Below are 268,528 nucleotides of genomic sequence, written 5' to 3' on the forward strand. Positions count from 1 at the left end.
CTCCGGGAACCGTGGATTCTTTAATGCGGCAAGTTTCCTTTGAAAGTCTGCTCTTTCGAAGATAACGAGCTACGTATTAAAGTTCCTGTTCAAAGCACCAAATTTTCGTCCGCTTCACAGTCCCGCCTCATAAACATTTTATAAGGGCTGATCAGAAACTAAGGTTCCCTCGGTAATAGTCCCTCGTATGTTAATTTAGCTTTCTTGTCCGTAGAAATTATTTGTGTCTCAAAGCGTTTAACGAGTACAACTCGAATCGTCGATTATTTATTTCGAGTATTTTCTAACGACGACGTAGCTTCAGACACGATCCCGTATATAGGTTCTTAAAAAACGGTTGAATATCTTTGATCGAATGAAAAGAAATACGTAGTTTCTTCGGACAGGAAATTCTTTCGAAATAAGAGACAGTGCGCTCTAATTAAGGAAAGCAAAATTAGTTTTCACTGGTTACACGCTATACGTCGTACTATTTTTCGAAAGATATAAATTCAGATATAGTAGTTGTACTCGTGTTTCGATCGACGCTACAATAAATTTTATACCAGTGCACCGAGAATAAATTCTACTTGTAGGTATCAACGTTATAAACGTTTGTTTAACCCGATACAAAAGTAAAGTTGAAGTCCGATGGTACGTGACCCGCGCAGAGTCAACTCACGAATCCCATCGAACCAAAGGGAGAGAGGAAAAAAGTGTCGGTCCCTCGCAGAGAGGTCGGTGATTGGCTGCCAAACACCCTCTTCGTGATTCCTGTCGATCGATTGGCCCCACTGCATCGGCTTCAATCACGGTTTTCATTAAGCCTCGCCGGACAACGGCGGCTAAAAGAGAAAGAGAGAAACCGAGATCGAATGCCCGGCGTTCCGTGCGTCAACCGGAGGAAGCTGCTTTCGTGGCGTTTCCACTTTCGACATCGATCACGGGAAAGACTTCGACCGATTAAAGATCAACCATTCTGCGATCGATCTTCTCCTATCTAGTATTCGTCCTATCACCTGTACAATTTCCTCGTTCAAAGACAAGTACTTTTAAAATACTGAAATGGCCAGGAGGGGAGGGGGAATAGCACTCAATTAACTTCCGCATATCGAGTCGAACGATAAGTTCATTCGTTTTTCATTAACGTATACATTTCGGAGAATGTTGTAAAAATTCTCGAAGAAAGGCGAAGATACGTGTACGCGATCTTTTTCCGAGTTAATTCTCCAGTTAATTTCCGCGTGTAATAAAGAAAATTTTCGAGGAACGAGAGGAAAATTTTTACCGATTGTTGCTGCAGGATTTTAAAACGGAATATCGTTGGGAAATTGATTAGGCGTGGGATATCGGTCTGGCCGTAAAACCGCGATTAATTTCCGGCTAAAACGTATCCCGACGACAGCTTAACGAGGCAATTTAACATCGAGTCGAACGATTACGCTACACACGAGCATCGGAACGCATTTCGGAGGGTATCTCGCGTATAATGAGCGATCGATACTCGGGGAATATAATAAGGACGCAGAAGTTGAGAATCCTGCAAGAACCGGGAGTTCCTCTTTGTCAAAGAATTCTTGCCAACCGGTAATCTTCCCCTCGGAATGCTAATTTGGCTGGCGTGGTTGGATCGTCGAGGCTCTCGCCCTCGCGACTTTCGAATTTAATTCGCAGGAAATTCCTGCCTTCGAACGGATTTCGTAGTGTACACGCACGTGGCCGTTTCGTGTATTTCGCATCCGCTTAGAACGCGATCGTTAACGGTGGTTGCTCGTTAACGTGACAAATCGCTTGTCAAGACGACGTGTCGCGCCTCCCTGCCTCCTATGCTTTGGATTAACCTTTGTCCTCGTCTCCGTGATTCTATTGATCGACATTCGACGATCGAGTTTTAGATACATACATTTTACTACACCCAAGTGAAATCACAATTTGATATGTTGACACGTATGGATGAGTTTAATAAATAGAAGATCAGCCTCTAAAAGATTACGGGATACGTCGCCCTCCTTGGCGAACATGCCCTATCTATCGTTCCGAAAAGTACTATTTCTCTTATAATGTAAGTTTACTCGAAAGATAGGAAACACGTGGAACCTTCAACGTATTTGAAGATATCTCAACGTATGTTAGAAAGTGAGGATAAACCATATCGCGTCTTAACGTTTCTCGCGCCTAACGCTTCATGAAAATTAAAGAAAGATTTCATCTTTCTAAACTACTGTAGTGATGTGCCTCTGAATAAATTAAAAGTAAAATACATTAAGGGACTTCTCAGCGACTATAATTTATGTGGAAAGTACATTTTAAACGCAGGAGTCATAGGCTTAAATAGCGGAAAATGTAGATCGTAATAAAACCATCTTGCTGTGGCACAGGAATCCTAATTTACCATATTTAGAGCGCAACGACGCTGCTTACGTATGTACCCCAGCAGCCTGTCTAAGAAGGGTAATTCTAGCCACGGGTGAAATCATTAAAAATGAGCAGTTAGGAAGAGTTAACGACGCCTTTAGCCATCGTAAAAGCCGAGCTACGTTCATTTTTCATCGAGGACGTCACTATGGGCTCGCGACTCGTTTCTTCAGTCAGGTTAATCATTTTTAAAGAGCCGACCGCAGGTGTCCCTTCTCGTGATCTTATATTAAACAAAGAGAGGGACGGCGAAAAGGAAAGAAAGGAACGACGAAGGGTTCGAATTTCGTAGGCATACGAGCGAGGTGGTTTCCGGCTGAGAATTAAATTTTTCGCAAGAGAGGGAAATCCCCTGCGTAGAGACACGCAGCAGCGAAATAATGAAACGAACGGGCTGGCACAACTTGCTTTGCATACGAGTGACATTTTTCACGTCTGTCAAGAATCTGACGCGACCCGGTGCTCCCCTATCCGAAATTAGAGAACCGTCTCTCGCGATCCATGCCACCGATTACCGCCCTCCAAACCTGCTTCCACTGTGAAAAACGCGAACAGCGCGCACTCCTGCATTTTTTCCTTTACTTCATTCAAGGGAGGAAGACATCGGGGGTTAGGGTCCACTTGACAAATCAACGAAATCTTCCCGGTGTCGTGGTTACGCTTCACGAGGTTCAGAAAGTTCGACACTTACGCGCAAGTGCAAATCGCGATTATACGTAAATCGTGAGACCAATAACTCGGTTCCTTTCGTTAAAAATCTCTCTTACCTTTTCCTTCCACGTGAAAAACATAAAAGTACGATAGGTCTCTTGACTCGACTTCGATGCACTACGATCCATCGTACGTTCGATAAACATTTCGCTCTATACGTTGAAACGCAACAGCAATGTCTCGCTAAAGCGCCAATGAAATTTCAAAATTTTTTATACAACGCATACAACGTGGACAGTTCTACGCTAAGCGTCCAAATACTTTCGTGAAATTACGTAGATTAACGTTGCAAATTAAAATATGTAAAAAGATACCAGTACGTATCTAGCCTCGTTATTACATAGACGACGATCGTTAATTCTCTTTATATGCGTTACATTCTGCCTGATGTCTAAACACCGGTGGATACCTGAAGAATAATAGTCAGGTATCCAGGCATGTCCGCCATAACTCTTGCACTTACTCCCGTGAATTTCCTCGCTAATGTTGTGCCAACAACGAGCATTTTTTTCCTCTCTCTCTCTCGTCGCGAGCACCCGCCACCGATAAATTCGTCGCCCTTCGTCACCGCCTATCCTACGTTTTCGAGCGCCACCCTCTCCGGTGGCGCATATTAATCGTCGCGGATGCAACGGTTCCACGCGATAGCTTTTTGTCTCGAATTTGCCGCATTGCAGGCCGCGATTCACCGCACGAGCCATTTCCTTTCCGATTCTCCATGGGAATCGAGTTACAAGAGGGAGAAAAATTGAAAAAGATAGGGGGAGAATCTTTGCAATTAAGCGTAACTTATTTATAGACCAAGCTGTCGAGGTCCGCTTTGCGAAATCAAAGGTGCAAAACCTTCGCAGACGAAGCGGAATCGGAGGAAAATTAATGAAACACCGAGGAAAGGGTCGCGCGCGCGCGACAGAGAGAGAGAGAGAGAATAAAAGGGATGGGGTAAAGGTGGTTCGTTCTGGGAGTCTCTGGCTAACTAGAGAGGCCTTTGAGCGTCTGAGTTCGGCTCAGCAGATCTGTAAACCAATCAGTGACGCCTCGTCGATACGTAAGGCTAAGTCGGCGTAACCGGATCGCTCGACTAAACTGCTTACTTGATTATGGCGTTAGTTAGCGCCCCGTAGCCGCTCGTCTGTGTCAAGGTGGTACCAACCCCTACATTCCGATCACGTAGATCGGTCCATTGACGATGGATTCAGCGCTGACATTTAGGACACGTTTCTTCGACATTGATTTTTCTCGTTCCAACCTCCCCTAAACGTCGTCCTTTATTTACTTTCCTGTTCAGGAGAATTTTTTTACCACTCTGACTGCTTAAATTTCCATTTTTTAAGAAAAACAACGTACGTAATATAATCACCGTAGCAGTCGTTCGCTCTAGGTTAGAAATAAAGCGCGTACACGTGGATCGGTGTGGCCCTCGGGAGATTGGAAGGGGAACACGGTGAAGACAGTATACGTAAGAACGGCCATTAAATTTTTTCTACGTAAATCCACACGCGCTGTTCTCTTCCACCACGGAAATACTCTCGGGATGGAGTTCGAGTTATTCGATAGATTCGAGCATGACCAAACATCTTCGATTCTACGTTTTCCCTGTTCTCTCTATGTCAGAGGTTTGCAGGATTTCCAAGACCTATCTATTGTCGCAATTAGATGGTTCGTTGCGATTATCGACACGACGTCGTCCGATCTGTCGCGGCCAGGTCGCGTTATCGTTCGAATTGCCATCGAAATACTATCCGTTTCCAACCAACCGTAACGACAAGGAAAACGATGCTTTGACCACGCGTAATTATTTCTTATTTTGTCGGAAGAATTTTGTGAAACTGAGAAATTGCGTTGGTGAGACAAATCGTACGAATAAAAAGATATAATTTATAAATATTTAAAAATTCGTCTGCTGCTTTCCTCGAGTCTATTCTAGCGGTCAATGTAACTTCGCTAAAAGTTTGTCTACTTTTTGAGTACTCTACGTGGAACTTTCCTATAATCCAATACTTCTGCGATAATAATAATTCAACAGAAGATTTAATGTCAGCGTCTCCTTGGGAATTATTTACACTGAAACCTAAGTCAAACATCGTAAAACAAGATGACGATTTTCCTTGAAAAACAACGTACTGTTTGATCGTAAAATTCGCTGATTTCGGAGTGGCTTGGAAATAGCCGGTGACGCAACTTTCGCCAGGCAAATCGTTCGCTAATGTGCTATATACCTCTGTCTCTTTCTCTCTTATCGTCGCTGGAGGAAAAAGACAAAGGCTAGTTCCTCGAGGATCGTTCACGGAGAAGCTGGGAATACCGGCGTAAACGCGAGTTCTTGCTCAGCTGAGTCTAACGTACGAAGGAAAAATATCGTTGGCTAATATTTACCCACCGACAGCACTACGATTGCGAAGGAGCATTCTTACCGCGAATCGTTTATCGTTAATGCGATTAAGCAGACACGTGATTCACTTCAAAGTAGACGTTAATAACGTTGACAATAATATTGACGAACGTGAGCCGAGAATTATCGAATTTTCGAAATACACAGGCAAATCGTTTGTCTTCTTTACCCTCTGTTCTTGATCTTGAGATAACTCGGGAATTATCGGTTTTTAAATATTTGCACGAATAATATTCCACCGAACGGAAATGTAATAAAGATACTCGCGCGTTAATTTTTATTCTTCGACGCTGCTTTTATTTTATTTAACGCTATTGCTGTAAATAGCGGAAATAATTTTTTGGGATTCCTAGCAGCGTCGAAAGTGTTTGTCGCTCCTTGACTTTTTGACAACAGCAAGAACGTACATTTCCCCTACCTGCCGATATTAAAATTCATGTAGCATATTATACATGTGTGAAACAACATAAAATGTCTTTGGTACGAGTCGCCGATAGTTCGTACAAGTATACAGCAATGTTTTTACGATAAATATACCATACTATGGTCTATGTATGGAAATGAAGAGCGTAGCGATAGTCGATCATGAATATACCTGTGCACGCGACGCGACCCGAAATTCGTCGATTTATAGCCAGTGTTTAATACCAAACGGGAGGTTGGAGGACTGTAAATTCCATGGATGGAGCGGCGAAAAGCGGTGGCAACCCTTCGGCAGGCCATTCTCTCTGTTTCAGGACGTTATCGCGTCTCCCGCAGGGAACGCGACCGGCCTCCGGAGATTATCCGTATTGGGGAGCGAAGCACGCGGTGTCGAGACAATGCCGGGATTTTCGGCCCGCTCGATGCGCCTCTGTTCCTCTCGATCCCGACTCCCTTCGTAGTTAGCGGCATGCGTGACTCCGCGAATGGATCTCGCGGGGATTTTGAGCGTGCACGAACGAACAATCCTCTATGGAGGACGGGCAAAGGTCCAAGGCCGATCGATTCTACGGATTTTCCTGAAATTGATGGATAAGGAAGAGCCAACAGGATCTCGACGCTTGAACATAGGATACGTCGCTCGAGACTCGATACATCGACGATGTTAATGAGAAACAGATCTACCTCGTAACTGATAAAGTATAGAGACAATGGAAACCCAGAAATTATCATTTACGGTCAAGTATTTCGATTTTGTTATTTGTACGATTGATATTTACATTTCTAACGATCGGCCAGATAAAGATAAAAAATACACTGAAGTCGTTGTTAAATCGTTGAAAGTTCGATATCGAGTAAAAGTTCGAATGCTATAGGGGAATCGGCGATTCGAAACGGCAGACTCATCGATTCTAGGATTACGATTTACCAAGCTGCGTTATATCGGAAAAACAAACAGAAAGGAAGATTGCGTAAAAAGCGAAGCGGGAAAATCGAACGATAATAAGTTACGTACACGCGCGGTAATAATTTACGCAAGTGCGGCCATTAAACAAAGCGCAAACAGTGGCGATAAATCGCGGAAAGTACCTGTCGTAAAATATCGCGGCGTATTTTTTTCACGGCAAATATCCATGAGAAACACGAAGTTATTTCACGCGCTTCCTTTTCGTTCGAATTTGTTAGCATCCGTGATATATATCCACTCACTCTTTCGGGCTCTTTCGGTGCTAGCGCTGTTTCCGGAATTCTTCAGCGTTGAATCTCGATGGCGAAAGGGGCCGTGAGCCCGTTAAATCTCCGCCAGCGGAGATGGTTTCTTTGACCGACACGGCGAATGTCATTTTTCTCACGGGTTAGTCGATGCCCCGAGCTATCGATATCATTCGCAGACTTCCGCTATACCAGCGCAAACAAACGCCCGCGTCAGCCGATCCTCGCGGACGAGGTCCACTTTACAGAGGGTGAATTCTCTTAACGTTCTCTCCTTCCATCCCCTTTGAATCCTCTTAGCGCTTCGGGGTCGAGCAAAAGTACCTTCCAGTCGATCGATTTCCATCGAAACGGAATCCGTTTCTTCTCGCTCACGTCCAAGGAATCGTTCTTCTTAACCGAGTTCTCTTTGACGGCTTTCGATTCAGGTTAGAAGAGGATTTAGGTCAAGTGTAACCTTCGATCGACATCGTTGGGTTAAGAAATTTAATTTTAAGATATCTAATCTTACTTTTTATTCTTTGTACGTATATGAAGTTTATTTGCGATCGATGCCACAGTTACAAAAGATTACGAACAAACGCGGTGTTGGTAATTTAATTTTATGAGATAGAAATTATCGATAATAATTTTTGCCGTGCAGCGTATAAAAGATTAAATAAAACCATATACATACGTGTTCTAAAGTTAACCCTTCGAACGATCGCTAAAGTTATCAAACTTGCTGGATAGAAGCGTTCATCCTTTTTACGGCTAAAATTTGCATACGTGTGAATCCATGGAACAAACTTACTTTTGACTCTATTCCTAGAATTTCCAGAGTGCCCTTAGAATTCGAGAGACGGTGGAGAACACGAGGAAATATCGTTCGTCGAGTTCCTCGAGATGGGACAGAAATTTTCATTGAGCCCACAAGTGGCTCGTTACTCGGGCCTTCTTTTTTCCTCCCCTTTTTTCCTCCGAACGAACCCCCATCGACTATTTCCCGAAATGGGCGTTCGTTCGTACGAATGATCGGGAAATCGATTGGAAAAATGATTGGGTGGCATGTCGGACAGAATCGTCGGATCCGTCGAGCGGGACGAACGAAATAACGGCCGTGAGCAAGATAAATACGTTCCTCGGCAGAGGGGGAATGATAAAGAAACGACAGAGATTTCTATTAGCCTCGACAAGGATCTCTATGCTCGACAAACTTCTCGGTTTTCATTCTTCGATCAGCGTAACGAGCCAGCCAAGAAATCGATTCCGCTGGTACTTTCGCGCGTTCGCCACGATCGAGTCACGAACGATAATGGACATCCAGCGGAATATATCCTCGCTAGTCCTGTATTGATTACCTATAAACGCAGCCACTGCTGATCCTTCCGCGTGAATAATCGTGTCATTGCATCTACTGTAGCATGCAGAGCGAGTAAAAAGTCTCGTAATGGACACACGTGTTGGAAAAATCTACACTTGGAGATATACGGGAATTTTTAATATATTTTTATTTTTATATATATTTTAAGATATTTCTTAAAAATACGTGCTACACACATGAAACATACTCGTTAACGCGTTTTTGCGAATATGAAATGTATTCATTAACACGTGTGTACTGAAAGTTACACGAATCGGAATACAAATATATTTAACGCGCCATGTAAACATAAATTTACCTTTTTAGAGGTTCTATAATTACATTTTTATACAATTTAACACGGTCGGTTAACGCGAATAAACAGGCATACTCGTTTCACTCGCATCGAATATTCGTACAAAGTCCGCTGTTTGAAAAGTGTTTTTTTTTTCGGGATTATCGTTTCGGTGGATTTTCCTAAAACACGCGTGTCATTCCGAATTCCATCACGAAATTCTAGCTTAGGTTATTCGAGGAAATTCGTAAATATTACCCCGTGCGAACACGCGAAAGTAGGATCGAAAGGAGAGGAAGAGTCTTGGTTTTCACGGGTCAAAATGGTATTGGATCGAATGGTCTCGCGAGAGTTTGCTTGCCTCTGTTTACCCGGCTTTTTTCCCATCTACCCTCCTTTTCATTAATTAGCCCAGGATAAATACGAGCCGATTGAACAGCCTGCTTCTCTCTACACGCGCTAGCCCCTTCTCGTTCAGCCAAGAAGCCACGGCAAAGCCCTTCAGGCAGTATTTCCTAATCCACCGGAACCACCGTCAAGCATTTGCCTAGAAAGTATCCTCGTACGCTTCATAATACCCCTAACATTAGGGGTGAAGCTTTTTTAGCCCGACTCTACTATATTCCAACTACATCCCCTCGTGTTCCGTGTTAAGCACGTAAAACACACGCTTCGGATTTCTTTACAGTTCGATAAAAAATCGTGTTCTAATTGAAGGGCTCGCGATAAAAACGGCCCTTGTCTATGTTTGCCTTCTCCCGGCAAAGAATATTTTAACTAACGTCTTTAATTTCCGCATTTCCATCTCTGCGACAAAATATTCATCGTATCGTATTACGTGATCAAAGTCCACCGGTAAAAATACCAACGTTTTCTAAAAAAAAAAAAAAAAAAGACAGGCGAGTACAACTTTCAGCGGATGAATCGAATTAGATTACATTTCTTTACTCGTGCTTATAAAACTATGAATTTGATCGAATGTCCGCGGTCCAGCTGCAAGTTCCCCCGTTACCTGCTGTCTGTTATTTGAACCGTCAATCTACGCGTAACGAAATAGTAGCCTCGAAAGAAAAGTCCGTGTTTCAAATCATAGGTTCGTAATTGTACGTATGTCGCACTCAAAAACCGTATATACTTTACAATAGAAGGAACAAAGAGACAGTTCCCCTTGTAGATCTGGTAGGAAATCCCGCAAAGACCGAATTATAGGTGGTGGAATTTCATAGCGGAATGTCGCTTTGATCCAGTGTTCGTTCGAGCAAATGGAGCGTTGGCCAAGAGGCAGGAATAAGCCCGCGATAATAATATACGCAGTGCGTAAAACGCGACCGGAATATGACTCTGTATCTCGTCCTCTTTCAGTTTCGTCTGCCTAACAAAGATACGAGAAACTTGGCACGGCGTAGTTGATCCGGCCGCGGCCATGTTGCTCGCTGCGGAAATTTCGCAGTCACCCCCTTGTCGGTCCTCTCCCGATAACAGCTTGCACGACAAGTGAACTAACAAAGGGGAGTAATCTGCGTCCTGGAAATTCGCCTGCGGAATTTCTGCCCACGGTCTTTCGGGAATCTACGTAAGCTCTCTGTTGAAACTTTTTTGCAGCTTTGTGGGACAAGAGCGGTGCTAAACCGCTATACTGTTCTTTCGCCGAAGAACTGACAGATCTTCGTAAAAACATGAAATCATACAAATTCTCGCAGCGTGATCGTTAGCGAAATTTTATTCTTGCATCTTTTGTACTTTTGCATCTCCAAATTTCCTTAATAATTATTAATAATTTCTCCAGAAAATATCTACGCACGATGCATCAAATTTGTAAAATCGCAAAAGTGCCCCCCTTCGTTTACCAAGCCTCGTAGATCGCATCAATCTTACGCAAACACGTACGTAATCAACGGAATGCGGTGCAACGCGTCGTCGTTGGGTATGCAACGAGGGAATCAAGGTCACAGGGCGAAAAACGGAGCGCACGTGGCACGCGACGCATTTTCACAACGATGTGATCGTACAGATGGGGCGGTCGAACGCAGGGGTGAGCTCCAGCGGCCATGTCGGTTCCCAATTAAACAAATGCCCGCTGGAAACTCGAGCAACCCCTCGAGCTTGCTTCGTCTCTCTCTCTCTCTCTCTCGCAGACGGTCTGTCGTTCTTCGTTCAACCGCAGAAGGGGAATCGGCGGAGCGCACGTGTCGAGCAGCATGCGAAATTCGAATCGAGGCTGGTTGCTCGCCAGTGTATGCGTTTACATAGGCTCTACCTTTCATCTCTCGAGTGCGTTACACGCGCGCGAATCGCTGCCGGTCCCTCGCGAGTGTTACCACACGCGTGCAATCGTCTGCACGTGCATGGAATTTCTAATTAGCCATCGTTTACAGACTGCCATCTTATTGGAAAGAAGCTTACTATTGATACGATATCGTTTCGTTTATCGATGTTTTATAATTGCTTGAATACAGCTACGGCAAATGCAGTTTTCGAATATTTCGAAAGAATCGAATGCAGCAAGTAGAACTTGGTTTATTATCAGAACAGAACGAGGGTCAAATTAGTTCCGATAGCCAAGCAGTTCCGATAACAGAAGCTTGGTAGGAGGTATACCCCCTAGCTTTTTTTGATACATGCTTCGTATAAGAAAATGTGAAGCTGTGAACTCAATATCGATAACGACACTAACGTTACGAGATGGTCGAACATTTTAAAAAATATGTCTTTGTGTAAAACGTATGATTCGATGCATACATCGCAATGTATTTCATCTATCTCATCGTGTGTAAGTCGCGTGATACTTGCTGATAGAACAAAGATGGTTAATCGACCTGGCAGACGCTCCTAAATGAAGATTTCTCCGCAAACAAAACACCACGGCGGTATAGTAAATAGATCTCTCGTCGAGTCCGAGAAAGCGAAACGCAAACAGCGGTCTCTGACGCAGATAACCCTTCTACTTGTGACGAGAAGCATTCGAAGACGACAGAGACTTAAACACTAGGATGCGATAAACTTTTATTTCAATTGACATTATCGCTGGACCTTTCTTAGTTTATCGCGATCTCGTGACTCGTTTCATTGGACACGAAACAAGGAAAAGGAAGGAAAGAGGGGGAGGCAGCGGAGGGAAATGTTGCGAGGCCCGAGCGTTTTCGACTTGTGCGTAAATTACATTACGCGTCCAAATATTGGAGCGCCTCTTCTCTCCTCGAGACGGGTCAATCTGTTTGACTTTGTAACTTGTTCTTGCGCACGGAACTCGCTTTCGTACCGCAACGTCTGGCTCGTCAGCAGTCGGACAATGGCTGCTCCCGCTAATCCCGAAAACGGCTCAAAGCAAATGTTTTTGTTAGGTTCCGGACGATGGAACGAGTTGCGACGTTTTATAATTTTTAGAAGAAGTTGAGAGTGCCACGCCATGCAATAATGCACGATAATTTGTATGGTTTTCGCAGTCGGTGCCTACGCTTCCGATCAGAGTTTCTGCGACGCAACATTGTTTTCACAAAAGCTGAATCGTTTGAAATGAAACTTCTAGCGTTTGATTTTTTAATCCATTTTTTATTTTAATACAAATAAAATAAAAATAATTCGAATATCCGTTAATTGGAAGATAGAACTATTAAAATAATATATGTAAGCAAGAAATTAAGAATTTTTCGTGACGAAAAGAGTTTCGCGGAAGGGGGCAACATTTGTACTCTTATTCAATACTTTACGTCTTGACGTAACGATGACGCTTTCTTATTTTTATAATAAATCGAACTTCACACTCGAGGAACAAGAAAATATGTAGAGGAAAGTTCAGCACCGTGTTATCTACATTTTTACTAGATAGAAGATCAACGATGATGGTTCCTGTATGTGTTCCTGTAAGTGCCACTATCAAAAGCCAGAAGTTTTAGAGAGTTGTTTCGATCTGATGAAAATCTGAGCGATCGTCGAACGTTTGTTATCACACTGGCTTATGGGAACACACATGCCAGTATCACCGCCATATCTGGCGTATCCTTCTATGCAATAACAGGCATCGTTACATCTCTAGAAACATAACATCAATGACGTCCATATTCCTAAACTCATTGAACGAAACTGATTTCTCGATTAATTTCAACTCACGATATTCACAATGGGACAACGTTGACCTAAAGTAGCGCAAGTTGTTTGACAGGCCGATCCACAACGATATTCCTCGTTTGGCCTGTTACAGGCTAGTTTTCTAGCAGATGTAGCTAAAAAAATTAATTTATTAATTATTAAATTAATTGTCGTTATTAAATATCAACTATCTAACGATCTAATATTATTGGAATAATTCTTAAAATTTTCAAGTGATAGATTCGTTTAATTATTTTTTATTGCAAGCACTGTGGATTGAAAATCTAAAATACTAAACACAGCTACACCTGCGCAAATAGATAGACATCGCAAGACTTACCAGTACAGAGCACCGTTAAAGCGATGAACAATACACAAACGAATCGAAACATGTTAGCGAAATATGTACCGTTAGTTTGTTAGTGACCTTATTTAACTCAGAACTGGCGAATACAGGCGACAATAGCAGCTTATATACGTAATATAATACACGTTACGTATATATGTTTTTCCCCACATACTGCATTCAATTTAAATAAACACAAAGTAATTACGGCAATATAGTATAACTTCACGTTTTTGTGTGCGTGATTTCCCTCTTTCCTTCTATTAAATACAGTCGCAATAGTTTATGCACGTACATAGATAAGTAGACGATTATCAATACGAATTAATCATCGAACTGACTGCGTGAATAAATTTCCCTTAAATCCCCTGAATATATTACGAAACCTCGCGTTCTTTTTTATTGTTGAGATTCCTTTCCTGTTATCATCTCGTCGCTTCTATCTTTCTACTATCGCAACTGTTTCCTTTTTTGGTATTTTAAAGTGGTATTTTACGTTGCTGGTCACTTTCATAATCATTTCTTGCATAGTATTTACAAATATGAATTTGCATAAACACTCGCACTCTATTCGTACTCCGTCGTGTAAAAATTAAAAGTGACTCATTTTCTGTTCCAAATTAACGAGATAACACGTCCAAAGTGGTCATGAAAATGACATTACCTTCCACTGTGCGAAGACGCAACGATGTAAAAATACCACGGAGTTTTGTTTACCGTTTTCACGAACATTTTTCCGCTTAACTCAATGTCGGGTATTCCTACGTTCGTGCATGCACGCGAATTATTCTTTATCTAAAAAATTCCCTGTCATATTTATCGTGCATGACCATTTAGGGAGACTCGCTTTTTCGTGGCTTGAATCGCGATGTCCTCTATTATACGGCTTTCTGTAGATGTAAACGCGTTAAAGTTGATGATTTATATTTTTAAAGAATCGCTAATGTTACGACATAATAATACCACTACCAGAACAATCTCTATTTTACGTATAAATATCTATTATATTATATATAAATTATCAAGTTTTACGCGTCATATCATGGAGGACATCGCGGCTTAATGACACAGTTCAAGCCGTAAAAAATGGGAATTCCGTTAAATGATTATGAGTAATCACGGTAGATACAACATGCAAGTTTGCAAATAAACAGCAATTCGCACGCACCTATGAGCGTACCAATTATCTTTTGATATTTACTTTGAAATTTGTTATTATCATATTTACAAAATGACTAATCGGTAAATTATCGTGCGAAGGAACCAAGAACAATGAAACGGAGAATTTAATAAAAAAAAAAGCCGGGATGACGTAGAAAATTCATATATTGTGCGTATAAATTCAATCTGAGCGAGTCATTAAAATTTGTCTAACGTTATCGCACTAAGTTCACAGATCATCTCTGCCAAGACTATTTTCTCAGTGAAAATCGTGTATATGTATATGTTACAGATGTTGATCTATCCAGTGGGAATGGAAACGCCTCGCGTATGAAGTTGTTTAGAAAAACTTGTTTGAATGAATAGAAAACGTTTAGTATTGTTGGGAGCAGAGAGACGCTGATTGGACGCGTTAATACCAGGTCAGTGTGTCAGAGCGGGCGTTTCATGGGGGGCAAAATGGTGGCCCATGGTTCGGTACAAAGGAACCATGCCTGCCTCCTGTGACGTGACATTACAGAGGGGTGCGAAGTGGAGTAAAGAACGAAGGGAGGTCGGCGTGCAAGGAAGAGGGGAAACACTAGCCGAGGAGGGTAAGTCGAGCAATTTCAATCAAGTTTTCCGCTGTCAGTGACTACTGGTCCTTGCTGACGAGAAACCAGGTTCCCTTTCAGCTTGACAGCGTCAAATGAAAACGCTAAGTACATGGAACGGATCGATATCGAAAAATGGCAGGGTTTATCGATGGTTCTCTTCGAGCGATTAAAGTTAAACGTTGCAAGGAACTGCGATTAATACGTACATTTGGTGTACCATCGCTTTCGTGCTGAAATACGAAAAAAAAGGAGGGAATTATCGATAAGAAATAGAAAGGAACGAGGTAATAAATTTCATAAAAGGGCGTTCGATTCTAGAGAAACGAATTATTGGATAGGAGGGGTGAGCGTAGAAAGGAAGCGAAATGGAGAAAGTCGGTGCTGAGTGCTCAATAATAAATAGCATTTTGACTGTCGGATATTCGATTGTAAGCGCTGAGTTTCGCTGAATAAAACGCGGGAAAAGAGGAACTCGACCCTCGAGCGCGACAGAGAGGAAACTTCGAATTCCTGGCTCGTTGTCTCGGCCGACAACGTAATGGCATTTAAGGTAAAAGCAAACGTCGATAGGAGAAGCTCGGCTGGATTGATCGCTGCGCTTGACAAAGTGAACTCGCGACTCTAAAATTTGCCAGTCGAATCGAACGAAGCTCAACCCTTTTCACCCGTTCGAATCGTCGCTAATTGCAGAGTCCTCGCAATACCTCGCGATTGTCGGATCGATACGGCAAGAATCGTCGAGTCGACGCAGCGATTCCCATCGAGATCGAGATTAGGCGAAAAAAACGTTTGTCCTGGTAGCTTTTCCGATAGCTCCTCTTTTGTGCGTATTTATTTAACTTTCCAATTTTATATGGCAAATAATTTACAGCCATAAAGTTAAAGTAAATTCATTATAATTGGCAGTTATAATTTGAAATAAATACAGGAGAATTAACAAAAATGTTTTCCCATGTATTGAACCGTAGTATATAGATGTCAGAAAGTAAAAAACTTTTGGCCTAAAACAAACTGTCAGCTTTTTACACAAGTATGACCATCCGTATGCAATGAATTAGACCGTAGAATCACTATAAAACAACAGTAAACACTAAAGGAGACTGATAGAACAAAAATAATCTTTAACCGTAAACTACGTAGTAAACGGCTTAGAACACGTTGTTGAATAAAAACAACTCCTGACAAAGTCAAAGTCTATGCTAGTGTCCGAATATTCTCGTGGCCAACTGCAAATATAAAGATACGAATTTGCATGAACATTCAGAAACGAGCGATTAGTGCAGTTTACGGTTATCGTATTTCGCGAAACTTGGTATTTTGCGCAGCGGGATTGGAGATTTTCCATACGTATACTTCGTCTTAGAGATATTTTTCTCGTTCTAATGCATACTTGGTAATTGGATCCGGTTAATATTACGATGGTAATTATTCTTATAGTTGCGTAACTAGTTAAGAGCTTAATATCTGACCCGTCGCGACAGTCCTCGTTTTAATGTAATTTTTACGTAACATTGGGTCGCGGATAATAAAATAAATAAATAAATAAATAAATAATTATCAGGTTAAATCGAATCGAGATACTGTTAAATAGTTCGCAGAGAGACGACGCCTCTACATCTATGGGTCATCTACGAACGTCGTCGAGCAAATGAACGGACGAAGAATTTTTGCTGGTGTATTAGCTGGTGAAGAAAAGGAAAATGACGTAAAGAGAAACCGAGATGCGAGAGGATGAACAAAGATCATCGACATGATCAGATGAAAGAAACGAGAAGCCGTATCTAGGTTTCGTAACAGTAGTATATAGTATATAAAGCCAAGTATTTCGATAAGTTTGTCAGTAGTGTCAGTCGTAAGCTGTCTCGTAAAGGAATCGATAATGTCTCGCATCCTCTTTGTCTTCCTCGCCGTTATGGCTATCTTCTCCAGTAAGTATTTATTTATTTATTATTATTTAGTCCGTGCCTTTTGGCTTTGGACGAACTTTTGGCTTTACATCTCTTACACTTATTTCGCTTCTTATATATCTACCTCCCCTGTTATCTACTCTATTGTATTTATTTTATTTATCTTTCTGTTATCTACTTTATTGTATGTATATTGCACTTCCTTAAATTTTCTCCAGTAAGTAACTTCTGTTAAAGATTAACGCGATATTTCATATAATTTTACGTCATTAAAAACAAAACATAGAATCTATTCAAAAAGTAGAGAACAACTCTCTTTATTTTGTCTTCCAACGGATACAGTCACATATCTCTGTATTTTTAATTCTCAAAACGTATGAATAGCTCATTCACACTACGAATCCGTTCACTTTTTGACTCAATTGTTTATTTCTGTAATAGAATATTTGCTTACGTTTTCAAGCCTTGTATACGTTGAAATATCCGACTCGGTCGCTTCCGACATTCGGTTTCGTCAATGGTACGAACTGATATGAACTGATTCAGCACCAGACGCTGAATTATTGACAGGCGTCCGCTTAGATTTTACTCTTTTAATTGTTTTCATAAAAATACAAATTTATATAAAAATCTAATCGTTAGCGGATCGATTGGAGATACGGCGAAAAATAATACAATGATATCGTATTGCTACAGCTTCGTTTGGTCAGCAATGTGGACTGAATGAAGAGTTTAAATCCTGTGGATCATGCGAGCCCACTTGTGCCAAGCCACGTGTCACCATTTGTACCATGGTTAGTATTAACATTTGAAAAACATGTCAGAAGGACACGATGAATCGATTTTTCTTAATTCGTTAGATTTACAAATGCAAGTTCCTTAAAAGCAAGCAATAAATCTATGGAATTTTGTAAACAATTGAGTAGAGAATAATTCTCGGAATATTCAATAGGATTACGAAAATACGTACTTAATAAATTCCAAAGCCAATAAAGTTTCTGTAAGGTAGAATTGATCGTTGAATTTTAAAAGTAGTTACCATGTGTCTTGCTTGTGGTTTTCATTTGTATTTATATAAATTTAATTAACGACAACGTTACATTTATTTGCTTTCATTTTTATGGTTTTCTCTGTTCGACGTGTATACTAATTTTTGTTCTTTCATTTTTTTTAGGAATGTAAGATCGGTTGTCAATGTAAGGACGGATATTTGAGAAATGGCGAAGGAACTTGCGTTCTTCCAGAAAAGTGTTAACTTCTTCGTTTAACTTATTTGAAATCTCTCACTCTTCACTTTCACGCTGGTGTTTGCAATCTCTTCGTTGCTACTTTTTTCTTTTCTTTTTTTTACTTTACTAGTTTTTAATGAACATTCAAAATGGAAATGTATTACACTATCTGTTCATGGATTAGTATTAGTCACAAGCTTACCTAAATAAAGACTATAACAATACTAGTAAACTGGTGTCTTAAATACCTACTTAAAGTGCATCGACCGTTCTCAGTAAGCAAATTCAATGTTTAGAGAAAAGAAATTAAGATTTCAGTGTCGTTTCCAACGTCGTGTTAGGTGTAAGTAAGTACTCTTGGCGCAAGATTAAAATTATAAACACAGGTTAATATATTTTAGAAATAAGCACATACATAGAGTTACACAACGAATTACTTGAAATTTGCATAGATTTTCATTGTTCATAGTTTTGTTTCCAGTAATAATTTCAAATTAAATTAAGTGCAATTTTTAGTAAAAGGTTCGGTTTTCTATCTATGCGCTCGTCGTTATAATTCTCCGTATTAAAGACAGCAAAACCCTAGAAAAAGTAAACGTACTTACCATGAAGATAAGCAACGACAACGAAGAGAAAAATAACAGCGGTACGAGACATGTTGGAACGAAACGTTCGATCACAGTTTGACTGCAATTATAATTGTAATAGTCTACTTTTAAGCTCGATAATTCGTCCTTCTTAAAAACGCTATCTTTGCTTATTATGTATTTATCGGTCTAATCTTTCACCTATTTAAATTTAATACACCTATTTAAAATTATCATCAGCCTACGAGTTTGTAAACTGTTCAAACTCATGGTCGAATCGATTACAAAAAAAAGGTAATTAATTATTCATAAAAGCACGCGATTATTAGATACTGAAAAGAGCGGAAATACAGTGAAAAACACGGCGATGAATTTGTGTCGTTAAAACTTCCTTCGGTCAACAATGTGAATTTGTCCTATGCTTAGTATTATTATATTGATACTATTAATACTAATATCAGTATAGTCTCATAACGAGTCATTTCGCTAGGTTTCCATTGAGATTCGTTATTTACTTTCGAACAGTCGTTTTAATACCACGAATCACACATAATATCACGAGATATAATAATTATGTAAGAAGAAATGAATAAAGAAGGATACATGCATACATCTGTGATACTTTATTATTTCATTTAAAAACTACCATTTCTTAAGAATAGCCTACCCATTGAACTAATCCAATCAATGTCTTTTACATTGGCTAACTGGGACACAGTGTTTAGCTGCGTTTCTCACATGTCCTTTAACACAGTGGCAGCCACGAACGCATTCCTGATGGGAGTAAACGAGTAACGCGTTACAATTAAACTGAGAGTAAGGAAGACAAGATAATTCTCATGACCAAGAGATGTGTATATATATATACGATACTGACCTCAGGACAATCTACGTAAGGCTTAGCACACGTAGGTTCGCAAGAAGGAGGAGGTCCACACACTTTGAATTCTTCGTTCGGACCACAGGCAGAGCTGACACTACTTACTATATGCACATAGAATAATATATCTTGAAATAAAACAGCGATCGAATAATGAGCAATCAACGATACGTGTAATGGCGACGATATAAATAGGAAATGCTTACTCAACTATGTAATCGTATTACTTCTACAAATTTCATTTCTAAATTTTACAAAGTTTTGTTTCTATTTTCAAATCTATTTCAATTTTAAAACTATTTAAAAACGATGAATTTTGGTTTTCTACTGTTCTTCGATTCGTTTATTCAAATTTTTATTTTCGAGTAATTATTCCAAATCAAGCGCAGGTTCAGTTTGGTATAAAATGTAATTTTCTGTTTATACACGCGTCGTTATAGTTGTACATATTAAAGACAGTGATATTATACAGACAATGAACATAATTGTACTTACTACAAATATAAGCAACGACAAAGAGGAGAAAAATAACAGCGGCACGAGACATGTTGGAACGAAACCTTCGATCACAGTTTGATTACAATCGTAAAAATTTTCGTGCGCTTCTGATTAAAATTCGTAACAGCAGTCTGTTTTTATACTCGATAATTCGTCCTTCTAAAAATCGCTATCTTCATCTGTTATACGTTTGTCAGTGTATTCGCCGTACGCTTATTCGATCGTGTCACTAATTGTAAGTTACGAAGAAATTTACACGTTATGAATATTTTATGAATTATTCGAAACTCGTATAATTTGTCTTACGTGTCATATCATTAATAACTATACCAAAAGTCACTATATTACGTTATTTCGTTATTATAAATATCAAATATTCATCAAATATAATTCAAATATAATGCATTATAATTTAAAGTCGTTGAAACCTACTTAAGATACAAATATATATTTGAAGAATAAACTTACAGATAAGCACAAACTCGCTTAAACAACGATTATAAACGTCGGGGATGAATTACGCTCTCTTTGAATAAGCCAAGGTGTTGATATATAAAAGGAGTGAGAGACGATCGCTGCACAGTGCACATGTACAATGTTTTATTCTACTTAATCTACGTTTCTAGAAATTTAATCGACAAAATGGACCTAATAACAACAACTTTTGCCACGTTGACTCTTTATCTCATACGTAAGTACATCTGCTTTATAAAATTGAGCAGCTTTCCGAAAAAAGTGCCCATAAGATAAAATGGTGATTGAAGTGAATTAAGTTTTGGTTTTAGGTATTTAGTATCAGCTACGTTTCACCTGATAATTATAATGGCTCTTAAGAAACATTATCTTTTTCATACTTACAAATTAAATAAAAAATATTTCACCTATTTGACTGGAAAATTCATCGAGCATCTACATATCTACAAATTTGCTCTTTCTCAGAAAAATCCCCAACAAGTCGCAATTTCCAGTTCTTTCGTCGTGAAATTTCGTTCCAAACCTTCGTTCTAAATCTCTATTCGTTTATCTTTCCTGTCAAATGATAAACCATAATTTATTCTCTTTGACTTCCGCGCGCTATCACTCTCTCATTACCATAAAAGGATGATTAAAATATTAGTATGGAAAGATGATTAACTATTCGACGTGAAACACTGGTATTTTCAAAAATTGCAACGAAACCGGAATTAGAGTTATTACTCTTTCAGTCGCCTCCAACAGAATTTTCACTGCTGCTGACGAAACCACCGAGTCTGGTAAATGTGTTAAATAATTATTAAACCTTCGTATATATCTTTTGCTTCTCGATTTACAATGTTAACGTTAGTTTCTGTTTAGAAGAACCGACGAAATGTGGCAAAAATGAAGAGTACACGACGTGCAATCTTTGTCTAAAAAATTGCGAAAATCCCTTTCAAGAAATTTGCTCGCCCGGGGTAAGCAAGAAGAATAAAATATGGCAGGATCTTGATTATTAGAATACGGATTAGAGGAAAAAGACAAAGTTATTGGAAAATTAACGTTTTATTATGCAAGAATTAATTAAAATGAAGATTTGTTGTCTTTGTTTCAGCCTTGCATAAAGGCTTGTAAATGTAAATCGGGATATTACAAGGGCAGTGAGGGCGTGTGCGTGTCTATCATAGGTTGCATTGTCGATAATATCAGAAATCGAAGTGAGTAATCATCGATATACGTAGAATATACAGAAATGTGTCAAATGCTCAAGATACGATTCTCGTTATATTTGGTAAATGAAAAGCAAGATTCCACTTTTGTGTTCCTACTTATAAAAATATGGAAAAATATGGATAAAGACAAGGATCCACAGTTTACTAAGAATATCTCTAATCGTTAGAAAAACAAGAAATGAGAAATCTTCTGAAATAATCATTCTTTTCGTAGTTCCACAGGTAACAGAGCGAAGCGATTCTTCTTCGATAAATACGTCATAGCCAAGGTGCTAAAATTGAACAGGTGTTTATCCATATTTGGAAGGAAGAAGTTTAAAGAGTACAAGTAGAACGGGAATTACGCGTATTGTGTACGATATTTGGGAAGAAAAATAAATATTTATCTGCTGTTACTTATTCGAATTTAATAACGTCTGTCGCAGTATATTTCTTGATATTTATATAAATGTTTCCCATGTTTACATACTTCAAGCGAAGTGCGGTCAGTCGTATGAATTTCTGCAGATCTTGACCGATGTCAAAGACCACGACCTCTCCAGATTATAATTTTGTTAATTGCTCGTCTTGAACGATACCGATATTATCTCACGATACTTATTTTTTCAAAACGCATGTTACGTTGAAGAATAATTCCAGGAAAATATTTACTATGGAATCGTTGTACTTAAATTTATCGAGGAAATTGCCAAAACAAGGTGCATCTGCCACCGATTAAAGATTATTGTACAATTATCTAATCATGTGACAATTTTTCTAACCAACAATGTATTTACTTTGAATGGTACTCCAGGTCAACTATTGTCGATTTATCAATCAACATCTTCGCTTCTAGAAGCATCCTCCGACCGGTTGGAGCTGTTTCAAAGACAGATGTTTTTCTTTCCTACATTTCTGTCGTTAGGATATTTCTTAAATTCGAGGAGAATTTTAAAAAATCGTGAATTAGAAATGATGAGACAAAACCTTTTTTTAAACATTAAATATTATTTTTCTGCGGCACAGCTAAGTCTTGACCAAACTGCTGCGACTTCTCTAAATATTCCAGAAGCTTGAAAAGTTCAAATGGCTTAGAGAAAACAGCCATCTTTCTCGAATATACTCTGTTCGTTTCTAAGAAGATCTCGGCAAAGATCAAATAGCGCAAAGTCAACCAACTACGGGCTACGGATACGAGGACATTTGCCGAAGATAAGCACTCCCACTGCTATCAAAGGTGCGATCTGCCTCTCTCGATACTATCTCGATCGTTCGAGGACCTAATAACCTACTAAATTCACAGCTTTTTGCCCTGATGTATAAAGATGCATGAAGATGCACACAAATGGTCAAATTAGCGACCACGATAAGTATTTGTACGCCACTTTCGTATGGCTACAAAAATTTAATGCTGCGGAAATGAAATTAGGAGTTTGACAAAGAAACGTTGCATAGAAAATAAAGATATGTAGCCACGGTGAATGGTGATATTTGTGCCATGAAATGAGCTACGACGATCGTGAAACGTCCCTTGCCTGCTTTACCAAAAGGAATTCTATTAAAAGAGGAGAGAAAAAAAACTAGAAAGAATACTAACACCGACACTCGACTAAATATTGCCTGCTAAATTTCGGTGCGCGCGATTGCCAATCGCTTTTGTTACGCTTAGGCGAAGCAAATTCGCGACGAAACTTGCGAAACGACGGGAACCGTGAAAAGACACGACAGCCACAGGCGACTTCTTGGAAGAAACGAGATTGTACGGTAAACACGAGTCGAAGTAGCCAGAATTGGATGGCAAAGGTCGTTATCCGTAACCTCGTTTTACAGATTTCGGATATGTATTTGGTTTTCCCAATGGTTTCGTTCACCGAAACGACGCCAACTTTCCTTCGAGATCATAACGGAGACGATATGGTGAAAGAGAGGCGTGTTCGTATCAATGAGCAACGACTAATGGTACAGGCAGAGATTAGAAACGAGCAGATACTCGACTCTTCGATAAATAAACGATAACATTACGTAGGAAACGACATCGGTTATTTCCTTAAAGTATTGAAATTTTTCCTGGACCTCGCTCAGGCGATCTAATGAAACGTGAAATAACGTGCTAATAAGATACACGAGAACGATAGGTACACTAACGGGCAAAAGAATCTGAATAGTTGCAGCGGATCACGAAAGAATATCACACTTGTGGAAATTGGCAAAGTGTGGACAGTCAATTATTCGTTATATTAATAAACTGGAATAATTAATAAGACCATCTTTAGCGCTAATTATATTTCTCGGCTCACTACCGTATACTAATCTTTTACCAATTATATGTTTGCAATAAGTTTCTTATGACTTCTATATACATTTTCGAATTGGTTTCAAATTTTAAAGAATAAAAAAAGCTCGTTGCATGGAACAATAATTTAGTTACGAAAGGATTTGATCTTCTTGTCAAACAGATGATTACACAGATTCCAATTGTATGGATTCAGTAATTAAGCGCAAAAAATATCACTGTGAGATTTGCATCACCTCGTTTGTTGTTTGCTACGTGTATATTCCATCGATAGACGAGATATTGGCACTGATAATCAACAAAAAGATTGCCACGAGCTATCGCTAATCTGGACATGACGAAGTAGTTAAACGATGAATCGAGTAGCATGAGTCGGTTACGACAAAAATTTTTGGAAGCACGGTAAGCGAAAAGGGGGAGTGGAGTGTGAAAGTCATGCGTCGGATTGTATAAAAGCGCGAGCGGCAGAACATGCAACTCAATCGTAACAGACGCAACATAGGTTGACCGTAGTTCCTCAAATCTCAACGTTATTTCGACGACTTTAATCACCATGACTCGTGTAGCAGTTCTTCTCTTACTCGTCGTAGCTATCGTGTACAGCAGTAAGTAAACAGAAATTATGTTATGTTTTCATTGAACGCGAGATCTTATTACCTTTCCTTTTACGTTTGTCTCTTGATTTTTTTATTAAAAATAACATTATATTTTACTTGAATATTATGAATAAAGTAGTGCCATTAATTTAATGTAATAATATAATTAATATAAAATGTAGAGAATAGAAATTGAAAAATAAAGTATCTCAAATATATAAAAAAAGTATAAAAAGAATTTTCTTTAGTTTTTAATTTTTATTTCGCTTTACGATTACAATCGAATAACGAATCTATCCATTCAACGATTAATTACAGGCGCATATCCTCAGGCGTCAGAGGTTAATCAAGAATGTGGTCCAAACGAGGAATTCAATTCTTGTGGATCCGCGTGTGTGGACACCTGTGAGAAACCAGCATCACCTATCTGCACTATGGTTAGTGTCCCGTGATATATAAATTTGAATAAAATTTCAATTCTTCGATTTATATCATCGATTGCTGCAAAAAGCGATCAACGTCTTGACGATTCCACAAATTTTCTGTTACAGAAGTGTGTAATCGGTTGCCAGTGTAAACAAGGTTTCGTAAGGAACAAGGAGAACAAGTGTGTGCTCACTCGCAATTGTTAAATTTTAACGAAATGCAATCGCCAATCGATTTTTCTGGTTGAAAGATCAACGTAACGCTCGCAATAATTATGCACGGTAGAATGCTTCCTGCGTAATTTGTTGTATCATTACTTATTGTTAGTGGTAGCCACTGAACAACTGCAATTATTGTACTGCTTACTTTTGTTAAGCTTTGTTACATTTCCAGCAAAATACATATAAAGATATTTACTTCTTCTTCCCCTTCTTTATTAATCCCGTATTTTTCTTTTTAACACGAATAGAGTCCCAACGATAAATTTTTATACTCGGAAATATAAGTCAACTAAACAATGCAAACGATTGATGAAAAGAATTTTCAAGAAGGAATATTGTGTTTATTATATTAGGTAAAATCGTAACTACAAACATTTAAGTTATATTTAGCTTGAAACAAGCAAATTCATTAATAAGTATTTAATTAATTAAAATTTCAGCCCAAACTTTTCATATTACTGACGACAGTTAACACACCATAAACAAATATATTTTTTTATATTACGTAGATTAACTGAATTGTTCATGTACGAACCTAATTCTTTGACTATTCTACGCCTCTTAAAAAAATCTGGAATATTTCTGAGATGCTTATCAATGTTGTTATTAATGCTTTCTTATGTCCCCTCTACGCGTTATACGGAGAACTCATTGAGAATATGTTGAACAAAAGTCTAATTATTGACTGATTCATGGTCGATCAATGTTTAGCCCTCAAACCTTGGTTAACGTTACTATAAGCTATACAGGGTTAAAAATAGCGAAAAATCACATAACTTTCGGCCTAAAAACAACATCTCTTACCTAGTCAACGAAATCTATCGTCTGTTTTCGCATCAACTTTATGATACATATGTTCACGATGTATTGTTTAAATTTTCTTTGCAAGCCCAAATAAAAATCGAAAAGTGCCACCTTTGCTTCTTTCTTCGCGGTTCCAAATACAATTTTTCTTTTTAATTTTTTCATGAATCATCTAGTAAACTAATGCTCTTGACTTCTCAAAAAGAAAAAAAACCCAAGCCATTTGGTCCAATTTTAAAAAAGTTAATCAATTTCAAAGGGTGTTGCAACAGCGTTGGAAGTCGCTGTACTGCAAGTAGCGCATCTCCTTTAATTTTTTCCAAAAAGCCGTATTTGTAGCACGTAATCGAAGTCAGAGTCAAAACAATACCTACAATCTTATAATTAGCGCCGATCGGAACATTGCGCTCATAATCACAGTAAACACTCATAATCACAGACTACAGTCAACGTTAGGAACGAAAGGGTCAAAAATAAAGATTGACTGACGCAATTCAGTGTCAACAGAAGCATCGAGATGTTAACTGAGAACAAAAACCGCTATATACAAATGTTTGATTACACACCTATACATATATCGGATATCAGTCTTATCGTCAATTAATTTCTTCAACGTTCGTAGATAGAGATTTCCACCTATTATTTTATTTCTCTGGATAAAAGTCTTTTACGAAAGGTATCTTTACCAATGCTTTGTACAATAACGCGATATCTAAAAAGCAACCGTATCGTATCGATCATTCATAATCACAGACGTTACTGCAACCAAACAGAAAAATGTTTCGCAATTACAAAATTAAAGAATTAAACGTTAATCTTTGAATCGATTGATCAATGCCAAGCGATGTTTTATATTTTCTACCTTTTCATACTTTCGATATATTTCCACTCTAGAATTAAAGATACAAGGTTGAATCATCGCGATTGAGTCTATACGTCTAATTTGCTTTTAGTCTCTGATACGTACCGAATGACTCATCGATAATGTAGGTTCATTGATAACGCGTCACACACCTTGCGGTTAATCGAGCAAATGTTAGTTCATTCTCAAACAAAGCAGCCGCGAGGTTAGTCGATTTTAGCGGAATGGGTGAGTAAAGTCAAACAGTAGGTTATCGAGAAAGGCGATCGTTTATTTTCTCTCGTGGAAAGTTACACAACTTCTTTTTCGCTGGCCGGCAATAATTTAATAAATCAATAAATTATACGACGCGTAAATCTCAACATTCGTCCGGCAAGACGCATTCGTTCAGCGAATTCTTTAAGTATCCGTCTATGCATTGACAATCCGTCACGCATTTCTAAAAGAAACAAACGAATTTTAATTCACAGTGGAATTATATACAAAATTTCTTTATAAGGAAATTTCTTTGAAGACACTAACGCTGATACAGTTTGGTTGTTGGGGTATTCCACATCGAGGCTCGCACGCGGTACCACAAATTTTGAACACTTGGTTAGGTGGACAGATTATGCCAGCGTTGATCGCTAAGCGATTATAATATGAAATTAAGAAATTTCTTTGTAAGGGATCTACTGCTAGAACTAAAAAGAATCGGGAAGAAATCTATTTGATTGTCAAATACTTACAGCTGACATAAACAACGACAATGAATAAGAGAAGAACAATAACACGAGACATGTTTTATGCCTTTCCTCGACGGTAGTTCCAAATGTAAGGTAATCTTTCAAAGAAGCTTATTTATAGCAACACCTTCATCCTTCAAAACTGATAAAACTGCTTATTATTCCCTTATCGCTTTTACTTTCGATTCGCCTCCCATAAATAATCACTTAAGATTATACGTATACTCATCCAGAAAAATAATCTTAATCTGACGTAAAATAATTTCAAAAATATTTGTCAAGGTCGTAAAACGAGCTTGATAATTTGACGTATCAATCATTCGCACGATAACGTAGTAAAAATTCAAAAGGATCATGTAAAAAGATGTATAGACGCAAACAACGAGAATGAGATAAAAGGCAACACGTTAAAAAGTTCCCCAATTATTCGCATCTCCATTTGCTAATCTCTTATCCACCATCTCCATCTTGAAGCATATTAAATCGTCGATCTTACACCTTCTATCGGACAACCCATATTCAAAAGCAATTTATCACATTAATGGACCAAAGGGTAGTCAGAAGATGTTGAGAACCATTTGATCGTCCATGAACCATTCGAGCAAATCGAAAGAACATTAAGTTATCGACAATAAGTCGACTGCGTGAGAGATCGAACGGTTAATTGACTGTTAATATATCGTCTGGAACGGGAAACTACGGGAACGACTGTATAACAAGCAAATTCATTCTGATGCAGTCGCGTTTATCAAGGGGGCCGGATGGTAAATTATCGGGGTACAGGGGCGGGCTAATGTTGCGTACAGTGGTCAGTGGTTGTGCAGCAGGCAGCTTGTCTATTCGCCGTGTACACGGGCAAACAGGCCGCGTTTAATCGCAATCGCATTGAATTCCCGCAAACGTGACTTTTCTCGCGTAACTAACACCTTCGGCAAATAAGCTCTCGAATCGCCTCGATTACCGATTCCCCAGGTATAACCGGCCGCCCGTGAAAACATGCCGGTCCAATTAAAACTTGCTTACCCTTTGGAACAATCGAAAAGTCTTGCTTCGTTCAGCTCGTTACAACTTTTTAACAACTCAGCCGCTCCCTTGGCGTAAAATCGCAATCTCGCGATAAATGACTTTGATTAGTGATTAAGGAAAATCGAATATCTTGAATATTTTCAAAGCGCGAGACATTGGTTTTAATGGATGAACAATTTCCATCAACGAGGAAACACTGTTGAATCGCTAGATCCGCGTACACCGATCAGTAAACTCAGGATGTTGATTCAAATTTATATTTTTACGAATACGACTAACAAATAGAACGCACGCAAAGGCTTGTTTCCTAAATATTGTAAAAATAGTTATACTCCAGATATTTCATGCATTTCTGCTTGTTATATACGTTCTGTGCATTCTTTCATCTTTCAGCGTATCTTGCGTATCTTTCAAATTCTCTTAGATGGTATTTTCTTCGGACTGGCTTCAGGGCAGACTGAACGTTCTTTCAGAAACGAACCGGGTTTACGAAACGTCGGAACAAAGTGCAACTACTGATAAAACGCGATTGAAATCCGAAGAAGCACGAACACGTCACATGCATGATATAGTTTTAAGCAGTATACTTGGATTTTACGTTTTGCATCTGGATCGAAACAGTTTCATCAGCACGAATTTCTCGAAACGTGTTTCGAGGACCCTCGGGACGAAGCGAAATCGTCGGACGAAGCAGCAGGAGAAGCGGTCGAGGGTGAATCGAAGGCAACCGAAATTCCTGCCATATTTCGCTGAAACCGAGTTTCCTTCCGGCTGGTTGATTCAATATGTTCCATCCGGGTAAAACGGAACTCCAGCCAGGCTATGGACAATACACTTTTCCGAATGAATCCCGTGGTTCCATGAACGCGAATGGAATATCTCGATCGACGATCCCGCGGAATGGAGCGGCCAAGATATAGCCAAATTCTGTTCCTTGTTCAATGAACGAGATTTCGAGATTAAGAAGATAAAGAAAGATCATCGTGTATTTTCTATTTCTTCGTGTGTTCATGCTGAAGATGTTAAAACGTATTGAAAACGAGGGATATGATCATTTCTATTGGGAAGAATATTAGCGATTTTTCCTAGTATCATCGATCGTTTGAACCTACAAATTCTACTTACCAAACTTCTAGTCTTTTATTTATATTACAAATCATTTTCTTAAAACTGGAATTTTACCGACTGTAACTCAAGTTAGCAGCGATGCACGACTGTTCTCTATTTAAGCATCTTTGCATGCTCAATTATTAATGCTATTGAGCATGTTTATAGGGAAATCGTTAATACTACTAAGCACGTTGGATCAGCGATCGATTAGCTAATGATAAATAAAGGAGAAGAGATTAAGATTAGGAGAAAAAGGATATGTCATTGAAAATTTGAAAAATATTCATAGCGCTCCTTCTATTGCGAGATTTAGTCTCGCGATATAAAGGATCCTTGTCTCAAACGGTCCATTTACGGTCGAAAATTTAGTGCACAGGCAGCACATAAAATCTCAACGAACGAGGCTCTGGCGCGATGAGATTTATGAAAATTGAAGATCTCTATAGCAGTTGTTACAAATCTTTCACTGGATCATCGTCTATTTCGCGTCCAGACATCTTCCTCGCCAAAAGTGTAACGTTTCTTAAGCACTGAATGGCAAATATCGAATTTCGTTTTATTTCGTTTTACGCGTGAATTTCATCCATAACGTTAATTAACGAATAAACCATTGACGAATATTATAGTTAATAAATAATCGGTGGAAATTTATGCAAAGAACAAATACAGGTGCTCGAGCACAAACAATATAACGAATTGAAAAATAAGCGATTAGGTAGGAGAGCATTTTTTGATTATCAGAAAATGTTGTTTAATTGTCCTATGTAGCGTTTAACTACCACTGTCGGTGAAAGGTACACGCCTTATCGAATACGATTTGGTGTACGACTGTGTTAGGCTGGTTGCCAGTCGCCAGGAACTTTCCCGACGCTTTATTTCTTGTTTAACTTTTACGAGTACCATACATCTCGAAGTAATTTTTAGGAAAATATTTGGATTGTTGTAATTTTTTAGTATATAACAAACTGTACTATTATATCGTTGCATTCGTCGTTAAAATAGATTTTAAAAGCGAAAGGAACTTTAAGAGGAATCATTTGAAAGAATGTTTTAGAATACCCAATATTAGCAAAAGGGAAAGATGTACAAATACGTGACACCCAACTCGTTATCTACCGAAATAATCGATACGAGCAAATAACACCTAAATGTAAACATCGTGGTCCAGATTACATGACTTGTGTCACGAAGCAATAAATTTTTTAATAGACTTGAATAAACGATAAGATAACCTCGCGTATTAACAGTATTAATACATAAATCTGTGCAATATCGATAAGTTAATTCCGTGCAAGAAGCAAAAGCCGATGAAGGAAAATAGAAAGAAGCTTAAGGAAAAATTTATACCAATAAAATTTTTAACAATCATTGATTACCACCTATGACTAATTAGCCATTCTTGAGACTAGACGGATCAAAGGAGAATTAAACGTAAAATTTAGCGGAGAAAGAGGCGGAGGTCGTTAGGTAGATGGCTACCATTAAATTTCGTAATAAAACTGGACCGTGGTTCGGGTCGCAGAACCGGCGATTTATATCTCAATTAAAACGCGGCTGTAAAATCGCGTTGTCTTTGGATCATCCATCGAACCTCCTAGCTTTCTCGAACTTTCGCCTCGAACACTGTGAAACGTATCCCAGTTCGCAAATGTCTATTCGCGTTAACGCTCTAATAGGACTATCGTGAACTCTGTGAATCGACCTAGCTGTTAGGAGTCCGCTTTATCGTTTGGTCGGTGCGCTTTGATTACTTGCCAGTGTTCTTCGAGCAAACGCGACGATTATCGTCGATGAGACACCAGACTAATTGTACAAGAAAATGGCCAGGATCGGCTTGTACTTTGTAGTTCTATCTGTTTCTAATCCGATTCAGAAATCTCCATGGACGTATTACTTCTCAAGAGAATTACTTCGAAAGAGATCGTTCCATCGACGTTTATAAACATGGTCTTCTTACTAGTCCGCGAATGCTTATGCATTTACAGAAAATTAAAATCTCTAAAGACACACACGCAATATGTAAAAATACGCAAAGTATTGAAAATAAAGTATACTTGTCACGACGCTTAGAGAATGAAACAAATATCTGTTACTCGTATTCGTAAAATATAAATTTGCATAAACAGCTACGGTTTACTCGTTGCTCTTGTATCGCACGGTACGTAGAGAAGAAATTCTCGAACTACATTTAGTTGAACGTCAAAAAAACAACCCTCTAGCCAATACTCTAAATGGCCACTTTCCATGACTTTTCGTTCACTCTGCTCTGATCGTCGTTTAATCGTCCCCTATCCGTGATCGATCCCCAATCCCCATTCCGGAGAAGAAGACGGTGTCCATGGCGTCGCGGGACAGATTCCTTTCCATTACGAAGATTGCGCTTGTTCTGCGCGAAAGTAACATAGCAAATGTAGTAAAACCTCGACGAGCACGGTCGATCAAGAAGATTACGTTCCCGACGATACGGAGTATCCGTAAAAGCTTTCGCGTGGAGAATACGACCGGCTACATTGCAAATTAATCCGAATCGACGCGACCGTGAAAAATGAGAGACGCGGTGGTTGTATTTCGCGTACGCGAAAGGGTTGACTCACCTGGCCACCGTATCCGTTAGAATATCACGCACGCCTGTTTACGGTTGCCAGGGAAACACCGGTGCACGCGCCCGCATCGACAAGGGGATTCTCTCGCGTGTCCATCCGTGACGCGCTTTCAACCGAGCCTTGGACGCGGCGGCTTCGCGTATGCTGGCCGATGCGTTGCCTTTGAACGAATTAAAGCATTTGGCAAATTGGATTCCTCGCTGGGGCGGCGCGGGAATGCAGGGTGTAGATTTGCCGATTGCCTTTCTCGTCTCTCTGCTTTCAGCGAATGTCCTTTCGACGCTTCCCACGATGGACTGCGAAGGGGATGCTTTCAACCGTACGGAAAAGCTTTGTAGTTTCTTTCGCAGAGATCCTAGGAAGATCACGAGCAGGCTCTCTTTCTCTGTGCGAAGAGCGAAAAGAACCAAGCTGTGACAAAAACCCGCGAAATCGCGAACTTTACCATTAGCCTACGATTACAGTGAATTACATAGAACTATCGTTGTAAGCAATTAGATATCCAGACTTTCTTGCGCTGTAATTTATCGAGCAATAGCGTTAATAAACTGGTTACACGGGTAGTAAACAACAGACTTCTTTCTTAGTCACATAGAACAATTAGATAACTTGCACGATTTATTTGCAGTGAAAGAAACGATGATAAAATGTGTCAACGATTTTTCTGCTACGCAATTATTGTTTTCATCTGAACAAAAATGTGATCTCAGCGGGGCCGAACAAACAACAGTCTACCGCGTTTGATTGTTCCGTCGTATTCATCGGAACGACGGTTCGTCAGAACACGCATCCGCTGTTACACTCGTTGCTGGTTCAGAATAAACGCTCCACCTGCGACGATGCTGGGCCAAATTTCAAGGCACCTATTTATGGTTGCCAAGGAAACATGTGCACGATTTTACGAGGGGAACGTGAAAACCCCTTTCGCGAGTCCGGCAACCACGATAACTGTCGTCGTATTTTCCTGACGGCACACGAGTCGAGGGACGAGAGAATCGTTGTTGGTAATACGCGTGTACCGAAATTCACGACGCGGACTGAGATCGATTCGGCGAATGTTCATTGAAATCTTTTCCGGTGTATGAGCATTCTAAAAGAGGAAAAAGATTATTATACAATTAAGATTAATCTCGTTAAAGATAAGTAACTGTCCTTTGCTTATCTTGCTGGATACTTTGAAGGTACACGGAGGAAAACTGCAGACATTCGCCAAGTGCGAAAATTACTGGCTCGGAAGTCCGATCGTTCTTTCCGCTTGGAGGCAGTCGACGTATATTTTCAACGTCGCTTCGCACCGTTAGATCCGGCTAATAACACAAAACAGTTACGCTTTTAACGCGTGCAGTTTCTCCTTCGTTAATTCTGAACGCGTTTCCAGACATTTGTAAAATGTTGCACGCGCCATTCTCCGACTCGCGACACGCGATTCTACCTGTGCACGGCCGATGGAAGACGAAGAAGGGAGAGGGACTATTCGCGTACCTCGTGGAACGTTAATTATTCGCTAACAACTGTTCAACTTAACCACTTCTATATTTAAGTTCTACGGGATGAAGCCCCGAGGCGTGACTTTTGCTAAAATTAAAATTGAGACCACCCATCTCGTTTGCTTTATTATTGCCAATCTCCTCGTTCAATGAGAGATCATAAGCTTGACGAATTCGCCTCGGGTAACAGGTTCAACTCGTCAAGATACGTATTATATCTGCTCGAACGGTTTCTAGCCAATTTGTTTCTGTAAACAGTTATGTGATTTATGGAAGCAGAGGTCGATTTCTAGACTAGGAGATAATCACCGATAAAAGTGTCTTCCGCGAAGCAAATAACCTATTTAGATCTATAAAGCAAAATCGAAATGTACCTAATTCGCTATCCGAAACAAACGTAAGCACAAAATATCCGGTACAACGATTTCGTTATATTATCTGGATTTAACTTAGAAAATACGAGTTCGTCCTTTTATACAATTAACATACAGCTTATTGGAATAAATCAACGCTACAAAGTCGCATTCAGAAAAACGTGGCTTGGTCTGCGTTTGCTCTTAATGTCTGATTTATAAAAAAGAGAAGAACACGGATTGGCGGAAAAACTCGCAATTCATTTACACTTCCTCGCGATACGTTGGCCTTTCTCTCTCAGGAGTCGGTCGGTTCGGTTTCCCTTGGACGATACACCCAGTTACGAACGTACGTTCGCGTGCGAATTCGCCAGGCGAACCGTCCCACTTGGCATAAAGTATCGGAATAGAAGCGTTCACCGTCGTTTGCACTGGCGCGGCTCGTTCCTCTCGCGATGCAATCGCGCGAGCGCGTACCAGCACGTATTTCCAGGCGACGAGAACCACGTGCATCCTTGAGCCGCTTCGAGGTTCGTGAACCTGCCTCTCGCGAGCCGATGGACACGCGGATCGACGTCAGATCAGTCGCGAGCCTTTTATGCATCGAAGGAAAATACGGTGTAATACAGTCGACGAATTAAAGGCTGTTCAGAACCTTCGATACGCTTCGAAATGTTCAGGAGAATGATCAAGGTATATGAAAATACGTACTTATCTAATCGGAAATATAAAATCGTTTAATCCGCGTAGGGAATTTTAAAATTGTGGCTCCGCCCCCCAAAGAATCCGAAAAATCTGACTCGTCGTGTCTTTTTTCTGCAGTCTTCGTATCGTAATTAGGAAACTGAAACTGATGTCGTGCTAATTCGATGACCGGCAACGATATATACTTATATTGGAAGAAGCTAGAGAATATTTGTTTTCGAATGGAAAAAAATGAGGAAAGATAAGGCAATCGCGAGAAGATAGATACAACGTCGTATAAATAATTTACGTACGTAGGTCGACGAAAAAAATATGTTGACAATTGCAGATTTAGTTTCTCAGCGAAAAATCAGATCTCTGTTTCTATATTCGCTTATCGGTGTTCCGTGTTTGTAACAAGGCTAATGATAAATACGATACGGATCTTTAGCACGATACCTACACGCGTGTCAAATGCCCGCGTAATCGTTTGATCGATATCTAGTAAACGCGAGGCTTTAAACTGCTTCGAGGATTTATTAAATTCTTCTTACTACATTGTAATATCGTGTACTGTTACTCGCATTAATATTCTGACGCAGCATTATCTCCGTTCGTTCGTTGCTTTGGGTACTTTTGTATCATGTTTACTACGAACCTACTCTGACCGTGGTCTAAGAATCACGCGATACTTAAAAATACGATTTCTATGACCTTCTAAGCAAATTGCGAAAAATATTTACACTTAGCGCGTAATATTTCGTGAAATACCGAAGACTAAAGGCGATATATACGGCACGTTACAGGTAAAAGCACCGAATACGCTAAGACAATTGGGACGCGAGATGCGCCAAAGAGGATTGGATCAAAGTTACACGAACAACGATCGATTTATCTCTAAACAAGGAAGTCGGCCGTCGATCGTGTCCGCCGACTCGCGATCTGACATTTTCGCAGCCTTTCACCGGGTCGCTGTAGTAGCCAGTAACAGCAGTAGCTACCGTCCAAGGAGCGCAAACATTTCTATCCAGAATGGAGTCCAAGGACCGCTCGGTTCGTTGTATTTCGTAATAGTGCGCGTGTCTAGCGTCGTATTACCGTACCGGTCAATAATCCATTGCCTCTTCTCCAAGTCGGCGAAGGAGCGAGCGCGAAGAGAAGAGAAGAGGCTCGTGAAAGGAGAACGATCCTTTGAATCGCTTTTTTTTTCGAGGGAACAAGCCACGGGAACACGTTCGAATACCCACGGACGCTGATGTATCCTTGTTTGTAGCTGGCAGACGGACAGATCACAAGGATGCAAAACGCGATTCAAGAACGAATTTTACAGAATCACGATCGTGAAAGTGCGAAGAAGTGGCGAGGCCAATGGATTCTCTATAACTTATAACAAGACTCTACGAGTAGTGAAATATATCTATGAATTAACCAGTCTATGAATAAACTGTGAATAAAAATCTATGAATAAACCAACGGCTAAAAGCAATATTCATGAGCTTTTTGTAGAATCAGCGGCTAATAAATTTTAATTACTCGTATAAACATTGACCAGCTGTATATTAAAATTCATTACGCATTTCCTTCGATCGATAACCTACTGGTTCGAAATATCTTGCTGGAATAGCTGCTCGAATGAATCACGGTAACATGTTAATAAATTTAGAGGAACGTTTCTTATTCGATCTGTGTCTTCGAGAACTATGCAGACGATATGGAGATAAGCAGGTTTTCCAAACTGTCCACGATAGTAACGAATATTTGGAACGCGAATATATCAAAGATGCGCTGTGGGAGTGTTTCAAGGAAGTATAGCGTAGGAAAGAAAAGAAGAACGTAATTTTAGCAACGATTCGGCCAACTGGCAATCGGGCCCGGAAACCGCAGCAGCTGCGGCGATCCGGTACGCAATATGCGTCCACGAATCCTTCGATCTGGTGGCGACAGCTCGCAGACTCTTGCGAAACAATGGACACGGACGGAATTAGAGAACGAGCACGGCGTGTCGGATTAAAGGTTCCTGGATGAACGATGCGTCACGCGTCTCCCAGGCGCCGCTTTAATGCCGCCTTCGGAGAAAATTAATCGAAGGACAAACTCCAACACAACCGCGGTTTTCTTTGTTCTGCAATTTCTATCTGGAAGCAGAAAAAGTAGGTCGCTTGCCAAATAATCGTCTTTCATATTGTTTATTCGGTCATAACGCGTCTCGCTGACCTAATTTCCCGCTTTCTTTGTTACTCTCCGTTTGGTTATTTACATTGCCCATCTGTACACTTGCATTTTCCGATACGTTTGTTTACACTTTCGATTTGTTTACTTTCAAACATGTTGAATCGACGAGCGACCGTAGACCACTCGCATTACGCGGAAGTATATAAAAACGTAAAAAGCGATCTACTTATTAGCACGATAATAAGCGAAAATCACCGCGGTTCGACACTGCGTAATTAAGTGTTGCTCGATGCTTCAAAATTCCTGCTCGACGGCCGAAAATCGGCGATACAGGCGCAAAATACAGAGAAACGCGAGAAACTGGAAAACGACGACCATGCTCGTAAATCCAACGATTTAACTTCGGCCGACGCTCGTTCCCTGGAGAACTCCTTCCTGCCCCTTGTCACCCTTACTCTTTTACTCTTTATCCCTCAACTCGTTCGTTCTCTGTCCGATTGTCCCGATGAACCAGTGAATCCGCCAAGAAGAGAGGGAGAATCATCCCCCGTTAATGCCGAAGTAATGACTAGGGTGGCAACGTTGAAGAACCCTCGACGAGTCGCCATTGCCACCGTTGCTAGCACACCCCTTCTCCGCTACTCGCCACCCCAATAGAGCTCTACGTGGGGCTGGACGACACACGCGTGTACCAGGAGGCCCGTGTCAATCATGGTCAGAGGACAGGGGAACGGCATTGGCTTTCGAGAAATAAAATCACCGCCTCGAAACTCGGCACCATTTGCATGGAAATTTCCAAGAGACGCTCCGCTTCGGCCTGCGCGAGCTGGATGCACAGTTTTGCATTGGTTTTTCTCTCTGTCGACTCTTCGATGATCGTCTCGATTGAAAGTTGAAAATTTATATTTCCGAATCTAGCAAGTTGCTGGACATCGGTAAATTAGCGAAAAGGCGCTTGTCGCGGTTCTTCTCGCGAGCTCTTTGATTTGTTTCCAACCGGATGCTGACTTTTGCTCGAAAGACTTTCTCGTCAGATCGACGAAAGAGCCTGAAACATGCCGATGTAAAAAAAATTTACCGTTGCAACGAACAGCCTGTACAGAATGTCTTTTAATTTTAATGGCACGCTTTGTTCGACGCCGTAATTTGCTACGCCGATACGTTTCAGTATTTTTCTTCGTTTGGAATAAAAGGCGAATAAAGCGGAGAGAAATTAATGGAAGAAAATTGGAGGGGAATCCTTTTCAGGGAAAATTGCCTGAAAGGCTGATATGGAAACAAAAATGGAGGGGTGACGGGCCGCCATTTTCACGTGTCGCCTCCTCTATTAGACTCGTAAATCGTTGGAACGCAATCGGTTGGAGCTATCGCGGTTTCGTCCTAACGGCGTATAATAACCGGTCGAATCGACGATAACGAAATCCATAAAACGGGTTACGCGGCTATTCTAGATTCCAGGAAGCGTTCCACCTGTCTGCCTGCCTCCCCAGTGTCAAGTTAGGGCCCCTGGATCCTATCTGTCTCGACTAGCAGTTACGATCCTAATCGTAAACAACGGTATGGCCGATCGGTCGCCATTAAGTCGGCGCCCGAAGGGAGCGAAAGGGCCGGCCTCTGCCTCGTTTCGCCTCTCCATTTCCTGTTGCTGGAAAGTTTCGCCCTTGGGCGACCACGTGATCACCCGAAAAGAGGAACCGTTTACGCAGGTGCCGATTCGAGCGTGCATGTGGAAACGAAGGGAAGAATCCAAAGAAATTACAACCACCATCCGCTATTTCGATTCCTGTCCAGTAATTCTCCTAATCGAAATCGCGATGCTATGTTTTCCCGTACGCATCTACGTACCGGAGAAGATTGCCCGTTGACTCTTTCGCTCGCGCTATATGCTTTTTACAGCGTAAATTGTCAAAAGAGAGTAACACGTGTTTTCCATAACGAAAGATAGAAAAACAAAGTAAAATGTGTTAGAATTTTCTAATAAAATATAGATATAAAAAGTAAATGTCCCGGTAGCAGTGGTCAAGAATATATATCGCAAACAGCAACGCTGTGCATTTAAGGGTAAAAAGCGATACTTAACGCCGATAGCAAAGTTAACATGCAGGGTGAACACGCGGTAAAGAATGCAGAGCCGTTCTTCACGGCGATGAACTGTGGCGGTTAAACGAGGTCGCTGGAGGAATAGATTGGCCTAAACAACAGGGGTAGATGGACAGGATAGCAAACGACTTGGCAGCTTCGCGAAACGTACGGCATTAAGTCACGAAAATTCACGGACGATCGTTCCACGAGTGAACGCCATTGCCAATATAAATAAAGTCGTGCCACGTGGAGATCCATACGCGATCTAATAAAAATTTGTCGGCACGCCAAAGCCCTGTAATTACGAGGACCGGCTTCTCGATAATAACGCCCGCGTTCACCGATCGCTATGTAATACAGAAATTAATGGCGCGCTTCCTTGGAAAACGGCCCGCCTAAGAAACCGGGGAAAAGAACAATGAGTCACCGCTGGAATCGGGTAGTAGTAAACCATCTGTCCCGGAAATCGATTTCATTCGTACATATATAGGTACACCCACTTTCGTAAGAACGTATATATAAATAATACAAATATTCGCAGAACCAAACAACGATAAATAAAACGGTACTCTTCGAAACGATTATCGAGAGACTAGATTCGAATAAAACGGAGATTTCATTCCTTTACGCTTTAAACTCTCGAACCAGCGTAGTAACGTTGATGAAAGATGGTAGATAACTTTTACAACTTTCGTAAATATCCTAATACTTGCGAACTCGTGAGTACCTTTTCCCTTTCTTCCTATAACTCGCGCGGAAGCGATTTTCGATAACCCGTATACCATCCTCGGCGTCTAACGTGCCATACGCAACGCTCGATCGAAGCTAATGGCGAAATGAATTTAATGGAGGCAACTGCGACGTGTAACCCTCCATTACCGGGCACCATTGTAATTTGTGGTTGTCTTTCTTCCGGCTGCCGTGCCAGCAGCACTTTATGGAATTGCCCGCCGGAGATAAATCGAGACTCGACGATTCAGAGGATCGTAACGATTTGTCTGCATCATGGTCTAACCGTTGACTAGCTTCGCGCCGATCGAATAGCTCATCCGGTCTTATTCGCTAGTTTCGTTCTTTAGTTTGTTTAAATTTCCTATTCTTCGCTCGAGATCCCTATGGTCGCGCGATTCCCTTGATCTTCCCTCGGATTCAAAGCCCGGGGCATCAATCTCGCCAGACGTTGACGGCTTCTCTCCTGTCTCTTTGACGAGCGACGACACAGATGACTCCATCTTGAATCTCTTTGCAAGGGGGGAACCACGTTTATGACGCGTTCCATCCAGTAACACGCGCGCTGCGCATCCCTTTTCCTTCTTCTTGTTATATGTAACATTCGGATAACGCGTGAAAATATTCCGATCGCAGTAATGTGACACGAGGATCGCGAAAGTTTCAGCGGCGTTCTCGTTAGAGCAACTTTTAGCTGCCTGTTGTTGCTGCATATTGGAAGCAGCGCAAAGTGTAGCTATTTAAGTCACGTGTTTCTTATTTATTTTTGATCTCTGTAACGCCCCAAGCGAAAGCGCCCAAAAGGCAACAAATTTCGTTGCTATCTTCGATCGATGTGCCGCGAAACGCGCAATGCTGCTAAAACATGCAATACCCAAATACGTTTAGTTACGTATACTTTAGTCGCGTATAGCTATCCAGCGTGAACGCCCTGTCCTTGGTGATTGTTGTTTTAGTAGCTAATTTACGTGTGTCGTGAGACGAGAAAAAGTCAGTAAGTAGCAACCTTTTCAAGAAACACGAGACATCGATAAGAAGTTCCTTATTGTTGCTTCGACGAGGATGCAGCTTTCGGCTCGCGTGAACTTGGAGTATTTCTCTTCGGAAGAAGTGAATATATCAAAGCTGGTCCCGTAAGCGAGGTCGTTTTTTACCACGCGCCAAATGAACCCGGATACCTTGGCATTCTTCGGTTCAAATCGACCGTTCGAAAAAGTGAAATATGGAGAACCGTAAAGCGACGTCATAACCCGAAACGACGTGCTGCGATCGCGATTCGAACGCGTTGGGAAACAAATTCCCTTTGAATTTTCGCATCAGTCACTCGCCTCTCTCCTTTCCTTCTAACGCCGCTGCGAAATCATTAGAGCGGACACGATTTTCAACGAGATGTACTTACACCGAATACTCGAGCAGCGTACGCTTTCAATTTCTAAGATTGATATCGCAACAGAGGCGTACCGAAGTACCAGCAGCTGGCGTACTCGCAAATGAGATCACGAAATTACGAGTCAAGCCAACTTGATAAGATCTAATCGTGTCTGACGATTGAACTTCGTTCTAGCACCATAGACTTTTTTGTCAATCGCTATGCTGCCGATTATACGGTAGAACTGCGTTTCCTTGAATTTGTCGTGGACAAACAGCTTACACAATCCAAGTTCGTACAATAGGAGCTTACCGAAGGAGCTCTGAAACAAAGTTTAGCCGCGTTGATCTTCAAAGTACTTCGAGACGACAGATGTTTGTCGATCTTCCATCGATTCGTTGGTTTTCGCGATGGGAAAGGAGACGAAGGAGCGCTCTCGAATTTCCTGCGGGCTCTTTCTTCACGAGCAGAATCGCGTGCTCGATCATCAAATCGGCAGAGGGTGTACAATGATCGAAAAAGGGATCGCTGGGAGTGGCATCGTGATTGGGGGTGACGTACGTTTTTCTAGGTAGCACGGAACGTCACGCCAAACGTATAATTTTCGGCAATAATTCCTGGACACGGACGATTTGAGGAGAATCGACGCGTGCTTCCGCAACGTGGAATCCCTCAACCAGAAACAGGAACCGTCTTCTATAACATCGAGCATGTGGAGTAAATCATTGGCGAAATAAGGGATGTTGCAATACTTGCGCCGAAACTAGGTCACCCCGAGAGAATTCACAATTTTAAAACGTTTATTTCGAAGACACGTACACGACTATTTTACAATTGAACATCCTATACTAAAATATAAAATATAAAATCTTCGATACGTACGATATTACAGGAGTGCTACTGTTCCTAGCTTTAAACTTAAAGTCCGTTTGAACGACGAAAATCAGCTAATTGTTACTTTAAACGAAACAAGTACAAATATATCTAACCATATTTGTACAGTACTTGAAACAGTATTAAAGTCAAGTGAAAACGGAAAACCGTAGAAATTTCCAAACTGGCGTGATATTACTCGTACGAAGAAACGATCTCCATTTCGACAATAAACTTTCTTCCTCTGCCAATAGTTGGTACATGCTATTCTACAGTGAGTCCAGACATAGAAAACGAGTTTCAAAGGGGAAGTGGACGATGACGGGCAGTGGTAGGATAGAAAGAGGTTCCGTTTTGTGTTCCCAGACGACGGAATGGCTTTTCAATCTCGTCGGACTGATTTTTTTTTGTGCTCGGGAATGCCGATGAAAAATCACGGGCGCAACGATGATCGATGCGTTCGCCGATACAGGACCGAGGAGAGAACAGAGAAAAGGGACCCGTATATTCTCGATGCGTTATCGGCTTCGAAACGCAGCGACGGATCTACATCAAGGTAATCACGACGATACGTCATATGGAAAAAGCTTATACACACGTGTGCACGTACACGGATGGAACGAGGGGATTTGGATATACAGATTCATCGGCGAGCCTCTCTATATTCCGCCATCGTTCTCCACGGGACTCGCTTTCTCGTAGGGTGCGAGCAAAAATCACGACTGGTAAATTAGGCATCTGCCCGCGTTATGCGGATCCCGACATTTATCAAGTAGAGCAACCGATCCGGGATTTCTGGCTCGTGAATTTATCAAGAGCGTATCAGGGAGCCGAGGAATACGCGGCGGAAAATGACAGAAATTTTGGAAGCCTATGAAAGTCTACGAAGGAATAATTCATTTCATTTTGGTGTTCGTCGATCGAATAGCATCACGGACGAGAAATTTTGTAAAGTTACAAGAGTCTTCGATCAGGCGGCTTGTTTCTCGGACGTTGATATTCGTAAATCGATTATCGCGTCGAACGAAGAATCTTAAAGAAGAAAAAGGAGGAAATTTTGGAAATAACGAACGTTTTCAAACGGAGAGTTTACTTTTTGGATCTTGGTATTCGTAAATGAAATATCGCGATGAATAATCGTGCGGATGTTTGCGGATTCGTGGGTCATTTAAATGCGCAAAGATACTTAGAACGGCTCGTATACGACCACTACGTAACAAGATCCATGTTAAATAATAATTCCTGGAACTGGAAGATAATAAGCGAAGAAAGCCTCGTGTCAAGGAAATCGTAAATAGGCATCTGTTTCGAAGAACGTGTTCCGCTTTGGGACCGAGAGTAAAATATTTCAGCGAAATCGTCGCGTGGTTCCCAGCTCTTTTACGATCTTCGTGGACTAAAAAGAGAGAGATCAAACACGTGGTGAAATTCAGCAGAGCGGCGCCTGTTGTCTCTGTTCGGTTCCACCTCTCTTCCACCACCTCTCTTTGGTGGAACCAAAAACGAGAAACGACCAAGGACGCTGGAGAAAGAGAAGGAGGAAGAGAACGAGGATAGCGAAAAAACGAGAAGAACGACCTGTTCTACGCCTTCGATTCCGGCTGCCCAAGAGCAGACTAGTTTCCGCCGCGCGGTTTGACCCACATACGCGCACGTGTGCGAATCCGCGCGGGAAGGTCGAGGCGGAACGCGCGTCTTCCCTTTTTATCCAAGCAGGCACGAATGTAAATTGTTGGTGCAAGCGCGTGTAAGTGTGCGTGTGAGAGAGACTCGATACGTAATAGGGGCCCTTAGCGAGCGAGGGAGACCTTGGGCCCCGCATAACCAACCTAACTGGCTCTGCCTTCCAGCTGCCGTTCGCGCATAACACGCACCGCAACTCTGCCTCTCCCTTGCAAATTATCGCGACCTTGGATCCTCCACGGCCGACCAGGAACTGCACGTGCGGTCTTTTCTGTATGCCAGAACGTGTTCCAACTGCGTGGAATTTTAAATCCCCGCTTTCAGGGTTTAATCCGAAGATCGACTGCGAGTAAAAGCTTGTAAACGTGTTGGACATTAGCTGGATGAACTTTGTAGCTTATTTAACACGCACACTGTCACGCGAATTTTATATATTTTCCCCTGATAGCCGCGATAGATTCAAATATATTACGCCATAACGTTTCGTTCCCGCAAATTTTTATTTACGCCGTAACGTTTCGTTTCTCCGCTATATCGTCGTTCGCTGCTAACAAGGCGCGACCTCTCGGAAACAGCAAATAAAAGCGTAGAATCTGAAACGGCAAAGGATAAAAAAAGAATCGCGTGGCTTTTTTTGTCGATGGACATGCTCGATAGCCACGGCGCTTCTACGCACCACGGTTCTTTTGCAACGTGATTCAGATCTCTTCTGAATAAGAAATCGTTTAAAGGCGACAAAAGAAATATCTGAAAGGATCGCTTTAATTTTTGCGAGAGCACGCTTACCTCGTGCTACTAGGGAATTAATTAAAAGGAAAGTACGAAGGGTTGGCGACGTTCCCGCTTGGCAAAGTGTTTTCGATGCGTCTTAGAGGCCCCTCGGGCTAGGCGATGGACGAAGATAGTCCGAGAGATCGAGGGTATACGGGAATTATGGGACGACGAACGGTCCTCGAAAGGACCCCGGGGGCGTTGGATCATTATTTTCACGGGAGGCGGTTGCTCAATGGGCCGCAATCCCTCATGCGGCGATCGACGATATTACGAATCTGCCCTTAATCGGGACAGCTCTTCGGGATACAACGGTTCGCTCGACAAATCGCTGGACACCGGGAAAAAAAGCATGAGTAAGCGAGAACCGCGGCTAGCTCGTAAACCCCCTGCGAGCTTCAAATATATGACAGAGTCAAAACCACGATGGCGACCGATCAAATATCGCGGATAACCAGGAACGAGCACGTGCGTATGTCGCACGCATCGATGCTGTTGGCAGTTGTATGGTTCGTTCGATAGTAGACGTTCGAACGAGATACCTGCCGGGAAAATGTAAGATATCGTGATTCTGTTCGATCCGAGAGATATATAACAATTACGTTTGTGTTGGCATAATATCGGTTAACGAAGATTTTGTCGCGATGAATATTCGTACCGAACATTGTTTTTCCATGTTGAATTCTAATTTTACACGTGAACGTTTTGTTGGAAAAGGTAATTGTATAGGACGAACACGGTGAGCGATTTCATCGGAATATTTCGAGCATGAAATAGCAACACAAGGACGAGTGGTATGCTAATGTGCTGGTTTCGTACTGTTAGACCCTTAAACAGGATGTTAGCCAAGCCAAACATTTCAGAAAATTATCAATTATCTCTTCTTATACCAGATAACGTTTCACAATTTGCAGTTATGTGCGATTATACGCGCTAAATGTTAAACAGCGTATCGCTAAAGAATCTTGTAAGGTAGAAAGGAACTCGTTACGTACTCGTATTCGGCATAAAGAGCGCATTCAAAATCACGCGTTATATCTCGTACAACAAGAAACAGCGCATTTAAACGAAATTCCAGACAAGTTGGTACCTTTCCTGTAAACACCACGTAAAAAAGAAGAACTATGCTTCAGCTCCCTTTACTATATACCCACTTTTTCCCTTGATGATTCCGTAAAGCCGCCTACACGTTCTCCCCTTCAGAAGATCCCAACATCTAAGATCATCAGCCGCAAGATGAACCTAAAAATCCTGGAGGATCGGGTGGAAAAAGGTAAAGAAGGAGGGCGTCAAAAGGAGATCTGGCAAGAAAGATGTTTCCCCGTGGAAATTGCCCGATTCCAGGCTTACAGGGGAGGTCGGGATAAATGGAGGTTCGGCAGGGGTAAATTCTTCCGCGAACTAATTCGCGAGCGTCTCGTGCAGTCTGTCGCGGGTCATCCAGAGGATGAGGTCTCTGCATAGACGGCGTAAGGTCGTAGACGCCATATTTGAAATTCAGATGCTCGGATTGTTTCGCTAAATCAAGAGAAATGTGGCCCGGGTGAGTTCCAACGGCGAAATATCGCGCGCAACCCCCGAGAAGCGCGACGTGTCGTGTAACTCAAACCCCTCCTCGCCCCTGCAGCCACCCCTAGCTCCGAGTGTCACGTATGTTTATGGCTAAATCACTTTCGTTCTCGTCGGATGTCGTTCTTTCTGACTTTCCAGGCACCTTTCATATTTTCGCTCTTCCGTCTCCACCGTGTATTCTCCAATACCGGCGCTTCGGATGGCAGACGAAGGAAATTTCCGGCACGAGTGGAACGTTCCTGATCAGTTTGCCGATATTCGTTTTAGCTACAATGGCTCGTCAAAATGTTCCAACACTTACCATCGAAAACTCTTACGTACTCATCATTGCTTCATATATAAAACAATTTGAAATTTCATTGTTATCGTAACGAGGCACGACTAACGTCGCTAAAATGCACATAGCAGTTGCTTAATGCGTTTACACGTTAATTACGTACGTAATTGCGTGTAACGGTTCATCAAAGTATTCGAATACTTGAAACAAATATGTTGTTATGGTAAAGCATTTCTATATACGATATTACATCTTTATCAAATTTTATCGATACAATTATCATAGCCGTGTCTCGCGATAAAGCTAATGATATCTCAGAATGTTTTGTATAAGATACGCAATATATACATAAAAAAGTATTCGAATAACGTCGCGAGCAAGTGTACGCGTGTGCGCGCTATCGTCGTCTCGCTCTGCTAAGGGTCCTGTCTTTCACGACCGATATACTCGCGGAGAAAGTTTTTCTATTACGATAACAATACTCGACTCGCGTAGATCCGCGCGGGAGATAGCATCCGCGGAACAGAAACGAGACTCGAAGGGACCCGGAGTGAAGAATCACCGATTTTAATGGCCCTTTATTACACCCGGCTGGCTCGTGCCAGAGAAAGGAAAATCAATACCCGGCTACGAGAGACGTGCCGTTTAATCCGCCATTTGGTTTATCTACGGGCATTTTATTCTCTACGCGTCTGCTACAGATTCCGAAGCTCCCACTCGAAAATCCGGAAGCTTCCTTTGCGAACAGCGAATCGCCCCGAGAAGAAATTCGGCAACAACTTCCACTACCACGCGTTTTATTTTTAATCTCCTTCTACGCGATTTCGTTTAATCGTGTGATGGATCAGACAGAAGTTTCCGGAAGAAGATGACCGAAAGACGAGCGTTCTCACAATCGGTTGAAAAGTGGCCGCGTTTCGCTGGAGCAATATTTCAGGGCCCGTTTTAAAAGCGATCGGGGATGATTTAACGCGCATTGTGCCACTGTTCGCACGTTGGATTTATGACGATTGCGTTCCGCTCCGCAACCGGAACACCGGTAGCGGTCCCTGCCAAGCCAAGCTACTGCGCCATTATGCCATAACAATTTTTACGGACGCATCTTTTTACAACTGTCGCGCGGAAGAAAGAAAGAGACGTTTCTAGAAACGGAGGGAGACAACGGCATAGGGATAAGATTCGGGCTACCTGCGCCCCATTGTGCAGAAGTGGAGCAGTTCTCGAGTTCCTCCACTTTATTTCTTCCTCGTTCAATGGAGTACCGCAAAGGTCGTTCTATAACGTTTTGTATGGCCCTCCGATCCCGCTGTCTATTGAGAAATACGCAGTTAAAAATAGCGATAGTGGCGCGGAATTATATCGTAGAACCCTGCCTCTCCGTCATCTCCTTTCTCGTCCTTATTTCCACTCTGGATGGAAATTCGATCGCAAAATTCATCACAGAATTCACGGTGGAGTTCGTGCATGGAAAAGTTTCTCAAAGGACGGAGGGACGTGTCTCTTTCCGGTGCGAAGAGAAACGCGATTCGTCTCGTGTTGGCAAATTTTTCGGGCTCGTAAAAACGAGGGACAGGTGAGTGTCGTAAAATCGTGCCAATTCTCGGCCAGAAATCCACCGGCTCTATAGCGTTCCTTGGGTTCGCCTTTCGGTGACCAGTGGCCAATTGTGCGGACGATAGAACGGACGTTTATCGTATACTTTTTCATGGCACTTCTCGTGCCCCATTTGCGGTTGTCGGGGCTCCAACTCTCCCTGTTCGTCGCTATAAGCGTGTACCATGCTTTTCGACCATAAATATGCTACGCGCACTGCAAGGAGTGGGAGTCTGTTCTTTGTTTGCTCCCGCTGGCAAAGTTCGCGGCCAGAAAAGGGAACACGAAAAGAGGAAACGAGCGGCGAAAATGGAGGACGACACCGGAGATGGAAAAAAAGGACGGTCGGATGAAAGTGGGTCGTGACGTCGTGACAGTGAGGGCGAAGAGCGAGGGTGAAGAGCGAGGGCGAAGAGAACGCAGAGAGAGGCAGAAGGGCGAGCGACTCTGAACGCAGTCGAAGATTCTTTTTCTAGCGTAACTGCCGGCCAAAATAGGCGGTCCTTGGAATCTAATTATTAGTACGTTCGCTGGAAACTCCGGATTATTTATGTCCGTTCTTTGTTCGGGCGCGGCGCGTTTCTCTTGGCTCGCGTACCTTCCAGCAACTCTGGAAAGAAGGGAATTTCGAGTGAGGGAAGAAAAAAGGAGAAGAGGAAGGCGCCGACGTCGAAACGATGGCGCGCGATCGTAAGTAACGACGGATGAAATTCCCGATCGACGGGACTATAAGTAAGAAGGCTGGCCTCTTGGGACGGCTTTTTTCGGCGCATTCCATCGCGAAGGAGTTTCTTCTCTCCCTTGCTGCCCCGCTTTCTCAAGCTCTTCGACCGACGACGCTTCTGATTCGTTTTGTTATTCTATTAAAGTCGAAATTATGAGCGTCAACGTATTTACTGGAGCGTAACGTTTCGTGAATCGCGAAGAAAACGCCAACGTAACAGGCTGTTCGAATAATTTAACAAAGTGGAGGCTTTTAAAATTTAAATTAGACGAAACGAGCTTGGAATAGGGGGGACACGCATCTGCCGATAGGATGTGGGTCAGCTTGTACTCGTTGATTTCTCAATCGTGCGGCTTGCGCGTCCACTGTGTTTTCGTACGATCGACGTTTTACGGATTAATAGAATTCCGTTAAAGAATATTCCACTTCTGGAGTTAATTTTGTGGTGGATATTAAACGATTGCTCCAAATGGTGAAACGAGTTAATACTTGATATAGTCAGAAATCGTTCTGAGTACAAAATACAGAGTTAGTACAGTACGTCGTATTCGTCGCTTGCTCAATGCTACTCGATATAAGGATACTAGACAATGATTACTGAATGCTGATTACCGATTACTGAATACTGAATTCCTAGAGAGCATGTCCGTTTATTTATACTGGTCGTGGTACCGGGAAGTTTGAATTCGACTCCGGTTGATGATTGCACATAGCGGCGATATTGTTTTGTCCGAAGTTTGTTTACTTTTAAATTTCGTACATCGCAAAGGTGTTAATAGGGTGCCCCGAGGCGGAACAACAACAGAGTCACTCTCGATTCGAATCGTCCTACGACTCATGTGCCGCTATAATTTCTTCAAATATTTGGATATTTTCTATAGTGAAAAATTTACCTGTACTGTGCCCAAAAAGGGTTAAATAGCTTGAAATAAGATGATATCAGACATTTCCCCGTTTCTTACCCATAATATCGTGCATCACCTACTCGGCTGTAGATCTCTACATTCCACCCTTATCGATCGGATGAAAGGAACCTGAGTACACGAAGCTAAGGGTACACAGTTGTAGAGACAAGTATTACCCTCTGTAATCTATAGGACGAGTAGTCGGGGCCACAGATGTACCATCGACCTTGTTGGCCTAAATTTCGTCCCTGAGCTTTGCGAAATCGCGTCGCCCCTTTATAGCTCGAGCCCGAGAAATAAAGATAGAACCGGTGCATCTCCTTCCGCTGAAAGGAGCTTAACCATTCATGGCTATAAAATATAGGTAGTAACTCTGTGCCACATGCTGCACCGGCGCCCAGCCATAACTTTGCCAGGTTCGTGTGCGTATTAATGCGTATGGTGCACGCAGATGCCATTCCCCGGTCGTATCAACTTCGATCGTTTCCATCCGTGCAAGATCTTTTTACGACATCGTTTCTTTCCTGTGGATTATCGGTCGAAGGTAATACCACTCGACAGCGCTATAACAAAGATATCTCGCGGATTTTTTAATTCAAAATTTACCGTATATTCGGTTCTGTTCATAAACATTCGGACGCCTGGCAAATTTCAGCGTCGACCCGACGAAAAGTTTGAATTTGGCTAGTGGAACAGTTTATAAAGTACATGGAACGGAGAAACTAACAAATACAATGAACAAAATTTAATTACGTTATTCGTGTCTTTAAATTCTTAATAAATTCCTAATAATATTCTCGATTTGTTTGAGTTTCCTAATACCGGAGAACGCTGCTGTACATCGCGAAGTATTTTCCTTTTCCTTATAAACTTGTCAAAACGTCAGAAACTTTCTAGACATCGAGCCGACTAGTCCAGAACCTAATCTACCGCATCTCGAAGGCAAATTCATCTTAGAATAATTCCATCTAAAAACATTTCAACCCCGTTAGCAAGAAGTGACGGAATTCCACCTGGAGGCACGCGAAACTTTAAATCAAACGATCCAAAGAGGCATCCTGGGAATGGGTTCCTGTTCGTATTCACAGTGCTTGTTCCGGTGCAGCCGGGGGCTGCACTTCGACCTGTCCACATGCTTGCACCGATGCACACGCGTGTATATCTACCTCGTACCGGGTTGCGTACCGGTTTCCCCTGGTTGGACTATGTTACGGTGATGCGCAATGGACCCCGATAGTCCCACGAAAGGGCCGCGTGGTACGAGGAACCGGTAGCAGGCAACCAGCTAGTCCACGAACTCGACCAGTGGCGTGCAACGCATAAAGGCCCGCTGAATTTCAATGGGTCTTGCGCGATGCCTTTATACTTGGCCTATTCTTTTCTGGCCATAAAAAGCGCACATTCCGCTCTCCCGTATGCAACCAGCTTAAAACACACGCGTCCCATCGTAAATCACCTCCCTTGCACGCAGTACTCGCCTCTCTATATCGGGCTCGTAGCCTGTCAGTTTCATTAGGAGCAACGTTGGTGTAACGCGTCCCTCCGCTATCTTTCTCCCTTCATGTATTTTGCTCCGTGTGCACGAATGCACGCGTATATATCGGGTCCGGTTGAAACACGTAGGTAAGCCAAGCGCGTGGATCTCGAAAAATAATAGCGAGGACGAGAATAGTTGGAGAAACCAGCCTCGCGCGACGTTTGCGATTTTTCAACCGGTTAAACGCAGAGAATGCTATTGGCAGTATTCGACAGCTAGAAAGTTAGTCAGGATGCGACGTTAAAACTGTTTCGCGCGATTCGGAACGTGGCAAGTTAACGATCGTCGCAGCAGAAAGCTAAGAAGACAGTGAATCTCTGTTATTTTTTTCTTTTTTCCCTGTTAGCTAGCACATCGATCAAACAGAAAAATACGGTCAGACGTATCTGAAGCTTCGCGCCGTAAACGCGTATTCCGGCTAATTCCTAACGGTGTTTGATTAGCTCTAACATGGAAATTTTAGAGTACATTAGAGGAACTTATTCACGAGTCGTGAACCGTGTGGGAATCACGGGCGTGCAGTTAATGGGGAAACGGTTTTCGAGGGACGTCGATCGGGACGCTGTTTGAGTTACCGTGGGAGGAACCGGGCAAGTCCCAAGTGGCTGACTAGGGAACGTATAAATAACGATGGCGGAAAGGTCGTGCGCTTGAAATATCGTTGACGGTATAATTTCCCTCAGGGAAGCGACTTAAATCACAATGAGCGGCCCGATGATCTACATTTTATTAAAACGAGCTGACTCGACCCCTGGAAAAGGTTCGATCAAAGGTAGCGTGAAATCGAGCTGACTGCTAGAACGCGATTTCTGTTTTGTGCTGATCGCGAAACGGCTTCGAACTACTACCACAGGATCGTGATGGATTCCTGTTCGGTGGCGCCTCCGTACGATGCTTTGTCGAACCTCCGTCGTTGCTCTTATCACGGCGCGCGCGCATTATCAGAACTCAAATACTCGCTTCCGCGCCAGCTGCACGTACCGTAGTTGCGCAGTTACGTCCTTATTGCTATATATGTATGTGCACTAGGACGATCCCGAGCTATAGAGGCAAACACGTTTTATCACCGCTTTTTTGCCCTAACTACTAAATTACCAAACAATTAAAATTAAATAATCGTACGAAGGAAACTCTTTGCGAAAACCATTTGCGTGAGTTTTGAAAGTTTTGAAATTTTAGAGATTGCGGCAAAAAGTATTGAAAATCAGGAAATTAAAACCAGCTATCGTATCGCATACTGTTTTATACTCTGTACACGCACAAGCGCCAGAAAAATTCGCAGCGTTTCTGGCAATCAATATATTTTCCATTATACTTGGTAAAATTGAACCTTACAACGTCCTCCTGTCGGCGATGAATTAAAAACACAAGCATCCTGGCTTCGGAATCGCCATAAATGCGACGGAAGATTGAGAAATCGTAACACGACGGCGCAGATAACGTAATTCAAATGAAATAAAATCGATCGGCGAAAACATTGATTCAAAAGAGTGCGTTTTTCCAGCGAAAGGAACGAAGAGGAAGAATAGAGAGGGGCGCGGATCCGAATAGAGCCGAGCAGACTCGAGCAACGAGCTCGAGAGGCGAGAGGGATTGAGGGTGGAGGTGGTAGCACTGCAGAAGGGGTAGCCTCTGCAGTGACGGAGGGTCGAGGGTGGGCAATGACGTCACGCAAGATGCAGCAGGGTGCAGCAATGCAAGGGGATGAAGCGAACTGGGCGGAACTGGGCCAGTGGGTCTCCGGCAGCCATCTGCGATTCGCTCAGCTACCTCGGTATCCGCGGCGCCTTGCAATTTTCTGCATTCTCGCGAAAATCGTGTTTCACGCAGTAACCTGTGAAACGAGCCGTTGTGAACAGAATCCATCGCGTTTATCGGAGATTTCGCGATAATCGGCTATCGTCGGTTTGGCTGAAGAGAAAAAATACGGTGCTGCAATAAAAAGAGAAAAATACACGGGTGTCCAGTTGGTACAACTATTGACGCGACGCCGTTACCAATACCCACACGTTCGGGATAAAAACTCAGTTGGAAAAAATAGATATGATTAATGTTTGTTATGTAAACTGTGATTTCAACTTCTGTCAGCAACATCAAACAACTGCGCATTAACCTCTCCCTTATTGAACGTTTCTACAGCTTCGTCGTCATACTTTTACGTTTTTCCTAAATCCTTTCCAACCATCGCTTCACCATGCACGCCCAATTTCTGTCCTTCCTTTAACGCATTGCTAAGAGATTCCCGTTTATACCCGAACTTTGATAAAGTTGTCCCATTTCCTCTTAATTTTGCAGCTATGTATACATCCCACCTTTACTTTCGTGATATATTTTTTGTCGCCTGTTAAGCTACCCAATCGCAATTCTTTTTTCCATTCTTTAGGTAAAATCTTTTTTATTTGCTTCGTAGCAGTAATCTACCAATTACGTCGCGATATCTGCGAGATCTAGCGATTTGCGACTAATGGAACGATCAAAGTGAGTAAGTTCCATGGAACCAGTGATCCTTGGATTATCGGAATTATGGAGCTCATCGTGGAGAAACGAGACATCCGTTCTCAACGTGGCGCAAGATAAGTTTCACGAAGCTCCGAGAATCATCATTCCCCAACCATTTTTCTCTCCGATCGCATCATCGTATCACTGCACCGTGCTAATCTAACATCGATAAACCATCAGAGTTCGTTCGTTCGTTGTTTCGGCGTTTCCCGAACGATCGGACCGTGAAATCCTGATATGTTCCGCCGGATCTTGCAAACATCGATGCACTTTTAACCTCTTCGTTTCCAATCGAAAGCGAATCCCCCGAATTTGCATGTTTCGCGTTTGCCGATCACGCGAGCTGACGTTCTCTGTGCTCTGTTCGATTAAACGAAGGGAGAAAAGCGGAAAGAACGGACAGGGGCACGTCTGTCGGCCATTGTAACGGCAGTTAATTTACACAAGCCGATGTATACTCTCTGAAACACGCTCGGCTGCACGCGGCTCTGCACTTTTCGGCGGTAGCCGCTAAAATCGGATATAACGTATAACCAAGATAATTAACACGGCCATGCTACCGAGTGAATGTTAATCAGAGAGACCGGATCCTGGAGCCTCTCCTCCTTTTGTTTCCCGTGCATGACGTCGAATCGGGACCCTTTTCCTATCTTTCTGAAGAAGGAAACCCAGTCGGCGCGATATCTATTATCTGAGAACGAAAATTTGATTGGTAGATGGTCGTTAATTTTATTTACGCCGCTCTAAACGACTTCCCGCCCGCCATGCTTTATGTGATTACTTGTGTAACTAAAATTTGACCACCTGTGCGGTGATATTTTCCGATCGACATAGAACGATAGAAAAATAATATACTCGAAAGTTTGACAACAAAATTTCACGCAAACGACAATGTCGATATTTTTGATCAGTTAATCCAGGCACGTCTGAATTTTCTCTTTGTTTCTGGATTGCACCGCTTTTCATTCGCATTATAAGTATACCACTTCTAGCCTACAATTACAGTTACAATTAGTTACAACTTAACAGCAAGTTACCGTTCACGTTGCTCACGCGTCGAGCAACTTTTCCGCTCGCGATTCGCCGTTAGTTTCACGCGACGTGTAAATCATCCCGTCTATTTCTATGATCGCTGACTCGATTGACCTTTGTTCCCTCGACATCGGTTATTAATGACGTGGTCGTGGAACGCGTAACGCGCCATGTTCCAGTCTGGAATTTCTTCGATTCCGCGTAAGCGGTTGCTTACGTACATTTCGAAAGGGGAACACACGGAGGGATACCACACGCGTTACGCGAATTCGTTCTTCTGCGCCACTTTTAGTCAGCTCGTGAATCACGATCACACAGTGGCTCACAAAAGTATTTAAACTCATCCGTAAGAACTTAAAAATATAAATAAATACGTTGCACGTGTGCTGGTTTGAGATTTCTTCGATATAATCGTGTCGCTCGTTCCGATTATAATTTCAATGAAATTTTGGAATATTTTAAGTATCCAAATATATACGTATTTTCACGAGTCAGTGTACTCTCTGGGGAGAAAAAAGGAACGGCAGGCTTAACTATCTCTCTTTCGTTGCTGTTTCACACAGACACACCCATTCCGTATTTAGAGTCATTTTAGTCATTCAGTATGCGAGAGTGATTCACAGACGCCAGTTTCTTTTCTTTTCTTGAATTCGTTTTCCGAGTATCGTTGCAACATTTGTCGCGTTGTTTCGCGTGTCTACGCGATGTTACATAGCTGTATGTAAATGTAGGTTTCAATTTGAGAATCTTACACGATAGTTACCGTGGAGAATATTCTCGAATTGTATATTTATTTGACAGCAGCTTCGAGAATTTTTTACTTACGAATATAATATTCGTAACCGTATAATTATTCTGTCTCGTTATTCTTCCTAATGGCTTACCAAAGGATACTAAGATTCGAGTCATAGTAATAAATATAAATACGATATATTTATATATAAGGAAATTTATTATCGTTTCACGAAAGGAAAATAGCAAATACGACACGTCGTTGTTAGTACTATGCGAAACAATCGACGATCCTCGTAATCGGCAAGCACTAATCTAATTGCTCCTTGTATTGCCTACTCGAGTTTATCGTCGATACGTCGAATATTTAAAGCATTTATAAACGAGTACACGAAAAAAATGTACATGAATACGTTGATATCGGCGCAAAGAAAACAAACGTTGTCACTCCTTGGACGATCACCGATCAAAATGACGAATGTTCCAGAAGCTCGTTTATTTTCTTCGCCGCGGCGCCTTCCACTCGTCGTTTTATCAGAACGAATTTGTTTTCTACGCGAAGATAAGCAAATTAGTGACTGGAGGACTTTCTATTTATACGCGAAAAGAATGTTGCTAGAGAACCCGTATGACACGTTAGCGACGTAAGAAGTGTAAAAAAAAAAATTGAAAATTGAGAAATTACGCAAGAGACGAAAAGATCGTGCGGTTAAGAGTCAAGATCGAAACTACCGGAAAATAATCGAAGAAATTAATCGGACAACGTAGGAATTAAAACGTTGAAGCTGAAAACGATGTAAAACACAGACACGGACATCAACGATGGTCGAACGATTTAATTAAATGCACGAGCCACGGTGGTAAAAAGGCTGCTGTGTTTGGTACACCAGGAATTATAGGCTCTCGTAACCATCTTTCAATCGAAGTCCGCATATTAAGGCTGCCTGGTCAAAGCCATTACTCTCCACGGAACGAGTTTGCTCTAGACGCCATTAACGTTGCATACCTCCTCGGAGCGACCTTGAGCAATGCTTCGAGTCACATTTAACTGCACTCACGCGGACGACGTTCGTAGCTTCGAGTGCACGATAGATTCAAAGCTTCCCTCTTGACGAGCGTTCTTCGCGATTGAGTCGCCCTTTCAACCAAACGTCACGCTGCACGATCGAATTGAATTTCTTCGAATTACATTCCGTTTCTGACACGTTCGTCGAGGGAACGGTGACGATGATAATCGACGATCGAACGAAGCTCAGATCCGACGTTGTTAGCGCTTTCGAACGCGAGACACTGATTCTCGAAGCGAGATAACGCGACATCAAAGAAATATTGCGACCTGATCGACATATTCACCCTCGTTAGCGCATGCGATGCACCGATGCAATTATTTAATCCGATCGCAGTTGTCGAATTTCATGTCCCAACCTTTTCAATGGACCAAGACTCTTTTACTAAGAAACTTTTAATGGGCGTTAGAGGCCTGCTACGTTGGTAAAAATTACTCCGTCTTTTCTTCGACCCGAAGTCGGTTAATAATAGAGAAACGTATTCTAGCGAGAAAGACTAAAAGAAAGAAATGCTTTGGAGTTGGCGGAGCAATTCTCATTTGGGAACCTGAGTGTTAAAGGGTTTTTGAATCGAATCGACGCAGTTTCGACGTATCGAGAGCAGCGTGGAACGAAGGGCGTCGTGTATCGAGTATCGAGCGGCCTTTATAATCGGCCTTCTACTGTGTGGGTGCGGTCACGGCAGGGAGGACAAAGCGAAGGTCAAACTCGTATATACTGCGTCTCTGGATGATGCAGTCCGCTGCAGTGCAAGCCAGAGGTATGTATATACCAAAAGGGAGAAAAGAGGAGCGAAGCATGGTAGGACGAAAAAAGAAAAGGTACGGAGGAAAGAAGGAAAGAGAATGACGTGGAGAGAGGCTGGCATAGTCGAAACAAGCTACAGCGCACAATGGAAGGGGACAGGCTGTGCTAGCACGTGGAAGGGATTCAAATAAAAGAGGTGGAGGATGTAAAAAAGAGCATGCGTTCAAGCGAGTTGCGCCCCAGTGGCGTAACTTCCAAGCCAGCTCGTGCCCCTCCGGAAATGAAAATGGCTGTCCTTCTTGGAGCTCAACGATCGAGTCTATATACGAGGACTACAAGAGAAGAACACGATAGGTCACATTTCCTATGACCTGAAATAGCGATAGTCCGATGGTGCTGAACGTTAGAAAGCGCCAGAAGAAGCTTTAAGTATACTGCGTTTACTCTTGTTATAAATCCATAACATTTATATAATTTAAATTACTTTAAATTCACTGAAACTCGTAGTACGAATTCCTAACGCATTTGACCAAAAACAGACTTTTTCGCGTTCCACGTCCAATTATTGAAATTACACCGATTTTGAAGCTTATACGAGGGACAAGTGTTTTACAAACGCAGAAAGTCTTTCTAATAAAATGATTTTATCGTGAACTGTAACGTACGAGCCATTTGAAATTGTTTTTCTTACTACGATGGAAAGCCAACGTTACTTCCCCACCACTCCAATAAAAGGTTACGAGATGTCGGGGTTTCGATGGAACGGGATCTCGAACGTCGTCGACGAAGGTCGATAGCTTCAACAAGGGCTTCCTAATCGTGACTGACAGAATGTTCAAGTCGGTATGACGTCACGTCCGGCATCGCGCGACACCGTGCTACGATAAGAACGTGCTCGGAAGAAATTACAGTGTTTGCCGTGCGTATCGGGGAAAACGTATACGTATACGTATACGCATGTATTTTGTTGGGGAAAAAGGAAAATCGTCCCGGGACCGTGGTAGATCATAGCTGGCGATTGTGTCCTCTTTCTGCGCGATCGATAACGCGAGTGCTGCGGGAGGAACACAGAGAAACGTGGTTTATCGCGACTTTGGATTACGCTTCGACGAACAATCGCCGCGGCAAAGAAAATATTTTATATCGGTTCCGCCCCGAACCGCCCTTCGCAACGTAACGCTCTCGAGATAATCGAGGGGAACGTCTATACAGGCACGCGAAAATGCTCCAACGCTTGTAGACATCTTTTACGAATATACATACCATGCGTACTATGAGAAACATTTTAAAATTTCATTAACACCGTTACGAGTAAATCGCGGATTTTAACGCAGATTCGTATCTTCGAGGATATACTTGGGAAAATGGAACCGGGCCGAAAAATTACTTTATCCGCCGAGTATAATATCATTGAAAGCACCATAGCTTGGATATTTATATATTTTTTCATATTACGCGCACTCGAAGATGGTATCCCGCTGGGGGTAGCCATCCACGTGTTATTTAGCAATTAAGCTAGAAAAATTTACCGAATCTTGCACTTTCAAACTTCCTATATACGTTTTCGGGTTAATTTCAAATGTTACGAACACGAACGTCATTACATTTCATTATAATACGAACGCAGTTATTTCTAATGTTTTATATAATTTTTATGCGATGTCGGAGTACTTTCGCGAGCCAGTGTAGGTGGGTAATCGTATATCTTGTTTAACATAACCGACTGAATTAGATATTTAAAAATCCGCTTTCTCGTCGAGGCTGGCGCTATAAATAACTCGCGCATACAGTACCTCCTTTGTATTTTTGCATCGGGTCGAAAAGCTCGTTCGCGATAATAATCGTAAATCGTAATACCGACTACCATCGGACGTAATAAATGATGCGAAAGCATATAATACGTTGCTCGTTTCTCGTGGCAGGCGAAATGAAAATCATCGTTTCGTGTTGGGTCGTTAATCATTATGTAATTAAGATAATATCGCGGGATTCCAGTAATAACGCATCTGTTTAATGTCTCTTAATTCGCCATAACGATCGTACAGCGTCTAGTGGGATTCAATGAAAATGATTTCGACGGACGAACGCGGACCTGTGCATGTCAGGCTGGAATTCGTTTCGTTACAGCATGTGGCGCGAAGATACTCTTCTCACGAAAGCGGATCGCTTTTTTCGAGTATCGCCTGTGCGACGGCCAGGCGCGGCGCTTTTCTTACAGTTGCGACGAGCTTCGTCGCATGTGGCTGATGAAATTCTTAGCGACGGGAAACGATGCCGCTTCTTTTACCTTTTTTATATTTGTATTGTAATTTCCTAGTTTCCTATACCGTAAAATTCTACGTACAAAATTCAGATTCGAGTATATAGCCTTGTTTATCGACTATACGTATTTGATGCGAATTATTACGACGTTTCCTTCCCATGATCTTTTTTAATTAATTGTTACTTCATAACGCCCACTCCAATTGCTGTCATATACATTGTACATCTATGTATTCCTACGTAAAAGATAGACAAGAAGTACATACACGCGATATTAACAAAACAAAGGTATTTGAACAACGAAGTCTATGGAAATTTAATTTTGCCTCAGAATACGGAGCAGAGTATCGGTGGACGCTTTCGAAATTCGATTTACGAGCAGCTTCGAAGCGATTCATTTCCTACGTCCGTGCACGAAACGATCCGAAATCCATGTACCTGGTGCTACGGTAATGGCCCCGCCGTTTTATTCCACCGGCGAACTGCCAGAGCGGAGACCATAAAAGAGAGGAGAGAAAAAAAATGCGCGATCGTTCGATATACTCGAAACGGCGTTTTCGTGATCCCCTTCGCTCCCTCTCTGTCTCTTCAGCGACACGTTCGTCGATCCACGTTCGCGCAACACACGATCCCGCTTTCGTTACGTTACGCAATCTTCCGTTCCGTACAAGGAAATGCCGAGATGCGATCGCACAGCCAAGATTCACCGAATTTGGGATGTATGAATGGGTCGTGTCCTTTCTTACGCGCAACTGCTCTATTCGATGACCCACTCTTCGCGTGGATCGTTAGTCACGTCGACATTTCGACCGACCAGCCTTCTTTTCACCCGCTTTCTCCCACGTCCAGTCGCTCTCGATTAAGCCGTCTTTGTTCCCCTCATCGATTTACTCAATAATCTATGTACCTCTCGAAAGGAAACGCTGGATCATCGTTTCATTAATTTGAAGACAGAGGAAAAGTAGAATAAGGGGATTAACCTGTATCGAGATTAACCATTGGACGACAGAAGGTTCCATATAAAATATTCTCACAAACAAAACCGATCAACTCCACTTTACGTTGATCTCTCAGTTTCATTACATAAGTATATTCGCTTTACATAAAAGTACATTCTATTAGCTACGTTACGAGATTCGATTAACGATATAATGAACAACATAATAATCGAGTCACATAACTAATGAAATTTCAAAATGGTTTCAAATGTGTAACGCACATAATATCTAATATCGAATATAAAAAAGATAAAATAAAATAAAAACTGTTTACGAGTGTTCGAACACCTTCGCGAGTCGCTGTAACGAAAATCGAAAAGAACAATTTCGACACGCACGCGTTAGATCGATTGTCAGACCCGGAGATACGACGCGGAGAGTTCTCATCTACATCGAGATACGAAAAAGGCGATGGAAGGAGTGGTTATTCATTAGGATGCAGGTAAGGAAGGTCTGAAAACAGGAGTCAGGCTCGTTTTGGTCGCAAACTGGAGAACTGAACATTGCCTAACGGTAGAGGCGACTCTAACGTTCCGGATTTCTTTTTTCGTTTGGTTGCACCAGAGTAAAACGCGTCGGAGGAACGCATCTGCTGGGATCGAGTTTGAGCGATGAGACTAGATCTTGGCTTCCATTCAACGTCAATGACTGGTTTTCATGGTGCTTGAACTGGATTCTGCGCCCGGCTGGAGCCCGTCTGCGATTAAAACGGCACTCGATCGCGATCTCCGAAACCGGTAGCTCTCGTATACCAACGAGAATAATCCTACCGATCGATTAAAACCGACTCGTTGTTAATTACCGCACCGCTGAAATTTTTCTTTCCTATGATTCATTGATGCCGACGACTACCAGTTTCTTTTCGACCGTACGAGTTCTCGATTAATTAGTACCCTTAATTCGAGTTAATTGGTCCGCCAGGATGGTTCTTAACTCTTCGAGACTTACTAATCAGACCCTTAAAATTTCGATCGTAAAAACCGCAGCTTGACGGCGCTAGTTACGACAGAAATAACGAATGAGCTACAACATTCCACTTACTTGAAACATTCGAGACTTGTGTATTTCGAAATTCGGAAGATTTTCTTAACGGCCGAGTGCTTTGTACGGTCGTAATTCGTATTTTAATAAATGGGCCTCCTGCACGATTCCGGTGATATCATTGACAAAATCCTAGAAGTGAATGAAACCGCAACTTATCGATTATATCAACACCTTTGTATAATAGTAACAAGTTTCGCGATAAAGTAAATGAAGTTTCACGAGTACACTGCAAGTAATTCCTCTCTGCGCGGATCAACCACAGGATTTTTGTTCGCTGAAACGATGTATCCAGTGAGTCAACGTCTGAGTCACTGGTCTCGCATGGGTTAAAAATGACGGTTTTCACCGGCTATCCCTCCAAAACAACAAGGACCAAAATAAAAAGCAAGCTAAAGAGAGAATCTTCAGGAACTTGGCTGGTGGACAAAGGCAGTACGCTCGAGGATATCGAACAATGTCTGGAAGAAAAAGCACGTGGTCGAAGAGGACGCGGATGGGACCAGCGTGCGTTTGTCGCGCGCAGTCGCATCTGTCGCACCCTTTGCCACATTAAAACACAAGAGACGTCGAGAGGGCCTGGTAGGTGGGCCGACCGTTATTTACATTCCACGTACGATGACGTCAATACTGAAAAAAGGGACCACGAAGAAGGGCCTGCACGAAAGAAGGCGCGCCAACCGCCAAAGTCCCACTAAGCGTTTCACGTTTGTCTCCGCAACTCGAGGAGACGGCGAGTCTTTTCTCTGGAGCACCCTCCAGAACGTTTTTCAAGGCCGAAGACGACGCTGCATACACCGTAGTCGCTAATGCGATTAGCGTGCTTTTACCGTCCCGTCTGAGAGTACACGCGAGCTTGAAACGTTGTCCAGTGGTGTAAAAAGGTACACTCGTCTTCAGGGGACAAAGAAAATACGTGTGGACAAAATCTACGACAGCTAGAATAGCCAACTGTTGGGAGGTTTCTGATTTTATGCTTCGAAACTGTCGATCAAAAGTCTGCAACGTTTGCAGGAATAGTTTACACAAAGAGAATGTATTTGCCGAAGTCGTAGTGCCGATAGAATCTTTAATATATAGGATGATTCTGAATTATTTAACGTTTCAGCCTGAACGTGATAAGGATTCTATCTTTCAATGTTCGCCAGAGGAAGCTTCGAAGTATGTTTACGTTACTCGGTTGCGTCGCACTTTGATCGTGCCTTGTCTATCAGCATGCTGTCTATACGATCAGATGTTTACAAAGATATATAAAATCAAACAGTTTGATAAGAGTTCGAAATAATATCAGTGAATCGAAGGAGATATATTTTGGTCACCCATCACGCGCCTTCTTCGTTAACAATTTTTCCCTCTTGTACCGAACACTGTCGTTCAAGTCGGCAGATGTTTCCATATAAAACGATTCGAGACCATGAAACGAGAGTCGTTAGCAGCTTGTCGTGATCGTAAAGTTTCTCAGAAAACGGTCCCAACAGCCGGACGCACTCGTTGGTTGGAGGAGCTAGCTCGATAAAAGAGGCGAACGACAGTGATAGCGAAGTTTCGGTCGACGTAAACAAATATTTCTAGGAACAACTTCCGTGCTGGTATTATTACGGACAAAATTGGACCGTTTACGACCGGATGGAAAATACCGACGCGACACGACGATTCGAAAATCGGATTATAAGTACAGGAATCAGGTTATAGGGTAAACGGTACTTTCTTTCTAAGAGCTGTGTTCGCATCGTGAGAACGCGACGTACCTGACGCGACGTCAGGCGATAATTGATCGGGGCCACTGCGATAATTGTTGCCTATTCTGTGTAATTTATGACAGCACGGTGTACCGTGCATGATCGTCCAAATAGATTTTGTGTATCGATATTTCCTATCCTATTTTATATTTTACCTGCCTACAGGTAATATAAATAATATTCCAATTCAAAACAAAGATTCAGTCAGATATCTGGGCAGATTCTGGACAGAAGAATGACATGGAAACGACACATCGTTGATAAATGCAAACAATTTAAATCAACATTAAAAAAATTCTATTGGCTCATTGGCAGACATTCCAACTTAAACGTGCAGAGTAAAATAATGCTATATATGGCCACATTAAAACCTGTTTGGACCTATGGGATCCAACTATGGGGAACAACAAGTAATTCCAACATGGAAATTCTTCAACGATTCCAATCGAAAACTCTAAGATCCTTAATAGATGCACCTTGGTATGTTACCAACGAAACAATACATCGCGACCTTAAGATACCCACAGTTAAAGAAGAAATATCAAAATTCAGTAATAGATATGACATAAGAGTTAACAACCACCAAAACCCACTAGTTACTCAATTACTTGACACGACGGATCAGATCCGCAGGCTAAAAAAACATTACTCTCTAGATTTAAACATTAGATTGAACTAGAATCAGACATACGATAAACACTTATTATCCAAGTTACAGTACCACGCTAGAATAATTTACTTATAATTCTCAATGAGAATTGATTGTAAAATTCTCCCAAATAAATAAAAACAATTTTATATTTTTACCACATAACGACATAATTATTCTTGATCAACCGTTTCGAGCTTCGAATTCATTCAAACGTCGTCAAGGGGAGAAATTAATAAGGAACATCGATAATTTGTGGTTGCAGATCTTAACCATTTCACTGTTTATTAAGACGACGATGTACTGTAACAACTACGCAGCAAAATTGAATATTTATGCTTTGTTACAACGAAAACTAATAAAACGTTACGAGATTCAACGCTTTATGCTTTTTGGCACGACCGTATCGTTTATTCGATACTTTAATTCGCATTTACAAAGTGAAAACAGCCCTCGAACGAAAAGCTTCATTTCAGTAGGGGATGAAAGATTTATTTCACCAAATATTAAACAAGCAAGACCAAGAGCAAAACCTCCGAGGAGATTTCTAACTGCTTACTCGCGTTAAACGTAGTTTTTTCTTTATTTTTACGACACGTTCGCGAGAAACGAACGCATTCTATTTCGCAAGCTGGTTCTGTGATAAGTTGGGTTCTGCGTAATCAAACGAAAGTTGAATGGAGACTTCTGTGTACGTCTTCACGGCACGCTGTTTATAAATGTCAGCCTTAAGCGATGTATGTCAATGCGTGTCACGCGTGGTGGTAAATCAGCCTATAGCTGCGATAGCACAGGCCTGATCGCCCCACATCGGGGGGCCCCATAGTCGCCTTTTGTTGGAACAACAAAAACGCAAGACCAGCACCCTCGAATCGGCCAAAATTGTTTCGTTAAATCGGCGACACGCGTTCCGATTCATCGATCGAACCTTTTTGAAACTACATTTCCAACGATATTTAACAATACGGTCCAATGAATGTCGGGTAATTTACATAATCAGACTACCTCCGGCTCTAGTTCTCTTCTCCTACAAACAATGAAATCCTATTACCATTCATAAATAAATTCTACGCCGATTTCTGAATCACTGTTTACATTTAACAGTCGAATCTTTGTTGAAAGTGTAGTCTATCGATAAACTCTCCCGAGTATAAATATTGATCCATCTGGCATTATAATAGCGTTTAGCCCATTCCGTTGTAATCGTATGATTCGGATTATATCATTCGAGATTTTCTTTACGATCTACAACTGATAATCCTATAGTTTTCGATGGTATTGACGTTTCGACGATTATAGAACAAACGGAGACTCGAACATCGCGAGAGTTCGAACGATCGCGAAAAACAGCCAGACCGTTCGAGTATATCCTGTCAATTTCGATGATCGTTACTTAACCTGGAATAGCATCTGCTTTCTTACAAGTGCACCTGATAATTATTCAAACGTTTTTATACTTAACTTTATTGCCAGTACGAAATCGAAATGAGAGATCCTTGCTATTATCGATATGTACGATTATTCGTTGCAACAACGTTAACGCAAACAGGTGTAATAGATAAATCACAGCAACGAAATCAATCAAATGCGAGATTGCGCGTAGACACGTTAGCCAGTATTGGTGCACAAATTGATGCCATTGGTAGAGCTATAGATGCTGTGTGGCATAACTAATCGACGCTGTAGTAGGTAGCATGTGTTCGCGGTAAGCTAACCTAAGAAAAGAAATAGAGGGGCCGAGGAAAAGAAGGGGACGAAGGCAGAAAGGATTTGTCGGAGGGCGACGACCCATCGGCCTAGTTTTAAAATCCAAAACAAACCTGGTGGCCGGCGTCAATGGTCTAGTGAGCTCGGTTTCCGTGCGAACCATAGTGCGCGTGCGCACGGACGAGTAAACGACAAAGTTCCTCAACGAGGGAACCCTACCGCGAGTTCTGTCTTTCTCTCTTTCTCCTTCTCTACATTGGCAATACGAAACGCGCGCGCTTTTTACGAGCTCGTAAATGTTGGCGTTTTCTTTATCTACGCGGCACCGAGAAGTCGTTCGAACGATACGCGTGCGATTGAAAAATCGCCGCGCGATTTAACGAGCGTAGCTGGAACAGCACACGTTGCGCCGATGATCTTTGTTCTCCTTATTTTTTTTCTCGCCTTCCTCTTCCTTTTCATGGAAACGAGAAGAAACACGGTTACGTCGTCTGTCGCTGCCTTCTGTTTCAGAAAATTTATAACGGGCCTTTACGGCGCGCGTAAAAATACACGAGTAACCGTAACGTATTCCTGTAATTTTTGGCAAGAATTTCGAAGGAAGTCGCGTGTGCACGCGTCATTCGACGATCCGCCGTTCACGTCACGATCGTTCGCTTCAGCTCCGCACTCCTCGAATTTTCGTGTCTCAATCTCGCTCTTGTTTAAACGAACACAAACGCTTCTAACTCTTGAATAATATTTACGATTTAATTAAACACAATTCTCCTATGACGTAATGAGAGACAGCAATTGTGTATACGGTATAAATAAATGTTATGTTAAAATAATTGAAACATACTGAGCAGAGATAGAAGACACTCGACTGTTCCTTCATTTTATTGGAAAAAAAAGAAGAAGAAAAAGCAAACATAGATTACCGTCTAAACTAACCTTTTTATTACGTCTTAACTAATTATTACGTCTGACAGATCGGAAATTCGAACGAAAATATTACGTGATTTGTCTTTTCCATTTAACAAGTTACAAAGTCTGGTTAAACGCGGCAGAGTTATCTATAATTCTTCCTTTCTTTTCAATTCCGGGCGTGATTCCCGGGTAGCCGTAATAACTTGGATATCGTCGAAGCAGCCGGTAGCCATAAACCGAAAATAGCGCTATAACTTCGCAAGTTATGACGTCACTGTTTTCATCCGACTCGTAAAGAACGAGCACGTATCCATTCGCGCAACGCGGATTCTTAACGTTGATCACCACTGTGGTCAGTGGTAAGCCGCGTTACTAAATATTTTTAGCGTGATTGGAATAAGACGAATTTCACAGAAGAAATACGATAGAATATCTCACAAAAATTAAACGTTGCCGTGTACCAAGCGTATTTCGATAAAATTATATATACATATATAATATATGAAATTCGCATGGTAGTCAACGCGTTAAGAAAATTGTAAGAGAATCGGGTCGCGAAGCTTGGAGAACGATAACCCCAAAGAATCATGTACGATACTTGTTTCCAAAAATTACTGGTTCGGTTGAAATCATACTGGCGGTTCCCACGTAACGACGGGACGTATTCACGTTCTTGGAATAGCAGCACGAAACCATCGGCCAACCTGGAATCGTCTCTGTCTCCGAAGAGTTTCCTTTTCACTAATTCATAGAAGGAAGAAAGCCATAGCGTGACGGCGGCGTGTACAACGTTCACAAGCCACTCGAATTTCACCGGCGCAGCGCCCAAATATAAGGTTTCCATCAATCGATGTCGAAACGAAATTATACTTTCTTATACACCTGCACCCTTTTACGCTAATAATTTATCAATAATATTAGCGAAATGACAACTTACAAGTTACAGATTGTTCTAACTTCTTTTATATAATAAGGACACTCGATAAGGATATAGGATATTCCTTTTTTCTACTATACGTACGATGTAGGTATCGATTCGAACGCTGGTGAACGATGCCAGAACGACGGTTGGTTAAGTGTGTCGAGTGAGAAATTGGTCGGAAGGGTTAGAGGCGCATCAATTTTTCTACGAGGGTTCATATCCCCGCGAATGGCGGGGGAAAAAAGAATCGATTCACCGGGCAGCAACATTGATTAGCTTCGGGACGACCCGGGCCTCTCGTTTGCTAACGTAGCACTCATTATTGGCCGAAAGCACGGTTACGTACTTTGCTGCGGCTGGTCATTAACGTAACGACTGTTACGTACGCGTTCTGCCGACACACCGTGTGTACCTGTCTGCTTCGCCTTTCAATCCGTTCCCTGTGAAGCCTGATCGATACCGAATACCGTCTGTTCCGTACACAAACCAGCCTCTTTCTATAGACCGTCGAGCTTCGTTTACGAGCGGAATTTCTTTACCATATCGAAACCAACGTCTCTAGCATGCGTCGATATCGGGAAAGTATCCCGTAGAAATTTCAATAGACCGACGCGTACAGCTTGCTACGAATCGACCCTAATCGAGAAGCTTAAATGGTAAACGACTTTGGCGAAAAGTAAATTCTACGCTGAATACAGCGTTAAGTGCTGTAAAGGGGTAGAAGAGTATTTCATTTTAGCTTCCAGGGCAGTCTCCGTGAAATTGAAATTACCGCTGGACGAGCAACACTCGTTACTCTCGTTAATACGCGTACGAAGAAAATAAACGAAGAAATAAAAAAAAGGTTTAAACCAATATATCTTGTTTGCAAGGAAAATATATAACTTACCGTGGCAAGTATACAAGTGAATTTTACTTAATAAGTCAATTGCGAAATAGCCGATTATCCCGTTCCACCACTCCCGTTCTACCACTTTTCATAGATTTTTTAACATTTCCATTCGCGTAATTAAACGATTACTATGTCAGTTACAAGTTAATAGTAGTTCACGTAATAAAGAAAAGCAAACAGTTGCAAAGAACAAGAGTACCGCGAAGGAGACGAGAAAAAATGGAAAATGTAACTAGTATTAAAGTCATGATTGTAAATTTCACGTTCGCAGCCACGTAGCAGACAGGTATACGTCCGTAATTGCTGTTTGTGCAGCGTGGAAATTATGCTTGGTGCGGGGTAGACCGAACTTGGTATCGATTCTCTGAACGAGAATTCGCGAACGTTCTCTCGCGGGCGACGCAACGTGCCGGTGGTAACGGCCGACGGTCGGTCATTGTTCCGCAATTATTGCCCCTATCTAATCGGTGTTAGTAGCTAGAAATGGTCGTCGGCCGATTCCCGATATCTAATCGCGAAAGCTCGCGGCTCGATACGTGGGAGAGAAAGCGATTGCAGCGATTCCTCGTCGCAGCTCGAACGCCGCGGTTTCTGTTCGCAGAAACTCTCCGCCATCCTGTCTGACGCGTTAATTAGGGCTTAATGGTACCTTCTCGTTCGTTGTGCGGACGATTATCGCGAACGAGGTCTATCAGTCGCGGCGAACACGTGACTTACGTAAGTCTGGAAACCACTCGAGAAAAGTAATGCCGGTTCGCTGTAAGGAATGTTCCTAGAACATCGACCTGGTCGAATCGCCGAGACAACAAGCTCCGTGAAACGTATGATACTCTCTTTTATCCAGAATTCCGTTAGAAGACCAGATATAGACGAGCGATTCTCTGTTTCGCGTGCTATCGCACTGTTAGAAAGCAGCGAGTAATACATGTACGTAACAACGAAATAACGCTCATTGTCAGATGTGTGAGAATCCTATAAGTGCAGATAAATGTATATAGTGGCTCGTAAAAGTCTTTGTACACCCCATAAAAGAGCGTATTATTCGGAATGTGCTCGTCTACATCGAATCTAATAGAGGAAACTCGAAATTTCAAACTTCTATGGGACTTTTTACGCGACGACACGTTCGCGTCACACGATACAAAGGACGAGATAACTAACAATAACACCTCGCGAGAAGATCGCAAACTTCGTACCGAGGGTCGAATAGCTCTATCAATAATAAGCGTCGTAAATCGTCGCTGGCCCCACTTCTGACCCCACGGAGAGATCTTAGAAAGCAGTTTGATGGCCGATGTTATCGGTGATCGGCCGACACTTGGCTCTCTCTTTCTCTCTGTCTGTCTGTCTGTCTGTCTGTCTCTCGTAGCACGAAGAACACGGTGTTCGGACTATCCAGTTATCGGTCGAATTGTGTATACGAGCGTATCGTAAATCATCGGTGCCGCTAGATAAGATGGAAGATCACGTTTTCGAATTTAGCGGAGATCGAGTCAAGGCTTTGGCTTGCGAGTCGAATCGAGTCGATTGCTTCGAGCTACGCTATATCGTACGGTAATTGCAACCCTTTGACGAAGTTTTATCGAGATCACGTACACTATCCAGTGTCGTAAATTGACACTAAACTTATGTGTTTCACGCTGAAATTAACGTGCGCAGATTGATCCTAGAGATCGATAAGATACGTATTCCTCGGGCAAAGTAGGCCTAGCAAATTCTAGAAGATTTTTCTTCCTGTTAGAGAAAAATCTGCCGTGATTATTTGAAATCTAGAATATCGAAACATCGGAGAAAATTAAAAAATTTTTATCAAAGATAAAAAATATGTCAGAGAGAATATTTTAACCGAGAAAGGCTGAAACAGAGAAGATTTGAACTTTTCTCTAACCGCGTAAGAGGTTCGTTACCAAAGAAGCGACCGCGCGTTACGACCGAATATTTTAATTACACTCGCTCACGGTGTCTGGATATGAACGTAATTAAATTTACCCGGCGAGGCAAGGTGCACGGACGTTAGCATAAATCCGTTCGCTTAGCAATTAAGGCGACCGTTTTCTTCGGACTGGCGAAACAAATGTGTGCCGTGAATCACCGTTGCGCAATTAGCGTGTACACACCGCGGTTATAGCTGCCGGCGCGTACGTGCACGCGAATCTATTCGACAGACAGCTAAAGGATGCGATTTCGTTCAAGAGCCGTGCAGAGAAGCACGCGATTCCTTACATTTGATCGCGAGTAAGATACGGAGCTGTCTGAATTACCAGACTGCGAATGTTTATGCAAATTTATGTTACGAATATGTCCGAGCAAATGGAATTTAGGTAGGAATTTATATCTCACCTTCTAAATGTCGTAACGAGTACGTACTTTCTTTCGCATACTTGTTCGCTTATTTGTTTCATACATTTGCGCGTTTGTATATTATCTTAGAATAAGATATACGCTGACTTTGAGTAAAACAGAGATCAGGGAGGAAAAAATTTCAGTGGAAAATTTTTAACGAAGGCACGTGTCTCTTCGAACAGTGCGAAACTCAAAAACACACACACACACACCCATAGAAACGTGTCCGCGAACTAGTCAGAGTGAGTCGTCTCGTTTGAATCGGATTTTATCCGAGGAGATCCCTGAAAGAAGGTTCGCGGTCAGAGATATCCCGGTTCAGCTGACTGAATAGCGGCAGCGCGTGAGCCTGCAGATGCTCACAAAAGGATCCAGATTGGACACGTATCTTTTCGTGCGACCAGTTTTCAAATAAAACGCGTGCACACGTACGGAAGATGCAACAGCAGCATCGACAGAAGCGGGTTGACCGTGGCTTTGTCGCGTGATCGTCGCAGGGATTTTTGTCCGCTTATTTCGAAGCCGGGAGCGCATCGCACGTAACCCAGTTTCGATCTTGGCGAGCGTACCGAAGCCATCGAACCGTCGTTGGCTTTGTTGGAAACTTTGCTCGACGCCTGACAGTTTCTACCATTCGCTGCAGGCAAACTTTACAATCCGACTGAACGTTCTGTAATCCTACGACGCGCTGTCAGATGCCAGAATACGAGAATCGCGATCATCAAGAGATACGTTACACACGATATGACCAAGTTAATAAGAATTTTTTTTTAATTTAACGCTGTTAGCGTCTGTAACAGAATTTCCTTCGTAGAATTGTCGAAGTAGACGAACGTCGAAACGATATACCTATAAATCCTAATAGAAATCATCAACTTTATACATTTATAAATATCTCTCCCTGGAGATTACAGAAGACGAATCCCCATAATGAAACATCATCTACGTTTAACGGTGACTATTCGACATAAAAGTTATATCTTTCTGATATATCATAATCGACAAATACGTCCAAATTATCTGACAGTCTTATTCTTATCGCATGACCCACATCGAGACTTTAATCCAAGTGTACACGCCCGCCTCAGAATTTTTTATTCGTTATAGACTTACTGTACCTATTCGTTTATCGAAGACAATCCCATATTACTGCAAGCATCGATATCCTTCCTAGGTCATTTACTCGTACCGTTCTCACGTACACGCAGAAACGTACCAGGTTTCCGATGGAAGAACGTGCGAGTCTCTCTCCTCGTCGCGGTCGTTCGGTAACGGCATACGAATGGAACGCTTGTTTCGAAAGTCGATGGACGTTACCGAAAGATAACAGCACGGGTAGATTGCGAATAATACAACGATCTAGGCAGAAATGCACTCATAGATATACGACGGCACAACGACCACGGCGTATCGAGTCGTTGTGTTATCGTTGTGCTGATAGCTGCCACTAGACGCGAGTTACGTAACACTTAGGGTCAACGTATCCACTAGCTTTATGCAATTGCATGTCGGTACGCTATGAATAGCTCTTTGCCTAGCGACGGAAATAAGTCCAGTCTATCATGAACAAATTCTAACCTCAAAAAACTGTATACATTCCGTGGCTCTTTTGCGCGATAACTTATCGGCTAATAATAGCAATAAATCGATAAGTCGCAAATTTTACTTTATACAGACTTCTCTATTTCGATATTATATTATGTTGCTTTTGGAACAACCTGATAATTCTTACGTCAAATGGGATAATCGAATTACTCGTCATTTGGATAATTTCGTTTTCACATAAGCTAGTAAGCCGTGACGCGAACAAAGATTATTCAAAGCGAGTAAATACTTTATTTTTGATCGCTGTTGCCGATCCTATAACATTGGCCATCGTCAAGAACAGCTCGTTTATCGATGCCTCTTAATTAAACCTGTTTCCGCTACATGCTCGAATAATATATCAATTTCCGTTCATTGCACCGAACTCGTTTATAGTTACACGACTGGCCGCGGAATTGAATCCCGCGAAAAAATTACGAAACTGGATATATCCGTTGTTGTTATATCCCGTTCGCGGAGAACGCGCTCATAAAAAGTACGACCGTTGCCGCGACATTTTAATTCTACAAAAGCGTACGAAGATCCCAGGAGGAAAACACGAGAGGTATATTTTTGTCCATGTCTCCCTCTAAATCCGAATAAGAAGACAATTTTGGTAACGCGAGATTGGTTGACAACGTGTTGAATTTTAAAGGCGCTTTCCTATTTTTCCCGAAAAGATACGAAATACGACTCACCGTGGCTTTTCCGCGTACTCTTCATACGTAAAAGAAAATTCTCGCGATGAAATAAAATAGCGGGATAAATCCTGCGCTAACTTCGTTATCATTCTTCGCTTGTGCGGCTGGCTGTAATCGCAAAAATCAAGAGGCGGTGAGAGAAGCGCGCCGTTGGGACGAGCAAAATTGCGTAATAGCAGCTTACGAGGCTATTGTGAATCGCGTTTAACAGAAATTGAATGTGTCGTGGAAAGGTTTCGTCTTGAAGCGCACCGCACGACAATGGTGCACAGTCCTTGTTCTCGTTGCACGCGGGATTCATAAATCACGAACATCGTATTTCTCTAACGATTCATCGTGTTATACCCGCTATTACCCATTAGTAGAACGCGAACGTTTATGCACGTTAAATATACAAAAAGATATGATATTTGTGCGTAAAAAGTATGCAAATATACGTGCACGAGAAATATAAAGAATATATGAGCAATATGGTTGATATTAATTTAATATATCTAATACTATCTACGATATTTAATAATAGATATTTAACTGTACTTTTGCAATTATTCTGGCATAATTGGGGCTATAATAGTAATTATAATAAATTACAAACGCTTTGTATAAATTTGCAGTTGTTATCTGATTTTCAAATTTTTTCAAATTAGTTGAAATGTACGTTATGTTATTGGCATTAGCATTTTACACAGTTCCGATGAATTATATCAATTTGTTATATAAGTAAATAAGGTAATACGTTCCTGCATAGGTTCTTTAACATAAATATGCAAAGCATATGCAAAGATGTAAAATAAAAAACATGTTTTTGTAATCTTCTGTGTCGCGTGACAAATTTTTATCAAGGTTTCATTTCCCTACTTGTGCTGTGTAAAAACATGCATTTGCATGAACATCCGTAGCCTACCCATTAAGCTACGGTTACAATGGATGCGTGTTCTGACGAGTTGCTGTTCTTTCGTGAATGGAAAAATTGAACGTATGCCTGCTATCTGTTTCGCCTATGAAATATTACAACGAGTACTACATTTTGGATATTTTATATCCATATTTATATATATTTCCGCGTGCATACGTTATTATTTTTTGCAATTTTCAAGTTTGCACGAAACTTTGGAATACGCTAATAAGAATCTGTATACTTGATGAGAACACGACCAATGCAATCATAGCTTTACACGTATTCTGGTAGTCAATGGGATTACGAATCGCAGCGTTCTATCAAGCACAGTGGAAACTCGCGTTGAAAATTGCATCTTCGCGCGAGTAACGAAATTTTCTCGGTAAACTCAGACAACAAGGCATCTCGTGGAACATTTGTAACTGCCTTCTAACGGCAAACTAATTGTCTGCATGGACCAACTTGAATTATGGAATGAAATTAATTATCGCGTAACCCTTGATATTTAGGAGCTCAAAGTCGAGAACCGTCCTCTGGCCACGTTTATTCAGACAGGGCGTGGTTGATCACAGATGGAAGAGAAACGTACCGAAAGCCTTTGTTTCCGATCAAGTTATTCTTATTTTAAGTATTGAAAAAATTATGTAAGCCACGTATCGACTACCGCCGTCCATTTTTAGACAAACTGGCGAAAAAATAATTTTATTCTCCCAAAGAGAAGTTTCTCGCGCCAGCATCGCGAGCCTGAATTCGCGGAACCTAAAGGGGCGCGTTTACTATTCGAGCTAGCAGCGCAGGAAAGGCACGAAGGGTGCGTAACAAGTCCGAGAAACGGGGTGAACCGGCGGAATTCGAGAGTGGAGATATCGGCATGGATGCGTTGGTAGTTCGAACTTATTCGTCCACGCTGTGTAATTTTCGATTCTGACGAGACAAGGACGGACCCAGACGGAGGCGCCGTGCCGGCTCCATCGAGAACACGTTCGTTCCTCGTACAGGAACAACGAGCAGCGACGCGTGACGTGGTGGTAGTGAATTTTACGTGGCTAGAAACTTTATGAGCGAATACAGACTACGACTGCAGAGGGAGAGAACAAGTATGCAACGAGCATGCGCAGCTTGAAACCGAAAGTGCACGCCCACCCGGGCAATGCCGCCCCTGAACCTAGACCTACACCCCCGCTTTCCAGCACCCCACGGTCAACCTGGTGCCCCCAACCTTCAAAACCCCAGCCACCGCGCGAACAGCCGCCACCACCTCCACCCGTTCACCTAGCGCCGCATGAAACTCTGTGTGTGTGTATGTGTGTGTGCACCCGGGACTTTGAATCTTTGCCTGTGCCAGCGAGTCACCCTTTCGTACCATCGCGCTCTTCTACACTCGTACCGCTACGCGTATTTACAAAGAACGAATACGTACGCTGACTCGTGGAAGAATTTGAACAGTTACTCATAGAAATATTTTATGTATATATCCTCTATTATAAAACATTTTAGAGGCCCGGCTGCCTTGATTATATGGATGAAATTGTCCTACCAAGTGAATATACTCTACTTTGCGCTTAAAGGAAAGTGTTTTAGCATGACATAATCGAATAAGCTAATAGATTAGAAAATTTTTGAAAAATCTTTTGAAGATAAGTGCAGTAATGTTTTGTAAGAAACAAACGATATCAGTTTAATTTTAACGTCGGTTATAAATTAATTAACGATAATCTAGATATATAACTAATGTTGTTGGTATTTTTTAAATGTTCAAGCAAATGATACGAGGCGCACTGAATCGAAAACAAAACAGAAACCTACAATATCGTTTCTATTTTATTGTTATTTCTTTGCCAACGAGTAACAGACGTCTACACGACGACTTTAAGCTAGTTAAGGAAGGCACCGGAGTCGACGAGGAAATTATTAATCTTCGTTACTCCTTTCTCGGAAGAAAGGAAAGGCGACACAATGCCAGGGGTCCGGTTCGTTTTCGAACAAAAGGAATTTTTCTTCCGTCCAATTGTCTCTGCCTTAGTTCCGTTTCTATCCCCTTCACGGGCGCCGTTCGAATTTTTTAATCGCGCACCCTGGCACTCCTCGAGCGCGCGAACCCAACGGGATAGGCCGTGTTCCTTTCAGTGACATCTGGTTCTCCCTGCATCCGAAAGCCCCCCTCGAACGAGTCGTATACCAGCTAAAGCCTCATTCACGGTCACCGTCCTAGAAACCCGAAACGATCAAAACAACTTTTTCATGCGGGGTCCTCTCGAGGATGCTGGATTATCCTTTTTCGGATGCCTGGACCTCGTGTTACCGGGGTGGCACCCCCCTCGGTTATGGTTCCCCGTTTACCCTACGCAGTTTGCGTAAAGCCATGGCGAAATTCAACCACCGACTGACCTGGATTCCCCGTTATTCTATGCCCCTTACCACCGCGCTACAATATTTACACGGTTTCCGTCTAAACAGCGGAAATGCATTGTCACAAACGAACTGAATTCACTTCTCTGTCTATCGTGTGAATATTTATGTATGTTCTCGAGATTCACAGAAGAGAAGACGTCGTAATTCTTCCTGCTTTAGAATTACGCTTTATTTAATGCCACGGCTGAGTGTTCGTCACGTGAGAATAGTCGTAAAACATCGGCCTGTCCTCCTCGTCACGCTCATGGAATGTTTGGACAAAAAAGAAACGAAGTAAAGAAACGAAACGATCTTTTGTATCTACTGTGTTTATCTCGAAGGTCGTGCTAACGGGCTTCGTAATCATTTTGATGAGCTACTACATCCGTAACACATATAATAACTCTACGCAGATAATTAGTAATTTGTGAAAACAATCGTATTGCATTCTTTGTTAAATTATTGATAAACCTATGACTAATAAAAATTAAATTACGCGTCTTTCGAACATTGATTGATACGAGTACGGTAGCGTGGAGCTGCAGTTAAGGATTGCTTGACGTTATTTTGATCAACACGCGTTATTTATGGCTCATGTCGTTAGAGAATTGGGAGTCTCACGTTTCGTAACAGCTTTACGATCGCCGATAAAATTATGCAACGTAATCTAATACGTATCTCGTTTCGCTGGTGTCCCAGGAGCCAGCTCGCTGCCGCGTGCTTTTCGCTCACACGAGCACACGCGAGCTGACAGCCGGGCAAAATCGACTCTTTGTTATTGTGTTCCAGATAGAGCGTGTTCCTCTCTTGATGTGACGTCGATGCCCGTGGGAATGCTCGAAAAATTACGACAAAATTTCCTACATCCCATCGATGGCATCGAGGTCATGATCTGTCAGCACTCGATAATATTTATGTGAACGATTGATGTGTATATTACCAAATTCATTATTTTGTAATAACATCACGTTTACGTATTAACTTTACGTTTATTTGCGCAAAACTTCGTTCTACTTTTGTAATTTGAAACTCTAGAAATCTAAGTAAATAGTAATTTGTACCGCTAATTTACGAGAATATCGTGGCATATCCTTTTCTAACTAATAATGATCCAATCGAGTTTGTATTTAAATTTTATACTCCCTTCAATTGTTACGATTTACCGCAACTGGAACGATTTCACGTTACGAATCCACTACAACTGTTTACATTATCTAAAGAAAAAAAAAAGAAAATAAATATTGAGACCTCGGGAAGCTTTGGATTCGAATTTCGCGAACCTAGAAATCATATTGCCATCCATCTCTAGTTAATATCAATATCAGAAACTTTCGACCGCGGCGGCGATCTTTCCCAGGAGACACGTGTGCGTAGGTGTCGATAATCGCTCGCAATATGCGTGCACACGCAAACACGTGCACATGGGTGATAAAAATTCGCAACCGTTGGCATTCTCGATAACCGTGCCTCTCCTCTTTCTTTCTTTTCTCTTTATTTCTCGCCTGTGACCAATATACTTTTTTGTAGGAACCGCGACGTCGTCGATAAAAGGGAACCGGGCAGAAAGTTCGGTAACCACGTAGAGAAGCGGGGCAACGATTTACGCCACGGACTTTTCATACGGTTTATTTTTGTACCGATGAATTCTTATTTCGCCCACCAACGACTGAAATCTCTGCCATTAATGACCTTCGCTGTAGATAAGCGGGACGCATACGATAAGAAGCGAGCGCAACACACTTGTCTGTTATATATCTGTGCGTTGTTTGTGCAATTCGCTTGTCAAGAATTTCGATAAACACCGTGAGAGTGAGACAGAAAGCAACGGAATAAATCGCGGGCAACGATATAGATACCGGGGGCTGGGATTTATTTATCAATAAACGCATTCACGATATTTTCAGATCGCGGACAGAACGAAGTAAACATAATGCTGTTTTCGTGCTGATCGAAAGATGGCTTCGACGCGCTCTCGACGTTCGTTACGAACATCCAAGCGATTTCTCTCGTTACACGCAATAATCTTGAATCTTAGAGTGGTTCCAATAAGTATGAAAGTATGTATGTATTTACTTACCAGCTGCGGACTACGTATTCGCGTCATCGCGTCACAAGTCCAGAATAGCGTTTCGATTCCAAATAAATTTCATCGTGTGACTGCATTCTTTCTCGAACAGTTGGTACGACTGCGACATTGAAAATGACGCTGAAAATAAAAATAAATGTCAGATATGTTACAAAGACGGGACGACCGCGACCTTGGTTAAATTTAAAGATTGTCGAATTAACCTCTAAGCCTGCTTACATACTTATTGAGGGATGGTTGTACAGGAATTTTTATTCTCACGAACAGTACACACGAGTTCACGTCCACGTATATTCGAAAGAGATTCGCGATCGCGTCAGGAACGAACATTACGCTCGATGTGTCATCGAAATTTATGACGAGTACGATATTAAGGCGCGAACAGCGTAAAAAAACTCGCGTCGCGAAAATACGGCGCGTACAGAAGAGGTTAAGTTCGCGACGCAAAAAGAACCGCGACCGTTCTCTCTAGAATTTCGATGTAATATATCCAAGGGCCAGCGGCGTAAATATTTACACCTCGTGAAACGCATACGGTTGTGTTTCATACCGGTGATCCCTGGAAGCGAGAGTACACACGAGAGAAGTTACATTCGGGAAAAACAGAGTGTAGCGAGCACGATGTATACACTGTCACCAGAGCAGCGTATTTACTGACCGCAAGAATACGCGACATATAACGCTTCGAAGGGAATTCGTGCTCGGTTTTTAGAATGTTTCGTGTCCTTGTTCGAAATTGTATATAGGACTACAAGTAAATACTTGGACGTACCTCTACGACAACTAGAATACGCGCAAAATATTGTACATCCGCTTATCATTGGCATGCGACCATACGTCTCGAGTTGAGTCATTGCTAATTAGAAATAGAGACGTGGAATCGGGCACGTACACTCACTGTACTACGTATTACGCTGCCAACTACTACGTCAAAGCGATAGAGAGACCCACGAAAACTTTCAACAACGTATCGCGCATATAATCGAACATCGAAAAGGTTTTCCACGTGATAAGCGGTAACGAGGTGGAGACGTTTCCGCGGACATCAGCCAGTACGAAGCATCGAAGCATAAAAAAAGAGGCAAGAGTTCGATTCCTTTCGTGCCAATCCACGAACACCATTTCTGACTGCGTTAATTCAACTCTGTCTCTGGGTGTTTCCTTCTGAGTCGTTCAACCCGCTTTCCCTTCGCAACGAGATTCGGGATCCGGTAGAAGTGAATTTTCAATTTACAGAGCATTATCTCGTTACGATTTCTGCGTAAGTTCGAGAGATACGTCGACTCGCGATAGTATTCGTGGCGCAAACACGTCCCCTTGCACGTACGCGCACACGCGTATCCAGGATTACATATTCGTAGGCCTCCTCGCCGGCTTCGAAAAGTAAAACGCGCGCTCGTGTTGCAGCGCCGGCTGCGAGTGCGAGAAGGACAGACGTATAAGCGGGAGAAGGACAGAAATATAGAGAGGTAGCGTGCGCCCGTCGGAGGGACGACAACGGCGCGCATCGATTGGCGCGCTAGCCGTGACCCCCACCATGCTTTCGCTTTCACCCAATGGGGCCTCACTTTCGCGCTCGCCCGCGCGCCGAGCCACGGCAGCCGGCACGCTGTCGTCGCCGGCGCTCAGTGACTGGTGCACCCTACGTGCGAGCAAGTGTTTTTCGTCGTGGACTCTCCGTGTGGCACGAGAGAAAAAGAAAAGAGAAGGAAGCGGAGCCTCGGTGTGCGTGTAGGTTTTGTTGGATCCGTTGTGTCGTCGTCGTCGTCGTCGTCGTCGTCGTCTCTTTCGTTTGAGCGAACCGGGGAACGCGTCACGGAACTTCGATCGAAAATTGCGTTCCACGCTGCGCGCGCTCTGCGCCGGTGACCCTGACATTCGACGGACGAGAGCGAACCGACACATTTGCCCGACCGTGCCGGTTAGAGAATCATCTTTCGTACGATATCGTTCGACACCGAGTATCCGAGGCCTTCGTCGACAATATACGCAGTTTCGAGTACGAACAGTCATCGAGGGACTTAGACTTTGTCGAAACTACCGCGACGTGGCGTCGCGGAACCACGCTGACCTTGACTTTGTTGCACGAAACACATTGCGACGCCACGACCGAAAGACAGATTCTTTTCGAAACCGAGTCGCGCTCGTTGTTTACAGTGATATTTCTTGTAATCGTGCTTGGAGTGACCATTACTTCTTTTTTTTTCCACAAATTCTCCGTGTCGAGAGGAAAGAACATCAGCGAATGACACTTAGTTCCAGCGTGTGTTCGTTCTGTTCCTGATCACTGATCGAACCAGCGCTATTTTTCTCGTTGTGGTGCGCGCCTTTTTTTCTTTCAGTACCAGATACATCCGCTGCGTGTCTCTGCAATTTACTGCGCGCCACTTGGCAAGCCATCAAGAAGCCAGTCATTGAATGGATGTGCGTGTGACGACGCAACCGAGACGCGGGAAATGAGTGAAGATGAAAGAATAGAATAACCGAGGAATAACGTGGAAGAAACGAAGTTGTATAACGCTTAGCCGCGCAGAGGTTTACCTCTGATTAGCTACTTTGTCTACGGCCGAAGTGTCACTTACCTAGTTTCCCTAGAATCGAGAAAACACGATACGAAGCGTCGGTTTGTGGTTCACAACGGTGTACAACGAGTTAGAAGAGACGGGCCGGTTCGTAAGGGCGGGTTTGACATCGATCCGTGAGGAGGAAGTGATGGCACCGCGGCGTCACGCGAACGGCCACGCTGGTGTACTGATGGAGAACGGCGGAGGAGGAGCCGGTGGCGGTGGTATAAACGACACGATGGAGAACAACCTGCTAACACAGAATCAGACGACCCGTTGCTGCACGCCTACCGGCGAGTGCCTCCGGGGTGACGCTTTAATTCGCTTAAACGCTCTACACGACGCGGTCAAGGTGATGTGCAACAACGATAACTGCCCGATCGGCCAGTTCATGCATCGCGAGTGTTTCGACGCCTGGGAGCAAACCGTGCTTACGTATTTGAAGAGTTGCGGACGCGCCCGTAGCTGGTCCGAGCGACAGCGCCATCAGAATCTCTGGACGAAAAAGGGTTACGATCTGGCCTTTAAAGCGTGCGGCTGCCGTTGCGGACGTGGACATCTGAAGAAAGATCTCGATTGGATGCCACCGGGAACCGGGAATGTAACTGGTAACAGACAAGACGAGAACGAGGCGAAGAAGAAGAAACGACGCAATCGTCAGAATACCAGACCTACTTTAGCCGTTTCGGCTGGACCGCCGAGTCACGGCAATCACGTTTCGACGAATGGTCGCGGTCCAACCGAGGCACAGTTGATCGAATCCGGTCGTGGAAGGGCTGGCTCGCTCTCGTCCAGCACTGGTTCCAGCTCACCACCGGCCACCAGCGAACCCAGCGTTAGCCCCCTACATCAGCCCCAGGTCATTATGAAGAAGAAGAGCAAGGTTGATTTCTTCAGTGATCGAGCTCGGTGAGTTTTTAATCTTTTTCTGCTTTTTTTTTTTGTTACTTATCTTCTTCTTATCTTTTATTTTTTTGTGCCGTATAAAGTAATAAATCGAACCTATATTGATGCAGCTCTCTTTATCGGTTTATTTACAGTCTGATTCTTAAAACAGGGTAATTAATATTATCTTGTGCATATAAGCTGGATATGCATATGATATATGGTCAATCGTAAAAGTTATTGTATATCTTATAAAAAGTTATTATTATTTGGACGACTTCAATTTGCGAAACCGATCAACGTGGTTTCCGAAAGTCTCACATCGCACATGTAATTCGATAAGGACGATCGAAACAAGTTTTTTTTTAGGAAAATCAGAGAACAATTCGCGTGGGATGAAATTTCATCTACGATAGGATTCAAAGCTTAATTTCCATATTTGTATGCATATTCAAGCTTAATATCCAAATTTGAAACGCATAACCCACGTATACGCAAATCGTAACGTACAATTTGTTTGTCACGTTGAATGTCGCTGAAGTAGAAAATTAATTTCCTGCTTACGCGATGCGAGATGAAGATAGGCGAAAAGTTTTTTTTAAGTCGGTGGTGACCCTTTGCAATTACGTGAATTTACGCGGCAGAAATTAACCAAGGTTTTTTGAATTGAAAGTGGAAGGGAGAAAAAGTGGTTGGCTTGTTACAAACAATAATTGGCCCAGCGGTCACGATACCGATGGCTTCCTGTGAGGTCCACAACGTGTAAGAATACAATTATCGCGATCCCTTATCAAAGTGGTCACGTTTCTCTCCCACGCAAACTGTTCTGGCCTCGCTGGTTTACTTTCAGTGACGTCGATAAGAGGAACGTTTCTTTCGAATCGCAGGCTTAATACGTAGTCACTACTAGTTACTCGTTCTCTCCTTCGCGTCATTTTCATCCCACGCCATTAGTCATTTGGTTAAATTGGCAAGGTAACTTCGATAGAACTATCACGCGGAATATATGTTGACACTGGAGCGAACTGAAAAAAATTTCAGTGACCTTGACACACTTAATCACAATATCTCTCTCAATCTATACACTGCATTTGATTTTTTTCCACTATAAAGAAGTTTCTTTTAATCTCTGCTAAAAAAAATTCATTATTCTTCGATTATTTCCACAGTTTTTAATACGCAATGATAGTCTTAAGAATATCCGATTGCTCACGCATAATTTAACATATCTTATTGACAATTATGAAACAGTAAAAACGAATATTTAGAAATAATCTAATCCCGATAAATATTTATCAGTGTACGCTAATAGGTCAGTAGTTTGAAACTAAGTTGGGTTCGTACAATGGAAAACAACTATGCTTCATAAATTGAATGTAAAGTACTCAGATGATCGGATATTTTTCTGACCAAACAGTGGACAACTTGATAAATTAGGAAGTAGAAAGAAACGATAAAAAAATCGTCTTAGAATTTTGCGACTCTTTATTCCTACTACGAAGAAGAATAAATTTTAACGGTAGGCGAATCTCACAGCGGAAAAATATACAATGATGTTCGCCTATGCATATATATTTGAATATCGTGGCATAAAGATTAAACCGAAACGTCGTATATGATATCTCTAGTTTCCTCTTATGATTCTCATACCTTGGAAGCAAGACAAAAATGATAAACGGGAGGGTAAGAAGGGCGGAGGATTTCGAAGGATTTTCGATATAGAGCTTTTGTCACGCCCTTGAATGTGTCGTGTTAAAGTTCAGCCTCGCGAGAAGCAGCGCGGGGACGATGGAATCGCGTATTTCAGGGGGTTAAAACGTACGAACGTATTCCGTATGGAAAGCACACGCTTCCGTCGTTCCTCCTTTTATAGCGCGATTTCGAAGCTCGTATAAAAAACGCGGCCGGGAATATTTTCATCTCTTGGGCGTTGGAGTTGTTTCGCGTTTGCGGCGTATATATATACGGCTATAAATAATCGCTGTGGAGAAAGGAGAGATAGAGAAAGAGAGAGAGAGAAAGAACGGTGTTTCGCGAAATACTTTGGTCGAAGGAGCCAGATGGTGGCCAAATGACGGGAAAAGCGGTCTCTCTTGTGCTTCAGAAACCGATAGAAAGAAGAAAACGCACGGAATCTTTGCGAAGTGAAAGGAAGGGTGTCGGATCGAGAAATATAACGCGTATCGGCGACGTTTTCGGTAGGTTCGTTCGAGCGTACAATACAGGCGGCTCTTCGCAAACACGCGATATATTCGGCTACGCAGAAGTTCATGGATGAATTGAGCTGGTAATTCGATCCTCGCTCGCATCTTTGAAAGGACCGGCCGATGATCTAAATCGTAGATAGCCTACTATGCCTCCAGGCTTTTTCTTCTCAGGCGACGTACACTCCCTTTGTCGCTGCCGGTCTTTTAAGAAATCGTAAACACAATGTTCAATCGGTCTTTTTATCCGCGATCTTTCGATATTCAAACTTTCAGAGATATTTATTCGAATTGGAACGTTGGGCGAAGCGTTAAAAATCAAACGAGCCGTGTGCACGATCGCGAAAGTCTTTTTATGTTACTGCACGTGTACTTGCTACTGACTATTCTACCGACGAAACTGTCGCGTTCTTATTCCCACCGAATATATTCGTTGCTGTTACGTCTTCGTACGTAAGAGTAGATACGGTAATAGCACAGAGCGAAACTCACGAAGCATAGCGCTATATATTTCAGCGATAATAGGTTTTTCATAGATTATACGATACAACGACTTTTGCGAATTGCTTTACTACATCGACAAAAGCAAATTGAGCCCGTGCAAACCGATGCATTCTTGGAAAAGTACTAAACCAGCGCGAAAACAGGGGGATTGAGAACGAAAGAGAGCAAGAAATCAATCGGCCAAGTAGCATATCGCGGCGAGGAAGGTGTCTCTAGACGCGCGTTTCGTAGGATATGAATGAACGCGGAGGCCTGTTTTCTCGGACGCGTAAGTCGTTGGAGTATGGATTCTATGGGCGTACGGTTATAGGTCGTCTTTTAGAGTTCTTCTGGCGAAGAGAGCAGGGAGAGGAAAAGTGGCAAACAGAGACAATTACGAGGATGCCCCACCCATAGTACGCACACTGGGTATATCCTATATTTAGATCCAGTCTTGGAACTTGTCCTATTTCTGTTTATTTTCCACCGGGTTCGATGGGTAGTTCTCGCTGAAATCTCTTTTCGTTAAACACACCGTACGATGTATGTATCTATCTCTGTATTCATCGGTTACGCGATTCTTTATTTTGACTGGATCCCGTTGACGGCGTTGGATTTGTATCTGGCAACTTTTCTCTTTAATCTTCGTCGTCAACCAGCGAGCGTGACGTTTAATAATTCCTCGTACTTTCTCCGTTTTCGACAATGTTATTTCTACGTCGTGCACGAAACCGTGCTTAACGCAAATTGTTGCAACGGTTCACGGTACGGACACTCGGACATCTGATAAGCCCTTTATCTTGCTGCTTCTCCAAGGTGCAAATTATTTATTTTCCTTGTTATCGACGCGAAATCTCACTTGGTTCCATCAGGGTGTATACAAGGAGCGAGTCTGAAATTCGTGCATCGTTGGATCCAGGCGTCCCATCACCTTTATCGCGATCGAACCAAGAAACAGGGAGGCGACTATCTCCTTTTTCGTTTCGAACGCGCCGATGCGAATCGCGCTGGCAGATATTTCGCAGTTCGTGGTTCACGCGCAGTAAAATGCACCGGCCGACTTGCGGCTCTTTTTCTCTTTTCTCCCTCTCTTTGCTTTCTCATCTGTAGATGTACATGTAAGATGGAAATACGCAGAGTGTTTTAAAAAATTGGATCGAACTTCGGGAGCGTTGTGATAGAGGGGTGAGTTGGAGTTTTATTCGTGTCAGAATCTCAAAAAGAAACTGTTATGTCAAGCGTAGAATATCTAAATTGTGTCTGCCGGAAGAGAAAGGAAGACCGCTACGTATTCCTCAAGTTTGATAGGAACTTTTTGAAACACCCTGTATATGTACACGTGTCGAACAAGAGATACGAGCTGGTATTGGTTACCATTGGGGGTAATGCGACGAGGATGGTAAAGCGACGGAGGAAGAGAGGAATGGCATAGGATGGTTGAAGAAAGAAGGAGAGAGGGGAAGAAAGAGAGGAGAGAGAGTGCTCGTAGCCTTGACCGTGGCCACCTCCTCAGGGCCAGCGAGCGAAGAGAGGAGCCTGACGCTCTAACAGCCTCCAAGGCCAACTGCATGGAATCACGCCACCGCGATGTATTTAAACGGCCCGAACGCCGGGAATGTTGTTAAAAAGTCCCCCTTCGTAGCTCTTCGGGTTCTTCCATCCTTGGAAGATGGGCATCGCGAGCTTAATCTTCTGGAACTCTATCCCTCGTCTTGTTATTTTCCATCCTTTGCAACTTTCGTGAATTTCTTTTCCTAGGAATTAAAAAACCTCGCAACTTTATTTCGTTGGATCGTTCCTTTTAATTGCGTAACACTAAACGAAAGTACATGATCATTCATGTTCGTTTCGGAAAGTCTCCGTCCATCGTTTTGCGACTTTTTCGCGTATATTTCAAACGTCGAACGATCGAAGATATCGAGCGTCTTCACAGGTATAACGAAAACTGTATTTTGTTAATTTTTGATGTTGCAATTACGCTCGCAACTAGCGAATCATCGTAATACTAAAACGACCAATCCCAAATGATTCGCTATCGCAAATTTGTCAATGGTTGCATAGGAAACAAATCGATTAAAACCATCGATATTCTATGATCCGTAATCTCGAATGTAATATCGAATTCCGAATTATACATGGTTCTCTATCGCAAAGAACACTACCAAACCAAGGAACTCCATCGCGTTGTAATCCTTTACGCTTCGATTAAAAGGACCAACTTCGAGCGATCCATTCTCTCGAACACACCGTCGAATTGCAAATTGCGAATGGTTCTCCGCTGTAAAGAAAACGCGCGAGCGGAAGAAGGGGTGTGTTCGGAGCTCTCTCGTTGATATTTCGTCGACATTTTTCCAGGGAGGCGATTCGAATTTATGCCGGTCGTGATTCTTTTTTCATCCAGACTGCTTCGCGATCACCCTCGCGTTATGCCACGCATATAGAGACATTTTGGCGCCGCAACGCGACCTATAAATCCCGCTTTCGCTGAAGTGCGACGAGCCAAGGGGTTTCTTCCTCCCCCGTCGCGTTACTCGCGTTTTAAGCAAAAATAAATAACGACAGTAGAGAGAGGTGGTTGGTAGTGTTACACAGCCGTCTCCACGATCGCTCATTTCTCTCTTTCATTCGAATTCGTTCTTCCTACGCGATTTTCATCCCCTCTTCGTCTCCTCGTCCCATCCTTTGTATCGAATAATTCGTACGAGGGGTGGAAACTCGTGGCTCCTTATTTTGCACGCGTTTTACGATCTCATTAGGCTGTTCGTAAGAGGCGGAATACGATATACATATATGTGTATATATATATATATATAATATATATATGTAGACGTATCAAAGCATTCGTCGACGCAGAACTTTGATGCTTTACTGCCGCCTACGAATTATCGCTTTGAGGGATCGACCACGGTACCTCGTTTCAAAGGGACTGGCGAACAAGAGTGGATCGCTGGGGGAACTGCGTAACGGTAAATAAGGGATGCACGAGCTAATGGGAATCAATCTTCAACTTCGAGATCGCGGCTGTTAGCCTAATGGTAATTAAAAACTAGCAGAGACCGAACGCAAGATCCATTCGTCTTTCTACAAATTCTTCGTCGGTTGATCCAATCAGGCTGCTGTTTCAATAAATTTCGTGCTTTTGAAGGATACCAAGATTCGGATATCCCGATTGTTCGATATAGATTTACGGTTAGGGCACCCGGAAAGAGAATGGCACTCAGCGGGAAGAATCATTGAATTTTTGGCGATGCGGTAAAATTTCATGCGCGCTTTCTAGTTTAATTCGCAGTTGAGGGGCAATATCGTCCATGGGGGAGGGACCGTTTTCGAGTGGAATTTCTCAAATTCTTTCGAGCATTTCGTTTACTCGACGGGAAAACACGTTCGTTCGTATAATTCGGCGACTTTCTGCCGAGGTCGGAGAGAGGAATTCTGCTTCGCATAAACTCGAGGGGGGGCACCTGTGAATTCTTCGTTTCGTTTCGCGATCTAAAGTTGCACGATTCCTCGAGATCGACGCGTGCGTGTAAGCTTACCAGATAGCGATAACGTGTATACTGCTACTACCTGGACGGGGAGCTCGAGTTCGCGGCTGCGTCAGGTAAATGGAAATCGCGAAGACGGAAGGGTTAAAGCGTTTGGAACTACGTACTTCGGCTTACGAAGGTACTAGAACACTCGTGCGTTTTTATCGTATACGTGGTATAAAATATTCTGAAATTTCATCAACGCTTTAACGGCATGACAAATATTTTCATACCGATTAATTATTAGGTCCGAGTATATTAAATTTCGTTTCGTTTCCTAATACCTTTACACGATTACAAAAATTTGATAATACGAAATATATGTAATTTTATACAAAAACAATTCACTGGAAAAGGACGCTGTGAGCAAGTCTCTTGGCACCCACTAAATTATGCATTACAAATTACGAGTAAGTTTGAAGAGTAGTTTATTACAAACCTGTTAAAACGAAGTGACAAATGTTGGTCAGACTGCAAATGGTCGACCGAGACTATACAATTTTTATATTTTGGGATACGTAACACGCACGATTCAGGTGAATCTCGGCGCGAAAAGCGAGAACGAGTGAAACGTCTCGCCCCGTCGTCTTTAAGATATCCTTGGGGCGGTTCGACGGCCCGAAGGGTCGGGGTTCAGGGTCAATCCCCGAACTCGTCCTTCCTATCCCGGATCCCTTTTCTTTCAGCTTATTTCCACTATTACTTCGCGATTCCACGTAATGACCGTTTTCCACCACAGAACCACGCGACAGAAACGCTTCCGCTCGGTGAGCAGCACGCGACGATCCCCTCCGACGATGAATAATTGCTTCTACTCCTAGTACAGACATAAGTTGATGTTCGAGTACATGATTACCTGGCACATCTCGTGAGCATCGACATTAATTATTCCTTAAATATTCATAGTTATTTATCTACCACTTAAACACGACCATGTGTACCACTTATCGTAACCAGGAATTGAATTTCGCGGATAGAAAAGCTGTTTTAGATCTTGTTCCCAGCGTTTAAGATACACAACGTGTCTCAAATAATTAAGGATTTGGTACGGACAACATCAGTGGACATTTTGAAACGAAGTAAGTAGGTATTAATAGCTAATGATTTTGTCGATCGGTAACGTTATTCTTGCCTCACAGCTTTTACAGCAATGCTTCCAAGTATGTAGCTTAATCTGATAAAATTCAAACGTTCGACAGAAGTTAAATAATCGCTTTGTTTGCAATTATCTTTTAATATAGCAACCAAAATCAGTGTTTTGCTGGGGCAACGAAAGTGTATCACTCCAGCACTGACGAAGCTTTAAACCGTCTGTGCTTATGTATTATTTTTTGTAATCATGCCCAAATATAATTAAAAAGTTTGGCTGTAAAATTAGGCCCGCCACATCGTACATAATATATACATATATGCATACACGATGGCAACAACCCTGACATTTCAACTCGATTATTATGCAGTCGCAATCGAACGGGGTCGTATCGGTTACGAGTTATTCATTTCGTAATTGTTCGATTCGATTTACAAAGCGGTGGTACAGAGGAGCGAAGGAAAGAGAGAGAGAGAGAGAGAGGAGAGAGGGACCGAGGTTAATCGAGTCGTCGATAACTGAAAATAGAATTTTTACGGATCGACTGCTATCGGAAATTTCACCGCTCGTCCACCAAACAACCGACGCTGTTTGTTTTTCCATTTAATACGGTTTTTCTTTCACCGCCTAGCCACCGTGTGTGTACTCGTTTCGGCAATAAGAACAGTACTTGTATCGCGTTTCGCAAGCGAAGGTATATAAATTACCGTTTATACTTTTTTGGACATTTCCAAATTATTGCAAATATATAAAATATGTATTTGTTATTTGTAATTCCGTTGCCCTGCGAGTTAAGAATGATTTCCTGTTATTCCATGTAATCCTAGTAGTTAACCTAATTGCACAAAATATACTTTCCAAATAAAACTCGTTAATCTAATTTTGGCCTGTGATTTTATCTCGGACAAGCGTATAGAGTTAGCGACGAGCTTATTTCAATTAAATCGTACGTCGGGAGGTTAGTATTAAGTGGCGTAAATTAAGTGGTCGAAACATGACAAATAATTGAAGAAGATGAAAATTGATTCTGAAAAGACACTCGAGTTAAGAGATTGTAAGCAATGTTTAAAGTTAGCGTCTTAAAGCAATTGAAATGCGTGTGCTCCACGATGTAGTTTATATAGATTTTATGAAGTGTCAGCTATTCGTTACAGATAAATATGTAACTCGAGTGATGCAATCTCTTTCAGTTTCGGTTTAATAGAGCATTTGATCTCAGTCATGGCAGAAGAGCACGGCATTAGCGATAGAAAAACGTTACTCTCTCGTAAAATCGAAATTTATATGTAATATATAATAAAAATGTCAGCCTTTTCATACAATTTCATTAGATGGCCAAATACTTATGGACGGTGGTAATGTACAGTCTATCCTCGCTACAAAGAGAAACGTATGCGTTTCGAAAGGGGTGCCGACGTTAATACGTAGCTTCGCTTCTCGTTGGCAATTATCGTGCGATTAAATACGATCATGCGAGTATAATTTGAAAGCCAGCGGCTACAATTTACCTCGTTACGCGTTTGCATTCTGTTCTCGAACGGTCTCGTGCAATTAAAAAATAATACCGAGCCTATACCTCGGGGGACGATAAAAGAGCCGAAAACGAAGCTAACCGAAAGAATGAAAATCTCGTAAACGTTGGTTTTGTTGCTTCTTAATTGTAATCGTGACATTTACTGGCCATAAGAGCACGATTTACGTGTTCCTTCTTATGGAACAGAATAAGAATTTGAAATAATTGTTCCATAAAAATTTGTTCTCGTTTAGTGATTTCTTTTGGGTAAATCGGAGTGAGATGCCATCAAGGTTCGTACGATCGATACCCTCTAATTGTACAACAGGAAATTTTTCCAAACGTGCTGTTAGTGTAACTTTATTGAAATAAATTACTCCTTTCTGAGTGTATTTAACTTTCGTCGGTCTCCTTGTTCCTCTTTCTCTTCCTCGGTCGTTGTAAAATATTTCAAATAAAATGAACGATATGCATTCGTATCGAATGCTAAAGCCAAGCATCTATATATTATTATATGTATATTATTCCCAATATGTTAATATCTACCGAGACAATTTTTACTTCGAGTTATATAAACTTAATAAGAACAGCAGGGTTAAAGAAAGCTCTCCCTATGTTCTCTGCTTTCTCTACGCTCCATTATGCCTCTATTCTTCTACGTTGATGCGTAATTTCAACGCGTCTAGTTAAGGCTGACGGTTTTTCTCGAACGAAACGCGCGGTTATATCGTCGCGGTGAGCGAGAAAGTTTATAAAGGGATTAAACTTTATTATATCAGGCTGCTCAGCAGGGTTACCGTGAACTTCAAATTTTCACCCCCGAGTTCACCTCTGATTCCCTGGTGTTGCTCTTCGTTCATGGTATATCGCGGTTAATAATAACAGGGCGACTTTATTATCGGCGCATTTTTAACCAGTCAATTTAGCCAAGTTCTTTTTCCCCTCTCCTTTTCTCGTAACAGAAAAAGGAGGAGAAAGTATACAGGTTCGAACACACGTAGGTACCTTTTATGACTACATTCTATGTGTTATACGAAACATTTTCACGCATCGTTAGCGTTATAACAGGACAGGTTTGTCATGATCGTATTGGTAAATTTTGAAAGAAATTTGAAAGTGCATTCGGTGAGACCATCTTTAGTAGCAATTATAATATACGTATGATAAGTATTCATGCGGTATACTAGTTTTTTATTAAACGTTGCAATAAATGTCTTGTAATTTTTATGTACATTCTCGCAATGGTTTAATAAATTTTGTCGATATAATGATGGTAGATGTGCGTTATTAGGATGCTAATGAAACTACAAAATCTTATTATATAACACCGTACAGATTAGGACGTAAAAGATTTTCATGGCAAGTGTTCACATACTTTCACGAACCAGGGTATGTACACGAAGATTACGAGTTTAACGGCGAAACACTCGCATGATTCATCGAGTAATCAGCGCGTGGTACGGTTAGGCGTTTAAAAATAAATGGATTGCAGCCGATATCGAGCGTGTTAAAATTAACCGTGCGAAATCCAAGTTCGGTACTGGGAACGCGAATTGTTTCTCTCGACAATTAACGCGAGCGTGGCAATAAAGAAACTTAATTCAGAACTTTCATTACCAAAGGGACCAAGAAAAACAAGGTTCGTAACCAGTGGTCTGTTTCGTCCCGCTCTTTTCGAAGGAACTCACGCAACGCGAATGCGGTCGAGTGCAGACGCATTCGTAACGAGGTGTTTGTCAAATTTATGCAAATGAGATTCGGATCGCATAAAGCCGGTATAAAACAACGTGCCTTCCCGAACGTTATTAACATTCATGAACGCCGAAACTCGCTCTTTCTTCTCGCTTCTTTCTTCCTTTTTCCCCCCTTTTCTCGCTGCCTATTTCCACCGAACGAACGAAATATCGTTCCATCGTGTTTTTCCGCTCTTTTCTTTTACATATTTTTTCTTCCTGTCGGGATCGAACTGAAATTTCAACGGCGACAAATTACGACAGATCGACTTTGTCGCGGCAACGCGATAAATACGGGTCGAACCCACGGCTGTTTCGACGTTCACGATACGCAACCGAGTGTTTTATTGCAAAAATGTTTATCTGGCCGACACGAAATGTTACGAGGGAACCGGTTCGACCGGTTCCATTGCCGACCACTTTCGGGAATCGGAAACAAATGTCGACCGATATAGAAATCTGGCCGATAATAAGTTTCGCCCGGTCCGAGAACCGGCTGTCTGGCCCATGGGAAACGATTTACCTAGTCGGATTTGCGATTCACGTGAATGATTATAAAACCACCGAAACGAGTCTCGTTTGACGTTTAATATCTGATTCATCGGAATTTGTAATGCTCACGATAAAGCGAAATACCAAGCGACTTAATGACTTATCGCGGTTACGTAGTATGTTCTTATCGTTCCTTTTAATATATTCGCTGCTTCTTAAATTACGACCATTCCATTATGGAGTTGCGTTTCTTCCCTATAAACGACTTTTTTATAAATAGTAATGACACATTCACGAAAGGGTAGGAAGGTGAACGTAATTGTCGAAATCTATAAAAACGAAGATGATGATAATAAGTAAAAGAAGAAATAGTAACGAGAATAAGTACTCTACAAATGATAATAAGAGTAATAAAAAAATCAGTGAAAAAGGAATTTAATTATACGTCACGTACATCTGATTTCTTTATAAAGTAAGATTGCAAATGAGATAATAATTTTCAAGCGTTTGAACGATTTTTTAATCGCTAACCGTTTCACATAATTTTTGCGTAAGTGGCCTTGTACTTACGAAGAGGAAATGTATACTTACGTATATATTCGTCAAGAATAGGTCGTCGGAGAATCTGACGGAGGATTTGGTAAATTGACGTGTGATCCCGAGGGGGCTTGTCGGGGTCACGAAGCGTTTTTCCTTTAAATTCTACCGCTCGGCGAGTCATCTCTTTCTGAACGTATTCATACGTGCAGACGGAGATCCAACTATTGCATTAGTGTTCATAGAAACGGAGAGACGAGTCTAGGAATATTCTAACAGCGTCAGAAGCGAACAATGTCAAGCGTATAAATGTATAATGCGGCCGTCTACCACGGATAACAAGAGCTGCCGGGTAGCCGTGACAGTGAGCAGCGAGATTTAATTTGAAAAGCCCATCAAAGATTTCGCGAATAATTCTCTCCCGATTCCCCTTATTCGCTGCCATGTTAATTAAACCTCCATTAACTTTTTGCCGCATATTAAGAATCGTATTAAAAATCCGTTCGGACGTGAACGTGATTTTTCCATTGTAAGAAAGAAAGGACCGTTCTCGCGTGGGGGACCGCTTTTCAGTGACGCACAGTCTTGACAGAATCTCGATGTGTACTCTCGTCCATAAATATAGTAACGTAGGATTATTCGAGTCACCTAAACTTGGCTATTTTAAAATTCAATCTTGAACTTGGAAGCGAGGGAAACTGGAAGAAGTTTGCTCGGAACCTGAATCGTGAAATTGTTTATAGCATGCATAGAATAATAAAATATCAGCGTTGAATATAGAAACTGAAAATAGCATTGGGAAGACGCGACGGATATAGACAAAAAGAGAACTCTATTATATGAAATTGATGACATAGTTGTTACTATCATTGTATTACATATGCGAATATTTCAAACGAGACGATAATTCTGAAGGGTTTATTTCAATTTTCTTAAGCGTTTCGATACTTATAGATGGAGGAGTAGATTTCTTCTATTCTTTGGACGTCGACTCGTTGCCACATTTCTCTTTCTCTACAAATTACCAACTTTTTCCTCGACCAAACGACCGAGGAAAGGGAAGGCACGAGAGATAGGGAAGGAAACGGATAAAAGGGGAAAAAGGAATAGCATTTGCAGCTACTTCCGCAGGAACAAAGACCGTTCACTCGTGCTTTATGTATACCTTGGAGGTGCACTGTGAATCCATATTTACGGGAACCCGCTATCTTTCGTTTCCTACGTTGCTCGCCTTTCCACGCTTTTCGGAGCTTCCTCGCGTCTTTTTCTCTCTTCTACGTTCGCTAAGGTTAGAAGCTGGCTCAACGAAAGAAAACAAAAAGAATCAAGAAGATGGAGAGAATTTTTTTCGCTCTCCTTCGCTTATTTCTTTAACAGCATCGTGTGCTGTATATCGCGCGTAGTCAAGTGTAAATTATTACGGGCCTGAGGGTGGTTTACTGCTAATTGGTTTGTTAACGTCGTGTTTACCTCTCTCGAGACGCCGATTTTTCTTCCTTTCCTCGTCCTGTTCCTTCCTTCGAGTTAAGAGGAGAATTGGCCTCTATTGCGAGTGAATAGCTACCCGAGCTTCTTTTTCGTGCTCATTTCTCGAAACATCAAACGACTAAAAGATGGTCGATTTACTGCAAAACAGCTCAGCCGGCTATTTTTCTCGATTCTAATTTACCGGTTATTATTATTTTCGACCTTCATTGATTCCTTCTTCGAGAACAGAAAAATAAAAGATACGATCGAACTTTGGACTACGCGATCTCAATTAACGTGGACTTTTCTTTTGAAAAATTTCAAATCGCTTTATTCGCTTCGTCTTACTATAGAAACATAGAAACGAGGCGCAACGGTATGCATAGCGTACAAAACAGAATTTTCAATCAGCAGCACGATGTCGTACTCGAGTCTGCAACAAGTCAAAAATTGCGCATGGACATTGGAATATGTAGTTGATTAGTATCGCAAATTTCCACGTTATTTAAGGCTATGATGCGATACTCGCTTAAATTCCAATAGAATAGTTTCGGTTAAATTCGACCGATGTAGCCAGTCCCTCTACTTAACGGAGACTCAAACGCGAAAGAGAAACGAGGAGAACAACAGCAAGGTTAATAGAACAGCGCTGTGTTTCCTGGGAACGAATCGTGGTCGGTAGGGATCGTTCGAATTATATACCTGGAACAATGACGCCAGCCGGTGTACCTCGACTTTAAACACAAAATTCGTTTCGACTTACGTAACACGATTATGCGAGAATTCGCAAAACATACACGCAAACCATTACGAAACCGATTGGTCTCGACGACTTGATGGCGCCGCAGTGGATTTCGAATGGGTTAACCCGTTCGCAACTTCTGTGGGTCCCTATCGCACCACTAGAAGGAATTTTTTAATTAGAGACGACGGACAAAGGTTGCCTGCACCGTTGTGCGAGAGTCTCGTAATAGCGCCCATGCCCTTTCGACGAATTACATCGAGCAAGCTGGAATCCTCACGACGCGTATTTTTTTCTTTTCTTTTTTCGTTCCGCACTGCTTTCTTCCAGTCATTTCTAATTTTTCCTCCGTTTCTTCGACCATATTTGGGACAGAAACTATCGTAGGAATCTACAAAATCCAAAAAGATTCTCGGCTAAGAGTATTTGTCGGTAGATAATTAACTTCTAGACGGTTAAAGTAGGATTCGGGAATTGCAAGCATTTCTGTTATTATCCTCGAAGATTCTTACTCGTACGTAGATAATAGAGAGACTTAGATCGGATCATCGTCGTACAGTAAAAGGAGAAACGTTTATCAGAAATTAATCTCGACTGATTCTTTCGTTACTACAAGAACGTAACGAAAATTCTTGTTATTTAAACGCTTAAACACTTGTTATTTAAAAGTACGTAGGTAGATTGCAAGGTAAGAGGATCGTAAAGAAACTTCAAATACCGCGATAATTTTTTATTCTATTTTCACGTTACAAAATTATCGTCAACGATAATAGGATTGACGCGTAAGAGTTTTCTCAGAAATCGAAAGCATTTTAGGAATTTACAGAATCCAAAAAGATTCTCAGCAAAGGCCACTCGCAGGTAGGTAATCAGCTTCATAGACCGTCGAACTGAATCTAGGAATCGTTTCTATCGTTATCTGCAAAGATTCTCCGACTCGCCCAGAAGTAGATAACCGAAAGGAAGACTCGCCTAGCAGGATATGAAATCTAGCTCTTAACCAACTGGTTGCTCGCGGAGACTTCCTTTAAACGAGCGAATACTCTAAAGCGGAGCCGCGCCAAGGAATAAGTTTGAAGCCATTTTCTGAAACTCCGGCCGTGGATTCGCGTTCTCTTCGGTCGTTTGAACGTGTCAGACGCGTAATCCAGAGATTCGTTGCGCGTATAACTGCGTACGAGCAAACTCTGAGCGGATTAACCAGTGGACGAGTATTCGCGTAATCCTCTCGCTCTCTTCGACCCTTAGATTCGTTCGGCCCGTTATCACAGCGGGGATAAGTCCCTGTACAAAGAGCGCCCTTATACCTGGTCCTTACGGTTCTTCCGTGACACACGGCCGGACTCCATTTCGGTTTATTGGACGTTGGGATCCGCGTCAACCTCGCCCCTGGTGTGTTGTACCCGTGTCGCTTCCCAGTTTCTCTTTCGGTCGAACGTGACCGTGGACCGAGTTTTAGAAACCAGTTTCGTCGCTTCTCGAACACAGTAACACCTCCGTTGGTCGCTTGGGACCTACTCGCGTGCATAAACCACAGATCGTTATCGCGAGAGGTTGGAAGAAACGAGGTTTCTTAGAGCAGTGAGTGCACGTTAGCGAATCGCTTAATTTCTGGTAATCAAGGCGCCTGTCTTTTCTCTTTTCTGCCGATGACAAACGACGATGAGAACTTTGACGTACGAATTTTCTTCTCGCTACGCAACAAAGGATCTTACCTGGAAGTTACAATTATCGAGAATCTTACAAGTTGACAGATGCGAAAATTTGGATTGGGAAATACGAATATGAAAATTAGATTGTTCTTTGGCGCTAGACGTTTTTGCTACAAACTGCATACTTCTTGCACGCGCTTCGTCTCTTTATACGTTTTATTCGTGCATTTTATACTTTCTGTATAATTATATTAATAGGATTCGTAGTACTCGTAATATACAACAAAGATAATGAAATAATATCTTTCCTATATATTTCTGTATCGGTTTGCTAGCTTGGTTTTAATATCAAAGGACGAGAGGTTTGTACAGACGGATATAAACATTTTGGGAAGCGTATCGAGAAGACGCAGGATATATACTAAAGGGAAGAATCGAGCAAACAGAGGTATGTCTCCTTCGGGATAATTATTTGTAAACTCGCCATTATATTCCCCGAAATACTTGTGTTTTCCCCACAGTGCTTTCCTCTCCCGAGGCGTGTTTGCCCTGACGGGTGTATCGACGCAAAAACCTCGTCGTCATTGCAGTCTCTGGAGGCAAATAAACGTTCTATTGCGATTATCGACTGGTTCTCCCAGGAACGCACGGTGGCTCGGTTTACTTTGCTTTACCCTCTCGATTTGGCCGGTTCCTGGCATCGGTGACAAGTCACTCGAGTTGCACAAAGCGTGTAACGATTCGGACGACGCGATGCCTGTGTTGTTGTCCCCCTTTTGCTCCGCTCTGCTCTGCTCTGCTCTTCTCTGCTCTGCTTCCGAGAGGGCGACTCCTGAATCTGACACGTGAAATCGCACGCTTTCAAGCTACACAGCCCCGTTGCTCCATGTCGGTAGCGACATAGTGTCAAAGACAGCTCGCGACAAAGGGTGTGCAGCGTGGACAGGACTTGACGAAATACTCGCCGAGGAACACCTTTTTGTCCCTTTTTACAACGGCTCGCGAAAGTAATCGGATACTCGCCGTCGAAAATTTTGATGGATCTATTACGTGTGTTATATGGACGTTTTTGTAATTTTATTGGTACATTAATGACAAACGACAATCGCGATTACGTCCGTAAAACCCGAAACAAATATAAAAATATACGCTTGATGCACGTAGATTGCGTTAACGTATCGTGGATTAAAAGTAGCAGACATTGAACATTTTTGTAAGATACTTTTGTGAATGCTCGTCGAGGTTCTAAAACCTATGGAAACTTTCGAGACTTTTAAATTTATCAAAACTTTCACGATAACCAAACGTCCGTAACGTAATACAAAGGCCAAAAGTTTTCTACGCTTCGAGCCATGTTTCAAGCGATTCGAATCTTTCGTCACCTACGCGGATTCGAAAGGACTCGAAGCGTTTCGGATCCCATGACTAATTGTATGGTAATTTCGATCGAAGCGTCGAACTACTAATTAAACGCCAAGGCAGAAAAAGAAAGTAAAGGTAAACGGATTGCAAAGGTGGAGAGGGGGAGAGAAAGAAAAGGTTGCTCGATTGTGCGAACGATTTCATAAAACGACGACAAGCCGCGAAAACAACTCAACGCTATAAATGATAAGGATCTGGCATAATATTAGCCGAGCAAACAAATTTCGATCGGCTGAATCAAACACGCTGGCTTTTAAACGCGACACGCTCTCGCGGTTCTATTTTAAATCCGAGAGAACGATAGATGGCTTTCTACAAGCTACGCGATTAAATCACAGCAGAATACAGCGGTATTATGGCGTCAAGTGGTTAGTGGAATTTTGCTACGTTAATCCTTTGCACTCGGAATGCAAGCTACGCTGTCACGATTCTTTACGTTCCATACGACCTTTCATAAAAATTTCTTTCGCCATTTCCAACGAAATCTTTCTCGAACGTTTAAATGCAAAAGATCGTACGAGATGGTAAGTAAGTAAGACGATGGTAGCTAATAATAATTACAAAATAGACGCTGCAGCGATATCTTGTTAAAACATTCATCTCGGATCAACCAGATTTTCCCGAAGCTTCCGAAAAATTGAAGGATAATTCTCTTTCCAAACAAGAGTTTGTCCTTCCACGAACCGACCAGATTATACCACAGCTATAACTTAAGGAAGCGATCAAGTGCGAACGATCCTAAACAACTAGGAAAACTCCACCGGAGGCGTCGAACTTTTAGTTTACTCTACGACAAAACTACTCTGACTCTTCCTAACGTCCAAATTATTATCCCGTGTTTTCTTCTGTGAAAGAATTGTCCCTGGCTTAGTATCATTCGTGTATTCAGGTTCCATGGCGAACCCTTCTCCCTCTATCGGACCAAGTATCATCCGTGCCCAGTGGAAAGGCCGAAGGATATTTCTCGGGAAGAGTGACCGTTTGTGTATCGAGGGAGAAACGCGTGTCTGTAAATATGTACACTGTGTACACTTTGAATCGAGGATAACTACAGTGATTCACGAAAGTATCCGTGCACGTATAGAAAATTTGTACGTGTATTATACAAAGCACTCTGAAATTTCATTAATACTACGACAAGACACGATAATTGCGGCCATCTTGGTATGTAACTGATCGTTCTTCCCCTGTAGTCTTCAAATACAATAGCGTGCAAATACTTTTTATAGCCGCCGTACAACTCACGTGGTGAAGCGGACTCGAGAAGATGAGGATTATCGATTCGGCGCACGTATCAGTGACCGGTGTCGGTCCACGATTCTTCTCTCTCGCATTGACAGTCGTGAAAGTTAGTTTTTTTCTTTGCTCGCGCCTCTCCATTCCGCATACTTACATATGTATGTCTTCCTATTAATAGGAAGCCTCAAACCGACCGGAAGAACCGGTCTTCGCGATTCCTCCGTGTATCTTATCCATTCGTGTAGCGACTCCACCGAATGCGCCACTCTCGTGCTCCACTTGTTGTTCGACTATTCAACGCGCGTATACAGAGATTGAAACGCATAGTTTTCTGTTCGAACCCCAAAACTTGACCTAATTAGCGGGCCATCTAATTGCCTTCCAACGATGAAACTGATGTGGCGAAAATGGCCTATGAAAAAGTAGCTGAATGCATCTCTTTCTGGCCTTGCGTAAATAGGGAATCTTGCTTGTTCTTCCGTCGACGATCTTTCTCATAGATGAGGTTCGTGAATCCCGACTACGTTATTAAATCCAGAATACAAATCGTGCGTTTCGTTTTTTACGGCCCGACAGTTTTATCAGAATCTTCCCTTTAATCGATCTTGGGGACAAACGTGTACTTTTCCAGTCATCTGGTAATTTGAAAAGTATTTCTCGCTGTATCAAAGTATTGTACGCTGTAAAAGAAAGTTCGTTACGGAAATCGTTACAAACATCGATAGTTTGGTGTGATATACCGACCAAAGGGTCAGGGTCTCGTTTCCAGTCTAGTGGAAATTATCGATCGATATTTTCTGGCCACGCGGGGCAACCAACGCTTTCCACCGTTCACACGGTACAGAAGCGAAAGAGTTTTCTGTATACGGATCTGTTATGAAAAGCTCGTAAAAGCTCCTCAGGACAATCCGGACGATGGTTCATTGTGTTCGAGTTCTTTCTCGAGAATGGACTTTCCATTATCGTCGTTCGACTCATTAGCGCACACCTGCGAGTTGCTTTGGAAGAATTCGAAGCCGTTGGTTACTCACCTCTGCCCATCTTAACTGTCTAAAGAGAGTGAGTGCGGTGCTCGGAGGAAATTGCAGCTGGCAGCTGCACCTCAGCCTCCTTAGTAAGATCCTCACGTCCTTCGTAAGTAATTCGTGAAGCGAATCCCGCCAGTCTCATCCTCCTAGCTAGCTAGCGAGGATATCGTGACTGCAGAACTTTTCAGGATTACTCTGCTTTGCAACTTCGTGACAACTTGTCGATCGAAGCAATACGTTGCAGTTCATACGCATTTTCGTTTAGTCCGTTGAGATCGCTTTGGTCGACCACTACAGGGAGACAGAAACTTTCGGAGTAACAATTTTCACGATTATTTGAAGAACGACAAAGTCGTTATGCGAACGATAGACGAGGTAATACGTGAAATACTTTGATACTTTGGTATTAAAAATTACGTTGTTTCTTATTCTACTTATCTTTCGAACTTTCATTTATATACTATAGATATACTATCGATATATCGACTTGTTCGAAGTTTAACAGATTTGTCAATAGAAATTCGTTGTGACGCTATTCCGTCTGTGAAAATACATTGCCTCGACCTTATTGACGTAAAAGTATTATCAGGCTGTAGAGGCCGATAATCGGTGCCGCTATCTGACAGTACACAGCTCGGTACCTAATGCGAACTCGTGATATTGTCGTGATGCGCGTTTCAGCGTGATTCCTCTTTCGCCCATCGCTCGTGTTGCGTCAGAGATACGCGTGTCGAGGGTCGTGTCACGCGCGAACACCAACCATCATTATCCGCCGTCATCGACGTCAGTTTCGTATCATTCTACGTAATATCAACCCTGCGAGTGCTGGCTAAAATTATCAAAAGCCTTCTTCGAAAACGATCAAACTGTTTATAAAATTTCAATATGTTTTATATAACGTGTACGATATGGGATAAACATACGATAAGATAAGCGGTGAAATATTTTCGTGAGTCAATGTATTGGAATATGTTATCCTATTTATACCTACAATAAGTAAACTAATCGTCGTAAGCAACTCAAATTGCCCTCACGATGTTCTGTCGTCGCTTGTGCAATGTACCGATGTAAACACTTACAGTTAAATACGCGACACGATGAAGAACGACGAGAAGAAAGAACGAAAAAGAAAAGAGCGGAGCAACGAGATATACTGTCATTGAGAATAGGAACGGAACGGCATCTGAGTCAGGAGACTTCTTATCGCTTGTGTTTAACTGCGCAAAAATGCTCCAAGTGAAAAACAACGTTAATACTTCGGTCAGCATAGTTAGCTCTCGTTCTCTTCTCCGCAACAACACGAACAACACTTCTACGCTTTTTTCTTCTTCTTCTTTCTCCGCCACCATCTTCATCCGACCCCTTTTTGTAAAACCGAGTCTGCGTATGAAACTATACCTGTGTAAACAAGTCGTTTATCGACTATAAATACGAACGAGTTGGACGTGTGTACGCAGGTGTCTCGTGGGCCACGCGTGCCCCAACCAGGAGTAGCAGGCTGTCGCGTGTTTCTTCAGCGCGAAAATGACGTTGGCTGCTATTGACTCGCGGCCGATTCTTCGTTCGCTAAATAACAACGCTACGATATAGCGTGATCGTAAATTTAAGGTATTACGAAGCGATACCCATTGATGTTGCCGCGCTTAGACGCGCGTTATACGTAAGTGTTTTGTACGAGCGCGTATAATTTTGTCATATGAAAGTTATCTGCGTATATTTATAGATATTTTACTTTCAAATTTTTTTTTCCTACTGTCGGCCCCCTATATCTTATAGAAGAAACGGAAAAAATAATTTCGAGTTGACGCTTCCTGACTCCCTGCTGTTTTTGAATTCCTTCGTTCTCGTGTAAATTTCTTCGAAAACCAGCTCCTTATTGACTTTAGAACCGTGACACGTCGTTTCTACCTGATATACCACATTTTTGATGATTCCATTTATTCTTCTAAACGACCACTATTTTGTGAAACTGTTAATTAAAAGTCAAGGTTGTGGTGGTTTGACACTTTCCGTCCTGGCAATTTGCATACGCTGCTGGCTGGCATACAGTGACACACTGTGACGTCCTTTTGTGTCAAACGCAACAGTGGGTCGAATTTTGGACGAGAATTGCCGGCGCCGAAAGCGACGCGATAGGCAAATATACTGATTAAAATTCCAAGGATGTGTTCACTTGGCCTTCAAAAGCTTAACAAGCTACGGCCCGGATGCGCGTAACGCTCACGACCTAGCAATGGCCGCACCGGGTTCGCAAATCACTTTGCAAGACGCGTACGCGTCCTTGGTTCGTTCCACCACTCGTACCGTGCCACCTGGTCACGTTGAATTTCAGATCCCCCCGTCTTCGTGAGAAAACATTTTCTTCGTCCAACTCCACGCCTGTTATCGAAGATTGCTTCGGTACTCTGAGAGTTCCTAGATACGCGTTACTTGAGATGCTCATTTCAAGATTGTCGTTTGACTCGTGAGGAACGTAATATTCAGTGACACGGTGCATGTGAACTTATACGTTGTCAGGCGTCGAAAGCTAAAGCGATGTAATTGCGATTTTTAATACATCGAGTAATTTATTTAAAGAAATGAAAGATAGATGTAGCTGAAGTATGAGAAATTAATCCTATAAATTAAAATTTCAAAAATTGTATATAGCGCGTAGAATTGGGAAGAAGGGGATGGATGAACGCCTGGGAAACCTACGATATTTTATCGAACTTTTTCCGAGGAATGCTTGGCACGTTTCGAAGAACCGGAGTGTAATTAACCGACTAATCGTCGTCCACGCGATAAATTGCGAGAAAATATTCGGTTTGATAAACGGATAAGCGCCACGGTCCGTCTGTGCACGCAATGCCAGAGTTCTATGCTCGTCGTGTAAGTTTGTAAGACGTCGTCTTGACGCCGGGCGTCATTCATACGCTGGCTTTGGAACGAATCATCGATTGCGAAACGCTTCCTAGAAATACAAACCTCGATTACGACGGACTGATCCGTGCGTTCGTGCCGGACGTATTATCGTATGGTGTCGAATTACAAAAACTGATTCACTCGCAAATACTCCCGTAACCGTGGCTCGTGTTACGAGATCGTCGAAGAGATGGTGTCAATGGAGAAGGGTTGTCCACTCTAGACTTTCCACATACCAGGTCAACGAAAGAAACCAGCACAGATCGTTTTGCACTACGGTTGACCCAATGAAACGTATCCAACCACGTTATTTTAGTTACACGTGTTTGCATTTTTTAACGAATCTCGAGCTTGTAGTTTACAAATTTTCCGCTATCTCTAATGGATTGCAGGTGGTGGTGAATCTGGCTCGAGATCTACGATTACACATTAATCGGATCGTACAGATTTTCTTTTTTCTACTTCGTTTTATTACGTATACACGATAAACGTGTATATGGATACAAGATAGGATTGTTCGATTCTAGTTAAATCTTGGAGAAGATAAAAGTTTCCGATCGTGCAACGGACGTTCCAAATTTCCACATTGTTGAGGAATGTGACGTATATGGTGGGTAACGTCATGGAATTTTTTCTAATCATCCCGCGACCGTAGAATCTGCATATTCGTGGCGACGAGGATTGCTAATTGGTCGATTACAATTTCAAATGGCCGTGTTTAATCGTACCGACAATTTGTCTATAAATAGATATCTCTTCGGCTCGATTTTCCTGTCCGCTAGAGGCGGCTATTTAAAGAAACTGGTGTTGTTTTAAAAGCCGAGATACGTCGACGAATATCGACAACGACGGAGCGGTTTTTCACGTTCGAAGAACAACGCGTGAGTGTTTGACGAAACACACTGGCGTGCACAATTCGAAGGAATTCGCGATAAGTCAGTTTCCTTTCCAGGTCGCCCATCAATTCGGAAGTGACGTGCGCGGCCTACTGACGGCGTCAAGGTTAGATAATAATTTTTTTCTGACGAAGAGAAACACGGTGTCGCTTCTGTCCCAGCCGTTTTCACGATAATACGCTCGACCTAGCTTTGAAAACCGGTTTCTTTAGTGGAATAAATTGAACCGCGGGACAACCCTTTTTTTTTTTTGTTAGCGATCGTCACGTACGCACGTCGCTGCATCGTGGTCTTTTAATGGCTCGCAAGTATAGTTTTTTTTTTTTTTAAGAATTCTCCCGGTTAGAATAGAGAGGAGGCCGATTCTCTTTTTACGTGGATTATGTTTTACCGATGGCAATTAAAGAGAAAGTAACGGAGAGACTGTCGACGAGCACGGGCATCGCGATTTTGTTGCAATCGCTGAAATGGCGGTCTATGCTAATGAAGCTTTGGGATATTAGATATACCGTGTTCATGATTTAGGAAGATAAAAATATAAGGAGGTGGTTCTATCTTTCACTAATTCCAGCAAATCTACGAAGAGCAATTCAAAATAAATCGAACTGAACTTTTTACTAATATCATGCGTACACGTGTCTATTTCGCTACTCTTCTTTATAAATTTTCAAATTGTTTCCGAATTTTAATGACATCGGAAAAACTTTCGTGTAACGCGCGTAATATGTTTGAAAAAGTTTCCCAAGTTTTCTCTTGTTACACGCGTTCAAATACTTTCGCACGCCATAAATACAGTGCTATTCGAATGCTAACGCTTTCGAAGGCAGAAACTCTGCGTTTTTCCACCTCTCGCCGGCTTAATGCTCGACTCTCGTTGCCCAGTTTCGAACCGATGTACCGTCGGTAATCGCGTTAATGCGATTTCATGGGAAATCGTCACGCGACGATGGTGTTCGTGTCCCGACGAAATAACGACTTTATCGATTCTCCTTTCTCGCGGAGGTTGCGTAACTCATGCTGTGCGTTAGTCATCGAATGGCGAACACATACGATCGGCGGCGAGACGAGTAACGTGTAAGTGGCAGTGATTGAAAATAACCGGTCGCTTTGGTCGGTTCTAGCATCATGTAAATTAACGACACACAGAGATACCACGGCCCCCTATATTTGTACGACGCCGGTGCAAGCTCGGTCTTTCGCGATCGAACGTAAATATCGATTTTCGAGCAACGATTACGCGGCTTCGTTACGCTCTGCTTGCATGCAAATGCACCAGCACCGAGTACGATCCTTTTTTGGAGCGACGAATTCGACGAGCCTCGTTCTCTCGACGTTTCAAACGTTCCGGTTACTTCGTTCGATTAACGACACTCTGAATTTAAAGCCGATAAAGTCCGCGATAAAATATATGAAATATTGAAAGTATACGTTATGATATTTAGTATGCGAAATAAACATTTATCGAGGAAGATCAGCAAAAACGTACTTACGTTGTGGTTTCTTCCGTGACCTTCGTGTGCAACGATGTAATAAATCATGTGTTTCCAAGGTCACAACTTTATTTAATCGCAACAATACATTACAAGCGTAACGAGAATTCCTCTTATAATTCCGCTTCCCTTTTTCTGAATTTATCGCGAGAACGATCGCACGATCTCAACTATTCGTCGATCGAGTATCTTTGCTATTCCAAGGAAAATATATTTCTTCCTCTACGCTCTTCCACGGTTCGCGAATTCGGTCAATGCACGAACAACAATGCTCGAAGAACCTAAAAAGAATGCAGCGACTGTCGCGTTGCATAATACAGTTGTGTACGATGTTTTTTTTCTACGCATCTGCAGTATGCATGATGCATGCGACGATAGCGCGCAATATTTTCGTAACCCCGAGTTGACATTGCCGAAAGTTAGAATACGGGCGACGATAGAGGATGGACTCGTTGGAGTGGAGGCCAAGGTTAAGGTCGGCCCCCACCGTACACAATGCCAGTCGTTCATCCGGCTCTCTTGCCTGCTGACTCTCTGCCTACCTTTCTGTTGCGCGCCTGTTTCGTTTGCTCGCGTCTTCCTGCTGTTGTTGTGACGTAACTTCCGTCCACAGGCGCGATCTCCACGGTCATCGCCACGATTTTTTCGCATCCGCTCTACGAACCTGAAAAAAATACGATCTGTATTTTTCCATCAGCGTGTGTGTCGCGTGCGAATCGTTGACAAGTTGAGCCAATCGATTTTCTAATGATTTCGCAATTATTCTTTTTAAGTTTCCCGTAAGATTTATCGCGTTTTCGATGTCTTAATAAATAAATGTTACAAAAGCGTAAGTCAGAGTAGCACCCCGATTTTACGAACATCAGGTTGGACGAAAATTCTTCCGGTTTATCGTTCGCGGTTCTATTGTACGGAGGCAACAAAATCGAGAAAATTTGCAAAAAGCGAAGTTAATCCGGCCGACTTTCGAGAATCGCGTGTATCAAGTTTAGACGTCGCGAAACGCAATAAAAATATTCTTATTAACGTATCTCTGACCGCGATATGCATCGAGATCCAAAACCGTAGAACGTAAACGAACCGGAGGCAGATAGAACGGTACACGTGTATCGCTACAACGATATTCTCGTCTGGGAACTTTGCAGACTTTCCTTAGCATCGATTTCCTCTTCAAAGTAACAAAACATGCTCTACCAGGGAGTGTACTCGTTTCATCGTGGAATCTAGTCGGCAGAAGTTACCTGTCGTTGGGATAGACGTCAGTCGCAGGCGCTTGCAGAATCAGACATCGGGGTTAGCCGAGTGTGAAACGCAGATACGTGCTCTCCCGTATTCCAACGACGCGCGTTTCTCGCGTCGCCTTGAACCGAATCCTCGTCTACCATCGTCGAGTTCCACGTCCCTTCCGACGTTGTAGACATTATCTAGCCGAGAGCAATTTCGAGAATTCAGTTTCCCTTCTGCGAGATTTCAAAGTTCTACGCGTCGATCGAGGGTGGAGGTACGCTTCGCGTTCGTCCGGCGGCAAATTCTTCCATTCGGCTGGGTTTATATTCCGCGACTTTTTTTCTTTCTGGCATATGAGCCGGGGAAGGTAGGCACACGCGTATTCCCTGGCTGGCACGCACGCGAAACTCAACGACGAGTGGTAGAACGCAGGCTACGTATCTTCAGCGAGCTCGTTTTCATCGGCTTGCGAGGATAAACGTACGAGTTCAAAAAGCGACCCTCCTGTTACGCGACATACCGAGGGTTATCAAGCGAAGGGAGCAACAGAATTATTACGTATCGTGAAACGCAGGATCCCCGATTTTTTATGCTGTATTTTGTTTAACCCTAAAAATTTCGTCGAACAACACAGCGTACAGGGAAAGTGTATTAGGTATCATCGTAATATTTATGCAATTTATAATGTTGTAATTGTAATTGTTAGAAATAATATATAATCGTTAAAGAGAAAGTATAAATCACAATATGTATTTCTATTTTCCGTTTCAGGCAAAGTTGCGGTGCGAATGGAATTTTCTCCCGTCGACTGGATTTCAGCGCCTTCAACAGCCTGCCACGCACTAAACTCAACTCCTATCACATTAAGGTAAAAGAACAACTAATCTCGCATTGCGTTATTTAAATTAATATCTCGTGTACCGTACACTTTGTCGTGTCGTATTCGAGACTCGATCTCACGCTGTACACGTTAACCACGGCCGGGGGGAAAGTTTGAAATAGTAACCTTGCTAGAGCTGCGGGAAAAGCGAAGAGGAGCTATACGGGATTCCTTAAAGCGGAAGGTACGCGATAGAGCAAGGTCACGGTGACTGCCGGCAGATCCCCTTGCTTTAAGTCTGTCTAAGAAATTCTTCGCTTCCATTCTTCCCTCTTTTACTCCTATACAGTAAATACAAGAAGCATCCGTACGCCATTGTATTTATTGTACGCGTTTGTATATCAATTAACTGCAAGTACGCGAAATTTATCGTACCTTTTAATACATATACGCATAGTACATAAATTACGAAAACTTGATGCTATCGTATCCTTTTGTTTCCATTTAACACGTAGTATACGTATATTATTCAGACAGTCATCTCAACCCTGATACACGGATAATATCGCTTTCCGATAATTTGATAGTTGATCGTTGAAATATCAATTTCCTCAATTCTTCGTCGTACGTTCGTTTTGTTATTGTAAAGAAAAAAAGCTGTTCTACGTTCAGTTTTGTCCATCCATGGCTCGGAGTTTGTTAACAAATTATTCAAGAAACGTATCGCGCTGTGACACACAATGCTTAAACGTAGCTCTTGAGAACGCCATGCGCGTCGCGTATGAATTCCACCGCGAGATCTCGTCGAAATAATCTCTCACGCGAGGTCCGCTTCGCTTTTCGTCTGCGTTCACCCTGTAACGAATTCTTTGGCTTGCCGGACTACGCCGTAACACTGTCGTCCTACCCCAAATACGAGGCAAAATCAATACCATTTCCCACGCGGTGGTTCGTGCACTTACACTCCCTGTTCGTGTGTGATGCACGTTCACGTGACTCGTTATTACACCGGAATCTCGATTCCATCGCATTCAGCCGTGTATACACACACGCGAATATTATACATATATATTTCAGAGGGAGAGCCTGTCGAAGCTCTTCGTCTGGCGTTTAATCGTCCCTCTGGCGACGAGACGCGTACGCGTTGCGGTAGGTCGATCGATGAAGAAGATACGGGCCTGTTTGATACGGCATCGTACGTTTCGTGCGATCGTGCAGAGAACTTTTTGACGATTTTCGGAGTAGATCGTGGATATTTATGGGTTTGTGGAAAATTCTATGAGAATACACGGGATATCCAAAATTGTGCGTTGCATCTTTGAAGATCGTACTTTAAATTCTGACGATCTATGGCGATGCTACACATGTTTGCGCATTTTTGGAAAATTTAAAGGAAAAATGTATCGAATATGCGTGATATTCGAGGCTGTGTAAATTATCTAAAGTATAGGAAAGTATGTTATTCGTTTAATGCGTGAAATACGGGTATATCTGCTCTTAGATTCGAAATCTTTCGTTAAAAATTTAAGGTCCTAGAACGATTGTAATGTAATTAAATCGACGGTTCGTTGATTCTCGAAAAAGAGGAGGAAACGCTACTTTTAAATTCCGATGATTTGTAACTAAAGCGCGACTGTTTACGTGTATGGGAAATTTAAAGGTGCAACGAAAGGGAACAATATGCTTTCATTCCCACAACAATTTCAGTGGCGTCACACCGGTGGTTCGTAGTTCGTATTTCCGTTTGCGCATTTGCAACGCACGCGGTGACGATGAATCGATGGATTACAAATTGATTAAACGACATGGTTACACAGTGGTATAAATTCGCCCGGTAACAAGCGATTATACACCGACGGATCGATAGGGCTGGGCGAATGAAATTAATATGTACGAGGAAAGTCAATTTAGTAATCGTCGAGCGTGTGATTTATGTAGCAGAAAAACAGTTCGATCCAAAGGTACTTTACTCTCGTCGGACCACCCTGTATTATACGTGTCCGTGTAATAGCCCCGTATGTAATAGCCAGTCTGAAAACGTGTTGTTGCACCTCTGTTTCGACTTTCAAATTACCCACCATTTCGAGCGCCGACTGGCACGAGTTGAAAAAAGAGAATAACTAGTAAAATAGCCGGCGTGTCTTCTTCCCCTCTGAACTCCGCTAAATGGCGGTGAAACGTTCCGAAACGAGCAACCATAACGAAATATACAGTGGCTGACAAAATTATCTACGCGAACTGTAAACAATCGCCATACAATATTTATAGTAGGTATTAAAATATTATTACTATTCTTAATGGATAACTTAGATTTATATCCTGGTGATTCGACAAAGAGATGGAAGATATTACTTTCAGTTAGCAATTTGTCGTAAGCGTTCGAGTACTTTTGCGAGCCACTGTACGCGTACAGAAGTAGCCACCCTCTCGCATTTTCATTGCCAGGACCAGTGCACGGTTGATCCACGAGGGTTACCGCCGAAAAACATCGGCAAGGGTTAATTTGCGACTTACATAGCCGGTCGTTAGCGTCCTGAGCGCAAATTCTACGATATTGTTAGCTCGCGGACTGCGCTCGTGTTTTGTGAAATACGCACGGCCATAACAGAATGGGGAAGGCAGCGTGTGCTCTTTTCACGTCTGGTTCTCTCGCATAACCTTTCATCGCGAAGCTGCGTTTCAGCTCTCCAGGAAGATAGCCCATAAAAGGGGCCTGCCTGTTCGCCTTTCCTTCGTCCACGGTGCTCCGGGCGTTATTTATTCCTTTTGCAAACGCAGAAAAGGCGCATGCTTTATTAGAAGCAACAATGAGTGCAACATGGTGCAACACGAGTTTATAGCGCGAATTCCTTTCGTTCGAGCCGCGCGAGACGAATCACGCCAGGGATTTTCCAACGTCCGCGTGAAAAAGTCGCGTTTCCGTGTATTAAGGTTCGCGGGAAATAAAAGCGAGCCAGTTTCTAGCGTGTGCGGCGTTCTGTTGCCGAGAGCTCTCCCATCGTTTCGCGACCTATTGCGCAATAAGCCCCTTTTGCCGGTTGCTTTCGAACGCTATCGCTCGCTTTTCTCTCTTTCGATGTTCGCTTCGTTGATCGTTGGACAGAGATTCGAATAGGCGAGGGACGATCGATGTTTTGTAGCGGATACACGGCTTTGCATATGCAGTAATTCTAGGTGGATCGAAGAGGAACCGACCCTCCAAACTGCACGACTCACCCTCTGTTTGAGGTCCTCCCATGGCAACGCATCACCCAACAACGCACGCTTAGGTACAGTCTTCGTGCAATTTGATCGAAATATTTAACGCTGCATGTTTGAGATGAATTGGTTCGTTGCACAACAGAGCACATTCACACGTAGCCGTAACAACCAGGGACGCTATTAGCGCTATACTGTTACTGCGTAGCTAGATGTATTTCGAAGCTACCACGTAGAATAATTTCGATTCTTGTAAACGGGTAATTCGTCGGTATATGGTGTCAAAGTTGCAAACAAAGTTGCAACTAAACAACCACAATTTTGTAATAGCCAAAGATGCTTCATCGTTGAACTACGGTATAAAGTCACTTGCAAGAAATCCGACAGGGATAACAAGTAGCAGCGAATATTTCCAAACACCGTGTTATACTTGCAGCGAATCTACTGTAAAAAACCAAATTTTCCCAACGATTTGAAATATTTTCAGCCACGCTTGATAGTCGGGATTCGTGGAATCAACCCTAGTATATTCGTCAGTATCGGGGGTTGATCAGAACACAGCTCTTTGCTATTGAACTGTAGAATGCAAGGTTTGCCTTTTGAGCGTTGAATACCAATATGGAGGTGGCACTGGCACACCCTTCGCCCCGCGGTCACGTCGCTTTTAAAACCAGGGATTGCTAGCGTGAATTGGAAATCACGACAGGACCGTTTCTGTGTGTATTTCTCCTGTTCCTCCCTCTTGTATTATAACGAACCGTGTCCAGGTTTCAACCTCCACACTCCTACAGAGCTTCCAGATAATTTGAGTTCCCTATATTATCGATCCATCCAAATATACCATAAAAATTCCGTTTATCTAAAAGATATACCGTTTATGCCCGATACAAGGCGCGGTTAGTGCAGATAGCAAACCGAGCGATGAAAACGAGAAGGTAGCGTGTTACGGTGCAATTACTTTGTTATCCGGTGTACTTTTAAATTGGGGTGTGGCTAGGTTACTATGTACTTTTAGACCTCTGTTCTCTGCCATCATCGGTATTCTATCAGCACACCGATTCATCGAACGTTGACGAGCCAGTAATTCGGATCCTTGTTTCGCACGTGTTTCTCTCTATACTCTCTCTTCGATGTATCGTTAAAACTCGTCTACAACCCTTCTATCTGCGAAATGCAAATGTTTGGATTGCAAAGCAATCGCGTAGCGCGTTGGGAAGAGTCGCAATCTCTGCTCAGATTAAACCTCGCTCGAACGTAAACCGTGTTCGAAGATTTAAAAACGATTTCACGTTTCAGTACGATGAATTTTAAATACGACATGGCCGAAAGCGAAAAGAATCTGTTGGGATGAAAGGCGATTCCTTTTTAAAAATACCCAATAGGTTGACAAAATTTTGTAAATTTTGTAAATAAGTTGCTACACGCCGCCATTTTTTTTAAAACTAGTTTCGGAGATAAGCTCGACGTACAATTTTATCGCGATATTATACGGTATACTCGAAAGAGGAAGAGACTCGCCCAACGAAGTACGGTCGGAAAACGAAGACGGGAAAATTTGGATAAGTGCCTTGGCCAAAACTCTTTGGACGGTGTGTGTATACCAGGCGTGATATTTTGTTGGCGGTTACGAAGGTAGGAGCCTCCTTCGCTTTACGAAGAGTAGCGACTGCTAGAGTTCTCTCTGAATGGCACTCGCGACCGGGGGAGCAGAGATTAATTAAAAGCACGACGTTGAAAACCTTTTGCCTGCGGTTCAGTCGCTTCTTCCAGTACTCGAGAATCTCTATCCCTATTCCGAGTTTAACTCTTTCTCTGTTTGTCTGTCTGTCTGTGATTTCTCGTTCCGTCGATTCGATGGACATTGATTCCCGATGAACTGACGCTGATGTACGACAGCGGGCTTAACCGGTTGGAGCTAATAGGAAACGCCAGCCGGAATTTATCGTGCACCGTGTGTACCGGTAGATATCGATGTCACCGATTCCTGCTCGTCTTGTTCCTTGTCCATGTCGTCGGCCAAACAGAGATTCTCGGCGGCAAGTAAGGAGAGATATCGAGAGATCGACCGTATATCGACCTTTTTTTGCAAGCGTCGTAAAGGAAATCGATTCCGTGCCAGGCTAATTGCTGTTTCGAGTTTTATAGGGTTTCGAACGGCTCTTCGGGTAACTTTGTACGCTGGAACATCGTTTGGGAATTTTAGGATATCTTTGAACGCGTTTCGTTTCTTTTTATACAGAGAACATCAGCAACGACGAAGCTATATATTCTGTTTGTTTATTCGTTCGTTCCTTACGAATACAAGAAGACATAAAACGGTAAATAAACAGAAGAGGAAATGTAAAATGGTAGACGATAGAGTAGCGTTAGTACGACAAATATTATATACACCGTCGTTCATGATACAAAGATTCAGTCGATTCGAAGATACTTTAGGAAATTGTCAGTGTTTCGTATAACGCTGATAATTAATTCCATCTCGAAGCGTCGTATAATTCGTTTCGTGCTTAAAATCTGCATTCTTCCTTTTGATTTATCTCTTCGCGTTTTCTCCATCGTTTCATCTAGCATACTATAGCCGATAGCGGAGTTAACGATGCAATTCCACGAACGAATGTAGTTAGGAGAATTGATAACAGTCGACGCGTCGCGTCGTTGGTACCGGAAGTGGCTCTTGCGATCCTCGAGGATTAAACTACATTGGTCTGGCGCCGCATCGAATGCAGGGAGGGGGTGGCTCTTTAAGCCGGCGAATTTCTCCACGGACGTTGCAAGAACCGTGTTATTCCTAAGATAGTTTCTAAGTAATATAATCTCGAGGCGCGCGTCTAGCCCCTTGCCTGTCGGCGCTGATTAAATTCAGAGGTAGCAGGAAACGATGGACGCGGAAGTTCGGTCGGTTGAGTTTTCCGCCAGCAGTTCCAGGGATCTGGTTTTCCTAATTTCGTTATGTCGAAACGGAGAAACTACCCCCGCGGTGTGTATATCCATACTTTTCAAACAGTTTCATACACAACGGCCCAACTTTTATCAGATTCTGGAATTTTTCACAAACTTGTTTCCTCGCGAGATCGTCGTTCACTCGTTTGAATCGAAGTTAAAGTAAATTTCAGATCGCGGGGAGAAGAATGGAGAAAGTTATGTTTTTAATATATCACGCAGACGTAGCAATTTTATACCATCAATTTCTAGTTTTTTATTTGATTATCACGTTTTCCATCTGCGCTTCTTAGTTGTTAAAGGATCGAGCGTTATTATCTTTTGTATATTTAACGTATTGTCGCACAGTTGCATACGTCGTCAGGCTCAGAAGCGATAGGACCACTTTCTTCGCTTCTCCGTGTTACAACTCAGATATTTGCGAGAGTCAAACTCGATCGAGCCTTCGCCCCCATCTGTGGGTTAAACTTTCCTGTTGCTTCAACGAATAGGAAAAAAACATCACCATCGACGTATCGCTTCCCAAAGGAACTATTTTTTTTTTTACAATAACGCTTATGAAAGTAGCTTCGTTACTTTTAGATCAAACCGCGTATATTCGAATCGGGAACAGTCGCAGATTGAAACGAGAATCGCTGGTTATTATTCGAGAGTGCGGCCTGTTCCTCTCGCTTTCTTTTAGCCCCTCTCTCTTTTCCTCCCCTCGTCTCTCCGGTTTTATTCCTTTTTCTTTTTTTGTTTTCCGATGGGTACATTTTGTGCGTTAACCCTCGTTCCAGGCTCGTCTCGCGACGCACACAATGGAGCTTTGCATTAAAGGTCATTAGCTTAAACGTTCGCCTTCCTGTTGCGCAACCCGCGCAATTCACCGACTCGTTGCTCGCCAGCGAGCGTATTTCAGAGAGAAATAATTGTGCCGATTTTTTCGTTCGACTACCCTTTTTTCCACGAACGCATTCTCGTTACTCGTTCCGTTTCCCCTTTATTTCCGCCTTGCCTCTCATTTTACCAGTTTCTTAGCTCGGTGCTTCGAGTCGCTTTTCTCGATATTGAAACGAGGAGAATACGATACTGCGTATTTTGAAAGACACGTGGATACATATTTTATTTCTCCCCTCGCGTTATATACTTTCCATATACTTTTCATCTTAATTTGCTTCGTACATGTTTCATAATATAGTCGATATGATCATAAATCAGCATCTAAAAGTCAGAATATAATTCTACGCCTTAAAATAGATACGCGCGAAAGAAACCAACAAATGCTACAAAACGATGTACAAAATGTAACCCATAGACGAACGTTACGATTTATGGTTAACGTGAAACAAAACACACGCTGCCTTATGGTACAATCTGATACTTGAGCATCGACGTTGGTTTAACGGATGATCGATTTACGAGGGCGATGCCTAATGAGAATTTTATGATAATGACGCGAGAAATCTGGTTCCAAGCGAGGAATCCGCGCGTGAGCTGGACTATCCTTGAAATTTCTCCCTGAACTGGGATAAGTCTCGTGGCTCCCTTGAGACCGAGACCTACCTCAACCGGATCGATGCAAGATAGCCCCGTGCTTTTCTCGTCCCACGTCACGCACACAACTATTTTTGGCCCTGAACTTGATATACGTGAACCCGCTGCGTGGTCGTTCCTTTTCGTGGCCGCTCAGGAAACAAGCCACGACCATCGTTTCACTTTGATCCTTTCTGCTCCAGCAGAAGTCAAACTTGGTCCGGGGGTACACGCTTATTTTCGTAACGTAATTTGCTTCGTTCGGAAATGGCACGAATCATTCTTGACCCACGCGATGCTTTAATGTCGCCGAAGATAATGTGGGTCCTTTGTAACGATACTAGTTGGGGCAATAATCGGAGGGGGAGTGACGAACGACAGATGCGTACTTTCTCCTCGTCGTCGTCGTCATCATCGTTACAGCGTCCATATGACCTTTCATCCTCCCTCGGAATTATGAACGATAATTTGAAACGATTTTCTCCTTCCTTCGTGCGGTCATTAATCTACGAATGAAACGAAATCGCAAAGATACCGCGCGTGGACTCGGTCCCTCAGACTCTTTGGCTTCTTTTTATCGTAGGAGAGATGCGTTTGTAGAAGCTGTTGGGCGTCAAGTCATTTTTGCCTAATTACTGGAATTCGTACAGTAGAAGTTCCTTTATTCTTTCCTCCTTCTATGATTTTCTACTACGTTTGAAGTTTATCGTGCTCCTGTTTTCTGATATATTCGTCGCGTTTGGAATCCCTCAAGGTGTCTAACTACCATTTCATTTGGATAAAGTTCACGTAAACCAACTTTTGTCGCGTCCTTTGTATCCTTGCTTCGAATTTCCCTCAATTTTCGTCCAAAAATTGCCCAAATGTCGCCAAATCTCTCATGCATCGCTACAAAGATCGATGCCACGAGCCATCCTGCACCGAGATCGTCGTTTCCCGAATTCCATTTCCTCGTGAATCCTGACAAATGGTTTTAACGACCGACAAGACGGCACGCGGGATCTTCTAGCGGCAGAAACGATAAACGAGCAGAAGGCGACGAAAAGAAACAACGAGGAGACGATGAAAATGGAAAGAGAAGGAGCTGTAGGGGCCACGTCATAATCGGCGAGACAAATATCGTTCTTTCCGCAGCCATCGTTCGGTCAGGGCTGGCCGAACAGCGAAAAGAGACGGGGAGTGGAATCGAGGCGGGCCAATACGAACGAAAAAGAAAAGAGGAGTTGGTGGTGGCTCTGGACAAAAGTAGTTGGCCGCGGACGCTCGCTTCCGTTTTCGCGGACTCGCATTATATCGGCTGCCGACGTCTCGGACCGCCTTTTACGGGCTTCCCTTCTTGCTCGACCGGCTTTCTTCTCTCCTTAAACGGAAAAGCTGCCCTTTCTCTCGCTCCTACGAAGAGTCGAGATCCACGTACCACTTAGCCAGCCTCCGCTGGTTCTTTTCATTAAATTTTTCTCTGGCCCCTTTCGATGAATCGTTTCTATGGCACTGGGCCACGGAACAACCACCCACTCTGTTAATTATTTCTTTCGACGATTGCTGCTCCCACTGTTTCTTGCGTAGGATGTAACGAAGAAAGCTGTTTTTTTTTTCTTTGTGCGACATAGATAACGATCGATGTCGGATTTTTAATCGTTTAGTTTATAAACCATTGCGTTTCGTAAAAGGAAGAGTAGAAAGTTTCGATACTCTAATTTTTATATCTTAATCTTCTGCTTATCATAAAACAAACAAGATTCGTGACGTGTTCGGAAGACATTTAGGGTAAAGTTGAAACGCGACATCGTGCATACCAACGACGACATTTCCATAGCTTGCTCGAACATGAGATATCTTTTAACGTTAAAAAGACACTTAGAAAGATACAATCGAAAATGTTATGCAGTATGTAATCATTTTGTATGCGTGTTGATGGATAATTTTTGTTTGTAATTTTCTAATTAAATTATCGTACATACTAAAAAAGGAAGCAAGTGCGTGTACTCTTGAGCGGTGATATATTCCGGAGCGTTGGCGCGCCTGAACGCGATTTTGTAACGCGATTTAGCAACGTTTTGGTCGAGTTCGCGTTCACACGGTTCGTTTCTTGTCTAAATCGAAGACGAGGACTCGCTTGTCATCGATTGCAAGCAAGTTCCAGCGAAAGACGAAAGATATAGTTGGACGAAATCCGCGATAAATCCTGTCGAGATCCATTACGCGAAAGCAGACCACCAACGAATAATATATCGATTCCGCGTCAGCTTTCTGGAAAAATAGGGCAGTTTTCTTCCTGCAATCCAAGAAGCCATTAAGTGAAACCGCTCGATATGTGGCGATATGTTTCGCGAGTTTCAATATCCGGTGTGTCTCGGGAATAGGTAGATTGTGTGACCGAACAATGTATCGAGTGTCGAGAGAAACACCTCGATCGAAACAGCTACATCGTTTCACAAGGATATTACTAGAATATAATCAGATTCGCGAAACAGGAAGTCGCCCTTCTATCTCAAATATAGAACCATTGGTTCGTACTCAGGTTTTTACTCGTTAAATATAATTAATTCGATGAAATAGATACCGAATAATGTCGATAATAATAAGAACGAAATAACAAATTATGGCACGCTTCTTCTTTTCTACACAGTCTCGAAGACACAGCACAGATCGTACGAGAGTCGTAAAATCGTGATTATTTTCAATTACGAGTTTTCAATTTTCCGGCGCTCGCCTCGCGGGTTTCTTGCGTCAGAAGGAGAAAGCGTTCGATCGCATTATGTCAGCTTTCCCGTTGAAAGTTGCGCGGATTTTCAGCGGAAGGTACCTCCCGTTCGTCTGCATATCCCGGGGATCTGGCGACCAACTTCTCCACCTCTTTCGATTCCTGGCGACGCATAAATTCTCCATTTTTTTTCGCGCACCACCTCACATCGTCTCTTCGTCTCTATTTTCCTGCGCGGTTCCGACTTCAGCCTGCTGCCAGCGAGAAAATGGAAATAAAATCCCGTTATGGAAATGGCAACTGCCAGGACATTGGCTTGCTCGATGCCCATTACGATACCCTTTTCTGCCGTACGATTGCTCTCTATGATGTTGATCGTTTCTCCAGTACGTCGAATCTCGCTTCTTTTTTCGATCAGTAGCAGCGTATTTGATTAGATAACAGGATTCGGAGAGCTATTCGGTTAGCTAACAGGATTATTGCGCGTTTAGTCCGATAAAATCAAGTTGGTTAAGTCGAGGCTCGTTTGTAGCGGCCAGTGTATCAGTAGAGACGTACGAACACAATTCTATCAATTTGGTACGTATCGTGTATTATAATAAATACGCTAGAAAGTCTTGGAGCTTCAAGCGTCGTCCACCTTGTTTAGCTTCTATGGAAGAAGCGAAGCAAAGTAAAACGTGTGCTGTGCGTACCACGCGTATAAGTATCTTCCCAACAAGGGAAACGACTCTCTAGAATTTCTGCTATCGTAACGAGGTTTAGTTACCGCCGGTATAGCGACACGTATTTTTCTCTCCCAAATTAAACGGTGAAGTTTTATTCGTTGACAAATAGATTCTATTGGATTTCGTTTCGATTCGGAATATCCCCTGTTTGGTCTTTCCCGTGGAAAACTACACCACGAAAGATCGTAATTGGTGTGGACCAAGGGAAGATATCCTCTGTGGTAGTGTCTGCACGCTGTAGCGTTTCGAGTTTCTCCACCCGCTGTTGGTATTCCGAGTAATTATCGAGGAACGAAGAGCGAGCAGAAACGTATTATCACGAGACACACGTTTCCCAGTCGGTCCTATTACTTTCCCTTTCTTCTCCCTCCTTTTCTTCCCTTCATCTTCTCTCCGCTTTTGTCCCGCCGTCTTTGTCCAGACTCGTCGTCTGTACCCGTCGGCTTTTTCCTTACCATCGTCTGGCTCTCTCGTCCCCCAGGAACTCCGAGGGAAAGAGTCTCGATAGAGAAATAGTTGGAATACGAGACGTTACGCGGTGATTTGCTTCTTTCCTCTCGATCGATCGATTTGTCTCGAGTTTTTGCACCATCGTTTGCCTCGATTCATGCCACGTGCCAATAAGAAATACCGTATAACACAGCTCAGCGTTGCCATCGATTTGCTATATTCTTTTTACGCTGTTTGTAGGTTCGAACATCACCTTTGAACATATTACGTACATCGCTATAACGAATATCCGCGGTAAATCAGCGATCAGTATTTCCACTTTAAATAAATTTGAAACGAGATTTACGAGCTGATCGACTCTCGGTGCTACCTGCAGGCAATACTTTTTATGCGCTGTCAATCTGTCATTGACTTTAACGATTACGATCTTTACGTACGAATAAATAAACTAGTTGTCTAACTCGTCAAAGAATTCATAGGACGACAATGGTACTGACTAGTTTGCGGCCATTTCTGCAAATTCTTATTATAAATATATAAATGTATAAATATTTTCGTGACATAATTTCGAATGCTTCGTAACCTGTTCAGAAATAGCTATATTTTCTTATGGCTGTCTGGAATCCTTTCATAAGCATCCCGACTACTTTCAACCCCCCGTTTTTCGAGGTTTCATTAACACCGGCCTGAATTATTAACTGCAAACGTAATCGCCCACGGCAGCAGGAATAGATTGATTGTTTGATAGCGCGGAGATACAGTGTTCCCATCGGAGGGATCCGGTGAAGCGAGACGCCCCGTGCTCTCTGTTCGGACCGTTTTGGGACGGTGGCTCGCGAAAAGTTACTAGATTTATTACGCTATTATTTCGGCCGATAGGCGGCTGGTAAGGAACGTTTATGGCCACGAACGCCGAAATTTGCCTGCGGGAGGTCGATATAACGTTCTCGGTCGACGCAGCGAGAGAAGAAACACCCTGGTTTTCCCTCCTGGATACACTGTCAGCGAGAGAAAAGCGCCTTTTGATAAACGTTCCCACGATGGCAGCCAGACAGGCCGCTTCTCTGAACTTCTGTGAACCCCATACGCGTTGGAACGACGACCTTTCGATCCCCGCGTTAAATCGACCAAAGAGAGATAGCCGTTGCAGAGAGAACGGTCACGTTGTTTTACCGGTCGACTGTGTTTTTTCAATGTTCCTACTCTGTGGAGTTAACATTTTGACGCATACACGTGTAAATTCATAAATAAATGGCTTGAATCGGCGAGAAAGTGGCTAAAGGCTGCGGCCTTTCAGATCTGTCTTCGCTCGAATGATCTATCGTTGTGAAATTTACTTATCCTTAATTACAGAGTTTATATTTCACGCGGGTTAATTGAAATATCTAAGCGAAAACTGATGCTTCGATCGTGATAGGTATCGATCGGAGGAGTCTAAATTTCATTTTACGATCCTCGCACTACCATTCGCATCGAGTAACACTCTATTTTTGAAAAGCCAGATTTGGCTCGTGGGCAAATTCTGATTTTTACATTTTTGCTTAATAATTGCATCGGGCGAGCAAATTCGGGAACTCGCGAATTAAATTCTAGACTGGGTAGTGAATTGGAGGATAACACGCGAGTGGACGACCGCGCAATTTCAAATTTTCCAAGGTACGCGATTGCTAGAGAAGAAAGATGAAAATGGATGCGAGGCGGAGCCACGAATTTTCGCTATTTTCACGAACCAGGGGCTGTTTGTGAACGGCAATGGCGAGCTTAGAAGTTCCGTTTGTACCGAATGCATTGTCCGGAAGTGGGGAATGGCATCCTATTAAAGTCTTCCCCAAGATGAAGATGGCCCATTCTCTCCGCCCTCACCGAGTGCCTGAGATAGTCTCGATGCGTCGTCTCAGGTACCGTTTCTCAGTCTCGGGCTTTACTCGTATTTCTGGAAGCCGATATTCGTCCCTTCCGAAGGACCAACTGGTCTTAAATTACCGTCACTCCCAAAATTAGATTCTAACCGTTAAATTACAACGAGCCTCGAATAGAAAATCCTCTGTTCAACTTGCAAATTTGTAGATTTTATTAGCCAGAATTATCGATAAGTTTTTAATTTCACGATTAGTGTAAAATTAGTTGAGAGAGAGAGAGAGAGAGGGGGGGAAGGAATTGATGCAACAGCTTGTCTCGATCGATCATTCTCACGAAAATATCGTTATCTCGCAGTAACGACATATTCGGTTAAGTTTCCAAGTAAATATACGTAGTGCCGTTGGATTTCGCGCAATTTTGTTAATTGTTTGTCACTTGTCGAAGGTGGTAATGGATATCGGTTTGGGCGATGACCGTGCAAGGTTGCGGAGGAAAGTTCGGGCTCGTTATCGGTCGATGAATGTCAAGGGCAAAATGTGGCGCCGTCGCGATGAATAGTGGGGCGTTGTAATAGCTGCTAAGAGAGAGAGAGAGAGAGAGCGTTGGCTGTCTATGGATGGCAAATATCCAGAATTCGGCTAAATGTGTATCATTTTCGAAGAACCGACAGATATTACAGTAATAGGTTGGATCGATTTTCAGAAATATTTTCGAGAAGGTTAAATTATGGAAACCCTTTGGAAAATAAATGTGACGAACTTACGAGGGAATACACACCGGCATCTTCTCAAATTTCCAGTCTCGTTTCTCAAACCATCGAGCTGCTACTAAATTTCCGCTACTAAATTACGTAGCATCGTGTATCGCGTATTTAGAATCATCGATAAGCTCCGAGCAAGCCATTCTTTGGTATTACTTTTTGTTAACCCTCGAACGATGGTATTTTTTTTCCCAAAAATAGTGATACGATATCGGGATGAAAAGTTGCGAGCGAATCTCTCGGCGAGTCTTCCGACTCGTTTATCAACGAGATATCGGCCGGCCCCAAAAGAAGGGTTTCGGGTCGGCAGGACGTTTTTCGTCGCGGTGAGAATGTCCGGAATAGTTGGACTCGTCGTAAGGATCTCTGGAACGGCTGTACGGACTAACCCTTTTGGTTATCCGCGCGGATCGAGGGTTGGGACGGATGGCACGACGATCCTCTGGCCTCTATCCCAGGCTTCTCTCTCCCTTGGTGGACCACGACATCGGCTACACGGACGGATAACAGCGTCGCTTCGGACACCGAACCCCTGGTGACATTAACGCAACCCTTGGCACTTTGAGTCTTGAATATCAACGACATTAGCCGCAACCCCTGGCAAGTTGATGGCCGAGAACGGCGTTGGAATGCCAAAACCGTGGCTCTATCGGGGATGACGAGTGGAATAGGATATATCTGAGCTTTGTTATTGCTCCCTGCACCAGAGATCGTCGAAGATTCTAATTGATCGAGCGGATTCGCATGGAATATCAAGTATAAGCTTGGTTTAGGATTGTCGCTAAAGGGCGTTTCGTATGGATGAACGGTACTCGAATCGTAGATCTTTGGTATTAACGACGGATTAGGGAGTCTATAATTCTGCATCCGCATTAGCCAAAATTGTTGGAGGATGGAATAGGCATCGTATTTACGATAGAGCTTTGGAATAATTTACGAGTGGAACGGATAGTTATAGAAATTCTGATCACGAGTAGATCTCAAATAGTATAACAAGAGTTTTACGCGTTGATACCGTCCTAGGCGTACCGTCGCAAGCATCTCGACTTGTCTACGAGTAGTAATATAGTTAAACACTGCCAAATGGTCGCGAACAGGAACATGGCCCGCCATAAGAAGAACGTTATTAACCAGAAATCTTCGACGTACCGTTTCTCGTGCATTCCTGCTGGCGCACCACCGAGAGTTTCATCTCCACCGCCGTCTCATGGGCGAGGACCTCGTTGGTGAACTTTTAGAGTTTCACAGGGTAGGAAATGGTTCTTCGGCGCCATCGTTACCTGACGATGTACTTCGGAAGCCAATCAAGGCTCAACGTTGAACAAAGTCACTAGCAGGTGGAAGCTTCGTTTCAGTTGGAGGAACGTTAACACGCCCCTTGTCTCGATTCTCGTTGTAGATTCTACCTATTTCTGACCTCGTCGTTGCGACACGGATCCAGAAAGCTTCTCTTTTGTACGACCTGCGTAGAACTGGATAACGAAAGTATGGAAAGAGTGGTGCACGAAAAAGTCGAGATTCGAGCGAACACGGAAGAGGAGGAACCACAGATGTTGCCGGATTTCTGGAACGGAGATCGATAATACAACGATCGGAAAATCTGTCCCTTGTCTACGACATTCCCTCTCTCCGTTTCGCCCGATTTCGATTCGACACGTGCCAGACTATCCGCAAGAGGCTTCTCCCTCGTTTCACGTAGTTCGCGTTGCCAGTAGATTCGCTCGGTTTCTCTCCTCCAGGATCCAATCTCAATTTCCCTGGAGTACCCGGGGAATATCCTGTTTCCTCGTGCTCGGCTGCCACCGTTTTCTTTCCGCCTCCATTTTTCGGTGTCCGTCTTTATCGCCTGTCCGTTCCATTCGTCCAGATGTGTACGGGCTCTTTCCCATTCTTTCGCGAGCACCGTTAAATCGCCAACGTTTTCCTAGCGAAACAACGAGAGAGAGAATTGACAGTGGAGAAGAGCGAGTGGTTTACGTACGTTAGAGCGGAATGAAAAAATTAAAATTACGTGACTATATTCTAATAGAGAAATTCTTCCGGATTAAGCGCGAAAAGTAAATTTTTCGTCGTCCGCGTTCGCCAAATCTTACGACTACCTTTTCGACCGATTCGTATCGCTAGCTTTTTCCTTCACATTTTTCCAAGCCTCGCCCAAATCAGCTATATTCCCCGATCGATCTAGATCGATCGTCGCCGTTTCGTACAACGGTAGCATATATTGTAATTTTCCGGATGTCGGTATAGCATACGGATAGCGCATGTATATGAATCTCGTTACTTGCGCTAGACGTCACGCGATCGCGCGAGACTGCATCGAATCGATTCTCGTCAGACTAGCGTTGCCATCCAGCGCACGCCGTATCTCGCAAAGTTTCAACAAAGAGCGTCGCGGCTAGACTTCGTTTCCATGGTGGTTCTCCAGGAAACGTTTCCTTTCTCCGGACAATGGTCCTCCTGAACGAAAGGGTCCTATCATCGGAGGACCTAGCGTCACCCCTCGTAACGGGACGGGACGAGACATCGGCGCAAAGGAGGTCACCCTCGGCAGGAAAGATTTCGCGCGGAGAATGAAGCGGCAGAAGTGGCAGAAGGGTCTCGCGTACGTTTTCGGATCGTTTGGAAAATCTGGTAGCGAGCTCGCTGACACATCCACGAGGTGTTCCCGAGCTGACGTTACACAAATTAGCTACCTTTATTCCGCCCTCTCCCCTTTAAGTCTACACAGTGACGGGTTAGAGGGTGGCTCGAGGGGGTGGAGGCGGGAATCAATGGCGCAGCTGACGAGCGTTTGGCTGCGCATGTGCGCAGACAATTCTATCGACCGTCACTGCAGCACAGACACGGCCTACCCCTTCCAACCCCTCCGGGACAGGCTGATCCCTAGCAGAGTGGCGGTAGAGGGACGAAGAGGGCAGAGAGTGGCTTGCTTCTCGAAGATACGGCCAGCGTACGGACGACTCTGTGTGTGTATGTGTGTATGCGCGCGTGTGCGTGGTGGAAAGCTAGGAAGAAAAGAAGGGCTGGAAGGGGTGAGAGGCTCTGGAGTACCGGCTGCGACGGCGCTGCAACGCTTCGCGGCCTTGACTCCGCTGACGTCGCCAACTTTCCCCGATGATCCAGCCGGCGCGGCAGACACCCAGGCGACGCGAGCGAATCTAAGCCGCCACCCTGCTACCCCCACTCTTCCGTATTGCCGTGCTAACCCCGTGATGCGTCTCTTCTGCGTGTCTCTTCTCCCCCGAATTCTTTCCTCGCTGGCCGAGAATGCAGCGTCGACGCCCTCGTACCATGGGATTGCTCGGCCCTCATAACCCATTTCACACAGAAAGAGAGAAAGTTGAAAGAAGCACGGGGAATGGCGTTCGGAAGTCGGTCGATCGAGCGATCGTCTCGAACGTGTACGCCGATGCCTCGGGATGGTAATTTCAAGGATGAAAGAAAGAAGAAAGATCGTCTGTCCAGTCCTGTCCTGTCTTTGCTTCGAGCGCCGTTTACCAGAACGTCGTCTTTAACCACGATTATCGGTCGTACGCGACGTTATTGACTCGAATGCGAGCGACACGATGCGTTCTACGTCTCGTATACCGGTTCTTGGCGTGTATGGTAGGCGTGCAGAAGAAACACGTCGATTACCATATTCGCTGGAATTGAGTCACACCACGGAACAGCCTTATAAGAGAAGTTCTCTCGTAACAGCCGAGATCTTAACCGGTGTGTGTCCGATCAGCCCGATACCGACACGCCTTCTCTCCGTATACGTTGTACGCCACGCGTTGCCTATCCTCGCGTGCTGCATTATGCATGCATCCCTCGGGTATTAATATTACGTCGGGTACTTAGAGCCGGTAAGCCTCGCCTTCCCTCCGGCTGGCGAAAGAGTTTATCGACTGCTGACTCTGTGCACCACCCTGCGCGCTCTACGTAACAAATCGCTTTATTCGCCTGTTTTCGACGCGACTTAATCGGAAAAGCCAGCTTTCCATCATAAAGGTTGATATTTGGAGTGGAGAGAAAATTGTATCGAGAGATCGTAAATTTCAGACTAAAAAAAAAAAGCAAATGGGATTAACGATGAAATACGTCTTTGGGGAGATCGAAGCTAAGTGGACATTTGTTTCGTTTACTAAATATTATAACGATATTATATATACACTTCTTCGCATATTACGTACACTTCGTACATTTGCGTACCCTTAAATACGCAAAGATACGCGATCTACGATCAACGGCGACTAATTCGTCGAAATATACCTTTCCGGATGTACGATCGTGATCCATCTTCAGGGCTAGTCATTTATTCGGACACTACCACCGTAGTCTGTCCGAAGTGTTTACTTCCGCGACGAGGGATCAGCAGAAATCTACCAGAGAAAGTTTAAAGCCTACTCGGATATGGACGGCCGACTTTAAGATCCCTGTTTCCCTAGGTGGATTCAGAGGTAGTTCGCCCGACGTTGTATGCTCTTCGCGGCTGTTGGCCGCGCACCCGACATTCTCAACCCACGCAACTACCGTAATCGAGGGGTGTGGCACGCTAGAGCTGCGAGCCAAAGTCTGTTTTGCGGCGGATCTTTTTTTCCGCGTGGTCGTATCTTAAGTAATGACTTTCACGGGCGAAGGAGAAACTCCCACCCCCTGTATGCCTTCGGTGGCGAAGCATAGCTATCGCGTTTCGCGCGACATTGCCCGCCGAGGCGCGACGGTATCGTTGCTCTTTTTACGCCTTGTCGGAAGCAACAGGATCTAACGACTCGATTTTCCTCGGCTTTTTATCCGACTGGATTTTTTCGGCGGAACGCCTTCGTCGTTTCAGGGGGATGGTTTTTTATGCCGCTCCTCGTTTCCTGCTTTCCTTTCTTCTCCCAGTGTTAAAGAGACCGTTGGAACGAATCGTCAGCTACGCCGACGCTAACGAAGTATCATCGATCGAATCTCTCTCGGAACGGTGCTCGTTTTCCACGAGCGAGTTTCAAATTTCCTTTTCGCCCTGTTGTTCGTCTCCGTGGCCGTCTTATCCTCCCTTCCACGAACATCGTCGTAATCAGAGACGCAGCCCTCCGAAGCAATTTTACCCCTTTGTTGGTAAACGGCCGAGTCCGGTCGAAAATCAAGCGACAACCCCTTCCTGTCCCCTCGTCCTTGGTTCCTCCTCGTCCACGCGTTCCTTTCCTCCGTCTCCTCCCCCGTCTAGGCAGCTTAACGATGGGTTTCGTCGTTTCCGTCATCCTCGGCGCGGCCTGCCCGAGGACTGTCAACTATCAGCGGCCAGACAATAGCGTGATTAGTGCACAATGCGCTTTCTCTCTCTCTCTCCCTCCCTTTTTCTCTCCTCTCCCTTCGCCCTTCGTTTCACGATTGCTACCGGGCTATATCTCTTTCTATGTTTCTCTTCGCTCGGCGCATCAGCTCGCTCGTGCACGCGGCCACAAAAGGACACGCCGCTCCACCGCACACAGGCATACCCTAACGTCACGCGGCGGCTCTCCTCTGCTTTCTCTCCAGAGAACCGGAAGCCATTGTGTATGACGGCCAACCGGGCTCGCTCTCCGACTCTGTCTCTCAGGTTTGTCGTTGTCGTCATGCACCGAAGGGAGCGTTGCGGCGCACGCCTGCGGGACGTCAACCGCGCATTAAGTTGATGTACGAGCTCCTCCAGACCCACGATGCTGTCTATCCGATGGTTCCCGTTTACGGGCTTCGGCCATTATCGGGGAAGAACCTGCAGCAACTTCTCGCGCCGCTCCTTCTTCGAGTACCACACCCCCGCAGGGCTAACGTCCTTTTCCTACGCACGCACACCGAAACAACTTCTCTTTCGTCCGGCTGATCGTGTTTCCCATAGACGTTGGGGATGAGCGAGTTACGCGTAGTCTTTAAACTGTGGGACCTTCGAATTTCCAGATCTGTAACTTTTTCACGTCGAACCGTTTATATTTCTGCATACGTACTTTTAAGCGTTCGGATATATCGGCGTTCGCGCAGCCTAATAAAGTAAAACGAATCTCGGATCCTTAAGCGAGACTCTTTAAAGCCGAACTGACCAACTGTTACGGCGAGAAATAGTTCAACTTTTGTGGGAGTGTTGCTCGTCGTGCAAATTTAACACACAGTCGAAGAGTTTTTCCTAAACGGATTCGAAGACAGTAGAAGTTTTACGGTAACTGGTGGGAAATATTGGAGGAAGATCGGGGCTGATTCTCGAGCAATTTACAATATTCTCCGATAGTCTGCCGCGTCAAACATGCTCGTACATCAAGGGGATGTTTCATCCTCCGCCTTCTCCGTGTTTCCCCCTGACATCGTCCAACCCTGATCCTGATGAGACGAGGAAGATTAGCCTCGGTCTCTGTTTGGGGAGCTGATTAGCCGGCGGCCCTTTGACGCGACCAGGAGCGAGCCTGCTGCAAATGACGATTCTCACCGTTTCCACGTTCCCTCGCGATCTTTGTCCCTGTACGTACACCGGGATCGCGTAAAATCCGTCGTAGTCTGGTTTTTCTTGGGTCGAATCTATTTTCTTCGGAAGATATCAGGCTTCTTTGAAGCTTTTCGAGCTTTTGTATCTATGACAGGAAGGTGTTTTCAGAGGCTTGTAGAGGTATAAAGGACACGTGGGATGATGGGTAGCGAACACGAGAAATCGAATTTCTGTCGGTCGTAAAGTTGAACGTGGATAAAGCGACCTTGGCCGCTGGCGTCCTCCTTTCGAATTCTCCATGTGGCGCTGTAACGCGCGGTATTGTGCGCTATTTCAGCTAGAGGAGAGGCTGTATCATGTTCCTGAGGCGAGAGACGAGTGCCAACATACGACTGCGGCTTAGATAGTCTTGCAAACAGCGCGCGGTACGCGCACTGTTCTTCATATATCGTTGTAAGGATCACACTGTGAAGTTTGTAACCTTCCAGTTGATCTTTTGGTTACAAGAAATTTACTATAATTTATCGTTTTCCTTAAGAAATAAGAGCAAACAACTACGTGTACCTAACCCAACCATATCGTGGGAGATTGCAAGTCCAACGCTGGACGCGATGCCACCACTCTTCTGCCTAACCACCGTAACGTTTCAAGTTCGTTCTAAGATCGATCGCTTCATAGTCTTCGAACGATATCACGCGTACGTTCGTATGCCAAGTAACGATCTTAGAAAAGAGAGAGCAGCTGAGAAAAACACGACGAGGCTAAGGAAGAACATGGCGAACGTGGAAGAGGGGGTACTCCACGAATAAAGTACACGGTGCAACGTGATTCAACTGACGCGTATATATCATCCGGTCGTCCAAGAAGAGAAGAGATATTGCTTCGGCCGAGAGGAGATCGTTGGCTTTTCTTGGAGCAAAGAACAGCTAGTCTCGGGATTTCGCTCCGGGATTGCGTAACGCGAACTTCGGATGCCAACTTGGCACGGTCGCTACATAGGAAGAAGAAAAGGTGTGCAGACGAGGTGGAAGAGACGGAGAACGACCGAGAGAGAGAGAGAGAGAGAGAGAGAGAGAGAGGAGAGGAGAGGAGAGGAGAGGAGAAACAGCGCAAGAAGGGTGCGTTTTTGCGGCCTTTCTCGGCCTCTCGACGAAATCTCATCCTCGACTGGATTTCGGCTTTGTGTCGAAGTCGCGAGACGTTGCTTCGCTCTTCGTCTCGACGTTTCGATCTAGCTTGCCGCGTTTCATCGCAGACTCTCGGTACATCGACGACCCTGTTTCCCACCTCCTTTTCCCTTCTCCTCGAAATCTCTTGGTGCTCTCGATCTATCATCGGCATTGCGAAGCAAGAGGAGGCTCTCTCCACACGGTCGACTTTATCCGATCTTTCTGCGCGGCTCCACGTCGCTATCGCGATTCCGTGGCATACTATAATGAAGATTTATAGGGAGCTTGCCTAAAACGGGGATGGGATCATCGAGAGATGGCTTATTGCCGTCCTCCGGCAAGTTTTCCAGGTTTAAGCACCCGCGTCTTCTTCTTCTCCCTTTCCTCTTCACTTCGAGGACAGTGAACATTCTTAGGGGATAAAGAGAGAGAGAGAGAGAGAGAGAGAGAGAGAGAGAGAGAGAGGAGGGATGCGAAACGGGGGATAGGGGCTGCAGGACAACACCGGTATATTAAACTTTTTATAAAGAGAAAGGGAGGGAGGGGACCGGCGGTAAGAGGATTCTGTCATATTAAAATGCTCGTCTTGGAGTCTTTCGAGAGGATACGGGCCTCTGCTCTCTTTCACCTGGGCCTCTCCTCGAGTCTCGATAACCCTCCGGAAGGTTGCGAAACGAGCGCCTCGTCCGCCCGTAGCTCGCTGTTATTGCCAACCATGGAAGAATGCGAGCTTTCGCCGATAAAATGGGTTATGAAGGTCTTTGACTGGTTTCCGCCGCAGGATCTTATATTTTCTTCGCGTTTCTACGGTTACAGATGTATTACGGTCGATCGTAGATTTTCACGTCTAAACGTGTAGTCGTAGTTGCGAATCTCGATCTCGACGAAAAAGCGAGTTCTAAAAGAAAACCAGAAATTTACGAGGGTGTCTCGCGACACGAGCTTTATTGTCGGTTCGAGCGGTGAAACGCGAGTCGCGGGAGCCGTGTTCCTCGACGATTAGATCTATCTCGCCATTGAATTTCACCTTCCCTCTCTTTCCTCTACCTTTCGCTCACGACCGACATAAATTTCCACTATCGGATGGCTCGCAGCTTATCCGACCTCTCTTCGTTCGTACCATCCACCGACTTTGTCAACTTGCCTCCATTTTTTTTTATACCGTACCGACACCAGAAATCTATTCACCTTTAAAACAGTACACAGTAAACCAAACTGTAAACAAATAAGCCAATACGCGACAATAAAACTAGCGTTCGTATACCTCATAGCACCAGTATCTTTCGTAACAAACTCTCTTCTCTTCTTTAAATTCTCTAATTTGTGAACCGTAAGAAACATTAAAGAGGATCTTCCAAACGGATACAAGTACTTCTGATGCCGATACAGCCAGTAGTGTAGTAGTAATAGTAGTACAATTAGCGACAAATTCGTTGAGTTTCTGTAAATGTTGAAATACTTTTGTGATTCAGTGCCGCGCTGATGTCGCGCTCGGGACAGGATTATCGGCACGGGAATCGGTTCGACGGAAAGTTCGATTAAAAACCAGCGAGCCGCGTAATCTACAACGAACGAGAGGGATGCTGTACCAGCAGGAAGAAATCCGGCTTCGAAGCGGCGCGTATATCGGCTGTGCAAATAAAACACACACTGGCCGTGTCTCGTTGGTGGAACTGTGGCGCGAATCCGCGTTAGATCGCGATCGATATCGGAGGCACAGCTCTCGCGTGTATCGAGCGAGCGCCGTGTTTCGTGACGTTGCCTGTTGGTGGTCGATCGAGATAGCGATCGCGCCGCTTTGTCCCGACGGGACGCGCGCCAACGCGTTCGCTATCAGCTCGAAGATAATCCGCCGCGTACATCGGCGCGCCTGCGAGCGTAAGTCGCGCTTTAAGTCGCTTTTAATCGAGCTCTCTCACGGTAAGTCGAAAGGGGGATGTCCTGACACGTAACAGAGAGATTCTAAACTCTGCTTGTTGGCCATCTTACGGGGTAACGGAGCAAGGAGGGCTGCTACGGCTGCTTTACATGCAAATTGCAGGAACGAGGCGAGTCTCGACGGTCTTAAGGCGTTTCGTAATTGCCGCGAGTGATCCCGGATATGGGTTATCACGATCAGAGAAATCACCGGTGTAACGTGGTCTTGAAAGCTCGCGCAAAGAATAAAAGTATAGGGTGAGATAGGGTTACTCGAGTCGGAAGAACGTTCGACTGAAAATTAGGAAATTACCAAAACTTGGTTCGAGATAATAATACGGTACGGTATTACAACAACGATCGAGTTTCGACATAGAATTTGAAACTTAGGTGACTCGGATAACTCGAATCTCTCGAAGTTATGGGATCGCCGACTCGAGCATGTGATTTTCGTGGTTTTCAGCGGATTACGAATCTGGTTGTTGGTTTTTCATTAGACACGGTTAGCGCGCATGTAATCACGAGCCAGATTCAGCTTAAGATCGCTATAAGATCTACCGAATTAACGTTGTCAGACATTTCGTTCATTTTCATTAACGTTACTTCTTAACTAAATTTACGTTCTGCAGCAGCACGTTTCTTTCACGAATTTCTTCGATCGTCTGTTTGATCTCGCAAGCTGGATAAAAGATAGATCTACCAAAAATTCGATAGTTGGCGCTTCTGACGGTTGGTATAAGTCTTTCTTTTCTTCTTTTCTACATACTGCGCGTTTTTAATGCCCGTAGAATCGTCGTTACGAAGTTACGCGAGTGTCACCGTCATTTAGTGTTTTAATGACGTTGGTGTGACACGAAAGGGGTGGCAAACGAACACGAAACACGGCTTCTTCGGCCGGGGCCGAAAGAAATTCCGAAAGAGGCGCCGAAAGCGATACCCATCAAAGAGAAAACGCGAAAAAACGGGGATACGTTACACGATGCGTGCACGGTCAAACTGAAAAACGGCCCTCTGCTCCGCTGGTTAATTCGAAAGAGGTCTCGGGCGTGTCATCAGCCATCCGGTTGGACCCTTGCGGGACTGGCTGTTCTTAATCGTGGCGTTTTGTCACCTTTACACAAAGAAAAAGGGTTGCGGGAGATCTGGCAGGGAGATGGAAAAACGAGCACTAGAGTTTTATCGTGCTAACCATTTATTTCTCCATTTATGTACGTTTTAATCCTTGGACGGCGGAGATTGGATTAATTCCGAGACACCCTGATGTTCCAACTTTAGTTACATTCGAAGCTGCAGTTACATATGTTACCATGTTTTAACACTTTCTAAGCTACGTTTTGATCGATTCACGTTTTTACGTATAAAATCTCAGCGATATATCCTTGTGAATTATGTTTGAGAAGTAAAACGAAGGGTTTACCACAATGCCGCGAGCTAAACGTGGGTGGTTCGTACCAAAGGCAAACCGTGTTTTCTGTTTCCGCAATGTGTCGCGTTTTTCGCGAAACGACTCCAAAGGAAGAGGAGAATGCTCGCGGGCCTCGCGTGTATTCGCGACCGAACCTAGCTCGAGCGAACGACGACGCGTTGACGAAACGAGATTTATTCGATAGAAAATATTTGCACAGTTCTTACCAAGGTTTCACGACAGAGAAATAAAGCTCGATTTCGCGCAGAGAATTTCTTCGAACGACCCAGACCTTTTACAAAGTCGCTTCGCTGTTTCGTTGAAGAGATTGGCGGCGTTCGTGTACCCTCTTTGCGTTCAAGAATCACGTAATGACTAAACCTGTTAAATCGAACCGAGGAATACGAGATGGCAGGAGAAAAATAGTGGATGAGACGTTTCAAACGAGGAGGAAAACAACTCTGGTTCATTCAATATCGAGGAAGCTTGGCTACTAAACGAGTCCGGAGCTTGCGAGGAATTTCTTGGCAAGCGGTGCGACAGCGTGATTCGCGTCACGTTCAACTGACCTGCGACAATGTTTCCGCATCGGACACGCGATTTCAAAATATACTCGTAAGTGCGTGAGAACGTGCCGTGCATGAATGTGTAATATCCGCCTAGTGCCTACTTCGGTATCGTACGGACCACGAGGTCGTGCACAGCTCGAAATAAAATGATAGCGCGCGTCTTGCGCGTTAACGAATGACGCCATGCAAATTAAGCGAAATAGAAGTATTTCAAAAATGACGGAATTTAACAAGTGGTTACTTTTCTTACGAGCCACTCTACTTAGGACGGATATTCTTTGTATTCTTCTATATTAATTTCCCACAAGTGCGCAAAAATCCACGATCTACCGATACAACTAATCCGTTAAGATCCGTGGCACGATCGGCCGAAAAATTGTTCTTTTGCTTGGTCCCCGGTAATTCACCGTAGGGGCGAATTAAGCGAGTGGCCGTTTATAATGAGAATAATCCAACCGCAAAGGGTTGAAAGCTTTTTACGGCTCGAATAAACGTGTACGAGGCGGTAGAACGAACCCGGTGTTTCTTATTTACAGGATTAGCCCCGGGTGTCCTGTTGAATTTCGGACACGTTGCCCGGGATAATCGCGATGCACGAGACGTTACTCAACTGCGTGCCTCGTGGCCGCTCGATTACGTCCGTTGGATTCATTCTTCTATCGGTAGAAGATTCTCTGCACGTTTCTTATGCCAGAGGAAATCTTCGAAGTCACATTGTTTCGTTATTTCTTCGAACATTGGAGGACAAAGCGCTTTGCATTACGAGTCGAAGCTTCAATATTTCTCCTACCTTCTCCCCGAGGTCGTTCCGAATTTTAAGGTGACCATTAAGAACTCCGGTTCGCATTTGCATACCGCGTTTCGAGGTTGTGACGTCGGACTTTGCGTATTCTTGCGAAAACAGAGAGGGACACTCCGTTAATGCGGAACATGGCCGCGCCATAAATTCCACGGAATAAAGAAGGGCTGTCCCGGCGTAAATACCGCGGCCCCATTAAAACTTTTCGCGTACTTAGGCTGGAATTTATTTCAACCTAGCCACGTGCATCCGGCCACCAGAGACGCTGTAACCGTTTTATGGCGCCATCTCCCGTTTGATCCGCGCATATTTCTTACGAAACTCGCTACTTTTCAGCGACCCGTGCCCTCCCTCTTGTCCTTTACGTACGTGAACTTCGAACCGAAAGTTACGATCCTCGGCGATCGAACTTTCGTATTTAATATCCGAATTACCGACGACCGAAATATAAAAGTTATACTTGTCCATAAATCATGGGACACTCGGTATATTTGAGATTGGTATAAATGGACGTTGTGCGTTATACGAGATGAAATTGACGTTGGTATTATACGTTCTCATTTGGGGATCGGAAAAACACATTTGTATAAATTTCCTACTATCGGTCGTAGCCTCTTGGGAGAGAATTCGTTACAGAATTTTATAACAATCTGATGAAAGGTTTCTGCGAGCGTTTGAATACTTTGACGAGTCACCGCGTGTGTACGAACGATCTACCCAATGGAAAAATTCCCAAGCTCGCGTAACAACGCGTCCTTCTATTTCGCTGTTCGACTGTGTTTGCCGGTTAGTTTGGTATTGGCAAAGAGGTGAAGAAACGTCAGATTCGACGAACGGTAAGGCGAGCGCATCACCGCCCACGAACACCTTTTTGGCTGGCACCGAAACGGGAACTCTAATTCGAGATCGGCGTTTAACGTCCGGCAGCCGCACGCCAGGAAGCCGTGGCGCTTGCTAATTTATTCTAGAGAAACGCAAACACAGGAATTCGTCGGCTATCTCCTCTCTTCAAACGAGACTCTTCTTCTTCGATTATCGCGTGGAAATAATATTATCGATTAAAATTTCCCTCGTTACAAGACGATAGAGATAAACGACGTCTATGTGCTAATTACATATATTGTATATTGTGTATATTATACGTATAGAAACCGTACAAAAAGAAACACGATTTAGGTGATAGAAAATGATCAAAATTACGACTCGAACACTACGCGCTGTTTAAGAGCAAGTTAGATATCTGTTGTTCGATGAGCCAACACCGTCAGCTTCGTTATCTGCTGCTGTGTTTATAAAGGCACATGGTTTTTAGCCGCGGCTACGATCGACCGACCAACCGAACACGCGGCTAATGCCTCTATTGTTCCTCTTTCCTTCGTGGTGAAACGCGGCAAACAATAGGATTACGGAACTTCTCTTTTCCGACTGGTAATCTTTTTTCAAACGCGAGCACACTGGGTCGAACGATGACCGACAGACCAGCCTCTCTGAAACAGGACGATGGTTTTTTAAGAGCATTGTTGCCGATCGTGGGATATTGCATGGGAAATGCGATAGTCCGTAATTGGATTTCATGGGAAGAATATTTGCGAGAGAATTGGGTGACAGAGGATACTTTTGTAAAAAAAAAAAAAAAAACCTGTAGAATTGACATTTTGTTACGTTGGTAAAGCAAAGATATTGTATTTACGTTACAGTTAGACAGCTACGCTACAGATTTCTATGTAATTTCTATTCGTTGGAAGGAAATGGTAATTATCGTAATTCAATAGTGCGAGGTTAGTGACTTTTTCGTAGTCACAGGCGCTCGTTTCGAAACGCGGAGCACCACGAATCGACTCGAGTTGGTGGCAACAGAGGGGGAGGGAGAGAGAGAAAGAGGGAGAGACAGAGAGAAAGAAAGAGAGAGTCAGCGCGGCGCACTTGCATCGAGTGCATAAAATTCAGTCAACGACCGCTAAGCGCTAAGCTAGGCTAGGCTGGTGCGCGCGTGCACGCTGCTACTTTTGCGTCAGGGTCGACTCGGCACAACTCGGTGTCGTAACGCGTTGGGCTAGGTTAGTAATATCGTCGAGCCGCCGGAGCTATTTACTAGCTCTATTCTTACGCACCAGCCAACCAGCACGCGTCTGCTCACCGATACATACACGCGAGAATCCGTTTCCCTCTCTTCTCTAAGTTTCTAGAAGCGTGTGCGTGTGTCACAGCTTAGCGAACGACTCTGATAAAAGCAGTTATCGCACACGAGCTATCGTTGTCGGCTCGAGTTAGGTTAGCGTAGATCCCGATTCGTCGACGGATTTCAATGTCGACCCCGACCTCGTCAATACCAGCGTCGGCGTGTGTTGCGCTTCGTGATACAAATAATCTAATAACAAGTTGGCTCTGGAACTACCAAACCGGTAAATATGGCCGGTATCGCATGTATAACTCTTTAGATTACTAAAAACATGCGAATGCTTTAGGCAATATTGGATAATAACCTGCCTTTATGCAGATAAAAACATGATTACACTTACTTTTCCGTTTTTTTCTTTTTTTTTTTACCTTCATTAGATAGACAAATTTGCGCGCGATATATGTGGGTATACGTTAAAGGTAGTTGCAGTTCCAGGAAACAATTCTGCTGGAAATAAAACTGTACGTTTCTATTCGGGTAGCTCGAAAAGTATTCTACGTTATAGGGTTAATAACTAATTCCGTATCTATTTCTATTTTGGCATCGTGCTGTACTTGTACGTTTTTGCCAAGCACGTGGTTTATACGCTGTAAATTTACCTGTATACCTGCTATAGCTACACTTCGTTGGCTGGTGAAACCTTAATTGGCTGCCGGGTCCAATTTCTAGCTTTCAAAAATAGTGTAGAAGAGATCAGCCATTTTAACCACGGCAGTCGGAAACGTAGGACGAAATGAAACGGATCTTCACTGTATTTCGCCAAAAGGAATCGGTATGTAAATCGGTAAAATCTTTTAGAACAACACCTCAACGTACTAAGACTCGAAGCTTCAACGCGTAACACCGTTGCGTTGAGGCATCTGCGAGTTGGACGACGATCGAAGTATTAGACTACTACGGTATCTGTACGATAGAAAAGAGTGAAATTTGGAATTGAGAACCATTTTTCCATAACGACAGTTCGATGGCCAACGTACATTCAGATAACTATATCTATATAGTCGTCGAACGAGTCGTAATCTCCCAGAGTAAAGTTCACGGTTCAACGTAGCTCAGAAGCGTGCTGCTTCGTAAAAAAAACACACGTAATTATGTCGTTAGAATGCGTTCTCGTTGAACACGTTTGTTCGCCTTCTCTCAGCGCGCCGAGGCCGATCAAAGAATCTGTTTTTTCTACACAGCAGGTTAGCGTAATTCCCTTCGGCGAGGTTGCATTATTCCAGCGAGCTTGTCAGCAGAAATTGCCTCGCGATCCAGTCGAGAGATGGGCGTCGTGTCACGTTATCTGTTACGTCACGTTCTTATGAACTTGCACGCTCGCGCGCAATAAACTGGCTACGTGGCCATGCGCTTCTACGTGATGGACCGTGTGCTTACCTTCTACGTTCTTTCTGTTCTCTCGTGAATCACCAAGCTACCTAAGGACCCACTGCGTCGTGACACGCAACGATTACGCTGGTCCAAGTGGACGTTGAATAGCGATGAACCACGAAAATGATCGAATGCACGGTTAGAATGGGAATCGTTGAAACGCATTTAAAGACAAGGACTTATTTCGAATTGCGATAACGAGAGTAGCGTGATAAAACGGTAGTCAGTTATCACGACTATGTATACCGTGTATTGCGAATCGTATCACCCACGCGCTACAGTTAAATATATCTTTGTATCCGCTTCGTAAAATTAAATCCAAGTCTTATCAATTATATTCAGAGTACTACGTATGGCGTTGTTTTCGAATCGCAACCGTTTAAAATCGAATAAAAGGTATAAAGCGGATCTTTGAGGATGAATCAGAGGATACGCGTCGAATGGAGATCGTTAGAAATTTCCAATTTTTTTCACCTTTTTCAGTAAAATTATATATTCCCCGTAGAAAAGTGAAATTTCTGCGCACAGGCCTGACTCGATAGCCGGGAGCTACACTTTCCTGTAATCACGATTATTATAGTTATACCGCGAGTTTTAGCGCAATTACGAATAACGTAGAAGATTGAGAGTGTCACATACGTCGAAGGGGGTTAAAGATAACATGGTATTCGTAGCGCGAACATCCAGAAGCTCGTTAAAATCGGAGGCGGACGGTTCAATCGTTCTCCTTGTTAGCCAAATTGGATAACGAGTCTTTCGCGTAGAATAATTGGCCGCTTCGTACCGGAGTGCCGCATCGCCTCCTGTGGAAGACAAATCAATTCGACTTCGTACTGCTTGACCGAGCAAAAGTGAAGTCTTCAACGAGCATGTCCAAACACGCGATCGTGTCTAATGAAATTTCGAAATATATAAAACGCACAGTATAAAAGTTTCCTATTATAGGTGTTGCGATACTATCCGTGACTATACCTGCAGTGGCTACGAAAAGTAATCGCACTGAACTCTATTCGTTATCGCATTTGTACGCGTAATAAATGACACCAAGCGTGTTAAATCTCTCGTCGTTTGATGATATTACCATACGAGGATAAAAATTGAATATTACGAGAACGTAATGTAGAAGCTGATAAAGAAACGTTTCATTGAAAAATAAAGGCGCGTGCAAATACCCTTTTATAGTCACACCGTAGCTTCCCTTCCTTGCACGCATCTCACTCGCACCTGCCGTTTCTCTTTCGCGCGACTCGCGCACGTACGAGATTGGAAACATTCGCGACGCAATAGGCAAACACTCGGATCGTGTGTTTACGTATCGGAATGCTATAGCTGCTCGGCAATCAGGTTTTTCTTGGGCTAGGTTACGCGCTATCGTCTGGGATCGACGCTGTTTACCGTCTCGTGTCTATTCTCGAGTTCTTCAAAGAGTCACAGTTACCTGTACGCGCGTGTCTCCGACTCTCGTGCGCGCTCGAAGCGCGTGCAAACTCACACCAGCCGATAGCGAAACTCTTGCGTCCCCGGATGTCTCTCCAACTCGACGAGCATTTATCTTTTCCTTCGTACACGCGTTAGCTGCTACGTATTTCATCTGTTCGACGAGGAAGAATCAGCGAATCAGCGAATAGGCGAGACTTGAGATCCACTGGACATCCGCAGCTGGAATTTCACTCCGTTCCAAACGAACGTCGTTCCTCCGCGTGCTCGGAATAACAGAGTAGCCTCTGCGTGTCGCGGACGAGAAACTAGTTGGGACGCGTTTAACGCTACTTCGATCGGGATTTTTCTACGTACAGGGACATACGTCTCTCTTAGCGATGATTTTTAGAGATCTTTAACCTCGTTGATAAATGTTTTTAAATATCTAACCGACGATACGATGTTGAATGCGAGATATAAATGCTTCGTTTCAAATACGTGTACGATTCGTTCTTTTTCATTGATCTAATTTTCTTCGATCGCTATCGCTACTTTATCTTAGAGAAGTAGTCGAGAACGTATTAACGTGCACAATTATGTTCCAAGAATCAGTACGCGAAGAAAGATACACGATAGACTTACAAACGAGAGTCTTACGATAAATCAATCATATTTCTCTTTCGTGCATTTTTGAAAAAAAGAAAAAAATATTTGCCAACAGTTAGCGGATTATATAAACTTTTGTTGACTCTTTGATTACGCGTACAGCGAAATACGCTGGATTTGCGAAGGATGTTATTCGCGCGATAATTAGAAAAGACCTGTGTTTCCACGGCGACACACGTCGATAAGTAATCACCGCCTGTCGCGACAATAACTCGCCGGTCCGAAAGGAACCAGCGTCGTTTCTTAATGAGACAGCGACGCGTCACGTGTTTTCTCGGATAGACCGCCCCGGAGCCACGTAATGAACAGGTATCGCTCGGCCAAGCTTACGCTTTTCCCTAGCGCGTATGGCGGAACCGCAGACAAGAGGGAACGGTGTCGGTAGTGCAGTAAACTCGTGCCGGTGGATAAATATACGGTATTATATAAGTTGTTTGCTGCTAGCCAGAGAACGAGAGATGAGAGAGAGAGAAAGAGAGAATACGCGCGGAATCGAGGAACACAGCGTGTGCGGATCTGTAACCGGCTTCGCGCGCGAGCGTGTTGCGTAACGATCACCAGTCGGACGCAATTCGATGACTTCTCCGCGATTCCTCTACCTACGTGTCGGTCGCGGGGAAATTCGTCAAGAAACTTCCACGATCTTGTAACGTTACATCGTGCAGCGGGACACGTTTCAGAAAATCACATTGGCATTCTTATCTCGGTCGTTTTTTCCGTCATGGAACCTGCCGTGTATACGCGACGGAGTTACGTAACGGAGAAGACGGTGTCGATCGTGGTTGCACTTCGAATGGCGTAGAAGATCGGTCACTTCTGAGTAATGAGATTCGAGCAGAATTCGTACGCGATGATCCAATAGCAACGGAATTAGAATAGTCAAAATTATAGTAGAATTAGGACGCGACGACCAAGCACATCGAAGTTTCGCACATCGAAATGGCGTCCTTGTTACATCGTTTTATGACAATTTCACGTGATCTAAAGCTATTGTCGGACGTTCCGTAATCCATTGAATGTTAGAGATTGCTGTAGAATTAGAACACAATGATCACACGCCAAAGACGGTCAAAGGCTTTCTTCTTTGCTGCGTCGTCTTACGATAACTCGAAGTGGCCCCGAGTTGCTGTTCGAGATTGCGATAGAATTAGAGTAATCGGAACTAGAAGTATCGAAAATTGTTTCATTCGTAGATACATAGTATCATCCCTGTTCCGTTGTCTTGCGACAAATCCGAGTATTCTTCAGTTACTGTCGGAAACTCTGTAAATGTATCCAACCACCGAGATTTCAATAGAGATAGACCGATCGAGATTGCAGCGTGATCAGACACCAAAGAGATCAAAGGTTTGCCTTCCGTCTTCACGACGTCATTGTCACGACACCCTACGACAGCTCGAAACGTTCCCAAGCTGCTGTCACAGCTTCTACAGATTCAGCCAACAATAGAGGATTTGGTTTTCAATCGATCCCTTGCCATTTCCTTGTTCCGATCAAAAATTGTCAGCGGATGCAGGCTTCGCGTTCTTTCTTTTTATCTTTTTTTTTTTGAAGGGTACGCCAATGGATGCCCTTGCTAATCGTTATTTCGTGCCAATTTGTCCCATTGATCCAGGGACCGGGAAGAGAAATAGCAGACCGATGGCCCTGCTATTTCGTCGCATTGTCGTCGAACAAAAGAAAAGGCGGACGAGACCGTGCAGGCTCTTGCTGTGTTTCGTTGCCGTTTCCGTGGCCAGATTTCAGCTCGCATCGAATAACGACCTTGATCGGCTTCGACAGCTGCTAATGCGGCGCGATGAATTCGATTGGGTTAGAAGAATGGGGGTGAGTTGTACGCGCCACCATTTTGGAAGGCCTCGGTCGGCTCAAACTACCGCTTGATTGCGTGCCAATGTGCTGCGACTTTTCGGATGGATCGAAGGGTGCCGACGGATCGAAATTCTATCGATCTCTATAAGGGTGGATAAAACGAACGAAGCAAAAGAGAAACCGGGAGCGGAGAAGGGGGCGATAGAAAGGCGGAAAACGCCTTTTTCCCTTTTCCCCTTCGCAGAATCGACAGGTTCAAAGCGAGGGCTCTGGATTTTTCTCGTTTGAAGACCGTGCGACGTGAGCTTTCAGCCAATTTCCCACTCGTGTAGGTCACGTCTTATTGCGCGACCGAATACATAGATTTCCACACGGACAGAGAGCCACTTTTTGACCACGCTGATTTACCCCATCCCTATATATATATATATATATATATATATATGTATGTATATATATATATGTGGTGTCGCAGTCAGTTGGTACGAGGTATCTCATAAATATGATAGGAACGAGAGCTTTTCGAGGATACACGCGACCGGACAACGCTTCCGTATACGTGTTCCTTCTTCGGCGTGATTCTATTCGGAAAAGAGGGATTTTTTCGCGAATCTCTCCCCCCTCGTTGTATTCCCACCGACCCTTGAAATCTCTCTTTTTTGCCGAACAAATTGTTTCTTTGATCGTACGCTGCCTTTTCCCACCTTTCCTCCGTCAAGATATTAAACTCTACGAAGAGATTGAATTTTCTAAACTCATACGCAAACGATCGATATAAATTTTTACTCTATGTGGACGATTTGTAAAAATTGTCGTATAAACAAATTTTCTTTTACATTTTCCATTCACTTTTTTACATAGAATCAGCCCCTTGTCTCTTATACGATGATTACCGATACAATTCTCGCGCAATTCTTTCGACAAAATCAGTTTATTCGATTACGTTGCTACTCGGATATCATCGATAAAGTCACACGGCCGCAAGACCATAAAACGGCACCTGTTACAGCTACCCGTGAAAGCGAAACAATGCCGACTGGATTCGCGGTTGATTCTACGTGACGTTCGACCGAAGGTGGGCCCACTCACGGGTTCTTCCAAGCGTCACCTCACGTGTCGGTATTAATCAAGCGAATGCTCGGGCCAGATTGGTTGGTGGTAGGCGATAGGAGGAAAAAGTAACGGCTTACGTAAGCAGGAGACGCTGGAACATATTTAGTCGCGGTAACACGTCCCGAACAGTCGAATCCTATCCTTGCTTGGGACTCGAAGCGTCCAGAAAAAATTGTTCAAGTTCTACTACGAGTCTGTCACTGTCGATAAAAGTACAGCAATAAGTGATTTCTTTGCGATGAGATTTTACAGGTGAGTGGTTAAGAAGCTTCTCTTCGCCTGTTTTATTCATCGTTTAATAAGTATTAATCGCTGGATATGAATTTATCTTTATTCGTTCACGAGGTTTGTCCATCGCCGAACAAAAATTTCGAATCATTCTTCTATTTGTAATTAAATCGAATCATCTGTTAATTCTATCGTGAATTCGAAATTGAAGTTTATCATTTTTTAGTTCGTCGAAACTTTGGCCGAAGAATTTTCCAAGGTAGCGGAATTGTAAGTCGATTTTCATTAAACGATACGATCTTTCGCCAAATAGTTTTCTAAGCTAGTAGAACGTTAAACTGATATTGTTTTTGAAATTCGCGGTTTCTACGGAACGTGTGTATAAACTCGAGATCTCGAAATTCTAGTATAATCGTTGATATATAGCGTATAGTGACACGTCATTTTCGTGCAAGATCGTGACAGCCACAACCACGAGAAAACGATACGATCGTTCGATGAGTCTTTTCTATTTTATATCAAAATATTATACATTGACTATTCGCTGGATCTTTTCAGCGTTCGGTGTTTATTTTAACAGGAAAGAATTAAAAAAGTCGGGGATATTCCCAACGCGGAATTGCCGTTTCTGTATGAGCAATCAGTTTCTCCCAGTTTATAAGGAAAAAGCATAAAACGTAGCGATGGCTTTTATCGAGAATATTCATATGATTTTTCATCTTCCGAACTTGTTTTCGTTTATAATTCGAAGCAATCGGCGTCTTGATTTTTATATTTTAGTTTTCCTGAAGAAACACGTACTCGCACAAGCGTGTATTCTTTGCAGATAACATGTACCTGCTACTCAGTTATGCCAATTTCCTCGTTTCTTAAACGTAGAGATAACATTTATTACTTCAACGTGAAGTGATACACGCATCGTGTCAAAACGTGTAAGTCGTTTCAAAGCCTGGCACGACGTAGGAGATATTTTTAATTAACAGAGGATTGAAAGAGGCTATTAAATCCAGTAAATTGCTCGAAACAATTACGTACATCATTCCTCGTGTCATTTTGAATTTCATGCTTATTACTCGTGTCTTGTATATATGCAGTCGCCTCAACAAGTATTCGCACGTCATTGTGTGATACCATTTATATACTGGAAAAACTTAATCAATTAAATTTAGATATATTAAATTTCGTATCATCTAGTAACAGGTGTATATTTACGTATGATTACAAAAATTTGATGTTAGGAAAAAGTGTTTCGTTGAAAACGATAGGCATATGCAAAATCGTTTTTGTAATCGCTGTATATATATTTTCAGCAATTATCTTGAAATCAATTTCTACGCCAAGCAACTAATTTCCGCGCATCTGCCAGCTAACCCGTTTTAAAAAATTTCTATCGAAATACTTTCTACATTAAAAAAATACAGGAAATCGAGACTAACGTTTTCCTAATTACTCTTCTATAATACCATGCCACACAAACTGACATTTAAAGAGTGTTTTATTACGTTTGGAAAGAACATACATTTGCTGTTGATAGGTCAACTGCGACGCAGAAAATATTCCTTCTTCTCGATATCAAAATTACTTGGCTTTCACATTGCCATCATCGATACCCAACGTTGCTTTAATCCCCGTAAAACTTCCTACTTATATGCATTCGCTAGAAAACTCACGTACCTCGTAACTTACGAGGAAGAGTAGTGGCTATCGACTTCTAATTTACAAGAGTCCTTCGTTAGTACATTCCTCGTAGAAAACGTTGCCTTATCTAATCTAAAACGCTTCGATTCTGCTGTCACGAGACCAGGAGACCGGTGCACGATTTATTACTTCGGTCGTGGGGTCGCGCAAGCCCCAAACAAAATTCTCTTCGTGTTCGTGAAATAATAATCGCCGGTCAGGTAACGTTAGATCTCGATATCTTGGGGTCCCCGGATCGAGTAATCTTCTTAACGAAGAATCGTCCCTTGCGCTGCCGGTGGAAAGGGAGAGATGTGTCTCCAACGTTGGATCCAATAAGCACGGCTATCGGATACGCTTGTCTATTCTCCGGAGAGACGAAACTCGTGACCAAAGGCGTCCGCGAGGAGAGAAAGAGAGATCAAGTGAAACGAGACAGAGAGAGAGAGAGAGAGAGAGAACACGGGGCAAAACAATCCCATTGTAGGTTTGCGCCTTTCCGGGTAAAGGTACTGGATCGAGGACAAACGAGTGGCAGGTGCGTCTAGGATGGGGACCCTTAATACGGTATTTCATCGATCATAATGCGCCCCAAACTTTCACCACGCTTTGTATCGCTCGAACGGAGTTGGTGCGGCTAATATCGATTCCTTGTGTCTCTCTTGTGACGTTTCTTTTCCCTCTGCACCTTTATTCCCCGCTGTTTTCCTGCATCATTGTCCTGGAAGTGCTTTGGACACGCGTGAATGTGCCATATCGGAGTCTGTTACTCTTTTGTCTCGTGACAAGCCTCGGAACTTGGTTTCCCTAGAAGCGAAATTTTCATCTTTCTTCTATTTTCAGCCAATAGAATCTTGCTGACTTTGATTGCGCTACGAATTTAGGCTCACCGTGTATTGCTACCGTGTATCGAGGTGAAAAGTAATAGAATATGGTGTTTTTCTCTAGTAGGTTTCACCAGATATAGGTTACTATCGCGGAGAAAGTTTTCTAAACTTCATAGAAGCGATTAAAATCGTATTTCCACCGCCTAGTTCGCCACGTAGTTACTGCAGAGCATAGAGGACACGAAGGAACTGTTCGATTAATAGGAAAGTTTTCTCTAGAATTCGAACTAGTCCGTGAAAAAGAAGGTCGATAAAAGAATAAGAAAAAGAAGAAGAAGAAGAAGAAGAAGAGTAAAATGAACGCAATGGAAAGCGAATACGCAGACACGATCTAGAAAAGGAACTTTCCTTGGCTCCCTTTAGTTGTCTAGAAACTGGTGAAACTTTTCTGACAATCCTTTCTCTCGTCCTCGACGCGGTCTTTGTTCTCCATTGCGATTCCAACGCGTTTCGTCCGACGTCGTCTAGACCTGTGGGACAATGCGCGTCGCTATTTCGGTAAAACGCGACTGATTATTCCAGATACGCGCGCGACCGAATAATACGCGGAGGAACAAAGCGACGTGACACCGATGCCGCTGGAATGGCTGGCTCATTATTAACGCCCGGCGAAGTATCGTGTCCCCTGCTCTCCCTTTGACGACTCCATCTCTCTCTACTATTCTCTCGTTTTGTCACGTTTCGACCAAGCAACGAGGAAAATTGTCCGCATTCTCAGACCCGATGATAATTTCCCGCTGTGATAGTGTCACGCATTAGTGAAGATAAATGGAAAGTTTCGTGGATGGTTGTGACCTTCGGCCAGGATTTAGGAAGCGATATCGGAAGAGGAACGCGTTGCCTTATCTAATTTTTAGTTCTTCGTGGGCAAGCATAGTTTTGTACTGTAATTTTTTTCTCTTACTCTTTTAAACTTGGAAAAAATTTTAGGGATATTTTCACTTTTTAAGTGAAACGTTCAGAGACCCTTGAAAGATAAAAACTTGCTGCGAAGAAATTGACGAGATAAATTTTGCTCGAGATGCAAACGTTTTGGGTTGCCAGATAATAACATCGACGATTACCGACGTAGAATTCACCGCTAAACATCGATCATTTTCTTAATTCTACTATCGCAAGTCTAAGTTATTACGTCAATATGACTGACATAATATACGACTGTAAAATACTTTGCAACGATATTACGAAGCTTTAAGGAATATTTGAGGCACGGTAACGGCCCAATTTTCGGCCATCGTTGTTTCTCTCGCCAGTTAAGGTCGAGAGAACCATTCTCGGTTACAAAATTACGTAACCGCGCTAGTACCGTGCCATTTGGAGCAGATGCGACGGAACGTAGACCATTAGACGTCGCAGAAAGGACCCTTATGCTCGTTTCACAGGGTCATTTCGGTTCTCGGAGGAAAGGTATGCAAATTGTACGGAGGAAAGGGCGCGTTCGATTTTGAACGCTGCGTTGTCCGAGACCCTCGAGCTGCTCGGTTTTTTGCCTCCCTTGCTTAAAGGTAATTCGAGTCGAGCTTCCCTGCTGGGACTTGGGAAACTAGTCTGCCGTCGCCTGCCCTCTCCCTTCTTACCTTCGCTTGTGAAATTGGAAAAGCGCGACGAGCTCGTTCCAAGAACGATCGAAGGTTCGCTAATGTACTTGACTGCGTGAAAGAGGAAAAACGATCAAAGACCAGCTCCAGATATTTTTTCAATGTATTTTGCATTTGAATATTATTTTTTTTAGATCGGTGGCTAATCTTGAAATATATTTTCAAAGCAAAGACTTTCAAATGGGTGAAAAAGTTTGAAATAAATTTATTTACGTGAAATCAACCGATTGGAATTTGTAATAAGCATTTTATCATTAAGAATGAAAGAGTCGATGATTTTACATTTGCTCGATGAATTAGAAAACGTGTAGGAAGGAGTTATCGATAGGACTTGGCGACTATGTTCCGATTGTAAAATCTGTAATTTTATAACGACACAAACATTTCTAATAGAATAGGCACTACTCGTTTTTTCTCATTTATTTCTCCAACATTCCGAACGTTCTACCAACGAGAACCGAACAAGAGCAACGAGGGTTGCGGGAAAACAATCGCTGATCGAAACACGGCAACGACTCAGCCACGTTCGATGGTAGAGTTCTCTTTCGGTCGCGCGTGTATTTATTTTTCGAGCGCTTCGTCTCCTTTGTCGTGGAATAATTCCGAAGGCGTAGGCACGAGGCCAGGACGCCGGAAGTTCAGAGTGCGGATCTTGAAGGCGCGGAAATAGGGTGGTAATGGGAGCAAGGTGGAAGAGATGACAAACACCGTGGTTCAGAGGGAGAAAAACTTGGAAGGGAAGCGAGAAAAAGAGAGAAAGGAGGAAATGACTGGTAACGCCAGGAGCAGCTGCTTTCGAGCGTTTAGCGAATTTTGCCGCGAGGCATTAAGAGGGGCCCCCTTAGTTCTTTTTTCCAGCGACTCGCCTCCTCCTCCTTTGCTTCCTCGTTTCCTTTTCCACGCAAGAAACGAGCATACAAGGGCCACTGGCCGGATTCACACGCCGAGGATCCCCGACCATCGTCGTCTCATCCCAATGAAAATCCCGCTTTCTCGCGAAAGAAGCTGCTAAACTTTGAAGAAAAGGTCTTTGGATCCATTTGGTTTTCGTCCCGTCGACTTTGTCCGGGATGTTTGCGAGCTTCCAAGGAATTCCCTTGGAGTTTCGATCGAACGAAACCCCATCCGGAGCCGATTAATCGTCGGAAAAGAAAATCAAAAGAGCGAAGGAAAGCTGGGACGAGTCGGCTAGTGGAAAAAGTTCCAGTTGGAACTGGAAAACGCGTTTCAAGCAGGTTTCACTGTTCGTGAAAAACCTACGCCGGTTCTCGTGCACTCACCACACGCGAGGAATATGATAAATCTGAAAGAAGACGAGGACACTTTGGACGATGGTGCTTCGCGCGGCTAGAGGCGGACGTTTTTTTGCGCGACTCGCGGGAGAGAAGCCTCCTGGGGACATTTTCACCCTCTTCTGCGTGTCTGTGCGAAAAGAAAGAGATTCGGATGCAGCAGAATGTAGATTTAGTCCAGGTTGTGCTGCTGCTTCCTCAGCGTTTCTCTCGCAGTCGTTAAGAGGAAAGAGATCCAGCTTTCACCGTCTTTGCTTCGGAAATTATCTTGGCTCGCGAGTCGAGCAGAAAATCTCTCAAAGTGTTTCGATTTTGAACTGTTCGATTCATTTCGAATCTTTACGTAGAATTTCGCCGCAAACGTTTCAGGACATATCCAGCATGTAGAGCCGCGATCCTGTAGAATGCCAATGAAATTTCCAAATACATATCTCGCATAACGCGCACGATACGTTCATAAAAGCAGTCTGAATCTACCAGTATCGACGAATACTTTCGTGACCCACTGTATATCCCGAACCCATATTTTTTTCAAAATGTACAATTCAAATAACCCAAGCTTCGAAACGATCTAATACTATAAAAGAAAAATCGGTGTCTGGCGACATATTCCTATATATCGAATATTAAATTGTTATTTAGATCGCTTGTATTTTTGTGGCACCCAAAAGGCAAGGAAGGGTACACCGTTGGCGCGAATTGTGGTTAACGGGCTGGAAAGGTAAAAGAGCAGCAGGCGCGAAAAAGAAAGAAGTTTCCCGCGGAGTCGGCTCTACCACCGTCACAAAAGAGCTCGCAATATTTCTGTTATGGTACATTAAATTCGTACGAGTTTTCTAACGCGACCGCGTCGTCAATAACGGTGAATCGCCGAGAAATAACGGCGGGGAGGAGAGAACAGGAGCGCGCAAGATGGGAAAACACATTTTCTTTCCCTCCTCCTCCTCTCTCTCTTTCTCTCTCTCTCTCTCTCTCTCTCTCTCTCTCTATGGTTATTTTTCTTAGTCGTTTTGTGGAATTCAACCCGCAGCCCTGCAACGAACAATCGTTCGATCGATTTGTTTCGGCCAGCTGCGTGTAAAACCGCCAAAGGAAACGCAAAATCAAATTGCGTGGCACAAACGGACGCCCAAACTTCGAGGAATAAGTTGCAAATAGGAAACAATTCTTGCCCGGTTGTTGATGAATTCGATTGAAGCTGTTCGTCTCATCTTCCTGTGGCAAAGAATCATCTACGTATTGACAAGGAAATAAAACGTGCGAGCGTGCAACGGTTTAATAAGTCTCTAATGTACACTAGCAGACAGAAGTGTTAGGACGCTGACAGAAACACGATCAGAATATTATTAAGATTTCTAAAATTATCGACTAATTCGAAATTTGAAATTTTCACGACCATGCTTGCTGACATACTTGCGATTCTTCAGGCGAGTAATGGAATACAAAACTGCGTTATTTTGAGTTGCGACACTTCATACATCTATAGCAGTGGTTCTCAAACTCTTTGTAGTCACAGCGCACGTTAGAAAATGTACAAGTGTTTGCGCGCACTTTGTATTCAAATTCTAAAGTCTACAACAGCAGATGCAGCTACGCGATTACAAAAAGAAAGAAAGGAAAAAGGAAAGAAGGATCTTGTTGAATTGTGATTCTAGAACTTGAGAATCACTGTTCTATCGCGTCAGCGTCATGTTGCCTCGAGGTAAATCAAACAAAGTTGATTCCTTTATAACTCTCCAAACGTTATTTTCTGTTTATTCCAACTGCTGATACGTAGATAAGTTTACTACGCGATAAGTTTATTCCAACTATATGCTTCAAACCGGAACGAATATTTAACGAAACTCGTGGTTTGGTAGCTATCGATTCTTAAAACGTCGTTGCGTTCCACTTTACGTATATCGTGTTAAAGTTGTTCAATGAATCACCGAGGCAATGCCAGTGCGAGTTTGAAAAGCGAGTTGCTCGAACGATATGCCGATTAGGACAGGACAACAATGAAGCACCGACCAGTTTTCCTATCTTATCGAGTAATAACACGTTTCAAAGCCTGATACGCAAAACCTGGTTTTCCATCGTAGAACTAGTTTAGGAACAATGCTTGTATCTTTTCGGCTCGTAAAGCGTCGGAATGCGACAGCTATTTTTGCATTTGCTTTTCGAGCCTTCGATTTGCCGGTATTGGTTCGTACTTGTAATTGGATGTGATGCAACGCACCACGACCGACAAGTTTTCGATCTTTGAAACAAACACGTCAAAAGAGAAACAATTCTAAACTCTAGAGAATACGCGTGCAGTGTGTGTTCTAATTTTTGTTCGAAAGATTTAGGCTTATGAACGTTTTGCTAAAAAATCACGACAAACTTATCGAACGATCGAGGTTCGGTTTTTCGTTCGATAAAAGAGAGAAACAGATCGAGACGATATTTCGAAGGTGAATTGGTTTGTATTCTCGAGAAATAAACAACGGCGATATTTAAATCAACCCTTTATATATCAACTTTTTATATAAAGCAACAGGTACGCAGATTACACCGTGTCCGAATATTAATGCGAGTAACTGTATCTCGTACGATTGTCTGTCAACTGGGCAACAAGAAAATATTAGTACCGTTGCTAAGTTTCAACGCTGAAAAGACGAAAGGCCAAACTTGAAAATGAGAATACTCGAGTTATTTCGATCCCGGTGCCTCGAGCTTACATTGTAGGTCAGTCTGAGCACAGGGACAAAAAAATTAACGGCCGGCATTCGCCAAGATTTATGGGTGGGTGGACGGTATGGTGGCTCGTTTGCAAAAGTAGCTCGTGGTGACACGTTCCAACGAGGCTGCCGCGTTCCGTTTGACAAATGGATCGAAATTACCAATTATCCCCTAGCGTTTTCGTCGACGTCGGCTTCGATAAAGCCAACACGAGGTTCTCTGAAATCGAGCGTGAAGCGCGATCGCGATAATTTAAGAACGGTCGCGCGAGCGGTTTTTGTCGCGCAATCGTGTGTGTTCTCTCCGATCCCCGATTCTCTAGGATCCAGTCGCGATATATCGTTCACGCGTCATCGACATCGTGACGGTTCTAATCGAAATCAAAAGAGTTGCGCTATATGAATTAGTAAATATCTTCATTTAAACGATTTTAATAAAGAACGATCGTTGTAAACGAAGAAACTTATTTTCGTTACCGGTAATCATCGGGACCATTATTTTTTAATCGTTTAATTTTTCAAAGAATTTCTTTCGGATTTTAGAGCCATCATTATCTTCCATATAATCGGAAATGAATTTTTTTCGTAAGAATTTTAGAAAGAATGTTAATTTTGCTGTCTGATTCGATCACGCACGTATTCCACGGACACATACGGCTATTCAGACTCGCACGAGTATTTGAACACGCACGTATACACACGCGTGGGTGTTCCATAACGGTGTAGCAGACCGTGAAAAGTAAATCAACGCGAGCACGTTCTCTGTACGAGGCCATTGTATTGTTATTATTTCCATTAGTTATACATCGAACCGGCGTTCTCTAGCTCTTATAAGTTTTCTCGCAGTCGGCGCGTGATGTATTCGACGCGTTATTCAACTCTTACGCATTTACTCCGATGGAATTTGGCATTTACACGTATCTAATGGTTCGCTTTTACCTTTTTCTGTTCCAGGTAAATCCACTGGCCGATCCCCTATGTATTCTTAGTTCGCAGCGAAATACACTCTCGCTCGACGTGGTACGTAATCCGCTAAGCGAGAAACCAATGTCCCGAAGTTCGATTCGTAGCGACGGGAAAGGAATTTCCTGTGGTCCGGTGACTTTTATCGGGAACACCATTCCCGTCCGCCTTAACACCCCGTGGGGAAGGAGCCGTGATTTATACGAGCTTGATCGGCCGTCCTAAGCCTCTCTCGTTAGAATCGATTGCGCGAGGGTGGACGACTCTCTTTCTCTCATCCCCTGGCCGTGTCCCCTTGGAATTAGGTCGTCTCGACGTTTCGATCTGATTTCTCGAAACAATTGGTCCGTCGCGTTGTAAGTTGTCGCAAACTTGTTCCAACGAATTTGTCGCTTCCCCGTGAGTTACTTGCAAGTTTCCTGCAAGTTCTGCGGCAAAACAAGCGTTCGGTGAAGTACCGTTCCGTGGTTGAGAAACGTGGCTAGTGGCATAGATGCAGGTTTAGATAGTTTTCTAACTTTTACGTCTTTTTTGAACATAGACAAACTCTTTTTCTATGAAACATCGTTATGCACGTCTCATTTTGCAAATATTATATAGCTTTGCGCGTTACGTATTTTTCCGACATTTTCGAACTGCGAAATTTTCCAGGAAATTCACCTAGACATATATTCGTAACTCGTAAACGTGCATTTATAACGTAATAGGATCGTCCATCTTTGACGCGATCTTAGACGCGAAACACAGCATTTTCTTCAATATCCAAGATGATCGTATCTACGAATTTGTCATGATTTATATCGAGATCCGAGGAGAAACGAACAGAGTACACGTAGGTACTAGAAACGATGTAAACGAGCCTTCCGATAGCGTAACAAAATAACAAAAAATATAGATTAGATCATTTAGGTTTTCTTATATCTTTGATATTATATATAAAAAATACGTACGTTCCATTTTTTGTACAGGTAATCTGTAGCTTGGATTGCAAAAGTTACTTAAAAATTAATATTCTATTTACAATCTCTCATTAAAATGATACGATATTAATTCCCCGTCACTTCTCGCTCGATAATTATTGCTTCTATACATCTCTCGCTTTTGCCAGCCACCTTCTCAACCATTCTCGATGAACAATTTTCCCTTCGTTTCGCAATTCCCAGCTCTTGGAAAATTTTCGAGATCGCATCCTGATATCACGTCCGATGTTCGAGAGGGTATCGACGAGGTCTGCCCCGACGATTGGTACAAAGATCACACACCGTGATCATTAAACGTTCCATCGCGCAGAGATTGGCTCGTTAGTGGCGCGTTCAGCTCCGGAATCCGCCATGGGAATAATAATACGTACGAAGGGGGTTAGATTGTTTGGTTGGACTAGAGGGAAGAGAGAGGCGACGTGTATCGTCTTCTTAACGACGTCTCCTCCAGACGCACGGTCTCGAATCGACAATTTATTATCCGTCCCGCGAGGATCAATACCAGCACCGGCATAGAGGCGCATTCCCACGTTGAAATTGAAATCTATTCGTTGCCGCGTGCATTCTCCTCTCTCGTTTCACCGTGTGTTCTCGTGCACGCGTCGTTGTGAGTCTTGATTGCCAGTCGGTTGTAAAGAACGTTCGATGCATACGCCGGCATGCAGCGATTGCAAGAGACAGCGGCAACGACCGACTTCAAGGTAGCAAAGCCAGTCGACGGCTTATGTAAGCCGTTTGGAGGGCTGCTTGCGTTCTATGCGCTCGCGGACGACGCGGGAGAGGATCGAGTTTAGACGACTACCGACTGCTGTAGCGTTTTTCGTCTATCGATGGCCAACGTTGGATATCGAAGGAGGCAAGTTTCCAAGAGACGTGGAAAACTAGGAAATTTTTACCTTTGAATGCTTCACTCGAGTCGTCGCGATCCATGACACTGTTGCGTTAGTTAACCGCGTATCTCCTTCTCCGGCCTCTGAAGATTAAACGACCAAGTTAGTACATCTTTGGACCCTAAGTACAACCAACTCGTGTCTTTGATTAACGGCCAACAGACAGTCGTTGAGTCGGAATCGATGAACTCCGAGGGTTCGGTGTAAATTAAGCGACGACAAAGCGTTTCACTGCTGGCAAATGACGCGAGTGTTGCGCGATTAAGCGTCGCTACGATAAATAACCGTTGGATAGATGGAATATTCATCTGGTAAGGGGGAAGCCGTCGAGCCATGACGAGCAATCGTAGTTCATTCCTATTCTTGAATGAGCCTCGATGAATGAAACTCGATATAACATTCTATTAACTGGCGAGAGATAGAACGGCAGATATAATACTCGGATTTTGATCAATTATCCAGCTCCATTACCTCGATGCCCGTAACCAACTTCAATCCCACGATCGATAGCCAATGTGTTAGCGAATTTTTCACGGAAATCACAATGTTTCGATAACTAGTCTAGTCGTTGGAAAACAAGTCCGCTAATATCCATCGACGCCCAAACCTGACTGTCTCGTTTCGCGTTGCAGCAACTTCCGTGACGAATTGAATTCGAAAGCTAAGGTGGCAGCAATGCACAACCCACCTACACCACTATCGTCCATAAGTATTAGAAAGCTCGATAATTTGTTTTTTAATTTTATTGCCAAATATCCAACTATTCTGGCATATTCTTAAGATTTCGGTTTCTTTTAATATCTTGCCAATATCTGGAAAACTTTATTCCTGAAAAGTGTGAAATAATAAAAAGTAGCGCGTACTAAAGTCAAATACTTAAACGTTATCTACATGGATATTTAATAATATCCATTGAAATATAATTTCCCAAGATACGTTTGATTGGGCAAATTTTCCGAATTATTATCGGCAATCGAACTTGTCGCTCGATCGATCTTCCGTTCGACCCTTCGAATTCTGCGTCATCGACATGTCTTTCATTTACCTGCTCCACTCGCGGTTAGTCTTCCCGCGAACTTTCGATCGAGAATGCCGTCGAACTTTTGTACCTCGACCCTGCCGCCAGACATTTGAATGCAAATACGCTTTTTACTTATATTTATATGTAAATGCGGGGTGCTCCCGGCGGACCTGCAGAGCCGAGACACGACGCGAATGGAAACGGTGTGCTTGAAAGGCGAGAAAAAGGCAATGAGTTCGTGATACGTTGCAATTACGTCTTGTGCGGCCTTTGCAACTATCTTTGGCAAATTTACGCAGTAGGACCTCGATTATTCGAATTAATTGGTTACAGAAGGACTAGACGCTCGAATTTTTCAAACAATCGAACGACTAAACTCGTCAACGCGGTTTATATGAAAAGCGGTACAATTTGTCGCGAACAATTATTTTCCTCTTGCTCTTCTAATTTGTTTTTCGAATCTTTCGCAACTGGCAAATTACACATTTTCACGCCATCTGTTGGTTGCTTCCATTGCTACTGAATTTCTCCTTAATTCGTTCAATAATTTCTTCATTGCACACGTGTCTAACGATAGACTTCTAACGAGATCGCTAACCTGATCGAATATACGGCGAGTATGACATAGTTGAGTATATTTCGCGTATTTGGTTCATGTTACAGTTCGATATTATTCGGATAGTCGGACGTTCGATTAAGAGGTATATTTTGAATACCGAAGAAACGCTAGATGAAGCGGTTAAACATAGAAGGACAGTGTGTTCACAGCACTGTGGAAGCATTTGTTCGAGAGCTTCGATTTGCAAAAGAGTTCTTTTCAGCCTTTGAACCAACGTTTGACTGAAGTAAAGTCATCTTCGACGTCTGAATTTTTAACAGACGGATAACGAGGCGGTCGATTCGCGCGTTATTTTTCTTATCGTGGCCCCTGAGGGCGGCGGATTTCGCCTGAAGAACAGTGCATCCTCTCTTACGATCGTACAACGACACGGCGTTTCTCAGAGCTCGATCACCAGTCGAGTACGTATCGTTATCGGTTATCTAGAATTCCCTCCGCGGACGTTCCTCGTCGGAAGCAGCCTCGTGGTGTATATGTAGATAGAAGCTAGAACAGCCGCGTTCTTTATCTTTCCTCCGATTTCCTTCCTCCCGTCAATGCACTGTTGTAGAGGAAAGCTTCGTTCATAGGTCGTTCACCCTGCAAATCAGCGAGAACTCATCGACGCGATTTCAGCTTGCGATCTTACTCGGCGTCGGACGCGAAGTTTCGTAGATATAGAAAATTATGAGAGTCAAAATACGTGTTTTGGCAAGTAAACCGGGAATTTGTATAGAAAATTTAAAGATGCATAAATGCACAGAACGCATAGGTATAATATTTTGAAAGTATCCAGAATCTTCAAAGCTTCTTAAGAAAGGAGGTTCCTTCGATTCTTAGAAATCCAAACAAAAATATTTCCAAGACCCGCTTTACTACTTTTGGACTAAACTACCTGTAACAAAAAGAAAAAAGGAAAAAAGGAATGGACCAAAAAGTCATCGATTCTCGCGAAGAAAATGTATATATTGCTAAATATGTCGTTATTATATACATGTATATATATTTTTATATTTATATATTTTTATATTAGATTTTATATTAAAAATACTTTATACTGTAAAGTTATGAATGGATTCGTAAGAATTCGAGTCAACCCGGAGTCACAGTGGCACCGAAGAACATATTTAAAATGTAGATGCACTCATTTAAATACCCGGTTCGTATTCGCGATTTAATCGTTCCCGTTTCTTCGAGCTCTTTTCCTTGCCGTTTTTCCCCTTTCTCTCCCCGCCATTATTCCGACAAGAGTTCTTCTCTCGCCAAAACCGAGGAGAACGAGCCGATCTGTAATCTGAAAGTTGTCAGCCGCACATCGCGCGCTGTCCTAATGGAATTTGAATGTCGTTAGCCGAAGTAACCGGGCGTGAGGAAGGGACCTTATCCCTATTACCACCGCGTCGTCCCCGCAGTCGACAGGGAATAGGGCCGCCGCAGGTATCGTCCTTGAGAACCATAGTCTGGTCGACGAGTTTATTGGAACAGGGAAACGTGTCGGGTCCGAGGAACGTTTTCTTTCCTCCTTTCGAACGTTTCATCTCCTCGTTTTCCTACGTTTTCCCCATTTTCCACGTGCTCTTTTGTTCAAGACGTATAGCCACGTAGAAAAGGATGATCATCGTATTCGAGCATCGATGAGAGAACAACGCAGACTGTACCTATACGTGACGGCGAGAAATTTTCATATTCAATTTTCATAGAGGGAGAACGAGCGAATATAATCGCAAATCGAGATTGGGCAACAGTATCTCGCGAAAAATGGCGGATAGAGGCAAGGAGGACTTGAAAAGCCTTTTCCGGAGAAGGTTTCCACAGTACATCGCTGCTTGCGCAGGTTATTTTCTTACTTACCGAAATTTCTTCTCTTATAGCCGGTTTTTCAATATTATTTCGTTCGATGAAAACGATTTAACCTAATCGCCTGATAATTGCAATCTTTTTGACACGTTCACAGTTTCCTAACCTCTATGGTGTGATTAGTCTATAGTCGCGTAGATTAGACATATGCGGGTATCCGAGATTACGGGCTCGAACTAGCTTGGTAAAACTCGGGCTCGTTCGCATCCTTGAAAATTTTTTAGTCCATGAAATTTGTCTTGTTTTAACCATCGTAAAAAATTTACCAGTCACCGATAACCATTGTAGAGGTCAACGTGTTAGTACACGTAATTATACGAGATTTTAGTTCGTGATATATCGCTTCTTTGGACGTACGATGTCGCAATATGTATATTTTTGCCTTGAATTGTGAACGTGTTTTAATGATTCTCTCGCGTGGAATCGGTAAGAGAAAAATCGCGAGAAACGATTGACTGTACATACATGGCGTAAATTTTGTAGCGTGCATGGGCGGATTCTCTTTGGGTTGTGGAATTGGTTGGAGCGCGCCGTGCGTCGAAGTGCTGAAAGAGAAGCACGAGTACGATACGTTCTCGACGAACGTGATCGCGTCGGTTTTTCCGCTGGGTGCAGCACTTGGGATGCCAGTGGTGCCTTTCCTGGTCGACAAGATCGGTCGAAAGTGGACGATGATGTCGCTGGTACCCGCGTTCCTTCTCGGTTGGATGTTCATCACAATTGGGGTGACTACGTTCGTGCTTCTAGTCATGGGCAGACTAATAACCGGCGCCTGTGGCGGAATGTTCTGCGTCGTCGCGCCGATGTACTCGGCCGAGATCTCCGAAAAAGAGATTAGAGGTACGAGAGAAAAAGGAAACTGCACCACATGCGCTTTACCGAAGGAAAGATATAGATGTTCTCGATCAGCTTCAAAGAATATTTAAGATTCTTGCGTCATAGTATTTATATCAGTGTCTACTGGAAACGAGGTACGTTAGAAAGTTTATGATAGAATCGCGAATATTTAGAGTTTCTGGTAAAAAGATGTTCCGAAGAAGAAGCAATGCCAGACGATAATAACGGCAATCGATAACCGATGTTTAACACTGCAGATCTATAATCAACGATGTGAGTTGTGGTAACAAAAACCTTTCTATTCGTAAGTTTTCAAACGTTGTACCATCCTCTTCAGTAGGTATTGCTATATACTATAAATACTTGCTAAATACTATAGTATGATTTAATAAAAAGCTTGACTCTGTTGTACGATTAGGTACATTGGGAGTCTTCTTCCAATTGCTACTCGTGATCGGGATTCTGTACGCTTACTGCTGCGGCTACGCTAGGAACATCGTTGTGATATCGATTCTATGTGGTATCGCTCCTCTTTTATTCGCCAGCATCATGACCTTCATGCCGGAGAGCCCGCTGTTTTACATGGCGAAAGAGAACGAAGAAGCCGCCAAGAAGTCGATGCGATTCTTCCGTGGATCGGAGTACGATATCGACCCTGAGATCAGCGCGTTTAAAGTCAGTGTTACACTTGCTACAAATACCAAAGTATTTGCGAGACTCTTACGTTGCTCGCAAGCAGTTCGCGAATTATGTTCGCTGGCAGTGTGGACACTTGCGGGCAGCGAAATATCCAACAAGCAAGAAATACTTTTTGCTCGAGAAACAGTACGGTAGAACTCCATTTGTTGGAACGAAATTTTAGTTATCGATCCGTGACAATTACGACTACGTATCTCAGATGTCGAGCCAATTTATGATAAGAAAGAACAATTAGAGGTATTTTTAGATGGATTTTGCCTTTGCGAGGCTACCGAGGGGTTAAATGAATTTCTGTCGCTTGAATCCATTTATCTGGACCTCTGGTTTATGATCTGCTTTCCATCCGATGACAAATGGAAATAAATGGAACTCTACTGTACATCAAAAGTTTATTTTAAGGCAAGTATGAACTGAGTATTACGCTTTGAAGCAGCGTTTGGTACTTGAAAATAGGATCAAATAGAGAAAAGCAGGCGCGAGAAGGTGACGTTCTCTGCGTTCTTGAAGAGACCAGTGTTGAAGACTATGGGAGTGGCATATGGGTTGATGTTCGCGCAACAATTCAGCGGCATCAACGCTATTATTTTCTACTGCGAGACGATCTTCAGGCAAACTGGCGTTAACATGGATCCCCTGCTCCAGATGTTGATCTTCGCGGTGGTCCAGGTGATCGCCTGCGCTATATCGGCCTCGTTGATCGATCAGGTTGTCGCTCGTATCTTTCGCAATTGCGACGTGCGAACGCTGCATTTCCGTCGTTGAAGAATTTCTGACAGACTTTTAACCCTTTCGAAATCGAATTATTTATGATAAAAGTATCTTTCCTACCAATTATTTATACGCGACATCGAGCGTGAAAGGGTTGAGAATGTTTCTTGCAAAATACACAGATTTATTGACGTACCGAATGCAGCGTTCGTTCTTTGAATCTCCAACTCACAAAGGACAAAAAAAGCGTAGCAACGTTTGGAAAATTGTTGTAGCTGGGTCGGAAGGTCCTCATGATGATATCCTGCGGCGTGATGTGTCTCTGTCTGATGGCTCTAGGCATCTTCTTCGTTTTGAGGACCAACAATCCCGACCAAGCCGACCGTCTATTTTGGTTACCGCTCGTTTCTGCTTGCCTATATATCCTGGCTTTCTGCCTGGGTGCCGGTTAGTAACAAAGTAGCATCATCACCTCGCTTTTAACGCAAATCCATCTCTACTTAACCCATTCGGAACCATTTGGGAATTCGAGAAATCAATATTTTGAAATCTCGATGGTACTGGATGTGGATAAAGACTCGTTTTCGTCTTTAAACACTCGAAAGCCATTTTTCAATTTTTCACATGACGCTCTTTTGCTGCACAATCGCGTTTTAAACTGCTTTTCCGAAAAATCAGGTCCCATACCATGGGCCTACATGGGCGAAATCTTCCCAGCGAAACTAAAGGGGACAGCTTCCTCCAGCGCGGCGTGTTTGAACTGGATGTTGGCGTTCATCGTGACCGTATCGTTTTCCTCCGTGGTCGATGCTGTTGGGAACGCAGCTGCGTTCTTTTTCTTCGCGATGATCTGTCTATTGAGCGTGGTTTTCGTGATATTCTGCATGATCGAGACCAAGGGGAAGACGTTTGCCGACATTCAAAGGGAGTTCGGCACCTACGACATCAACGAACGATGATAGCATTCGATCAGGAGAAATACATAGACAGAGATTTCTGCGGACCTATCGCTGAGAGCATCGATAACAGTATAAATTTGTCATCGCACGATAGCGGCGAGATGAATGTGAAATGCCGGTGCGTGGATCGTAGAAACTTTGTAAGTAAATTCTGAAAAATAAATGTAGCTCGACTTGAACGAATACGCATGTATATAGGAACATGGAATAATTAATAATTAATTCTCCAACTCTCACGCGGTATAACGCTGACTTTAAAATTATAAATTTCCTACCAAGAGAAATATTCAGAGAGTCTCATTTTCCGAGCGGACAAAATTCTTTTCCGACGGAGGAAGGAGATGCAAGCTAAACTTGAACTCTCGAGGACTATGCGGTCCGTGCACGCACATATGCAGAGGCACGTACAATGCGTAGCTGCGTTGCAGCTTGCCTGCCCTTGGTGTGATTCTCGAGTCAACAATGATGCGCCTGTGGCTGGCTCCGCCCATGTAAAATGAAAAATCGTTGAGATTAGTGTGTGACGAGAGTTATTTATATTACGAGAGAAGGCTGGCCCCGTTTGAACGAAAAAGCCTGAACGCGTTCTTTCATGGACGTTGACCTAACGGGTTAATCGGGGAGCATCGATCGATCACCGAGCAATGAGAGCCTGATTGGTAATTGCTCGTCGATAGCAAACACCACCTACCTCTCTTTATTCGCCTTTCTTTAATAAGAAACGCCGAGAACATGGTATATTCATAATTATATTTTAACACTGCTATATAGAAATTTAATTCGATTTCGATTAACATTTGCTCTCTCTTACTAAAAAAGAAAAGAAAAAATTAGCAACTAACTGTTTTCAATAACTTTCCGTAGGAATTTAAAGAACAACTGCCTTTTACTCCTCTGATCATGAACCCCTCACTTCGTTCAATTCCATCTGTTAGATAGTTCTGTTTGTGGAACAATCTTAATGTATGAGATCAACGAACAATTTAACGTTTCCGAAATAAACTTCTACCGAGGAACTATTCGATCGGAGATCAAACGTTTCTTCTAGTATTCGTCTTAATAAATACGCGAATGTCGAGGATGAATTGTCTGCTCTCCCTACCCTTCCCTTTCTGCTGTTCGATGCATTTGTCATGCAGTTGCCATCGCTCGGTAGGCGTTCGCTTTCATCGATTATGCATTCGAATTTATATTTATGAAGCGTAGTAGCTTCTCGTATCGGCGTTCTAATAATGGATGCTGCTATAAACCTCTCGTCAGGGTCGGCCGTTGCATGTCGACGTACGCTGCCTACTCTCTGTATCGAGCCACGCGTTGTCTCAGCTTCGCAGATTTTTCCCTCCATGTTGTCGTGCGTTTTGCGGATCCTCCATCGGCGGACCGTCCAACAAACGCTGTTTCCCCACGTGGCCGGATGTTTACGCGCGCCTCGATTCCTCGCGGGACAGAAGGAAAGGAGAGAAACGTTCTCGAGCAGGAGGATGTCGAGGAGATCCACGCAACGATCGAACCGGCATCGTTCGCTTCGAATCGAATAGAACGATCTTTAAGTGGAAATCGGATCATCTCGTTAATCCTTGATTCGTTAAGTGAATTTAATTTGTTATTTCTAATAAAGGAACGAAATCTACGGAACGAGCAAAGATTAGCAATTGGGCGAATTTGACCTCCTGGTTGACGTTCTAGGTTAACGCTAGGAATACCAAAGTGGTCAAAATTCGCAATTCTTTTATACAAGGTATATGCTCCTACGATACTCTAGGAGTTAATCGTTATTCGTGGCGATCGCCGTGAGCGTTGACACGCTAGGCGAACGGAAGCCACGTGCTGCTGACCAAGTGGAGGCGAGCGACCATTCTACAACAGTGTTGGATCCCTTCGTCGCCGAATAAATTTGCCGGCGAAACCGAAAGTATCGGAGGAGAAAGGCAGGCACGCTCTCATGCAAGAAACAGCCCCGACGGGAGGTCAGGAGAGACCAGACGAGTTTTTCGCGCGTTCCGCCAAGAATTGCTCGTAGGTTCTTTCTTCGTGGGAAGAAGCTGACTTCTGGAAGCGACTGGTGGAAAAATGGCTCGGTGTTACAGAATGTTTGCCAGACTCTCTCGTCCGTTTCAACTTCCCTTCTGGCGAGTTGATTTTCGCCAGATTCATTTTCGAGTCAAAAATGACAGAAAAATAGCGACTTTTCTTTTTATCAAAGTACATGAAATTTGCATTTACTTTATCCAATTATGAAAGCGAAAATATATCTACATTTAACTACAAAAGTGTAAAACAATGTCGCAAGATGCAGCGTGAAAGGGTTAAAGGATGATCGAAGAGCCGTGTTCACCGACAAAACCCGATTCTTTCTCCGGTTTCTCTCCGAACGCTGGACCGATACGCCAAGAGAGCCAGTTCGAAGTCGTTGGTACGAGGCAGTCTGTTGTATATTTCATGAACGGTGAGTTTCCATCCTCGTCGGTGTATCGGGAGAGAAGGACAAGCTGGAACGCGTCGCTGACGTGGTACGAACCACGCACGATGCCATCGTCGCACCGTTTTATTATACGTAACGCTCGCGTCTGCGGAAAATTGCGTTTTTTCACATAAGCTCTACGCCACGCGATAGGGATGATTACGCCGCATCTCGTGTTTACGAACGCTACAAACCTTCTACTACCTTTGCAATCTTCTACCCTTTCCTTCGCCTCAGCATCGCTTTTTTTTTAAATTTCTTTTAAAGAATTTTGTTAGCAACTTTTCTACATTCCGCTATGAAAGTTCATTTCCAAGCGACGTTCGCTCACCCGAATAATTATGCAAATTAAATTACCGTATAATTACTGTTCCAAGTTCCGGTTTTCACGAGAAAAATCGATATCGAAAAGTCGCGGTTTTCGAATGCCACGATTTCCAGCACAAAAGTTTCGCAGCGACCCGACCTCCACCCTTTGCCTCTCTTCTCATCGGATAGATTCCATTTGCCTTTCTTGATGTCACCCTATCGTTCTCCAAGCCTGTTTACCTGTCTCCTCTTCGGCTGGCTGAGTCGACCCACACACGATCCGCGCTTCAAGGTTCCGCTCGCGGATCACTTGGCAGACGGTGCGAACGCGCGCGCACACACGTGTATCGTCCCCTCTTTTACTCTCTTCTTCTCCCGTTTGCTCCGCGTCGATTGCACACTGCACCATTGCACCGCGGGGCCATTGGCCTCTCTCCGCTCGGTATCGTCACGCGTGCTCGCTCGTTTCTCGGCGACACACAGCTCGAAGCCGAAAAGCACCGTGCTGCGAGAGCGCGCTTTTTTCTGCACCTCTCTCCTCCGCGATTTATCGCGAGGCCATGCTCGTACCTCGTATTGACTCCGCACGGCATGCTCGCCTGCGTCACGCGCGAAACGAGGACGGGTCACCGTGTCGCGAGCCGATTTTTCCTAAGTGCATGTTCGTACGATCGGTTGGAATTGTGGCTTTCGCACGAATATCGAAGAGATAAGAATTGGTTCTTCCGTGCAGCTACCACGTTCAAGCCACCTCGGGACCAGTTTTATTTCTTGCTGTATTTCGTATTAGCGACGCGGCAACTATTCAAAGAACGTAGAATTTCTAACGGACTTTTACTCGAATTTCCGATGCTGCATGATCTTCCCGACTCCGTGTTAAGAATACGAATATCGCGTCCTTTTCAAGACTTTAAGGTTCTCCGTGTGTTATTTGATCCTTTCGCCGATCTTACTCTCTGTGAGATTTTTTATAAAATTACTGAAATTCGTAAAGGTGCATGAATTCCTACGGTTCTACGCGAGGAATTCGAGCATTATGCGTAGTATTGCTTCTCTGCTACAAAATATTTTCATTAGATTACTACAATTTATACGGACACGTGGATTTTCACGATTCTCTCTGTCAAAATACACAAATATCATATCTACTCGCATAGCACTGCTTACGCGTGTCTTCCAAAATATCTTGCACGGAATTCGTCGAATCCGTCAAATTGTATGAATTTCCAGGAATTATACATCTCCAGGGAAAATACAAATATTCTCTCCTATTGCAAAGCTTTCACGATTCTCCTGCAAGCAAGCGCGCCGATTAATTGCTCCGTAGTTTCACCGTTAATCAATCTTCCATCACGTACCTTGTAACGATGTGTCCCCGGAATGAAGCCGCCGCTAATGGAGTCGAAACTCTGCCTAGACCCTCGAGCCTCCAAATTTAGCGAAAGCGAGGAAGCAGGGTGCCCCGTAGGCGATTAATTAATTTCTATCTGCTCCGATCTTGGTCTGTCCGAATCGCGAGATTCTCGTTTCCTGTGCGCGCTATCGGCCTACCATAAATAACGCGAACGCAGAAATAAACGCGGTATCGGGCCAGTTTCGCTCGTCTCTCGATTATGCATTAGCTTGTACACGCGCTCAAGTTTCTCTCTCTCTCTCTCTCTCTCCTGTCTATCTCTATCTTTGCTGCGTCTGACTAGTATCGTCAGTCTGTCCACTATCTACTTACTGCCGCTGGCTCTTTCTTGGTACACGCGAGAGAGGGCTGAATTCGTAGGAGGATCGACGTCAATGGAGATCGCTGTTTCGAATGTTCTACACGGAATCCTTTTATCACCAGTCCGCGTGCCCGCCCTGAAAGAAACTACTGTGCACGTGCGTCAATGGTCGCGTTCCAGCGTACCAGCGTATCAGCGATAGCAATATCAGCCCCTTGCTTTTTCTTCGTCGCTTTCCTCCAGCATTTTTACTAGATCATAAGAAACGTTGCATTCTCTCTTTATTCGTAAGTAGTAATTTTTAGGAAAATTTGGGATTCCCTTCTAATGTGAAAATTACAACGTTTAGAAATTATTGCAGGATTAACATCCGTCCGCCACAGGCGATGAAACATAAATAAAAAATGAAATGTAAGATTCTTTATACAGTGTAATAACGATCAACGAATTCGGTTTGACGCTTGCTGTCATTTTCATGGGTGTACTCCGATTTCAAGTCGCTGATGCTAATTTCACGTTTACTGTTTTTCTGCTATGTAAATATCGTATAACTACGTGTTTCCTGTTCCCCACTGCAATATGTCGCAATAACTACGAGTTTCCTGTTTTCCAACATAATATAGCAATTTCAATATTGGACGGTAATACACAGCAAAGTAAACAAGCGTTTCGCTTTTTCAATCTTCTTTGTTCTGTTTTCTAGATCTGCAGCGTTCGCGAAAATTACCCTTATACGATCCAAGGAATTCGAAAATTACGATTCTCTTGCTCAACTGTCGATATATTACGCGCGTTAATCCGTGTCAGCGATCATCCTTAATCCAAGGTGTAATCAGCAGCGTATCCAAATGCAGCGCGACGCGAAGGACGAGGCGTGAAATCGCCTCGTTTCTCGAGGTGTTCCCGGTCAATCGTGGATCGTTAAAAGAGATCGGCTAACGTTACGGTGCGTATATTTCCGAGCGACCCAGTTGCATAGCGAATACAGCAGCAACCGGTCGTAGGCTGTAGCCTAGCGTTGGGACTGATACAGCATCGATGATTGTCGACATCAACTTACGAATTTCCCGATTCTATATCATATTGTAATTATCCACTCCAATTTTCACAATTTCCACTACTCCACTCTATGTTTGTTTCTTTTCTAATATTACATTTTTAAAACGAGGAATCGATCGAGAGAGCCCGAGAAACCAATTCATTAAAAGATAAGCGGTATTTTGAAACGACAAAAGTCTTTGTATTTGCGCGTGTAGGTTCGCCTGTTAACACGCAACTGCGTTTGAAGGAAATAATTTATGAAAATATGTTCTTAGTTGCGTACTTGCATAAATATATAGCCAGTGTAAATTAAACGATAGAAATGTATATCGATGTAAACTAAATATACGGTTAATTCGTATTAAAAGGATTAAGTATCAAATTGTTCGAACGTAATCGATACGTATTGTATCAGCTCCATCGCTAGTTTCATCACGCGCGGGTACCGTTGTCGTCGCGACACGTACCAAGCTTTCTCCGTTTCTTCTTCATGCGAGCAGTTCGTTTCCCGATTAAAACGAACGGTCTGTGCGCCTCGTCCAAGTCTTTTCAACGTGCCTTATCTCTGCCGGTTCGATGGATCGGAGAGCAGCCTCGAAATTAAGGCATTTTTGTCCCGATAACGAGACGATCATTAACGGTGACCCACGACTGGGACGCGTTTTAAATTGCTCGGACGTTTTACAGACAGGTTTGCCTCTCTTTGCTAACGGGGACCGGTTTTCTAAGCCGATAGTGCGCAACAAAAAGACACGATTAATGGCGGATCACTGGCGCAGTATCGATGGCATTCGGAATCCTCCGTTGTGCTCTGGCCTGGATTGGAACCTCGCGTGACGGTTCTTACTTGGCTGTTTGGAAAATAATTGACTTACGACTCGAAACGGTAACTCTGTTGTATGCGATTAATACCAGAACTGTCAACGACTACGGTATAAGGCTTGTAAAAGATATACTATCGTTGGCGAGTGTATTTTTGAAATATATAAAATCATTGGAAATACACAAAATATAGTTCTCTTCCAAGTAACGTTTTTCAATTTAATTCGCGTCAGGTACAATACAAAGTTAGTTAATTTTAAAAGAATAATTTTAGCTAACAAGAATTTAACGAAGGGAATAATTAATATTAATCAGCGCGAATAAAAGATCGACGAATATGTTCAAAATAATAAACCATAATTTTCTTCCGGAGACGTCCAAATTACGCGACTCGAAGCATCAGCGTTGGATCAGGTTTGGAGAGGATACGAACATCGATGCGAATGAACATAAAGCGAATAAACAACGAAAATTTGTGAAATTTCGAATTTTCTGATTTCCTTGAGAAGTTTCAAGCGAAATGATTCGATATTAACAACGATTATGAAAATACCCGTATTCGGGGAAATTTATTCCGGCGTCGAAGGGCCCAGGCAACTTTTAATTACGCGGTGTTCTTCGCGAATGGAGGGAAAACGAGAGTCTACCGTAAAGCCGCTGTCAGCCGAGGGGAAGACAGAAAAAAATACAGGATCGTAAAGCATCCGTGCAATAAAGCTGCCTGCAACAACGGGCAGGCAACATATTTTAAGAAATTAATTTGTCGAAGGACAAATTGCCTGGTTTCTCACCGACGTGGACGCGCGATACCAGCGACGCTAAAAAGAGAGAAGCGAAAAGAGAGGGGAGAAAGTTTAACCTCGGTCGGTCTCTCTTTTCCTTCTCGTCTCTCGCTCGTCGGCCCGCGGAAGGGTAGAAATCTCGCGGGTCCTGTAGAAGAGGGACGAAGCAGCGGGGCCACGCGGAAACTTCGTTTCGGCTAATTTACGCGCTCGTAAATCTCGCGGCGCCGCGTTGCGCGGCGTGTAGCCGCCCGAGGAAAATAATAACGAGCCGCGATTTGTAAAAAGAGGACCACCGCTTGATCGATGTAAAGGGGACCAACTTTCTCGAGCCTTCGAAAGGAGGGGAACTCTGAGACCAATCGTTCTTTTCTTAATTTATCATGGACCAAGCAGAGAAAACATTGAACAAGCAGAAGTTGCACAAACGCAACGTTATTGCGAAACGCGTAGTAATTTGCGTGCTGTTCTATCGAGATATAAAAAGTATATGTTAAACGCGAACAAGAGCCTTACGATAAGAAGAATGATTTTTATAGATTAGCTGTAAGAATATAGATAAGACCTTGAAATCCCTAACGAGTCTTTGTCGCGATTAGGACGCTGAAAATAGAATTCCCAAGTTATCGCATTATCATTCCATGAAACACACGCATTATCCGTCTGACACGATTCACTTTGTATGTTCCTAAACAACCATTTTCTCCCTCTCTTTGGCAGTGCTGCCTGTTGGACGAGAGAGCGTGTTTCATAATTTATTATTTAGAAATTATGCTACGTTTCCAATACATTCTCCTTAAGTATAGAGGAGCGTATCCGTAGAAAAGAATAGGCAGACGAGTTCTTGTTCGAATCGTATCTTGAGAGTGCAACCCTCTAGCAATCCTTTGAGAAGATCTTTATCTTTCCACGATTCTATTAAATTTTGACGAGCAATTAAAACACCGTGAACACACTCGTTCTTTAACATACTCTTATCGTCTTTTAGAATACTTGTCTCCGCGAGAGACAATCAAAGATTTGATATTTCGTATTGACGAGTAAACGAGAGGGAGGGACGGGGGATTTGCACCCCTGATTTTTCGAAGGGTGAAGAATAACAGGCATGGTCGTTCCCTTCCCTGCTATCTCCCCAGCTCTCGTGTGCTCGTTGCAATTAAAATGTAAATTCTTCGCATTCGCGGGGATATCAGATCCCAAACAAAACATCGTGTTTCATCGACGGGATATGGAGCGACGGGGATGGCAAGTGGAACAAATATTTGTTCCTCAGACCGCTGAAAGGATACCGGTGTCGACGGAATAATTATTTGTATAATGTCGAGATACAGCGATATTCAGGGACACGAGGGGCAGAGAGCGCAATTCTTCTACGCGAGCTTCAATTCTTCCGCCACGACGGACGAAGAAGTTAATCTCGGTGCTGCGTGGAAACGAGCTGCCAAGGGAGAAGTGGAAGAAAAAGAGGGTTACACGCGAGAGCGTTTAGCCATCTCGCGATTGATTTATCGTCGCGCTCGTGCAATTCGAGCGCGTCGAACGGAGACCAAAGAAACCAGCCAGCTCGACCGTAGAATGTTCCTTCCCTTTTATTTCAACGGTATTTATATACCATGTCTTTGAAATGTTTCGCACGAGATCGGTGTAACGGTGGGCGTATAAACGAACTCGGCTTACATTTCTAGCATCTTTCCTGGTATTGCGCTAGACTTTCTATATCTATTATGGATATAATCGGAGAAGAAGAGTTTAAATAAAGGTTCGTTTCGTATTTTGGATATCGGAAGGAGCGCTAAGTTACCACGCGTATTTTATATAGTTTTAAACGACTGTTCACCGATCACGATAAACAACCACCAGTTTCCGTACGAAGACTTCTATATATTTCGTATTCTGTAATTATTCCGGAATTTGAAATCCTTGCGCGTTTAAATTTCTAAAAAAACGTCTAATATTTTTGCGCGAGCTTGTCGAGATTCGTACGAAAAATATTTCGAGATTAACAAAGTTGGAGACACCCCGTAGAGGGTTGTGTCAAAAGCTGTTCGACTCGTGGAAAGAAACGGAGACGCGCGTTATTTATGCCTTTCTGCCTTTATGGATATGGAACGACAGACCCTTCCTCCACCGTCCGCTCGTTTTTGCCTTTCTTCGCCGCGTGTCGTCTCCGCTTTCTTGACTCCCCTCGTCGAATCGCATGCCCGAGGGAAAGACGCACGTCTTCCTCGCCCGGCAAATGTCTAATCGGCGACTAGCGTTTCGCGCTCAGCTGACTTCCTTCGGGACTCACGGTCCCATAGATACGTCCCCGGATTTTCACGGGAAGAAGAAAATGAAAGAAACGCCGGATAAAAGTGGCATGATACTTCTCCTTGCTCGTTCGAGCGAATAGTCTTTTGCTCCTCCGCGAGATTCCATTTCGTTGCAGATGGAAACATCTTCGTAGGAGTCGTTACGTCTCGTCGCTTGACATTAGTCTGATTAATGGAAATGTACTGTATGCGGAGAGATAGCAAGTAAATACATACGTAGTTACAACACAAATTAAAGAAGTTACAGGATGTATGTAAATTTGTATCTTGCTTGAAACGATTTTTCTCGGAAATAACCATAATAAACGATCAACGTTTCTTTTCGCTAATTTTAATAATAACCGTCGTCCATGTTGAAATTCTTTTTGCCGTTACTGCCAACTACTATCCATCGTGCAATTCTTTTTGCTTATTTTCGATCATCGTGATTTATTCTATCCAATTTTCGATATACATTTATTTCAGAGCTAATTATGAAAAGTAAATTACACGTACGAATATTCTGTCACGTACCGAAATCTGACGAATATTCTGATATCCGGACCTCGAAGTGCCGCAAAATTCTTACGCCAATAAAAGATAGCGTTTAGACACCGTCATAGTCAATCTGAAAAGGACTAAACCGAAGAGTCCGCTTCCCAATTTAAAACATATCCTGCGTATCACCGAAAACGCAGCCATAAATCGTCGTTCGTTTCTTTCTAGCTTGCAGAGAACACGCTGAAGAAGGAAGAGAGAGGGTCAGAGTCGGTGATAAAGAGTCCGTGACGAGCGTGATCGTCGATGCCGCGCGTAAACACGCGAACGTGCGTAACGCACGCTCTCTTTCGTAGCCAGCGGCTTTATGTGGCACAAGGATGCAACTCGTCTGGGTCATTACTGTATCGCGTTCTTTCGATCGTGTTCTTATCCTCTCTCTCTCTTTCTCTCTCTTTCTCTTTTTTTCTCGCCTGTACACGCTCGATCGCTCTTTGGCCCGGTCGTGCGATGCATACCTAATATGTAATCGCGACGACCGAATGGAGAGGGTGGTGTGTGCGCGCACATTGCAGTTTCGTCGAAAAGTTCGATCCATTCCAAGTCGGCGAGAGATTCGCGTTAGAAACGTGTCCCCTGAACCGAGTTTAACGAATCATCCGTATCTCTGATATCGTATAGCTGTTTCCAAGGTACGGCAATGGCCAAGTATTTTAACGTTTATGAACTCGAGGTACGTTTGAGAAAACCAACTAATTGGAATTGCAAATAGCGCGCCTTGTATAATTATTTACGATTGGTAGACATAGTCCTTGTCGAGAAAAGTAGAATTTTATGTAGGAGTCTACTTAATCCTGTTATTTTTACTGCCTGGGAATTTTTATATGCCTCGCTCTACTCTTAACAAACATCGATTCGTAGAGATCGCGGTTGTTAATCGGATTTCACAAAACGTACCCTCCAATTCCATTCTTAATCCACGAGGACGTCAACACCCCTTCTCGTTTTCCACGTCATCCCATAAACGCATTATCGTTCTACGACCGTTTTTTCTCTAACCCCTTTTCCGACATCGCGTTCATCGAACGAGTTTTCGAAGGTAAACAAGATACTTCGAGAAAGACGCGAAAACAGCGTGGACGCTTCCGTGGCACGTTAGGCGAGGGTCATCGGAGGCGTACGCTCGAGCGAGCGACGATAGTCGGAGCGGAGCCGCGTGATAACGGGAACAAGTCGCGCGGGAGAGTACGCGCTCGACGACTCGTTTGCCCGGAGAAACGAGGTGCACAATGGGTTTCATTGTGCGCCCAGCGAGCAAACAAGACAGCCTTGTGATAGCGCCACGAAGCCGCAACACGCGTCACTGGAAGCATAGCAACGTAGACCCCCGCCGATCGTGAAAGATTCGAGGCGAACGTTTCGTCTGCCACGTGAATTCTTCGATCTGCTTCGTTTTTTTTTTTTTTTTTTTTTTCAGAAAATTCGTTATAAAATTTTTTAGAAAGCGAAGCAGCTCCAAATTTTAAAGATCGACAGAAAGTCTTCGATCTTTTCGCGGCTGAATATACATTTTGAGATTTATGAGAAAGATTAGAAATAATATTTACTGAGAGAAGATTTCGTTTTATCGATCGCCGGTCTCCAGATTCCCAGGAACAAAGAAATTGATACAGAGGACAGGTAGAAAATAGCAAAATACAAGTAGCGTGTTTCTCCGAAATTGCGTCGATGCCGTCGTTTGACGTCCGAGATATTTTCCGCTATTTTCAACTCCATGATTCGATGAATCACCAAGATCTACTTTAGAGAACCATTCTCGTCCCCACTGGTATCCACCCCTGTGCCATCATTTATACTTCCAACGTCTCTGGCGAAGAATCGCCATCTCCGAATCGTAAAAACGAAGAGAAACAAAAAGTTGCCAATCTTTTTCCCATACATTATACAGTATGCTTCTTGGTCGGTTGATCGACGACGAGCGTTGTCTTTTCTACGAATCGTTAACGATTCCACGAGACGAGAAGGCGAAGAATCGTCTAGACGAGAGTATCAACGAACGTAGAGACGAGCGATTCGAGAAAGAGAAAGTTGAAACGATAACGCGAAAAAGAGCGAAGACAGGAAAGGAAGAAAATACACGCAAAACGTTTCAGTCGAGTTCTCGAAGGACCACGCACCGTCGCGTCGCGTCGCGTCTTTTCTCTCCTCCGGTTTCTTTTCCACCAAGCGGACGAAACGAAGGAGAGCAATAAATCTTGCAATAATCGCGACTCGCGTTCCTCGTGTCCCTCGTTCCTCTTTCTCTCCTTGTCGACCTCGTCGTCGCCGCCGCCGCCGCCGCCTCGTCCGCCAGCTAGGCTGACTCTCTCGTTGCGGCAATGAACCGAGTCAACTGCTCGAAACACCCCCGCAATTGCGCGCACGACGATCGCGTTAATTCGCTGCGTCGACTCGCCTCGAGACGACCTTTGAGCGGAGAAAAAATATCAGTCTCTCCAGTTGTTCGATGTAGGCTTTTACAAGCCTAAAACATTCCTACAACTTTTCCTCCTTCGACGATCAAACCTTTGCGACAGTAATGAGAAAATGGTAGACCAAGGAAACTCTTAGCAAATTGCCGAGTCAATTTTCTGGCTAGAATTTTTCCGATATTGACCATCGAGATGTATCGAAACGCAGGATACCGTTAGAAATTCATATACTCTATGTACAGTCCCGTTCATAAGTACTAGAACATCCACGAAAACTTCAGTAAATTTAACTAAAACGAGAAGGTAATTAATAATAGCGATTTCAAATTTTCATCAGATAATTATGCAGGTAAGGTCCCAATTCGTGACCAATTAACGAATCACCGCTATTACCGCTATTTACCGAAAGGACCACCTTTTTGTCTGACCATCGGTCTAATTCCCCTCGCATTAACTAAATCAACAGGCGTCACTCAAGAACTCTAAAAAATCGTCCTTCGCCGAACACTTGACCCTGCGCGTCTACTCATCGTCTTCGAATATGCATATATTCCTGGTAAAAACCTTGGACACACAGCCTGGAAATAACCGACGATGGTCTCGTTCAAGCGATCGAAGAGAAAGGACTTGGAAGGCAGGCGCTGAGCAATTCTCGATGAAACGCGAAGCGTAACACTCGAGGCTCGCGGTTTTAATTTATGCCTAGAAGCCTCCATTCATCCGGCGTAATTGCGAGTTGGTCGTGGATGGTTGGCTTGCGTTCGATAGGCACGATTCGATCGACTACGAACGGGCATTTGCACGCCGGTGTGTTTGCACAGCTAGACTAACACGTTTCAGTCTTTGCACGAGCTGTTCTCTCTTTCTTTCTTTCCTTGTCTTTTGGTTTAGCTTAGAGAGGAAAGGGCAGGGAGAAAACGGACGAGACTCTCGAGTGTGTACTCGACGAGACGCGTGAAGTGCATATTCCGTCGGCCGGCTGTCCATGGCGAGTCTCGAAGCATCGATCGTTAAACCTGCCGCTTCTCACCTAGTCGGGTAGCTTTCCTTCCAGAAAATACCGCGTCAGTCGCGGTCTTCAGGCCGTAGCGTAAGGTCTTCTCGAGTACGGCTCTTCGATTTATTTGCGCGGCACTGTTTGGAGAACGCACAGGATAATACGAAAGTAATGCAACGAGAGATAAAAGATCGTTGTAAAAATCTAAGGAGATGTAATGTTTCGAGGTACGTATTTAAAAAATAAATAAAGTCGCGGCACCTTTTTCTTGTTGTTGCTGAAGTAATTGCAGAACGAAGAGATCAAATCCTTTTGGATGATATTATCTTTCAATTTCTTTGGAAAAATAGATGTTAGGAAATAGCCAAGTATCGCGCGACAAGGGAAGCTGAAATAGACCCTGAGATCACGCGAGCATCTCGTTCGATGGAGCGTGGAATTTGACGCGTTGTAACCTGCAATCTCGACCAATTAAAATTCCCGTCCACCGGAATGTCAGGAATGATTAAATAAACGACAAAACATCGCGTGTTCTCTTTTTCGATACTGCTGTTTGTGTTTCACTCGTCGATATAATATCGATCATCGTCAAGAATGAAGCAAACTCCAAAGTTCCTTATCCTATTACGGACGCGGTAACAATTCGTAATAACTTTATAAATATTCTAATTCTTTTAAATTTCGTAAAATCGTAGAAATCGGTTGTGATCCTGGAACGTCGTTTGAAAAAAATTGCAAATGAAATATTAAATTAATCCAACGTTGTCTCTTAACAGGTACTTTTCATTTGCTTTTCATTTAATCGGAAAATTCAATTTCTTTCACTTACGAAGCATTACCTTCGTCTGAAGCGCAAAAAGAGAGAGAGGGAGAGGGAGAGAGAGAGTGAGTCTGGTGGAAAGGAACGGTTAATCTCGCGCAGTGGAGCTAATTTCATTCGCGGCGGACGCATCACGGCTAAAGGCGCGTTTCTGTCGGTCGAAAATTCGCGCAGCTAGCGCTCGTGTCGCTGATTACGGCCATTCAGCGGGAGAGAAGGAGAGAGGAGAGGAGAGGAGATGGCGCGAGAGGGACAAGCTTCTCACGTTTGTGTCGTAGTCGAGAGAGGCGAACAGAGAGACGAGCAACGAGCTGGATCCCCTCGTTGCCCGTTATTGCCTAGTGAATTTAGCATCGTGGCTTGGTACCATGGCTATTTTTGCCCGCTTGGCACTTAGTCAGATCCGCTTCTCCCTTTTCCTCGCCGAACCCCTGTCAGGGTAGACACACTCTCTCTTTCTCTCTTTTAGTTTCACCGGTCGCGATGCTGTTCTCCGCTCGAACGTTTTCCAGCGGCGAGGAAACGCTCGAATTCCGCGGGAAACCGGCGCCTTAACACTGCCGAGCGTGAACGACGCGTGTGGTCCGCGTACGAGGGCCCGGATCACCGAGGAAGCTTCTTCTTTTGGCGCTCGTCGAGAAACGTGCGCTGCTTTATCGCGTAATTCTTTGTTTGAGAAATTAAGGCTCGGTACACGTGCAGATACGTGTATTAGATACGCGTATGAGATATACGCGTCTAGGACTTAAATACAAATACTCGCAAGGTAGATAACCTGATACGGTGTCTAAGGTGGCAATCGTTTCTCTCTTATTTAAACGTTGTTCCGTACTTAAGAAACACACGTTGTTTAATGAAAATCTTCTTTGGAAAAATGGATAACGTCGGAGCTTTATACTTGCTACTTACCATATACTCTTCTTATCATCAAAGCTTTGCCTTCGATGTTTTTTCCAATTTCGAAGCTAACGTTAGATAGATGTCGTGAGGTTTGAACGGAGGTGCGTACCGGCGACATACATTGTACTTATGGAATCGCTTCAATTCTCCTCGCGAGATGCTCTAGATGCTCTTATCTAGTAAAAAAGAATAACGTTCCGTGATTCGCGTGTGGAAAAAGGGGACACCAAAGAAGCTACCATAGATCGAAATCCACAGAGGTGGACCAGGTCATTGCTGTACGTTTTACGAGCACACCAGTTGGGGAGCTTTATTGCCTCCCCCCTTCTCTTATCGTCCGATTAACGTTACGACAAAATGTTTATTGTTCGACCGTTTGGCAAGTGTCAGAGGGTTATCGCTTCGAGTGTCAAAGTAAATGCTCGATCGGTTGGTTACGAACTAAAAAGGTCTCATTTCCCATACCCTGTGTTCCATACGTTGACTATCTTCTCGTATCCCAAGATCCTCAGGGAACGCCATAAATTTTCTTTGAGTTTTCTGTCCTACCGGGTTAGTGAATATAAAATATCGCTTATACAAAGCTTCAATTTAAGAAACGAATATAATCTATTACGTTTTATTCGATCAATTATTATCGCGCTATCGTATCACAGAAGAAATTTGCCAGAAACGACGTACACTGAATTAAAGAGTAATAGCTTTTAGCCGCCGTGTCATAATCAGAATATTAATTTTTATTAAAATAGTGATTTTCTTAAACGTAAACCTGGCGGAGAGACAGCACGGATATATCGTGAAAATTCTATCCACGAACAACCACGCCCAGGATTAACGAGCATCGGCTCGATTCTTTCTTCTTCGAGTCTCTTCAGAGGGTCGATCGACGACTTTCATCCTATACTCCAACATCTTCATTCCGCCTAGGGGACTCTCGAGGTTTTTCCTTAGTTCGGAACGCGTGGCATCAGGGCCATTTTCCCTCTAATTTCTGACAAAGCGACGCCGGACGGTTCCCTCGGTTTTCAAGGTTCTCAGGATTTGACGGTATCATCCGTCCAATTAACGTGGCTCTTCTCCTGGTCCTTCCACGGTTTCCGAGCCACTCGGACGGACCGAGCAACGCACGAGGGATACATAAGGGTAATTCAATCCGATGGACTGTGGGGATGCCTCGAATCCTCGTCCCTCTCTTCTTCGTCCCATTTTCGACGGCTTTGCGCGGCTCTCGCCGCGAGATACGCGGCTAATCGCAATCCAGTCCAGACCAGCGATGGACGCTTGCCGAATCCTCCAAACGCGGATCTTTCGTTGACCCTTTGAATACTGGCTCTACAGGCATGGAAATTTCCAGATAGGTAGCTTTTCGAGGATTTGCACCCGTTATTCGGTGATTTACAGTGGTTCAAGGAAGTATTTGAATTGGAAATCATACGTGCTCGGTCGACCATAATTATTGGGATACCTATTGATATCTGGTAAAAAATTTGCATTGTTTTTAATTTAATTCAATTTAATTTGCTAACATAAACGGAGAAGTTGCTTTAACATTGAGATTGTGCAAAAACATTTGTGGATACATAGCTTGGAAGAAACTTATTAGTTTAAACTAAGCCATTGTCTACTTCACAAATTCTATTTATGTTATTGATGCGGTCGAAACTGGAATTAAGAGTGTTTACTTGAGAGAACTTTGATGATATGAAGAAAAAAAAAAATGAAAATGACAGCGCTATATGGAATTTGACGAGATTCAAGAGCTCAGTGCGATTAATGCGACTATTTAAAATTTTCTATAGAAAAATTACATCTGCGAGAGATCTTCCGATTGTGAGTGGTTGAAAGTGGAATTTAGTCGTAACTGGTTTATGGCCGTGATCTTTAACATCTAATGGTTGACCAGTTTTGTACCGGAGAAATCGATACCGGATTCCTGTCAAGTCGGCTACAATAATATTTGACTAACCGAGGTTGCCAGATTAGCTAGGCACATTCCATATGAGGAAGGACGAGCGGATTTGTAAAGAAGGATTACGATTCTCTAGTCTTTGAATTCACTGCAGCTGCCTTTCAAACTGCGTTCTGGACGAAGTGGCTATAATGTTTGCAGCGCGAGCGTCAAAGATAGACGTATTTTCGATAATAGCTCCAGGACCCCGAATTGTAGTTACGACGTTAAAATCGGCGTCGAATAATTTACGAGGGTAGGGTACTGGTGTTTTACCACGCGAAAATCTAGCGAGAAACATCTAGTTAGTTTAAGATATATATTCTTCTTATTCCCTAGAAGTTCCATTTCCTAGTTATTTTATTATAAATCTATTATCTCGTGGTTGTTACGCGGCACACTTCGTAGGAGGTTCCAATAATTTCCTGAGCCATTGTACCTCGAAATTGACATGTTCCGATAGTCCGATGCAGATAGTCCTACTTTTACGATTGAGAATTTGGATAGTAAAAAAATTGGAGATCGATTCATTTAAAGGGTTGCGGCCGGAGATAGTCGATTAATTGGATCGTAGAGGAGGATGGAAGGAACGACACGTTATGCGGTGATGGTGGCCGCGAGAATAAATATCTCGCGAGAAAGAGCTGCAAGACAAATACGAGAATAGAATAGTGGATAATGGCGAGTGGTTTCGGTCGTCCCCCGCCGGCTTAGCGGATTTAATTAACAATCGCCATTTTTTTACGCGTCTGGATTCTCTTTTGCCTTTTTCCCTTTCCCTTTCTTCGCGTGACGCGCTCAGACCACAGATTCTCACTCTCTCTCTCTCTCTCTCTCTCTCTCTCTTTCTCTGCGTGCTCAGCCCTTTTTTACGTCTTTTTTCTATCTTGCGGAGGTTTCCGCAGAGGGTGGATTTTATTGGCCGAATAAAACGTTGACATTTAATACCTGATACTCTAGCATGTGTTGCATTGTTCTTTTATTTTTCATTTCTATTTTTCTACTGGAAGTTGTATCTAAAATTATGATTGGCAATCATAATGTTTTAACGGTGAATAATCTTTTTTTCATTGGCAGTTGGATTTTGGTGTATTTAAAATTCAAATTACGAATCGCGAATCGCGGTGTTGTAAGGAGAAATAGATATTTTCTAGCGAGTCACTTTCGACGAAATTTGGCTTCGTATATTTTAGTGCTCAAAGCGGATCTCGTTAAAAACAATCGGGCATCAAAGAAACGATTCTCGTCACGAGTGGAGAGGAAACCCTTTAGAAGCGGTTGCTCGAAAACTGCTTTAATTAAGCCACGGCTGAAGAGCTTTCCAGAAGCCTACCGTTTACGAATGTAGCTTTATGTAGCTCGATAAAGGATACGCGTCCTCTTCAAGAATATCGCGATAAATCTAGCAAACTACCCATTTCAGATTTTTCCTTTCTTCGCCCCTTAACGTGTTTTCGCCGTCGTGTAACTTGAACTGCAACTTTTAAAGTTTAGTTTTTCTCTCGTCATTCTTTCATGTCTAAATTGTATCGTTTTCAGTAAAAGGAAGATATTTCTTCGCCTTATCGCGTAGGATGATGTCTCTAATGTTTGTAAAATATAAAGCAAAGTCTTCGACGATTGTAACCGATTCTTCTGCTTTCGTGACGGATGCTCGCGATGCGAGGAGCATTCGTTGACCAAACAAAAGGCAGGGAACAGAAACTATTGTACGAACGAAAGCTGGTAACACGCACATCCGCGCACGCTCGTCTTCGCCATTAAATCGAGGGCCCTTTTGTTCGCAGTTTCCTGAAACTGCAACGAAGTTCGAACCCTCGAGGCGACTCGTCGATGTTGATCAAAACGAAAAGAAGCTCGAGAAGACGGGGGGAACCCACGAATTGCAATGCGTTTTCGGCGTCACGGTGTCTGGGCCCAAAACCGCACTGCTCGCAAGGAACGACGACCGTGACGCGAGATATTCCTCCTTTTGCGGTTCCCTCCGGCGCGGCAAAGATTTCGCTGTCAAGTCCGACAGGAAACACACGTCCGGCCACATTTTTGCTTCCGAGTACGTTGACTCGTATGCTGTTTCTTATTTCGCGGATGTCTTACGTATATGTACGTGGATCGACGGTTTCCATGCAATGCGTAACGAACGATATCGACGTCGATTAATCGACCAACGTGTGTCACGATTAGTTCGGATAATTAAGGTTCTACTCCATTCCATTCTCATTCCTTCTATTTTATATCGTCATCTTACTACCACAATGCTCATCTTCCTCCAATCCCAGCTCGTCCTAAGTATCAGCCAGCGAAATGAGCGAGGGAAGAACCCTCGATCCAGAGGGAACTCAAGTTCATTCTTTCTCCCATTTTGCTCATGCCTCGCGTTATCGGCCGTGTCAGAGAAAGTTGTGCCAGACGACGACGATGCGACGTCGTCTCGTATCGGGTCTCGGCGAGAATGTCGCGCGTTTACAATACGCGAGTTTAGTGTCTCGCGCGTGTACTCGCCAAGGAAACGGCGACCGGCGTCGACGTCTGGAGATACTGTCACGTTCAGTCGTTGACGTTGGCGACGGCCAACGGTTCTCGTTTCGATTCGACGCAGTGGTTCCGTTTTCTCTCTCTTTTTCTCTTCCCTCTTTCTCCGTCTGGTCTGTCCAAGCACAGTCGGAATTGTCCCCACGGCGGAACCAACGTGGGGAACTTGGTTCCGCGGTCAGGAAATTGAATATCAACCGGCGACAGCTTTGTTTCGATAAAATTGTAACGAGACGTCGACACTGTGACGGGTCCGCGCGACGGATAAACGCGTCAATCTCGTTCGTCTCGTCTCTTTCTCCTCTCGTCGTTTTCTCGCTCCTTTTTTCATCCTAACTGTCAGTTCGCGTGTTTTCCCGATGAAATTGTTCGATTATTTCCGAACTTGCATTTCGTCGTTTTATCGCGCTCGTCTCGGCTAACGAGCAACGAAGCGTTCCGTTCTTTCTGACATTGGCAATCTGACAATTCCGACGTATTTTTTAACGAACACTCAAAGCGCTCGCAGAATGCATTCTCACTTATTTGTCTTTTTTATTGTAGCAGAAATTCTTTCTTTGTATCCACCGTATATCTCTACTATTCAATTGCAAAACGTTTTCTTGTAAATTCACGTAATTATACCGTGAGAAGTATCATATCTATTTTTGTCTCTATAGCACAAGACGAGAACACGTAAAAATTGATGTTTCGGAAATTCTTCGGATTCAACGATCGCTGTCTCTCATTTAAGCAAGAATACATTTTTTCCTAAACGTGTTAAAAATAACCATTATATTTGGTCGACGTAACAGAAACTTTTAACGTAAAATAATCGATACCTGCTTGATATGATAATCGTGTTCTAATGGTAGTAGTAGCTGGAAAAAGAAAAAAGGTTGGAAGAGAGAGGAAGCAGGCTGCTTTCTCGCGGTCGCCGCCCATCTTTTGCTGGATGTTCCGGGGCTCGCGCACGCATCATTGTACGTCGCATTAATGCGTCGACTCGGAACAACTCATTGTGCATTATACGTGACATTGTGCTCTCGTTAACAATAGCGGGGTGTGGCGTTGCATCGTGCGCTCTCTTTGGTTCTCCCCCCCCCCCACTGTTTCGCTCCCCCTTTCGATTTGGCGGGCGAAATTTTTGTCGATTCTTCCGACCAAGCGCGTCTGACCACCTTCTTTCCCATTCTACTGACGCGCATTCCACGTCGCGCTTCGAATTCGATGCAACGTAACCACATTTGCGGTCAGCAATTTCCTCTTCTCTCTCCTCTAGCTTTTCCACAACTCTGCCTAACGAACCTTCGACGCGCGAACGTTGTCGCTGTTCTGCTGAATATATTAATGTCGCGATTAATTTGCGGCTGCCACGTTTTCAACCAACCAGATGCGATTGTTTCGAGTTCTGTTTCCCGCTTTCGCGCGTCCGCGCCTCTATCTCGTTACGCGTGCCAACCGGGACGGATTAATTGATCGAAAATAATTACGAAGACCGAGATTCGTCGAGAGTTATCTCTCTCTTACCCCTTTCTTTTTTTATTATTCGGCAAGCTTGTTTCCGATAGGGGTTGGTCTTCCCCTTAATTTTATATCCTACGCACTTAATTTCCCAGCAAATCTCCATCGTCCGTAAGCCGTGCATGCTGAAATTTTATTCACTCGTTCCTCGAACGCGAAACCTCTCCAAACACCCATTCCAACCCTTTCTTCTCCCTTTTTCGATATTTATATTCGTAACGCGGCACGAACGTTTCCTTCGCGCAAAATTTAAAATGCAGATGGGCCCCTCGTTTAAGAAGCACACCAGCGTCTCGGCCTACGTCCCAATTAATTTCATTATCCCCGATCCAGCAGCTCGAGTGCACCCTTTCCGCCATTCTGAAAGGGGAACTCGGAAGAGTAAACACGTAGCTCGGTTTCGTTCGAACGTGACACGCAGACGAGTCAATTTCGCGTTGAAATTCTCTCTTGCTTCGACCGCTAAACGAAGAATTTTTTAAACAGCACCACCCCGTATAATCCTCCTTATCGTATAATACAACTGGCAGGTGGCAATCGTAACGGAGTAGAATAATTTGCGAACCTCGAAGTCTCGAATAGAATAGGGTAACCGGTTAACGAGCAACAAAGAGAAGTTTTCCAATCCATCGACAAAGGCCGCGAGGTACGTTGAATTCCTAATTACCGTTGCGTCCTTGTTGAATTTCCGGTTTCTCGGGAAGAAAGCTGGCTCGCAAGACGTTTCTCTTCCTCTCAATGTACAAAGTTTCGGCGGTTGCTGGCGCTATTCATACCTCGACCTGGCTGAATGGCCCTTTCTACCGTGACCACCCTTTCACCCTCTGTATCCACCGTCGCTGGCTCGCATAAATTAAGCAAACTACGTGTTTAAATGCAAAGCGAGGCTCGCGAATAAGAAAGGAGAGGAGAGGCGCCAGAAGGGAGAGCACTAGGCCTGCTCGTTGTCCAGGCTCTGTTTGTTCTAAATATGCATGTTTCGCGAACCGAGGGTGAAAATCAGCCCCGGTCCTCGTGTAAAATTGAGTCACGTATTCGAGCAGCCAATTCCCGACACAAGGGGTGTCTACTCTCCTCTCTTTCTCTCTTCTCTTTGAATGGAAATCGATATCGCGACAGTGTACCGCGATAATCGTGTTTTTCATACCTTGTTCGCTCGTCGGTCTAACAGTCTAACAAGGGGTGGCACTCTGTTCAACATAATTTCGTATATTTCGTGTTTCGTATACGTGAACGAAGAGCGACGTAGAATCGAGCGAATATCTACTTTAAAACATTTTTAAAGAACGAACAGCGATCCGAAAATTATACTCAATTTTTTCTATTTGAGTTATTTGCCTGATACAGCTGCTTCCTGCACGAAAGATTCGCTTGGAATATTCTCCGATGGATATCGAAAAACTGCCGTAAGCACAGCTCCATTTTTAAATCATTTGCAAAGCAAACCAACACGTCGAATTTCTCCTGTGCGAGTAGCTTTCTCTCCTAGATCTCGTCCTCGATTACCAAGCATCACGCCGAGTATCCATGGTTGTACGTAACTTATCTAAACGACGCGACGGATCATGTATACAAGGGAGGAGCGTACTACGGTGGCGGCGTTTCACGAAATTTCATCAGGAAGCTCGTTCCTTCTGGACGCCCATGACGTCTCGGAACGAAGGTAAACCGCGGTTCGAGGCTTTATACCAGACACTCGGTTGGATGTTGCCTGCAAAAGGGGTTGAGAGTACTTGGAGGGAGGCTCCATCGGGCCCAAGCCGGGTTTCGGCATTGTCTCGGCTGGGTTTTACGAGGTGACGGAAACTGACGAGAGGACGAAACATGGAAAGGGAAACAAGAGAGACATACTGGGTCGAGGAGGTAACAGAAGGGGTGGAAACGGAAGGAGAGGGTTAGAACGCGAAGGGCGGGCGTTCTTCATGGGGAGAAGGAAGTTTACACCTACCTGCTAATTTTACGAGGTTAGTTAACTCCTATAAGAAGCTTACAGGACGAGGCTTTTACACGGACTTGGTAATTTCATAATTTAAACGAGCTCTCCCTCTACCGATGTTACTCGGCCGCAGACGAAAGCTTTCTTTTTCCTTTTCCGCCTCTTATTCGTTTTTCTTTTTAATCTCCGCTCACCTTGTTTTCCCTTTCTTTCACCAAGAACCTTTCAAACGCAGAATCATTTTGTTCGAAATATTCGCGCAGAGAATACGCAGGATTCTTTGCAAAAGTACGAGGGTGGTGTTGCGAGCTTGTTATGTAAATGCAGCTGCCGATGTATTTTTCTTCTGTCCGTCGACGTGCAACGTGACATGTTTCACCGTAGTTCTTCGCTTTAATAAGCCACATTCTCGTTTTTCGTTTCGGTTGTCGTATCGTGTAGTTTTATTCGTCGTACGCATCGTTGAAAGAATGGAAAAACGAGGCTATCGAGCAATTCCGACATTAGAATAAAATTAGAAGACTACGAGAGTGAGACGTAACGGAGTGCAACAAAACCAAAGATGCAACGATCAGACATTTGGCAACGAAAATTCGGAGAATTCGTATCTTCTGTAACGCTTCCACGGAGAGTAGCACGGATCGATGTTACGAGTCGTCTTTTCGAAGACGCAACTGCTCGTTTCAGCCTTCGCTGCTCATTAGACGTAACCGAGTTAATTCTCACGACGTGTACGTCTCAAGTCGACTGCGAATTTCCATGCAAATTCATTGGGCGGGCGTTTGGCAGTAAAATTTTAGTGGCCTCGCTCGCCACCCCCCTGTCGCTCGAGGAAACTTTACAGACTCTGTAATATCCCTTCTCTTGCCCTCTCAAAATTAACCGAGCCTCGTCGTTCTCCACCCTATAAAACACGTTCCATCGAACTCCGATAATTTGCCAATATTTATCCTTCACGCTCAATTCCGTACCATACGATTATCGTGTAAATTTCGTGGCAAGTAAATAGGAGGGTGAAAAGCTCGTGGAACGAGTCGATCGAAAAAGTTGTTCGTCAGAAAATCGTCCTCTCGATAGGATCTTTGCTTTTTCGCAAGATACCGTTCTGGTATTACGAGCTCTGTTCGGAATTGGACGAAGAGAAAGAAAGAGAGAGAGAGAGAAAAGGTAGGGAGGCGAGTAATTTGCAAGGTGGTTTACAACTCTTAATCCTAGTTCTTTCACGGGACCATTAGCGACTAACGAAGCATTGTCGACTCCCTTCCTCCATGAACGGGGCCGCGAAACTTTCCGAGACATTAGGGACACGAACGAACGATAAACCCGGCGAATTATGCCTCGATTATGCAAAATACTAGAACGGGACACGTCTATCGTCGAAACGTTCGTCGATCGAGAATTTGTCTTATCTGTCTAGTTATAACGATTAGTCTCGTAATCTCGTATTGTAAGAATGTAATAGCTTTGAAATCGAACATACGTATAAACGTAATATGCAAATTTGTTACGCAGCTTCAACGTTTGATCGATCGAACGCGTTAATCTTATCGTTTAAATTACTAATTTGTAATTACGTGCGTTATATAAAAGCCGGAGAAACTTCAGAATAATCCGATATTACTGATTTTGAACTTTATAAAAGATGGAGAACGCATTACGCGTGTTTCCTCCCTTCTACCTTAAACTCGTTAAAAATATGCAAAAATTATTCTTCGATCAGCTGCTACTACTTTGTAACCTCCTCACGATCCATCCTCCTTTTTCTCCCCTCAGGCATCTGCATCGTCCATAAACAGTTTTTATTTACGGGAACCGTCAGTTTCGCGAGACTCGAAGCGAGCCCATTCGCATGTAAATCGCTTTTTCCATCGCCGCCACGGCTTTCGCTGCCGGAGATATGCAAATATCGCTAATTACTGGTAGCGACGGGATTACACGGTTCCTCGGTGCCCCCTCTAATTCCTTCCTTGATTCTCTTCCCTCTTCCGTATCCGTCGTTCGAACCCTTTCCTTTCCGACGGAGGGGAGCAAAAGCTTTTGGCTTCGTTTGCTCCTCTTCGACATCGTTCGTCCGAGTTGTTGCGACGATGTTCCACTGCTAGAACGGATTACGAAAAGGTTCGCGAGAATCTTGCGAAAGACCGATGAATCTGACGCAGAAATTTAGATTGGCTACATCTTACAAGCCGAATCTTATTAATTTCTTAACTTCGTTACGTAAGTACACGATTAACGCGAATCTCTACTACCAACAACGTGTGCTTACGTCATAGCTCAATTATCATCCGATAATTTATTGCAGTAAAAAAAGGCGTTCTATCTGAAGCATAAAGTAGGTCGATCTTAAAATGCAAATTGTAACCGGAGAAACATCAGTTACCGAGAACAATCTTAACGAGAAATTTTTACAACAACGTTGCTCGCTGGCTCCATTCGTTCGTAAGAATTTACTTCGACCCGACACCGATTCCACGTCGTTACAACGCTAGCCAGGGAGGTCCGATTTTCAGCAAAAGCTTTTTGCCTAAACATTCCTCGCTTGCGCGCTTCGCTCACGCGTAGGATTGGTATTATCGCGTCGGACCAAGTTTTTACGAGCGAGCGAAGCCAGCGAACAACGCGTGCGGTGCTTCTTTACCATGGCTTGCACTTTACAAATCTTTCTTTTGTTAATAACTTTGTAAGGAGTAACGAGCGGCGGTTAAAACTTTCCGAAGGTTACTCGGCAGTGTGTCCCTGACAACATCCGCCAAGGTTAAGGTCATCGAAGCTGGCTACCCTTTCGTCAACATTCGCGCAAAATACATCGGTCTTGAATATGCGACGACTATTTTAAACGCACGTTAACACTTCTGGAAGAATTGAATTTCGCTACATCAGAGCTGGCGTATCACGCTTTACGCAGATACTCCGAAGTAGGTGCTAATACTCGCGGAAATATCACGTTGCCTCCTTCGTTCCTTCGTAGTTCAGCGTACCGAGATAACAGAATGCTCTCTCATCTGGGTAAAGCAGTGTTCGTCCAGGGAATAGCGTGTTCTTCACCCTCGAGGTCGGAGGTTGCGACTGATAAGAGTCCGGAATTAAGCTCCATCGTCAAATAGGCAGACGAGACATCCACGCGTTCGCTTCCGACGTGTCGACCTTTCTCTGGCACGTGATTCACACGGCGGGATAAGAACGATGCAAGGACGGGAGACGAGGTGGTTAACGGTCGTAAAGGAAAATTAGGGAGCCGGCTAGGATTAGCGATACGAGACAAAGCTACGTTCGGGTGAGGAACATTCAGGAAATGGAGTCTATTCATTCCAGTAGCAATGAATCCGACGCGAGGCGAGTCCTGGTCCACGCTCCAGGCTATGGATCACTCGCTGCTGGTGATAAAGGACCAAGGATTTGCCCAGATTGCGCTGTTTCTCGAGGCTTTATGGACTTGGTTGCGTTGCCTGTTACGTAGTCCGGCTTTACACATTCAGCTCTGTCTTTACGTGACGCGAATGCTTCGATTGGAATTGATCGTGTATCGAATCAACGCAACTTTGATCATTAAACTGCGGACTTTAATGGAAATTTATTGTTTTACGCTATCATTCGTTTATTGTAACTAAAGAAATAGAATTTAAACAGAGATTCGTTCTTTTCTAGCTGTGAAAAGATATAACGAATGCTCTACGTGGAATATTTCACGCATTTTTGTATATCACGCGTTCCGTGTTTTCCTTTTTGCGTCTGTATCTTTCATGCATAAAAAATTATGCGATCACTGATTATTGCGTAACTATTAGATAGGACGAATTCTATGGAGTTTGTTTAAAGATTAAAAAGATTCTTCCTCGAAAATTGTATCGGCGTGTTCAAAGAGTCGTACAGTTCTTTTCACCCGTAGTCTTCGATTGTACTCGATTTCTATCAAATCAAATACTCCAATTCGTCAAGTTGCATACGGTGGCTAAAAAAGAGCTGCTGGCCATTGCACAGCCGCGCGTGGACTCTTCAATTCCTGTACGATGGTATCGTGTACGACGTCGTGTACCAGGAGGAGGCAAAGGAGGCGTGTATCCAACCATTGTTTCTGTGGCCCTGGCCATGGGACGAGATTCGTGATAAACGACACGAGAAACGACGGACGTATATGCTGCCGTTGTTGGTCCCTCGTGTGCTTCTTTCCTCCTTTTCACCCTTCCTTTTCTTGGTTCGCGCACGTTTCTCCGCACGACCCGTCGAAGAGAGGAGGCATCCTATCTGCTGGTAGGATCTTCTGGACACGTACACGCGTGTTCGCGGCCTGCCGATCGAAGCATGGATGCGACGCTGGTTATTACCAGGCCGTAATGAAAGGTTCCAGTCCCGCCATCCAAATTATTCCTGGATATAATGTAGTTATATCTTACGTCACACTGGGTTAATTCGTTCGTGCTGCATTTACTTAGTATTCACTACGGTGAAGGCGAGTTATGTAATTTAGATACATTAAGATTTCGCACTTGGTTTCTTTTTTTCGATTATTATCGATTGAGAGCTAATTCAAATCTCTAGAATTCTTTTCACGTGGAATACGGTTCTTCTGTGATTAAGAGAAACTGTGATTAAAAAAAAAGAAAAAAATGTCTCGTTAAGACAAAAGTATTTGGGCATAAAATTATTCTGTTATTTAAAACAATAAAATTACGTTTATCGAAGGGATTGGATTAAGAAACGCTCATCGTCCATTACATTATTTATATAAAGAGAGTTCGGCCATTCGTGACCAGCGATAAAGCATCGAGGAGACAAAAGCGCAAGCAGATAATACTCTCCTTAGAATCCCCGCAATAATCTAATTTACAATCTCCCCGCGTCTTATCCCGCTTTCACAAAGGAATTCCTCTTATTATCGTAAAGATAAAGGGAATATCCATCATCTTGGTCCCGCGTGGACCGACAGGAATTCCCGAAGATAACCAACGGAGAATACCATCGAAATGGTCAGAATTATTCGCGACTCTGGTAGAAACCTAGACGGGGCACAGTGTCTCTGAGCAAACAGGCCAATAATCCAGCGTCGCGCAATAAACGGACCGGTTTCCCCGGGCATGGACAAAGGGATATCCATCTGATAAAGCGCACATGACGATCGTGTGGGATGTATCGTGCTCTCCGGGGGTGGCATGAGGTACGACGGTTATTACCGAGCTATAATGAGAGGGTGGACGAGCGAACAGGCATCGGAGCCATTTTTAGATAAGGCGAAGCTCTCTCGCTCGCTTGCGGTCAGGGGTTGCGTCGAATTACGGGAGACACGGACAGAGGGACCATTTTCATTACACACCACCCCTCCGCCAGTTTCTCTCGGGATGAAAGCGCGTGGGCAAACATGGCTCGGGAACGCCGCTAACCCAAGATATATTTCCCTTACGCTCGAACGCGCAAATGTCTTAGCAGTTGCCCCGGCTATTTCGATTCCTCGAAAGGGGTAGTCCATTGGGAACAAAGGAAATTTCGAATGGTAGGCCGAGAGTGTATTATTTTGGACTATTCGACCGTTTCGTTGTAGGCTAGAGAGGGTGGGTTTGATAAGGCAAGTTTCGTGTTCTTGGGTCGGATCGAGGCGGTAATGGATTTGATTTTATTGTTTCAGAGACTGCTGGAATATTACTTGGAATTTGTGTAAAAACGATCGTTCGCGTTTTTTCTACGCTTGTTCGTTACGGCCGACATTTTTATTTTTCTACTTTCATACATTACCTCTTACGTAACGTGGAAAGTAAATTATTTAAAATTAAACGTCGAAATACATCGGAGGTATTCTTACGTTTGTCGTTATTTTTGTTTCAGGTAAGCTGTGATACCCGAGCAGTACGTAAAACAGATAACTCGTCAGGATAAACTCTATGGGTAAAAGAATCTCGTTATATACTACAACGATATATTACGTCCTCGGTCAAGCCATACTTTCCCCGTTACCCGAAAATCTATACAATTTTTGAAATACACGATTCTTCTTACTAACAACCAAAAATTTATTCCATCAGGCGCTTAACGCGAGCTCTTCCGAGCATCTTAAATTTATCGAGCGGAAGAACCGCCTGTCGTCCAATAGATTCTCGCGGCGAAAGCGGCCGTGCCTTTACGGATTAGCCTATAATCGTAATTTCGCCCTCGGGCCAGGAATTTATACCTAGCAGTAAACCCTTGGAAAATATGACCGTGTTGTTGGAGGCGACACGCGAATGCACGATTTGACGCGCGCGTCCTGTTCAAACGAGGAGAGAGAAGATGGTAGGTCCTCGTGGATCATCGCCGCGGTTGTCGCCGCGAAACGAGAACCGTATTACATTCGGTCCGTCGTCCAGGCCCGCTGAATCGGGATATGCCAGCTTTTATTAGCGCGCAGTTGCTTCACGGGTATCAACTGGCGTCGCGTCGTTGCAAGTAAATCATCCACGGATGCTTCCAGAGTCCCTTTGTGCTGTCAGAAACGCTTCGACGAACCCACGTGCGCTTCTCCTCGTTGCTTATCCGATTAGGGGACACGGTACGCGTTGCTGGATCGAATATTATTTGGATAGTTCTTGGGATAATAACGCCACGAGGATGTCTCGGATTTGGATAAGTAGATTCGGCGGTGATAAGACGGATAGAGTTTCTTCCATTTGTGTAACTAAATGAGTCGCTAGATTGAAAAGTTTGTCGCAGCTTTTGAGTTGGTAATACGAAGCGGTGAATTAATGCGACTCAGGTATGGAAGTAGAAATATGTAGGAGCAAGAAATATGAAATCGCGCATATGTTAACCGAATATTATATTTCAAGAGACTTAACGAGACAGTGGATATTTCGGTGATCTCCTGACGCGCGTGCGAGTTTCTCAGAGAGACGCGTTCGCATCGAAATCCGCACCGAGGACCGGTTACTGGTTGTGCAATATGAACGTCGAGAGCTGCAGAGGAGTTCGCTTGGTGGGGGAAAAGGTTCACTGGAGAAAAAGAACAGAAACGAACGCGGTCCGGTTAAGTCCCAGGGGGTGGTTGTCGTCCTTGTACCATATTACCACTCCGAATGTTTCTCATGGCCTTTGTGGACGTGATTAAGGCGTGACACCCTGAAGAGGGGAATACTCGAAACTCCTTTTACCTTTTAATTATATTCTTCGTACATCGGTTGCACGGAAATATTAAACGCAGGATCAGCCTGTATATTCGCAAAATTGTACGATTTTATAGAATCTGTATCTTAATTCCACGTGGATGTTTTTATTAAACGTATTAATTCGTTTCGCGAATCTATAGGAAATTCTCGGTCGCAGCCGGAGCGACTCAAGCAAGTGTAAACTGAAAAATCTCGGTAGGAATTATGAGGGAGTGGTAAAGCAAGAAAAACAGATTTTCGTGCAAGGGCGAACAACATTGTGTCCCTAGAGGAGTCGAAGGCGGGGGCGCGCCTCCGCATATCGCGTTCCAACAGTGGGTGTTGCAAGACGATCTCCTCTTAATCGACCGGTGATTTACGAGTCGCGTCGCGAGATTCGCTACGATGATTGCCTGGCGATTTCGCGCAGCTGCGACCCAACTTCGGCCTAGGATTTATGCAATTATTGTTACGTCACACTCGCCGAACCGGGCTTGTAGCTGCACGCACCTGCAATCAGTCACGAGGAAGGGAGTCCAAGGAGACTTGGGTTCATCCTTTCAAGTTCCCGCTTCTTCGTCCTTTTATTTTTCCACCAAAGGGAATGAATTTTTATTTACGACGCGAATCCTGTACGCAAAATGGTGATACGCGTCATCGATTTTAAAACGTGTATTTTTCAATCCTGTTTATAATTACAGAAACATTGGGTGTTACGATATCGAAGATGTTGCCTTTTAACAGTTATTTCACTTTCTACAAAACTCTGTCAGCTATTTTCAAAAGGCTTACTAACTGATTCTTCTCGTTTCTTAATCGTGTCGTATTAATCGGCGACTTTCTAAGCGACGTTAGAATAAGAAAAAGAATTGTTCTACCGCGATCCAGCCCGAAACGTTCAATTACTCTATCATTTTTCTTTACGTCATAGCCGTAATCGAGAATACTAAATACCCGATAGAGAACGTAATTCCAATGCCTATGTTCCTCTCTTCTGGCAGGTCTTCAACGCGTCGCGTATCTCGTTTCTAGTCAACGTGGGCGCCGACTACGTGACTAATCAGTCCACGACCCTCGTCATCGGGTCGTTAACCTCTCATAGAATATCGAGACTGTGTATCCTCTCGTTTCTTTCTTATTCCTGTTGCCCTACTTCTATTCCGAGATCCCTCGAATCTCCCCCTTACCTGCTCTTCCTTTCCAAACCTAACCCACTTTCTCCACGAAATCTGCCAAACTTACTTCACCGAATTTCCTTGACCGTACCACCAAAACTCTTCGCGGTTTCGTGGATCCACAGCCATGTCGCGGAAAGAAGGGCACCGCCTCGATGCAGAGGATCGGTAACCAACTGTAATTCGAGATATGCATCGGGAACACCGATCGCTTTGGAGAGAAGAAAGGCGAGAGAGACGAACCAAACGAGGAGAGGCTGAGACGCAAGGGAAGGTTTACTCGGTGGACTCTGTCGAGGTCTCGCCCTCGTTTCGCTTGCACGGGAGGAACACGGCTCTCGCGGAGGTCTGTGACCTTAAAAGTTACACTGGTGTGCAGCCGCGTCGCTTATACAGTGTGTAATAAAAGGAACGTTATCTTTTTGCTTTGTCGTCATTCAGGGAATTAGAAGGATTAGGAGCTTACTAGCAGCTTATCTCCGTTTCGTACCACTTTTAGAACGCTCTTCTGGTAAAAATAAATAGGAGTTCTTTTTTTCTTTCGCAATTTTAACAAAGAATTGTTTCTTACCGTTACTACAAGATATTTTTCTTATAGTAGTTCTGTAGAATATTTTGGTTTTCGATTTCTTTTTTTTTTTTTTTTTAAATTATTTAGAAAAGAAAGTAGTAAGCCTTCTTCTATGACACCTTGTACCTGGAGGAGGGGGCGGATCGGTCAGGTGAGCAAGAGGGAGGCAATACGACGAGACGGTACAAGCTCGCTTATTTTATCGTACGCGGCGGGCAGACACAGACGAGCAGCCGCGAGTACCGAGTAACCACACCTAGCCGAGCAGAGCCGCCTCGTATAGATACGAGTCCGATCTGTCAGGTAGTCCGTGATACATGGGCATGTGCACATAATAATATCGTGTGACAGGCCGCAAGATAGCTGGCGTGGGTCGACAGACAGGGAGTGCCACTTCAAACCGCGTCTCGCCTTCTCTCCTCTTTCCTTGTGCGCTTGCTGGCCTGCTTCTCTTCGTGCCCTCTCTGTCTTTCCTATGTCCTTTGACATTGCTTCTCCCTCTGTCTTTTTCCTACAATTCTATAAAACCGTATACTTAAAGTCATAGGTCTATAACGCTTTATTTCACGAAACAAGTTGCATAATCAGAGTGTATTTATGGAATGCCCTTAAGTAATGGACCTAAAGTAATCGAAACAGAATCAAGAGATCAAATGTGATATTCAATGTATTACCTCGTAAGTGATCATTCATAACCGGTGACTAACGTTTCAACGGTGAAATGATTATTTTGCTAGGTTGTGCGTTCGCCAAGGGTTGAGCAAGGTTGAAGGCGGGAGGTTATTTCGAATTCTTCGGAATTAAGGAAGGTTCCATAGGGAGCGGAATGTGTCAGGAACTTGAGGGATGAACCATTAGACGGACCCGAAGATTTCGTGAGATCTCAAGGGTTTTGAGAGTAGAATTGCGAATTCAGGATGTTGGAGATTGGAAAGCTTAGAAATTGGAGAAAGAGAAATCGAGGATACAAAGGACTAGATCATCTAACAATAAGTGTTACGTTAGCATCCGAGACCCACAGTGTCGGATGTAAAATGGGATGTAGAATTACAGCGAGCATGGCGAAAATCGCTTCATTTAAGAGCGTCGTCGCTGTAAATGTTGCAGAGGATACAGCTAATAAACGTCAGCGCGCTAATTTGCGAAGTTAACGACGATCGCTCGTTACAGCTTTACGATCGCTTGTACCAGTTGGTTGGCAATCTACCCATGGAAAGTCGTAGCGAACGTAGACTGCCGATATATTGAGCCTCCTAACACCGCTTTTGAAAATGTACTCGGTCAGCTGCGATAAGAGTCGCACAATATCTTCGATAATTTGATCAGTACTTGTATCGACAGATATGTAAATGACCATTGGATGATGGTGTCTTCGCGTTAAATTGATTCTCGTTCAGGAAAGGTTAAATCATTTCTGTCATGTTATACACACATACACAGAGTGTATCTCGTCATCGTTCCTATATACAAATCGTTTCTTTACGTCGTAATAAAAATTCTACAAAGATACTCTATTTGCTCTGCAACTTGCAACACTTTCACGTTATTCGAATTGGGTAGTCGAAAAGGATCTCGAATTCGAATCTTAGTGCACAATTGTATTTATTATCCTTGGCCGCGAGATTTCTTCGTCACGCGATCCTGCGGAGTATCTAAATCTCAGCCTGAGCATGGTTTAAGTCTGAGTATAATTTACGGGCTACACCGAGCCTTTGCAGAGGATTGTCAGATAAATCTGTAGCAAGAGTTCTCCGCCAGCTTCGGAACACTCGCAGCACGCGCCGTAGATCGCAGATCTACGTAACTACCGCCAAATTAGTCGATATTCTATTTGCCGGTAGCCGTGGCTCGTACGTGGTTACAACGATCTGCCAATTTTCTACAAGCTACCGATATATCGCTTCCAATTGAAATACTATAGCTTTGCATCGATGGTTGGGCGCAAGAAAGTTGCTACATACGTATGCAGCAGTATTTATTTGAATCGATCACGTAAGAATATCTACGGAAGGAAATCAGAAAAATATTTCTCACAATACACGCAAACTCGTTATCTAGTATCGTAATTTTTTGGAAAGTGCACACATTTATAAGATTTATATGACAACTGGTATATAATTAGGAGCAAGAACGTTGCCTTTTCTTACACACGTTGTCCAGTACAAGAACGAAACATGATATCACCAAGTAAACCTATGTATAAGGTAGAATTATGCATTCCAATTAATCGATACGACCAGGAGAGTTGCTAATTTCATTCCACGCATTGTACAGGCACAGCTTTGAAATAGATACAGTAAGGCGAACGGGGTTATGGTACATCTATGCGTTTCTATTAATTGGGTGGAGTACATTCCTATCGAACTTACGTTACGCATTTGTACTATCGTCAGGGACGCGTATCAAACAGGAAATGGAAATTACGAAGTTGCACAATGCCCACGCGACCGAGAGATCTCCATTCGAGCGTGTACTTTATTGATAATTCAATAATTGTAGCTTTCCAATCCTTGCATATCGCCGTTTGAATCTTCCATGCAGAAGCTCGTGACAGTATTTAAACGTTCGTACAAGTTTTTATTATAAAATAATAATAATAAAAATGTAAATTCCACATTACGTACCAGCAAGAATACACGAACACTGCCAACGTAAGATTATCTTACTGATTAGCAAAGAAAACGTTCTCCTACTGCTAATAACCTCTTCTACGAGGCCAACCGATTTTTCCCGATCTCGAACCAGGTAACGAGAGATGGTCGCGCGAACTGGATCGCGATCTGGTTCCGTGATGGATCTCAGCGAGAAAAAAGAGATGGCGAAGAGCAGCGAAGAGGAATGAAGAGGAAAGAGAAGACTAGTCTGGTCAGACGCAGCCACGCAGTCTCTCCCTTCGCGTCGCGACGATCTCGATTTCCGATCCCAGCTTTTCGCCGGTTCTTCAGGTTTCTAGCTCTCCGGGGGACGATGTCGGACGAAAAAGCTGACCGGTCGCGTTTTCTTTTTTCCGTCCAACGTCTCGAACCCGTTGCTCGTACAGACTCGTTGTTTCTAACCTTCTTACGTTGACGACGCGTCCCTGCTTTTCTTTTAAGAATTTTAATACGATTCAATTCACGTAACTTACGATAGCTTGGAATTTTGTTAGGAATTTAGTTAAAGTTTGAATTATATGAAATAGCACTCGATAGGTCACGAAAATATAGAGGTGAGAATTTGGAAAGAACGTTCACGAAACTACCGCCCTGTGTCTAATCTGAAAAACAGGTGCTAAAAAAATGTTGATTTTGTTTCGTAATCGTCCCTTAGCAGCGGAAAACGCTGTCAATCCAGTGATCGATATCGGTTTTCCGTTGGGAAGACGCGCGTGTACCATGGAGGATGTAGAAAATTTCGCGCGACACGGAGAGTACGACTGTCGCATACGAAAACATTCGCGTCTACGAAAATTGAATTCCAAATTGAATTCGCGATGAATTTCAATACACACTGGTACTGAAACCGATCCAAGTCCACCTTCTTTTAACCACGAGTATCCGTTCATAAGTATTAGAACGCTTACAGAAAAGTTTCAACTTTACGAAATTTTCTTCTAATAGATTAAGATTGATTTTTAATCAATTAATTACTTTTTATCGGCGGTTACATGTATAGCGAGAAAGTTGTTTAAAACGAATATTTCTAGGATATATTTAAAAACCATCGAGATCGGCGAACCGGATGAGATATCGATAATTACCTTTTCTTTATTATCTGATCAATTACCACCGTATTTTGACGCAACATTTGCGAACGGGCATGTAAAATGCTCCAATAGATATTCGCAACGACTCAGCGATCTTGACAAAACTTATCTTACCTCGGGTTGTCCCATTACTCTCGAAACTTAACGATGAATCCTCCATTCTGTATATTTTCCTTGGGGTAGTTTACCGCCGCGTTTGGTGCCGTGACATCTTCCAACCAACTGTCTAAATAAAATATAAGCGATACACGGTGCTTATCTCGACTTTATCACGCTCTCGACGCGTTTACAAGAATCATCTTCTATCACGATAGCGATATAGCGTTTCAGAGAAGCTGAAAGGGAGCTGAATGTACCTCGAAGGACCGCCGCGTGTTTTTCCTTTTTCCAACGGAAGCGAACACGACACCGGACGCTTGTTTCTTCGTCAGAGAACACGTTGCAGAACGATCGTGGCGCAGAGTCTCGATCGGCATTGATTTCCAGATCGTTTGCACGCTTGCTCGCTCGTTTAATTGAACCACCTACGGGAAAAGAGACACGGTTACAAGAGAGAAAGGGAGACATTGGCGATGAGTACCGGTTTTCTGCGACCACGTAGGCCCGTTTTAATTTATTATCCGGACCCGATCTCTCGGCTAATGGAATGCCCGGCGTGGCTGGCGGAAAAGCGCCCGGCATTTCTATCCACCTCCGTAGCCGACTTCCAACAACGACTACTTTTTACGAGCACCGCCTCGCCGCGCCGTGTGTCGCGTCGTGTTCGACTTCGTTTTGTCGCGATCGATCGTTCACTCACTGTGATATAGGAGATTGTAGAGCATCGGTAACGTGCTTTAAAATAGTTTAAAGGAGAAACGAGGATTGTCGGATATGTCGAGATACGTGGAAAAGAGTCTTAGTTCTCGGATACAAAGATACAGTGGCTGCAAAAAGTATATTTGTACATACCCTTATTTTTCAACCGAGCCATCTTTTTAGCATGCTCGACATTTTATTTTCATATTATTCGATTTTTATAGTCCTATAAAAGTACTAACATATATATCGCTAAAAATATGTATTTTGGAATACGTGCTTTTAATTTTCTGTAAGTTTTTAATTTTCTGCAAGTAAGTTTTGACGCGCAATTGATCGACAGCGTATTGAATTCAACAATTGTTCTTTTATAATAGATCCCTGAAAGAAAAATTTCAGCCCATTTATCCTGTAACAAGGCACGAATCCGTTGCTAGCGATAGAAATGCGTAGGAGTGACAGGGATAAGCACGAGCCGTTGGTTCGCGGCATGTAAATCGCGAAACCACGCAACAACGTATTTTTCGGGAAAATTATGACATCGTACGAAGACGTAATCGCAACAACCTGAGACAGACAAGAAGCGGTCACGTGTAAAACCGCTCGAAACGATTATTCGCGACCGGCATCTGCGGGCGGAAGTGGAGGTGCAATCTTCGCGCAGCTGCCCGATAAACCGAACGCGTCCGAGGAGCGTGGAAAAGGTGACGTTTCTATGCGGAAGTGCGATCGAACGCGACAGAAGAGATTGGCTTCGGTCTACGACCAGTTTTTTCAACGATGTCGCTCCAACTGTTCGCCTGGGGTGCTGCAAGACTAGTACTTCGACGAAGGAAAAAGTTCCCTGTCCATTTTTTGATGGATGAGGAAAAAAGACACGCAAGGGAGAGAAATATGACTTTGAGAAAATATAAATTTGGAATTTCTAAAGTGGAATCAAGATATTAAACGTTTTATTCGTATAAAGCTGAAATTACGCGTTGCTGCAACGTTATAAAAGATTGTCCTGTATTAAAAAAAAAATTTGCCGACTTTGTTAAAAAATTATTGCACGTATGTCGCTTTAGTTAAAAATCGCTTGAAAAGATATAAAGTACGTGGGAGTACAAGTTAATAGCAAAAAAGCATAGATACGGTAGAATTCCATTTACCTAAATTCCATTCATCGGGATGAAATTTTAATTGATATCCGAGTCACTGAATTTCTGCTGCTTTGAATTCGCTCGTCTGGACATGAGCTTTTATCGCGTGAACGAAAAACGATCGGTGCGATGAAAAATTGACGAGCTTCTATTAATACGAACTTCAATTACATAAGTGACTCGTTCTCCGACTCGGAATCAAATAAATAGAGTTCCACTGCAAGCCCGTAGGTAAGTCAATATTACAGGAACTTTATTTTTCTAAGGTGTATGCTCACTGTAACTAGCATTTGCTGTGGCTACGACAGGGACCTTGTCGCCGGGCGGTGGGCAGTGTATAAGCGGGTTGGCGAACCAGCAGCGATATTTCGAGGGATGCGATACATAAAGGCGGACAATCGTTAAAGGAGCGCGGCTGGTCGCCACAGACTTTACGACGTTCCCGCGTCATAACTCACCGGGGGCCAATTATTGCGAGAACAATGGGTTTTTCTGCCGTTTGGCTATTACGGAACACCGAGAGGAGCTTCGTCTTCGTGGTATGGTGTCTGTGTTGTACATCGTTGCGTACGACGTACGTTGTGGTTCGTTGTCGAGAGCGGTGTTCCGCCGCGTTATATCCGCTTCGTTCGGCTTTCATCCAGTCGCCACGTCCCCTCGTTTGCATGGTAAATGCGCGCGGAAGGATAATTGACAACCGGTGGCTGTCGCGAATTTCCTTCGCGTTTAAAAAAGGAAAAGTCGCGATGCGTGCCGGGACGTGTCGCGTGGACAGTGAATCACGCCGCCTACGCGACACGACAACGCGCCTCGAACATTGCAACTTGGCTTTCGATGGATAAAATTATGCTTGATAGCGAATTTTGCGTTTGGCGCTGAAAATTTTGGTAAATTGAAAATATTTCTAATTCGGAATAACAGTGTACGAAGGATTTTATTCCTTGCCTTGACGTAATTTTCTATAGAGCGCGGATTTTTATCCACTTACGGGAAATCTGATGTTGCAAAAGTGCACAGAATGCGCGTAATATGCGAAAATATGTATGACGTTCAAAGTATAATATTTCTTATAATATCTAACAGCTAAGATGGCTTTCTACTTAGGTTACGTTTTGTTTCATTAACGTCTATGCAATTTCACATTCCAAAGATACGAATCTAGTCGAACATCTACGTAAATTGAAATTGATCCAAATGTTTGTCCAGAATTAAAGACCAAAAAATACGAGAATCGACGAGTGCAGAAAATTAAAAACCTTCAAAGACGGAGTTTCAAAGGGCAAAAGTCTGGTTGTTCCGACATCGTAACAACTTCAATTGCATTCGGCGGAGCAGTCGGTCATTAGAAGAGGGATCAAAAGCGAGCGTAACGGTTCCGTGAAATTTTTAATGGACGATGATTCCTTCAAGCGAACCGGGGGCGTAGCATGCCGTTGCATCGGATCTTTCCTCCGTGTCGGTTTAAAAATAACCGGCAACCCCGCGACGTTTGTCGACACCTTTGTACCCGCCTCTGGTCGACGTTTCTCGTGATGACTTCGAGGAACTCGTATCAAGCCTCTGACGAAAACGAGTCGTGACTTCTGAAACCCGTACGAAAGGGTAGGGAAAATGAACTACATCCGTAAAAACTCTTGACGTTATCCAAAAAGAAAGGAAAAAGTTCCTTTGGAACTGTACTTTTTCGTGCTTCAAAATAGTAAAGGAATTGTTATTGTTGTTTTTACTATTTTCTTATTTTATTTTATACGCATACGTTGAATTTGAGAATTTTCATATTTCGATGAAAATAGCGACACAAGATATTTCATAAACGATACCTATCCTTGAAATGATTTTCTCTTATAAATCCTGAACGAGAATTCAATTTTTCAAAATGTCCATTTTTAGTATAATACCGCTGGTCCCTACACATCGAGGAAAATTTATCAAATTGATCGACAGCGATTTCTATCCGTTCAACTCGAAAGGATCCTATCGAGGAAGGTTTCATTAGCAGAGAGGAACCGGTGAAATCACGTTCCTTCTCTGATTGTGGTTGGTATCTCCTCGTGTTCCTCGGATCGAGGGAAAGCAGATAGGCGGAATGTGGCCAGGCGCCATGGAGGGAAACTTTAAATAGCGATCGAGGCCTGGCGCGAGGATCGTCGGGGCTGTTGAAAGACAGGAAAAGAAGATGAGGTTGTCTGTTGGACTTTCGCGCGGAAACACTCGACACTGGTTCGATGAACGATCTTGCTCGCCGTTTTCAGTGAAACAATCGAAACTTCTCTCTCGGCTTCCGTCAAGTTTTAATTAATACCAAAGTTCCCGACTGCATTGGGAGAAGCGAAAGGTGGATTGCAGACCCGCGTGCTCCGCTATATTACAGTAGCAGCCGAGTGTTGCGAGCAATTTCAAAGGAATTCCGAGTTCGCGCGTTACTCGCCTCTGCTTCCGGTGTATGCACACCTCTGGAAAATTGACTCGAGGCTCGAGCCAGTGTGTTTATTTCGAAACATTCCCGCTTTATTACAAGTAGACTGAGGATTATTATGTATCTTACATTTCGCTCACTTAAATTTAATATTCTTTTTCTGCGAGATCTCGCTATCTTAATATCGGTAAAATCGTACATAAGTTTTAGTTTCAAGTCGCAATAGCTGCTCTTAACAATCGGTGCAATTGCTTCTGTATGAAAAGTAATCCGTCTTGATCGTAAATTTCCCTTTGGCGATAACTATGGTTCGTATAGCTTCCAATAAACCTCGGTCGAGCAGCGTCGACTTCGATAACGATAAAAAACAGCCGCTTGTCTTCCTGTCCGGCGAATTTATACGCCGTATACGTATTTATACGTCGTATATCGGGAGGACGCAGTTCGCGGTCCTCGATTTAGGAGCGTTATAAACAATCATCAGCCGTGGAGGTGCATCGTAAACCGCAAACAATCTTGGAACGTGGTTTAAATTCGTGAATTTCCGTGACACGATTTTTCGTATTCAAGTACATTACTACTACTTGTCGTAGTCGAACGTTGCGCTCTTTCTCCGTTATATTTTAACCTTTCAATTCCACTTTCTCCACTATTCATCTGCAAATTTACGATTTAGAAACGAGCAGCCGAATATTTGACGTTTGAAAAACGAATCGTTTATCGTCCGTGGTTTTGGTAATTTATTATCGGACGTCTTAAAATATCCAAAGTAGACTACTCGATGTAATATTCGGTGCATGGAACGGATCTCTGCTTAATTTCATTTCTTTAGTTTCGTCATATCCATGCACATTCATAGTCTGGTTATAGCATTTTGTAAAACATCGCCAATAAAATCGAAGGCGAGGACAGAGAAAAATAGAACGTTCCAGCGATCCGAACCATAAGGAAAATTGTTTAAAAGTGCCGTTTCACGGGTTCCAAGGGATGTTTGAATGATGGAGTCGACGTAGATCGAGCTTTGTGTAACTTATCTGAAAGATGAGGGGTGTTGTTCGCACCGAGACGACGGAGTCGACTCGCCGGGAGAGATCGCCGTGTAACCGCAACCCACGAAGAACAAGAGCGGCGAGGCGGAGTTGCCTATCTTTAGAACGACTCGCCGTAAAAATATTCTCAAGGATCTCCGAAGGCTCTCCCCCAGGGAGGAAATGCGGCCGGCAAGGTTGAACCCGTATGACTTTTACCCCGTGGCTCGTTCTAAATAGCGCACTTAAGTGCACACACGTACGACGCTGTGAAAAATCCACCTGAAATAAGATTACGACCAAGCCTTTGCGGAGTTTCTATGCCAATGCGCGTAATTTTAACTTTTTTTTTAAATAAATATCCGAACGTCTCGTGTCGAAACGAATCTCTTCGAGCATAATTTAACTCGGATCCTGTTATTTGTGTGAAAAAAGGACCGTAACCGTTGCGTGGAAGAGATCATACGTTCGATACACGTTCTTCGTGATTAATACCAGCAACGCGGGGTGGAATTGAAAACACGATCCGGGAAAGCGATAACTCAGCGAGTTTTAGCGACAAGCGGCAAGAAAATTACCGCTATTACTAGCGGCTCGTCGTTACTCAGATTTTGACCGGTCAGGGTTATCGTTGAAGCTAAATCCAGTCAGCCATGCATCGTCCGCAGACAACGCGGAGAACGCATAATATCGCTCCGCAGGAAAAGCGTATCGAGCGTGAAGAAACGCTCACGTGTGTATAACTATCGGTCGCCGTCATACGTCGCCATACGGTCTTATTTATGCATATAGGTGACATTTCTCGCCAACACGCCTGCTTCTCTGTACGATTGTAGTAGGTCGATCAGAAATAACCAATCGGACCGGCATTCCTTCGCCTAACGTTCCATTTTCCTATCTCGGAGCAATACGTGCCTTGGAAAAATTGTGGATTCGCGTTCGAGTTCGCGGCACCATGACGCGCGCTAACGCTTGGATCGGGACGCCACGGGATCTATTATCCTTCGACTAGAGCTAGGGGAACGAGCAGCCATTATGGTAATATGCCCGAAGGAACCTCCTGTGTTTCTACCGCGATATTTATGTGCGTCGCCTCGCGCCGTGGTTACAGAACCTTCCAGCAAGAGAAAAGGGAACTCCTCTATGAGTCATGAAAGGGGGAAGAAGCATTGGTTCGCGGTTGATTGATGACGTTAAATTGTTGGAGACGAGATTTATATTACAAGTACAAGAAAGAATGTTAATTCGACAGAGGAAGGTTGTTCTTACGGTGAACGGTTATTTGATGCGCTTAATGCGTTTTGGAGATTCAGTCGAGGAGCCTATTTTTAAATTACAGAGGATTTACGTGTCTGCAGGTCGGTGTTAACTATTCGTCGTTTTCGACTTGACGCCACGTTTCAAACGAAAAATTCAACAATGCGTAATTCGTACCATTTAGTATCGAAAATATTTAGAAATATTCCTATTTTTCCTACGACAAGTTCCTAAAAATTCCTAGGATTTACCAATCCACGAAACTTCTTTCCGCTCTCACACAATTTTGTAAGCAGACGGGGCGATAAAACTGACGGAGATACGATTTCTCATTGAGATTTCTTGTCTCCGTTGTAATCCCACGATGTCTGCGAACGACAGGCGTAGACAACGTGTCTAGTCGTTGGCATTCGAATTTCAACTCAAGTATTTTTCCCGAATCGTGTTTTCTCGCCTTATGTTTTTTACACTTTCTTTTTCCTCCCCTCTCCTCTTTCTCTGTCTTTGTTTTCTCAAGAAGCGGCAAGATGCGACTCGGGAAAAATCTTCTAAAAAAAGTTACTATAAAAAAATTTTCATAATTCGTTCTCTCTCCTCTCTCTCTCTCTCTCCTTTTCTCCCAAAGAAGAAGAAGGTGTGAGCATCTGCAAAAACACAAACGAGGCAAGGGGTATGGTGGTGATCGCGTGCCAGAGCTAGTACAGGGATGATAAAGAAGGTACAAACGACGAAGGAGCGCCATTTCGCAAGGAAACGTACGACATTGGCTTTTATGCGCGCAATAATGCGAGAGCACCGGCTGTCAGGACCGTGTTGCAGGAAACGCGAGCGTTTTCTCGTCCCTTCGAAGATCGTTATTTTTCTCAATTTCGCGAGGAGAAAAGTGGAAAGAACGGTGGAACGAGAGGAAGCGGAGGATTCTGCAGCTCGTTCCGTGCGCTTTATCGCCCTAGTCCGACGCCGTTTTTATTTTTTCCTTTTCTCTTGCTCGATGAAAGGATGTGGCGCATGGCACCATTACGCAACGCCGAATTATTGGGGTCGTTTGTTTTTCGCGTGGACATACTGTTGCTCGTATCGAGTTTCGTCGATCGATGATAATTCTCAGTCTATCTCAACTGCTCGTGATTAGTACTTTGAGGACGTTTATAAACATTTTATGCTCGCTTGATATGACTTTTTCGCGAACGTTACTCGTAACGGGTTCGCCAGTATTTCCTGAAACTTACAGTAACTTTTTATATACCTAGTATGTACGTACACCAGTTTACGCGAGTCTCTTGAAGAATTCAGCTGGTTTAGTTCATATAGCTCGCTGGTTATTTGCTATATATGTATCCGCAACTTCTTTTTGCTTGCTTTTATACGTGAAATTTTTTAAACTACGCTATTAGAGTATAAAAAATTAAAAATATTTTTCGCAAGTTTTATTTTCAGAGCGCAATATCGACGTAAAAACGTTCAAAGCGATGGATACTACTCGGGTTAACCTGTATTGGTTTTTTTAGAGCAAGAAGTTTGCTAACGCGAAAGAAGGAATAAAAATCCTGGAACGATTTCGTCTAGCCGTTTTCACCTACCAAGCCTGCAACTGGAGGTTAAGATTCGGAAATTTGTTACGTTTGAGGGTGTTTCTTAACGTTGACAGGACTTTTGTGGAAAAGAAAAAGACGTCAGAAGTTCTCGTGGCTTTGTGCAGATTAGCCGTGAATAATGCACGACGACACACCGCTGCGAGAAACTGCTTCGCGTCTTATTTGCCGAATGACGCGAGAGGAAAGCAGACGGCAACAGCGTCGAAAAAGGAGGGAAGGGGTGGTGCAGGGTGTATAAAAAGCGAGAGGGATCCCTTCTCCTTTCCCTCGTGGAGTACCTTTCGTTTAATCCGGTTGAGTGCGACAAATCTTTCTGTCCTTTCTCCCTTTGCCTTCTGTCGTCTTTCATTCGGTTTTTCCCCGTGGACTTTCTTCTTTCCCTTTCTTCCCTTCTTCTCTGATCTCCATCTGTTTTATCTCATTTTTCTTCCCTTTTTCGACATGCTTCTTCTCTTCCCACCTCTTTCACTCGCGTGTTCACCCTCTTAATCTCTTCTGTTTAGTACGTCTCTCCTTCTCTCTTGCGCTTCGCCGTGCTTGTCTGTTCGAATGAATATTTAATTCTTACTTATCCGTAAGAAGGACGGCGTAAGCGCGAATAAATAAGCCGGGGAACAACGCGAGGAGGATGTTTCTTAATGGTAATCCGTAGACGACATCTGCGCCATGCCTCGCACTTCCTCCTATTTGGTACTCTCGGTTAGTTTCGCGTTCATTGAAAATCGTTCGGTTTTATCGCATTCGATTTCGTAAGACAGTGTTACTTTTCAAAAATGATACGTTTCTTGCTTCGTCGATAGCCGGAGAATTATTAACGATAAAGAACTTCGATGAAACGAGTGTGTCTGGTTGGTGTCATGTCTGACTGTGATCAACGTTATCTCGGATAACGAATCATTCAAATTTTTATTTTTTTTTTTTTAGAGTTATTTTGTTATTATTTCGATTAATAGGATATAAAGGATCGTTTGAGATCCCCTGGATGTTTAACTCGCGTCTCGTGGGAGGGGGGGGGGGCTTAGCTTTGTCTTATACCGATAAAGCGAACAGCTATATACGATAATGAAATTTACTCAAGGAATAAAATTGTTTATATAGCTTGATAGAGTAGTAAGACAAATGTAAACTAAAAAATCAAATGACTAAAGATGAAAACAAATAAATAAACGTGACTTTAAAAATATCTCTTAGATAAATACAGATATACCACATGGTTGAAACAGCTGACGAATCTTTTCTTTTTCTTTTTATACTTTCCACCGTCGCCTCTGATACATTTAAACGAATACCGAAGGACACAATGATAGTGATTTAAACATTCATGAAAATAACCGTTTGCTTCTCGAGATGTTCCATATGAAATGATTTCGTAAAGAAAGGAGCTTGTATGCAGTATCGAGCGCGAAATTAATAAGTAACAATCCTCGAATACTCATCTGGCAACGAGCCAACGTTCTATGATAAAATCGTAGCATCTCCTCTTCCGTCCTGTCTCGTTCGCTCGTTTCTCTTACCTTACGGAACAGGAAGTACAAAGGATTTTCGAAAATGCTCGACCACGTCTCGAACGAATAACTTGTTGGTTCGTCGCGACGAATGTCTACGATCGTGCGAGGATCGCTTCTTGGCGCTCTGTGTGCAGCCCGTTGCACGCGTACGTGCAGTGAATGGCATTGAGAAGTCTCTATCTATAGAGGCTAGATTAGAGTGCATTAGCCTCGCCGCGACTCCGATGGAGATATCTTTCGCTCTGTTTTGCGTACACGCACCGCCACTACCGGCTATATTTATAACCGCGTCGCGCGTTCTTGCGCTTTGCCCACCCCCTCCGCTACTTATCGAGGCTGATAATCGGTGCAAATATCTTTGGGAATTTTTACCTCGTTAAGATCTCTATTGGATCGGTTGAACGTCCAGATCTCGTTTCTCAAACTCGATTTATACGACCTGGTATCTTTGGAATTTTCTAATTACGTTATAGAGTTTATTGCGCAAGATCTTTCTAGATTTCGAGATCCATACGTCTTTTAAGATTATAGAATTATATAGGAGAGAATTTTTATGCATTTCTGGAAAATTTCAACGAAATACACATAAAAAGCTAATATATTTGTCGGAGATGGAAGGACACTGGAGCCTCCCGTTTGGAACTATGGGAAAATCCCGTAATATTGTAATCTAGATTCTACTATAGCCGTAATTAAACAATTGTCATATATTGTATTTGTTCAACTTGTGATATTGGAATGGGGTTCGAGGCGACACAACTGGTCGCCGAACGTAGCCGCGATCACGGGATGGACATTTTTCCTTGGGAATGTCGATATAATGGGACACACGTTGTATTAACAATCAAACTCCAAGCAAAGATTGCCTAGCAACGGCGATTGGAACCTTCTCGAAGCTTCGGACCAGTATATAACAAACGAACGCAATCGAAAAGGAGGGAAAAATTCCATCAGTCTATTATTCGTGCGATCACCTTGGAGAGTTACACATCGAGCAGTGTATATAGAGCGTCCCATTAAACTTGTGTTGTGTTAAAGTATTTTACGTTTAATACAGAATTATCCTGTTGACCGTGGATTCGTTATCGAATCTTAGGTCATTGTCATAAGTGTCTTATCCGCGTAGTTGTTTGTTAACTCTGTAAGCTCATACTCGTGTTAATAAAAGTCGTTTCAATTTTACGAGAGAAAAAAATGTATAGCTCCAGTGAATCGTTATACGCCCAATACCTTTCTCCTGACGATGCTCCGACATATTTATATGACACTCAGAATAGAGAGTATTCTTATGTTCAATATGTCCCATTTTCTTAATAGTGTTTTTGGAAGTATTAGTTTTGCGTAAATATCTGTAGCCTAACGACAAGTAATAGAAAAATGTTTGTGTTAAAATGTTAGTAGTGTTTGAGAAGAGAAGATTCGAAGAACGTAGGAATAAAATTTACGATAGTACTGATATTCAGCGACGGAATTTTCTTCGTAGTGTCGGTTTCTTCGAGTGAAAGAAAGGTGAAAGTTGCGTAACGGGAATCGAGCCGTTTCTAATCGATCGTAGAAGAATCGATTCGCGCCGCTCGAACTACACTGAGAAGATAATTGCGCATTATCGGTGTACGACCAGGTCGCAGCATCGACGTTGTGACAGAGAAGCTATAGTTCAGGATTCGCGACAATGGAGACGGAGCTTAAATGTCAACGTAGATTTTGATCTCCGTTGATTTAACAGCTCGTGAACGAGAAATCTCGTTCTTTGTGATTCATACACGCGAGAAACTCAAATACTTTCGTCGCAACCTGCCTCGTTGTTTGCTTATCCTTCGCATGTCTAAAGTGATCGGTCTTTTATTGCTTATATTACGACGATTAAATTATCAGGTCTAATCATGTAGTTCAAAGTTCAATTATCAAGAAGATGGTGTGGTTCATTGATACCAAAATCTTTTACGAACTACAATACGTATAGAGCGTGGATGCGTGTTACTTTCTCATTTTCCCGCCCGAGAGAAACGAAGAAACGAGAAGCTCCGGCTGCGATTACGATCTTTCTCGGTCGTAGTATCGACTGAATGCAAAATCGTGGAACACGATGAAGGGTCGTTCCGCGGATTCGTGAGACACGCCCAGCAATCAGAAACCGATCTCTCGAGGAAATTATTGTGTCTGGGCCACCTGAACGCGAATCTCGTTACCCTACATTCCCTTGTATATAATAGGGGTAAAAGGGGTTGGACCTTCCATTGGAATTCTCTTCCCAGATCATGAAAAGGGACTGCTCACCCTCTCTTTTCAAAAGACTTGTACGTATTACGTTTTACCCTCTTTTGAAAATGCACAGTGTATTCGAAACGAATTTTCTGAAACCCGTACCGTATAAAAGGAAGAAGCCTTTCGACATGTTCGAGTACGACTTGGTTGTAAAGAATTGATTGGATATAATACGTATAATTGTGCTCACCATACGTGCCGGTTTATATTATTGTGCATCTCAAGAAGGAACTTTGAAAGGAAGTTTGAACCGAAGGGGAACTTTTAGTATAACAAAAGTACTCTTCCTCAACAAATTTTGTTCCGTTCTTTTCCTTTCTTCTTTTTTCTTTTTTTTTTTGTACCTGTTTCGGTTTGGGGATGAAAAAATTGTATCTAGGGAATAGAGGATAGAGGCATCGGAAAGTGATTATAGAAAATTTCATCCTCGCATACATCGGAGGTTTGAAACGGGTACAAAGTCGCTCGCGGATACCCGAGAGTCTTATTAAGTATTAAAACATATCCGCTGTCGGGTTCTCCTGTTTTCTGGTAAGACAAGTCGAGATTAAGTTCCCTTGTTCGGTAAAACTTTCCTCGGCTCGGGCAGCTGCGCCCTACCGTCTTTTGGACCCGATGGAATTTACATCTCCATCAAGGGCAACCGTTTCGCCTTGCCGTTTAATCGGTGCCTACAGACCGATATTTCACGAGAAATGTAAAAATTACGTTCTTCCTTTTTCAGCTGGTTCACCGGTTTCTCGAGAAAAAGCATTCGTCACGGAATTAGTATAGCGAGATTAAAAATTCGAATCGTCTAACGGTTCGTTCTTCTGAAAACAATTATAGAAGCTACAGGAATTTGATTCTGATGAAGAAAAAAGTGCTTCGCCGGAGAACAAGAAAATACGCAAATGGTTTCGTAACCACTTATATCATAGTCGTATGTTTTTTTGAACGACAGGAATATCGGTATATCCTTCCTACGAGAAATATCGTTCGAAGCGGAAGTGGAGGCGGTCTTGGAGGAAACGTAATTAATAAAATATCGGGTGGAAGTGCTGGCAAAGCCTCTTACGCAGGAGTGACTCTCTTAAACTCATTTCGAAGGCAGCGTTTTCGCGCAAATCCGGCCGTTCTCGCGTCATTACCGGATTTTCAGGGTGGCTGCGATCGTGCAAAGCCACACCCTTCTCCGACCATCATCCATTCCATCTACAGAATAATTCCGGACTTGGCTTTAAGAAGATGAACTCGCGACTGTAATGCGCCTTCTTAAGCAGATCTATCACGTAGCTAGCCGGTGCATTCTCTCTCCCCCTTTAAAGAAGCGTAAATTCGTTTCTGCTTGGTCCGCTCCCGATCCTAATCCGCTTCGGATGGCTTTCGCGGTTTTCGGGAGATTCGCGTCAGATTACGAACTCGGTTAGGTTAACTATGCACTCGTGCGAGTGTTGCTCGCCTTGTTGGCCACGTGCGTGGTTTAATCGCCCGCCGTTACACGACGCTGGTTTCCTATGGCTCCCCTGCAACTCCCAACCGTACTTCGTCTCCCGTGTTGAACATATTGGACGTGTAACGTGATACTCGTAGCAGGGGTGTTTTTACTATTGGTGAAAGTTTATGGCGTATAAATTGGAAATAAGAACATTATAAGAACGAGGATAGAATAGTATATACTACAACGGTGCAAAAGTGTGTGTGTACATACTTTGCCGCATTTTCAGATATATTTGATAATTTGCAAAGGGAGGTTTGTTACTTTCGAAGCTTGATACTTTATACATGAAAGTATGGGAATTTCATGGGTAAAAGGGAAGGATCCCTGACAGGTAAGGAAGGCAGCGTCTCGGCGTTAATTTATTTATTCAGCCGCCGAGGCTCGTTCGCGATTTTTGACAGACAGGAAGGTAACAACCCCTGGTACGCCGCGGATTTGTTTCTCTCCCTTCTGGCTCTCCCGTAGGAAATAAACGACCAGAGAGCAATAACTGGTTTACGCCGGAAAACCGGGCCACCGACAATTCGTCGGCGTGCATTATTAATAATCTTGAATTTGGATTTATTGCTGTTCGTCCGAGGGTTCTGAACGTTCGCGCGCGGGGGTTGATTTCCTCTTTTTCCCCCCTTCTATCGGCCGCGATTACTCCTCGTTCACGCCTAGCTTCCACCTCGTTTCTCAGATCTCTGATAATTAATTGCCTCGAAATTAGAAAATTTGTCATGAAACCGGAGATCCTGTAACGCCAGCGAGTTTTCAGATCGCGACTCCCATGAAAATTAATTTTCCCGAGGGGTTTTACTTCGATTTAAACGCGGAATTTTCTCAGGGGTAAGAAATATTTCAGGCTTGTCCGAGTGAATAGCGAGATCGATTCTTTTAGAGGCGATGGTTGGTCGTTTAAGCGCGCCGTTAATCACAACTGGTAAAGGTCCGATAAAAATCTTATCTTAAACGAGTAATTAGACGGCCTCGTGGCTCTCTCGCGGCGCGTGGGACACACTAGAGCATAAATATAGCGTTTCCACGCCTCCTTGCATTATCGAGAGGCACGCGATTCTTTAAGCTGCGTCCTCACTGAAGCAACGACGAGCAGCTTTTTGTTGCTCGCGTGCTCCAAATATTTTCTTATTATCTTTTGTCGCTGTGTTTTGCCCGTAAATTTCACGAAATGCGGAAAAATCGAAGCATTTACGACACTGCGATAAATTATTGCTTGCTCCCTAATGTATTAATCCTCTATCGCTTTCTGATTCACGCTATAGTAATTGCTACGTTGCTCAAAATAGTTAATGTATCAGCAAATTCTTCGAGAAACACGTAACGTCAATAAAAAGTTTCTCCTTGCTGGTTCAGTGAAAACGCAGCTTTACTTAGATATTATTTTCTTCTTTATCGCGTGATGTGTGATACGTCCACGCAATTAACGTCCCCGCGTTAATCAAACCTGCCGAATGGTAATTTGTCTCGTCGAACGTTAACCGCCTTCTAATTCCAGCCTCTAATCGAGGGGTCGGTTTGTGTCCATTTGTTTGCTAAAAGGGGACGGTCGCCGAGATTAGCAAAAAGTCCAACCGTGGAATCAAAGATAGCGTGTAACGTGATAATTAAGAGATCAGCTCCATCGTTGCGTGAAAGTATCGAGTATAAAGTTATAACTCATCTTGCAACCTTTTTTCACATTGGAGGAGTCGTAAAATTACGTATCTTGTTAGCGATATTTTTCGAGAAATTAGTCCCAGCAGGACTCGGGACTTCGTTCCAAGCGACAGCAGGAGAAATTAGCGGCGGAGAGAGCAGGCAATTTCTCTTCCGATTTCTGTTGGTCGCTCGGCGTATGCATGTCGGCAATGATTAACTTCGTACTCGAGGTGTGCGGTCCGGCAATTAGAGCGAGTGCGTCACGTCCTAACGCGTGGTTCTCTTCACACGCAGTTTTCTTCACAGCGGAAGACGCTTGTTGTCGATCGATCTGTCGTTTCTTCTGGATCCAAGACCTTTGAAATTCTCCGAATACAGCGCTTTATCTATCTATCTCTTGAACAAACGATGATCGAAGAGTATTCTGTCTGCAAGAAGGGATATAACGAGATCGCTGTATCGTTTCGACAAACAGTATATGAAACCCCAAATATTCCACAAGGAATCGTGACGATAGTCTACTAGATCCCGAAGAGAGCAGCTCATCCACTCGGGGGTAGTGCCACGAGGGCAGCGTATTCTGTGCAAGAAAGCGGACTCCCCGTCGCGAGAAGCTGCACATAACTCCGTCGACGACGTGGCGCGATAAATTTAACGAGGGGGCCTACTTTCCACGAGCAACCCTTCGCGAAGGATAAGCTTATGTACATGTGTGTGCGCTTGTACGTGCGTGTGTAAGTAGGAGGCGGTACGCATCCCACCGATCCGGCATTCCGTGTATTCGACCTTTTGCAAACGCACCCGGAGCGAGAGGCCATCCTTAACCTCTTCGGCGACGCGTGGCTGATTTATAAGGACAAGAGGAGGCCCCTAACCCTTGGCTCTTCCTCCCGCGTACTCAACGGGAAAGGACTCCGATGGCGAAAGCCAGCCGTACGCGTGTACACTCGGTGTCCAAAGTGTTCTTCCCGTAAATCCTGCTTTCCCTTCGAGGCAACGTTGCGTAATTCTGGAGGGTTTAGCGGTAAGGGTAGCGGAGCAAGCGCACAGGTAACGCCGATGGCTTTTGTTCAACTGACTCGAAACTGTTAAACGATGTTTCGGGATACCGAAGGTTATTAATCGCTGGCACTTGGTAGAACGTGGTTTACATGTACTTTGGGATTAGAGGTAGACTATGGATGTTTATGCGTTTATGAGAAATTTAACCCTCGCTTAGGAAGGGTGGATCATTGTCACGTTGAATGTCTTATTTTATAGCGATAAAGCGGAGAACGGGCTAGAAACGCTTTGTATCCTTAACAGAAACTGCTATACGTCTACAGGGGGGCAGAATTATGCGTAATTCTCCGGTGGATATTTTTACAAGGCAGATCAGGTTGTTCGAGCAACACCGAGTGCACGAATGTTACACCCAGCTCTGTTATTCGTACACGATGTAGTAGTATCCACGATAAAACGTGGTTGTAAAATCGGTCAAACATCCGGGTTTACGTGTTCCAGGTGTCTGTCGAAACCTGAGAAGATCTGAAACCACAGAATAAAGTACGGCCTGTCTGTGGTTCCGTCTTCTGAACTTTTTGTATTATTCTTTATTCTTACTTTTTCCCTTGTTTCTCGCTGCTGATATTTCTTTGGGACACTTACGCACACCAATCTTTTCTTTCTTTTTTGTTCTCTAGATCTATATTTTGCTTCGTCAAAAATTATTTCTTTTTGTTATCGAAATACTTGAACTTGTATTGTCTGCTTATCAACATATAAAATTTGTTTTACTCAATTACCACGCTTCTCGTTACTGCGTAAGGAAATTTATTAATACCAATTCTAACTATCTTGCAACTTGTAAAATTTTACTCGTCTCGCAATAGTACCCTATAGTTCTATCGTGCAAAATCTCTTACATTGGTGAAATCTAATTGTTCTTCTATTGACCTTGACATACTGGGTATCTTTTATACCTAAATCGGGAATATTTTACGAATAATCTTGCACGGTAGCGAAACGCACCTCATGATTGTCCTTTGAACGCTCCAAGGGTCGCAGCACGGGGTAGAAAGTCACACCCCTGTCGGCAAATAGCGCCGGAAGCCGGTTTTTAATTTCTACGACGCTTTTACCCACTCGATGTTATATATCAATCAACGTTGTCGAGCCAATCGGTCGAAACGCGACTCTCCAAGTGGTCGTCTCGCGCGTTTTTGTTGCAATTTATAGCGACGCGTTCCCCTGCTGGTCGCGACAAATGATTTTCATCGTTTGATGGATCGATCGCGATATCCCGGCCGCGAACATCTGCGTTCCGATAGAGAACATTCATTTTTACCCCTCGATCGCTCTTGTTCTTTTCCTCGTTTAACTTCTTTCCCTTTTAGGGAAGTTCGGAGAATCCACAGGAAAGAAACTCGATGTCTTCGAACAGAGTTCCGCGTGTTCCGACCGAAGAGCCGCGATACGTTGGATTGGCTCGAACGCCAAGCTAATTTCGATTCTTCGATTAACGCACAGCGTGCGATAGCGTTGGCTTTTCGAAGCGAGTCTCTCTCTTATCGTCGACCGAAATCGAGCCTCTCTTTTGTCGTCGAACGAAATCTACCCTCTCTACTGTTCACGCGGACCAGTGAACCGGCAATCGAGATAATAAAACCGAAAATGAGCCGTGCTTAACTCTAATTTTGATCGACTGCTTCGTCTGGTTATCTGCTCGTCGAATTCATACGATTTTCACTCCTTGAAACGTTTGTTCGATGTAAAATTGCAACGTTTAACGTTCGACGTCATATCGCTACTTCCGCATTTTTCGTATAGCTTCTAATTCTTTTGTCAAATATCTCGTAACGTCTACATGTATACACTGTTTTCAGATTTTACCGATATAAAATCATAACGGTCGTGACTCGTTACGATGCTAGCAAAATTTGAAAATGTTTTATCTGTATCACAGACCGTTGTATTCGTAAACTTCTTCTACGGTAAGCGTTCAAATACTTCAGTGAACTATTACATGTAGCTTTTGTTCGTTCCACATGGCTGACTTACACTCACCGTCGTTGTTTCGCCCGATTCGCGCACGTAAAAGGTATCATGAAAGGTATCTACAAATGTTCGAGTACGTTCGTGAGTCACTGTGAGTCAATAAGATGCATAAAATAGGGAAGCAATCTTTCAGATGGGCGGTACTTCCTTTCTTGGCTCCAGTGATCCTCGACGCGTACATATCTAGGGGACTGTTTCAATGACGACAGTCACACGCGCGGTTATCCTGGCTCGAATCGCGGAGGGTTGCCGACGAGGCTGTTGCCAGGAATTCCCTTCGCCTCCTCTTCGTCGCGTGTTTCGCGATCGTCCCGCGATACGCGAGGCCACCCTTTCGCGTGCATGAAAAATGCATTCCTTTATCTGGCGTTCACGTGTCGCATCGCTAGAAACGCTCGTAATTAATTCCAGCGACGCCTTTCGCTTTTATACCGAGTGTTCTTCTAAAATTATATCGGATACACTTTGTAAAATTGTAATTTAAATAACGAGAAAGTTCATGTACAGTTCATGTACTTGCAGATTTCACTTTCAAATTTCGAACGCCTCTTCATTTTCATATTTTATAGGAAACAGTGATCTCGCGTAACCAAATCTGCGAACAGATTCAGATGACTCGAGAATATTTGAAAAATTTAAAAAAGATGCCTGGCGATGTGTGATTTTCCCAGACGTAATATAGTACTTTGAAAAATTGTCAATTGTAGAAAATAATTGTGACATCCTTCTGACGGTGATTGAGAGACTTGTTCGTCTTTCTTGTTCTATTCTATCGTTACATTTCTTCGTTGTCATAACGCGAGTCGTTATCGTAATACGTAGAAAAAGAAGACCGTGCACCACGCGTATTTCAAAATTGGAGAAAGCGGCTGTTCGAAGTTGAACACAATCTTCGAAGTCCACCTCGATATTCCGCCGCAACAAAGTTACAAGACTAAATTTTAATTTTTCTTTTTTCAATCGCGATTAGGTGTAGTCTTTCGACGCGGGAATCGAGAGTAAGCCGCTTAGCTGGGGGATTACAGGGGAAAATCTTGTAAAGCGTCGGAACGTCACCCTCTCTAGTCTGCGAATGACTACCTGGTTTCTTTCTTCCCGCTTTTAATTCACCTTTCTCTCCTTTGTTTCCCCGGCGTGGAATGCATTTGACGCGCGATAAACCTCGAAAAAGTCGCCTTCTTTAGCGAACTCTGGGGTGGATTTTAATTTCCCCGTGCTCCGGCGGTTGGTCTCTTTGTCCTGTTGATTTATCGGACTTCTTCGAGGACCAAATACGTCAAATCGCTACGTATTCCCGAAATACACGGCCAAATTATATGAATTTTCGCACGTTCGCGAAGAAGCGCGCCAACGAGAGTCGTAAATTCCCGTTACGATTGACTAATCGCCGCCACGAATCGTACGATCCCTTATTTCTTGTGGGATAATAAGGGTGATTAATTGAAATAACGCTGCGATTAACAGGTTACTATATATTTAATCGATCCAACAACTTCGGTGTTATACAATAGTGAATGTTTGACCGTACAACGACGAGTTAGTACGACCTAAGACTCTTTGCGTGTCGTTTCGTATGATGATATCGACAGACTCTATTCGCGGGAGATCGACCGAACACTTATTGACGACTTGAAAACTTGATCGAGAATTGATCGAGAGTTGGTGACGACTTGACCGGGAGAGTAGAACTGTCGATGACTGCTCGAGCACTTGCTCGAGAGTGCTGAACTGCCCTTAAGGTGTCTCGGAGGAAAGCTTGGTGTGGGTGTGCCCTTTGACCGATGAACGCGGATTCGTTGTTCACACTTTTCGTCCAGGAAGTGAGGGTAACGATCCGCGATGCCGATTGGTTATGACCCATTCTGATGAACAGAATATGCAGAAGTCTCCCACTAACGTAGAGTGGGGGTGGACTTTGCTCCTGACGAAAAAACAGCCTTTTCCGATGGACATGTGTTAGCTTTTCCCATCTGGTGACTGTCCGCTTTCTCCGTGATTCTTAAGAGGGCCTAATAAACTCAAGGACTTTTCCAAAACCCAGCCATAAACTGAAAATACTTCTAGAATTAGAAATTCTCCAGACATGCAATTTGACTGGCAAACATATGTGGAAACAATGCAGCTAAAGGTTAATGTCTTTATGGTGGGTCCTGGGTCTATTGAGAATCGGGAAGGCTGTAGGTTGACCGTTGGCTGCCAGGTAGCGATGGATGGCGTGCAGATGTCCCACACGACGTAACATTATATGTCAGAGAAATAGGAACGAATCGAATTTCTATCTGCTCTTCCTTCCAACTAAACTGCACACTTTTATGCAAATTTATACAAAAATGTAGAATCTTGGTGGATTAGTAGAGAGATTAATAAAAAAAAAATTGAATCGTACGAAAACAGCACGTGTTATGATACTTGCGAACGGGAGTGTGCACGTCGATCAAACCACCTCGTTCAAATTGAGTTCAATCGAACGACAAAGAACTCTCATTCGCCCCGTTTAAAATTTCTCCATGAATTGGGCGCATCTCGCGTTATCGCTCGGGCAGAATAGTTTTTCCGGGACACCCTCGATAAAATTCAAGCAGCCAACGATACCGCGTTGTCTTTTCTATCGCTTGTCAGTAATATTAGGGATCGCAATTTCACTTCGGAGAAGTCCCGTCAGGCGTTGTTCGTCCGATATCCGTTCGTTCCCTCTTTTCTGTTCTCCCTATACTGCCAACGATGCTGTGTATTAGGGTGAAAAGAAATATGGGGGGAGTGGAATTTTGTTGCGCTATTCATGACTTCCAATAGCAAAGAAAAGTTGCCCTCTCTATAGTGACGTTTAAGTTGACAAAATCGGTTCTGATCGACAAACTTTTAGATGAATCTATTTCTCCGTTTTAGAAGAAATCCTCGCAGCACCTCGAAAATTCACTCGATAGAAAACAAATTTTGCATACTTAGCTTGGACGGATAGGGTGAATTTTTGGAAAAATCGACGTAGGAAAAGTTTGTTCGCTACTGGAAAATGAAAATCGTATAATTTCGATTCTTTCGTTCTACCCTACTGTCCATCTGCATTCAAATACGCCAAGGGAATGAAATACGGAGGGTGGAACTTGGCAAGCAGGAAGAGAAGAAGTTCCATGGAAGAAGAGCGGCATCGATTATTTTCACGCGAGGAGGAGCACCGTAAAGAGGGTTTCTTTGTTCGATTCGTCGCCGTTGAGCAGACAGTGGGTCACTTGCATCGACGGAGGAAAGCACGTCGTCTGGATTCCCCAGGCGAACAGGGGAACGTCGTCATAGGGAAAGAAGACCTCCCCTTACCTTCCTTCTAAAGGAACGTCTTATTGTTTGCGTTCGAGAGGGGACAAATATCGGGCATAATACGGTATTAATTAATACTTTGGCCTAGAAGATCGAGAGAACTTGGCTGCCTTTGTTCGAATGAAATATAGTTGAACCTAGGGGTGCGTATAAAACGCGTTCGAATCGATAGGTATTGTCTGTAGACAACAATGCACCTGCGATGCCAGTCGATAGTATTTAATTTTCAATCTAGTTTAGCATTTGTTTAATCGTACTTTCGAGATACCCAAACAATTGTTATCAAACGTGGTATCAGATCGCGTGGAAACTACGAAATAGAAACGATTGCGGACAATTATATCTGTCAGTCTGCAAATAGCTTAAAAACGATAGTTCCTTCGACGACGTTGGATTCTGTCAAATGCAAAAATTGACATTTTCGATGCACAGTGGGGACCAGTTTGCCCCGCAAATCGTTCGTGACTAAATATACGCGACAACTGGTCGTCCATTGAAAAGCTAAAGCTACAATCTGTCGTCTAGAAAGCGAAGGCGGGTCTCCACTGAGTCGTGAACGGGCGCGTTAAGCTCTGTCGGAAAGAGGGACGTCTTTAGCTTCTGGTCGTAGAGAATCGGCATCGATTATTTTCGCGCGCGAACGAACACGACAGGGAGTGAAAAGAGCTTTCTTCCTTCGGAGCTCGACAGTAGGTCAGTCAGACTGATATCCAGCCCGCCAACAGAAGCAAGCAGACGGATTCTCCCTCCGACGAGGGAAAAACGAGAAAGTTTTCGAGGGGGGAGGGGGGCGATAGAACGAAGCACAGAAGGAGGATAGAAAATCAGTAAAAACGAGGGAAGTTGCTTATCGCGTCTTCGGTTCGGATCTTCCTGCCCCTTCTTCCAGCCGAGGAGACACGCGCCAGCGATGCTGGGTGTTTGCATCCTTCGTCGCGGCGCTCGTAAATCCCTCGAACGAAGTTGTCGCTCGGAGACTCTCGCGGACCCTTGGCACACGCGTTCACTGTTGGCGCTACGATCCACCCACTCGTTCGTTTCTGTATTTACGAGGATGCGAGCGGAGTGTTGCCGGCGGGATGAAGTTCTCGAGACAGAGCAAGACTCGTTGACGAAATACTGCGAGAGAGGGCAAGCTTTCTTAATAATCTTTCTTTGTACCGTACTATGTAGTGTTTTGTAACTGAACGAAACCTTTGCGAGTTACTCGAAGCTGTCTTTGTGTCGTCACAGGAAAGTATTATCGACTGGTGTCGCGTGAAAGTTTGATGGCTGTTGGAGGACCAGCGGGTCGCTCTGAAGATCTGTAAAGAAACTTGTACGATGGAAGAGGTAGTTTTCGCGACGATTGCTTGGAGGGGAAAATTGAGAAACACCGAGATCTTGCAGCAGTTCGACTTTCGCGATACTTCGATAGGTTATTAATAAATTGTGATAAACGTATTTGACGTATGCTGCTCATGCGCAACGATCCATAACGCGATATCCGTTTGAAAGTTTCGCGTAAAGAAAACGCAACGAATTGCTTCTTCGGCGAACCAAACGTATTACGATCAGCAAAATAAATCCACGAACCATTATGAAAGAGGATTAGGGTCGAGGAATTCTCGAAAATCTCATAGAGCTGGATAGCGTGTACCAGTGAACCGACAAACGTAAGGTTTCTGGCTAGCAGTTTTGCTCCAGTGAACTTGTATGCTTCGCCCATTCTACATTCCCGTCCATTGAACGTTCTAGTTTTGTAGCGAGAGGTTAAACCCAAACAATTTACAATACCAAGTACACGTCGTGATGCTCGAAAGAGTCGAACAGGAAACGGAAGATTAAGATGGTCGATTTTCTTCTTTTACCACGCACCCTTCGACGGTTATAGTTGCATTCTCGCTGGAGGGACAAAGGCGGAAGCAAACCGAGCTCGATCGTAACGAATTTTATGCTCGTCTATATAACCGAGCTTTATCGTCGCGGGACCTATGGCCGCTCGACTGCGCCGTTAAGGTCTAAATAAGAACGTCCTTGCAGAAGAGTCTTGACAAATCCCTGGGTAGTACGTTTTACTTTCCATCGTTTCTCTCCGGTTCTCCTCCCTCCCTTTCCCTTTTACGCTCGTCCCTTTCCGCTTCGTTTCTTCTACGTTTCGAAATTGCCTCGGTCGATCCACGGGCGTAAAAAATCCGCTTTCGGTATTTTCAATAACGTCCTCCGTCACCATCTTCCGTGGCGAAATGAAAAAAGGGCTCAACCTCGTTGAATGACACACGGGATATCTGATCTTCCTTACAATGTACAACGAGAGACAAGGGTTTCCGTATGGTTGGTTTATTACCGTATTCGCTGTATTAGCAAATATACTCAACTACGATATGACTGTATATCGTACGCAGGTACTTGTTTAATCAGGCACGAAGTATTGTGAAAAAATTGACGAGAAATTCGATGAGTATGAAAATGAAGTTGAATGAAAAAGGAATTTTATCCAGACGCGTACGAATTGTCGTGAAAGATCGACACGGTGTCCACCGAATTCGGATCGAGTTCTCTTACGATCTGGAATACTTCTACCATCGTGGAACGTCTTCAGAGGAAGAAGATTAGAAAACCACGAAGGGAATACCATATTTATCGAACGCTGTTCTCGCTTTATTGCGTTGTAAAATTTACAGAAAAGCTCGGAAGCCTTCTGGGTCGTTTACGAGTTCGTCGACTTTCTTTCTTGCCGCTCGTTTCTCCTCGACTTTATTATTTTGGGTCGCGCGCTCGCGCGTGTGCCTTCGGCTGATTTTTATATTTATTTGTACCGACCGGTATTATTGAATTCCGATAATCTGCTACGCCGGCATCGTAATCCTCCCCCGGTGACGGTCCACCCCACAGACGATACGCCGCGATTTATGCCTCCTCCACGCCTCTCTTCTCGCTCTTCCTCTGCTCTTTTTTTTCACTTTCTTTTCACCCTTAGCCTTTTAGCTGCGGCGACAAAATTATCCGCAGGGGCGGCGACCTTCGACTTTGCTCTTCCGGAATAGTCGCCGACCTCCAATTTGGGGGTGAGAAATCGCTTCCAATCGTCAGCTTTTTCCACTCGCGTCGGGCGTTTATTTAACGATACTCCCAAAGCAGTTGCTCTTTCTTTCTCCTACACTTGCTGGCTGTCGAATTAGATAGGGTCATTCAGCATTCGTAGTGTTCTTCAGTATTATGGTAAAGTCGAAACTTAATAACAACGCTTATTTATTAATTACTGAAGCCTCGTAACGCTGTTGTGACGTTGATATTTTACGTTCTTGTCGTTTTGCCAAACACTCTGAATATTTGACTTCCTAGAGACAACCTAGAGATCATGTCGACGAGTGTACGGAAGATGAAAACATGCATAATATAATCGTAAAAGATGTTTACCTAGTTGGGATTCACGAGGCATATCCACCATTTTCTCTTGTGTGTTACTGTGAAGAACTCGACAGAGATTACGGCTAAACACGTCGGAGGCTTTTACCTTTACTGCAATTTCAGTCCTTTGCGAGGAACCATCCCTTTTTCTTTGCAATCATAGAATGCTGAGGTGGCTCGATTAAAATCCGGTTCAGGGACATTAATTACGTATCTCAGGAAATTGTCTCTCGGCAAACAACCGAACGTTTCCCGTCGGAGGGTAGTAAAAAAGAATCGCGCCGACGAAGGCACAATACCTCTTTTGCCATTTCTCTCTCTCTCTCTCTCTCTCTCTCTCTCTCTCTCGGTTCTCAAGCTTCTAATCGAACTCGTAAAAAGTTGAAGCACTTCTCTCGCAGATCGACCCACGCGCGATCGGTTTCCAGTTGCACCGACTGGAAAAGTTACCAGACCAAGCCAATTTATTTATTCGACCCGCTCTCTTTTTCCATGATTCTCCATGGTCAGCTGAATGGATGGATGGATGGATGGATGGGTGGATGAATGGCGGAATGTGTGACTCGTTCTATTCAGCCCGGATGGTCAGGGTAGAAAAGGAGGATCTTCCTTCTTCTCGTTGTCGAACAGCACAAAGTTCGTGAACGATCGTGTCTCTTTTTCAGCTGCTTTTTCGCGATTCGTTAGATTATTTCTGTTCGCCCTCTTTGTTCTAGAATGGATATTCCACTTTCCTGAACGATCTTTCTTCAACAGTCTGCCCGAAGTAATATATTAGTTCGTTGAACATACTGCTGTCGACAACTTCTTCGACATATATTTGGAAGGATATGAAATATATTAATTTTCCGAAGGGATTCTAAAACGCCTCAAAAAGGATCTTGACCTTTACTTATAGGTTATGATTGTAAGTATATTTATATATATATAATTATAATTACAATAGCGTGATTATATGCATATAATTAGTAGAATGATATTATAATAATGCCATGTCGGAGTAAAATTATAACTCGAGTATTCTATAATACCACGGTAGCAGTTAAGGGCTAAGGGATATTACGAATGCATCATTGAATGTCAATAGCAAATAGTCGATAACACTTTGTCTTGCTTCGATCGTATCGGTAAACCGTGTTGAATCGATGGAGCAAAGTTAAAAGCCTTTATCCTTCGAAGCAATTCAGTTGGCTCGAAAGACGATAAAAGACGCATAGAACACGCGAGGTTCGCGAGTGTGCAAATAGATTTTTAATCGGGGGCTGATCGTGAGGGCGGCGGCGCGAAGCTAAGCTCTACTTTGCAGGAATTTCTAAGGAGCTATAATGGGGGCTCGTGGGAATCAAGTTTTCGGAGATAAGGATCACGAGAGTATAATAAGGGATCGGACGAAGGACGTGGTGATCCTAACCATCCTTCGTCGGGTTAGCTTCTACGGGTATCGAGCAGAGGATCTAAAGGATCTAATAGCGAACTTCGTAGACGGGATTCTTCGAGCTATCTGGTTCGATCTCAATTTGGGAATAATCTAGGAATAGAACACTGGCGCGAGCTTATCTATCCGATAATTTCGAATCGTTTCATCCTTGTACCTTGAAATATTATCCCCTTTAATAGTTTTCGAATATGCGAGTGTCTGAGGAATTTAATTAAACGAGAACTTTTCTTCGTCACATATTCGCATTGTAATTGTATAATTTGTATTAACATTAAATTGCTTCAGCAACGTAATAATCGTTTACTTGTCGGTGAAAATGGAACTTACAAATTATTTAGGTTACGTGATAGTTACAAGAAGAAAGTTAAAGACAGCGTCATTTTAAACGAGAACTATTTGAAAATTTATAAATTTTAGATCAAATCCCCGATACATTCAAAACATGTTAAACAAGATATTTTTCGAAACGTGAGCTATATTTATCATATGGTTTTAAAGCGTCGAAAATGTATGAATACTCGTCGAAAGCGTTATCCTGTCACAGGCAGAAAATCCTCTTTTTATCTGGATCTCAACTTTTCTGCCCACTAACCTTCTCGTTTATTCAGTCACCGATGCGCTACAACACCTTACCAGTCCCTTTCTTCTCATTTCCTGTCTGCGTAGACCACCGTTCTTTTTTTCTCTTTCTCCTCCTCCTTCTTTCGTCATTAAGGACGTGACATTTTGCTCGTTCTTAACTCATCCTTTTCTTATCGAACACCTCTCTTCCGTTCAAAACGCCCCTTACCATATTTTCGCCCATATCCGATCCTCTCCCTTTCTCTCTCTCTCTCTCTCTCTCTCTCTCTCTCTCTCTCTCTTTCTCTCTCCCAATCACCTTTGCAGTCTTCTCGATCGTAATTCCGCTTTAGCTCGAATCCAAACGAATATTTGCTCTTTGTTTCGCTGTTCCAACGTTATCGCAGCGTTCGCACGACCCGCGAAATGGGTAATTCCGCGTTTAAATTATCGATCCCCTACGATATGTCGTTGTCGAGCGAACTGTGAACGAGATTGCGCACGAAAATGCTTTTTATTTAGTTTATCGAGAGAGCCTTCGCGTTTTATGCCTTCATCCCCTTTTTCTTCCTTTACGACGAACGGATTTAATCGACTGTACTCTCCTTTACGGTGCTTCTTTCGAGTATGTTGTCGAAACTCGCTCACGATTTATTTTTCTCTTGTTACAGATGGAAGACGAGGGCAATCATGGCAACGATGATACCAGATGCTTCATCTTGTCGACGCTGGCCGCGCTACAATGGTCCAGAGTTTCCTGCGTTCTTTGTCGAGCACCCATGCTCGTCTTCGACAGGTATCCCTTGGTGGATGGTACTTTCTTCTTGTCACCCAGACAACACTCGTCCGCCTGCGCGGAGGTAATTCCAAGTTTCAATCACCGTTAAAGTGTTTAACATCGAATTGAAACGAGAAACAATTCTTTCGTATTTTCCATATTTTTCATATTCTACAGTTAGCTGGAATGCGAACCTCTGACCATCACGTGATTGCTGTTTCAGGTTAAGGTCGAAGGTCGCACGCAATTTTTGTCCGCTGTGTGTATGAGCTGTCTGGAAGGCAGCGGTGGCCAACCAGTACGTTGTCGTTGCTGTACTCAGCCGTGGGACGGATCTAGCTTGGTCCTTGGTACAATGTACAGCTACGATATTTTCGCTGCCATGCCTTGTTGCACCGAGCGACTCAAGGTAAGTTCTTTGTTCGGCGTCTTTGTTATTCGCAACGATGTGTTCTTAAAATCAACGACGTTCTGGAAAAAATAAGCAGAAGACGACTTACGTATTTCGCGTGTATCGGCTACGGTGGATGCTGCTATCGAAGACGCGAAAATATTAATTATTTTATCTGCAGCTGTCATGAAAAGCTGAAATCCATCTTCTTACGAGTGCCGATATTCGATTCACCAACGAACAAGTACTCGGGACACCATCGTGTTAAATATCGTATCTCTAAATATGTTATCCGACTCTCGAGTTTCTCGGTACTCAATCTGCCAGTGAACAGGTACTCAACCGATAAACACTTCGGCGCACGAAAGTATTCACGGTCTTTTAACGTAGGTACTTGGATATATCTACACAAGTAAACGTTGGAAAAATACTAATGTCTGTTACAGTGCAACAGCTGCCAGAAGCCACTGATCTATCCGCACCAGCGGCTCAATTTCTACTCGGACTACAGCCGCGTATTCGCGTGTCCGCATTGCCGAGCCGTGGACGCCCACTTCGTAAAACCGCTCTCAATCTGCTTCACCCGCGAGCAGTTTCAGCTTTATAGCCAGTGGCCGTAACCATTAGGGAACTTAGCTAACCGGCGTCGAAGCATCGCGACTGACCCGTGTCCCCTCTTCTTCGATCCATTGATCTCCCTGCTCCGGGCGACCTTGCTCTAGATCATCCCCCCCTCCCCCACGCTCGTCAGATCGTTTTAATTCTTTCCTGTAAACGATTATCATCCACCTGAAGAAGATAACGACGACGAAGAAGAAAAAAGAAGAAGAAGAAGGAGAAGAAGACGAAAAATGCGAGAAGAAAGCAACAAGAGCGTGAAAAATCTCAGGCTCGGCACTTCGCTTTTTCTACGCTCTTTTATTCATTTTTCTCGGCAAGAACAAGTTTTGTTTTCTGTTTTTACAAGAAGCGATCAATTTTTAGTTTCTCATTCGAGCGTTCCGATTTTCGGGAACATTGCCGATGTGTTTCCAGTTATCAATCGAGCGAGTCAAGAAAATGATTTTCCCTTATGTTACGTACGAACGTGTCAGGATCTTGCCGAAATGTCGATTAACCTGAGATCGAGAGTATAAAGTGGACGTGTAAGGTCATTACCGGCGAGTTCCCGTTTAAGGCTTTTTTCTTTCTAAATGTCGATATAGTAGGGTTTATCTATGTTAATTCAATGCGAGGGACGAGGGAAACCTAGTACTTGGGCCACAACGACGAGTTCATCCCATCGAACGACATGGGAACCAACGCATCTCGACGGCGTATCGATCGATTCGGCGGAGCTTCAACTCTTGGCGAGAATTCGAGCCAAGGATTATCGTCAGTATTATTGGTAAGATTAATCAACAAATCCCAGAACTGGAGTACGTTTCTGGTGGAATTGATCTTTAAGTTAGCAAAAGTTTGCGTAGGAATCCACGTTTAGTGAAACGCGCGTGAATTTCCTTCATTTTCCTTTTCTTTCGTTCGTCTTTACGTGTCTTTACATGATTCTTCGTGCTGTATTGGCAGAGATACGATTAGTCGAATTTAAATGCGAGTTAAATATCGTCGCGAATAGAATAGGCGTGTGTATAAAGGAAATTAGTCGTTCGAGGAAATCTTGTTAGCTTTAGGGAAGTCGAACAATTAGGTTTAAAAAGGTCGAACGTGATCGATACGTCGTCGATTATCGTCAGTTGCCGCGTTTCGTATCGAGCAGCGATTTTTTTATAAGAATCGTCCCTCGCGTCCCATAGTTGAATTGCGTTAACTGGAGGGATAGAAGAAGATAACGAAGAAACAAAAATTACGAATTGCAGATAAGTATAGATCGAGATACGCAGAATGCTAAAAAGAAAAAGAAAAAAAAATGGTCTAACTTTCCTGTATATTACGTAGGTATGTATAAGAAACAAACATAAAAAAGAAAAAAAATAAGAAAAAAAGAAAAAGAAGAAAATGGTCACTTCGAAACGAAAAGGGGGAAGAGATAATGAACTATCGTTTGTTACTTAGATAATCGAGAACGTTGTTTTTTTTACATTTTATTAGTTTATACGTTTATGGCGGCCATGTTGATTTTGTTTAAGGATCTACGACTCATTCGATGGGTTTTCACGTTGAACGGCCGGGCGCCCAGCGATCTTCCGCCCTCGAGACCATTCTCTCTTCCTAAATTTCGATCCTTTAACTTCATCCTTATATATTTCGCTCCCTTTTTCGATAACTCGAAACGTACGACTGGTTTACCACAGATGAAAACAGAGCCTCGTTTGCTCTCCTCGATCCCCTAATACTTTTCCCTCCCTCTTTCGTTTCAATTTCACAACGTTGGAAATACTCCCGAAGGGTGGTCGAAAGCTGTGGGCGCCCGAAGTAGCCAGTGTAAATACGTAATTAAGTGGGAGAGAACGAGAGGGAGAGAGAAAAAAAAAGAGAAGAACGAGCCATATGCAGGTTCGTTCGTGAAAGCCTGTGAAAGAATGGTATAGAACGTAAGCGAGAAAGAACGAAGCGTCTGTAAGAGAGGGAGAGAATACGAGAATGGATGACAGCGTGAAAGAAGGGAGCGAAGAAAAAAAAAAAAGAAAGAAGAAATAAAATCTTCGTTTTTCTGGCGATGCTGGTCGTTGCTGTCCATCAATAGCGGCCGTCCCACAAACAGAAGACCGCCCACCGTTTTCCCAAGGTAGTATAGTCGATCGTGTACCTTCTTTACGTTATTTCGATTTAAAAGTATACTTAATCCATTCGTACGCCGGGAAGAATATTTAGGAGATTTCTATATTGTGTCCCGTACAGGTTTTTAGCGAGGACCCCGTGAACCCCGTTGCCTGACGCCTTTCACGAACCATTTTCTCGTCTTCGTTGCTCGATCTCGCCACGAGATTCTTTTCTCTTCGTCTGATAGCGCGAGAATAAATATATACGAAGAAGGAGAAAAAGAAGGAGAAGGTTGTTTCGTTTTTTACGTGCTTTTCTTTCACTTTTCTTCGTTCGTTCGAGAAATGTTCGAGGCTGTTACGGTGGCGGGCTTCATTTAACCGAGCACACACTATACGACGATTTGATCTATGAGAATATCAGCGAGTGAGAGTAAGACATGGGATCAGAGCGAACGAACCAGAAGGTAGAGAAAGGGGTGCACAAATTGCTGAAAACGTTTTCTGTGTACGAGTGGAAGGGGCGAGAAAGAACGAGAGACATAGAGGGATTAAAGAGGGAAAAAATAAAAAAAAAAAGAAAAAAAGGAAAAAAAAGAGAAGAATGGGATAAGAATATTTGTACAAGAGAACGCGCTAGTTCTCTGAATGCACACGTGTATTCGGGGATAAATAGAAGTACATTATGTCCGCGTGGAACACTTCCTTTTTGGGTAGCCGAATACGACGAGCCGAAGAGTGCGTTATCATCACCGTCGTCCGATTTTGCCACGCGACGAAACCGCGTTTCTCGTTCAGTTTTCTTCGTTTCCTTTTTATCGTTCGCTTTTGTCGTGTCGCGAGCAAGCCTCTGCGTCTAAGCAGTCGAGAGACACAGACAAACGCACACAGACGGGAACGAACAGAGGAGAAGATGGAGTTGTTGGAGGATCGTCTCTCGTTACGTTTTTCTCAGAGTGCCAAATAGCGGGAAGAAAGATTGTGAGAGAATGGAAGGGAAATAGGAAAACAAGTAACTGCGAGTCTGTGAATCTTTCCCATAGATGTTCGAAACCCGATTTTCTTAGCTTCCTCGCTTTTCATCTGGTTATCAAGGGTACACTTTCGTTTATAAGTCGCAGGATATTTGCTAATTTTAAACAATTCTGATAAAGTAAATTCGATGTAAAATCTTAGAAAAAAAAAGTAGTATAATTTATGGCTTTCCGTGTAAAACACACGGATTACACACATCGATAACGTATCAACTTCATCTTGTAATCGAGGAATTTTTTTTTAGAAACGAGCCGCAGGTAAACGTGGCGAATTAAGTTTTGGAAGCTTTAGTTCCAATTTTTTAAATGTTAATCACGTTTGGATCGGTAATTATAACGGTTCCTAAAGAAGAATTTCTTTTTTGCATTATTCAAATCAATGCATGATTTCAAATCAATCGATGCTTTCTTAATAAATCCTGGACGAGTAAGAATAAATTTTAGATAGCAAGTTCAAGTATCTTCTTTATACATTCGTTTGTAAAAACAGAATATTTTTTCGTAAATCTTTCTCCCGAAAGTTCTTCGTTCATTCGCGTTTATTCAGCGATTTCATCACATATTCTACGATATATCAAATATTCCGTGACTTATAAGCACCGATATACGCATGTATGGTCGTAAAAGCTACATCGAAGTATAGCCCAAACACACATAGAAATTTCATGCTCGATTTTAGCAATTAGAAATAATCTCGGAGCTGTGGTGGTTGATATATTCGTTTTTATTACTTCTTTGTTCATACCCAGTGATTCTAGACGTATAACTAAATAACAAAATGCTACACGTGTGTGCGATTCGTTCCTCGTTTCGGTTCAAACGCGAGAAGCTCGCGTCATGCTCGCGTGTGCGACGATCCTGCGCGCACACGTTCTAGGAACTTTCTGTTCCTGCGTGTTTTCCGCGCGCGCCTTTCGAGCGTGGAAAGCGCGAAACAAAAGAAATATGAAACTTCTGTTCGCGCCACGAAGCGCGCGAGCGCGCCTACTTTTTGTACTCCCTACCGTTTTCAATTTTCGCTACGTGGTTCGCGTCGTTGAACACCATAGGTGCCCTGCGATACGTATATCGGGAGATTCATCGGCTCACTTTTAGTTCCTATCGCGAGTCGATCGACGGAGGAACGAAGGAAACAGTGGTGGAATTCCTCTTCGCGAGAAGCCGATCGCAACGCGTGTCCCTTCGATCGATCGTCGTCTTCGAGATTTCATCGAGATCGCAAGATCAACCGAGTTCTCTTTCCTCTTGGTTCGTGATGAACTTTTTAAAATGCCGAACCGAAAATCATAGCAACGTAGATCAAGATTACACGATATGCTTTTGTTTCTTTTTATACTTACGAAACGAATAAAAAGTTCCATAGTAATTCAATTATTCAATTGACGGAGTAATACAGTCAGTACCTATGTATTGGTATTAAAAACAAAATGGTGAATAGTACTATGTAAGTTTGTCGAAAATTATTTGTGTTACAATTTTTAAACGTGTCATTCCTTTAGTTTCGTAATTAATTCGATCGAAATTTTTCGTTACTTACCACAATGTAGTTTCATGACTCGAGAAACATATAATGAACTTTTCACAACGATAAACGCAGAACGTTATTTTATGAAAACTAGCAAACCATTATGATTCTCAACTTTAGATACGCAGACCCATAGGCGAAGAACGTAATTATAGTAAACTAACCTCGATATTCAACAAACTGCGTAACTCGCTATCTAATGATAAAGTAGCAGTCGGCGCAACTAATTGGCTTCGATATGTTATCACGTGGAACTAATTTAAAAGAAACGAATTCTACCGCTTTTATACGATTCGTACGAATTATTGGAAGAAACAAACGCTACGAACTCACGTTCGAAACACGCGATCTCTGAAAGAAAGTCGGCATCGATCGATCGTGGAAAGGACCGCGACGTTCGAGGCACCTGATTCGATTTGTAAAAAAGATTTCGTCAGTTTCGACGCGTCGACGTACCTATATCTAGAATGTTTAAGGGAAGAAACTGCATCGAGGAATCGTAGCAAGCAACTTGGAGAAAATATTCTGCAACTTGCAACAGGAGGATGAACGATAAATGGAGAAAAGGAACGGACGGTAGTAAGAGCGCGATTAGTTTCTCTATGATGCGTCGACGCATAATGACGCACTCGCTCTGTAGTTGCTTAAGGCTAAACATTAAAGCTAGGCTAATCCTTTTTTATTCCCCGAGTAAAAGTCGCTGTAACGATTTTCTACTTTCGCACGATGCTCGGTGACGCTCGTCGACGAACGGAGGGCGGTTTCAGGTAGGGAGGAAACGATGCACGTTCGCGACGATCGCCTTCTCCTCGACTACAAGAAACTACACGCAATTTTTCTCCCGTTGACGAATCTACCTCGATCCACGCGACCCCGGGAGCAGAGAATTCTTTGGTCGTGCCGGGAACTTGTTTCTTTCTCTCGCGGCTAGCCGATGCAATAATCGTTGGAAGATCGAGGAAAGAAAATCCGGTTGCCTGCTGATGAAGCGTTCTTCGCCGCGACGATTCGAATCTTCCCCCGCGATCCGTTCGTACAGCGACGTCCATCGAGCGAACGATTTTCTATGTCGGTGTTTTTATAGAAAGAGTACGACGAGTGAAACAGAGAAACGTGTCCATGAACACGGTCGAGACTATTCGAAACGAAAGACCATCCACAAAGGTGTTTCAAAGTGTGGAGAAAGAAGAAAGGTTTTTCGCTCGTGTTCGCGGGTTTCTCTGAGTCTTGTCGATTGTCGTAATCGTGTCCGTGGATTCTTCTAATGATAATTAATCGAATAGCACATCTATATGGCACGTTGAGGGGATGGGATTAAGGGTTGTATGTGGTTGGGGAATTATATACAACAAAGGGGGGAGGGGGGCTAACAATGAAGCAAACGCGAGAAAAGAAATTCTTTTTGCGAAGGTCTTGAGGATGGGAATTAAAGGAGAGAGGTTATGAATGGTTGAACTATGAATAGAGTTTAGCATATAGTCATTATGAAGGGTAAGAGGTGGTGATGTAAGGAAGGAGGAGAGGTTTTGAAATCATCGATAAATATGTAAGTTTATTGGAAAACGACGGTTTTCAGATTCTAGTTAAGAGAACTTTCTTCGTTTCGCCCGTCGGCTGGCCAGCCGGTCGACGCCCAAAGAGATATCCTTGAATTTCGTTGAATATTTTAGAAACTCGGCTCTAACTCGGTTATCGCTCGACGCTCGATACCGCGAATTCTTCTTCTCGATCGTTTCAAACAGCGTAATTAAGAAGATCGTTGTACCGTCTTCTATCGAACAGAGAAACCGAAGAAGAACGAATTTTCCACGAAAAGGAAAAGAAGAGAAACGCGAAAGAAACGGAAGGCGAAGAGAAATCGTACTGTCGAGCGATCGAGAATCGTTCTAGTGATAGGCTACTGTGTCGTATTTGTGGATGCTCGACAGAGGAATAGAAGAAAGGATGGTGGTGAGAAAGAAACGAGAAGAAAAAAGAATTTTATCCTGCAATTTATATATCGGTTGTTCTTCGAGACGTTCTTTTTCACGCGGACATTCACGCGATTTAAAATAATCTAATAAGAAGATGAAGTATATATATATATATATATATATATATTATATATGAAAATAAATATGAAATATTATATATGAATTCTACGTTTAAGGATCGGTTTTTTGTCTCTTAGTGTGTAAGGTTCTCTTTACAGCTGTGCTAGACAACTATAGGTATACATAAACGACGATATATTATATATACATAAACGACATTACACTACGGTAACAGAATTCACGCATATTAAATGTATAAAGAAGCAGAATAAACGCGGTACGAGGTCTGCGTGCGGGAATCGCTCGTACGAGGCGCTCGTACGGCTCTCCTTAGGAATATAAAGAAAAAAAAAACACGTCTTGTATATCTATTTAGTGATTAAACTACGTACAACGTTTCATATGGAAACGAGAGGTGGACGCGTGAAACGATCGGGCGGCGATTTACCAAATACGTACGATGATCCTTCGTTTTTCTCTTCCTTTTTCTGTTTTTTTTAATCTTCTCGGTGAACTTTCAAACGAAACGACAGGAAAAATACGAAGTACGAGAGACAATAAGAGTACCTCTGTAATCGTCCATGGTTCGGCTGAAGGAGAATTAACAAAAAAAAAAAGAAAAAGAAATAATATACAAATTCTAAAACATGAAATAATAAACTAAGAAGTAGACGAGAGAAACGAAAACAATTGAAAGTCCTGAGAAAGATGAAACGTCGGGATATTTAATCGAAATTAAAGAGAATCACATAGGGGAACAACGTGCGTGTTTGATAGGAGAAAATCGTCGCACGATCTTTCACTGTAGTCGGTTTTTTTTTTTACGTCTGTGACATACACGCACCCACTCACACATACACGCACACACCTGCATACATAGGTATACCGATACATTGGAATGAGTACGCGCGCCGCGCGAACCAACACGACACACCTAATATATATATATATATATACAAGGACAGCAGATATACCAACACTTAAGTACACATACATACACATTTATACATATGTACACAGGTGATGTTCTTTCAGTAGTCGCAATTATAAATCGCCGAGCCGCGTGGATCGTGATCAGAAACGCGTTCGAGCTTTTCTTACAGCGCCTCCTCGTTAACGTTTCATCGAGCACACCGGCTCGCTCGTTAGTCCATTTTTAATTTCATTCCCCTTTCTGCCGACGCGACGTCGAGAGTTCTTCCGTGCGACCACCTTTTTCCTTTTTTTTTTTTTAAATCCATCGAGATGTTTTCGATTCCTTGAAATCTCTACATTTCACACTCCCGTTCTTCGTTTAAACGGGCAACCAATTAATTGACGTTCCGTTGCAACTGTTAGTTGCCCGATTCAGTGGTCCTCGCGAATGTCCTTTCAATTTAAAAATTTTATTCTTTTACCATCGATGGATACGAGTTGCTTTTAAGTTAGGAAGAAATATTTTGCGAAGTCGTACGGAAGACACAGGGGGTAGAAAGGGGTGCACGCGAAATGGTGATACTTTTTTGTGATCGATACAAGAAATCGACGCCCTCCAGCGTCGAGTCGCGGTTAAATAGAATGCTCGATTTATTGCACCGAACGATTGGAATAAAACAGTGAACGACGATCCATCGACACATCTTTGAACACTTTTTTCCAATCGTTTAAAGATCGTAGCCGTATCGCTTTAGTTTTCTTCCGAGCAGATTTCATTTAATTTTCGCTTCTGCATAGAATAATATGTAGGTCTACAACGAGATGTACTACTCCTTTGATTTATTCCTCGACTCATCGTACGACGACGTCCGTTTCCACGGCGTCGATGATCGCTCGTAGTCGAGTACGATTTATCGCTATCGCATCGTAGGTTTCTTAGAGATATTTTTAATTAGTTTCCAATCACAGAGACGAACGAACAACGCGGCAGCTGTCGCGCGAATTTCAAGCTCGTTCAGCATCTCGAATCTGTACGGTGATTGATTTTTCTTTACTTTGCCGCTCCGTTCGCGAACGACAGATCGATGAGTCCATTGTGCAGAGAATAACACGATTCTCCTTTCTATATTATTTTTTCTCTTTGATTTTCGTTTGGCGATCCTGTTGTCCATTGAGTCGAACGCGCCACGGCTCGATCGTGATTGTTCGACATTTAGGTACCTTTTAACACGCGTTTCTAAATTAGGTTCCATCGACTATGAACATTCGTCTGGCGTCTAGTTTTAGTCGCGAGAGTCGCGGGTACGTCTCTGAGGGTTTTTCTTCGAAATTGATCGAAGTAAGGCGGCGAGATTCATGAAAAACTACGGATACCTTAATTACCTCAAGTTATTAATTAAATTATTAGAAGGCGCGTTGTGTATCGTCCATCGGGTTGTAAAAGATGTTGGTCAAAGTTTGATCGACGTGCCCGCGGGGTCGAGCGTTTTTCTCGTTTTCCAGCCCGGTTATTTTCAGGCGCAGAGACGTGGAAAGAGCGAGGGTATGAATGGGAGCAGAACGAACGAGAGCGAAAGACGTTAGAGCGATTCTATGCACGACGAGAATGCAGTGTGAGAGAGGGTTGAACGTTAAATGGAGAGATAAAGAGAATAAAAAGAAAAAAAAGAAACTGAAAAGAGGAGAAGAAAAAGAAGCATTTAACCGAATCGCGCCACTTGTCTATCGACAGAACGCGACCTTATCGAAAGACGTACAAAGTGAGAAAGATGGAGAGGAAAAAAAGATAATATTAACGCGAACGTGGAACCGGAAGGGCGTCGTTCCATGATCCGGGGAAAGCGAGTTGAGACGAGAAAGACAAGCAAGGAAGACGCGATTGGTTATACATAATCCTCCCCCTGTGGAAAAAATCCTTTCGGTTTCGCGTGTGTCGAGCCCCGATTAAGTTTGACAGATTATAAATCTCACTCCCTCCCTTTTTGTAAACGCTGATTCAGAGGCCACTGTTTTTTCCACGCCCAACACGACGATGAAAAGAGAACGAGTGAAAGAAAGAGAAATAGAGAGAGAGAGAGAGAGCGAGCGAGCGAGAGAGAGAGAGAGAGAGAGAGAAAGAGAGCGCGCGTATTAGGGAAAATGAAGAAGATAAAAAAAGATTGATTATGCCATGGAGATCTCCTGTAATTGATGCGTGTAATTTAAAATGTACATTGCCCAAAAATATGGTGTTGTTATAATACTGAAACGTGTTACGGACGACGAAGAAATTTTATCGAGTGCGCTACTGGAGAGCGATTTTGTTTTTTCTCGCGGACGGCGTTTACGTTGACCCTGTTCTTCGCGCCTTGTCTCTCGACGCGATTATAATAATCCTACCGTTGATCCTTAAAAAAAAAAAAAAGAAAAAAGAAAAAGAAAAAAAGAAAAAAAAAGCGAGAAAGAAAGAAAGTTTATTATCGAAGTAACGAGGGCTTAGGAAAAGTAGAAAGAAGGGAGGATTAAAAAAAAAAAGTGGGAAGACAGAGAGGAGAGATCGAAAGATGAAAAGAGGAAGGTTTTTTTACTTCTCGAGAGATTACACGACGTACCTATTTGAAACAACCCACACACCCCCCTTTTTCGTCCAGTCACGGACGTGTCCCAGCGAAAAGAATTCTTTGGCGCGTTTTTTAGAGAAAGATTTTTATATCGAGAGGTTGATCGGGAGGCAAGGCCGACGATCGCCGACCACGCAAATAATACACACACCGGCTGTCTTTCACACTCTAAGAAAGAACCGGGCTCCCAGCGAATCGAGCGGGATCTACGATTTTTCACGGTGAACTGACGGAATATGTCATACGGTGGTGGAAGCGTGTATATCGGGTGCCAAATCACGTTGAACGGGTTGCTGTTGGAAATATCACTTTTCGAAGCTTTTGCGAACAACTTCTTGAACCTACAGTCCAAATTTGCTCAACCATAAAAAGGAAAAACGTATATCGAGCATTCTCTTCTTTGGCCGTGTAACGAATGTATATGTATATCGTGAAGGTGATTTCTCAAGAAGCTGGTGTTTCCCCTCTGTAGACGAATCTCGGAAGGAGCTCGGAAAGACCTGAAAGTTCACTAATCCTGGGAGCCCGGCCATTATCGAGTCGATTGGAGATAGGTTGGCTAAGGTACAAATGTACATAGGAACATAATGTTGTTATTTAACCTATAACACCTGCTTCTCGTTTGCTTCCTCTTGTTTTAAAATTAAAAAAAAAAAAGAGAAAGGAATAAAAGAGATCATATAAGCTATAACTTTGAAAAAATGATCAAAGGTATCGACATATTGTACAATGTACCTTTTACACGAAGAGAACGAGATAAAATAAAAATAAAGGAAATAATTAAAAAGCTTAAAAATTCAGAGGACAGAGGTTTCGACATTTCGCGGTTTCTTCTAAGAACGAGATGGAGCAAACGAACGAAAACGCAAAACAGACAAAAGAGAGACAGGGAGAGAGAGAGAGAGAGAGAAAGGTGGATATGCAAACCGATATCGCGGATGGAGGATCGATGAGTTAATCGACGTGTAGCTGCGTAGACAATTGGTTCACGGCTCTTCGCGTTTCACCTTCGTTCCGTTCGTTCCTTCGAATCGTCGTTGGTCCTCCCAGTTTCCATTTATTCCCTTTCACCCGTGTCTTCGTTTCGTTTCAGCCACCGCGCGTGGATGGCCCGGTTTTTACGAGCCGTGATCCAATCGATCGCAAGGAGAGAGCAAGAGAGTGAATGAGTCTCGTTATGGTGGGAATGAAAGCAACGAAAAATTCCATAGAGAAGAGAGAACGAAAGAACACAGAAAATACATATACACGTACAGATACATAAACTCGTACACGGCTTCTATTACTCGTCGCGAACGACGGTTCAATTTTCGCTTCGTTTTCGTTTTCCATTCTCTGCGTTATGGCGTCTTCATCTAGATTCTCTCGAGTCAGGGCTAGTGACTGGCGTTCGATTTTTACCCTCGTGCCACCGTTCCGCGCTAATGTCCCCCTCGAGTGTCTTATGGAAGCTCGATGTATTTAAAAAGGGAGAAAATCTTCGAATACAAACTCTTCCATCGAGAATGAGATTTCCTTGAAATCCACGACTCCAAGACTCTACGACGGTTCTTGTATTCTATTACACGGATACAACGACGCAAGGATATTCTCGCTTTTTTCTTTTGAAAGTTTGCTTTTCACCAATGGACACTCGAGGAACGAGACGAAGGTGCGGAAAAGCACGAGCAAGAAAGGGTGAAGAGATATTTGGATGAAGCAAGATAATGGATACGCGCGTGCAACGATCGTAATTAAGCTTTCACAGTGGAGACGCGTAATTAATCGTTAGTTGGTAGGCCGCCCCGAAGTATCGAAACCCGTTTACAGGCAATTTCCTCAAGGGGTAAACCAATGTGTCTGAATGGCGTGTGGATGTGCTATAATCACCTACTACTCCCTTCCCCTACGTACATTTAATCGCGTTTTACTCTGTGTGTGTATACATATAGTCTTACGTATATACATGTATGTAATCGTGTGTATCGCTAACCAATTCCCTTGTTAGTAGTACTTTCTTCTGCCGTGTCTCTAAGTATAGTCCTCTCGGCAGAGTTCTTCGCACCAACGTAGAGAAATACTCTGAAAATTCTCTCCTCAATCATGATCGATGTTTTCGATGATAATTCGTAATTTGTTCTTAATCGTAGAGCCGTAGAATCGCAATAAAGTAACAGAGTCGAGGCGGAGAGAATAAATATCGAAGAGAACATCGATTTTTCTTCAAATCGGCAATTGAAGATTTTAAGCGTGAAGCTGACACGAGCGAAATTTTCAGAGTGACACGAAGCACCAAGCGTAAGCTTGCACGTGTGTATTTGTAATACGGTTTTTCCAGCGTATACGTCACGACACCTTGCGTGTGTAAGACTGCGACATAGATTTTGCACTCGGTTGTAAGAAGAAGAGGGAGAAAGAGAGGCGACAGCGCGGAAATATCACCGTGGAATATCGACACCAATTCAGCGACGTGTATTTTTTGTTTCCTTTCAGTCGTTCCGTTTTTACGCGCGCGGATAGTCGCGTGGATCCGAACAGCGAGCTCGTTTCATAGGATACTCGGCGTTTTTCTATCGGTCATTGCGGAAAGTCATTTAAAAGAATACGACGATGGACAGAAAAAAAGAGAGAAGCGAAAGGGCGGAGAGTCTTCCGCGTGAAAACGATAAGCAATCTCCTTTTTTTATATCGGTGAGAAAAAATTGTAATAATTACCATAATCTACGTGTCGTGTTTAGGGTAGTCTTTTTTATACGTATTTCGAAAAGAAACAAGAATCGTCGAATCGAATAATCGATAAAATAACATCGCGTGTGATCGAGGATCTCGTAACGAATTTTGGTTAGAGTGAATCGTAATTCGAAGTCGGGGCATTTTTATTCGGCTGTGTTTATTAAGCGGGGGGTTAAGAAAAGGAAATTCTGAGAGAAAAGTAAAAAAGAAAAAAAAAAGAAACGAAAAAACTTCGCGTAGTATTCGGATAAGGCTTTCGAAATTTAGATGAATAATTTTTGTACCCTATTTTTTTAAGCGATCGCCGAGGCGATCAGGAAACGAGATCGGGCAAAAAGGGTCGTACGTTCTTTAAAACGCGCTAGGATTTATAGCTCGTGTTAAGTTTAGTTTAAGCGTATAACCGCGTCGCGTAACATAAATTAGTAGCTGTTGACAAGAGGAGAAAGAGAAAGATACGAATGAAAAAGAAGATTGGGAACTTGACAAGGAGGGAGGAAAAAAGATAAACATCTTCTTAAAAAGAAGTTAAAAGACACGCCACAGGAAAAAAAAAAAGAAGGAGAAGACGAGAAAGATGCTTTCGAGATCTTCCGAGAAAAACTTTGATCGAGGTGTTCGCCTCTGTTCAGCCCTTTCACACGTGCGATCGAACTTTTCAATTCGTCCGCGTGAGGAGGAGGAGGTTCCCTTTGAAACGGAAAAGGGTGGCGAAGAGGAGAAACGACCATCGAATTCGCGTATTTCTTCAAGAAATTAGAAACAGTTAACACGCTTATGCTCCTCGAGTCGAATAACTCACCGAATTCATTCTGAAATTGAACGAAGGATAATACGAAAACAAGCACAATGCGTATTACGTGGCGAGAAAAAGAGAGAGAAAGAGAGAGAGAGAGAGTGAGAGGAAAAGAAGAATGAAGTTGAACGAATTCTGTGGAAAAACGAGTACCAATCGCGAAGCCCGCGTTTTCTTCTAGTTGTATAATTCTTCTAACGCGTGTTTAGCTTGTACTAATTAATTCGTTAATTAATGTCGATTGTAAAGTAACGTGAAGGCCGGAAGGAGGGGAGTGACCGATCGGAGGGCATATAGAAAGGAATGGAAAAACGGATCTAAAATCAGGAAAAAGGAAGTATGGCGAAGGAGGAAAAAATGTTTTAAAAAACGAGTAATAAGGAATCATAGTAAAACACAAGCATTCTTGTGCATTGCGAAAGCAACAAAATAATCAATGCTGGTAGTGCGGACCAAACGGGACAACTGACAGAGGGTGCTTCAAAGCAAGGATAACGAAGAGGAAAGAAAGTGAAGGAGAAAAGAGATAAAATGGGACGAAGACTTGTCGAGGCATGGGAAATTGAGGAAATTGAAAAGAGGAGGGAAAGAAAGAGAGATGCGAGATTCGTAAAATTGCCGCTCCATCGGAAATCAACGTCTAGAAGACTCGTTCGTAGTGGTTAAAAAAAGAAAACATTTTTCCACGAAGCGTGTTGCTTCTCTCGAGCGATTTTCACGAAAATATTCTAACGAGTCGTTTCAATTTAGTCCTGTTGCGCCTCTACTGTCCTCTTTCTTTCGTCGCTAAACTTTTTTATACTATTGACATGTTCAAGTATCGAGTAAAGATTTCGATTTTTAAACGGGGTGAAGTGACTCGAGAGAAAAAGACGCTTCGGAGATCCATGATTGGCTACGTGGTATTCGAAAGCGATACACCATTCTTAACGTTTAAGGCTTGTACGAAATTCTTCTATCGGACTCAGTGCGTTTGTCTGTCAGGGTAAGCTCGCTGTCTCATTGACGGAAATATTTCTGTATCGATGTACGTGAAATGTATAAGGAAGAGCGCGGTCATGCGTCGTACGAAACTTCTGCCTCGAGAGATTAGGATGTCTCGCGAATTAAGATCTTTCTGGTATTCGTCGTTATCGTCGTTTCATTTAAACGTTTGTCATTTTTCATTTTTTTTGTTAAATTCGATCGTCAGACTCTTTAAAACGGATAGCTTTTTATTTATAACGCGCTTAGGACGGTGATAAACGATGAAGCAGTGCCGAAACAATCTATCGCGGTTCCTTTCTTTCTTTTAGTTTCTTGTTAAGGAGAAAAATGGAATAAAAATAACGTAAACGAGAAATTTGATCGAATCGTTGGTTTAAACACGATAAATGATCGGATATGTAAGAAAGAAAGATGAAATTTACGCGAGACTTTCCCAAGGAAATCTTCGACGAAGGAAGAAGCAATCGTAACGACGTTTCGATCGATTATCCTTCGAACTAACGCGCGTTCGATATATAATGCAATATATACACGCAGTTAATTGTATTAAGACGTACGTAACTATAATCGCTATTTGCTGTTTCGATCGTAGAGGTTAGACGAGATATATCCCACCTGCCTGTATCGCACGCGCAACCTTCGCGAAGATGATAATCCTTTCTCGAGGAGGAAGAGAAGAGCCCAGGCGCTTCTAAGCGGCGAGACTCGTGTATACATAACTCGTAGGTTACCCTTTGCTCGTAGTAATTAAATACTCGATCGAAGCTATCCCCCATTTCTTCGTGTAGCTTGCGAATAGCTGAAAAACGTCGGCGCGTTCACGTCGCGATAAATCAATCAGCGATGAAAAGAGAAAGAAAGATCCTGTAAATCGTCCGATCGATCGTTGCTTGGAATTAAAGAACGAGTCGAAGCGATTTAATCGAGCGAAAAGATTTTATTCTTGAAAGGAGCAGTGAAAGACGAGAACGACTTGAATGCGCCGCCGCGGTGATCAGCGATCTCGAATGAGTGGCGAATGAGTGTGAAAAACGAAAGGATCTTAACCCATCGGTGAATTTGCAGCCCGCCAAGAATAAAATATAAAAGAGAAAAATGGTATACACCGGCTCACGAAAGTCTTTGATCATTCACCGCAAAACTTTTTACTTCTATATCGCGTGTGTTATACACGACGTTTTAAAATTTCATTGCTATTGTTGCGACGATATTGGCAAAGTTCGAGACCAATTTGAACGATGTATATAGAAATTACGAGATGTTTATTACAAACGTACGTTTCGTGGAAAATAGTATTCGAATTCTTTCGTGTACCCGTGTATATGTATAGAAAGCTCCGTTGACGAAATCGTATTCCGGAAGCCCTTGTCCGAACGAATTCTCGTTGGCCAACAGACCAACGCTATAGCTTTCCTTTCCGTTCCACCGCGTTCTACACCTTTTTTTCGACACGGGAGAACAAAGAGGGAGAAAGAGAGGAGAAAGAAAAGATACAGAGACGATGGCGAGCGAAAGAGTGAAGGGAAACGAAATCCGATGCCCGTTGGTCGCCGACCACGAGGAGAAACATCGACTCGAGCCACTTTGTGTAAAACGCTCCCTCTGGTTCAAGAGTGACGATCATTGCATTACAAATGAAGAACGCCGGAGAAAGAGACACGAGTCGCAAGGACGGAAGCTGTGAGCCAGAAAACAGAAGGGACATATTAATACCTTTATTTTGAATCGTTGCTTCGAGGAGCATTCGTCCATCCTTACTCGACACTATTTAATTTAATTGGCAGACGTCTCGAGTGCTGTGCAAATGGAAAAAAAAAAGAAAAAAAAAAAGAAAAAAAAGAAATGAAAGAGAAAAGGAAGAGCCTGGACTCGCGAGCAGAGGGAACAAAGACTAGCTGTTTTCCTTTTTATCACGAAGAACGGAAACGGAGAAGCGAAAAAAGGGATTCGTCCGTTTATACGGCAGGACAATGAATAAAAGAATATGCTGGTCCGCGATTGTGAGCTTTAATTGAACGCCACGTTCTTGCAATGATGGTCCTCGTTCTTCGTGGTCGGCCGTGGCAACGGAGGAGCGTTTCGTTTGGTCGACCTGGCTGTCTCCCGCTCAATGAATTCGGAGCTAATTTACCGATATTCGAGCGGTCTGAAGTGGATATCGACGAGTTGAAAAATCTGGCAGAGCTACCGCGTCGATCGATAATCGTTTATCGATGAGAGGATTCACAGTGAAAATTGCTCGGAATTCGATGGCGAGAGACAGAGTCCGAGGTCTTCTCTATACCTCCCCTATGAGAGTACAAATTTTTCTAACAAAAGTAATTATATTCGAGCGACGAATGGAATATTGACGCAAGGAAGCAGCAACAAGGAAGACGACGCGAGACAGAAGAGAAACGAGTGACAGTCAGATCGATCGTAGATTAGTGTAAATGAGAATTTGCGTGTGTGAGTTTACGAGAAAGGGCGGCGGAAATCGGTATGCTTGCTCGAGTGAAAAATAATACGGCGTGAGAGAGCGAAAGAAACGTGAGAATGCTTAACGAGAAAAGGAAAAGGTAATATTAAGAGGAAGAGAGTAAACGTTTAACGATGTTTTCCCCTGGTGGTATGAGTATATTACGACGATCTAAAATTAACAAATGATCTATTATATTATATGGTGTATGTACCGTATACTTATCTAGAGTTAGGTCTCATTTCAAACGTGTTACGTATTAAACGAGGTACGATACGTATAACATATATTATTGTATACATTTAACGAGCATACGCATACCTGTACGTTAACGATCTAGACTGCCATTAGCACTTAAGGCGCGGCTTCGCCCGATTTATCTCGATTTAGCCCGAATTCTCTCAGGTATGACGTCCCAGGGATTGCTCGTTACGCGCGCCATGGGAACCAAGTTTCTTCCAACTTGCATTCGGCGATTTATTCGAAACCAAAGACTGCAAAATGATCCAAAATATCAGAAATTGTTCGATCTATAACGTTTTATCGAAACCGATGTATCAGGCCGCGAGGACATTAGAATACTGAGAAATTGAGATTTCCCTCGTCACAATTCAAACTTGAAGAAGAATCCCACGACGATGTCCCGAGGTGAAGTAAAAAGTCTAGCGACGACGCTCTCGAGAAAGCGAGGAGAGAGGTCAAGCGGCTGGAAATATCGAAAACTTGAACCCAACTCGAAGGTTTCCAGGGCCAACGTAATTCTCAATCCCTGCGACGTACGAAGCAAGTTTCGAACGTCTTCGTCCCCCACGGTTTGGGAAACGAAAAAAAGAAAGAAAAAAAGAAAAAAAAAAAACAGGCAACACAACCACGGGGGAAGAGATACGATGGTAGCCGGTTTCGCGAAATTCTCTCGAAACGATCTACCAGGCTAGTGTCTTAAGTGAGATTGGTACACGGTAATGTCGCCGCGGATAGAAGGAAGGACAGTGTGCATCGAAACGGACAGGATGGTCTATAGTCGTGTGTATAGGAGAAGCAAGCTTCGAGGATGACGAACTCGATAATCGTAGCTAGAATTCGGTGTGTCTATTTGCATGCAGCTCCGCTCCGTAGGGATATAAAAACACGAACGTTTCCGATTTTTAATCTTGCTCTATCTATTCGGAGATGAACGCTCCGTTCTCTATAGGGGAGCGTTTTTCTATAGGTGTGTCTCCTTTTCGCCTGCTCGGGGCGTATTATTCTCACGAGAGTCTGTACATAGTTCTTAACTACACACGTAATCGTACGAACTTTAACGATATACGATTAATCAAGAAGCAAACAACACACGTACACGTACATTCATGCACCAGTTGTTCATATACGCATCAGTCAACGTCTACTTTACTGACCGACAATTTTTAACCAATTGCGATTCCCTTTTCACACCGATACAGTTGCAGAATCACGAGTAATCCCGTGCGACTTGCTCGGTCGTATTTTCTACCAATTTAGCAATAAAACGAATGGAAGCAAAAGAAACAAACGTGGACACGTAGTTTGTCTTTCGAGCAAATTCTCGCTGCATCGAGAAAGCAGAGCGAAAAGCTGTCTGACCTGATCAAACTCCGAAAAGGCAAAATTTTTCGTATAATTGTATTCGTTGGAGCAGCAAGATAGTCGACGATGTGAATGTGTACTCTTGCTGCATTTTATTTCGACGAAATCGCGGCTCTCGGTCAAATGAAATGAGAAACACGAAGGATGTTTTGATCACAATGTGGCAAATAAGCTCTAACCTCGTGAGCGGGCACGAAGTCTCGAGAGACAGCTTGCGGTGGTCCACGCGCCCAACTGCCGACCAATAAGACTCGAGAAACATAATTGTTCCAGCCTTCGATTTTTATGACGTATTTCGCCGCGTTTTTTCGACGCCTTTTTATATCTCCGATTTATCAGACTGATCTTTAGTAGATGAGCTAAATAATCGTAGAAAAATATGTCGAAGGGCGGGTCGTTTGGATCAAGAATCGTGTGGAAGACAAATTATAGAATTCTAACAATACTTCGTGATTTTATATAACGAGGAAAATATGCTTGCTCGACCGACGATGTATTTATTAATTAAAGAGAAACAAAATTACGACGAAGGAAATTGACGAATTGCGGCGAACAACGTTGGCCCGACTACTCCATATCCGAACGTTCAAGAATTCCTTGATAGTTCGAATATCCGTAAGAATTTACTCGAGAGTCGAGCGGACGATCGACGTCGCGTGTAAAGAGACTACGTATACAATCGTATATGAAATATATTTTTGATAAAAATCTATTCAAAAGTGCACTAAAAAAACAACCAAAAAAAAGGGAGGAGGGAGAAGAAAAGAATAGAATAACAAAGGAGAATTTCGATGGTAGAAGATAGGAACGGTAGAAGTAGAAGCGTAGTGGTAGAAAATATGGCAGAAATAGATGTAATTAGCGTTAGGAGCCGCGTCGTCTGTCGAGCATATAATATCCCGAAGAGGGAGATTTGTAAAATTTTCTATACAAAGAAATTGGAACTTCGATTGGAACATTTTGCGCGCAACGTTCTTGATCGACGATCACTTCGTGTAAATCCAGTTCGATATATATTCTGTCTAAAAAGTCGACTGAGCTTTCGATAAAGGGAATATTCAGGTATTAACTTTACTACACGTGGTATCCACGTTGGCCATTTTTCGGAGAAGCACCGGTACACAACGCTAAAACCAGCAGATAGGAAACTTCTTTAGGCTCGAGATCTTGGAAAAATTTTCAACGTGTTTTTTCTTTTGTCTGCGCCTGCAATCGATCTCATTGAGAGTTCAGGTAGCAGCGCTAATGGAACTTCCGCTTTGAATCCTATTCAGATACATATTTTCTAGATAAACACTTAAGATAGACAACTTCCACGAATAATGGAATTTGCAACGAATCCTATTTATCTACATTCAGCAATATTTATACTTATTACAGTCCAATTACCCCTTTTACCTCGATACAGAGGAATTTATAACAAACGATTTTACCACAACATTCTTTGATACTGAATATTAATCGCATCGTAATTTCAACTTATTCGGAATTGAATTTCTCAGAAGATAAACTGATTGACTACACCTTCAATAAATTCGTCAACTTTATCAAGTGCGACTTTAAAAAAGAGAGAAAAAAAAGCAACACCGTGCTATTTTTCATCGTTTTACTTGATAGAACAGAGTAAACTCTAAAATAATTTTTAAAAAGTATCTGCGACGTAAAAGTCCACGAACGTTTATGATGTTGGTCGATCAGTATAGCTTCTGAATGACTCGATTAACGAAATGCTCCACTAAATAATTAGCAATTAAAACACACCGGAGGGTGTCGTAAAATCATCTTTACCGATCTCGACAGCTTCATAGTAGTTGCAAACGGTCATAGTCTGTCAATGTTTCGATCAATTCACTATCGACAATTGTGAGAATGCTCTGTTCTCATTCACCGTGAATATTCGACGGTTATCGCACAACATCCGGATAACAGTGATCGTTATCCTGCCTGTGAAACACGTACTTTCGTTTTCACAGCGATGAACATCCGTCGATTGCGGTGAAGACGAGAAAAAGAAATAGCAAAGAAAAGCGTGAAATAAAAGGAGAGCAAAACAAAGCGGTATATGTTAGAAAGAAAGAAAACTATTATGTAGCGTACACAGTGAAAAACGTACACACATGCATAGCCGGCGACGGTTTCCGGGGCACTTGGAGAGCCTCGGCCGTCTCTCTCAGCCGAGACGCAACCCTATTATTATCATTCTATCGTTAGAGTATAAGAGTTGATATTTAAGAATTCGTATTGTAATAATTGTATGCGAACTATATTTGTTTGGTTGGCTTGAGGGCGAGAGTCTAACTCGGGTGTTATTAGATACTACGCTGTACCTTTAGCTGGCGGGCGATCGGTGACTGGTTACTAGATATTTCCAACTTTTACTATCTTCGGAAGAAGAACGATGATTTTCGATCTCGCGAAACAACAACAGACAACGATTTCTGCGTTATTTGTATTTTAAAAAGATTTCTAGCTTCTTTTGTAAATTTTGTAAATTTTGTAAAGAAATTCGCAGCTTATTTGATTTAAATTTTGATTCGAACGAAGAATGATTTCTATGTTACTTTGAGAGCGGAAATAAACACATTGCATAAGGGAAATTATGCTCAAGAAATAGTAGTTTCTATCATCTACGTATGTACATTTATATCAATGTATTAATATATACTTATACTTTATAATATTTTCAAGTGTGATATCTTTTCAGAAAGAATCGTCCAAGTGGCTACTTGAAAAAGCAAAATTACGAGAAATCCTTCGAGCCGTACTGCATATTTGTTTGCTTGGTTGTACAACGTTTGATTTCTTTCGAAGAATAGAACATACAGAAATATGTTCGAATACAAAATTCATGCTTAATAATTGTACGCATCGGTTACGTTAACCAAGAAAATTTGTTACTTCGGATGCAAAGGATTAAACTTTAAATAAAGAAATTTTACATTTACAGAGAAATTATGTTCAACTAACCTTGTGTAATTAACAAATATCGCGAGACCAATCGTCGTATCAGGGACGACTAAGATCTTCGTCTATGAAGCGTGTAAAGCTCAGCTGGCGTAACGGAATATGGCGTGAAATATCGATGACGAGTATCGAATCGTAGCTGGAAGCTTGTAAAGGGGAAGAACGTGCTCTCGACGCGACGCGAAAAAAAGGGTTCTCGAGAGGAATTGCTTCGTCGATAGTGCATTCTCGACGCTGGGCGTTGGAATCGTTCGCGAAGAATTCGCTCGCGATTAAAGAAACGGGAAAGGGTCGTGTAAAACCGGGGGATTAAGAAAGCAGCAGCCACGGTCGAGCGCGATTCACATTGCTGGAAACCGTCGAGGATACGTTCTCTCCAACAGGAAGAGGGCGAACGGGTTGATCCACGGCGGTTGAATATCGTGGGTCGTCGAGTGAGAATGAAAAGAAAAGAGAAAAGATTGTATGGAAAAAAAAAAAAGGAAGCGAATCAAACCGGTGCGCCCGCCAGCGATTTCGAGGGAGAAGATAGACGCACGAAGAAGCGGAAAGTAACGAAGGATGATTTACGGTTGAAAAAGATATATTATCGATAAACTGTGTCGATCGAGAGGTAGTGCTTAACACGTGTTAGGGTCGTTTCTTCGAGAAAGAGAGGAAGAGTAAATCGGGAGAGAATCGTTTAAAGTGACAAAAATATACAAAATAGAATAAAAGAAGAGAAGTAACGTGAGAATGTGAGGGAGGGTGCGGGGAGCGGAGGAGATTACAAATTCGAGAATAAAAAGTGTCGTGAGAAACTTAAGCGTATCGGGGACGTACAAAATAAAATATAAGCGAAGGCCTATTGGATGCGTTGAATGGTTGGAACGTGTAGTAACGGCGGGGAGAGAGAGGTTTCTCGAAGAAACGACTCGCCTTTAGTCTTTTAATATTTTACTCGAGGACGTTGCCGACGGTTAGACTGGCCATTGACCCGAATTTTCAGGGATAGATCGAGGGTCAAGGTCACCAGAGAGAGAGAGAGTGAGAGAGCGAGAGAAAAAGAGATAGAGAGAGAGAGAGCGCGCGCGAGAGAGAGAGAGAGAGAGGAAAGGAACCTCCCTTACTTTTTAATACCGTCGTCATCGTCGCGCTAAATACGAGTTCGCGTTAATTAATCGATGCTCCTAAACAGAGCGGAGGACACGGTCAATATGGTCCTGGCAGTTTTATTTTCGGGCTTACGCGTTGTCCGTCTCGCGTTTCATCCCCTTTGTGGTTCGATCGAACATTGGGATATTGCTTTTCCTTTCTTCTTTCCCTTCCAACCTTTTCGTATTCTTTTCTTCTCCCCTTTCCTGTCTGTCCTTGTATTATTATTATTATTATTATTATTATTATTATTATTATTTCTCTCCTTCTAACGTAACCGTACATTGTATTTTCGATGGACGAGTCGCGAAGGGGTGGAAACCAGCGAGAGGGACGTCGACGAAGTACGCTCTAAACGAGTGCGTTCGTAAGCATTAAGACAAAACGCATCGCGGAATTACGCCGCGCGCGCGCGCCTAGGTTTAATGGAAATAAGTGAACGGAAAGCAAAATGTCGGAAGAATAAGAAACGTGAGAGTGAGAGAGTATTATGAGGGATGCGCGAGAGGAGAGAAGCGAGAAATATTAAAGCGATGAGATTATGGGTTATGCGAGACGCGAAGAGAACAGAATGAACGGAAATTATCGCGAAACGGCAATTTATTAGAAAAAGAAACAAAGCGTTTTAGAAAGAAAGAAAAGGAGAAGACAGAAGCACACATAAAATAAAATAAAAAAGAAACACACTGGTGGTGAGACGCGACAATTTGTAATTATTAATCAGAATTTGGGTGAGAACGGACAAACAAAGGAAGAAGATGAGAAAAAAACGACGGAGAAAAGAAGAAATATTAATTAGCGTGTGTGGATCGAGCTTTATACCGCTTTTATATGTTTAGTAATGAAATACCTTACATTAAAGAGTAAATGAACAAAAATAATAATAATAATGATAATGATAATGGTAATACAACAGGAAGAAAAACCTACGCAAACCTACTATGTAATTGACTATTCTCTATATGCGAAATACATATACATAATATATATATATAAATAAATATAGATATATATATATTATTATAATGATTATATATATTATTATGATTATTACGCTACGAGAATACGAGTATGAATGATTTTAAGGAAAGTATACATATTATATTAATAAACATTTTTTAATGCCATTATCCTAAAGATAATGGTGAAATGAAGCGAAATGAAAAAAAAAAGAAAAAAATTCATTGAAATCTCTCGTGTTGCATTATTTCTCTGTCCCATCACATCCACTTTAATTCCAATCTTCGATATTTCCAATCCTCCCTTCACGAATCATAACGTGTCATCTTGCGCGTTAATTTCGATCCTAAAGGTCTATTTCTCTGTCTTTGAATCTTAAGCCAACATGTTATCGACATTTTCGACGGGCGTGAATTCGATCCACCTTGTACTCTTCTCAACTGGTTCGTCTAACCTTAGCAACGGCAGTAGTAGTAGTAGCAGTAGCAGCAGTAGCAGCAACAGCAGTGAAGCGAGACAGGAAGAGGGATGGAGGAATATCGCGACAAGCAACCGACGGCCGTCACGAGATCACGTTAAAAACCGCGGTGCCCGGTGTCTATAATTGGCCGCCAGTTAATTACACGCCACGTCGCGCGTCATATAAACGAAAATCCATCCGTCACTCGGCCTGCCAGCAAACGGGGGTTGATAATAATTAAACGGTCCAGAATGACGTCGCAGAGACTGCTCTAGAGGGCGGAGAGTTTTCGCTTGGCAGATAGAGAGACAAGCTGGAAGAGAGGACGGATGTGGAGATAGGGTAAATTGGATTAGGAGAGATTATACATTTATCTCGAGGCGACTGGTTCTGAAAGGAAATTGCAAGGAAACTGGGTAACCCAAGTAGAGTCGATCAAATAATGATTCGTGAAGTATTAAGGATCAATATATAAAAGAAAATTGAACGCGATAGAAAGCTACGAGAAGCTGATTTAGCCATTTTAAGGATCGCTGCTTATGACATCGTATTAAGTTGCGTTCTGCTACGGTATCGTACGAATATGTTAAAAATGTCGTAACTCGAGGTAATTCAGTGCTGTGTCAGAAGAGAACGTAAAAGCTTAAGAATGGAAAATTCCGAAAATAATATTCGATCATTAGTTGCCAAAGTCTGTTGTATAAATAACTTTTTCGTAAGTTTATAAAATACATTGCTTCGTCCAAAATCGATTAAAACGAAGTAATATTTTTATCAGGCGTGCAGATTTCTGATACGAGTATAATATTTATGCAGAAACTCGTTACTAGCAACACAAAAAGCTGTGAATATATCAAGCCATGCTACAACTAATTTTATCATACCGTTGCAAATTTTTACATCATCCCTATCTTTGTTACAGTTCGTTGACTTATACCGATAGATATTTACGAATTCATCCTCTCTTAAATGTACTGAACGTTCTTTTAAGAAAGCACCTAACACGCAATGTTTTCTTCCTCGTTCAGTTTATAGCAGTTTATTATATATATAATAAAAAGTCGTGTAAATAATAAAAAAACTGTGTACCGAATCCTGAACTATAAATTGGCGTTTGTAGTTTTCGTAACATGCAAAAATATTTGAAGGGAAAAGCACGGCGTCAAATTGACGTGACTGCAAAAAAGACGCTCGTGTGCAACGGAACTAAGTCAACAGAAGCGTCCGCTTTCACAGGAAAGCGAGGAAAAACTGCTTGTCGATCATCTCCCGAGAGCTAAGCACAAGGGGTGCGCTTCTCGTTACCCACGTCTAGTCTGTTCACAACACCTGCTCAATTATACAGTACGCCGCGTGTCGTAATCGGAGATCTATCCGTCGATGGTTGACGTAGAAACTTCGTAGAATGCCTCGTAGAACCCATCTCCCCTTCCCACCCTTGGGAATTTCGCAGTTCGTTCTAATCCTTGATGGGCATCAGAACTCTGTGCGTCGCGGAGGGACGCAAACTTTGGATCCTTTTTAGGTGTCGACTTTTATCCCAGAGGAGATGACAAACTCTTGAAAAACGTCCAAGTGAAATTGAATCTAGTTTCGATCGGTATCTTTGGGTATTTCTTTAATGTACATGGCGATTTAAAGGAAAACGAATCGCTTTTCTTTCATACAGAAATAAAAATTGATCTAACCTTGAAATTGCCTTATTTTTATCCAGTTTTACTTCTGTGAAGCCAAGTAGGACCTCCTGGTTGAAGTATATTAATTAACAGGTTAAGATATTATTTTACTTGATTATTACTTGTTAAGTTAACTTGGTCGATTATATCTGTATCTTTGAATCTAATATATTCGTTCTATTTTATATCCAAATATTCCTCTTTAATGACAAAGTAACATTAATACCTGTAATGTTACTTTGTTGCGAGAGAAGATTCTCGGGTGTTGCCACCCTGGACATTCCCATGAACGACTCGCTTGTATTTCACCGGAACGACCGGTCGCTAATTGCCAGTCGGTTACCGAGCTTTCGCGCGCGATAAATTTTTTGATCCATCGTCCATTAAGGGTGGACTATTACGCTCGTAAAACGTTCGCTCGTGAATGACTGCTTCGATCGATCCTTGATGCATGGGCTTTCTTAGGCCTCGTGTCGATCGAGCGAGTCTTTCTTCCTCCATGTACGAACCCTCGTGGTGCTTACAGCGGTCCAATTAATTTCGGAGCATTCTTCGTAGGAAGATGGAAAACCTTTCTGGGTTTCCCGTAATCTTCGAAATTGCCATTCATGGAAAATCGGTGAATTTTGGTCGCAAGATAGAAGAAAATCACGTACATTTTATTCGTTCGCGTTAACCAAGATTGGAAAATTGAAATATTCAATATTTCAATATTTTTCAACTTTTCGACTATTGCAAGCCCAAATCTACTTTATCGTACAACCACTTTTCGAGAATTTACAACAATTCAAACATTGACAAACTTTCCGTACAAATTTAACGATCCTGTAATTTTCTCCCTTACCTATATTTCCATCTTTCCGCAACGTTTTTCATAATTATACCAAAGAAAAGTTGCAACCTGCATCGACTTCCGAAGTAGAAATCGAAGAAATCAGTGAAAGTAGCGGAAAAGCTTGATCGCGGTTCGATCAAAAGTTAATGGACAAGTTTAATTTCCCGGGCCATTGCTCGCGAGTCGTGGCCGTTATCGGCGCGCACTGCCGTCTGCTCGTTGGGTCGAAACGCGCCAGAGGAAAGGATACACGAACGGCTTGCATCGAGAAGGCAGAGGGGGCAGGTACGTTGATAAAAGTATCCAGCGTTGGGAAGAGGGGCAGGGGATTATAAATTGGCTACTTTGTGCCGCGGTTATTGGGGGGCCAAATTGCGAACGACCATCCATCCATTTCCTGGACCTCGCCGTCTCTCGTCTCGTCTCGTCTGAGTCTGGCTTGGTCCTGTCTCGTCGTTTCAGATCGTTCCCAGTTTTTGCCCTTTTTCCTTCACCCCTGTTTTCCTCCATGTCGTTAACGGGCCGGAAACTTTGTTAGGAACTGCGATTTTTAGCCAAGAAGACACCCCTAAACCACCGAACAATCTCGATGGATAATACTTTTAAATCGTTCCACCTTCGAGATTCACCGGGTATTCAGAAACTTCAGCACTTTTAGGATTTATCGTCTCTGGATGGTTGTTCGAACGATCGGAGGGTTTTTTTTTTTTTTTTTTAATGGCACCAAAAGATCGTTCTAAGGGTAGCACGAGGACGTTATTGGATCCTCTGTTGACTACCCTCGTTACCAATACTCGCGCCACAGTCAGCGGTAAATGTGTCAGGAATGCTCTCCTTAGGTTATCGGTCGCAGGTGGCAAGCGATTTCACCCGATTTCCTGGCCTTCTTGAATATTTATGGCAGCGCAAGGTCAAACTCTGCTTGGACCGCAGCCATCCGGACGGCTGTCCCCTAAATTTAAGTCCAATGGGGTGTCGCAAATGTATCTGGGTTAGGGTGCTGTTCTACATTCACTGTGGTCACTTTTCTGTCCTCCAACTTTCGTCGACGGAGCCTAGTTTAGTCGGACGACGGTCGTAATTTTGCAAAATTGAATTTCATCACCGACGTACTTGATTATCATGAGATAGTTTTATTAGATATGTCGGGTTAGCGTTAGGTTTAGGGGAATTTTCGTTCGGACTAGTACAACAGAGATTATATTTACAGGTATAAATATGACTTTTTACAGAGTTTGACGAATAACCGTGGCATTTAGTCACGCAAGATGCTATTGACAATGTTCTTGGGTTTAATAACGAATCCACGGTCCACGGGATAACTCTTGACTAAACGTAGAATACTTTGAAGCACAAAATACGTTTGCTGGGACGCTAGGTATATACTGCTCGATATGTAACTTTCCAAAGCGATCGCGCGAATAATAGACTGATGAAAATTTTCCTCTCTTTACGATTGCGTTCGTTTGTTATATACTGGTTGGAAGCATCGAGAAAGTTCCAATCGCCGTTGCTAGGCAGTTTCTGCCTGGAGTTTGATTATTAATACAACGTGTGTCCCATTATATTGACACCTCCGAGGCAAAATCGCACGTGGCTAGATTTGTTCTCGACGTCGTATGCCGCTACAACTATATTTCTAAGGAGAACCATACAACCACTCCACACCTCCGTCAGGCAAAACGTGCATCCCGTGACCGTGGCTACGTTCGGCGACCAGTTTTGTCACTTCGAGCCCAATCCCACTATCACAAATCTCGAACAAATACAATCGGATTGAATGACAACAATTGCTTAATTACAGCTATGACAGAATCTAGGCTAAAGTATTAGAGGATTTTCCCAAAATTCCAAAGGAAAGGCTCCGGTGTCCTTTCATCCCCGACAAATATATATACCGTTAAATATATTTTTTAAATTTACTCGACGTCTACGTGATACGACGTTGCCTTCAAAAGTATCACTTGGCGTTTTATCGCCAGTCAACGTAGTTCCATGCCAATTTCCATTTAAAACGATCAACACTCGTCGGTTGCTCCACTTATTTAAACATTTACGAGCTGGTACTTCCACCTTGCCGTGCCATTTCGTACATTACCTTGTATCTCGTGCATGTATAATTTTCTTCCTTCCATTTTTCTGTCGATGAATCTTTCCCGTTAATAAGCAACCGAATAGATTCTCACTTCGAATCATTCTGCTCCCTCTATTAAGATCTTCCTACTCAAAGTCGATCGAGCGAAATGTCTCCCTGGTGATTTTTTCACGTCGACAGCTCGCGCCATGGCACTTGGAAACGGTAAAGCGCGTCTAGGCGCGAAGGATGATCGACGGGTCGCGGAGAATATAAGGGAAGAGACATGCCAGCGAGGGTGGATTCTCCTCGGCGGCGCCCCAGGGTCCATTGACAAATTTGCCAGCGGGCAAAAAGCCTGCTTGATATGCATCCCTCGTTCGGTCCATCGGCCATGCAAGGTTGAGCCGAGGTTCGCGTGTGCGTGACGTACGTCGTGCGTCAGCTCTCCTTTTCGTCGCGTTCACGTGAAATATTCCGCGCTTCTTCGATCCATCCCCGAGACACAGTCAAGTTTTTTAACGAGTCTCCTCCTTTTATTCCGCTACGATTTCCCTTCAAGGTCTTGCTGTCGATCGATCATTTGGAGAGGGACATCGTATCGCCGATTGTACGATCCATGCGCGGTACCGTTAACTGTAAATCAGTCAACGATAAATAATAAATAAGTACAACAGGTGTACAGCCGTTATCGGAATTTTTTTAATGTTTATCGCCTAACCTATCGCTTGAAATCAATAACGTTTTATCTATCTGATCGATGTCGATAATACGAATTTCTCTACACATATGACGCGGTGTCAGAGTATTTACTTCCTATATATGACACGATTTTGTATATCATTTTAATCGTTGTATACATACGTATGTTTTTTTTAAATTCAACGAATCATAAATATTGCATATAGATTTATTAGCGATCAATTGATCGTAAAGAACTGCTTTGCTTCTGCATTTCAAATTAATATCGTAACGAGATTCGAGGTTCCATCGAGTGCCACCTTTGTGTTCGTTCCTTTCAACGGGATACTCGAGAAATTTTTTATTAACTCACCGAAGAATCGTACACGACGAGCCGAATACGATCTATCCTTGTTTCGATTGGACCTCATTTCCCCGGGAAATGCACTCGTCAATCTGTCGAGCGAACTAGGCGGATTAAACTGTAGCGAGAGACACAGAGGGGTTGGAAAATTTAAGATGGTCGTCACGCTGGCCTGGAAACTCGTTGCCCTAGCTACCTCGTCCGCGCTGTTTACGCGCTATTCCGACCCTTGTCTCGAGGATCGCTAATTGGTTATCGACCCTGGCACAGCTAGACTCCCCGTGGGCTACGATCGTCTCTTTTCGAATTCGTTCCGGCAGTCACCGCGACGAATACCTTCAAACGCCGCCCTCTTATTATTTGACTTTTTCTAGGACCAGGGCAATTTCATCGATCCTGTCGACTTCGTTCCTATTCCAATAATTACAGCTGGAAACTAATTTACGTGGAATGATGAAAGGGAGGATTTGTAGCTGTGCGTCGCGCGCGTTCCAGAGGAAAGTGTCGAATAGAAGTTGAAGTTGAGAGAAGTTGAGCCGTTTCGCTATAGAAGATGGTTCACTGGACGAGTTGGATGTTACTTCTGGCTATCAATTACAGTTTTACAGACTGTCAACGTGGGAGAACTCCCGTCTGGAGGAACCAGTCCGTTGGAAAACTCGCATTTCCCTTCTGGGTGAAATCCGTTAACTCGCGAAAAGTTTCGGGATAAAACTTCCGCAGTTCTTGGGAACACGGTACCCGGACTTCTGTTCGTTTCTTACGGAAATATTATATTTCAGGAAAATCCAAATATTGGGTTGTTACGCGTTACGAATGTTTTTGTTGTCTCAATTTTATTAATCTTTTCCCTTCGCATTGAATATTCCCATTTTTTTAAACGTATCATCGTGTATCCTTCGTCTTTTACGTCGTCGCCTTTCCAAATCGTTAGACAAACCTAAGAAACGGGCTAAATTTTCGAAAGATCTTCCACCGGGAAATAGAATTTCCCGCGACTCTCTTCCACTTTAATTCCACTTGCACTTTCCCCTTGGTTGCCACTGGCTCTCCCCTCTAGCCCCATCACTTCCTCCTCTCGTTAGCCGTGTGTATCGAGTTTTCGCTCGACGTTTTCCATCGAACACTCGAGGCAACCCCCGTGCCATGGGGGTTGTTGTCAGTCGAGTGCCACAAGGCTGGAACACGCGAGCTCCCACTCGAAGCTCGGACAATGCAATGCCTGGTTCGATTTTGCCTCGAGCCTTTCCTCTCGGCATTTCTTTCAATGCACCCGTCCTCCTTGTTACTTTCGTTTGAAAAGGGAACCATCGAAGACATCGCTGGCTTATGAGCCAAGGGGGCGACTGTATTATTTATCGAGGAAAAGTGAGTCTCCGCGAACGATTCCTGGAATCGTGGCCCGATTCAATGATTCAACGAGGCCTCTTCTCCCCTCCATTTCACTAAGGGGTGGCAGGAATGTTTGTTGAATCGTGTTTGTCAAGGCTCGACAAGGTGGATAGAATCGTCGGAGGGATTGCTTGGTCTACGCTTGCACCTTAAATCGAGGGTTTTCTGTATCCGATGGTTCTCGCGTATGTGAAGTCTCAAAACGTTTGGTACAACGCGAAATAGCACAACATTTTTAGAGGATCTCATACGTTTTTCTAAACCACTGTATACTTTTTGGCGTTTTGAATTCACCGAAGGAAGGACGATGTTTCTTTTGACGAAATTGCCTATTATTCGTCGAAGGTTGAATAGTTAGTTTAGTCGTCGAACGACTTTCTAAGCGATTTAAATCCAAGCCACCCGTCGATGAAGTGCGAAGTTTCGACAACGAAAGGGAGAGTTTCTCTTGGAAAGTGGCTTTAGACTGCAGGGTGGAGGAAGAAGGGAGAGGCTGGAGAGTAGAGGTCGAAATTAGATTTGGCACGAGGCGGCAGCGTTTCGTTCGGGGCAACCCTAACGTGCGCAGAAACATCTTCAAAGCGGTTCGAATTTCATCGTTTCGGGCGAGAGCTCGTCTCTCACCTTGAACAACCTTCGCTGGGTGGAAGCGCATTGTGTAACTGGTAATTGTAGTTTGTCCAAGCAATCCATTTTGCCTTCTATCTTCTTCCTCGGGTTCGATCCCACGATGTATCCCTGGCTACTCTCGTCCATTTCATCCCTCATCCGGCTTTCGTTCTTTCCGTTCTTTCAGATAACTCGCGTGCACTTAACTTCAAAGTGCGTGATTCGAAAGACTAAAATTCGTTGAAAGGATATCGATAGAAGTTTAATTTCCTGATGTATCTATTATAGTAATAGAATTAATAATAAGGATAAGTGATACGATACGAAGCATTTCTACGATGTACAATTATGTATACTACCGACGAATGTAAAGAAGAAGACATATATTTCTAGCACATAAAGCGATAATAAGATCGTCTTTATCCATGTTAGCGCAGAAGTAAAACTACATTTACAGTGAAACTTACCAATGCGTGATTTTAATAAAAAGAGCCTCTTCTTTTATAGAATATACGAAGGCCTCTGTATTACTTACATGTAGAAGAAAATTAACTCCGATAGCGAGTAACTATATCGCTTCGAATACGTCAAGATTACACACTGTCCCTTTCTCAGCGAAGCAAAAAGGGAAAGAACAGAGGAAAGAATTAAGAACCGACACACTTTGGCGAAAAAGGGCGAGCCTGCCGGAAGCCAATGCCACGTGTTGGAAATTGATTAAAAAAGCTGGTCCATCGGCGATCGGCCCGTTCCCGTGGGACGCCTCTTTTGTAGCAGCAAACCGAAAATTCGATTGAACGTCGCCGTTGGTTTGGATAGACGCGCCCCTTGTCCCTTTCTCGGTCTCCAGCATCAAAGACAGAACAGAGCCCCGTTGGCCTTCCCGTTGCTGACCGTGTCCCCCTCTTTCAATGTTCGTCTATTTGATCTTTCTTCCTTACCCCGAGTCGAGTGCTGCTTTTACGATCGGACGGCACCTATCGAAACATGTAAATGCGATTTAGAATCCCTTTAGCCTCGTTCCACGCCCGTCTCCTCTTCCTCCTCGCTCTCTCTATTCACACAGCCCTCTTCGCCATTCAACTTGTACGCTTTCTTTCCGATCTAACTGGCTCGTTATAGCGGGATTATGCCGATAACATATTCAGCCCGGAGAATAAACGCGAGGATGATCGACGGACCAACCGATAAAGTGTTACGGCTGTCTCTCTGCTAGCATCTCGTTGACACGGCCACTTTATTTGTTCCCGTTCCCCGCGAGGGACACCGAGATGTCACGTATTACCGTCGAGGATCCACCGACATCTTCTTTTTGTCACGAATTGACCGTGCTCGACGCACGCAAGTGGAACACATGTAAGGCCGTGGTTACAGTGTGTTTTCTCACGGATCGTTGGTCTGACAAACGAAATCCGAATATCTGAATATTCACATGCATGTACAGTATGACTGGTGGAAGTAATTTGAACTTGTCCCTTTGAACAATTATCATAGAAAATTTATACGAATATATTGCGCGCATCGCCTTTCTTCCTCCAATATAATTATTCTTGCTTATTTAATTATTATTGTTCTCCGCAGCGCCTGTTTTTTCTCTTCTCCCTGTAACTAAGGTGATGCGAACGCAATGTTTGTTCCATTCTTTTGAAACGTTATTGTTTCACCGATGTTCATATTGTTGACTAAAGTCAGCGTCGGTGTACAGAAAACGCTCGACGATGGTTGACTACCGTTAATATCGAGAGGATCAAACGAAGTAAAGTTTCCATAAATGTTCAAATACTTTCGCTAGTCACTGTTACGTCGTAAGAATTTAGAAAGCGGAGTCGTATAAACGACAGCGTATTTTGTGGAATTTTCTGGAGTCGCGCCCAGACGCTTTAAAAGAGAAACTCTTCTTTTTTCAGAAGAAACGCTGATGAAATATTAAAAAAACACAACCGCAACATATTTTGCTGGTCGCAGCGATCCGCGTAACACAGTTTGAAAGGGTCTTAACAAATTTCCCGCGTTTGCCCCGTGTTCCCGAAGGCGTCGTTCCTTCTGCGAGAATGATCCACCCTTATAAATTTCGCAACGTTTTATTCTCTCCTCGGTCTCGCCCCGCTCCTCGTTTCAGTGCGGATTTTTACGACATGCCCCACCCACCGACCCGATTCCAACGGAAACATGTAAATACTTATGACGAACGTCGTGTATAGACGATTTCGTTTGACGACGCGTCGTTTCGCGACACACTGTGCCCTTTTCCTGCATAGCCACCCCCTGTAAGGGGGTGCAAAGATACGAGTTTCATGGCGGCTAGTTTTACGACAGCTCTTTAGAGATATTTCACTCGCCCCTTCTTCCTTTCCATTCTCCCCTTATTCTTCCAAGTAAACGGTCTGTTTTCTTCGTTGTTTAAAATAACCATTCCCTTTCGTTTATTTTTCCCTAACAGTATGTTGAGAATTCGCTAATAATGTTCGTATTTCTTAGTTGCAGTGAACACATCGATCATGACAGATAAACGGCGTTGAATTCGTACCAAAATGTATGTGCTTTGAACTACAGGTACTCGACCGATCGTGTGTTTAAATTCGCTACATTCCCTTATCCATTATCTATCCGCTATCTCGGCGTAGATTTGTCGTAACGAATGAGTTACGAAGCAAAGAAGATGTTTAAAAATCGTAGAAACGTATCAGAACACTGATCGTTCCACTTTTATCACCCACTCGAACACTTAGGATTGTTCGAGTCGTGTCGGACCATTTCAGCTCTTCAAAGTTTTCCAACAGCTATAATTTCGAACGTTACGCGAATTGGAAAGTTTCCGTAGATCTTGAACGTGATTCGAAGCGTCTGGAGCCCATCACTGGCTCTTTGCTTCCGGCAGGGATGGGCTACAAATTTTTATGTCGACTCCCTTGCACGCGATATCGTTCCGCTCGCGCGGACGCTCGATTGTTTTTGATCGTTAAACAACGAACGTGTTCGTTCGCTCGTAAACTTGCTCGTTGTTGCTAACTTTCATCGAGGAAGCTGAAGGATCTGCGCACGATCGACGATACCGTTAATATCAAAAAGTATCGACGATACGTTACTGATCGTGTGCCATCGATACCCAACAACTGGGATATTAATCCTTTTATTTTGAAATTGATTCTTTTTTGAGCATTCTTTCACTAATTTTTTAGTACAATAACACGAACTTCTTCGCGACGATACACGTGCCAAGTCGTCTGTTAGATTGTCTCTGCACTCTGTTAATTTTGAGTACATTAAATCCTATCTTTTAACGGATGCACTCAAGTCGAGTTCCTTGAAATGTACTTTTTATCTATCCGTAAATTTTATCGACACACGATGCATCACCAGCGTGGAATAACTCAAGTTTCTTCGAACTTGCAGCTTACTTGCAGATGCAACGGAAACTTTTATCTCTGTCTTTCAAACAGTTTCGCGCTAAGGATAGATTACTAAAATACAAAGAAGAAGAAGAAGATTCTCGAGCAAGTTTTATCGCGTTCCATAAAGCAGAGACTGTTCCGAGAAGATCAGAAAGAGTCGAATGGGCCGCGATTCGTCTCCTGGAATGGACCCCTTGAAATCCACGCTCTCCCATTGATATTCCCATCGTTTCTTTGTTCTTCGTGCGGGATCAGCGAAATCTCGGGATGGTTTATCGCGCGTAACGTCGTCGTGACTTTGACGAACGAAAACTCGAGCCTTCCACTTCGAAAAAGGTATAACCTATCGAGGGTTGTCGTTTAACGATCCTAGTTAACGATCGCAGAAAAATAAAAAAGAGGTAGATGGTCCATTTTCGGTTTGTCAATGCCTTTTTCCTTTTACAAACCCTCCGCCGTTTCTTATCCCTCGGCATTTCCCCGGAGCTGTCGCTGCGGCATTATTTTAAAAAAATATTTCCGATTCCTTCTGCATTTTTACTTTTCCACGGATAAAGTTAACTAAGTTGAACGCGTTAATTTCATTGGTCAGTGTTCGTCCGCTTCTTAAAGGGAATGCCGTGTTGCAGCGCGAGCGGTTAGAGGGAGAATCTCTCCTTGACGTGTAATATAGGGTTGCTCCAGGGTCAAAGGATGAATAATGCAGAGTAAAATATGTAACATCGCCAAAGGGCGAGCGAGTGAATAACGGCTGCTTGAAATACACGCAACGACCACGGTGACTGGCCAAAGTGATGGCTCGATGGAATCCACGTCTCGAAGGTTTCTATCAGTTGTTTCTAGAAGACTCTGGTTTGCTGAGAAGAAAGCAAAAAATTTGGAATTCCGTTCCGGAAGCCTGAGTTAGATTCAAAGGATTTTTTACGACCGCCACGCAATCGTTTCTCGTTTTATAAAAGTTGCATGAGACAGCACGGTGGAAGAGTGGAATTTCAAATTCCGTGATTATGCAGCCGGCGGCTGTAAGGGTGTCGTTACTGCCCTTCGAGAGGCAAGCATCAGGGGGTGGCGATTCGCCTTCAGGGCAAAAATCCATTCTGAAATCGGTTATTATTCGGGGGATATCGGTTCGAACTTCGCTGTGATTAATAGGCTATGCATATTTTCACGCTATTACGGGGAGGCCGCTCGAGTCTCGTTAATTGCCGCGGGTGACACGGATTTTCGATTGTTGCAACATTTGTAAAACCAGATTAAGGATCGAGGTGAGCGTTAACGCTCGTAGATACCCTTTACGAGCATATTACACGCGTTATACGAGACGATGGATATTTTTCATAATCTTTGAAGCTTTCGATCAATTCCCCGTAGTTATTCACATTTATTCAAGCTTTCGCGAGCGTCCTAATAGCTCTGAAGAGGGTCGTAACTGGGCGACGTAGCCGAGGGCCAGTGGCCAGTTCGAGGGTTCAAGATCGATTATTATTCGTGTTCGTTTGCGTTGATTAATGGCCGACGCCTCTCGCTCGAAGCAGCTGAAGCGGATTCAGAGTAAGCAGAGAGAGAAAGGGCAAAAGGACGGAATATGGTACCGAACGGAAGTCCTGAGAGCTGTCGCGCTGTGAGACAGTTTGTTGGCAGTCCCGTGCCACCAAGACATTGAATTAATCGTCATTAGGCGTCCTGGGTCGACTGACTGCGGTGTCAGCCGTAGAACGGTGCTGCTGCCACCCTCTTGTCATTAATAACGTTTCCCTCTCGCGAGAGATGCCCGATCTGAAACGTACCTTCGACTCCATCGACTTTTGAAGACTTTTAATCCGCCACCGTTTGATTTTCATTCGCTCCTTCTGTGAGATCTTAAACGGGAGAGTGGATTCGAGAATCGAACCAAAGTCAAAGTCGTGATTGGCTTCGATTCCAACCGACCAAAGTTGCTGCCGATGAAGCTTAGTCCCTAAAGATTGCTAGAAACGCAGAAGAAGATCAATCGTGATCGTACTCCTTTGTCTCCTTTTTCCTCTTCGATTCGTCTCTCTCGTCATTCTTTTTACGATTCGCCCGTTCATCCGAATATCAGAAAGTTCTGTGATCTTTCTGCAATCTTTCACGCATCTCTGATTCTGACCATTGAAAGTTCTCCGCTAAGAGGACATTTTAATTCGTCGTTGGCTGGTAATCTTATATAGTCTTTACGACTATAATTGGGAACTATCTCGGCGATGGAGGCACGTCAAAATCGTGCAGAAGCGTCGTTACGCGCATAACTTCGACGATTATTAATATCACGTAATTATTATTACAATCGTTGGCTTTTCTCTGCACCAATTTCGTGGAGGAGGGTGTGCCCTCGTCGGGATCCGAGTATTTAATGAAGCAACCCTTATATGGGTCGTTCCCAGGGGGAGAAAGGTCTTGCCGTTTCCATCGTTATTATGGCGCAGACTGACGTCACTGTTTATACAATTACGTTTCGTTCTCCAGAGATACAAGCCTCTGGTTGACTAGGTAAACTGATCGAGCTCGTCGTCTCGGATCGGCTTGTTTTATTTGTGCGTTAATGATTTGTACGCGTCAGAGATTTCGCGAATAAATGATAGTTGCGTTCAATTCTTCGAATTCTAATCTTGCGCGTCATTGATAATCAATGACGTTCTATTCGATAATTTTTGATATTATAATCGTAAGAAGTTGCATTTTAGACAGATTTTTATTAATACGTTCGCTGCCATCGTTGCCTGAAATAAAATGTCCGCAAGAATCAGGATCAACATCTCGATCTTGTTGGTGAGTGTGCAACCGAGCAGTCGTGGCCGAGTGGTTAAGGCGTCTGACTAGAAATCAGATTCCCTCTGGGAGCGTAGGTTCGAGTCCTTCCGACTGCGATCAATAACTTGCACGAGAAATTTTTTTTCTTTTATATACATAGAATCAAAGGCGACAACGTTCGTTTATGTTAAATACGTATCATCACAGTTCCGCCGGGACACGCGATTGCGATGCAAAGAGATACCGTACCGGGTATTCACCGGATAACTCTGCTGCGATCAGAGCAGAGAAAAGCGAGAAAAAGATTTTTAATGTTTGAACTTTGCACCAATATTAGAGATTTTCCAATGATAGGAAACTACGAATCGATCAAAAATAACTAATAGTTCCATACTTTTCATTTTACATCGAAATTAATGATATCTTCTACGGTTTCTAAGATCGTCCGAGTGCAAATCGTAAGTAAAGCAAGGAAATCCATCGGATGAATATTCGTGGCGATCAAATGGTCTGTTTCTGTCGCGAGACGAAATCATCGTTTTACATTAGAGTGGAGCGTAATAAAGTTGGAGAACGCGAAGGATACGGCGCAACATTCTCCCTCGTCTGTCCTGGCGACCGGCTGTTTGCCTATCTCCGCGTATATCTCCCTTAACGACGCGAAGTCTGGTGAAACTGTGATACAGCCGCAATATTAATAGGGTATACTCATTCCCGCCCCTTCCGGTTGGCCAACATAGCCAGATCCAGCCCTAAAGACAAATCCCGAGCTAATGTTGTTAGCTGGTCCTACGGGAGTCGTGGCGTGTTCTCAGACAAACAGACAATGCGTCGAGTGGATTCGTAAAGCCTGGATAAACACTCTAATATCTGCAAGATCGGACGTTAGACCCCTTCCTTGGTCTCGTTTATTTTGGGATCGCTCGAACGTACCGTTGATCAATTAACTCTATCTAGGTTCGATCGATCGACACGATCTTCGTTTCGAACGTTCAGAGTGAAGTATAGGGGAAAGGATTAAGAACAGGAAGAAGGGCTAAGAATAGCAAGAACTTCATTCTCCGAAGAAGTGATCGGTTAGTAATTGAATCGTTCAGAAGTCATATCAATTAACTCTACAAATTAACAAGTAGAGTGGCAAGCATAACGTTTCTAATTTGTTTTCGAACTTAATACTATTTATGTTATGTTGTTCGAATAAGTAAATTTCGATCGTTGAATCGAGACACTTATCCGTTGGAAATAAGTCAATTGCGCAATTACGATATCCAATGAAACTGATATTTGCAAAAAGTGGAGTTGATCAGATGTGTAGAAATGTACGGAATACGCATAACACGTAGGAATATACAAAATCTTCAAGGAAAATACTTGTTATATCATTCTTGAAACCATGAGAAACAGATCAACGAATTGTAACAAATAGCACGTACTTGGCAATTAACTAGGTATCTTCTCTAACTTTTATATCAAATAAAAATCGATATTTGGTAGAAATCTACTGTGTGGTGAGGAGGTTAGCATCAATCGCGAACAGATATCGACGACGAAACCAAGAAGAAGTAAGTTTCGCGTGGATAGTACGTCCGATGGACGAGGGTCAATTAAATGCCATTAGCGCCGCTGGATTTTGGCCAATCCCTGTAACGAGGCTAACACACGGAGGATATCGAAACGGATAATACTCGCGTAAACCCTCGGGTTGCTTTGGAGCCCTGGACATCGTGGACCGTAATCGGATTGCTAGCGTGTAGCCCGAGACGCGTCCACGTTATCGTGGAACATTAATTTTTATGAGCTTTCGATATGACCCACGTAGAGCGTGCAGTCCCACCGAGACATAGCAATCCCCTTTCAGGTAGTCCAGGAGTAAAGATCCTTTTTCGTAAAGAAAATAGAATACGAGGGTTGACGGTTTGATCGAATCGTATTTGGAATGCTGCTTCGACCAAGGTTTTAGGTCCATGCTCGTCCAACAACGTATCAACGACATTGATATGTCCAATTCAACAGCAGGATAATAAAATAACAATGTTTGAGGGCTATTCGCTAGGCAGCGCAGTTAAACGTTGAAACCAGGAAACTATGGTAATTAAATAGCTAATAACTCCTAGTCACCAGCTGTGTCCTGGAAACTCGCAAAATTTGACCAGTCAGACCTGTCGCTCAAAGCCGGTGGGTTACTTGTTAATAAATCGAGTCAGTGAAGAAGAATCGTATTTCTACGACACCTCGTTAAACTTCGTAACGTACTCATGTTATCGAGATGATACGAAACAGTAAGTATACTACTTACAGTTAGTGCGGTGTAGTAGCACCGTCAATGTATATACATATAATAACGTAAATAAATCGATACTAATCCGACGTCGCTCATACATTGTAGTATTGCGCGGACAGCCTTTGCTCGTCTATAAATAAAATCCCGTAATGATCAGAGTGCAACAGTTAACAATTAATATCACATAGCAGGATGAACTCCATTAGAGTCATGTTTCTCGATCGACATTTCCACAATTAGTTGATCGTCAGAGAACACGAGAATAGAGCCAAGAACGAGGGGGCTGATTAATAACAATTAAACGGCGTCGTCTCCTGGAGATACGCAATGCAATTCATCCATTCGAGGATTGAACGCTATCTAAACGAGTGATGTGTAAGCGTAGCTATTATCGTGGCGCGAGAAGCCTTTTCTCGAGAAGAGAGAAGGAAAGAGGCGAGTCGGAGGTCGGCAATTGTCGCGTCAACTAATGTTACGGTCTATCTTGTAAGAGCTCGACTAATGGCCGTCTCAGGAGTCGCTAATATGCCGTAAGTAGGGCCGTCGACGGGGGAACGCAACTCCCATAATCGTAACTGCAGTTGCCTTCCGCGGAAACGACGCTTCCGTTCCATGGGGAGTTTCCGTGTTAAACGAGCTACTCTCGCTGGAAATCAGCCGAGAAAGAAAAGTCGGCGGGTGTTAATATCTCTGTCTTGTTCCTGTCAAGAACCTAACTTGTACTACGTATACAACAAGGTGCTTGGAGTTCGAAGTCGTTCATATTATAGAAACATTTCTCTAAAATTGAATATCTTTGCGTGCAATTATTTCTATAATGTACTGTTCACAATTTTTTAACCATGTGTTACAGGAGCGCGAATATACTTCGCGTATGTAACAGTTTAAACATTTAAAGGAAAGCAGTTATATCGCGTTCCTGATTTCTTAGATCGCTTACGCAAATAGTTTCACCGGTTAATTTCATCTTTCTCCTTCTCACCGATTCAATGGCGGACGATATAGTTGCGAAAAATTACTCAATTTCCAAGATGCAGAAGAGGAAGGAGAATTTCAAGCGAAAAGTCACCTCCAACCTTCCTTCAAACAAATTCACAAACGCATTAGCGTTGCTGGTGTATTCGAAAGGAGGCGGGCTCGGCGGTTTCAGGCACGCAACGTCGGTCGCATCGATCAAACGCTCTTTCGAGGATCGAATAATCGCGACGGCGCGGCGCGGTAGCCAATGCACCGATGCAGCTACGCCGCTCTTCTTTCGCGCTTTTCCGTTCCGGCCGAATATACAAAGCGAAAAGGCCGTTGCGAAAGCAGCTCACGTTGTTCCCTTCTCCTGGCTGGTATTGGCCGCTGCGATATTTCACCGTTATGTTTAATAATTCGCAGACAGTCCGATGGAGAAAGCCGCTTTGACTCCGCCCTTCTTTGCTCTTTCGACCTTTTTCGTCGACTTATTTCTTGCTTCGTCGAGGATGTCGTAGTTGCCATAAGTTTCGCCAGCCGTGGTGCGTGAGCCACTTCAAGTATGAAATGAACTACGTGCCACTCTTACGATATCTGGCTTACAAAGTAAGAGTTATTCTCCTTTGAATATATTTTTCAGTCGGATCTTAAGTATTCACGATTTTTGGAGAAAAATCGAGACGTTTCTCTCAAGTTTGACACTGAAACTAGTCTAGAGTGCAACTTGTGTCAATTTCGTTGCAGGAGTATATGTATAGTGCTACGGTATGTTAAACATAGACCCTTTGGATATCAGATTGTTGGCAAATTTTATTGTGTAAGATAAAATGGGAATATTCACATTATATTCCAAATGATTTCGGATTGGCAGATGATTTTCGTGTATCAGCTTGAACGAAGACAGATATTGTTGCGAATTATTTCGACATAGACGACAAAGTCAAAATGTTATGGGGAAATTTGTTGAAAATTCGACAAATGCTTGCAGATGCCTACGAGCTACTTCTCTTTTTCACGATCGAAACGTCGTAGCTTTTGGTTTACGTTTAGTTTCCCTGAAGGACGAGTCGCCTGGAAACGAACAAGCTGCACCTGTTTGGAGTTCGCAAAAACCATGGACATTTTCCAGGTGTTTCCGTCTACACGCTCGGCATTCCGGACGTATTACGGCTGCTTGTACCCAATTTCTGTGTTCCCGGTTTATCCGTCGCCGCCGCAAGATATTCCGCCGTCCTTGCGGTCGACTCGTATCGCAGCACGCCATGAGGGAGGTGAGCGCTATAAAGGGGATGGGCGCCTCTGGGAGTACAAGTTCCGGATTCCCGTTAACAGTAGTTTTACGATCCGAACTTCAGAGAGATCAGCGCCGTCTTCTATGAATATTAACCCTAGTCCCTTCAACCGACCGACCTGGCCGATTACTTCACCCTCATGCGTGCAATTATCCTGGATCTGAGACTCTGAAACGGTCTTAGTTCAGCTTTTCATCGAGAGTCATCGGTCGGGTCTGCTGGAAAAGAAACAGTACTCTGATCTCGTTGATTTATGTGTTGAAGGTCACTGCCTTTAAGAAAACTCTACATCTGGTCTTTTTAGCTTTCTAAAGCATTGAAGCCATCGACAGCGCATAGACAAAAGACTGCGACGAAGGCAGGCCATAAACAGTCGAAAGGCGACGTTGGCTTCAGGGTTTTTCAGTTATAGAGTAACACTGCTAGCGTGCGGATCTGGACCAGCTCATATTAT

At 43.2% G+C, this 268,528-nt stretch overlaps 10 protein-coding genes and 1 non-coding gene across 27 annotated transcripts in view; 8 read left to right on the plus strand and 3 right to left on the minus strand.

Moving 5' to 3' along the window:
* The window catches only part of LOC122575390 (dynein beta chain, ciliary), a 38,915-nt gene extending 22,228 nt beyond the window's left edge, over nt 1-16,687 (plus strand). The window contains exons 38-39 of the mRNA XM_043744234.1: nt 14,655-14,955; nt 16,550-16,687. The gene's annotated coding sequence lies outside the window, so the exon portion shown is untranslated. The remainder of the gene's footprint in view (nt 1-14,654; nt 14,956-16,549) is intronic.
* Nucleotides 12,298-19,133, minus strand: LOC122575400 (inducible metalloproteinase inhibitor protein-like). 2 transcript variants are annotated; one of them, XM_043744263.1, is made up of 3 exons: nt 18,700-19,133; nt 12,877-12,989; nt 12,298-12,798 (listed from the first exon to the last, which is right to left on the minus strand). In XM_043744263.1, the coding sequence occupies exons 1-3, from the start codon at nt 18,749-18,751 to the stop codon at nt 12,643-12,645; spliced, it is 321 nt and encodes a 106-aa protein (XP_043600198.1). In that variant the 5' UTR covers nt 18,752-19,133; the 3' UTR covers nt 12,298-12,642. The 2 variants fall into 2 exon arrangements, with proteins under 2 accessions (XP_043600198.1, XP_043600197.1); XM_043744262.1 differs by lacking the exon at nt 18,700-19,133 and adding an exon at nt 13,196-13,355.
* LOC122575404 (chymotrypsin inhibitor-like) lies at nt 16,729-18,326 on the plus strand. Its single transcript, XM_043744268.1, has 3 exons — nt 16,729-16,886; nt 17,562-17,659; nt 18,040-18,326. The coding sequence occupies exons 1-3, from the start codon at nt 16,838-16,840 to the stop codon at nt 18,118-18,120; spliced, it is 228 nt and encodes a 75-aa protein (XP_043600203.1). The 5' UTR covers nt 16,729-16,837; the 3' UTR covers nt 18,121-18,326.
* A 148-nt stretch (nt 19,134-19,281) lies between the features above and the next one.
* Nucleotides 19,282-20,213, minus strand: LOC122575402 (cysteine-rich venom protein 6-like). The gene is made up of 3 exons (XM_043744266.1): nt 20,057-20,213; nt 19,559-19,665; nt 19,282-19,455 (listed from the first exon to the last, which is right to left on the minus strand). The coding sequence occupies exons 1-3, from the start codon at nt 20,106-20,108 to the stop codon at nt 19,366-19,368; spliced, it is 249 nt and encodes an 82-aa protein (XP_043600201.1). The 5' UTR covers nt 20,109-20,213; the 3' UTR covers nt 19,282-19,365.
* On the plus strand, nt 20,160-24,320 carry LOC122575398. Of its 4 annotated transcripts, none has more exons than XM_043744258.1 (6): nt 20,160-20,294; nt 20,530-20,750; nt 21,265-21,312; nt 21,395-21,492; nt 21,630-21,732; nt 22,796-24,320. In XM_043744258.1, exons 2-6 carry the CDS (start codon nt 20,648-20,650, stop codon nt 22,801-22,803), a joined length of 360 nt encoding a protein of 119 aa, XP_043600193.1. In that variant the 5' UTR covers nt 20,160-20,294; nt 20,530-20,647; the 3' UTR covers nt 22,804-24,320. The 4 variants fall into 4 exon arrangements, with proteins under 4 accessions (XP_043600193.1, XP_043600192.1, XP_043600190.1 ...); XM_043744257.1 differs by lacking the exon at nt 22,796-24,320 and adding an exon at nt 21,962-22,152; XM_043744255.1 differs by lacking the exon at nt 22,796-24,320 and adding an exon at nt 21,970-22,152.
* A 143-nt stretch (nt 24,321-24,463) lies between these two features.
* LOC122575401 (chymotrypsin inhibitor-like) lies at nt 24,464-25,457 on the plus strand. The gene is made up of 3 exons (XM_043744265.1): nt 24,464-24,624; nt 24,934-25,052; nt 25,167-25,457. The coding sequence occupies exons 1-3, from the start codon at nt 24,573-24,575 to the stop codon at nt 25,245-25,247; spliced, it is 252 nt and encodes an 83-aa protein (XP_043600200.1). The 5' UTR covers nt 24,464-24,572; the 3' UTR covers nt 25,248-25,457.
* A 1,637-nt stretch (nt 25,458-27,094) lies between these two features.
* On the plus strand, nt 27,095-36,598 carry LOC122575399. 8 transcript variants are annotated; one of them, XM_043744261.1, is made up of 4 exons: nt 27,095-27,156; nt 27,659-27,746; nt 35,723-35,969; nt 36,050-36,598. In XM_043744261.1, the coding sequence occupies exons 2-4, from the start codon at nt 27,714-27,716 to the stop codon at nt 36,109-36,111; spliced, it is 342 nt and encodes a 113-aa protein (XP_043600196.1). In that variant the 5' UTR covers nt 27,095-27,156; nt 27,659-27,713; the 3' UTR covers nt 36,112-36,598. The 8 variants fall into 8 exon arrangements, 2 of the variants coding, with proteins under 2 accessions (XP_043600196.1, XP_043600195.1); XM_043744260.1 differs by having other exon boundaries at nt 36,190-36,598; XR_006319416.1 differs by lacking the exons at nt 35,723-35,969; nt 36,050-36,598 and adding exons at nt 27,399-27,590; nt 29,153-31,853 and having other exon boundaries at nt 27,138-27,156.
* LOC122575403 (chymotrypsin inhibitor-like) lies at nt 27,178-29,062 on the minus strand. The gene is made up of 3 exons (XM_043744267.1): nt 27,657-29,062; nt 27,451-27,554; nt 27,178-27,367 (listed from the first exon to the last, which is right to left on the minus strand). Exons 1-3 carry the CDS (start codon nt 27,706-27,708, stop codon nt 27,287-27,289), a joined length of 237 nt encoding a protein of 78 aa, XP_043600202.1. The 5' UTR covers nt 27,709-29,062; the 3' UTR covers nt 27,178-27,286.
* A 43,305-nt stretch (nt 36,599-79,903) lies between the features above and the next one.
* Nucleotides 79,904-243,545, plus strand: LOC122575392 (headcase protein). 2 transcript variants are annotated; one of them, XR_006319413.1, is made up of 6 exons: nt 79,904-81,875; nt 108,269-108,365; nt 224,370-224,558; nt 224,700-224,885; nt 225,314-227,592; nt 227,706-243,545. XR_006319413.1 is itself a non-coding variant. In XM_043744244.1 (5 exons), the coding sequence occupies exons 1-5, from the start codon at nt 81,115-81,117 to the stop codon at nt 225,485-225,487; spliced, it is 1,407 nt and encodes a 468-aa protein (XP_043600179.1). In that variant the 5' UTR covers nt 79,904-81,114; the 3' UTR covers nt 225,488-243,545. The 2 variants fall into 2 exon arrangements, 1 of the variants encoding a protein (XP_043600179.1); XM_043744244.1 differs by having other exon boundaries at nt 225,314-243,545.
* On the plus strand, nt 143,409-166,378 carry LOC122575393 (facilitated trehalose transporter Tret1-like). 5 transcript variants are annotated; one of them, XR_006319414.1, is made up of 9 exons: nt 143,411-143,564; nt 152,651-152,716; nt 157,738-157,982; nt 158,489-158,845; nt 159,261-159,517; nt 159,995-160,246; nt 160,525-160,696; nt 160,928-161,348; nt 161,488-166,378. XR_006319414.1 is itself a non-coding variant. In XM_043744248.1 (9 exons), exons 4-9 carry the CDS (start codon nt 157,907-157,909, stop codon nt 161,206-161,208), a joined length of 1,395 nt encoding a protein of 464 aa, XP_043600183.1. In that variant the 5' UTR covers nt 143,448-143,564; nt 143,767-143,810; nt 152,651-152,716; nt 157,738-157,906; the 3' UTR covers nt 161,209-161,444. The 5 variants fall into 5 exon arrangements, 4 of the variants coding, with proteins under 4 accessions (XP_043600181.1, XP_043600180.1, XP_043600183.1 ...); XM_043744248.1 differs by lacking the exon at nt 161,488-166,378 and adding an exon at nt 143,767-143,810 and having other exon boundaries at nt 143,448-143,564; nt 160,928-161,444; XM_043744245.1 differs by lacking the exon at nt 161,488-166,378 and having other exon boundaries at nt 160,928-161,444.
* A 20,030-nt stretch (nt 243,546-263,575) lies between the features above and the next one.
* Trnas-aga lies at nt 263,576-263,657 on the plus strand. Its single transcript has one exon. It is a non-coding gene; the product is annotated as a tRNA-Ser (tRNA).
* The last annotated feature ends 4,871 nt before the right edge of the window (nt 263,658-268,528 follow it).

Source organism: Bombus pyrosoma, linkage group LG15, assembly GCF_014825855.1.
Source record: "Bombus pyrosoma isolate SC7728 linkage group LG15, ASM1482585v1, whole genome shotgun sequence".
In the NCBI taxonomy this organism is placed as follows: domain Eukaryota; kingdom Metazoa; phylum Arthropoda; class Insecta; order Hymenoptera; family Apidae; genus Bombus; species Bombus pyrosoma.

Coding starts and splice junctions, on each gene's coding strand:
- LOC122575404 (XM_043744268.1), top strand. CDS start 16,838: ATGTCTCGCATCCTCTTTGTCTTCCTCGCCGTTATGGCTATCTTCTCC. Junction 16,887..17,561: donor CGTTATGGCTATCTTCTCCA/GTAAGTATTTAT, acceptor GTATTGCTACAG/CTTCGTTTGGTCAGCAATGT. Junction 17,660..18,039: donor GTGTCACCATTTGTACCATG/GTTAGTATTAAC, acceptor CATTTTTTTTAG/GAATGTAAGATCGGTTGTCA.
- LOC122575400 (XM_043744263.1), bottom strand. CDS start 18,751: ATGTCTCGTACCGCTGTTATTTTTCTCTTCGTTGTCGTTGCTTATCTT. Junction 12,990..18,699: donor TGTCGTTGCTTATCTTCATG/GTAAGTACGTTT, acceptor TAATTTTTTTAG/CTACATCTGCTAGAAAACTA. Junction 12,799..12,876: donor GTTGTCCCATTGTGAATATC/GTGAGTTGAAAT, acceptor TTATGTTTCTAG/AGATGTAACGATGCCTGTTA.
- LOC122575402 (XM_043744266.1), bottom strand. CDS start 20,108: ATGTCTCGTGCCGCTGTTATTTTTCTCCTCTTTGTCGTTGCTTATATT. Junction 19,666..20,056: donor TGTCGTTGCTTATATTTGTA/GTAAGTACAATT, acceptor ATGTGCATATAG/TAAGTAGTGTCAGCTCTGCC. Junction 19,456..19,558: donor CTTACGTAGATTGTCCTGAG/GTCAGTATCGTA, acceptor TACTCCCATCAG/GAATGCGTTCGTGGCTGCCA.
- LOC122575398 (XM_043744255.1), top strand. CDS start 20,648: ATGTACAATGTTTTATTCTACTTAATCTACGTTTCTAGAAATTTAATC. Junction 20,751..21,264: donor GTTGACTCTTTATCTCATAC/GTAAGTACATCT, acceptor TTACTCTTTCAG/TCGCCTCCAACAGAATTTTC. Junction 21,493..21,629: donor AAGAAATTTGCTCGCCCGGG/GTAAGCAAGAAG, acceptor TCTTTGTTTCAG/CCTTGCATAAAGGCTTGTAA.
- LOC122575401 (XM_043744265.1), top strand. CDS start 24,573: ATGACTCGTGTAGCAGTTCTTCTCTTACTCGTCGTAGCTATCGTGTAC. Junction 24,625..24,933: donor CGTAGCTATCGTGTACAGCA/GTAAGTAAACAG, acceptor GATTAATTACAG/GCGCATATCCTCAGGCGTCA. Junction 25,053..25,166: donor CATCACCTATCTGCACTATG/GTTAGTGTCCCG, acceptor TTTCTGTTACAG/AAGTGTGTAATCGGTTGCCA.
- LOC122575403 (XM_043744267.1), bottom strand. CDS start 27,708: ATGTCTCGTGTTATTGTTCTTCTCTTATTCATTGTCGTTGTTTATGTC. Junction 27,555..27,656: donor TGTCGTTGTTTATGTCAGCT/GTAAGTATTTGA, acceptor ATAATCGCTTAG/CGATCAACGCTGGCATAATC. Junction 27,368..27,450: donor AACAACCAAACTGTATCAGC/GTTAGTGTCTTC, acceptor TGTTTCTTTTAG/AAATGCGTGACGGATTGTCA.
- LOC122575399 (XM_043744260.1), top strand. CDS start 27,714: ATGCCTTTCCTCGACGGTAGTTCCAAATGTAAG. Junction 27,747..35,722: donor ACGGTAGTTCCAAATGTAAG/GTAATCTTTCAA, acceptor GGCACGTTACAG/GTAAAAGCACCGAATACGCT. Junction 35,970..36,189: donor TGGAGTCCAAGGACCGCTCG/GTTCGTTGTATT, acceptor CCTTGTTTGTAG/CTGGCAGACGGACAGATCAC.
- LOC122575392 (XM_043744244.1), top strand. CDS start 81,115: ATGGCACCGCGGCGTCACGCGAACGGCCACGCTGGTGTACTGATGGAG. Junction 224,559..224,699: donor ACTCGTCCGCCTGCGCGGAG/GTAATTCCAAGT, acceptor TTGCTGTTTCAG/GTTAAGGTCGAAGGTCGCAC. Junction 224,886..225,313: donor GTTGCACCGAGCGACTCAAG/GTAAGTTCTTTG, acceptor TGTCTGTTACAG/TGCAACAGCTGCCAGAAGCC.
- LOC122575393 (XM_043744246.1), top strand. CDS start 157,907: ATGGCGGATAGAGGCAAGGAGGACTTGAAAAGCCTTTTCCGGAGAAGG. Junction 158,846..159,260: donor CTCCGAAAAAGAGATTAGAG/GTACGAGAGAAA, acceptor TTGTACGATTAG/GTACATTGGGAGTCTTCTTC. Junction 159,518..159,994: donor CTGAGATCAGCGCGTTTAAA/GTCAGTGTTACA, acceptor ACTTGAAAATAG/GATCAAATAGAGAAAAGCAG.